The sequence below is a fragment of the Alligator mississippiensis genome, chromosome 5 (genome assembly GCF_030867095.1).
Source record: "Alligator mississippiensis isolate rAllMis1 chromosome 5, rAllMis1, whole genome shotgun sequence".
NCBI classification, from domain to species: Eukaryota; Metazoa; Chordata; order Crocodylia; family Alligatoridae; genus Alligator; species Alligator mississippiensis.
The window spans coordinates 110,939,204-111,227,561 of record NC_081828.1 but is presented as its reverse complement, the minus strand read 5'-3'; the positions used below and the strand labels follow the sequence as shown (position 1 = coordinate 111,227,561).

The 288,358-nt window shown below is 41.3% G+C and overlaps 1 protein-coding gene across 3 annotated transcripts; it reads left to right on the top strand.

The window, feature by feature from the left end:
* Positions 1-105,941: 105,941 nt before the first annotated feature.
* On the top strand, positions 105,942-239,495 carry CDH9 (cadherin 9). 3 transcript variants are annotated; one of them, XM_059728631.1, is made up of 12 exons: positions 105,942-106,214; positions 143,687-144,010; positions 177,839-178,133; positions 213,743-213,862; positions 215,162-215,329; positions 219,194-219,381; positions 221,089-221,339; positions 222,818-222,954; positions 224,193-224,314; positions 235,088-235,205; positions 235,310-235,561; positions 238,478-239,495. In XM_059728631.1, exons 2-12 carry the CDS (start codon positions 143,783-143,785, stop codon positions 238,963-238,965), a joined length of 2,367 nt encoding a protein of 788 aa, XP_059584614.1. In that variant the 5' UTR covers positions 105,942-106,214; positions 143,687-143,782; the 3' UTR covers positions 238,966-239,495. The 3 variants fall into 3 exon arrangements, with proteins under 3 accessions (XP_059584614.1, XP_014452915.1, XP_059584615.1); XM_014597429.3 differs by having other exon boundaries at positions 221,086-221,339; XM_059728632.1 differs by lacking the exon at positions 105,942-106,214 and having other exon boundaries at positions 143,924-144,010; positions 177,705-178,133; positions 221,086-221,339.
* Positions 239,496-288,358: the final 48,863 nt, after the last annotated feature.

Below are 288,358 nucleotides of genomic sequence, written 5' to 3'. Positions count from 1 at the left end.
TCCCCTCATGCTGATTGGGGGGAAAAAACATGTCTTTTGCTAGAGTAAATATGGGAATTTCAGCATAGAATTAAATATCTAGTTGATCCTTTTTATTATCATTTTCATAACAAGTTGAGCTTCCCTATTCAGAGCAATAAGCTATCCTGGCCCAAGTTTAAATTAGAGTTACTCTAATAGAAAAATCCTGAATTTGTAATCAACACATTTTCTTGAAAAATATATTAAGAAAGTTTAGAAGTTTTGAGTTGGTTTCAAACAAAAAACAGGAAAGGTCTACTTTTTGCAGTTCTGGTTTAGAAGCAGTAGAAACTAGCCATCTACCAGTGAGTTTTCACTATCCAATTGTAAATGCCAAACCATTCATGATGAGGGGAACCATCTGAGATTATGAGACCCTGAATGATTTTCATGTTTGGGGGACACATTCATGACAGCTCAATCTATAGTTTTCAATATTTAAGGACTTGGATTTGAAAACTAAGTCAGGATTTGGTCTTGGACATAAGCCCTTTACTGAGTACATTTCAGTTGATTTTTTAATTCCTTTTCAAATCTCTTTTTGAAACATGAACTCGTTTTCTTTGCCTAGAAAAATGCTCACATCTTAATTAGCCAACACAATCTTCAAAGACTCAAGGATGAGTTTCATAAACACCCATAAACTGTTTCTATTTATGTGTCCGTATCCTTCACAGAGCCAAATTTGGCCCTCAGAATTGATAATAAACTGTCTTCTTCCCTGTCATTGTTTTGTTTTTATTATTATTTAACTGCAGAAAGATGCAATGCTGTAGCTAAACTACTTTCCATAATTTTTAGTTTTGTCAACAACATGAACAGCTATGATAAAAGTGTTATGATGGAAATTAAATCATAATGGCTATTCTGAAAATATATCTGGTCTGAAAAAGCAGCCAATGCTGTGACAGTCCTGAAAATCTCTCATACTTTACAAGATATTTCACTTGTTACACCCGCTTCCTTCTATCAGACACACAGCTAAACTCTGCATTAAAATGATGGCATTGTAGAGTTCAACTCATGAAAACAAAGCAATTCAGAGTTAATGAAGCAGCTCTTCCTATCTCTGTCTAGATACTTCAGGGATCTGAACATTGGACTGTGTACATTATATGTACTACAATAAAAGATAGGGTGTGACATTGAAGCAAAACCCTCCAATATGACTTTTCTTATGACATAGGGTAAGATAAGTTGTTTTCCACTGATGTTAACAACACTTTTTAATGCATACATTTTTCTTCTTCAATCAGCATACTCTGATGTAATTTAGCTATGTGTTATATAAATACATGCCAGAGATCATTATTAATATTTTTCTGATGGTAACACATGGTATATTTACTGCGTGTCCATGGTGTTCAAGGGGAGTGTTGCTCTATAGTATGCCCCAGCCACTCCTTGTGACATGAGTCAAATCCAGATATAAGTCAATGAAGCTGCTCTGCGATGACCCCTCCTCACCTAGCATGCTTTAAAAGAAAACTGGAGACAAAGATATTGAAAGAAATGTTGGGACAGTTTTATCTCTGTATTTACATGTTTGGTATTTGAGAGTAGGAAATAACAGATGGGTATGCTCAAGAGCAACAGAGCAGTGAAGACCTCTTCCTATCAGTCCACCTGATATTAGGCCCTATTTTACTAGGCACACTATAACCACACAATGAAACTCAACACTTACTATGCAGAGCTTACAACCTCACTAGACAAGACAGGCAAAAAGTGTATCTAAACTCCAGCCTGAAGTGGAGTATAGTGATACCCAAGTTAACTTTAAATGGAGTACCTCAGCTACCCAAAACAGTCAAGCTAAAACAACAAAGAGCCCTACATAAGCCAATTTATCCTGCTGAGAATGTAGGTAAATTAGTTCACATTGAATATTAAACATATCCAAAAAGTGGGCAGAAAAAGAGATGCCCAGAATTGTGACATAACTTGCCCATGGTCAAACACCTAGTTAATGTACTGTCTACCAAGTAGATGACAATGAAGTTTATAGATTTTTTTGTATGGTCTGGTTCAATTGCATCTTCCTCACATTGCATCACAGGAAAAATATCCTTCTATTTGTCAATTAATGAGCATGAGGTCAAAGGTCTCTTGAAAATGATGTGCTGAATCTGCAATTGCTGACAGCTGATGTAGTTCTAATTCCTTAGAAGCTGCAATAATGTCTATCAGTGGAAGATCAGGTGCATAATGTCATCCATTAGACCTACATCATTCTTAGGGCTGTGTGAAATCGCTTGTATGACTAGTTTACTCTCTGTAAAAATACAGTTCTGGGTTGAGTGAAATTGCTCCTGAATGAGGTAATCTGATGTTTTGTCTTGAAATGTACTTAAATTTCATTAAAAGTATTAGAAGGGGCAGGAGGAGAGGGTATTAGAATTTTACCATTATCATTAAACAGTACTTTGAATCCTGACAAGGATCTGATCTATATGGAACCTGTTTCAGGGGCAGAGGAAGAGGAAACTGGGAAGGTAACCATGTCACCTCCTCCTCATCCTGTGGCCATCAGGCAGTTCTCATTCAAAACCTACTTAATTTTAAGGCCTTTCCACTAGCCAGGGATAACTAGAATGCAGCAGTGTTACAAACATGTCCAATGACATTTTTTATATCATGGCTTACAAGTGATGGTAGCATGAGCTGGCTATGCTAGCTTTGGTGGCATAAAACAGGAAGGCCAAAGATCTGGTCCAGGGTATGCACATATTCTTGTTTCAAGGTCATGAATTTTAAGTATTAGTGGGAGCATCTACACGTGTGTTTTACTGTGGAGTTGACTAATTAGCTCCGCAGTAAAGTGTCATAATTTATACATGCACCAGAAAACACAGTAAATTAATTAACTCTATAAGATAGTACTGTCCGGGACAGTATTATCTTATGAAGGAGTCATTTACTTCAATCTAACACTCATGTAGATGGTGGCTGTGGTCAGATTTGTGTGCCCTGTCAGCCTAGGCAGCAGAGGGCCAGAACCCTACCTGCTGCCTAACAACACAGCTCTCTACACATTTGACACACTCAGCCCCTCAGCCACCCTCTTCCACTACTTGGAGCCCAGGACTGACCCCCTCAAGTCTGTAGGCATCCAGACCTGCTCTGCCCTTGCTCAAATGGCTGCTGTCCCAAATGACTGACACAGGAAAATTTGTAAATTTTAGAAAAAAGTTGAAATGTCTCCCTATGGATGCAGGGAAAGCAGTGGATGTGATCTACCTTGTCTTTAGCAATGCATTTAATACAGTCTCCAACAACATACTTACAAGCAAACTAAGGAAGTACAAGTTGGATAAATGGCCTGTAAGGTTGATAGAAAACTGGCTGGATCATCAGACTCAAAGGGTAGTATTTAATGTCTCAATGTCTAGATGGCAGCCCATATCAAGTGGAGTGCCCCAGGGGTCAGTCCTGGGGCTAGTTTTGTTCAATATCTTCATCAATGACCTAGAAGATGAGATGGAGTGAACCCTCAGCAAGTTTGTAGATGACACTAAGCTGGGAGGAGTAGGGCTAGGATTCAGAGGGTAGAGCTAGGATTCAGAGACACGTAGACAAATTTGAGCAAAAGAAATCTCATGAGTTTCAATAAGAAGTGCAAAGTCCCACCTACACTTAGGACAGAACAATCCCATGCACTGCTACAGTCTGGGGACCAACTGACTAAGCAGCAGGCCTGTGGGAAAGGCCCAGGGGGTGACAGTAGATAAGAAGCTGAATATAAGCCAACAGTATGCCTTGTTACAAAGAAGGCTAATGGCATGCGAGGAGCATTAGTAGGAGCATTGCCAGCAGATCAAGAGAAGTCATTATTCCCCTCTATTTGGCATTGATGAGACAACATCTGGAGAGAGAACTATGTCAAGTTTTGGGCCTCCCACTACAGAAAGGATGTAGAAAATTTGGAGAGAGGAAGACAACAAACATGGTAAGGGGGTTGCGGGGTTGGGGCACATGACTTCTGAGGAGAGGCTGAGGGAACTGGGTTTATTTAGTCTGCAGAGGAGACAACTGAGCGGGTGATTTAATGGCAACCTTCAACTACCTGGAGAGTGGTTACAAAGAGACTGGAGCTAGACTGTTCTTAGTGGTGGCAGATGACAGAACAAGGAACAATGCTGCAAGGAAAGGTTAGGTTAGATATGAGGAAGTAATTATTGCATAAGGAGGTTAGTAAAGCATTGGAACAGGTTACCCAGAGTGGTGCTAGAATCTCCGCCCTTGCAAGTTTTTAAGACCTGGTTAAAAAAAGCCTTGGCTGGGATGATCTAGTTGAGGATGGTCCTGCTTTGAGCAGGGGGTTGGACTAGATGACTTCCTAAGATCCCTTCCAACCCTAATTTTCTATGATTTTATGATTCTATAGATGGTTACAAGTTTATAATACAATATTTCTCTTTGAATATATCTTGGATGGCTAAAGAATAGAACATAGAAATATTAACATATTTATTTTTATTTGGGGATAGGGATGATGAGAGCTGCTTAAGTAAGTGATTTTTCAATTTGTTTGGTTTACTGAAACACTGAAAAAGAGGTTTCTTATCAAAACAAAAAACAGAGCAAAACAAAATGTTTAGCTTGACTAAAATGTTTCATTCAACTAAAAACTGAAACATAAGAAAATGCATTTTCCTTTGTTCCAAAGACAAGAATTTTATCATAGAACTCACTATGTTCTTGTTTGGGTCATTTGTTTTATGTTGTCTTAGAGCAATTCAGCTGCCTAAAATATTCCAAAAAAAGCAATACTGTTTTGTGCTGTAGGACAGTATGAAGGGAAAGTGGTAATGTGTCAAAATTAAGAGGTAGTCCAAGCTTCTGGAAACCAGTGATAAGGTTGAATTATGACAGAAATACAATTTTCTGAAATCACTGTAATGAACATCCACCCAAATTAATTATTCAGCTTTTCTTTTTCTTTTTTCTTTTCTTTTCTTTTTCTTTCTTTCTTTAGGCTACTAGGGTTGTAAATAGGCAGGGCATCAGTACTGCACATTTAGCATCAAAATTGTTTCTCAGCCAGATTCTTCATAAGAAAAGCAATTCTTCTGTATTCTCAGGCTAGACATATGAGAAAAGTTTTGATAGCCATGATGCAACTAAGATATGAAATGTGATGTCATGATCTGTTAGTAGACGATTACCATTATCATCAATTACTGTGGAGTTTTGGTAAATGGTTGCATTTGCCAAAACTGTGCTATGAGATACTAGTGGAGATAAGTGTCATGCAATTCTTGAAATAATCTTTTTCCTGTTAATTTTTCCCCCCATGTTCTTTCAAATTAATCTAGGTTTCAGGTAGCAGCTCTCATTTTCTATGCAATAAAATATTATTGTTGTCAGTAGGGTTTTGTTTTGTCAGTTTGTTTGATTCTTTTTCTGTATTGTTTTTGTTGAGAATTGTTTTATTCTTTTTATGCAGTTTAAAGTACCACTTTTAATCAAAAAGGTTTACAGCAGCCCTAGAATCAGAAACTGTGCTTGTGGCTAATTGCAGAAGTTATTTTGAGGCTTGCAACACTTCCTACTTGATGGATTGAAAATTTCCTCCGCTCTTTTATCTGATGTATGTTGATCAGACATCTTGCATACAGATTCTTGTATACAGTGAACAGTTTTAAAATCCTGTTTTATTTTGATTGCATCTTCTTTGAAGTTTTAGAAATTTCTGATGATTTTCCATAATGCCGGAGGTTTTTCCTTCTACAACAAAACTGTCCTTTGTGAAGATATGGTTGACAATACTATTCATTCTGCTGTAGTCAGGACTAATGGATGGGTGGTCTTTTTCTCCTAATTTTTGTAGCTCTAACAAGAAATTCAGTTTTTAATAGCCAGGTAGAAGGGACATTTTGAATCTACCACAATTTAAGTTTCATGAAAACATTCTCTGTTCTTGGAACTCTTCATCATAATCTGATATATGTGTTTTTTTAGGTTCACCATATAGGTGATACAATATGAACACTTTGGCTAATGTCCTCAGAAAATTAGTGTGTTTAATGAAAGAGCACTGCATTGGTTTGTGCATATAAAGATCTCTCTCTCATGTTAAATTCCATTTTGGTACAAAACATTAGGTTAGATCTTATTGAAACTGAGCATATGTTCTGTTTGTATCTCTTGGCATATCATCAAATACCTCATATAATTTTGGTCTCAGAATTAATAGCAGTAAATGTCCCTTTTTACTGTCTTTGGTAGCATCATTGGCTTCTAATGGTCAAATTTTCCAAGCCACTGATGCCATAATTTCACACATTTGGTGCATCAAATTGAGTGAATGGTGGCATAAGTTACTGTATATCACTCACTAATATAATTGTTGGATGTGGTTCTCTTTAGTGCAGAGATGCTGAATCTGAGGACTTCTGTGTCTGGGCTAATATGACTATTGCCCCATAGGCCAAATTCTGCTTTCAGTTACAGGTACAAATGTTACTGAAATGTCCTCAAAGTAAATAGAAGTACTTCAAATTATTACAGATGAAAATTAACCCAGAACTGGCCGCTTTAAGTGAAATAAAAATCTGCATTTACAAAAGGGTAACCAACTTTCCTGACCCAAACAGGTTACATGAAGGATTACCTCGCCACTTTTAGCAGAGACCAATAGGTAGAATTATAACTATGCCTTTTTTTGCTTGCAGTTACAAACTGGTTACCTAGTAACTATGCCAGCTCTGCCTTTATCTCTTTTTTTGTTTATAACCAGTTAATCATTTCTGTATAGCAGGGTCACCTTTTCTATAGGGTAATAGGAAAAAAAATCTCAGAAAATATTGGGAGGGCAGAGTTATTTTGTATTCTATGAAGTGACTTAGTTCATGTCTAGTAAAATATATATATATATATATTTTGTTTCTTGGCTGTTTCATATATTTCAGAATAACCTTGCTACCGTAAAGATAGAGGTCACAATATTTCTGATGGCTTGTTGTCTTTGCTGCAGCAATCCTGTTTGTTAGATTTGTGTGACTTGCTTGAAAGATTTTAGCTAGTGGGCAGCTGCAGAAGCTTTATTTTTCTGACATCTTTATTACTAGTTGTTAAATTTTTGGCCGGATGTTTAAGACAATACATATGTTGTTTTGTCTCAGTAAGCATAAGCTGATATATTGTAATGAATTGGTTAGTGTGCAAGTTTAGCACACTCTTCTAATGGAGATGATCAGAATTCCTCCACTCTGTCACAGGTCATCTATTTCTAACTGCTAACACAGATTCTTCTTCTTCTGAAGCAGGACCACTGTTCTCATTACTGTTACCATATTCAAAGGCCCTGTAATGTCCTGCATAATAACAACCATGCTGAATATACATTTGCTACATTCTTATTTAGTAAAGTAGCATATTTAGATGTACTCACAATTCATAATTTTCTAATAGAGGCTGTTTAAGATCACAGCTTCACTGTGTAGGGTCTTGAGACAATGTGTTCTAAGATGTCCTCATGAGAAACTTGGAGGACTGTGGGCTTAACTCCAAGACAGTCAGGTGGGTGAGAAACTGGCTGCAGGATAGGATTCAGAGAGTCATAGTGAATGTATCTGTGTCATCCTGGAGAGAAGTGGGCAGCAGTGTGCCGCAGAGGACAGTGCTTGGTCCAGTACTTTTCAACATTGTTATCAATGATTTGGATGTGGGAGTAAAGAGATCACTGGCCAAGTTCTCAGTTGACACCGAGTTATGGGGGAGCATGATCATGCTTGAAAATAAGCTACAGTTAGAGCTGGACCTAGACAGGCTGGCAAGTTGGGTGGATTGGAAGTTCAACATCGAGAAATGTAAAGTCCTCCACCTCAGGATGAGCAACTCCCAACACACCTACAGGCTTGGCAGCACCAACGGACTAGCACCACAAATGAAAGGGACCTGGGGGTAATAATAGACCACAGTATAAATATGAGCCAGCAGTGCAATGCTGTAGCCAGTAAGGCAAATAATACTCTGGCATAGATCAATCAATGCATCTGCAGCAAAAGCAAGGAGGTGATTCTTTTGCTCTCAGCACTGGAGAGACCACAGCTAGAGTACTGCATCCAGTTATGGGCACTACACTTTAACAAAGACATGGACAAGCTTGAGAGGGTCCAAAGAACAGCCATCTGTATGAGAAGAGTCTTACACAGCAAGCCATGCAAGGAAAGGCTGAGGAATGTGGAACTCTTCAACCTGAAGAAAAGAAGGCTAAAAGGGGACCTGGTAGCAGCTTACCACTATGCTAGGGGAGCACATCAAGGACTTGGTGAGCAACTGTTCACCAGAGCACCTGAGGGGAAGACTAGGAGTAATGGCCACAAACTCCTGGAAGACTGATTCAGGCTCAACATTAGGAAAAACTTCTTCAGAGTCAGATTGTCCAGACTGCGGAATAAGCTCCCTCCAGAGGTGGTGCAATCACCTACCTTGGAAATCTTCAAGAGGAGACTAGAGAGTCACCTTCCTGGGGTCACCTGACTCCTAGTTATCTTTCCTGCTTGGTGCAGGGGGCTGGACCCGATGATCTTCCAAGATCTTCCAGCCTTACAATCTATGTCCACAAGAGGTTACTTGATGATTCTTGGCTCACAAGTATTTTGAATAAATCGGGGCGTTACTCCTGAAATGTGCTTCTATTTAGTGGAATGGCTTTACAACAGACACTCCACATTGTAATCCATTAGCCATTTATTAAAACACTACAAACAAGTCTCCTAACTTCTTGAAAAGAAAATAGGAACTTCAATGTAAAATATTTCACATCTTCTTGTCAATGATACATGTTTCACCCTGAGACGTGGAGGTGGCTCTTGATGGTAGAAATCTATTCAGATAAATTAAATTGCCTAAACCTGGCCAAAACTTGCTTTTGCTTACAGTAACAACAAATTTTATCTGTAACTCTAAGGAACAAGGCAAACCTTTCCTGAGGTTTTATGAAGCTAATATACAGAAATATTTTCCTTTAAAAAAATAATTTCTAGGCAAACTATGTTTCCTGACAAAGAATTGAAGTAAATATGCTAAAATTCTGGTGACACTTCTGGTTGGATTCAATTACTCAAATCCTCCTGAGAGAGGATATATTCTCCTGGGATTTCCTACACAGTTGCAAATCATTATGGACAGCTTAGAGAAGCATCCAAATCTTTCTGATACTTATTTAAAGGAAGTCATTGAGCTTATAGAGCTTCATCCATTACTAATGAAATGAAAAGATCCCAACTTGTGCCTGAATAGTATGGCTAAAATCTTTTTCTTCTGAACTCAGGGGGTTTACTGTAATGTTAATTACAGGTATAAACCAAAGTAGGTTTTGGCCCTGTCACAGTGTGAAGTTACAAACATAGCTTTTAAAAAAAAATTCTACATTGAAAAGTTTCTCTCATTTGTTATAACTATACAAGTCCCATTAATCAAAGCTTTGGCATTTTGATCCATCAGCTCAGTCAGCTTCAACAGATTATCGTAATCATCTCCCACCCAGGCTTTCCTAAACTTTCTGAAATTCCATCTTTTGTCTCTAAGCTATTTGTAATCTGTATTTAGGATTATTCTGTCCTGCTTTTGGTCAAATCCATGTATATTCACCATGCACAGGCACATATATATAGACCCTACTCTTCTCATTATTTAGTAATAATGGTGCTTTACCTGCAGATATCTTTTACCCCACCAACCTGATTCTACTAGTCCAGAGACTTTCAACTGCTACATGTCTTTGCAATGCCCTTCTATTTGAGATCAGGAACAGTGGGTTGACTGTATTTTCCAGTCAAAATTAAAAACCCATTCGTTCAGCTTGACTTATGCTTAGTGACAGCTCTGTGTATTTCTCACTGTGATGTGAATACATGAAGGACACAGAATAAGGATGCATTGAATTACATTGCATTGTATGGTAAATGTGATTGGAGTAATTGCCAGTGTCCAAGTTTTTATCCTTTTTTTCATTAAAGCTGTTATTATGCCAATGACAGAGATCAATAATACAAGGTTTTTATTAGAATCTGCCTTAGCTAAAATGTGAATGGCACAAAAAGCAATATAGACAACAATAAAAAAATAACATAAATAAACATTAGCACTTTTAACTGTGCAGGTGTAAATGTCACTAATGAAGAAAGAATAAATATGTGTTGTTAATTATCCTGGTTTACTTAGATATAGAATATAAAAGGAAATGAGATGCTTGTCAGAAGTAACAATAAGATAAATTAAACATTTTATTATAAAGTAGACAATATAGTATACCTTATAGAATATGCTATTATACACTACATTCCTTTTCCTTTAATATCTGGCACTTCAAAACAGGTCATGCTGTGTGGTCAAACCTTGATTATAAGGTGTCAGCCCAGATGTATTTTTTCCTAACCTGTTTGATTGTAGCATGTGGTTTAAAATGCAATTGTCTGAATCACTCCCAGCCAAACAAAGTATATTCTCAGCTTTTGTGTCAGATTCCTGGAATTCATTACCTTCTCTGGTGTTCAGTACATGATGTACATGACCCTTCATTAATGAGCATATTGTATATGTCTACAAAGTAGATCCATTTAAAGGACATAGTTATTTTATTTTTAAAAGTCTCTTAGCATTTTGCTCTTGGTTTTTTAGCTGTTAAAGAGATTACACAGCTTTGAATCTAGTTACAGAGCCTTTTAGCTTAAGGTCATCAGCTCAAATTCATTATAAGTCTGTCATAAATGAAAATCATCATACAATAGCAGCTTTTGTCAAATTGTTTGGTGGTCTCAAATTTTGCCTACTGCAAAATTATCTTCCTGACTAGGAAAAGAAAAGCACAGAGAGGGGGTGCAATGCTAGGACATCATCAAGCAGGTTCAGGAAATACTTCTAGAGAATCCACCCTATGTTTTAAAAACTCTAGTGGTAGGACGGGACTTCTGCAATGTAGTCAGGGTTAAACTCATGCAGAAAAAAAACAGACCAGTAAAAGTCTCAGTCCCTGAATTAATGGATGGAGACAGAATACCCTTAGCTAAGAACAGCATGAGCATCACCTTTCACTTCTGGAAGTGATATCCCAAGACTGAGGTTGATACCTTGATGTTGAGTGTATTGCCCTTGTTCTACTGATAAAACAGATTACATTGATTCCTATGACTGTCATATTGGCACCTTTTATAACCACAACCATTTACTTTTCTTTTTTTTTATCGGTGGCCATTTAATATTAGTTATGGGTGACCACTAGTATTTATGACCAATCCATTTAATATTTCACATTGGTTATTAATTTAGAATGTTATCAGCTATTAATCAGCTTTGAGGGTCAGCTTCTTGTTGGCAGTCATATCTCACACCAGTCTGGCAGGATATTCATCATCCTGTATATACACGACCTGAAAAGTGATCTTTTTAGGAATTGCATTTTATTACACTGCCAAAAGTAGCCTTTCTTTAGCAGTTCCTGCCAATTCTGCATAGCATTTATGTAGGTGTGTAACACGTTAGTTTGTCACCTTAAGAAGGGACAGACATCCCTGTTCAGTTGTGGGGCATTCTGCTAACATAGGAGTGTCCCACAGGAAACTTAAAACCCTGAAAGAGAGAGCAAAAGGGAACAAACGGTGAGAAGCCAAGCTGCTGTTCTTGGGAAAGCCAGAGAGGAAAGTTGTTCTTCTAATGTCAAGAAAGGACAGAAGATTTTGGTTTGTTCTGTTTGTGTTGTTAGAGACTGAGGTTTCTTTAGTGAAAATTGAGCTGTCTGACGAACTAATAGCAGAGCTAACTGGCCTACAAAAGGCAACAGGATAAAGGACCCACTTCCAAAGTACTTACAAGGCACTTAAGAGGTTTTTAAGTGCTATGCTGAATCCAGGCCAGTATTAAACACAGTCTCTTCACCTGGCTTAGCTCAATTGAGCTTTATATAAGTTGAGAATATAACCCATAATATTTATGACCAGAGTCTCTGAATCAGCACAATAGGGTGGTGATCATTACAGACGGATTAAAATAACAGTTTAGAAATTTGGATGAAAGAAAAAAATATAGATTTTTGAAATCCATATTCCTTCTTAAAACAACTCAGCTGTGACTATCTGTTGCAAGAAGGTGGTCATGTCTATCACCTAGACTTGTTTTTTATGCTGAATTATAATGCCAATAAATAAAGTCTAACATTCATTAGTGGTTACACACTACTGACATTGGAAATAATGGAACCTCCTCCACTCTAAACTGCAATAGTGTTAGTAAAGTCATTTTCTTATACATAGTTCTTATACAATTGGAAAGTTGTTGTCAACTGATTTTAAGCAGCGTTGGAGGTTGCCATACTGTAAGAATAGTTTTTCCAATGGTATCCATGTCTGAAAAGGGTTACTTCTGAAGATATAATCATAGCATAATTACATCAGTATCTTTTGCTATGCCAGTCCTGTTTTAACAAGAACCATTTTGAGGGACAGCAGCTCTAGGAAGGAGAAAATTTCTCCTTGACAGTGTCCATAATGCACCAATGCACTCAAAATCATACAATCATAGAAATGAGGGTTGGAGATCATCTAGTCCAACACCCTGCACAAAGCAGGACCATCTCCAACTATATCATCTCACCCAAGGTTTTGTCTAGCCAGGTCTTTAAAACCTCCAAGGATAGAGACTCTGCCACCTCTCTGGGTAACCAGTCCCAGTGCTTTACTACCCTCCTACTGAGGTAATTCTTCCTAATATCCAACCTAAACTTCCCTTGCTACAACTTGAGACCACTGCTCATTGTTCTGTCATCTGCTACAACTGAGAACAATCTAGCTTCATCTTCTTTGGAACCACTCTTCAGGTGGTTAAAGGTTTCTATTAAATGCCCCTCAGTCTTCTCTTTTGCAAATGAAATAAACCCAGTTCCCTCAGCCTCTCCTCAGAAGTCAGTGCCGCAGCCCTTTAACCATCTTTGTTGCCCTCTGCTGGCTTCTTTCCAATTTGTCCACATCCTTTCTGTTAGTGGGGGGGTCCCAAAACTGGACATAGTACTCGAAATGTGGCCTCACAAGTGCTGAATACAGGGGAATAATCACTCCCCTTGATTTACTGTTTTCTCAACAAGGGCTCACTGTTGGTTCATATTCAACTTCTTGTCCATTGTAACCCCAGGTGCTTTCCTGCAGAGCTGCTGCTTTGCCAGTTGGTCCCCAGCCTGTATCAGTGCATGGGCTTGTGCTGTCCTAAGTACAGAACTTTGCACTTATCCTCGTTAATCTTCATGGGATTTCTTTTGGTCCAATCTTTCGATTTTTTGAGGTTTCTCTGGGGATGTCTACATGTACCCCATTTAAGTGGGATTAGCCTAAAATTGCCATTTTAACATGCCTTGTTAAGGGCATGTATCCACATGCGTGCATCTTTAACGCGCCTTTGAAATGGCAATTTTAGGCTAATCCTGCCTAAATTTGATACCTGCATAAAGCAAGTATCAAATGTAGGCGCAATTCACTAAATCACATTAGCCCACACGTAGATGCTTAATGTGCATTAACATGTCTGCACGTGGGCTAATATTAGTTTGCTAATTGTGCCTAAAAATTAATGTACCTTAATGCAGATTAGTGTGTCTACATGTAAAGGTGCATTAAATTTAGGTGTGTGTAAATACATGTGTAGACACGCCCTCTGAATCCTAGCCCTTTATCATCCTGATTCCATACCTCCTTTTTAGGACTGCTCTCCCTGTGTATTAATCTTGCCTTTTGAATGCAAGTCCTCAACCCAGGCCACTGTATAGCATCATCAACAGGTCCTAATATAACTTTCACCAGTGCAGCCAACCCCTCTGTTAGGGTGGTCTTAAATCCCAAATCATCAAAGTTATAATCTCCATTTCTCAGCTGAGGAAATAAACCTAATGCACATCCTAACAACTCCTTCTGGATATAAGCTTCAGAGCTTTCTCTAGGTTTCTGCACTTCCATAAAATACAGCCGGGACACTATCCAAGCACCTAAAAGTGCAGACAGAATTCTCCTAGTCCATCTGTATAAGTTATTTTTAACTGGCTGTCCATCATCCAAGGCTGCCTTAATCACTGACCAGTCCTCTGAATTACAACTAGCTCTATCTATAGCTTGACAATCAGGAACAGTCCATCCTGTTTGATCCAAACATTCTGCAACCCGCTGAATTGCTATATCCTTGTTCAATGGACCTAAATTCATAGCTGCTGCTTTCACCTGTTCTAGTGCTAATGGAGCAGTAACAGTGACAGTTTGTTCTACCCTGCACTGCTGCTGACCCGGTACATTACCATCTCCTACTCCCTCTGCAGTTGGAGCTTGTTCCATTTTTATAATCTGCTGTGTCACTACTGGAACCACAGGACACTGTTCCACCTTTTCCTTCATGTCATGCAACTGCTGCCTCAAAGGAACATAAGGACTCAAAGCTTTTGCAACTTCAGGTAGACCCCTACCTCCACTAGGGTCCAGGGAATCTGGATCCAACCAAATGTTTTCATCCCAGTTACAAGGCTGCCTTAAGCCAGCTGTGACAGCTGCCACAACTCCCCGCTTTTCCTGCAACTGAGCCTGAAGGCTATAAATCACCTCTTGACAAGCTAGTAGTCTACCTCTGATCCATTCTGCTCTTTAGCATCCCTTGTAACTGCTTGCATTCCTGCCTGTGCTTCAGCAAGATTTTCTTTACACTGTCAAAGTTCACTGTCCAATCTCTTACATTCACTTTTTAATGCATCTTTCTCCTTTGCTATCACCTTCTGTACAACAGTTGCCTGCAAAGCTTCTGCAGTCATTTGACAGTGATGATTTTTCAACTGCTTAACCTGTTCTTCCAGATCTCTAACCTGGTCTCTCAATGCCTGCACTTCCTCTTGGGACTGGTCTCTCAATGCTGGACATTCTCTTGGGACTGAATAACCATTTCCCCAGCTCCCTCTGCAGCCATCCAGACAGCCCACCTAGCTGTTGCTTTTCTTTTATGTTTTTTTGGTCAGGGCTTACCGTTAGTAACATACAACATGTATGCCTTACATGCATCTTTCAATTCATCCATTCCATGAAAAGCCTTAGCCTTCCATGGACCAAGCCCCTTCCTTTTCACCCACTGAAACAACAAACTCTCCTACTCCTCCTTCTCATCCAGCCATATACTGGGTGTTGTCATTGTACAAAAGGTAACTGTCCTTTTTAATTTCCCAATGAAACTTTCTCTTTCTTTTTTAGAAACAGTGTTTTCACTGTCCACAGGACAAACAATGACAATAGTTTCTAGTTTCTCAGTACCTTAATCTGTAAAGGTTGCAACCCTTTCAACAGAAAACATAAGAAACCTGTCTCCTCATGAGACTGAATACCATTCATATTTCCAACAGCTCTACGTTCATGAAAGAGCTAATCCTGGTTTCTGCCACATTCTCCACCAACTGTTTGCACCACTGATCAGCCGATAGTGCTTAGGGATCGTTAAAGCACAATTAACTCTTAAATGGAATGTGAACTATGAACACAGAAAACTCAGTGTCCTAAAATCAAAGTCTAATTTTATTAATGAAACAAGTATTATCTCAGCAGTTTCTATATTCAGAGAGAGAAAAAAACACTTAATACAATGATCTCACCCAATCCCAGATGTTACTTTGTTTCACAGAAAAGACAGCCACTCAGTTCCTGAAGCAAAGGATGCGTCATTGGCTGGGATGATCCAGACAGCTGTTGAAAGCTGGATTCATGATGTAAATGATGATGATGACACACTTTCTTGTTTCCCCCTTTTATGCTTTTCTTTAACTTGACTCCTTACTTTTGGATTGGTCTTTCTGCAGTCAACATCTTGTTCATATTTTATCCTGTCACCATAATACTTTGTTCAACATCCCCATGACGAGCACACCTCTTAATTTGGCCTTTTCCAGTGTCTTATTTTAGCATTGTCCATTGGTTTCTTTTATCACCTTTCATTAACATATCCAAACATTTCATCCCTCTGATTCAGCTGGTTAGTGCCAGGTTCAGATAATTTGAGCTAGTAACAAAAGTATTGCTATGTTGTGTTAGAAAAACTTCTCACAGTGATAGAAAAAGAAAAGAAACATCATGCGAGTAAACTCAAGGCCATAAGTTGCTTGTAAGAAACAAGGCCAGCTGATATTGCAAACACCAGCAAAATGAAAAGTTCAGATAACAATGAGGCTATACAGAACTTTAGGCTGAATATAAAAGAAAACTTTAATGCTATAATTCACCACTCTATAAACAGGTGCAACTTTAAAGCATAAAATATGGCAAGCTGTATCCCCAGCTTGGTGTCATCTGCAAACTTGCTGAGGGTGCACTCAATCTCATCTTCCAGGTTGTTGATGAAGATATTGAACAAAAACAGTCCTCAACTAGCACAAAACAAGGTTGTTTTAAGGATATCTTTTATTAGACCAACTTTTATCCATTAAAAAAAGATAATCAAAATGCCTTGCTCCCCACATATTTAATTGACATAATGGCTACAACATCACTACAATCCTAGATCAATTTTCTTGAAAACTACTAAACACTTGGTCAGTGATGTCTGCTTTATTTCTCACTACATTTTGGAATAAAGTCTCTTAATTTTGTGGCCCCCAGATATGGCACAGAATCCAAACATATCTGCTAAGTATTTGTCATGTTATTGACATGTCTATATTTAGGCAACTTAAATGGGCTGACTGGCAGAGGTGAGGAGCACTCAAAGCTGGGAGCCATAGTGTCTTAGAATCAGTGAAATCAGGTCTTTGACATAGATTCCTAAAAATGTATTAATTTGTCAAATGAAATATATTTCACCATGAACTCCCTGTTCCTGAAAATGAAAAACCAAAACAGTTTATAACAGAGCTCTGGATCATGACGTCAATATTCTGAAACTTCACCAGTGATGTTTTTCTTTTCTTTTCTTTTTCCTATTTTTTTCTTTTTTTTTTTTGGTAATGATGGAATCAAAAATACCTTAAACAAGGGAAAACTGTTTCCATGTTTTAGGCAGTTCTAGGATAATGTTTTGTAAAACACCTAAGTCACTTAAGAACAAAATGGCAAACTTTTCAGAAGCACACAAGTGATTTAGGAGCCTAAGTCACATTTTCATAAATGACGGTGTTCTGTAGAGCTGAACTAGCTACTGTGAAGTAAGAGGTCATGGATACATGAGCTTTTTTAAGACACCTATCCTTATGCATGCTCCTATTCTACAGAAAGCTGAATCCTCTTTCAGTGAGGGTTAAGCTACCACAGTTTAGTTTTCTCCTACCATTTTGTGAAAGCATAAGCAAGGACAGTTATCATAGCTGATGTGTAGTAGATTCCCATCTCTTTTTACCTCAAAATAAACAGTTAATTTGCTCAGACCTTTAGGCAAGTAAGAGTCATTGCTTTTCAATAAGCTTTTGCTTCATAAGTTCTTAATCACTTAAAATTTTACATTATTTCTTTGGGTCCCAAGTCATTTAAGTGCTTTTGAGAATCTTACCTATGAGCAATTAAATTACTATAGCTGTATTAGTACCATAGTTTCCACTTTGTTCTTCCTTCTGTTCATGGCTTTCTGTGAAAGCATATTATGATCAAAAGGGAAGATCTAAGTACCCACCTTCAATGTGAAGTTAAAAGGTGGATTTTTAAAGTTCCTTTCAGCTAGATGCTAGCAACTTTTCTGATGCTAGAGAATGCATTACTTGATTTCTACTGGCAGATATTCCTTCACGTGCAGTGGAGGAAAGGAGGTGTATATTATATACAATACTTTGATATCCAGCATGTACGAGTTTAAATAGAATTCATTTTCATGATTAACCAATCTCTGCTGATACAAATAAATTCTGGGAAAGATAAAGATTCTTATACCACGGTTTGGTAGCTTTTCATATTTGAGCTGAGATGCAAACTAAAGAGACCCTGTAAGAATGTTGAACACTTGTCCAAATTGAAAAGCCAAAAATCTCTAGTACAATTTAAATACACCAATTAGAATTTGGAATCAAATGATGGCAGTAGTGAGGGTTGTTAGTCTCCAAAGCTGAAGTCCAAATAATCTCAATGTTGGGGCTTGTGGAGCACCCCACTAGGTATTGACCTACTGCTCAACCCCACCTGGTGTTTGAAAATTGCATATAAAAATCATAGACTCAAAGGTAAGTTTTAAAACAACTGGACTGTATTGTATAACAAGTCGACAAACAATAGAATAATCAAACACATATATATAATTGAAACAACAAATAGGCTGCATCCAGATGAGCATGGCCATGTGGTATGTGGTGCTGCAAGCACATCTGTGCACCACACACTGCACATTTAGATGTTCTTTGCAAATCAAGGGGATGCTGCCTATGTATGCACTGCTTCTCTGTCTTTTTCCACAGGTTCTTTTGACCTCTTGATATCCATAGGTCAAAAAAACCCAACCACCTGGAATAAAAAAAGTGGAGCAGAGCATGAACAGGTAGCACATGCTGCTCAAAAGCGGAGCCAGGCCACCCAGAACCATGCACAGCTGCAGCCCCAGGAGGCTCCCAGGACCCCCAGGTAAGGTTTCTGGGGCCATGAGCTAAAGCACACATGGCATGGATGTTCCCCAAGGACAAGTACCTGCGGTGCAAGGTGTACCACTGCAACTTGTCCCCGGGGAACCAAACATCTGTGCTCATCTGGATGCAGCCAAAGAGAGCAAAGTATGCTTTCTCAGCACACGGTGGCTCCACAGGGGCTGTCACCTCAAATGCTGAAGCTCTTTTCAGGGCACCGAGCATCTCAAGGAACACAGTGTAAATGACGGGGTACAATGGTAACCCAGGCTTAGGTCCTGTTAACCTCTAATGCTCCCTCCTCAGAGCGGTGCTGTAATACTCTCTGCTCAGAACAGCACTAGCCAATCGGGATACCAGTCACCTCACACTGCTAACCAACAGTCAAAAACACACCGCGCAGATCACACAGTTCTCTCACCACTTCCCTCCCAGCCACATACAACTGACCAAAGATCAAACTCGCACCCAATGACACCCTTCACTCACACACACTTCACAGGTGCAAGCTTCTTTTATTCTTAGTGTTCACACCTCTCCTGACAATCACTCAAGTGTCCAATCAGCTGGACAGGAGCAGTGCCCATTAGCCATCAATCATCCCTTTAACAGGTCAGCTGTTCAATCACCTCAGAAGGTGAGCAGCTCACCTGAGTTACAATTCCTGAATTCCTGTCACTGCTTGGATCTCTACTGCATTTGCTCCATTCAGTAAAAGTAGATCACAACCAGGGATCCTGGTTTTCTCTCATTAAAAAAACCAAAAAAAACCCATAGATTTTTTTACTTAAAGTAACCCAAAATCCACGTTTCCATGATTAAAATAAAACATCTCTCTCTCTCTCTCTATATATATATATATATATAGAGAGAGAGAGAGAGAGATTTTGAGTTAATTTTTTAAATCCAAAAATTAGGGATTTTTTTTAAATTGAAGAAAGCCAGGATCCCAGGATCATCATCACTGAGTCTAGAAGTCTCCCTCCTGACTCCTAGTCAAAGCAAGCCTCACCTCTATAAGCAGGCTTTCACTCAGTACCAATGGAGGAAGTCGAGGCCAGAAACTGGGGCCAACACAAATGTTAAACTGGTAAAAGACCAGGATGGCATTTGACAGGGTATGTACCCTAACAATGAACAGGAGAAGAGGAATTGGTATGAACAGAGCTGCTGCATAATCACATTTATGCCTTTCTAGTAATTAAATGAACAATGATGGTAATAAATAACCAACAAAATAAACAAAAATGAACCTGAATGCAAGGCAACCACTTAAACTAAGTCTCCATAAAATAAAGAGCCCCTTGGTAGTTTTGTCAGGAGAAGAAAACCTATAATAGATTAAATAAATCACATTAATATTCTTTAGATACACATGGATGGACATGGCCAAATGGGGGTATAACTAAATATTTCTTCATCCTGTGACCACTCACAGTTTCCTAATCTGGTATCTGAGGAGGGAACTGTATATACCCTGAGCTGTTGAATCCCATTGAAATAACCCATTCATCAAATTGCAAACTACATAGAGCTAGATCCAAGAAGGAACATAAGTTCCTAAACCATGACTTAAGTAAATTTTAGGCATCAATACTTAAAACTGTGATTATATACATACATATATATGTAAAAAGCACTGTTCTGGAAATCTCTAAACTCTCTAGGATTGTCCATTTTAATATTGAAATCTCCCTGCATCGGGGGTCAACAAACTATGGCCCACAGCCTGGGTCCAGCCTGCAAAGTGCAAGTTCACACAGAGACTTGGTTGAACAGAGCTGACCATCCCATCTGCAGTGTTCCCTTATGCTGTGGAGCCTGCTGCTCTGTTTTTTCTGGGCTTTTTGCCCCACTGGATATCTGAAGCTATGTGCAGATGGCCACTGGGGCAGATACTTGTGGCCCAAAAGGAAAGATAGGTCCCAAGCTCTGGCTATTCAAGCAAAAGGTTGCTGCCCCCACTGGAGGTGCCTCTGCCTCCCTTGTGTGGTCAGAACTTCCCTGGTCTGAGCATCTGGGCAGTACAGTACAATGAGTTAGTACTCCACCTAACTCATTGTAAACCAGAAACTAATCAGAGTAGTCATTGTGCTCAGAGCACACCTACTGCATTGAGTTTCACACAAAACATAGCAGTCACGGGTACTTTTATGTAAAAGCGTGGTGCAGGGGGGCAGTGGGGGGAGTGAAGAGAGAGGGAGAGTGGGATGCTGTTCCTGTTCCTTCTTACCTTTTATTTAATAGTCTATTGCTAAGTTCAGTTTCCTCCTTAGTCTAAGGGGTGCAAATCCACATCTCTTACTCCCAAGAGAGTACCCCAAACTATCAGGATATACTCTTCCTGTAGTAACAGAATTTAAAGATGTCCATAACTAAGGAAAATGAGAAAGTTAGTAATTGGGGGATGGTACCTCAGCTACTTAGAGACAAAGTGACTGCAGAGGCTTGCCTACTGCTCCACAACAGAAATTGGTTGTGCAGCTATTTTCATTCATGCCCATCTTTATTGAATGCCATGATCACTATACTTCTCCTCCTGGTGTATCTGGGCCCTGATCAGTTCTTTTAAAGAATACTTCTCCTACCCTGCAAGGTGAAAAGCAGAATTTCAGATAACTGCTTTGCTTACTGTTGCCTAGCTCCAGAAAGCTTCCCAGTTCATGTGCAGGGTTTTTGCATCACTATTCTAAATCATGTCACTCTTGTCACATGTAGGGAACCTAAACATGGTGTTCTGGGTATTGGGTTCCTGGCTTCCAGAGTAGAATCTAAAATGTAGACATTGCGGTGCTTAATTTGAAGGCACATAAGCCTTCCATTGGATCTGACCATAAGTCAGAGTTACCAAAGCAAGAACACTTTTTAAAATTAATAATCTACAAACTTTTACTGATATATGTACTACATAATGGAAATGTAACCCTTCTGCCAGGTCCTAGGCATTAGAAAAAAAAAGGTCCAGCTTTAAATTTAGGGGTTTAACACCAAGTTTCTAAATCTTGATTGAGTCTCCACCCAGAAACCTGGGAAAGTAGATTTTAACTGGATGTTCTAAAGTGAACAACATTCCCCACTTGCAAGCAAAAGTTCAACTGAAACAGAATTTATTACTGGGGGGGATACACAACCTTAGACAAAACCTTAACCATTAAATATTAAGTGAAATCCAAATATTTCCTATCTTTGAAGTGAGGAGCCATTATAGGCAAGTAACAGCTGATGGAGAACAGCAGCAGTATATGGCTGGGGGTGAAGGCAACCACACAGCAGCAGACGTATCACCCCCAATGAGAAGTCCTTACACCAATACACAGGAAAGGAAAAAAGTAAATGGCATTTAAAGTAGATGTTATTGACTTGATTCATCTTTTTTAACTTGGGGCAGTGAAAATAATACCTCCCCAACTGTTGCAACTCAGGGAGATGCTGTCTCATGAACAATAGCAGGAAACACCCCTGCTCTGACAGTTCTGCAAGGAGAAGAATACTTTAACTTGCATTCATCAGTTCAGTAAAGCCCAGCTCACATGAATGACTGTGGAAGGTGTTGATTATGTATCCTTTATACATACAAAGGTCATATACCATTTTTCTTGCCCTCCTTGAAGATGTATTGTCTGCCTGTTGGCTCACATTGATGGCCATATATGTTATTTAAACATTTCCCTATCTCCGTTTCATTTGTCACAGGAAGGAAAAAAAAATGGTTAAATCAACTTGGAGATGAACAAGAATTCTAGAAACCATTTGAACAGTGTGTTGGCATGCAGGTCTTGTTGAAAGGCTCGTTGATATAAGAGTCTTTTGCAGACAAAGTCTTTCTATGGTCTCAAATTCTCCTTAAATCACAGAGAAGAGGAGAATCGGACAGATTTCAAAATGTTACATGTGATGGCTTTAACAAAAGAGAGGCATCCTGACTGTAGGAGTCTTTATGGGGATGGAGAAAGCTGTAAAGTTGTCTTGGAGTCTGAAGGGGGTACAAAAATCTTAGTGAACAGACTCTTTGGGCAGCTGATACAAATCTCTTGTTGGAAGGTAGCTTCTCTGTTTCAGGCCACAGACCTAGCAATGCAGTCATATTTCTTTATAGAAGTTGAATAAAAAGACCAGTGGAAGGATAGTGAATTCAGGAAGGAAGGAATTTAGGATGTTCTATTTTGTGCTATTTGTGTATATTAATGTACTGTCACTCCAAGTTTGAGAAACTAACTTCTGGTTTCTGGTTCTCTTTTGTCACCAAGACACATTCGCTCGTTTGAGGTCTACAATGGTTTGGCAGCTCCTGTCTTCCTATGACAAATGGAGTGGAGGTGGGAAATGTTTTTCATCGTTAAATTAAGTTTCAACATATGGACAAACATACTTTCATAGAGGCATATGAATCTGCAGTACAAAGATGAAAATTAAATCTCTTTTACCTCCCATCAGTGTTGGAGGTTTTTGGTGAATTAGATCTATAAAAAAAAGAATAAAACCTGGATTACAGATATGCTTTAATCACATAAAACAAGAATAAATCCTTAATGTAACTGATGATGAGAATGCTTTGCACTTTAATAGCAATTTTTGTCAGAGGAGCTTAAACTTTACAGTTGTGAGCCAAGACTTAAAAAAATGATCAGGGATTTGGGCATCTCCACTTCTAAAGAGATACTCTGAAGATGACTAAGTATTACAAACTGGCAAATTCCTGTAAATCAGGGGTGGGGAGAGAGGAAACAGTTCCCTTTAAGGCATATTAAATTGGGGAACAAAAAACTGTGGTACCATTAATCATTAATCACTTGTGAAAAGTCTTAGCTGTAGGGTATTATCCTCTCCATGCAAACTGACAGGGAAAGTAAAGCACAGATGGGGTAACCCAAGGCAATACATCAATAGCACACATTCATTCCTCGTCCCCCACTCTAACCACTAGATAGGGTCCTTCTCCATATGAAAACAGTGAAATAAAATCTTTACCAATAGAAAAAGTGGAACCCAACAGTTCATAATTGTTTACGAATGTCACAATGGGGAAAAAATAAATATAATAACACTGTAGTAACTCTGATTCATTTTCATGATCCATTGGCCAGCTGGTATGAAGAGCATCATTAATGAAGCATGAGATTTCATGCTGCTTGGCCACCCAGCAGGAGATATACATCACCTTATGCTGATTCTCTTTTACTAGTTCCTAAAGCCAGGAAAGTCACTGTATTACGGACACATTAAAAGTGAGATATGTATATATTATTCAGTCTTCTTTGCATATCACTGACAACTATCATACCATTTGTTAGAGTGACAGCTTTCAACAGAGCATCACCCTGTGAAATAGAGTACAGAGCCACACACTGTGAAGGGAAAAATGTAAATCAAAAGAGTTTTATAAAAGCCACTATTCAGTGAGGTTAGGTATTGTCAATAATAGCTAACCAGAATTTTTTTTCTCTCCGGCAAGAAGTCAGTAATAGAAACAATTAAATATTATGTATTAAGTCAGTACCAGATGGCATTAGAATCATTTAAAATATTTTTAAATAACTGTAATCTCAGCACATACATATATATGAACACCTGTGCATGTAAAAATCAGGGTATGGACATATACTCATTTTACAATGGGATAAAAGGGCATGGGCCTTTTCATCAGGTGCTCTGCAGTAAAGAGCTCATGCAAATGCTGTAATTGCATGATAAATGGAAGCAAAAATATAGTATATAACCCTTTAAATCAAGAGAGGTAAGTTACTGTAGTTTACTTTTCAATTACCTTAGGAGAAGAGTATTCACATGGGCTACTACACCAAGGCAACAAAAGCCCAGTCTCTCTTGCTTGGCAGTAAGTTGAACATTGAGGCTAAGGACAGAGGGTGGCTGTAGACATGCTGCAGGGCTGCTCTGATGTGCTGTTATTACTGCACATTGGAGCAGACTCGATTAATCCAGTGTGCTGGGGCTTGGTAATTACTGTGCTTCAGCCAGCTTCCATGTCTCATGAATTAGCATCCCCACACTTCAAAATGGTGCTGGGGGCACTTGAACGAGCTTTATTTCAAGCACCCCCACCACCATTTGAAGCATGGGAATATTAATACAAGAGACACTGTGGCACTTTAATTAGCATGGTTCTCAGAGCCATTCTAAATAAAGTGCCCCACCCCCGGAGCATGTGTAAAAGTGCCCAGAAATTACACATAAACTGGTTCAAATCTGTAACACAACAGAAGTTCAGTGTTGTTCATAGCTGTTTTCAGAATGGCCAAAATAAGTTTAAGATAAACCTGGATGGATGCAGTATCAGACTTAACTGATTTAGGTTAAAGTGTTTTATTGAACTTCTGTCCCAGACTTTTTTCCAGATTCAAGTGAATTCCCAGTCCCCAACATCCCAAGATGCTTTGCACCTCCCCTGCAACGCTCCCCGCTCTTATAGGGTGGGAGGGCTAGCCTTGGTCCAAGCTGTCTGCTTCAGCCGAGCAAGAAGGTATGCTCTAGCATGCGCTCCCCCAGCTTCTGGCAGGGCCACTGCAGGCATATGGCTGCATTTCCAGAATCAAAAGTAAATGTCTGCTCACTTGCTTATTGGTTCAGTCTGTGCAGCTTAGATTAACCTGCAAAGATTGAATTGATTCAGCCTCAGGCTTTTTGATTGTCTGTCAGCCTTAGGCTTTTTTATTTAATTAGCCTGTGAACATCCATATTTGAATGGTTAACCATGTCACCATACATTTTACACTTTTCTGTTGGTCTTATCACATTTACTAGTAAGAATTTGTTGCCATTTTTTGTGGTACATTTAAAATCAAAGCAGAATAACAAGTTTGACTACAAGACTCCTGCTTTGTGTAATGCTCTTTTTTTGTTGAACTGGAACAGGATATGCTGTGGCAAATTCAGATTATTTACAATACCGAAGATTTTGTTTAAATATGAAAATGAACAATGCTACAACCACGATCAGCACTTCCAGGGAGGAGGCTTCCTGAGAAGGGACAATCTTCATCTCTCTTCTAGAGGTAAGCATCTGTTCTCCTGCAGGTTGGCTGATCTCCTTTGAAGAGCTTTAAACTAGGTTCGACAGGGGACAGGGAACTGGTGGTCGACGAGAATCCAGGGTTGGTGAGCCACAAACAAGGCACCGGACTTAACCAGGTAAGCACTAAGGGGCACACTAACCATTAAGGCAAAGGGGAACCAAGAGCACCCATTGGGGGGCTAAAATATCTTTACACAAATGCCAGGAGTATGGGGAATAAGCAGGAGGAGCTCACACTCTTACTTGCTAGCACACAGAATGACCTACTTGGCTTAACTGAAACATGGTGGTATTCTATGCATGACTGGGCAGGAGGCATTGAGGGGTACAGGTTGTATAGGTGAGACAGAGTGGGGAAAAAAGGCAGGGGTGTAGCTCTCTATGTTAGGGAGCAGTACACATCTTCTATCATCAAGGCGGGGGTAGAGGAGGGAAATACCGAGGCATTGTGGGTCAGGATCCAGGGGGGGCCAAGGGAAAAGGACTTGGTAGTGGGGGTCTACTACAGACCTCCTCATCAGAATGATGAGCTAGATGAGGTATTCTCCAGGCAGCATTCAGAGGCCATTCAGGCGAGGGAGGCAGTGGTCATGGGGGATCTAAATTACCCGGACATCTGGGAGGAGCAGACAGCCAAAGCAAACCACTCAAGTAGGTTCTTACACTGCATGCAGGACCACCACCTAACCCAGGTGGTGTCCAGTCCCACCAGGGTAGCGCCTTGCTAGACCTGGTCTTAGCAATAGGGGATGATCTTGTGGGAAACCTGTGAGTACACAGTAATGTGGGAGCTGGTGACCATTTCTTGGTAGAGTTCACTATCCAGCTAAGGGTGGGGAAAATATCCAGTGAGGCTAAAGTGTCAGAGTTCAGAAGGGCCAACTTTAGTAAACTTAGAAGGCTAGTTAGTGAGGTGGTCGAACTCAAGAGCATCGAGCAAATGGGGGTCCAGGAGGGTTGCAGGTTTCTAAAGGAAGTGATCCTTGGGGCACAAAAGGAGTCTATCCCCTTATGCAGGAAAGGGGATAAGGGGATAAAAAAGCTCCCTTGTCTGAACAGGGAACTCCAGAAAAGACTAGGGGCAAAGCAAGAGATTTATAGGCAGTGGAAGCAGGGGGAAACCATGAAGGAGGAATGCACCTCCCTGGTGTGCTATTGCAGGGAATCAGTTAGGCAGGCCAAGGTAGGACTGGAGCTTAGGCTGGCTACAACAATTAAGGACAATAAAACGTCCTTCTACAGATGCACAGCGAGCAAAAGGAAGGTGCAGAGTAACATAGGGCCCCTGCAGGACAAATCAGGCCATTTGGTGGTTGATGCAAGGAAAAGGGCAGAGCTCTTCAATGAGTTCTTTGCTTCAGTGTTCCTAAGTACTGACCAAGACAATTCCCCCACCTTGAACATAGACAGATGTCCAAAAGGCATCAGAACACCAAAGGTTAGTGCTGACTTAGTTAAGGAGCACTTGGAAGGACTGGATGGGTACAAGTCAGCTGGCCCGGATGACCTCCATCTACGAGTGCTGAAGGAATTGGCCAGTGTCATAGCTGAGCCACTGGCATGGCTGTTCAAGTACTCATGGTTCTCTGGCCAGGTCCCTGAGGACTGGAAAAGGGCCAATGTGATGCCCATTTTTAAGAAGGGGAGAAGGGATGAGCCGGGTCACTTTAGGTCAGTCCATCTTACTTCTATCCTTGGGAAAATACTGGAAAAAATCATCAAAGAGTGCATTTGTGAAGACCAAGCAGGGGAAATGATGCTGAAAGGAAACCAGCACAGGTTCATCTCAGGTAGATCCTGTCTGACAAACTTTATAGCCTTTTATGACCAGGTCACACACTGCCTTGACACAGGAGCTGAAGCTGATGTCATCTACCTGAACTTTAAGAAGACCTTCAACACAGTTTCACATCCTATTCTCATAGGGAAGCTAGCAGGCTGTGGAGTGGACACATATACAGTCAGCCACCTATAAGTTTATCAAGGGAGAACAACAGGGAATTGGAGATGTGCTATTTACCAGAACACCCTTAGGAGTAACTAGGAATAATGGGTGCAAACTAGTGGAGAGTAGATTCAGGTTAGACATTAGGAAGACATTTTTTTCAGTAAGGGTGGCCAGAATCTGGAATGGGCTTCCAAGACAGGTGGCACTATCACCTAACTTGGAGGTCTTCAAGAGGAGGCTTGATAGTCACCTGGCTGGGGTCATCTGACCTCAGACCTCTTTCCTGCCAGGGGCAGGGGGTCGGATATGATGATTCTTTGTGGTCCCTTCTGATTCTATAATCTATGAATGCTATCAAAGCTGAATTTCCTTTAATTTATTCTGAAATTCACTTTATTGTATATTCTCCTTCAAAAAACAAAACAACAAACAACTCCCTCCCCCATCAAAAAATAAAGCCTTTCATTTTCAAAGTGTTGAAGAAACTATGTATTGAAACTTCCTGACAGAGGGTACATCTACACATGAATTTACTCTGGCCTAGACTTACTCTGGTGTAAAATAATCTGGAGTAGGTGTTTTTCAGCAAGTATCTACACATGCAAAGGTTAGGGAGAAGATTTGCACCAAGTTTCCTGAAGCCTTGCAATGGGCCCCTGCTGCCACTGGGGGGAGCTCAAGGCTTCCCCTGGGTGCTAACCCAGGGGATGGCAGGGAGCACAGGGTCAGGAGATAGCTGTCTCCTCACGCCAGGGGGCTGCCTGCTGCTGGGAGGGGACGATGCCCCCTGCCCTGGCAGCAGGGAGCTCCTGGCCCTGGCTCCCTGATCAGGGGCAGGGGATTTGGAATGAGTTGCAGGGGAGGGGCAGGTCCCAGCCCACTCTCCCAATCCATTGGTGGGCCTGCTAGCTGCCCCACCAGCAGATTGGGGCAGGGGGCTGGACCTACCCCACCCCTGCATCTCTTTCCAAGCCTCAGGCCTCAATCATCTAATTGGTGCATGGGAACTGGGACCTGTCCCTGAACAGGACAGTTCCCAGCCTGTTTCCTCCCCACTTCCCTCCCAGCTCCACACTCATGGAGCTGAGAAGGGAACAGGATCCCCTGCTTCTCCAGCAGGGAGCTCCAAGCACTAATTCTGTGGTTGCGGAACTCAGGCTGGGAGACCCTTACTTCCCAGTCTGAACTCCATGGTTGTGGGGCTCAGGTGGAGAGACCCTTATCCCCCAATGCCAGCTCCACAAGCTGGTGCTGGGACATAAGGATCTCCCAGCCTGATCCCCATGACTACAGAGCTCTGACTGGGAGATAAGGATCATCCAGTAGTGGCCCTGTGGTCGTGGAGCCATCATTTCTGCATGTTTTCATCTTACAATGCAATTTTGAAGAAGGAGTGATCTGAGATTATACTGGGGAAAAAATGAGATCTGGAAAGTGTGAGTAGTTGGTTGACATTTATAAAAAGAAATGTAAACCAGTATTTAAAATGTATAAATGAGATAATAATTAATGATGCCTTTCACCCAAAGGATCCCAAAGCAAGGTAGAGAGTATGGAGCAATTGTCCCATGTAGCCGCATCTCTGCTCTGTACTAAAGCATCTTTACATGTGCTCCAGGGTGGCGATAGGCTTTAATTAGAGCAGCTTTTGGGAGCCACTCTAATTAAAGCACCCACAGCATCTCATGTATTCAGCATTCTGTACTTCAAAATGGTGGTGGGGGCACTTTAACTAAAGCTCATTTGACAATCTCTAGTTCAAGTACCCCTGCCACCATTGTGAAGCACAGGGCCACTGAATACATTTGACACCAAGGCTGCTGGGGAGTGCTAATTAGATTAATCAAGTCTGCTCCAACATGTTCTAATTAGAACACATCAGAGCAGGCATTGGGTCCATGTATAGGTTGCCCTAAGAGACTACATGACTCAAATAGAAGTTCAAAAGAACACTGCTGTTTATGAAAGTTCATCCAAATGGTACTATCATTTTAACACCCCTTTTCTTCTGAAATATGCTCTGGGAATTTAACAACACCATGTGGTCAAGATGTTGGTTTCCTCATTGAAATGCCAAGTATACATATAAGGCTACTTTCCACTAGAGTTGTCAGAATACTAGAATAACTAGGGAAGTCTACTTTGCTTAGGTTATTTTGGAATCAGACAGCAAACCAAGAAAAGGTTGTCACAGCTGTTGAAGTTAAGGAACACCTAGTGGAAATGGTATTTGAAGTAAATTGGAAACACTTTATAATAAGTAGACTTTAATGACAAATTATAAAGGAATTCCCTTGGAATTACATGCTATATCTAAATGAATGCCAAAAGATTATGAATAATATTATCACGATGAATACCAAATGAAATAATAATGATTTGCCACTTACTTAATATGAGCTATAAAGTGGGTGATAAGAATGTCAAAGAAGATTTTTAATGCTTATTATAATGATTTACCATGAGGAAGAAAAGAAAAAAAAGAATAATATGGCATTAATGAAAATCAGCTTTGAGGAGAGATCACCTAAAAATAGTCTCCTTAAAATGTAAAGACTTATTTTTACAGTGAATACTTTCAAAATAGTTGACAGGAAATTTTCTATTGAGAGATTGTAAGTAGTAAATTTAGAACGTATTTGAGAATATAAGAAAAGAAAATTTAAAAAATACTTATTTGAAATATAATTTCTATAATCTAAACTAATATCAGTTTAGTAAAGTCTATCATAAAATCACAAACAAGTGTCAACAAATGAGTCTTGTGAGAATGACCCAGATTCAGAGTTGGGTTAACACAAACATTAAACACTCCTTTGAATCTTGAATTGTTAGTTTATATAAAATTCTGAATTTTCTTTGAAAATAAAATGTATGTTTCTGGGCATTACAGCTCTGAAGACATGCCGGAAAGGTGACCTTACTTTATTATTCATGCTTCCCAGATAGTGAAACTAGCTGTCTGAATCTGTGGATACACAAAAACAAGAACTCTCAGGGGAAGAAACTGTTCCAGGCAACTTACCAGGATGTTCAGAGTTGACTTAATTCTGTAATGCTTTGTAATATATACAATAACAACAAAATGCAATCCTATTCTTTACTGAGAAAAAAAAATAAGTTAAAGTTTATGGAAAAAACAAAGGCAGACAGATTCTCTCTGTTCCCTTGAATCCCCAATAGGTCAGAAATTAAGACATTCTTCTTCAACCTAAGGTCAGTTCTTCCTGATTTAGATCAGAGACCTGAACCTAGGTTATCAATCAGGCGGGTGGTTATTTTGAAGTCATAGTGGCCTCTCTCTCATTCTTAGTTTTTGAATGTGGGCCTTAAAGAATTTCCCAACAAAATTTTCACCAAACTGATATGTTCATGCAAAAACATGAAAACTGTTCCATTGAGAAATTCCTGACCAACTTCAGCTAACATATTCTGCTTTTACAATCCCTAAGCAGCCAGACCACCCTGATAGAGAATTGCAGGCAGGGAAAAGGACAATGGAATTGTCATATTTTACCCACCAACCCAGGCAAATTATAGGGTTTGGTAATAGGGGCTCCAAACTGCCATATTTTTGTCGGGGCCGAGGGGCTCTGGCCAGCAGCCCGGGCACATGGGCCGGGGAAATCGACACGGCGAACTAGAATTAGGCACTGACACATGGAGGTTGATTAAAGATTATTTTACTTACACCGTAGGTGGTCGCGGTGCAGGCAGGAAAACTTGCTTGAGTTGCAGTTACAGACAAACACAAGTGGAGATTGCTAGGCTCCACCGAAGACACACAAGCGGAGTTTGCTAGGTTCCGCAAAACAAACACGATGAGAGCTTTCTGAACCAATACGAGAGTCCGAGCTGTGACTCTCAACGAGCACGCAGGGTAGGGGTACGTTGAGGGATCGGTCAGTGACGAGGAGAGACTCTTGATGGGTGATCAAACCACCGGTCGGCTCCGAGACACGCGCAGAGTTTGCTAGGCTCTACCACATGGCCCAGAGTTCTCCACGATATGGATGCGGAGTCCTCCTAAATGAGGTCCTCCCCGGAGATCTCCGACTTGGGCGGAAACTGCTCAAGCCTCTTATACGGCTAGCAAGCCAATCACTAGCCGCCACGTGGGAATAATTTAGAAACAGCCAATAATGGGACACAAATTTGCATGTGAGCGGCGGGAACTCCTTTGCACCGGGGTTTTCTCTCTGCAGCTGATAATTGCACCGTGCAAAGAAAGCTCCATGTGGCGGGAAATAATTCTGTAGTGCCGAAGCACACACACAATCATTGGGTAATGACAATTTTTTACCTGTGGAAAGAATACACCGGGGAGTTGAGAGGAGTCTGTATCTATCTGGGAGGTGAGAAGGTAAACTAACAACACCATTTCAAAGAGAAGGAAGCAAAGCCAGGGAGCGCCTTGGAGCTGTGGTTCACCTGAGGTTGTGGTTCATTAATGCACAATTTAAATTGCTCTTTCCATGTGAAAACAAAGGGCACCTATACACATGCTGGACATCTGCTCCATGCGTTGAAGAGGACTCAATTAATCAAGTCTGTTGAAGCATGTTAATTAATGTACTCTAGCAGCCACTGCATCACATTTATTCAGCATCCCCATGCTTCAAGATAGCAATGGGGAGGGTGCTTTAACTAAAGCTCATCTAATTAAAGTGCACCTGCCCCCATCTGGAGTACATGTCTAGATGCCCAAAAAGAGGAGGCCTTTAATAGAGGACAAATTCTCCAAGATATCCTCATAGTATGAATTTTTGCATATTAGTTATTATGCTTAAATGATAATAGTATTGGATTGATAAACCTCTATGATTGTATTAGCTTTATTTTTGTCTTTTATGAACAACTAAAACTCCATTTTGTGCTTGTTCCCTGCTTGACATGAATAAACGAACTTTGTATGCCCTGTGTATGCGAGTATCTGTATGACAGGGTGAATGGTGAAAGAATGGTAACTATTTGCATGAAAACACAAGAAGATTTAACTGATTGTGTAAGCAACAAGGCACCAATGTATAAGTTACCAGACAGTAAACTAATTAAGCTAATTAATGGATGGCTGAAAAACTCGTCTGTGATCAGGTGCAAAGAAGATAGAAGAAGAAATTTTGCATATCCTGCCATTTGAACTACACAATGCTTCAAGGCAGAGATACTGACTGCACAATGCTTCAAGACTGAAATACCAACTCTGAGATACCAACTTCACTGGAATGACCTCAAGTTGAGATATCCAGAAGATGGATAAGAAACCTCTAATTAAAAACTGAGCATGGAAAAACCCCAATGCTGAACAAAGACTTGAAATCCCTATAAAAAAGTGAGATGCAGACAAGCCAAGATGGGGAATCCACTCTTTGCAATCTCCTGGAGCACAGGTGCATCTGTTTACCTCCAGTCATCAGTCTGAAGGAGGCTGGACTGGCCATCCTTTGCTAACGTTGAGTAACTTCTGCTGGTAACTATAACATCTTATTGGAGTGGTTTTGTCTGTATGTCTGTTTGTATGTATGCTTGTGTATATCTGTTTGTATGAGTGGTGTGCCCAAGCTTATGTATCTGCTTCATGTAATCAATAAAGGTGGTATTTTGCCTTATCCCCCTTTGCAAGGTCTTGCTCTTAATTTGAGCAATTGGCAATTTAAAGTAACATCCTCCACACTGAGCTTTACTAGCACTTTTCACCATGGTGAATCTCCTTAGATGAATGCAGATATTTAAGGCTGCACAATTTTACCATTGGATCATGGTTATGGCATCTTGCTACAGCTTAAGAGGCACCTATTCAAATTCCACTTTAGACACTTAGCAGGTGTGTCTACATGAAATGCTTTACTGAACAGTAGAGCAGTTTACTACACAGTAAGCATGTACGTCTAAACATGCACACTCTTATTGTGAAGTAAACTGCTCTACTCATAAGTAAATTTGCTCCCTGCAAGTACAAGTAGCAAATTTACTTGTGAGTAGTTGCTTCTGCCTGGCACTGCAGTGCCACATGTCCAGGCCTACAGGGTGCTGCAGGCCACTGCCAGTACCCAGGGCCAGCTGCAGGCAGCTCCTGGCCACCAGGACCAGCTCCATCTGCCTGCAGTCAATCCCCAGAAGTCTGCCCTGAGCTCACAGGTGCTGCAGGGCATTGACTCACTACACATCTCCTAGATCTATGCCATGCCCCTGTGTTTGGTGCTGCAGGCAACTGCCCAGGCCTAGCAGCATAGGGACAGCTGTGCAGAGGCCTGGAAAGCCAGTGAGGAAAGCTGAATGGCATCATCACCCACACCATGCACCACCAGCCATGGCCCCAGCTGGTCCATAGAGGAGACTAGTCACCTTCTGGCACTGTGGGGTGAGGTGGAGGTCTTTTGGCACTTCGGGTGGAGGCACTCCAACATGCACATCTATGAGGGACTGTCAGGCCAGATGCAGGAGTACAAGCATGACCAGTCAGTGTGGCAATGCCTCATGAAAGTCAGAATTGTGGGCACAGTGGGTTATGATCACTGACCACAACCATCAGTAGAAGACTCCCACAAGTCCATATCATTTATGTGGCAGATGACTGACATCTTTGCATCCCAGGACCCAGGCCACAGCCATGCTGTATACTGCAGCACAGGCAGCTTGCCAGGGTGTCCACTCCAGCTCGGTACCCACAGTGATGTGTCACTGGGGGAGGGCCCCTTAGGCTGCCAGCAGCCCATCCCAATGAGCCTCCACCAGAAGCTTGGGGAGCCCAAACCAGTGCCTGCCCCTACAGCAGTGCAACCTCAAAACCAGCCATGAGGTGCCCCCAGCCATGTTACCACCAGCCATCAGAAGAACCAGCTCCTGCCCAGGGGAGAACTGAAGTCACTGGACATGCCAGCCCTGCCCACTTCATAAGCCCCACACTAGAGAGAGGGCTCTCCCCACCTTGTCTCCTGCCCCTGCCCCAGCCCCAGCCCCAGCCCCTAAACTGGCCTGAAGTAGGAGAAGGTGGAGGAGAGGTTTGGAGCTGTGGCAGCAGGTGCTGCCAGAAGCCTGGCTTGGACCAGTCTTGGAAAGGGGTGGAGAAGGCAGACTTCCTGCAACCAGCACCCAGTGTCCCATCAGCCCCTGGGGAGTAAGTGGGGATGGGGGGGGGGGGGTCTGGCCAGTGACTGCCTGGGCCCAGGCCTGCTCAGCCAACTTACCATGGTCCGTGGGCACTTGTGCATATATGGCCCCTAATCTGAGGCCAGGCAGTGCATGGGCCCCTCCTACCGAGCATCTTATCTCAGAAATGTTGCAAACTTTTACAAACAGCTTCATATTGTCACAACCCAAGGGTGTGATTTTGTTTGTGTGTGCTTCGGCACTGCTAAATTATTTCCCGCCACTCGTAGCTTTCTTTGCAGGGTGCATTTCTGAGCTGCAGAAAGGAAGTGCACGGTGCAAAGAGTTCCCGCCATTCGTATGCGGATTTGTGTCCCGCTATTGGCCAGTTCTAAATTATTCCCATGTGGTGGCTAGTGATTGGCTTGCTAGCCGTATAAGAGGCTTGAGTGGTTTCCGCCCAAGTTGGAGGACTCCACAACTATCAGGAGGAGGAGAACTTCACGTCTCGTGAAGATCTCTAAGCGCTGCGGAGCCTATTGGACCCAGCGTGTATATCAAGAAGGCTACAGGGGTCTGATCAGCCTCTCGCCTCTCCCTGTCGCCGCCTGATCCCTCGACGTACCCTTCCCTGCGCGCAAAGTTCCACGGAGCCTAGCAAACTTCGTGTGAGTGAATCCAGAGCTTTACCCAGGTTCGAGTCCTGCAGGTTTATCTTCCCGTCACCGAAACCCCATTGCGACGTACTCTCGAGGTTTTTGTTCATCTTCCCATCACCAAAACCCCATTGCGACGTACCCTCATGTTCTGCAGGTTCAAGTTTTGCTTTGTTTTGTAACTGCAACTCAAGCAAGTTTTCCTGCCTGCACCGCGACCATCTTCGGTGTAAGTAAAATAATCTTAAATCAACCACTAAGCGTCCGTGCCTAATTCTAGTGTGCCGCCTGCCTTCCCCAACCCGGCGTGTCTGGGCTGCTGGCCACAGCCCGCCGCGCGGAAAAAGGGCCTCGGACTGCTCCCAGCCTTCACACATATCTCAAGGCTCTGCAGGCCTTGCAGCTGCACATGGAGCAAAAACTACATCTGGCAGATGGGATGTGACCTCAGGGTCACCAATGCCCATCACTTGGGCCCTGTGGATGCACCGGCTCTTCAGAAGAAGGACTCAGGATTGGAACCTCCTCCTGGACTGGCTGGTGACAGCTACAGAGGACTGGCTAGCAGACACACTGACCTAGTGGGCAGAGAATATTTCCATCAGGACAGGTGGTAGGCAGAGTACATTGCCCATGCAGGCAGGACTGGAATTCAGGGTGCAGCTTCTGGCATAGAGTGCAAGGGGGTGGAAGCCCTGCAGAAGCAGGGTACACATGTGGCCAGGGTAGTGGAGGCCACAAAAAAGGACTGTTGGGTGCTGGACACCATCCTGGCCTGCCAATCACCTTCATTTTTCCAGGTGACCTGCCCCTGAACATAGCCCCGCCTGCCCCCTGGCAGTCACCCTCCCCCCAGAAGCAGACCCCAGCATGGGCCTGGGCATAGGTCCAGTGCTGCCTCCACCAGCCAGGAGCCTCTGCCATGGTCCCCACCCCAGGTCCTCCACCACCCAGACCCCTTGTCTGGGCCCAGGCCTATTGTTCACCCCAGCTCCATGTGAGCATGGAGCCAGAGCTACTTACAGCAGAGGCAGAACCACACTCTGGACCTGCCAGCCCCAGCCACTGGCTGCCAGAGAGGGAGCCACCCATGTTGGCCAACATCACCCCTGGCTAAGCCTCCCCACTCACCAGGCTCACTGCAACATGTTCACCCATGGGGGAACTGCCAGAGGCTAGGGTGCTGACCACCTGTCCCCGGGCTCCACCCCCTAGGTGCCCCCACTGTATGGCCACCTACCCCAGGAGGGCATACCTACAAGCCACATTGTATATAGTTTACATGGAGAAGAAAGTATTTTATTGTTCAGGGGTGGGTGGTGGAGGGGCTGTGTTGTTGGGGAGGGAGCAGGGATGGACTCTGTTGTTGGGGAGGGAAGGTGTGGAATCTGTTTTCTGTAAGGGAAATAAAGTGTTTTCCTGAGAACTGTAAGCAGTGAGCATGGTGCTGTGGGTGGGGTGGGGAGGGATTATGGGCAGCTGTTCAGGTGGGCTACAGTGGAAAGTGCAGGAGGAGGTGGTCTGCCAGCACCTCTCACACCCGGTGCCCTGGCTCACACTGATGGGTATGCAACTAACCCAAGGCCTCAGCAGCAGAGGCCCACTGGGGCTGGCATGGCCAACATCATTGCCAGCAGGAGTCCAGGGCACTGGGCAGGGGCAGGGACATCCATAGTGAGAGAGCCATAACATGCTGGCCCCAGCCTCTGCATGGTGCTCCTGGCCAGAAAATGGCTGACCAGGGAGCAGGGAGTTGGGCTGCCTTCTAAAAATAGCTTCTGGTTGCTGGCAGCTGTGGCTGGAACCTTGAGCTCCCCTTGGTGGTGGCTGGGAACCATTGCAGGGCCACAGGAAGTGACAGCAGTTTGCTACTAGGAGCAGCAAATCTTCTCCTACATCTCTGCATGTGTAGAAACCTGCCTGAGACTATTTACTTGCAAGTAGTTTACTCACAAGTAAACTGGTCCCAGATCAAATGTACGTGTAGATGCATCCACTGAAGACTATCCTAGTTAACCCAGTTCTAAGTGGGTAACTGATGATTCAGATTGGGGCATCAAACACAGACAGACACAATACTAATCATATCACCACTATGGCTATTGAAAACAGTGTGCCATAACCACACTAGCCTGATGGTGGTATTTGGGTGGTACATTGATATTTTGATCCCTCCACATCATTGTTGGTAGGGTGGGCAAGGCAGTCCTATTCTGCTGGATCATGGAGAATTCTATAGTACAGGGGTAGCTCAGAAGCACTCCTGGATGCTACACGTAGGGCACATCTACACATGATGTTACATCGCTGTAACGATGTGCTACAGCAATGTAGCATCCATGGGAAAGAACTGTGATGTTGTAGCTACATCACTGTAACAGTGTAAGTCCTCATTGTAGAACATTGCTACGGCAATGTCGCATCTAAAAATAAATGTGCCTGGTGCACATGGCGCACTATGGGCTGTTACTACACCATCATTTGGTACTTTTGTTTGGAAATACTAAATGATGGTACAGACAGCACCATAGAGTCACGTGTAGACATTGTCACAGTGGGTGAGTTGACATGTGCATTTGGTGTGGCACCAGTTCACTTATGAGTACGAGTAAATGGTACCGGGCAAGCATCTACAAGTGCAGAGAAGCAGGAGCAGATTTGTTGCCAATCTGTTTCCACTTCCTGGGGCCCTGCAATGGCCCCCTGCTTTCATCAAGGGGAGCTTCAGGCTATGGCTGCAACTAGCAGCAGCTGGCAGCCCCCTTCAAAAGCCAGCCCCACTCACTGCTCCCTGGCCAGCCACTTCCCTAGCCAGGAGCAGCATGCCCAGTGTAAGGACATGATGAAGCAGTGCTTTCCTCCTTATCTGTGCTTCCCCACACTATGGCTGCTCCAGCCCCTGCCCTGGCAGTGACAACCAGCACCCCATGCTCCTGCTGGTTGCTTCACTAGCCTTGCTGGCCCACTGTGACAACTGCTGCCTGGCCCATGGCTATCTCACCCCTCCCAGCACAGAGACTGCCTGCCCATGCTCTGTGCACCATCCTAGGGCCACCACTACATACCTGCCTCCACCCCATCCGAAAGGCTAGACTCTGGTAGGGATGGCAATGATGGGATCCAGGATGCCACTGCCAGGGATGCCATTGTCTTCCTGGGACTCCAGCCCCATCACCTCTGGGCCCATCAGGCCACTCAGGACTGGTGGCAGCCCATTGTCCAGCACACCTGGGACAATAAGCACTAGCTGGAGAACTTCACCTGGGCCACATTCTGGGATCTTCTGGAACAGCTCTGGCCCCACCTGGGGCAGCAGGACACCAGCATGCAGCTGCCCCTCCCCATGGACACCCAGTTGTCCCTTGCTTTGCTGAAGCTGGCCATGTCCACCAGCCTATGGTACATTGGCCACTTGTTTGCTGTGGGCAAGGCCACTGATGGGGAGGCCATCCTGGAGGTGCTGGTGGACACTATGTTTTGTGTGCACTACTCCCTGGAGGTGGTGACATGGTTCCATACCTTGGGATTCCCCTAGTGCATCAGGGACCTTAATGGGACCCATATTCCCATCACCTGCCGGCCCCCTGGAGACCGCCCCTTCTACAGCAGGAGCGGATTTCACTCCGTGGTGCTCCAGGCTGTCATTGACCACCACCGGGCCTTCATGCACATGGGCAACAGTTGGGCAAGCAGTACCCATGATGCCCGCATCTTCCAGAACTCTGGCCTGCCAGGCCTGGTGGAGAGTGGGCACTTCATATGGGGGTGCTGGATCTGCAGCTAGGCTCAGTGGTGGTCCTACCCCTCCTCACTGGGGACCCTGCCTACCCACTCCTACCCTGGCTCTTGTGGCCCTACACTGGCCACCTGGACCCCTGCCAGGCCCACTTCAACCACTACCTGGGCCAGACCCATGCCATTGTGGAGTGTACCTTCAGGTGACTTGAGGGCTGCTGGCACGTCCTTACCACCTGCCTAGAGTTCATCGAAGACAATCTCCACTGGGTCATAGTCACAACTTGTGTTCTGCATAACATCTGTGAGATGTGGGGGGAGCTCTTTTGCAAGGCCTGGTAAGAGGAGGTGTGGCATATAGAGGACACTTGAAAGCAGAAGCATGACCTGCAGTGGCAGCAGCAACAGTCCCCTATTGCTGAGGCCCCAAGAGAGCTGCAAACACACCAGTGGGGGTCAGGGAACCAGGTGTGGGAAATGCTGGCTGGCCACCTTCTCCAGGACTCTCCACTCTAGCCTGCCTGCATTGCCACCCATGGACCTCCCACCCACTCTGCCCACCCCTGGCACCATGCTCACTGCAGACATATCACACAAGAACAAGTTTTTCTTTCCCTCACATCAAACAGACCCCCCTCTCTCCCCACCTAACAACAGACAGCGCTCTCCTTCTCCCCAGAAAACAGAGCCCTTCCAGTACCCACCCCACCAACAATAAAATATCTTCTTCCCTGTGAAAACTTTGTTCAACATCCTTTGTGTGCCTAGGGGCTAGGGGTGACTAGAGGGCAGAGCTTAGGGACAGGCAGCCAGCATCCTGGCTTCTGGACACTTTCCCATGGGTGCACACACCATGACAGGTGCAGTGAGTGGGGGGCTCATCCAGGGGCAATGGGGGCTGCTGCTCCCCCAGCACAGGCAGCTCCCCATCTGGCAGCCAATATCTAGGGCCACAGGAGTGGTGTGTGGTCCTGGTCCCACTGCAGGCAGATCCAGCTCTGCGCCCACATGGAAGCAGTGGAAGCAGTGGGTCCGTGCCCACATGGAAGCAGTGGAAGCAGTGGGTCTGGGCCCAGGATGGTGGGCTGGGTGGTTCTAGATCTGGGATGGGCGATGATCCAGGGGCTCCTGGCTGCTGGAGGTGGCACAGGACCTTCTCCAGACCTGCTGCTATGACCAGGCGGTCCAGAAGGGTCCTCTAGCAGAGCCAATGCATCCACGGAGCTCCAGTTCTGTGTGCCAGCAAACCTGAGGCCACATCCCTGAAGTCCTTGACTTCAGGAAAGCCAACTTTGACAAGCTCAGGAGGCTTGTCAGTGAGGCCCTAAGGGACCATGACCATGGAGAGAGGGGAGTTCAAGAAGAGTGGTTGCTCCTCAAGGGAGCGATCCTCAATGTACAAACTAAGTCTATTCCATCTCGGAGGAAAGACAGCAAGAGGGCACAGCAGCCCCCATGGCTCTCCAGGGACCTAGCAGACCCCCTGAGGCTAAAAAGAAAGGCCTACAAAGGATGGAGGATGGGAGTCACCTCCAAGGAGGATTATTCTGCACTGGTCCGGTCCTGCAGGGAGCATACCAGGAAAGCCAAGGCTGCAACTGAACTCCAATTAGCTTCGAGCATCAAGGACAATAAAAAGTTCTTTTTCAGATATGTGGGGAGCCGGAGGAAAAGCAGGGGCAACATTGGACCCCTGCTGAACCAGATGGGGCAACTGACAACTGACGCCCAGGAAAAAGCCAACCTATTAAATGGGTACTTTGCATTGGTCTTTCATCAGTCCCATGGGATGCCCATGCCCGCTACAGGACAGGGAAGTCTGGGTGAGGGTGATCCCCTGCCCTCCATTAATGCTGACCTCGTGAAGGAACATCTTGAGAAGCTGGATACCTTCAAGTCAGCCGGCCCTGACAATCTACACCGCAGGGTACTCAAGGAGCTGGCGAGCATCATAACTCAGCCTCTAACACGGATCTTTGAAAACTCTTGGCGCTCTGCTGTAGTGCCCGAAGACTGGAAGAAGGCCAACGTGGTGCCTATCTTCAAGAAAGGGAGGAAAGTGGATCCGGCTAACTATAGGCCCATCAGCCTGACTTGTATCCTGGGGAAGATCTTAGAAAAGTTTATTAAAGAGGCCATCCTTAATGGACTGGCCGACGCCAACATCTTAAGGGATAGCCAGCACGGGTTTGTTGCGGGTAGATCTTGCTTGACCAATCTCATTTCCTTCTATGACCAGGTGACCTATCACCTGGACAAGGGAGAAGAGATTGATGTCATATATCTTGACTTCAAAAAAGCCTTCGATCTGGTATCCCATGATCATCTCTTGGTGAAACTGGCCAATTGTTGCCTTGGGTGCACCATGATCCACTGGCAGAAAAATTGGCTCCGTGGTCGGACCCAGAGGGTAGTAATTGATGGAAGTCACTCATCATGGTGTCCTGTGACCAGTGGGGTCCCCCAAGGCTCTGTCCTTGGACCCATATTGTTCAACATCTTCATTAATGATGTGGACACTGGAGTCAGAAGCGGACTGGTCAAATTTGCCGATGACACCAAACTTTGGGGCAAAGCATCCACACCAGAAGACAGGCGGGTGATCCAGGCTGACCTGGACAGGCTCAGCAAGTGGGTGGATGAGAATCTGATGGTGTTCAACACCGATAAATGCAAGATTCTCCACCTTGGGAAGAAAAACCCACAGCATCCTTATAAGCTCAGCAGTGCTACGCTGGCTAGCACTATTGAAGAAAGAGACTTGGGGGACATCATTGACCACAAGATGAACATGAGCCTGCAATGCGATGCTGTGGCTAGTAAAGCGACCAAAACGCTGGCTTGCATCCATAGATGCTTCTCAAGCAAATCCTGGGATGTCATTCTCCCCTTGTACTCGGCCTTGATGAGGCCGCTGCTGGAGTACTGCGTCCAGTTTTGGGCTCCGCAATTCAAAAAGGATGTGGAGAAGCTTGAGAGAGTCCAGAGAAGAGCCACGCTCATGATCAGAGGTCAGGGAAGCAGAACCTACGATGACAGGCTGAGAGCCATGGGGCTCTTTAGCCTGGAAAAGCGCAGGCTCAGGGGTGATCTGATGGCCACCTATAAGTTTATCAGGCATGACCACCAGTATCTGGGGGAAAGTTTGTTCACCAGAGCGCCGCAAGGGATGACGACTAGGTCGAACGGTCATAAACTACAAGACTGTTTCAGGCTGGACATAAGGAAGAATTTCTTTACTGTCTGAGCCCGAAGGCCTGGAACAGCCTGCCACCGGAGGTGGTTCAAGCGCCTACATTGAATACTTTCAAAAGCAAATTGGATGCTTATCTTGCTGGGATCCTATGACCCCAGCTGACTTCCTGCCCTTTGGGCAGGGGGCTGGACTCGATGATCTTCTGAGGTCCCTTCCAGCCCTAATGTCTATGAAATCTATGAAATCCCAGCTGCCAAGGGTGACTTTACCCCCGCATGCAGCTGCTCAGCCATAAGACAGAAGCTGCTTGTGAGAGTTTGCAACATTACAGAGATAAGATATTCTGTACCAAGAGCCATGCAGCGCCTGGTCTCAGATCAGGGGTTGCGCATGCAGAGGTGGTCAGGGACCATAGCAAGTCAGCATGGCAGGCCTGGGCCCAGACAGCCAGCAGCTGAGCCCCCCCTTCTCCATTTGCTTCCTTGGGGTGCAGGCAGGCTAGGGCAGCTGGCCTGCAGCTTGCCCAGGGGGAAACAGGGGCCTAGAGTGACTTCAGGCTCCCTGCTGATGTGCCGCAGGGCTCTAAGTCCCTGAAAGCTTTTGAAGTCCAGAGGCAGGGACTGCCATAGAGGCAGCCCAGCCCTGGGGCAGGAGAGTCTCCCAGCCCAGAGCCCTGGGGCTAGCCTCAGACCAGCCTTATAGTGGCAGGGCTGAACTGGAAGCAAACTTGCTTCCTGGTCATGTCTGTTTGTGTAACTGCACAGTAAGTAATCACACACAAATTTGATACCTGCATTTTCAGGTATCAAATTTACTTGTGATTAGGGGTTTTTACTGTGCACATGTAAATGTGTATGCTTACTGCACAGGAAATTATGCTACTGCACAGTTAAGCGTCTCATGTACACATTTCTGGTAGGAAGCAATGCAGAGGTAACTCCAAGCTTTATTGCCCCTCATCCCTTATTTCTTTTCAGACACCAAATAGCAGAGCAAAGGATAATGCTGAGACAGACAGTTCCCAAATTCTCTCCCTTGCCAACTCTATAAAAGGGCATTTATTGAGTGGTGGATCATAGAAACGTTTAGATCATCTAGGACCTTGACCTCACAGTATTTCCCATGTTGGTAGACAATTGATCTGTGTAGAGCTCTTAAATTCAGTGAGCATCCTTATGAGCTTACACCTCCCTTGTACAGCCTGTATCCCTAAGACTAGTAAAAAACAAACAAATAAACAAACAAAAGGTCCTGGTTCCTCAGAAATGTCCCTTTTAAATTTCTCTTCATTCCACATTAGAGGCAATATTATGTAATGCGACAATTCCTTTGACCCTGAAGGGGGGATTTTTTCATGATATTGTAGCAAAACCCCCAGTTTTTCTTTTATTTATTTATTATAAAATGCATTCCCTCCCCTTCCCCAACCATTTCTGACTTTTTCTGTTCCTCTCTATTCCCTATAGATAAGTATAAGTGAGCTTAGACTTAGGATAAGCTTTAATATTTTTATTTTGGTAGCAAGTTTTTGGTTTTGGATATCCACTGTTTTATATTGTATTATTATTACGTTTGTATTGATTCTTACTGTTGCATATTATATTATTATCATTTTCATATTGATATTTGTTGTTTCATATGGATATTGTATGGTTTAGGCCTGTGTTTGTAAGTGAACCAAAGTCATGTCAAGTTTCCATTCTATATGTCAAGCCTTCATCTTGTGTCCTCTGCCTGTGTCATGTTGCAACTGTATGAGTCACGTACCCCTTCCGTGTAAATTGGTTCCTGGATGAATGAGAATGATTGAAATACAATGGTACCAGGCCTCTACTAAATGGCCTGTAATGACTGGGCCATCACCTCGCATTGATTCATCCAGGAACCATGGACCTCACCCAGGAACAGAGATAAGAACCCAGGATTTGAAAGACAAAAAACCATAGAGAACCAGCAACTCAAACATTGTACCCCACCATTAGACACCTGAAACTGCACATCCCTGCATGGAGCACACATGCTCAGTATGCAGGGGCTGACCCTTGCCTGGGCATGCCTCCTGTCACTAGGGTCACACAAGGTCTGCCCCTATAAAAAGGGGCAGTGAAGACAAACCCAGTAGGACGCCCTCTCCATCTGGACCAGCACCATGCCACACCACCTATCCACTCAGAGGCCCTGCTGGCGACCCCACTCTGGACAACACCTACTGGACAAGGACCCCTTTCTAGCCTGGACAGGTAGATATTACCTGCACACCTCCTCCTACAATTTGGACACTCTCTCTCTCTCTCTCCTCCTGGACTTCAGTGGACTTCAGCCCCTGCACCAAGCCTATCTAGCCCCTGCTTCCATTGTGTGTGTGTGTGTGTGTGTGTGCGCGCGTGCAAGGGAACCAATAAGACATTGTGCCGCCATCACCCCTGTTCAATAAAACCACTGTCATTTGCAACCCTGAGTTGGGTCATGTTTTACTGAATCCCAGTTCCTTCCTTATCTTAAATTCCAGCCTCATTCTCTCTCTCTCTCAGTTCCAGCCCCACCCCTCTCCATTAATTTCCCAATCTCCTCTCAATTCCTACTGCCTTTTCCCTGTGACTTTCTGCTGCCTTTCTCTGCTTTCCCACTGGCCCTGCCACCTTTCAGTCTGTCCTGCTTCTTTTCCTGTGATTTTCTGCTGTCCGTCTCTCTGTTTTCAGGCTTCCCCCACACCTTCTGTAGTTCTCCTCCCACACCACCCCTGTAGCTTCCTAGCACCTCTTGGCTGTCCTGCAGTTTTCTCCAGCACCTGGAGCCTTTCTCCAGCTCCCAGCAATTACTGCCGCTCTCTGCAATTTCTTCAGCTGCTCTGGAGCCATCCTCTGGCTCCCCACACCCAGAGCCCCTCTTTAACACCCACACTTTCCCTTAGTCCCATTTTCCCTCTCCCCATCTACCTTTTCAGCTCCCACATAGCTCTGGCTCCAGTCCCAGCCTCTGTGCCGGCATTGCTCCTCTGTTCTGTAGGCTTTGGATGTTGTCTTTTAATTAATTAAGATCAATTAACCTAAAGTTACCCCCGAGCCTCAGTTCTTCAGCCCAGGCCCCTCTAGTCCACCAGTTCTAATCCCGGTTCTGACAACTTTCACTCCCTACACTTTAACTCTCTCTCTCTCACTTGAACCTTACCCCAGGTACTCCAAGCACACACATACACACTGTACTATCCAAGTTAGGAGCTTACCTGTGTGTATGGGTAGGTGGGTTGTATGTGTGTGAACTGGTGTGTGTGTGTGTGTGTGTGTATTCAAGAATATATGTGTATCACCAATTCAAGCACATACACTATACACTTCAGAAGTTAGACACAGATCACTAATTTGTATATCATGCACACAATGCTATATGTATGTGTGTGTGTGTGTGTGTGTGTATATATATATATATATATATACACACATATATATGTGCTATATATATATACATATAGCATTGTGTGCATGATATATGAATTAGTGATCTGTGTCTAACTTCTGAAGTGTATAGTGTATGTGCTTGAATTGGTGATAGGTATGCATGTGCCTAGGCTGGTTTGGATGTGTATGTGCCTGAGCTGGTAGTGTGCATGTGTATGCAACTAATTGATTTGTGTGTTTGTATTGTGCAATTGTGTCACACCCTCCTGTCTAACCACATGACATTGAGATCCTGAGAGTTGGCCTGACCCCACAGTGCAACAATATATTTTATTAGACCCAATATTAGTATGTTGGGATACATGCTTCTCAGTGGAAAGGCACTTTGTGCGTGAAAGCTTGTTTAATATATTTCTCAAATATGTCATTGATCAAATAAAAGATGCCACTAAAGAAAAAAACAACCCTTACCTCTCATATCTTCTGGATCATCACAGCTATGGCAACACACCAACCCTACTACACTTGACCCCAAAGTTCCTCCTTGGAATTCATGTTCTTGTAACTTTCATTATTAATGTCATCAGTGAACTATATAAGGATGTCAATAACACTGAGCAGCTGAAGGAGGCTTCTAGGTTTTCCAACACAGACTCCTCATGAATTCAGGAAAGGTTTCCTGAGGTCCCCACCCTGGATACAAGACAAAAACGAGTCTATCCCATGATGTTTCAAAACAAACATTTCAGGCTCGGCAAAGTAGCAGTTTTCAATTAAACATTGCTTATCAGAAAATGTCCAACTAGGTCTACTTATTACAAACTCAGAATTCAGACCATTACAAATATAATACAACATGCCTAACAACATACCAGATATTTCACGTATTTATATATCAGATGTTTAAGATATTTTTTTCCTGAGAGCTCAGAAAGATTTACACATTCAAACAAAACACTTTCTTGTTTAATAGTCTATATTGATTTTGCCATACTCATAATTTTATATATTTATTTTCTTTTTGCCATATTTGCAGGAGATTTAAATCTTAGTTTAAGTTGTTTGGTAATATATAGCATCTAATCGACACATATTGCAATAATAAAAGTGATTTAAATGACACAGAATTTCTTCCTTTGCTGATTTGTTTTCTTTCACTCGTGTTTTATATGGGGGTAAGGAGAGGACAATCTTTGGAGAAAGATCTTGTATCTTTTTTTTTTCTTTATTTGGCCTTTGACTCATGTCCCTATATTTTAGCCTCATCTTTCTGGTATTGAAGGATTATATTGTTAATTCCAATGATTGTCAAATCATATCTCCTTCCAGTTCAGTCAGCAGGTTGCTCATGAGATGCTGACAAACAATCCATCTCCTTATAGTTTCTATACTATAGGTCTGTCTCTAAAGTTTTAAATCCTAGAGGTGCATAAATACATCACTATTCCTGCTTCCGTTTAAAATAAAAGATGCATTTCTAATATTTATGGAAGGAAAGCTTTAAAATAAAACTACAGGGTAACCAGTGCAGTGACATCCCAGCTCAGGGAAGTCAGAACCATGGCCTAAGCTTGTAGGTGTATATTAGGCCTCCTCGACACATTATAGGTAACACACAATTAACTAGTTAATTGTGCAGTTAAATAAAGACTAGGTACATGTGCAAAGTAGATATCACACAATAAAAAGCTCCAACCAGCTATTAAGTTATGTGTATTAGCTTTATAGCTGGTTGCTATCGAGCTTTAATTTACATGTGTAACAGGGTCTCCCCTGTAGTTGGGAGCTCCATCAGCTGACATGTCTTCCAGCCACACGGGTGAACCATGCCTAGGATGGGGATGCCAAGAACCTGATTTTCTACAGTATTACATTCACTTTTAAATATTTACTTAATAAATTCAAGCAAAGATCCCATTGACTTCAGGTACTCCCAAGAATGCTCATAACTTCTGTAAATCAGACCTCAGGGTATCAAGTTAGGCACCCAGGAAATGAGAAACACAAAGGTGACCAATGATCACCTTTTAAAAAAATAAGTGATTTACTTCTGCATCACGTAGGAATTCTTTCAGAAGCAGGGATAGATGCCAGCTCTCCAGGACAGCATTCAGCTACCTTAACTCTGACATTTTCCTTTCTCCTGAGGCTATACCTTTCTCTGACTCATTGCTTGTGCACTTTCCAACTTCTGCAAAAGAGGAAGCAGACATCCTATGAATGCTACTCTTCTTCATTAAACAGTCAAAAGATCCTGTGTACTAAATGAGTAGTATAAGCCTAGGAAAAAAAAAACAACAAAAAACAGTGTGTGAACACACTTACAGACAAGGAAGATGAATTAAGGGTGCATGCCTGTGCCCATGCTTCCTGTCCTAATGGCTCCAAATCTTCCTCTCTGACTATGAACTAAGCTGAGTTTCCTTTATCAGCTTTATGTCTCAGTCTGTGCTCAAAACTGCTAGCTTTCTTTACACAGCCTGGTTCCTTATCAGATTAATCTCATACATCCTACTCCTTCTGTCTTTAACTCTGTCTGTTACTAGCTATAACCTCCTGGGCCTACACCTTTTTCTGTTATCTCATCATATCTCAGCTTTCCCTCCCAATAGCTGTCAGTCCTTACACACTATTTTCCCTCCTTGATCCTAATTCCAGCCCTGATCTCCTTCCCAGCACTTAGTCTCAGTTTCAATCCCCCACTTACAATAAATGTTTAGTGCCTTACTGCATATTTTCAGAAGTGATCTTGTCAGGCAACTTTTGTTCTGTTGTGATCCTATTCCATAATGAAAGTTTGTAATTCCATGCAAATTCCCAAAATGTTGCAGGAAAAACAAGATTGCCAATTTGGTGGTGGAGAAAAAAAGAGGATCCTTCTACCTTTTAGTCCAGTAGTTCTATGAATAGGGTGGTAATTCCCCAGTGAATGAGAGGACCAGGTTTTAGATTTGTTAGCCAACCAGCTGTCCATTTTATCCAATGACTCATACATACAAAATGCATTAATATCTTTGGTCCCCCAAGGAGAGAGCAAGACCCAGCACCACTCCCATCACTGAACCACAGAACCAGAATCCCTCTGACTTGTGCTCTCTGACACCCTACATATTTCATACAATGATCATTTTTGGCTGTTCAGTGCAAAAGCTTCAACAGAAGGGGTAAATGTTGCTTTTGTTCAGTCCTAGTTCATGGCCCTGTGATTAGAACATTTTGCTGGGAAATGGGAGATATACGTTCAAAGTCCTTCAGCTGATGGAGGACAGGGTTAAAGCCTAGGTCCATCATTCCCTGGCCAAGTACCCTAAGAATTCAACTATTGGGGTAAAAGCTGGTGTCTGTCTCTGCGTCCTCCATTTTTTTCTGTGACTTTTGTGCTTTTTTGGGTATGGGGAATGAGAGAAAATAGTAAGACCTAAAAATTGCATAAATGGCCTAAAACACCATTTACAAAGCTAAAGTTAACTTGGTGGAGTGTTCCTTATCCATGTAAAAGTAGAATTGTATTTGGGTATTTGTTTCAATACACTTTTCCTGCTCTAATTCATAGGACCCAGAACACTTCAGACAAACTGTTAAAAATCCCTAGTAAAGCTCTCCTGACTATGTCCACAAAAGTGGAAACATTCGGTTTCAAAGCCTTTTCTGGAGCCACGAAAAGCATGTGGTGCATATGAATCCAATATTTGCAGTGCGGTGGCAAAATTAGATACTGGCATGGGTGGCTGGTGCCTCCTGAGTCTGGGGGGGGCACCAGATCACTGACAGGGGGGAGGTCTCCCAGCAGCTGATCACTGACCGGGAGAAGGGGGTCCCCCAAAAGGCTGATTGCCAAGCCAGCGGCAAAACTGGAAGTGCACTTTTGCTGGCACTTCTGATTTCATGGCTGGCACTTCCAGGGGATGGACAGCCAATCTCTTGGAGTGCATGTGCACACCCTATGCATTGCCACTGGATACTGGGAAATCCTGGTATCTAAAAAAAAAAAAACAAAAAAAAAAACGAGAAAAAAGCAGGGAGGTGCACATGGCTGCAGCATATGCTGCTCAAAACTAGAGCCTGGATGGCCAGAGCCACACACTGGCTGCTGGCCAGGCTCTGCTATAATCCTGGGAGGCTCCCAGGTCCCCAGGTAAGGTTGCTGGGTCCAGTCCAAGTGCTGGCCCCAAACTTCCCTAGCCCACCTGGGGCAATTTACCATGTGCCAGAGTGCACATGCAGGAGCATTCCCTGGAGACAAGTTGTACTGCTGCTGTTTGTCCTCGGGGAAATGCATGTGTGGGCTCATCTGGATGCACCCGCTGAGTCTGAGGGTAGATCATGTTTAACATGCACAGAATCTTCATGGAATTAAGCTGTGAATCTGTGAAGCTTCAGGAAGTCTCTACTGAGCCTATATGAAGAGTGTTTTTCAAAACTTGTAACTTGACAATTTTTTTCAGGGATAACAACATAAATATCCCTGGCCAAGAGCCTATTCTCCCCTGGCAAATTTCAATCCCTTCTTCACAGCATGGATGCCCTAGAGCTTCTCATATAAAAGGTCACTACAATTTTTTTTTTTAACTTGGGCTAAACAACATATTTTTCCATAGCCTTATTCTTGGAAATGGCTGAACTTTTTTGACTGAAAATTTACAAAGAAGTTCAGCCTGAAGCAGACACCAGGCCTGGACACTTCATCTGAAAAGGTTAAAGTCTGACAAATTCAAAAGAAACTAAAAACAGGTTTTTATGATGTGAAGTTAAGCAAATCTTAATAAGGTGGTATCTATCAGCCCCACCTATAAACGTAGCCTGTTTCACTGAAGAGAAAAAGTTGATCTCATTTCCCCTCTGTTAAATCGGGTGCTTATTAAACCTATGTAACATTAACTATTTGGAAGATGTGTACGTGTAGCTTTATATGCAAAGATAATACAAAATTACATGCGCGTGTTGTGGTGGAAACATCCTTTGTTGATCAGTTGTTTTGAACTAAACACAGAAGACAGCGGTTCACTAAGGGGACCGTCCATAACAGATACTTTTAGTTAGCATGGAAAGGATTTCACAGTGTCACTGAGAAGCACAAGTGATGGGAGCATGACATAAATCCAGTTTACCTAAAATGAATATTCCTTCCATCAGTTACAAACTGTCTCATCAGCCCTTTATTTCCAATTTTAGGTATTAATCCTCTGAGCATCAGTTAAAAATCTTGCATGCAGTAAAAGCTCAAATGAATCACATATTCTGGCTGATCTCTGGGTTCATCAGGTTATAACTGTGCACAAGTACTGGTGTAAGGCAGGTTACTGCCCATTCACTCTTACTCTGTGTGCATCAAATCTAAAAAAAATATGGTAATACCTTAGAGCAGTACTGAACATGTAGTCCACACAGCTCTTAGGCTGTCTCAGATCTGCTTATTTACATGAAATCAGTGCTACTGTAAGGCAACTACTTCATCTCATTTCTGGGACTAGAATTGAATAGAGCATGTAAGCTTTGTGGCAGAGATTGCAGGCACAGCGTGCAGGCAGTGTAGACATACCTTTATAGAACAATGTAATCAATTGTATACCTGTAGCCATGAATCTCTCTTAACTGAGAATTATTTTAAAGATATGAGCTTCTTCAAACAGTAGCCTCTTTAAAAAAAATTACAAGAGGAATGTTTTTACCACCTCCCAAATGTTAACTTTCCATGTGCTATTATTCCCTCCTAAAGTTCAGAATTGGCAATATTCACCAATCTTGTCTATACATATATTGCACGAGTTTAAGGTCTGTTAACTTAAAGCTCTGAGCAGTTATCAAGAGGAAAATATCCACAATTTCTAACTACAACACACAGTATAGACCTCTAACATTCAAATGATTATCCAACTTCTTTAGCATGACTTTTCCAGGAATATTTTTCTTTTCTGTGGACACATCTACATGAGATACTAACTGCACAGTAGCCTACCAACACCGTGCAGTAGTGTGCCAAGCAAAACCCATGCTATTATGCTACTGTGCAGTAGTATTTGGCTACTGCACAGTCCTCGGGCTTGCACTATTCAAAATCTTCATCAGTGACTTGGGCGAGGGGGTAGAAAGCACTCTGTTCAAATTTGCAGATGACACTAAGATGTGGGGTGAAGTTGGTATGCTAGTAGGAAGGAACAGGCTGCAAACGGATCTAGACAGGTTACAAGGGTGGGCCAATGAGAACAGGATGGGGTTCAACACTGACAAGTGCAGGGTAATACACCTGGGGAGCAAGAACCAGTGGCACACCTACAGGCTGGGGTACTCCCTTCTCGCCAGTGTCAAGACAGAAAAGGATCTTGGAGTCATCATTGATGCCACAATAAACATGAGCCAACAAAGTGGGGACGCGGTCAGGAAGGCCAACCATACCTTGTTGTGCATCCGCAGATGCATCTCAAGCAGGTCCAAGGACGTGATCCTCCCCCTCTATGCGACACTGGTCAGGCTGCAGCTGGAGTACTGCCTCCAGTTCTGGGCGCCGCACTTCAGGAGGGATGTGGCCAATATGGAGAGGGTCCAAAGGAGGCCACCCACATGATCAGGGGTCAGCAGAGCAGGCCCTATGAGGAGAGGCTGAGGGACCTGAACCTGTTCAGCCTCCAAAAAAGAAGTCAGAGAGGTGATCTAGTGGCTGTCTACAAACTAGTCAAGGGGGACCAGCAGGCATTGGAAGAGTCCCTGTTCCCCCGAACACTCCCGGGAGTTACAAGAAACAATGGACACAAGCTAGTGGAGGGTAGTTTCAGGCTAGACATCAGGAGGTGCTATTTCACTGTCAGGATGGCTAGGACCTGGAACCAACTTCCAAAAGAAGTGGTGCTGCCTCCTACCCTGGGGGTCTTTAAAAAAAGGCTGGACGAACATCTGGCTGGGGTTGTTTGACCCCAGTACTCTTTCCTGCCACGGCAGGGGGTCGGACTAGATGATCTCCTCAGGTCCCTTCTGACCCTACCAACTATGAAACTATGAAACATCTATAAAAAACTTAAGTAGCTGAGCATCATTATCCTCAGACAGCAAAGAAAGAAATATTGTTGGGCAGGGATTTTTATACAAGCTTCTTTTACCTTGAGATTGGATTATTAGAATGATTATTGTTAGGTGTCTGGTGAGGTTTACCTACTGCTTGCAGCTTCTTCTGAATGCAGCATCACTATTGTTCATAAGTTTCAGATATCATGATCATATTCAGTCTATTCTACTTTCCTTAGATAGGATATTCAGTGGCATATAGTGGCACATCCATAGATTCATAGATGTTAGGGTCGGAAGGGACCTCAATAGATCATCAAGTCTGACCCCCTGCATAGGCAGGAAAGTGTGCTGGGTTCAGATGACCCCAGCCACATGCCTATCTAACCTCCTCTTGAAGACCCCCAGGGTAGGGGAGAGCACCACCTCCCTTGGGAGCCCGTTCCAGATTTTGGCCACTCTAACTGTGAACAAGTTCTTCCTAAAGTCCAGTCTAAATCTGCTCTCTGCTGGCTTGTGGCCGTTATTTCTTGTAACCCCCCAGGGCACTTTGGTGAGTAGAGCCTCACCAATTCCCTTGTGTGCCCCCATGATGAATTTATAGGCAGCCACAAGGTTGCCTCTCAACTTTCTCTTGCAGAGGCTGAAGAGATCCAGGTGCCCTAGTCTCTCCTCGTAGGGCTTGGCCTGCAAGCCCTTAACCATATGAGTGGCCCTCCTCTGTACACTCTTGAGATTCCCTGCATCCCTCTTGAAGTGTGGTGCCCTAAACTGGACACAGTATTCCATCTGCGGTCTGACCAGTGCCCGATAGAGGGGGAGTATCACCTCCATGGTTCTGTTTGTCATGCATCTGCTGATGCATGATAAAGTGCAGTTAGCTTTGCTGATGACTTTGTCACACTGATGACTCATGTTCATCTTGGAGTCCACTAGGACTCTGAGATCCCTTTCCACTTCTGTGCTGCTGAGCACGTCATTTCCTAGGCAGTAGGTGTGCTGGACATTTTTCCTCCCTAGGTGCAGGACTTTGCATTTCTCCTTGTTAAATCGCATTCTATTCTTTTCTGCCCATTTGTCCAACCTGTCCAGGTCTGCCTGTAGTTGTTCCCTGCCATCCGGTGTGTCCACTTCTCCCCACAGTTTTGTGTCATCTGCAAACTTGGACAGAGTACACTTCATTCCTTCATCCAAGTCACTGATGAAGACATTGAAAAGTATCTGTCCAAGGACCAAGCCCTGAGGGAACCCACTGCCCATGTCCTTCCAGGTCGATACCGACCCATCCACCACCACTCTCTGGGTATGACCCTCTAGCCAATTTGCCACCCACCGAACTGTGTAATCATCCAAGTCACAGCCTCTTAATTTGTTCACCAGTATGGGGTGGGACACCATATCAAAGGCCTTCCTGAAGTCTAAGTAAACAATATCTACCCCTACTCCTGCGTCCAGGTGTTTTGTAACCTAGTCATAAAAAGGGACTAGATTAGTCAGGCATGATCTACCTGCTACAAACCCATGCTGGTTTCCCCTCAGCATAATTTTTCCTGCTGCGCTCTCACATATATGAGCCTTAATAATCTTTTCAAAGACTTTACCCATGATGGAGGTGAGACTGACTGGCCTGTAGTTGCTTGGATCCTCCTTCCTCCCCTTCTTGAAAATAGTGACCACATTGGCCCTTTTCCAGTCCTCAGGCACCTGGCCCATGCACCATGAATGCTCAAATATTCTTGCCAGTGGCTGTGCAATGACATCAGACAGTGCCTTCAGTACCCTCGGATGGAGCTCATCGGGGCCTGCAGACTTAAAGGCATCCAGTCCTTCCAAGTGACTCTGCATTATCTCAGGGTCAACGCTTGGTGGTCTGGCACCCTGTTGTTGTCTCTCTACAATCCCATTGTGAGACTTGTCTTGCCCCTTGTTTAGGAACACTGAGACAAAGAACTCATTGAGAAGTTCAGCCTTGTCCCCCCTGTCTGTCACCAATTGCTTTTGCCCATTCAGTAGTGGTCCTATACCGCCCTGGGCCTTCCTTTTACTCCCTATATATCTGAAAAACAATTTTTTGTTGTCCTTAACTTGGGATGCCATCCTCAGCTCCATGGTAGCTTTGGCCTTTCTAACTGCCTTCCTACAACTTTGAACTGAGGGGGTATACTCCTCTTTAGTAATTTCTCCCTGTTTCCACTGTTTATATGCTCCCCTTTTTGCCCTTAGGCTGCTCTGGATTTCTCTGGTTAGCCAAGGAAGCATCTTGGCCCCTTTCCCCTTTTCCCCCCGCATCGGGATCATCTCCCTCTGTGCCTAAAGGATTGCTTCCTTAAGGCACAGCCACCCTTCCTGGGCTCCCATCTCATGAAATCTCTTACCCTGCAGTGCATCATTGACTAAACACCTGAGCTTGTTGAAGTCAGCCTTCCTAAAGTCTAGCACTTCCACCGTACTAGTTACCTTTCCCACTATACGCCTTATGAAGAATTCAATTATTTGGTGATCACTGTCCCCGAGGTGACCACTGATCTGTAGGGCCCCTACCATGTCATCCCCTGTTGCCAGTACCAGGTCCAATAAGGTATTCGCCCTAGTGGGATCATGTACCTCCTGCATCAGGTGGAGGTCCTGCACACAGGATAGGAACCTGCATGAACAGTGGGAATTTACTGTCTGCATCTCCCAGCAGATGTCAGGGTAGTTTAGGTCCCCCATGACTACCACTTCCCTAGTTTTTATGGTCCCTGAGAGCTGCCTCAGGAATTCCAAACCTAGTTCTTCCCCTTGGTGTGGGGGTCTGTAGCAGACCCCTACCACCAAATCCCTTCTCCCTTGACCTCCATGTATCCTAACCCACAATCCTTCTACTTTCTCCTCCTCCAATTCCATTTTGATAATGGTTGATGTATAACGCTCCTTGACATAGAGTGCAACCCCTCCCCCTTTCCTCCCTACTCTATCCTTTCTGTACAGCTTGTAGCCCTCAATGTGTACCACTGAGTCGTGGGTAGAGTCCTACCAGGTTTCTGTTAACCCCACTAAGTCATAAGTGTTTTCTGCAAGCAGGAGTGCTAGTTCATCCTGCTTGTTCCCCATGCTCCTAGCATTAATGTATAGGCACTTGAGCCCTCTGACTGGTGCTTTTGTTGCGCCCCGGCTCTGATGCCCAACGAGTCCCTTATTGCTTACCTGCTTATTGCTTATCTATGCTGTACTGCTGGACATCCCATGGATTGCAGGTTCCTGATGTTTTCCTTCTCCTGCCTCCCCATGCCCCTGTCTGAGCTAGTTTAAAGCCTGATGTAGGAGATCAGCCAACCTGTTGGAAAAAAGACTTCTACCTTTCGCAGAGAGGTGAAGTCCATCACGTCCCAGGAAGTCCCTTGCCAGGAAGTGTGGGTCGTGATTCAGGAAGCCAAATCCTGCATGATGGCACCAACTCCTGAGCCACAGGTTGACCTCTCTGATGCAGGTGCTGTGATGCCTACTGTGACCTCCGACTGGGAGGATGGATGAGAAGACCACCTGCACCCCCGGCTCCCTAAGCCTGGCCCCCAGAACCCTGTAGTCACCTATGACACGGTCAGGACTACTCCTGCCTGCATCATTGGTTCCCACATGGATGAGGGAGGGATACATGCTTACAATCAGCTGTATTGGTGCAGAAAGCTCTGAATGGGACTTCATAGTCAAGACCTTCTCCTTGTGTCTCCATCTGATGGGCTTTTGGCACTTTCACAGCACATAGTGTACAGGGTTTCCATCATCATATTTGAAACTGGTAGGGAATCAAATTTTGTGGTAGCAGCACTGATGGTATGGAACTCCCTCCCATCTGGAAATCTGGTACATTTCAGTTCTCTGCACTTTGAAAACAACCTAAAAACCTAGATATTTTTTCGAATTGCTACAAAACAATGACATTATTATATAACTTGCTTTGCATTTACTTTTTATTTAACTAAATCCTTGCAATTTTCCTGACAGTGATGACTATTTTTAGTTATTTAACTTAATTAGAAATTGTTTTACATGCATTGTTCGATGCCTCAGTTCTTCAGAAATTTTGGAAAAGTGGCTTTAGAAATACAGTTGTTATATATGTTATGATGATATGATGTAGTATGAATATCTTAAGTCATACGGGCATCCCAAAATAAGGCCAACAATGAGTTTGAGTCTCCACTCAGCTGCTCCTACTTTATGTTCATTGGCTTGCAGGTGGTAGATAGACAAAAAAATATATACCTTTTTAAAAGAGGCAGGGACTTATCATTCATTAGTACACATCCACTGACTATTGTACTTGTTTTAAGTGTTTGCCCATACCCCTCAGTAAATAAAGCTAAACAGGACAGCTTATACTGGAAGAAAAAATATACTTAATTACCATGGATTAGCTTGTCCTTTTTATTCCATAGACTACACACACACAAAGGCTATAATGGATCATAGAATACTCCATCACCAACATCCCCTTTTTAGACACAATGATCAGTATCCAGAAGGGTAAAATACAGACCAGAGTATACAAGAAACCCACAGACCAACACACATATCTGCACAGAACCAGCAATCACCCGAAACACACCAAAAAACCTGTGATATACAGCCAAGCCCTCAGATACCACCGCATCTGTACTGAAAAGAACACTCGGGATTGCCACCTCACCAATCTTAAAAAGGCTTTCACCCAGCAAGGACACTCCTCCAGAGAGGTAGATCGCACGTTTGAAAGAGCCACCTGGATACCACGTGAAGAACTGCTGCAGTACAGAAGAAAAACACCCACAAATTGCACACCGCTGGTTATGACCTATCACCCCTCCCTTGAACCTGTACGGAAAATCCTCAAAATATTGCAACCCAAATTAGAAAAAGACCCTATTCTTAAAAAGATCTTCCCAGAGCCACCCATCCTAGCCTTCAGACAAGCACCAAACCTCGCCAACCTCATCACCAGAAGCAAACTTCCTCAACCCCAGAACACACCAAAAGGATCCAGACGTGCCATGACAAGAAATGCAAAACCTGCCCCCACATCTCCACCACCTCCACTATTACTACACCCCCCAACAGAGCCATCAGCATCCCAGGATCTTACAGCTGCACCTCCAGGAATGTAGTATACCTCATCCAATGCACTAAATGCCCTGATGGAAGATATGTAGGAGAGACCAGACAACAACTGCGCACCAGAATGAACGCACACCGGAAATCCATCAAAGACAGAAACACCCAATTACCGGTGGGGGCACATTTCTCACAGGAGGGCCACTCTCTCTCCAATCTCTCAGTCCTGATCCTCAAGGGAAATTTACACAACACATCCCAGAGACGAGCCTATGAGCTCCATTTCATCAACCTGCTGGATACTAGAGATCAGGGACTAAACATAGACATTGGATTTTTGATACATTACAATCTGCCTGGCAACTGACTCCCCAGCCCAGCCCAGCCCCTGGCTTGTTTACTTTTAGTTCCATCCAGGAAGAGCACACACCAACTGCTGCAGCGTCCTTAGCCTGACGAAGGGTTTTTGAACCCGAAAGCTTGCTTAATAACTATTCTCCAACCATTTGGGTTGGTCTAATAAAAGATATCAAATTCACCCAAGGGACCTTGTCTGCCTATAACGGATCATATTGAGCCAAATGAAGTCCTCTCTCCCTTCATCTGGAATATTTTTAGAGTCACAGTTCAGTTCTTATTCTGCTTCTCAGTGGCATAACTAGCATTAACTTTTACTTATGCTGGATGGTAAGTCTACAATCCACCCTGATATTTCTGGTCCTAATGTCCTACTCCTAACAATAAATTATTAATAGGATAGATGTAAAATCATGAGTGCTTATTATAGATATGTGATAAAAGGTAAAACCATGTAATACAATGTTTTTTGTGCACCTTTGACAGATTCAATTGCATTCTACTAACTTTTCTGTCACTTTATTCAGACATCTCAAATCTCTGATTTTCAGAGTCATCCTTTCTTTCTGATGGGATATAGCACTTATTTTGAAATATTAGATGCTACAGCTGGGACATTGTGATTGCTAAAAGCCCCTCAATTTGTATAAATGTTACAGGTTCCTAGATTTCAGTGGCTACAATGTCTTCCCTGCTGAGTTGAAATCACAGTATTAAGGTAATTTGTCTTTTAGATATAGAAGCATAAGAAAAATACTAACATTATTTTTAAAGACTTTCCAAAATTAGGGCTTAGAGTAGGACAGGATTTTGCTGGTGCAGGATATGTGAAATATACAGAATAAATCATTTTGTTTGACAAAGTTTATGACATGAGATGACTTTATCTAGATTATTCATTTGTTGCTTCACTGCTTGCAGTTGCCATTTTTAGGCAAGAGGGTAAGTTTTCAAGAGTGCAAGGACTTTTCTATGATGTGGCAACAATATGATCCAGGGACTATGCTGAACATCCTGCCCACCCAAACCTGCAGACACAATCCAGGACCAGAAGTTTGCCTGTAAGGCTCTTCTGCGTTTGTCTCCAGTGCTGACTTTGTCACAGTTGTCACAGACTGGGCACAGGGACTGATCCTGGAGCAGTCTCAATGGAAAACTTCTGGCTGTGGATCATGTCAGTAGAGGGTATGGGGAGGAGGCATGCTAGAGTATATCAGGGTGTGCTCAGCTCTCTCTCTCAGGACCAGAAGCTCCCACAGTATAGACAATCCCTAAGCCTGTCTAGAGAATAAGTCCTGTTTTCAAGAGACACTAATAAGGGAAAGTTATACATTACACTTAGTCCATACCAAATCTATGTATGGATTAAGTATAATGGCTTAATAGGATAACCCTATTACGTAGGTTTCGAGTTAGAACATGTTATGAGCAGTTGCATGTTAAGGGTTTATACTTATTTTGCCTACCTGTGCCATTAGAGAGCTGGTGTGCAGGAGTGTGGCTAGGAGCCTGGACACCTGCTCTCCACTCCTGGGGTGCCTGAGGACTGCACATTACTTGTTTTATCTCCATGGAACAGACTAAAGTTACCCTAACACAAGCTTGGTAGCCAGCACAGCTCAGAGTTAACTCTCACTTGAAGTGGTATAACTGTTAGATGTTCAGAGGGCATTTATCATGCGTTAAACAGCTTTAATGTGTTGATACTCACTTTTTAGGTTCCCTTAGTATGGTCAAAGTATAACAGGTAACTTGACCCTTAAACACTCAGAGGATAAGTTCCACTCACTTTCTAAGTGCCTAAATGATTTTTAAAAATAGGATTTAGGCTCCCACATCACTTAGGAATTTTTACAAAATGTAATTCATAAACTGCCTAACCTACAATCAGGTACTCTTTCTCTCTCTAATAAATGTATCAAAGGCCTGAATATAAGTGGTTTTTTTTTTCCATTTCATCAAGGATGGATTTCAGCTTTGAAAATAACCGGCCTTGAGTTTGAATTCATCTGTTTTGGTTTTGATGATCATTTGCAATTAAAACTGGAAAGATCCATTTTGTGCCTAGATGAAAGAGAACTAAGCTCACATGAAGACATCTCCATTCATGTGTTTTTATCTTCAAGCATTTGCAATGTCACAGAAGTAGCTGATGTCATAAGCTTTTGACCACCTAAGAAAAAAAAATCTTATTACCCAACTCAGTTAATTATAAGTCCTCAGATTACACTTTTTTCCTGTTTAAAGTTTGATCTATTTGAATATTCACTAGCTACATTTGCACATATTCTGCTAATTCACTGAATCATTCTGAGTCTACTTAGCACCTAGTTATAGGTATGTCCTGTATGTAATAGAAATTTGCTCCAAACTAAAACACAATTTAAAACTTAGCATTTTTAAAGGAGAAACAGAATGTGGAAATAATCTCTTACCATAAAAATGTGCATATTCATGAATTAAATAACCACCACAGGGCTAAATTAATACATGAACCTAAATAGTATGAGGTAAGGTAAATTGAATATATATCTTTTCATAAAAATGACCAAATCCTAGTCTTGACGTCCATTGTCTTGTTTTCCTTTCATTGAGCAGAATCCCATCCATAAATAGCATGAAAAACATGTTATTGTCTCCCTTCCTGTCTGTTTACATGCACAATCATTAAGTTTTCATTTACAAGTGAGATTTTACATATACAGCAGTTAAGTGCATATTTTTAAGGATAAAATGTAAATATCTATGTTCGACAATTTATAACAAGGAATCTATATCTGAGCAAGGAAAAACATAGTATTTGATCTGGGATCACACTCTTTCCCTTAATGCTCCTACAGCTGCTCCCTTTGTGTCGACTTCATTATTGCTACCCTTAGTCAGGAAAACAGAAGCGGAAATGTCTTACTCCCAGGGTGGCTACTGTGAGAATGGCTGAAATTGCGCCCAGCATTTGGTATGCATTTGTTTTATCTGAGGTCCTACTAATGCCAGGTACTGAAGCAGCAGCAATTTTTGTACCAAGAGGGGAAATATCACAAGGGAATGCAATAGAATGTCAGTATCCCAGTCCTGAGGTTGACATTAGGATGCTCATACTCTGATTTAGGGCCTTTTTATCCATGAAACTAGTGTGGAGGAAATGGGCCTTCTGGGATAAAAATGATTATATGTCAAAAAGTTCTACCTCACCTGTTGGCCTGTTCCATTTGGTTTTAACAGAGGACCTTTTCTTTTGAAGATAGCCAGGAAGGAACCTTGAAAGAACTCTCACTGATATATAGATTTCTGAAAACTGAGAGGCAATAAAGTATGGAACATGGGTTTTACATCTGACAGATTCGATTAGCAATCAATAATGTATTTGTGGGACAGAGTAATGGGGTATAAGTACATAGTAAAGAATGACACAATGTTGCCAACCCTCACAATTTCATCTAATTATGTTTAGTGTTTTATTTCATGATCCACATCATGAAGATATTCTTGAGATTCACCAACCTTCCCAAAGTGTTCCTGGTAAGAAAGTCAGGTATTTCAGCTCCAAAGGCTTTTGATCTGCTGAACAGTCAGGGAACTTAGAAAATCAGAATCTTAAGAGCTGAAAACCTGGGACTCAGGTTGCCGTGGAGCTGAGAAACCCAGGAGCTGGAGCACCTGGTTGTCATAACACCTATTATGTTGTGGGGGGTTTGTGGGATGTCATGAATGTTTTCCTGTGTTTTATTGTATTGGTACAGCACATGTGATCTCATTGGAAAGCTAGTGTTATACTCTATCCATTTATGTCACTGTTATCACTGTATAGATTATATTATGCTGTCTACATACATATATATCTATATATAGGAGTAGATTTCCCCATGACAGGCAGAAAATGCTCTGAGACTCAAATCCTTTTGTCTGTGCCTGAGTGGGGTGACTGGGATGATAATTGACTTTAAGTGTGCATGCTTGACTCTCCTAAACATATCCAACACTGTAAAGATATTATAAAGATATATCTATATCTATATAAATAGATATAGATATAGATATATCTTTATAATATCTTTACAATGTTGGATATGTTTCAGCCAGGAGAGTCAGGCATGCACACTTAAAGTCAATTATCATCCCAGTCGCCCCACTCAGGCACAGACAAAAGGATTTGAGTCTCAGAGCATTTTCTGCCTGTCATGGGGAAATCTACTCCTCTGTAGGAAAGTTATCTGAGTGTAATGGCCTATCAGGCAAGAGGTATGCCAGGGAGACCAGAAACTTCTGCTCAATTCTAGTGAAAATTCTAATTCTAGCACTAGAACAATGCTGGTGTGGGGAGGGGAAGGCAGCTGGCCTAAGAGGATTTTAGCATCTAGCTAGGATAGAATAAGTGTCTTTGGATCTCAGGCTTTTGGGATCTAGCTGCTAGGACTGGTAAAATCAAATCAGCAGGAAGGCTGATCTGTAAGAATGTTGGCTGATCTCTCCAGGGGAACTGAGGAGTGGCTAGATGAAAGGATAAGAATCTTTCCTTGTTTAGCTTTTCTGTTTCCAAACTTGCAGTCAGTTTGCCTTCTGTAATATTTTTTCTGTCCCATATAATAAATTATTTTATTTTATCTCCTTTCTGATTGCCTATAGAAAGAATAATTTCTGGGCAAGTGGTACTCCAGGCTACCCTTTGCAAGGAAAGGAGGATCTATAAAACTCAAACAGGTTGGCTACCTGTGGCTGGCACAGAATTTCTCTCTGCATCTGCAGAGCCTGGTATAAGGACAGTGGAGCTGAGGCTTGCTGCATTAAGGAGTTCTCATGGCAACCTCAATTTCTACACTAGCGCAAGTGGCAACACAGTGGGGAGAAACTCAGAGGTCTGGGAGTCTATTGTGGACAGGTTTGTAACACTGTGTGCTTACATCTTGTGGAGTCCAGGTTGCCAGGGATCCATAAGCATGAAAGTTTTAGGAACTGCTGCTGTAATTATAGGGCAGGGGTCAGCAATGTTTTTGGGCAGAGTGCCAAAAACACCTGCAACTTCAATGTGTAACATGTTGGCATGCCTGGAGAGGATGGCAGGGGAGCCACAAAGGGCCTGATCCTTGTTGTGGCCATGTAGCCTCGGCCCCTTCCCTGCCATCCACCCAAAGGCATGCATGCCAAGCAAAATGTCTTCTAGCGCCACACTCTGACACCTGTGCCAGGGGTTGCCTACCCCTGTTATAGGGCATTGGAGCAGACTTGATTAATCTAGTCTGCTGGAGCATACCAATTAACATGTTCCAGAAGCCTCCACATCTCATGTATTTAGTGTCCATGAGCTTCAAAATAGTGGTGGGGGTGCTTTAAGTAAAGTGTCCTGCCACCAGTTTGAAGCACGGGACGCTGAATACATGAGATGCTGTGGGTACTTTAGTTAGAGTGGCTCTGTAAGGCTACCCCTCCCTACCCCTGAAGCATGTGTAAAGACAACCTGGGTGTTTTTGTGCATCCAGGTGCCCCTTCAGCCCACTAGGAATACTGCCAAAGAATTGGGACCTAAACTGCTGAGAAGCTGGGTGGCCAAACTGGAAGGAAACCAGGCAAATTTCCATCAAAACCTTTCTGTTGGAATATAATTAATTGATATATTGCTGTTATTTGCATTGCTGTAGGAGTTGTAGTCGTACAGGAGGATCACATTTTGTCTTAGGCTATATAAAAGAGAACAAAAAAGCAAGCATCTGCCCTCTTATCTTACAACTTAAATATACAATGAAAGACAACAGATGAAGAGAGACAGTTATGCAGTGGAGTGCTATGAACAGTGAGAAAAAACATCATGCTGAGATACCATGGTTCCAGCTCTGCATGGGCACTACCTGCAGAAAGACAAGCATTATGACTGCATTAAAAGTTCATATGCTGCACTGATATATAGCACTGCACTGATGTGATTCACTGCTTCCAGAGCTACTGCTTTGTTTCTCTACATGGCACTGCCTTGTGCAATACACTCACACTCAGTGGTACACTATTGGTTGGCAGAATAAATTCTGGTCTCAGCATATCTGCAGTTTTTCTATGCGTCAGGAAAAAGGAAAGTTTTGAAAGGTTTTGAAGGAGGATCCTATTCAATCACAAGGAGCAGACAGTTGAGGAGACAATGGTAAGAGATATAGGTCTGGAATTGCAAATTTGGGATTCAATTACATTGGAGAAATAGATTTTTAGATTAAAAGGACTAAAAGCAGATAGATAGAATGAATTTGGAGAAAGAAGCTTTCCAGGCATAGACAACGTGCAGCTGTTGACAGTTGGGGGGAGGGGGGGGGCACAATTCTGTGCTGCCACTGCTACTGCCCAGCTATGGCTTCATCTGGACTCCAGCTCTGTGCCCCACCATTGGCACAGAAATCTGTGGGATATGTGCCCCCCCACCTCCCACCCCCACGTATTGTCTATGTTTCCAGGTCATCACATTTCCACCAGTGATGCTCCACAGTGAGAGAACAGGGAAACCAGAAGTGGATATTGATATTTCCAACATAACTCTTATAAAAAACTAAAACAAAAAAAAATCCTATCCTAATTATTATTACTTTTAAACCTTACAAAATATCTGAATAATGATTATCAATACAGTTTTTCAAACCCTCCTGACAGCCTTATGCTCAACACTAATCAGGCTGTGAGTGTTACAGGATAACTTCACAGAATGAAAATAATATAAATAAGCTAGAGGCCAAATACACTGAAGCACTTTAATTATCTAGTCTCCTAGGAATTACTTTATTTAGGTCCCATTAATGCCTGAAATTGATTTTAGTGGATTCAGATCAAACCTAACAGGAAGACATTAGATCAGATTCTTCCCTGTACAACTGCTTAAGAGCTGGATAAAATAAATAAATAAATAAATAAATTCTCTCTCAAAGGAAATTTTGAAACAAAGTTTTCAAATTCCCCAAGAACACATATTGAATAAAAAAAAATAAAAATTAAAATGTTAAATCGTTAGCTTTCTCTTTTTCTCTTCTTTATTACTGTTCCCCTTCTCTCCCTCCTACTCTATTTCACAGTGTGAGGGGAGAAAAGCAGGACAAGGAGGAAACTCTGAAAGCCAAAAATCAAGCAATACTCACCGCAGGTGCAAGGGAAATCCCAGCTGGAAAAAGGAGTAGCTGACAGTGCAGATCAAGTGCTCGCTCTGGATTAGTAGTGGAAGCCCTGAGGCAGCTACTTCTGGCCCTGAAGAGGGGCAGCCGAGCAGAGTCCGTAGTATCTCGGGGTGTGGGAAGGAAAAGGGATCTCCTGTCCGCAGCACCCTGTGGCAATCTGTGGACAGTAACAGTGAGATGGCAGCCCAGAGTGGTCAGAGGACCACTGAAAAAAAAAAACGAGGAGTAAAACTCCAGGGAGCTGAATCCTGACCAGGTGGGGACTGAAGCAATAGGGATTAAAGTGGGAGCCAGTGCCGATGAGCTGCTGTGCAGGCTCCGTGCCAGCTGCAGGTATGCCAAAGTCAAAAAGCTGGACTCCCCACTGAATTGGCAGAGGACTTGCCCCATGACATCAGCACAGTGGGGGAGTCTTCTGAATTCACCCTCCCTGAATTTTTTCTTCAGGAAAAAATGCTAGGAGGAAAGGGGCCCAGAAGAAAGGGGCCCAGAGTGCAAAACCCAACTTACTCCAAGGGAGGAAGTCCAGATTGGGAGGAATTGATTTATGGACTGTGGGTGGTGGTACCTGCAGGAGCTTCCATGTGACACTAGACCTAAGATTTCCCATGAGGCATGTATCTCTAGGCTCACCATGAGGTTAGTGGTGCAGGCATATGGAACTGTAAATTGATTTAAGTTGATCAACTTGAAGACCCTTAATGAAGTAATTATGGTTGATTAAGCTATGGACTTTGAAATAAATCATGAGTTGATTTGAATCTATGAAGCTGAGAGGCCTTAGTGAATGAATGTCAGAAGGTTTTTCTCTCCCGGGTTCAGCAAATAGATGGGCCCAGAGCATAATGCCTTCATATTCCATTCTATAATTTGGCTGGACAGCTGCACATGCAGTCATCCCAGTCATATATGAGAAGGTGATTTATTCCCAGTGCCACAGGCAATTGAATGATATGACCCAGACATTGAACATCCAGGACATGGTAAGGGTGGGATGTAAGGTGAGGCAAAGTTCCACAAAGACGTTCTGAGGGGCAGGCAAGAACCCCATCAGCCAACATAACCAGCTCCCAACATCGTAGGATACAAAAGTAAAGAAGGCAAGAGTATAAGACCAGAGATTGGTGGTGGTGGTGCTGATTTCACGCTGATGACATACTCCAGTAGGACATCAGGCAGGAGAGGTCCAAAGCCATATTGCACGTACCTCCGACACACTGCTATATGTAAAAAAAAAATCCAATTATTTAGCCATATCATTATATCAATATAGATGTTAACCCTTTAATTGAAATAAGTGGTTCTGAAATGTAAAAATGAAATAATGTTCCAAGCCCTGAAAAGTTTAAATGTTAAGAAAATTCTCATTCTAAACTGGGACAGCATTTGAAATCAGGAAAAATTTCACAAAATGACTTTTATAAGAAAAATTACATTGGCTTAATAGACATTTTCAACAAGTTTGATTTCAAGTTTGATAGTTTACATTTTTTACTACATTTACCTAAACTATAAAGCAAAAAAGCACAGGACTTACAGTAGTAGCTCATTTTCCTCCACAAACACACACACAGAGTAAGTTAACTTGAAAGGGTTCCCAATATGAAAACTTCACCTGATATGAAAACTTCACCTGAATCCAGAGATAGCCTTTATATGGAAAGTGGATAAATACATTAGCATTGGCAAAATCTTACAAACTAGTGGAAATTTTGCAGGACATCTACTTTACTAGCCACAAAGCAGCAAAACATGTTATGAATTAAGAATTCAACATTAAACAAAAAGCACAAATCACCTGCTTTAGACCTCCCAGACACCTACTTAAATAGACTCATCTTTTCTCACACAACACTACTATAAGCTTTAAAAAATAAGAAAAAAGGAAGATTTTTAGCACAACTAATCAGTCTCAATATAAAACCTGTCACTAGACTCTAGATGTCTTCCCTTACGTATATTCTGTTGCCAGTAACCTATAAACCCAGGAGAACAGAACTAAGGAAGAAGGATGTCATTAAACAATGTACTGATGGTCAATATCGAAATATCATTATAAAATTCTACAAAACTATTGACAAAGTGATGTCAGCAAAACTCTTCTTTCTTTCAGAGCTTTCAGGAAACTCTCTGATTCCATTAGACCTTGAGATCAGACTATCAAATAAAGTTTCATATTCTGACAGGGAAGCATCAGAGGGAAGTTGTACCAATGATGGCAATTATTGGCTCAATGACTTGGTAAAAGATATAACCCAAATATTAAATTGAAAGTATTCTCAGTATTGTTGGTCTCTTTATTAAAAATATATTTAATAAAAAATACCCCCTAAAAACTGAAGATATTTCAGGTTTCAGAATACCCATGGAAATCTGACCACTTTTTTTTAATAACAATGACATCTTTTCTTTTATTGTTTTCAATGGGAAAATAATTCTATTGACTAGGTTTGCCACCTAAACCCTATGATCTAGAACTTCCTGGTATAAAAATACAATCATCATGGTGGTATAATAACACTGGAAAGTAGTATTAAGCACTTGTTAGGCAGTTCAAAGTTATGCCATTCTAGGGCAGGATGATCTCTGCTCTTTGTTACTAAGCTTGAGGTGTACTACAGCCTGTAGGCTGGATGTGACCCACTAACTGATTGTATCTGGCCAGTGGATCAGCAGCCACTCATAGGATTCAGCCTGTAGGGAGCTGGTGATTCCAACTGCTGTGTTCTGTCAGGCAGGCATGTCCCAGCCCCATCCACAGCTTACACCACCTCCTGCCTCACGTGTTGGAAGCAGAGCCAGGTGCACACTGGCATCAGCTGTGGATGCTGCCTGAAGGTTCCTGCCAGGGATTGGGGTGACTGCCCAGGACTACAGCTGACAGGCTGATGCAGCAGTGTCACCTGTGGAGCTGGGAGGATGCCCTGATCCCCAGAGGGAAACTGCTGCCTGTGTCCTCAGCTGATGCTGGCACCTGCCTGGCATTGATTTTGGTGCATGGATCAGGAGATGGTATAAGCTGCAGGGCCATGCTGTAGGTACAGGATGGTTGGGGGGTGAGGGTGAGGGGTAGGAAGGTGGGGAAAAACAGAGAAAGGTGGCCCTGCCCATGATGAGCAACAGTGGCAAATGCTGGGCACCAGGGAAAAGCAGAACCAGGCAACGGGCACACTTGCCACTTCCAGGGCCCTTCTGGCTGTGGCTGCCAGGAGCCCGTTTTGGGGCTACCATACAGCTCCTCCCTGCTGCTGCCACCCTGCACCACATATAGGCCATTTGAGGCCCACAGGGTGACAACAGCAGCAGTTGGAAAGAGTCGCAGGGCAGCCTCAGCATGGACTTCAGGTAGAAATAGCCAGGAGGGCCCCAGAAACAATGAGTGTGCCCAATGCCAGGTTTTCTTTTGCCTGGTACCCAGACCAGTGGCTGCTGCTTATCATGGGCAGGGCCATCTCTCTGTGTCTCTCCCTCCCCACCCTATTCCTCTCCCTCCCCCTTGCCCTCCCAACCATCTCACACCTACAGCATAGCCTCTCAACTTACACCAGCTCCCAGCCCATGCACCTGAAGCAGCACTGGATGGGCACCAGCATCATCTGTGGATGCAAGTGGCAGCTTCCCCCTGGGGATTGTGGCATATGCCAGAGCCTCTTCTTGAGGTAGAAGGGTGGGCCAGAGACTAAACCTGCTGACCCATCTCCCATCCCCTGCCCTCACAGTCACATCCCAAATAGGGAGGTCTAGTGAGTTGTTTTGGGCGGAGTACTGACCCAGCTTGCAACAGCTCCCCAAAACTCCTTATGTGGGCTGTGGGTCTAAATAATTGCTCACCCCTGCACTAAGGTGAGCCACTCTATTACATGTTAATGTAAATACCCTAACCACACCCACTCCCTCACTGTCCTGGATCAGGCCCACTGCCCTGTGCTACCAGCACCACAAATCTCCTCTCACCACCCCTACTCTTTCCCCCTGTTTTGTTGTGGCTGCCTACACTGTGTATCCTGGGGAACAGGCAAGGAAGGGTTAACCTGCCTGCCCAGTTGTTGCCCTCACCACTGCTGCAGCTGTCTGGGCAGGCTCAACCCTTCCCTGTCTGCTTCTCTGGGACAGATAGAGTAAGAAGCCACAAGTAAATGAAGAGCAGGAGTCAGAAGGGGGCCCAGGGGAGCCCCATGCGGAAGGGAGAAGTCTAGAATGGGAGTAGGGGAGTTCTTTACCCTTCAGTTCTCCACGCCCTTTCTGGCCTGAACATGTGACTGCTCCAAACTCAAACTAGCACTAACACCAATCAACATTCATGTGGTTCAATGTAATGTATAACAAGGACCTTAGATCAGGGGCAGGAATTATTTCAGGCAGAGGGCCGCTTATTGAGTTTTAGCAAGACATTGAGGGCCATGAGGTTAGTCCTGCCACTTTACAGATGCCCTACTCCCTGATTGCCATATTGGGACTGGAAATTCTACCCCTAGCAACTGATCTTTGCCACTGGAAGTCCTTCCCCTTACCCCTGCAAAAGTACTCCTTTCAGCAAGGGTTTACCATCTCAGAACCAGAAAAATACCAAATTATATTGTAAAAATCAAACATTTACTACAACATTTATGAATTTAATTAAAAAAATATTTTTGTCCTGGTTTACATGTGTTTCTGTAGTGTACACAGAGGTGACTGCACAATAACTTAAAATAAAGTCTTAGTCTTGTATATTGTAGGGGAGTGTGGATGTGTGAATATAGTGAGTATAGGTTTGTGGGTGTGTGGGTATGTGGAGTGTGGAGGATTGTGTGGGGGGTATGGGTGTGTGTGTATATGGGGTGGGCAGGCATGTGGCGGGTGTGGATATGTGGTGTGGGTGGCTATGTGTTTTGTGGGGACCTGGAAGTGTGTGTGGGGAGGAGGGTTCTGGCATGTGTAGAGGGCAGGATTTGCCAATAGCTGTCCCCCACCCCTGCACCCATGGCAGGCAGAGCCTGCTGCAGCACGCTTCCAAGGCTGGGCTCTGTGCTCTTGCTGCTCCTGGCCCTGGGACACTGGTGCAGCCCCCTGCTTCAGCTCACAGTCACTTCCCCGCATTTGCCACCACTGCCCTTCTGCCACTTCCCTGTTCCCCCTCCAGCTCACTGCTCTGGCACCATGTCCCAGTTGCATGGCCAAAACCCCAGGATGCAGCAGGAGCCAAACCGGCCCAGCTAGCACCATATGGGGCTGTCCAAGAATTACAGGGGCTGGGCTGACTCCTGCAGCATCCTGCAGCCTGGTGCTGCAGCTGGGAACCATGTGATGCCAGAGCAACCAGCAAGGGAGTGGAGAGAAGCGGTGACAGTGGTGGGCAAAAGGCTGCAGCAGGCGGGGGGAAGGAGCAGTGAATGTGGGAACAGCAGGCAGGGACAGATGGGCAGGAGCACAGGACCCATGTGCCAGGGCCAGTGCCAGTGGGGCCCAGAGCAGGGTGGTGAGAGCATGGGGAGCAGGTCAGCAGGGTTCTATGGAGACAGGCCAGGCTAAGCCAGTAGGGAGAGGGGGAGCCAGCCCAGCTCTGCACTCCTGCCACCCCACTATGGTCCCCTGCTGGCCCTGGCCCTGGCCCTGGCACACCAGAGTAGATCCTGCATTTCCACCCACCTGTCACTGCACTCTGCATGCCCACTTGCTGCCCCTTCCCCCACTGCCTGCTGCCTCTTTCACAGCTTCTCTGCCAGCAGCTCCTCTTCAACCCCCTGCCAGCCACTCTGGCACCACATGGCTCCTGGCTGCAGTACTGGGACTGAAGCAGCTGGTTCAGCCCAACCCTGAGGACTGGGGCAATCACCTGCACTCCTCCCCTGCCTCCCTCCAACACTTCTTATCTGATTTTCCCTCTGGTGCAGGGAGGCAGGAACAGCCCCAGGCACCCAGGCCAGAAGCCTCTGCTCTGCACGGGGCTTCTGGCTGGGGGGACAGGCCACTGGGCCTTGCATCTGCAGCCTCTTGATCCTGCTGGTGGCTTCTGCAGAGTCCTACTTCCCCTGCCTTCTGTCAGCTTTGACAAGCAGGAAGGGACAGATATATTAATTTTCTAAATTTTTTAGGGGCCCTGCAGGCTGGATAGAATGGTCTGGTGGGCTGGATATGGCCTGTGGGCCATATTTTGCCCACCCTTGCCTTAGATCTAGGTTAAGGCAAGAGACCTTTGACACTTTAGCCTGGCCATACCACATGCCTGCTAAAGCTCATTACTATGTGCTGCACTAAACACTCCCTCACCTAAAAGCAGTTGCATACCCTGTAGTATCAACCAGCTACATCTAAACTCTTTATTAATCATTCACTAGCACAAACTGAAAAGGAGACTTTTACCTACCAGTTGAGAGACTTTTATCTACCAGCAAATGGCATCAGAACAAAGTAACTTATATCACCTTTCTGTCTAACTTAATTCAAGGCTTTTTGTGAATTATATCTTTTATTGGACCAACTGCAAAGTTGGGATAGATAAACCTGATGTAAGCTATTTTCTTGCTTTGTCTTGTTTCCCCAAACCATGAAGATCAAGAACCCTTCCCCTTCATGACCAAATTTATAGTATGACATTATGCTGAATTTTCCATTGTTTCTGATACTTCTTATACAGAAAGTTATTGAGGATTTTTGACAGCTAATGATGAGTGGATTCAGAGGAGACTATCATAAATAACTGAGAGCTAATCTAAATTGAAAGTGCCTGTGGTCAAATACAACACTTACCCTACAAGTTGTTGGAACATTTCATGATAGAATATTTAACTCTTTGAAGTTTCTTAGCTTATTCATTAGCTGCCTCAGGGTTAAATCTTCCCTTTCACTGAAAACTGAAGAGATGGGGGGAAATCAGTTGGAAACTCTGTGAAGTTCTCCTTGATGAGTTTCCTCTGAATCCATGGCTCCAGGTAGATAGATATGTGACCAAACAGACAATCCTAAACAGAAACATGTACTCTGCTATGATGCCATACTTGATAAGGGATAAATCTTCAACTTTCTACTTTATGCATATCTGTGTAAGGCAGGGTTAAAAAAAAAAAAAAGTAGGCTATGAGGGGAGGGAAGGAAATCGGATGCATATATTTTCAAGCACAATCTCTCTCGTGTGTGTGTGTGTGTGTGTGTGTGTGTGTGTGTATTATATATATATAAAGGTATAAAAGAAGTGTTTCTCTCTCTCTTTTTTTTTTTTTACAGACTGATTTAGGAGAGAAATGTAATTTTCTAAAATAATTTTATTAAATGACAGTGAAGTCTTAAGCCCTGGGAATACTGATATTAATATCATCTACTATTTATTTAAATAAATGGGATTGCTCTTCTAATCATCCTGACCTGAGACAACTAATAGCTGTAAAACCTCCTAATTGCTTCCTAGTATAGGATTACTCTCACCTGACTGAGCAAAATGACATTTTAAATTCCTTCTTACAATATAAAGGAAGATGCTCTGCTCAACACCCACATTTCTAATGTCCCAGTGCTTGGCACAAGCATATTGTGGATTTTATTTAAAACACTAATGCAGGTGCTTAAACAGATATCCTGAGATATAAAGAAAATGCAGCAAAAGCAAGCATTTTACTCTCATAAGGCAGTAAAGGCAAATAGAATTGTAGTTTATGCAATCTCACTTTACTTAAGAAAAGCAATAGTACAGGTGCTATTGAGACTTGTGTCAAATTCACTTCCTGCTGTGTATGGAGGGAAACAGGGCATGTTGCATGCAGCCTTGCATATCTGCAGCATGGGCAGTGGGGGGCAGCCTGAGTATCATCACATAGTGAGACATCAGCGAGGCATGGGACACGTGTAGGGATGGTAGGTGTGTGTACTGATTGTCCACTGTCATTTGGGAGCGCAAAGGACAGCCTTCTGCCTATTTGACATGATCATCATTTGTCAACAAGGCATGGCAGGTGAGCAAGGTGGGTAGTTTGCTCAGAAACAAGGGCAGGGCCATAATAGTACCAGGCCTGGAAGATGCCTTTGTCACACTTTGACATAAGATAGTACTGCCCAATGCAAGTACTATCCTATGGTGAAGTTATTTACTCTGGCACAGTGCACGTGCAGATGCTGATGGGCTGCCTGGGGCACTTAAGTGCAGGGGCTGCCTGCCAGGTAGCCCCATACTGTAGCACCATTGTGCCCCAATCAGCCCCTCTGCACCACAATGAGCCCTACTCTGTGGAGATACTCAGGCTTTTCTCTCCACCCCATGGTCAGCACTGGTGTGGTCTTTTGGGGCTCTCCTGTGATCCTCACCTGAACAGGACTGAGCGATTGCTCAACTACGGGCCTACTTTGCCCCTGGCCCCTCACTGGATCACTACACCCCTCTCTTGGGCCACAACTCCTCCCCTTTACACTAGGGCCTGGGGTCTTCCACCCTTTAGGACTTAGCCATTCCTCTCTGAGCTTAACTGGCCCCACAACTCTGCCTTGCAGCTCTCAGGGCCTGAGGTCTTATGCCCCCTTGGGCTCAGGTAATGCTCATTCAGCATGCCTTACCCACCTTCAGGGCCCAACACCACATAGGGCTCAGATGCAGCTTCTCTGTGTGCCTGCACCCCACCTCCCTACTCTCCTAGTAACCCACCCAAAGGTGGGGGTAGGGGTTTAGGTGCCCCAACCCACCTTACACCAGGGAGATTCTCAATCCTGGTATTTGAGTGGTCCTGCCTCTCCAGAGGCAGGCCCACCAGGTCTCCCTATCCCTAAAGGGTGCTCTGTCACACAGAGTTAATTATTTTACTCTAGCCTAATAGCTCCACACTTGTAAATGGTGACACTTTACTGCAGACCTAACTAGGAAATTCCACAGTAAGTGTCTTGTGTAGCTGCCCCTAGTGTGTAATTATTTAAAAAAGAAGGGATAAAATGTAGTCAACTAATGCTTTTCCATGGACTTTGGAGAGTCAAAACTTAATCTAAAACCTTTAAACTCAGTATATTTAGAGGTCAGTATAACCTTAAAAAATCAAAGCAAGTCACTGTTTAGGAATACACAAGTCAAATCACCCAGCCAAGTTTGATTCAATTTTTTAATGAGGCTATATAAAAATAAATACATTTTGGATTGGTGAATGTGGCAAGGCACTCTTGGGTGCCTGCCACTTTAAGGCTGGGAGCAGGAAATCAGCAGGTACAGGCCAGCTTTGATGAGGCAACCATTTTAAATCTAGGCTTATAGAGCAGAACCAGCCGTCTGCTGCTGACAGCCAAAAGAACAACACCCGGCTAACTGCTGCTTGGAACATCCTTGGAGGTAAGGAAAGAAGGTATGGGGATGGCAGAAGGTTTCTGGTCCTGCGTATGACAGGAAACCTCACCCTGCCAGGGAAGGGTGGTCTGGTGGGGCTGTCCATGGTGGGACAGTCCCCCAGAAATACCAGGCCAGTTACTTCCCCAGTGAAAGGTGGGGGAGGGCACCTTAAAACCCCAGCCCCCAAATCCTGGTGGGTTACCCAGACTTAGGGTCAGGCACAGAAGCCAGACACGTCTTTGGACACCTTATCCCGAAAGGGGTGTAAGAACCTGCAGGCCACACTGAGGGGACAGTAGTGTGGCCCAGAAAAAAAGGGCAGGAGAGTGGTCCTAGAGTGGGGGCAGTAATATATGCTGGTCCCGCACAAAGTAGGGTGTGCAGTGGCAGCCTGAAGGGCTGTGTGTAAAAAGATGTAGAGTAGGACTGAAGGCCAGTCTGAAGGGCTACACCAGGGGTGTGCTGATTAGGGCTGAAGGGCAGCACATGAGCCAACCCCGCCATGAATAATAACATCAGTGGCATAGGTGGAAGGCCCTGGTAGAAGGGCATGAGTTGAAGACCCAGGAAGGGGATAGTTCAGCCATGATTAGTCTATGCATGCCCGAAGCCACAGTTGGCTCAGAGGCTGTGTGTGTGGCTCAGCCAAAGAGCTGGGGTGAGTCACAACTCCAGTAAGTCTTCAGACATAGTGAGGCTGAGTTTGTGTCAAAGCATAATAACTTGCTTGGATGCCATCTGCAAGGCATGAGCCATGGTGTAGGGGTAGTACAGAGCCATGAATAATGCCCCTTGGCATTGGAGCATTAAAATGGGCAGCCTCCCACATTTTGCACCAGTTATCCATACAGCAAGTCATAGCAGGCAAGACTGGGTGGTCTGCCCCATATAGACAGGTGGGCAGATCGTGGTTGGGACCTGGCCCTGAGCTTGCTCCCTCTCACAGTGAATAAAATGGGTTATGGTTCCAAAGCCTGTTTTTAAAGACAGACTTTTTTTTCTGTACATTTTCCTCATAGTGTCTTTGCAGGCCACAGCTGAGAGTGGTTGTATGGCTTGACTTGACATTTCCAAACAGTAAAGTTTTTTAAATTTATTTTAAGTTTAACCTTAATTCTGTATTTTCTGGGTTTATAGTAGCAGTTCTAGAGATTATTACAGAACTGTAATGTTTTTTGTCCTAACATTATTGATTTTTACTTACAAACTCACCTCCATTTTAGTGCCTTTTAAATCATCTAGGCATATCCTTAACATAAATATTTGTAAAAATCCTACAGGAACATTAAACAAAAAATCTAAAGATAATTTTACTATGTGATATCATTCTAAATAATTGAAGATATTCACTGTCAACCTTATGTTTAAGGTCAGATTTACCAATTTTTCCTAGCTGCTTTAGGCTACTCTAGAATAGCAGAATAAAAAAAAAAAAAAAAGAAATTAAACTGAGTTTAATAAATTAATTAAATTAAATTGAGAATAAACTGAGTTTACATCTGATTTTTATTTCTAAAATAGCATAAATGTATCTATCAGTTGGTGAAGTAGAATAAATGTTTGCCATCAATGAAAATGGCAATGAATTTCCTAGTTTGAAAATAATGGGACAGTCTCCTCCATCTGCATGGCTTCTTTTAAGCCAATTGTATTAAATTCAGATATGACTGAACATATCAAGCTCAGTATATATAGAGCCTGAGAACCTCAGTTAAAGAGGTTATTTCGTGTCCTAACACCACCTAAGAAGGCTCCAGAAAGAGAATCCTAGATCTGATTCATTTTATAAGAAAATTAACCAACATTCCCTTATTTATAGAGTGCATCAGTCATCTAAGACTGACCATAAATTACTTGGGGTAATTATGTAGTTTACCTATAGTAAATTTTAGCTCAGTTTGGGTTTTCATAAATACCATGATAGGAGAAAAAAAATCTTCTGGCATCTATTTCAGAAATGGCTGGGGAGTGTAAACACTTCTTATATCATAGATAATTGGAATAATCACAGCATTCCTGCCAAATCTCCAATATCTTATCCCTTATTTCATTTGTCAAAGGGGGAAGAGATCGACGTTGTATAACTTGACTTTAAAAAAGCATTCAATCTGGTATCCCATGATCACCTCTTGGCTAAACTGGCTAACTGCGGCCTTGACGTCACCACAATCCACTGGCTGGGGAACTGGCTCCACGGTAGGACCCAGAGGGTGGTGGCCAACAGGAACCAATCGTCTTGGTGCGCTGTGACCAGTGGTGTCCCACAAGGCTCTGTCCTAGGGCCTATACTACTTAACATCTTCATCAATGATGTGGACATTGGTATCAGAAGCGGACTGGCCAAATTTGCCAATGACACCAAACTCTTGGGTAAAGCATCCACACCTGAGGATAGGAGGGTGATCCAGACAGATCTGGACAGACTCATGAAACGGGCGGATGAGAACCTGGTGGTGTTCAACACCAAAAAAATGCAAGGTTCTCCACCTTGGGAGGAAAAACCTGCAGCATGCTAATAGTCTCAGTAGTGCTACACTGGTTAGCACTATAGATGAAAGGGACTTGGGGGTCATGGTTGACCACAAGATGATCATGAGCCTTCTGTGTGATGCTGTGGCTAGTAAAGTGAGCAAAATACTGGCTTGCATCCATAGATGCTTCTCAAGCAAATCCCGGGACACCATTCTCCCACTGTACTCGGCCTTGGTGAGGCCACAGCTAGTGTACTGGGTCCAGTTTTGGGCTCCACAATTCAAAAAGGATGTGGAGAAGCCTGAGAGGGTGCAGAGGAGAGCCATGCACATGATCAGAGGTCAGGAAAACAGACTTGATGAGAGGCTGAGAGCCATGGGGCTATTCAGCTTGGAAAAGCACAGGCTCAGGGGTGATCTGGTGGCCACCTATAAGTTTATCAGGGGTGCACAACAGGATCTGGGGGAACGCCTGTTCACCAGCGCCCCCCAGGGAATGACAAGATCGAATGGTCACAAACTCCACTGTGACCGATTCAGGCTGGACATAAGAAAGAACTTAATTGTCCGAGCCCCCAAGGTTTGGAATAGACTGCCACCAGAGGCAGTTCAAGCACCCACTTTGAATGCCTTCAAGACACATTTGGATGCTGATCTTGCTGGGATCCTATGATCCCTGCTGACTTCCTGCCCATGGGGCAGGACTCAATGATCCTCCGGGGTCCCTTCCAGCCCAAATGTCTATGAAATCTCTGAAATCTATGAAAATCAGTAAATAGCAATGACCTTTGAGGGTGAGGGAAGGGACAACTTGGGCACATACACCGATGATTTGGTACAGTATATTGTTAACACGATACTTGGTTGCTTGTAATCTTCGTTATATAGAAAATGTATTTGTATCAGTCTAAAGAGCTTTAGCACTGTATTAATTAACCAAAATTACTAACAAATAAATATTTCTAAAAGTAAAAGAGTTATGTAACTAGGGCCTTAAAACATACAGTAAGATGTATAACAGTGGAATAGCATTTTGTTACAGTTGGTTCAAAATTTTTCAAATACTTCCCCCCCCCCCCCATGAACATCTGGTTTAGATAAAAACCCTAATATTTCCATGGAAAAGCATCTCTTTTCCTGGATATTTTTTTCTTATTTTTAATTGAAATAGAATAAAACTAAACAAAATTGAAGCAAAAACCAAACAAACACACACCAATCACTCTCCTCCCCCCCCCCCCCATCATATAATTTAAAGCAGTGGTAGGCAAACCATGGCGCACATACATGGAAAGGCATTTTGCTTGGCACTTTCACCTTGGGGAAGGGGCCAGCACTGCACTGCCACAACAAAGATCAGGCCCTTGTGGCTCCCCTGCCATCTGCTCCTGGCATGTCAACATCTTACAAGTCAAGGTTATGGATGTTTTTGGCACTCTGCCCAAAAACATTGCTGACCCTGCTCTAAACCATGACGTTTCAGACAAAAAGTACAACTTTTTTGGTTTTGATTTTAATTGAATATTTATGTTTCATTTTTCCATTGACATTTTCCATGGAAAAACAAGCCACTTTTCTGGTCAACCCTTCTTTTTTCAGAGTATAAAGTGTGTGTGTGGGGGGGGATTAAAATAATTTGTTTAATAAGACTTTGTTATTTCCTTTTCTCTTTTGTTAAAAAAAATATACATTTAACCAGAAATATCATTAAACCATGTATGTGCATGGTTTACTAAGTACATTTGTGGGCTAAGAATAGCTTTATCAGATTTTAGTATAAAGGGGGTGAGCAGGGGAGGGATAATTATAAATAGCTGAAACATCTTTCAGAATGGAATTTGAAATATAGGTATCATATACACAAACACACAAAGGGTTCTAATACTTCAAGGAAGTAATTAAAATCACACTCTCTACATATAGTAAAAAAAAAACTATTAAAGCAAGGGAATACAACATTAAATTACATTATTCACTTACAGGCACCCATTTCTGTTACCACAATCCCAAACTACCACAAACTACAGAACATACCCTGCAACCTTATCTCTAGGTCATTTGTGAGGGATAGTCTCTTTATAAAAGTTAAATCATGTATTATACATCATATCATAATATCTTTAGCTATGTCCCCAGGTGCTATTTGAAGACTGACACCTGATTTGTTGAGGGACTAATAGAGCGGTTTCTTCTTAAAAAGAAGAAAATAACTCTGTATATTTTCACAGAGAGATCTAACAATGCAATGTGTTTACTGTATAGAGCATTCTTCAGTCCCTCTCCCGAACATATATTATTTCTTCTTCTAAAGTTCACACTGTGCTAATAGGGTGCTTTATATATAAAGAACGAATAATTCATAATGTATTAATGTGTGAGGAGTGCAATTTTATATTACCTTGAACAAGTAATTAGATTGAAAGAGATGATAATGGCACTTTGACAACAGTAGTATAAAAAAAGAGAAACAGAGATAATCCTGCAGTGGTACAGAAAAAAAAAACCTTGTAATTACTTTGCCTTAACAAGAACATTTAAATAATAAGTGTTAGTATTACAAAGTGTGGTTCATAATCAAATTTTAATTGTAAACATATTTAATAAAAATAAACAATAATAGGTGTTTTTTTAACAGACCAAAGATTCTTCATCCTGCTTCATAAAATACTATACTCCATGCTTTAGATGCCAATGCTGCAGACAGCAGGCAAGACATTTTTATTTACAGCCTGAGGCCATCTTAATCTGATCTCATCAGTAGAAGTGGCAGGAAACAGTTTTCCTTTCCTGTGAGAATTTTTGATGTATAGAAAAAAATTATCATCCCAAAAGAATGCAAAAGGTCAAAAGCTAAATATATTTCTTTATGAACTGATTGTATCCCTACTCAAAATTGGGTAGGATCATTTGAAATCTTTTATAGAGATATTTTCTGCTTTTTCTTCTGTAGACCTTTTATTTTTTTTCATATTTACCTATAATGGAACTTACATTTTGAAACATTTAATGCAAAGTAAAAAGTCATTTAATGCAACCTCCCCCCCCCCCCGAGAATTTTAGTTGTTATTGTTGCTTTGAAAACATCATAATCATGTCTATTTTTCAGTTCTTGGAAGGTAAACAGAGGTCAGATTAAAGTTTAGGAGAATTATCCAGTTTTAAAGGTATTCAAGGATCAATTTCAAGGGTCCTGAAGAACAGCCTCCAAAGAGTCTCACTGGACCTCCAAATGTAAATATTGTCCAAAGAAAAATATCTTCACTTTCTGTCAGTCTTTGTGAGGTTTAGTTTGTTTGTTTGCTTGCTTGTTTATTTTAGCTAGTTACTGCTAGAATAGTCCTAGGGTGAAGTTACATATTACACGTATTATACTAAGCCTGTGGGTTGTCAAACATTGTTACGGTTAGACTATTCTATGAATAGTCATGTGTTAAGGGTTAATACAGTTTCTTTCCTGCACAGTTCTGACTTGCCACTAGAGAGCTAATGCGCAGCGGCATGAGCAGTGGGAGGGTGCACAGAGGAACCAGCAAAAGAAAAGGAGCCACCGCACACCTCACTACTCACATCTTATCAGCAGGGAGGCAAAAAACGCAGTTTTAAATATGGTGCTGTTTTTGCCTCCCAGTTGGTCAGCAACAAACACCATGGCTGCTAGGGTCCCTCAGCCAATCAGCAGTGAGAGGCAAAAATGGTGCCATAATGAACTTCCCTGGTTAAGATGCAGGAGGTCCACTAGTTCCCTGGAGAGCCAAGGAGGCTGCTGTGCCCTTTTGCTGCCTTTCCCCTGAGACATGATGGACTTTGCTTGCGCATCCAGGATTGCTTCCTTGAAGAGCAACCACTTGTCCTGAACTCCCCTCCCCTTTGGGATGTGGCCCTTTAGGGCCTCACTGATAAGCCTGCTTGGATCTGGGAGAATGTCTGTTCACCAAAGCACCCCAAGGGATGACAAGGTTGAACAGTCATGAACTCCTCCATGACTGTTTCAGGCTGGACATAAGGAAGAACTTCTTTACTGTCCAACCCCCAAAGTTTGGAACAGATTGCTGTTGGGGGTGGTTCAAGCACTTACTTTGAACACCTTCAAGAGACATCTGGATGTTTATCTTGCTGGGATTCTATGTTCCCTGCTGACTTCCTGCCCCTGGGGCAGGGGGCTGGACTCGATGATTTTCCAAGGTCCCTTCCAGCCCTAATGTCTATGTAATTTATGAAATCTACATGTTGGATGACAGGAGGCTACCATTGCTGCCTGGGGCCAGTGGCAGCAGCCATCTTCCCTGGCACTGGGTGCGACCTGTGCCCAGCACCAGTCCCAGGCTGTAGCAGCAGCCTTCTGTCATCCAGTGCACAGATCCAAGGGCCTGCACCCCCAGGAGGGCTGCAGGGCTATACCAGATTCCTCCTGGGAGTGCAAGCACCCAGATCTGTGCACCGGATGACAGGAGCCCGTGGCAGCAGCAATTTTCCCTGGCCCTGGCCGCAGGCTGTGCCCAGCACCCATCCCAGGCAGCAGTGGCAACCTCCTCTCATCCAGTGTGCAGTTCTGGGGACCTGCACCCCCTGGAGGAGTCCAGTACATCCCTGCATCCCTCTCTAGGATGTGGGCCCCCAGATCTGCACACCAGATGAGGAGACTGCCACTGCCGCCTGGGACCGGTGCTGAAACCAAGTAAGCCCAGCTTCAAAACTTGAAACATTTAAAAAGTTTTAAAACATTTTGAGTGCCCTCATTTCATTTCAAAGCTGTTTCAAAGCCTTTTTGTTTCATTTCGATTTCGCTGTTTCGAGCTCAAAATGCATCGAAACAGCTTCAAAATGAGACACCTAGTGAAATTTCACACAGCCCTAGTTAAAAATGTGTTTTTTTTTTTGCCTCCCCACTGTTCAGGAATGAGTGGTGAGCAGCAGGGCCCCACTGCCAATCAACAGTGGGGCAGGGGGTGCACAGGGGAACCTGAAAGATTAAAGGAGCCACTGCACATTCCACTCCTACCATGAATTGAGTAGGTGCCTACCGATGAGGTAAAAATAGGAGCAAAAAAATCAGTACTCCACTCATCTACTTGGTACAAATTTAAATAGGCAAAAAAAAGAGGGTACTACCAAGAAATTATGCATCTGCACATCAACCGGTATCTTCCCTCTATACGCACAACTACATATTGCCAGTAATCTTTAACTATGCTACATATACTCATTACCCTCTTCAAGGAGATAGGCACTGGAACTTGGCATAGCAGAATGGGGAGAATGTGAGGAACTGAAGGGAAAATATGAGAAATTAAAGGGCAAACCAATGTAGGAGGCAGGCAGAAGATGAGAAACTAGGGAAGCAAGGAAAAAGTGTGTGATTATTGCATTCATATATACATTTAAGCAAAATGTTGAACCTGGGAAGATCATACATAATCTGATGGCAGTTAATCATTCTATCAAGATGGAAACCCCCCCCAGAAAAGTGGGAGGGGTGAGGATGGGGGGAATATTGGGATTTTCAAAGAAAACCCCAGGGATTCTTTTGGCTGTGTGATTGCTGAATTCTGAAATACCATTTCTGGTAGTTGGTACTGATACTGTCAAATACTAAGAATATTTATACCTATCCATTTAACACTTTCAAAAAAGCAACTCACAATTTTGGTGCCCAATCTGGAACCCTTAGAATTGCCTCATTTCCAAAGGTGGATAACTCATTTCTATCTGTAAAATGAATCCCACTTCAGGAGTCTCAGATCCCTCCCCGCCCCCCTCAAGAAAAAAAAAAAAAATTAGTCTGATTGTAGGTTGTTTAATTTGTACATTGACTTGAGATCTTTGCATATTATGTACATCAGCAAATGACAGCTAACAGATTGCACACCACCAATTGAAAACAATACAACCTTAAGTAACACCAGCAAATTTTTCTAGTACTAACCCACAGCCCCCTGCTCCGTCCCAGCCCTGCTGATGTCCCACACTTCCGATCCAGAGACCCCTGCCCCCTAGTCCTACTGGTGCCCCACAACCTCTGTTCCCTCCCAGCCCTGCTGCCCACACAGCTTACTTACAGACAGACGCACACACTCACCTGCCAGCAGCTTCCAGGGCCTAAGCGCAGAGCATGTGATCTTCTGACACCCAGGGCTGCTTCCTCCATTGCCCCCATCCCCAAGCAAAAGCATCAGCGAAGCAAAAACCCAGACAGTTGCTTGGTTTTTCAAAAACCTGCCTGGATGGAGGACCCTATGTACCACTGACAGGTGGTCTGCGTACCACTGGTGGTAGGCGTTCCACATTTTGGGAACCACTGATCTACATATTATCTATATATTTTATAGTTAAAGTTATTTATTCAAATCCATATTTATTAAAACAAGCATTTATTTACATAAACAAACGTAAAAGAATAATAATTTTTAAAAAATTATATGAAAAAATAAATCCAGCACTGGGACACTATTTAGCTAAAATTTTTTATTTTTTTTATTTCTTGCTTCTGTTTCAAAGATATCAACAGTTGAAATGCTGTAGGCTTGTTGTGTTTTTAATTTCTAAATACCTTAACATTTAGTTACAGAAAAACCTTGTATTTAAGTAAATGATTACTGCTGTCTTTTGTTGTAAGGGAAAATGTGTCAGAACTATCTTAGAGAGCTGGCTTACTGTCTGATTTGAATTAATCTATTAAGAAGGCTTTTAATGTTTGTAAGGATAATGTACCTGTTATGACATAGCAAAGGTTTTTCTCACAAGACCTTGATTTGCACTGTGTAACCTTAAACAATTTTAGGCAATTTGACACAAAGTGGACAGCAGAAACGGTCTTAAACCTTGGACACACAGCAAGTTTATACAGAAGTGAGTCTCTACACTGAAGTAAATAAGGAATAAGCACATGAAGTGAACTCCTAAATCAGAAGAAGTAGCAAGTTGCTTTCTTGTAAAAACACATCCATTTATATTAAAATATAATGTCTCCTTCTATGCCAGCCTAACTGTTTGCTATAGGCAATCAGGCTATTAAATAGTTCAAAGCTATCTGGTGACAAGGCTCCATAACTGTCTACTGCAATCAGCTATTTTATGATAGCTGGTCTTTTATCCACTCAGAGTACAGGCATAATTGATACTAGTGATCAAAATTGACATACATTATACCAGGATAAGAGTGAATTTCTGCATCCAGGAAGTGAAACTTGGTGATTGAAAAGTTTCCAACAGCCCTCGAACACATACAGTTGTCCCAATAAGAGCTTTCACATGATACCATTACCTATCAAACATTTCCTGGATCATCAAAGCTCATTATGCAATAATAACACTCCACACCTGCGTCCAGGAATACATTATAGTTAGACTTGTATTACCTCGCATATGTAGTACGACTAAACTTTCCTCAGGAAAGGGAATAAAATGATATATTATTTTTTATTAGATTATTAACATCACAGTTAAAGACTATGGCAATCAATTGGTCAAAGTAAATCAGTGAAATTTATCTGCACAGACCTCTGAGTAAAAAGCTAACACTTTTTTCATTCATTTTTACCAAGATGATAAAAAAGAGGCGGTAGTGGGGGAGAAAATGTTAAGAAAATTACTTACTTAGTTATCAGTAAACCATAGCAGGAATGCTATTTAGGGAAACACTGATGGCCAGATACCAATGGCCTAATTCCAAAAAATGTTCTTCAGGATTTAGAGATGAAGTACAGGCTTTCAAGGAGGCTGAGGTGGAAGCAATGACTTTTGAGCTTTACTCTGAGTGCCTAAGGTTAGGTCAGGAGCAAGCAAAACACATTTTAGCCCCTGGCTGGGGCGGGGAGGGGGGTGGGGGGACACGGAGACTGCATGCATGGCCTGAGCCCAGCAGGTGGGGGAGGCACTCTTGCACACCTCCCAGCATACCCCACAGGCTCCCCAGGGTGCTGAAGATTCCTGAGTGGAGCCAAATGGCTGAGCCACCCCAGATTGTCTGGCAAGGACATTGCCTGACCACCAACCTGGACCTAATGTAGCATCATCTTATCATAACATGTGCCACCATAGCCACAAGCTACCAGTTGGCCATCCTGTGCATACCCACCCAGCATTCCCTGCACCCACCAAGTGTGTGTGTGTGTGTGTCAAACATGTGGGTCATGTGTGTCAAATGTGTGGGTTGTCTGTGTGTGGTGGGGGGGCTGTATGCATACATATGTTTTGTGGGTCATGCCAATGCAGTGGCCGCTGCACTGGTACTAGAAGAGCTGTCTATGCACTTTGAGCCTCTGGAAGGGATACAGAGATGTATAAGAGGACTTGGTCTTGAACAGCTGTGCCCCCTGTGACAGGAAAAGTGCCACAGGACCTCCCTGCATCTTATCCTCTTCTGGCAGGTTCCCTGTGGGTAATTTCTCTAGAACACCCCAGGTCTGTGCATGTGTGGGGTTGCATCTGCCCTGTTCTTGGTAAGGAAGTGGCACAGATCCTTGTAGAATGGGCATGCTCTGTCTCCAGCCTACAGACCACTTCGTAGCATCAAGCAGATGGTAATAATACCTCTTCATCAACACGGTCCTGGTGAAACATTGCAACCAGTTTCTGTTCTCCCCCCACCACCACCTGCACCTGTTGGGTGATATGCTTGAAGACATCTCTGATTTGATGTCCTATCTGCAGCTGGTGTTGCATGTCCTCCTTGCCCCAGATGTCAATGAGAACCTTTATTTCCCTGAACTGCCATTTGGGTCCCTGGGTTTGGCTGCTGGTAGTGAATGAGTGGGGTTGTCCATGATCTGTGGCAGTGCCCATGAAGTCTCAGTGTCCATGGGTGGCTGAAGGTCTGGCTGTGAGGGGCTGGGTGGAAGCCTGGATGGATGGATGGATGGATGGATGGATGGATGGATGGATGGATGGAAGTAGCAGGAGACATAGGAGGTGCAATTCCCAGCCCATGTTTCTCGCGCTCACTTCAGAGGCTTGTGGCCCCTGCTTCCACTTCACCTGGGCTCTGCTGCTCAGATCACCTCCAGAATTTTGAATTGTCTAAGGGCTTTTAGCTGATGTCCCATGATTCTGGCAATACTACACACCCTACTGAGGCTATAAAATTAAAGGTCTATAACCCATGTGGTCCCTTAAGTTCCAGGGGTGCATGTCTGCTCATTCTCGCTTGCAGGTTCAGTGTCCCCCAACCACATACCCCCACATACTGAACTACCTATTTGATCATCTACTAGGTATCTGATGAGTAAGAAAGTATAGGGGGAGTCAATCTGCACTGAATGAAAATTGAGGACATGGCAGGAGCCTTCCCTCTGAAAAAAATATGAAAAAAGTGGGGTGGAAAATAATTAAGGCCCAAGTCAGCCACCCTTACTTTACAATTTTGATGACTTCAGTGTAGTGGATTCTATTTGTGGCATATTATGAATTTCAACCCCAAATTGTCAATTTTTATTTGATTTCATTTTTTTACTTATAATTTTTCTTCCCCCATCCCTTAATCAGCCCTGTATCAAGTCTCTGTTTTGGGGAGATTTCAGTATAAATATAGATGTCACAAGTGAGAAGGCACAAGGCAACACAGTTTAGTGGTTGGTTTGCATTATTATGAATTTGTTTGGAAAAGGAAGGAGATTAGGAAGGAGGTATGAGACAGAGATAAGGACACATTATCTTCTCTCATCACTTTCCATCATTCAGAGCTGTAACTCCTCCAGAACAGAAATAAGTAGAACTATTCTAGTGCTGGGACCAACACCATATGCCAGGTTGAGCTCCAAGATGCTAATGAAAACACTCCTCTACATACCTAAATTGAAATTTCATATTTAAGGTTTTATCCCTTCTCTACCCACAAGTGATTTTTGAATGAACTAGGCAAGTCCAGAGAGCTTTTGGTTCAGAGTTGAGAACTAACCTAAAACCTGGTTTGAACAAGACACTATTTGCATCAGGACATTATAATGAACTTCTGAATGTAAGCAGCCACTTACTGCATCAAATGCATCTGAAATCACCTTGGAGAATGCAAGATGGAGAGCAGATATTCTGGATTCTAGGTACCAAAAATGAGAAATATAGTTTACTTTATTTGTTATTTGTACCCCCCCCCCACCCGCAAATACCATTGGCTGAAGTAAGGAAGTGGAGTTCTAGTAAAATATTTCAGACAAGATTTTTCTTCCTAATTTACACCCACATACATAAGTGGCTCTTGTTCTTTTCTGTACAGGTATATAAAACTCAAAAGCTTCACCTAATAAGCCTTAGCTAGCTTAATTCCCAAAATGTGTTGTCTTCTCTCTTTCCCTTCCTCCAGACTGTAGAATTTTAAAATATTTGTAACTGCTCTTAATGATTACCCAGCTGAGTATGGGATTTTCCCAAGCTCAGGCAGTTTCTCCAATTCTTTGCTAGGAGACAAAACAAGGGTAGGATTCATAGATTTATAGATGTTAGGGTCGGAAGGGACCTCAATAGATCATCAAGTCCGACCCCCTGCATAAGCAGGAAAGAGTGCTGGGTCTAGATGACCCCAGCTAGATACTCGTCTAACCTCCTCTTGAAGACCCCCAGGGTAGGGGAGAGCACCACCTCCCTTGGGAGCCCGTTCCAGACCTTGGCCACTCGAACTGTGAAGAAGTTCTTCCTAATGTCCAATCTAAATCTCCTCTCTGCTAGCTTGTGGCCATTGTTTCTTGTAACCCCCGGGGGCGCCTTGGTGAATAAATCCTCACCAATTCCCTTCTGTGCCCCCGTGATGAACTTATAGGCAGCCACAAGGTCGCCTCTCAACCTTCTCTTGCGGAGGCTGAAAAGGTCCAGTTTCTCTAGTCTCTCCTCGTAGGGCTTGGTCTGCAGGCCCTTGACCATACGAGTTGCCCTTCTCTGGACCCCCTCCAGGTTATCCGCATCCTTCTTGAAGTGTGGCACCCAGAATTGCACGCAGTACTCCAACTGCGGTCTGACCAACGCCCTATAGAGGGGAAGTATCACCTCCCTGGACCTATTCGTCATGCATCTGCTGATGCACGATAAAGTGCCATTGGCTTTTCTGATGGCTTCGTCACACTGCCGGCTCATGTTCATCTTGGAGTCCACTAGGACTCCAAGATCCCTTTCCACCTCCGTGCCACCCAGCAGGTCATTCCCTAGGCTGTAGGTGTGCTGGACATTTTTCCTCCCTAGGTGCAGCACTTTGCATTTCTCCTTGTTGAACTGCATCCTGTTGTTTTCTGCCCACTTGTGCAACCTATCCAGGTCTGCCTGCAGCTGTTCCCTGCCCTCCGGTGTGTCCACTTCTCCCCATAGCTTTGTGTCATCTGCAAACTTGGACAGAGTACATTTCACTCCCTCATCCAAGTCGCTGATGAAGACATTAAAGAGTATCGGTCCAAGGACCGAACCCTGCGGGACCCACTGCCCACACCCTTCCAGGTCGAGACCGACCCATCTACCACGACTCTTTGGGTGCGACCCTCTAGCCAATTCGCCACCCACCGGACTGTGCAGTCATCCACATCACAGCCTCTTAACTTGTTCACCAGTATGGGGTGGGATACCGTATCGAAGGCCTTCCTGAAGTCTAAGTATACGACATCCACCCCTCCTCCTGTGTCCAGGCGTTTCGTAACCTGGTCATAGAAAGAGACTAGGTTGGTCAGGCACGATCTGCCCGCCACAAACCCATGCTGGTTTCCCCTCAGCATAATTTGCCCTGCCGGGCTCTCACAAATGTAAGCCTTGATAATTTTTTCAAAGACTTTACCAAGGATGGAGGTGAGACTGACCGGCCTATAGTTGCCCGGGTCCTCCTTCCTCCCCTTTTTGAAAATGGGGACCACGTTAGCCCTTTTCCAGTCTTCTGGGACTTGGCCCGTGCACCACAAGTATTCGAATATTCCCGCCAGTGGCTCTGCAATGATGTCGGCCAATGCCTTCAGCACCCTCGGATGGAGCCCATCTGGGCCTGCTGACTTAAAGGCATCCAGTTCTTCCAAGTGACTCTGCACCACCTCAGGATCTATGTATGGAAGTCTGGCACCTTGCTGCTGCCTCTCTACAACCCCAGTGAGAGACTTGTCGTGCCCCTCACTTAGGAACACTGAGGCAAAGTACTCGTTGAAGAGTTCAGCCTTGTCCCCCCTATCTGTCACCAATTGTTTCTGCCCATTTAGCAACGGTCCTATTCCTCCCTGGGCCTTCCTTTTACTCCCAATATATCTAAAAAACAATTTCTTGTTGTCCTTTACTTGGGTTGCCATCCTCAGCTCCATGGCAGCTTTGGTCCGCCTAACTGCCTCCCTACAAGCACGAGCAGAGGAGGTATATTCATCTTTAGTGATCTCACCCTGTTTCCACTTTTTATGTGCTCCCCTTTTGGCCCTTAGGCTGCCCTGGATTTCTCTGGGCAGCCATGGAAGCCTCCTGGCCCCTTTCCCTCTTTTGCCTCGCTCGGGGATCGTCTTGCTTTGTGCCCGAAGGATCGTTTCCTTTAGGCACAGCCACCCTTCTTGGGCTCCCATCCCATCAAAACTCCTACTCTGCAGTGCTTCCTTGACTAATCGCCTGAGTACATTGAGATCAGCTTTCCTAAAGTCTAGCACTTTCACCCTACTAGTTACCATACCCACTCGCCGTCTTATGTTGAATTCTATTATAAGGTGATCGCTGTCTCCCAAATGGCTACCGATCTGGAGGTCCCCTATCATGTCATCTCCCGTTGCCAATACCAGATCCAGTATGGCATTCCCCCTAGTGGGACCATGCACCTCCTGTGTCAGGTGGAGGTCCTGTACACAGGTTAGAAACCTGCGTGAGCGATGGGACCTTGCTATCTGCGTCTCCCAGCAGATGTCCGGGTAGTTTAGGTCCCCCATGACTACCGCCTCTTTAGCTTTTATGGTCTCCGAGAGTTGCCTCAGGAGCCCCGCATCTATTTCTTCCCCTTGGTGAAGAAGGGGAATAGATAGAGATTGGATAGAGATATACCTTACAGACTAAACAGTACAGGACAAGACCCAATTGTGCTTCACTTGAAATCAAGGGCAATTTATACTGATTTCAGATTTAAGTATTTCTACATTTCAACAACTTGCATGTGACTGAAGGACTGTGTGATAAACTTTAACCCCTTCCCTCTCGCAAAAAGTTCACTGTAGACTAGTTCAGAAAATACATAATACAAGCGTCATTGCACTGAGTGCAAACAAACAATGCCTTTGAAACCCTTCAACAATTTTTTGGTAAGCAGTGTATTGTCCTGGCACTTCAGGAAATGGCTCTGCTACCCAACCTCCAGACACGCAATTCCTCCTTTTGGCTCATAATGTTAGGGCACCAGTTAATTAGGCAATTAAAAAGAACTGATGGAACATTGACACAGTACCAAATACCAAATGATCCTAAGTCAACTTTTCTGGAGCATGAGCCAGCAAATGGGACAACCTGACTGCCTCCACTTACTAGGGCTGAGGAGTGTGTGTGTGTGTGGCGGGGGGGGGGGGGGGGGAGGAGGTGCTGTTTTTGTCTCTTGGCTTCCAAAATTCTGAACAGATTTTAAGGAATCTACTTGGTTCAAAAGGGAAAATCAAATCATTGCTTCTTTTGCAGGCAGCAGATTGGGAAAGTGGGAAAAAGTTTCCTCTTCTCTCATTGAAGAATGTGAGGTGTTTCCTAAGGAAAACATCATAGACACTGTCCCCAAGAGGGTTTTTGTGTAATTGCTAAGTGGCTGTAAGAAAGGAATAGCACATTAGGCCAGCAAGATGATTCAATATTATTATTCATATAGTAAGGAAAAATAACTACTGTAAAATGGTAACTGATAAAACAAACAATGTAGGAGATTGAAAAAAAAGGTAGCTGCCCTATGTATGTATCTATAGGACACCCAGCACCAGACCTCAAACTCTGTTACAGGCTGTCTGAACCAGCTTTCTATCACATACACATGGTTTCAAAACATTACTCAAGCCACCAGAATTTTTAGAAATTGACTTGAAGACATGAGAGAAACACTCTTTGCTTCTTTATGAACAACTGCATGTATCCAAGGTTTCTGGGATGGGTTTCTGGTCCTGCATCCTGTATTGAGCATAGGCATTTGGTTTCCCCAGCCAAGTCGGAAAGTAGTGTTGCTACATAATAGCATTCTTAAGTGTGCTAATGTACATTTTCAGCATGTTCAAGTATTTTTTTTCCTCCATTAGAGAACTTTCCCAATGCCAGAAATCAGTGCAGATGAAGCAGTTCTTCAGATACGTTAACTATGAGCAGAGGCAAAATAGCAGCTGACCCGCATTCAGCACTTGCTCAACTGCACCCATTACAATATGCAAGAAGAGCAATTTAATAATAGGCACTTTTTTTGCATGGATGGATCTATGCTAACCAAAGGGAAGATGCAGGTGGGCCTGAGGACAGAGGCTCTGCTGACCCTTGTCAGTGACAGCCTTGGAGGTGGAGCGAGCTCAGCAGTTGGGTAGACCACATGAGTTTTGGCTGAGGATAGAGAGTGCCATGCTGTGAGGTGGCGTGAGTGGGCTGCCACAAAGCCCCATGGGCTGCTGATGGAATGTGACCTAATGCGAGTCACAATGAGATTTGGTACAGATATTGGTTATAGCCCTGTAACCTACAGTGCTGGAGTCTGATACCACCTACATCCAGGACTACCTTAGAACAGGATCTGCCATTTTTACACACTCTATGTTCCCAGCCCATCTGTTTGATTACAGCTGTAAAGCTCTTTCTACTCTCTTGCCACACAATAAGTGTAACTTCTCTTCCTGACCACAGACAATTACCTAGACAGCCCAGATGGAGACCATTCATTCTACTAAAGTGTTTGCTCTCCATAACACTGCTTTGCCAATTGTGATTTTTCAATGTCTCCTGGATACCCTCAGCTGATGTAGTCCAGCATAAAATAGAGCTGTACTGATTTTGCCAATTCAACTAGTGATGTTCTGTGCATTGAGGTCTTGATTCTATCACATTGGCATATCATAGTTGAAAGTCAGTCTGGCTAAAAAAGAGGCAGCTGTGGTGGGTTAGGAGAGTACCTAAATTATTTCAAAGGTGTTGCACTCGTGCAGTTGCCTGACTGATAGTGGAAAAAGTAAAAAGTGACATGGCAAAAATTCTGGAAGCCATGAAGAGGAGAAACAAGTTTATAAAAAAGATTCTGGTTTCATTAAAAAGAAAGTCTGTTCCATAAATGGATTTAAAAAAAATCATAATATGGCTTCTCTGCTAGAACAAATAAATAAATAGTGTAAGATATTTTGCTATGACTAAGGATTTATGAAAGAAAGCCTCACTCTGGATTAACACCAAATCACCTGAAGTCAAACTAGCTGCTTATGAGTACCTGGAAGCTGGACATGTTTCTAATCATATCACTCTCCTGTGTACCATTAGCTACAGAAACTGTTTTTTCTTAACTACAGTGGCCTCACAGGCTAAGTTCAACTGGCCCTCTGGCTTATGTGTTAAGTCAGTATCCCAGAAGATTTATAGCTAGAATATGCAGTATTAGAAATATACTGCTTTACTCCAAAGAACTCAAATGTATCCAAGCACTGTTATATATGACTATAGTGAGAGGACCTTACAAGAGTTGTTTCTGTTTTGAAAACAATTCCCTGCATTTATACTGCATACTTGATTCTGACCATATGCCTAGCAGGCAAATATTCACTGATCTTCCCAGACATGAAGGACCATTTGGATGCAAAACTATTGTAACTTACTAGAAGAGAATTAATTCTACAGTATGAATATTGCAGTCAAACACACTTCAGACCATGCAGGAAACACTTTGAATCCCTAGTCTCCTTCTAAACTGCCTTCCAATGATTGTCTTTTTGTTATATTATAAAGTACACACAATTCCTAAGTAAAGGCCAGCAATACTACTTCAGGCTCAGCCCCTTGGGAGGAACTCAAGAAGTTGTGCTTTGAACATGAAGAAGAAGAGAACAAAGTAAAGGAGGAGAGGAAAAATCATGACCAAAGTCTAATGACTGAATCTACATGCAAAGATAAATGTTAATATACTATTTCAGAAATTAAATGTACTAAAATGTACAGACATACATTTGTTAGACTCTTGGACTGAAATCTACTTTAACGCGTTCTGTGTTTTACACAGGAAAAATCTTGTTTATAATGGAATTGGAAAAGAAACCTCTGAAAATCAAGTTTGCAATGGTAATTAGCAAGGCTTTAGCAATAGTGGTGCAAATGGCATCACTAGATTACTTATGATTCTTTGCTTCACAGCTGCTCAGCTGCAAGAGAACCTAACCTGAAGACTTCTTTTTCACAGCAGTCTCAGCTCTCTGCTTGAGTTGGCTTAAGAAAATAGAAAGTAATTCATGGTATTAAAAACCTATGCACTAAATAGCTAAGTTTATGCCTGAGGCAATGCAACAATCCTTATATATATACATAATGAGGATGGTTTACTGGTAACAATTTAATAAAACTGTCATTAAAGTTTAGTAACAATAGACCTTATTCAAAATTAAGGAACAGTAACCCTTATTCAAAAGTTTTAATATCTCTTAATGAATTAACCATAGTATATTTTTACATTAGAAATTATAGATTCAATACCAGAAATAGACAGGGTCATTAGAAAATGATGGAAATTGTTGTTGCATTACTTGTGCAATATATAGCTTAATTCCTTACAAAATGTGGAAAAATGAGGAAAAATTGTTTCTGACTGCTTTGATACTCCAATACATCATTTTGGGTTAGCTAATACCATTCTTATGCTTTTCCCAAGGCTATTCAGCAAGGTTCTTTTTTATTTTAATTTCCCCCCATGTTACAGCTTAATGATCACTGGTTTCAAAGGCATATGTGAATGAGAAGAACTACATGGTGAAGTTTATTGTGGAACAGTATGAAATCTCTGCAGACCCTTGGTCTCTAACTAACTAGCCTAACTGAGGTACCTCTAAGTATGGCAGTATCTCTAAATTATAAATTCTATCATTGCATCTTCCCTTTTAACACTATCAAAATCAGTTAACACAAAAATCAATTAACAGAGGAGAGGTTCTTACCACTTAATTCTTGAATGAGTCTTCATGGCTGCTTGCAGATGTGGAGGAAAAAAAAATGGTGCTTTACTATAAACTTGACGTGCTCCTGTGCTGAGCCCAGTGCATGCCCAGAAGAGGCAGCATGTTAGTTGCAACCGAATATAGATCAGGTACTTTAGCAAGGCTTTTTTGGTGTTTTTATGTAATAAATGATGAATAAGTTTTAGCTCCCGTTGAAAGCCCCTTTGAAGCACCCTATCTATACAGACGCTGCTTACATGTTTAAGTAGCATGCTGCTTCTTCTGGTACAGTGTTTTTATTTTCTTTCTCTGTCTGTCAGTGCCCTATAATTCTATGATTTACCATACACTTTCCTAGTCCCTCTTCTCTTTTCCTTGTTAAGATCTCTTAACAAGTCTCCAAGAGTCTTTCAGGAGGTTTCACTTTCTTCTCAGATTGGCAAAGTTTCAGGTCTGATTTCTGATTTTGTTTTGGTGGAACATTTTTTTCCTCCAAGTCTTGATAGACATGAGATCTTATACTGGGATCTGACTACTTGCACTTTAGGTAGCTGTGCTTTCACACATATCACAAAGTTCATTAGCTAAGACTGATGTTCTCTTTCTGCATGGCAGTTTATTAATTTCTGCCTTTAGGTACATTTGTTCTTATAGGGCTTGGTTGCTTCCTGTGTTCTAGAACAATTGGGTTCTATCTAAGACAATAATTCAGATTTGGGCCATGATAGCCAAGAGGACCATCAGGAGTCATGCAAGTAACGTCTTCTTGCACTGTAAAGCACACACTTGACTAGATTTAGTTTCTCACAAGATGCTAGCCCCAAAATTGGTGCTGCCTTCCTAGGTACTACAATAAATTGGAGGTTGTATACTCTATTTCTATATTGGATGCTAGCAATGCATCTCCCTTTCACTGGTAGATTTGTTCTTGAATAACCACGTATTTTGATGTTTGTTGGATTCACTTTCAGTCTCAATCTCCTAATATTCAGGCCCTGATAAAATATTAACCTAAGCTCTAGTGTTCAATTGAAATAAAAGCTTTGTTCCTTTCATTTACAATGGAAAAATCCAGTTCCTTTTATTGATTTTGCTTGAGTCTACTATATCTATCTATCTATCTATCTATCTATCTATCTATCTATCTATCTACTTCTCCACTTTATGCTAAATTGTATGTACTCAAAGTTTTTGTGTTTAGGATCTTCAGCATTTGGGAAAATAGTTCCTCTTGCATAGTTAAAACAGCTTTCAAAATGCAACAGTGTTTGGGAACACATTGCATTCCACATTTGTTGTATAACTGACTTTTTGCTCTTTCTCACTTAGCAGTCTCCCAATGGAAAATTCCACCCCTTGAGGAGGCCAATGGAAAATTCTATCCTATGAGGCCACACTGACCATATTCTGCCATGGTTCCTGCATGGACAACCCTCTTTGGTGCATTCAGTTCAGCATCCTAGGCTTTCACTGTTTCTCGTGTCTTACACATTTGGATAGTTTTCTAGGGAGAAGTCTCTCTTACATAATAGCCTTTCGTGTAATGCAGCATCTGTAATGCCACAAATAATCCTATCTCTAATCAGAGATTTTTTTTCAAGTTCCCCAAAGAACAGTTTTTACTCGCTGTCTTTAGTTCAGTAACATATTGATCTATACTTTTTTCTGTTGTTTGTTTGCCCATAAAACATTCTGGGTGCATCCAGAGGTGCATGGATGTTTGGTTTGCAAGGGGACAAGAAGCACTGGTGCACTTTGTGCTGCAGCTACTTGTCCTTGAGAAATGCCTATGCCACCTGTGCTTTGGCACTCAGTAAGTTACCCCGGGGGCATAGAGGAGGCTGGGGCCAGCACTGTGCTGGGAGCCTATTGGGGCTGCAGCCTTGGTGATCCTGTGTCAAAAAAAATCCATGGAAAAAAAAAAATGGAGCAGCACACACAGGCAACATGCCCTTGCAGTGCAGAGAACACCTGACTGCGATATATGGCACTGCAAATGTGTTTACAGCACCACATACCACACGACTGTGTTTGTCTGGACATGCCCTCTATGTTTTTCAAGGGTCTCATTCTTTATTGCATGCAGTACCTCTCAAATTTAGACAGTGTTACACTTAACTGCACACTTTGGCCTTCTTCAGTGTTAAAGGTGTTCAAAGCAGCCAGGACTCTATTCCCTGCAATATGCTAAAAGATAGATGACAAAGGCAAATCATGTTTCTCTTCTGCCCCTGTAGCTTCTAAGTACCACTTAAACCTTTGTCAGAACACACTCAAATTTTGTGCTATACTGCCTGACATCAGAAGGTCAGATGAAGGTCTCAAGGCTCCCATGAATAACTCGTTTAGTTAACGTGCAAGCTAGTGTTCACAGGACTCAGCTCAGGTTTAGGTAGCTTAGTTTAAGCCATGCATCTGTGCATGCAAGTGTTTCCCATCTGCTGGAAGGAGGCATAGGCAGCGGGAAGCAAGCAAATTGGAGAGAACAGGCTGTCAGGTCCAGTGGGGGACTGTCAGGTCCACAGGGGGAAGAGGGACTTTAGGGGATGGCTGCTTAGTTTTGGCAGAAACTAGTCTGGTGGGACAGGTAAAAATAGCCTGGTCAAATTACAAGCAGGAGGGTGGCTAAAAACAAAACAGACCAGGGCTGTGGATAGTGGCTTTGGTTTTCCAGCCCTGGGGCAGTGCTGTGAATGCATGCAGGCATTCCCCAGGCCAGGTTAACCCCATGCTGATATAAAGTTAGTTTATATCTGATGAGAACTAACTTTAGATTGGGTGCACCATTTTTAGGGTGACCTACCCTGGGAACACTTGCATACTAGGGCATTTAGATTGCTCTAACCTTGGTTAGGAAGATCTAAATGTAATGCTTGTACTCACCTTAGGCTATAACTCTGCAAAAAGATCATTTACAAAGGCTTTTGGCTGCATTTCTCCACTTACTCTCGGATTCCAACTTATTCTTCAGTTTGGAACTCAATTTTTTTCAAGGTCCTTTTTCATTCACCACTCCTCATGCTATGTAGTAATCAACAGGTTCAATAAACAAAGACATATGTGAATGAGAATATATCTAAATGTACATAGTACATTTTTGCATTAGACATTATAGATTCAAAACCCAGAAATAGACAGGGCCATTAGAAAATGATGGAAATTGTTCCATTACTCGTGAAGTTTAATTGCTTATAAAATGTGGAAAAATGAGGAAAAATTGTTGCTGACTGCTTCAGTACTGTAATACATCATTGTGGCTCAGCTAAAACCCATTCTTATGCTCTTCCCAAGGCTATTCAGCAAGGTTCTTTTTTATTCTAATTTGCCCTCCTGTTACCACTAGTAATTATTGGGTTCAATAAACAAAGGCATGTGTGAATGAGAAGAACTACACAATGAAGTTTATTGTGAAATGGTAGGCAACCTCTGCAGATCCTTGGTCTCTCTAACTAACTAGAAGGGACCATATTCTGATTCGTAATTCTGGAGTCTTCTAAGTAAGGGAGTATCTCTAAATTATAAGTTCTATAACTACACAGCTGATGTAGGTGTGATTTGTGTTTTGTTTTTCAATTTGTTCCCAATCATCTTCTGTAAATAAAATAAAGACTGGATAAGCCTAGAAACAACAGTTTGTCTAGTTTGTCTATTCATATTATAATGTCTTTGGGCACTGGCTCTCTCATACTGGACAGATCTACACATGCTATTAATGCTATAAAGGCTTACCGAGCAGTAAAATACTGCAGAGTAAGCCATTCCTGGGAACACGTCTACATGCGCTGCCTATTGGAAGCAAATCTGCTCCCACTGGGAACAGCACAATAGAAGGCTGCTTCTACTCAACTCTGGCCCACTGCAGCAGCCAGGGGGAGATTCAGACCTCCCCTGGGGTGCTAGCCTGAGGGCTGGCAGGGAGCATGGAAGCAGAAGCTGCCCCCTTGCTGCATATGCATTGAGAGGAGTCCTTATGTGCATGGGACTGGGAGACAGCTGCTGCTGTAGAGTTCTCCCAGCCCTGTCTACATGGGGACAAGCTCTATGCCCTGTGGGGCTTCCCTATGCAGCTGGGCCTAGGTGAAAGCTGCCCCACTTCTAGGTCAGCTCCCAGACAGCTCTGAGCTGTGGGTCAGCTGGGAACTGTCCCTTGTGGGGCAGTTCTCAGCTGGCTCCAGGCTGTGTGGGGATTTCCCTGAGCAGGCTGGGAACTTTTCCCCTCTCTAGGGCAGCTCCAAACTAGGTGTGTAAGGATTTCCTTGAGCAGCCTGGAGATGGTCAGAAACTGTCCCCATTCTGGGACAGCTCCCAGATAGCTTCTGGCTATGCAGAGATTTCCCCAAGCAGCCCAGGACTGGCCAGGAATTGTCCCTTTTAGGGCAGCTCCAAGCTAGGTCTGGGCTGCGTGGGGATTTCACAGAGCATGCAGGGGCTGGTTGGGAACTGTCCCCCTTCTGGGAAATCCTCATATAACCCAGAGCTGGCTGGGAGCTGCCCCAAAAGCAGAACAACTTTTGGCCAGTCCCCAGCTGCACGGGGAAACAGGGAGCTCCCAAGTCCATGCGCTGCTCAGCTCCCAGCTTCTCAGGGGTGCCAGGAGCTTAGTAGTGGGAACCTGTAGATTTGTAGCCTCTTGCCTGTTTCTATCACTGACATGCTCTATATCTTAAAGAAGTCATCTCACACTTCATTTTTTTTTTTGGTCTGATTATAGTTTAGGTTCATAGGCAGAAACTGTTTCTTTCTACGTGTACAGATAAAACATAGCATATCTAACAAATAGGTCTCTGAGTTCAAACAAAGTCTTCACACATTAAAATAATTAACCTAAATACCAATGTTAAGGATTGGTGTTGTAACAGTGACAGAATCACTTGGATGGCAAACTCCAAACATGTGTGCATCTGCAAAAGCAACTTGTTTTATTACCCCAACTGGGCAGTATTTGGGGATGCAGGAACAGCACAATTTATTACCATACCTGGCCCTTACTCTAAGAGCATATAAAATGTATCGAAGTCCATTACAGCCATTGGTAGCTGTAGGTGCTTAGAACCTCTTGGGGCAGATACTGACTGGGACACTTTATGCCATTTCCACTACACAGTAGCACTTCACGATTTGTGCCCAGTGATGGTACTGTGCAGTAATAATGAGCTACCACGTAGTAGTAATAGGCTACTGTGCAGTAAGCATCTTGTGTAGACACAGTCAGTGTGGCCCTGGAAGCCCAGGATCCCCAGCAGCCTTTAATGTCGGATAACAGGAAATCAGATAGCATTCTCTCCTAGTCTTTTGTTTTCTGTATTTTGGTTAAAACTGAGATGCTTCCATAAAACAGTTTGGCTTTGACAAATCAACATTGTCTGATGAAGACAATATTTTGTCACAAAGGTCCTGACCTGGTACATGCTTCATATGAACATCATTTTTTTTAGACCTAACAGTAAAGTAAAGCCTCGAAGCATATATACCTACATAAGCTGAACTTAGTGGCAGGACTGGATCCATTAACGTAAATGAATCAGGACTGAGATACTAGGAGTAAAAGATATAAGCTATAGTATTACTATGCTAAAATTGAAATTGGTGATTAATCATGAATCACACTTAAACTCTTGCTCCCAGGCTGTCAGCAGCCTCAGCCATGCCAAAGGAATCTCTGAGAGCTATACAGTCTCTTCTCTGGTTTGCAAAAGCAAATTTAGATCCCCATGTCCAAAGATCTGGATACCCCAGAATATCACTTGCCAAGAAATCACTCTTCACAGGAAAGCAGTAAGGAGACAAAACAACAAAATGATTTATTATATGGAAGAAAATAATTATATAAGCAAAACTGACTACTTTTTAAGACACAACTCACTCATCTGACTATCCACTGGTTCTCCTGAGGGACCTGCCAGTATCATGCCTTCTTCCTGATTCTGCCAGCTCTAGCTGTTGGGGCCTTGGACCCTTCTCCATCTTGGGGAAAAAACCAAAGATCACAATTCTATTGTAGCTAGACTAAAAAAAAGTCTGTATGTCAGCCTCCACCCACCCTACAAGCATCATTTTCCTATTACAGGCAGACAATACCTGGGCAGTTGAACCCAATAATGTCTCTTTCTGCATGTGTCTGAGAGTAATAATTGTCCTTAAATATGTGCTAACATATCCCTGCAGCCCAAATCATAAAAAATACAGGTGGCATGACATAATCTATACAGTGATAACATGGGTAGATACAGCATACCATTGGCTTTGCAATGAGACTCCATATGTCACATCAGTACAAGAAAATACGAGATAACATTCATGAAATGCACAACTCTAGAACTCTTGGTTGAGAGATGATACCTTTTATTGGACTAACTAAGACATAGCAAACAAATTATCATTTTCTTCATAACATTTTCTGATTACATTCATGACATCCCATTGACGCCAAGATCATATCCCCTCCAAGAGAAAGATCTTCCAGGTTTTCCAGGATGGGAGGGGAGCACTGGGCAATGCTCCCTGATTGTTCCCCAGGCCAGGGACTACCTGGGCTGGGGAGTTTACCCCGCTGCTCCTTCTGCTTTGCTGCTGGAGACTGAGAGAAGAATAGAAGAGGCTGCTTCCTGCCTCTTCCCCGGAATAGGTGTCTCCAACCTGGGGAAGGTATGGGAGACCTTTCCCAACACTCCTTTCCTTTCAGAGGCCAGTAAAAAAAGGATGGTGTAGCTGTTTCTCTCCATGCCTTCCCCAAATTGAGATCACCCCAGTTGGCAGAAGGTACAGAGATCAGGGGAGAGGGGACAAAAAGCCTGATTCTCTTGGATACGTTTCTAGAAATAAGTCCCACCACTAGAAATGAAAGTCTGTTTGTGGCCTCAATCTGTACTCCACATCCTTGTGTACATGGCCTGTATTCACTATTTATTGCTTTATATCTACATGCAGTCTGATAATATACTAATTTAAAAACTAATTTTATACTATTTAATTTTTGCTCTTTTTCATTCTTTCGTCATCTTCATATTTGCAACTCACTTAACATGATAAACATAGAGGAATCACAGAAATCCTTTGTTTAGTTTGTTCCAAACTCTTTCACTCTTGTTCATATTTCCTTTTGTTATAGTCTGACCCAGAGACTCACTTTATCTTGAAAATTCTGAACCATTGTAATTTTTGACTAGGGAAAGAGGCCAAGATGAAAGGGATTAATCCTGGTGTTCAGGGATGACAAATATCTATTTTTAAATAGAACTACTTTAGAGTCAATGCCTTTTACTTAGATCTCAATAACATTTATAAATCAAGTTATTTTAAAAGATCATTTTGATGTGTATATATACAGATATAAGAAAAGGCTCATTTAATTTTGTGCCAAGTATATCAAAATAACAATTTTTTTTTTTTGGCTGACACCATGTGTGGAAAATATTGTCCCTGGAAAGGTTATTTTACCTTAAGAAAATTATGGACAATTTGAAAGGCAGATTAAGAGATGAAACTAAAATAGGAATTTACCTTTAACACACTTTTACAATGTGAGTCTTTTATAATGTGAGTATATTAAAACTCTAGACCTGCCAATCTAATCCTGTTCTCTCTATGCAGAGTTTTGGCATTCATCTGTGCTTTATTTTAAGCTTCCAGACATTACAGGGTACTTTTCTAATATTTAGCAATTACCCCCACACTGATCTAAACTTAGTCCTGCTTCTCCTTCACTTGCTCCTTGTACCCCATTGTGGGGTTTTAGGCCAATTTCAGTCCTATAATGCCATCTGCAAATGAAAAGATGGCTGCTTTCTGTTAAGAAGAGAAGAAAGCTCCCAATTCTTTCTCTTTTGCCATCCCCTGCATATGCCACAGAAGGCCAGCCAAAATCAAATGCTTGTCAAGTCTGATTTAGCAGCATTCTGTCAATCTTACAAAAAGAGGTGTCATATTCTCCTTCAGTGTATAAACCATTTAAGTCTTTAATAGCAACGGGAGAGACAGCTTGGAAAAAATGTTAGAAGGAGAAATAATCATTTTCTCCTGATATGACTGACTAGATGAATACATGAACATTTTTGATTGTTAATGGTTACTTAATTCAGTTTTTTTAGGGTTGTTTTTTGTTTTTGTTTGTTTGTTGTTTTTGGCTTTCACAGTGTTTTATGGACACCGGTGACAACATACAGGGCATGGACAGAAGTGGAAATTTTTGCCAAATCTGGCCACAAAAGGCAGTCTATAGCCATGACCAAACTGAAGTACATGGATACAGACCACTTCAAAAATGGCCGATCGCATGAAAATCTGAACCCTCATTGCATGAGGAGTCAGATGAAGATATTAAAAACCTTCTGTAACTTGTGTCTGTGCTGCCTCCCACTGTTTTCAGAATGGGAGGGGGGGAAAGGGAGTGGAGGGAGTTTGGTCTGGGATTTTTTCAGACCCTGCTGGAGGGTGGGCTGGGTGTATTGGAGCCTCCCTGAGGTAGGGGGGCCCCAATTCACCCACCCCACCCTCCAGCACTGGCTGCTGAACTGCTAGAACCAGCCCCCTCTCCTCTCTTTCCCCCTTCCAATTCTGAAACAGGGACAGGCTATGAGAGAGGAGGGGCCATTGCTAGGGAAAACTGACTGCAGGCTGAAGGCAGCAGCTAGATTGCTCTCCCCCCCTGGAGCCAACAGTGAATTTCTGTTTGGTCTGGGGGATCGCTGTAACTCAGATTGCTTCCTGCAAATCATTCTCAGACACAGAAGAGAGCTGCACTTCTGTCTGTGCCAACAAAGCCTAAAAAGATGTGCTATTCTTTAATCTAAGGAGGATTCTCATGTTCATATTCTTCTTGATTGTTCCACTCTCAAGCTCTTCCAGCTGTAAATGAAGTCCTTTATTAGGGAAACATTAAGATAAAGTGTTCATAATATATCTAGCAATGAACAGACTAAAAAGCTTGTTAACAGAAGCTTGTAGAAGAGAAATTATTACCACCAAACTCCAAGCTAATTTTCCACACCAGATCTCAAGATATCAGTAAGAACAGAGAGACATGGATACTGCCCTTCGTAAGACAAAATATTAGTAGAAAGGAAGCTGTAGTAGGTACTACAAGGTCTCAGAGATATGATACAGCCTTCTTCTGTGGATTTCCTGGTACGATCTGGCAATAGGCAACTTGTAATTCATTAGGCTTGATATAAACTATGGACAAAAATGAATAGTTCCCTTTTCTCCTTTTAATTTTGTTTGCATATACCTTTACTTGAACAAGTAAAATTAAAGATATAAAAATAAGTTATGATGAAAAGATGTACTGAACACAACATAACATAATTCTCAGCCTTTTTTTGAATGTCGTAGAGTGCACTCAGTGCTCATGTAAATGAAGGGGTACTGAGAACCTTTCAAGATTGGGCTTATAATGAATATTTGCTACAGCCCCTAACAAATATTTTCGGATACTTTTTAGGGAAAGAAAAAGCTTGGTATGGGACAGTAGAATATGTACCAAATCAATTGCCTCTACTGATTCTTTAGAGAAGGAATCCATTTCATCTGCCTCAAAGAGTATCCTTTAGCAAATTACAGCATTTGCACAGTTTCTGCTTTTGCCAGCTCTCCTTTTATACCATTATGGAAGACTCCCCATCTTTCACACTGTTGTCTTCTTATCTTTTTTGATTTATGTTTATCCTCTTTGCAGCATATTTTATAAAGTGTTTTAGCTTTTGACTTTTGAATCATCATGGTACAATGTTTGCATTAGAATAATCTCTTGTGTATGAAGAACTTCTGTTTCCTATGGAATTTCTTGTGCTCTGTTTAAAATACAAAAAATATGAACAAGGGAGTGGGTATTCTAGTAATGTAAATAATGCTGTTTGCTATTCTCAGAACGTACATATGGTAACAACAGTGATCCAGACTTTTTCATTTATGTGAACATTCTGTTTCCAGTCTTAAATGGAACAATGGTTGTCCCTACACACAAAAAGATAGATCTTCTGCTGTGGCTAGAGAGTGCTATACATAGTTCAACAGAAGATTGCAAAAGTACACTTGGTCCTCTTCTTGTCCCAGGAATTCTTTCCATGTAACAAGACTTCTCTGATCTGCAGTAAAATACCCATAAGGATATGACAGAAAAGATAGCTGATGCCAAAAGGAATCCAATATGGTGACTGTGCTATACAAGGATCTGCTACTCAAGGTAGATCTCATAGGTGCTGGTTCTACCAGTTTTAGGATTGCTTTCTGTCTGTGGAGTATCATAAAGCACATTGGTTGAAATTTCTTGTTCAGTTTTGCTACTGAATCGAATTTCCTTGTCTTCACTAATTACACAGAAAGATTCTTAACATCTTTTTTTTCAATATTTCTGCTGCTAATTAAAGAAAACACAACATAATATATAGGGTTTTTTCATTTCTTTTTTTATACAACTTTACCCTGTATTAATTGTTTTCATTCTAGATGCGATGGACTAGCTGGTGGCAGCTTGGTCCAGGGGTTTTGCCAAGTTCTAATGTCTACTTTCAAAGTAGGAGGCCAAACTCTGCATTCAGTTATGCTTATGCAACCACTGACTTCCACTTGTGTCCTATATCCAGGGATAACATTTCTATTTAGGGCCCAATCTAATGGCCAGTGAAGTCAAAGAAAAGACTTGCTGATTTCAACAGATGGTGGATAAGTTCCTTTACCATTTCAAATGGGATGTGATAGTGAAATGGATCCTATTAAAAACAGTGTGCTGTGAATATAGACTTGCTGACTCAATCATTAGGATTATTAAAGGACATAATCTAATCCTAAGTAAATTATTCCATGTCCTTTAAGCCATTCAATTTGGCTGGTTAATATAAACTTTGCTCTTTGTTTTAGTGAAGTTACTCTGCAGTGACAAGCATGTATCTTCTTCTCCAATAACTGAACTAATAACCTAATACTGTTGCCAAAATTGTGAAGTGGCATCACCATTTATATAGGAGATATAAAACTATGTCTCTTCAGATTAAAAAAAATATGTTAAATTATCCAAAGAGTAAAAAGATAGACCTAGGCTTTGCAGCCTGTACACTTTTCTAATCGTGTCTGTAGCAATCGGAAGGGGATTCCTCTGACACACTATATCTATGCTGTATGGTGTTTTCAGAGCAGTCCTTCACTACAGTCCCTTGGGGACCATTATAAATTTATGACTGCTACAATTTATGCCAGTGTCTGAAATAGTCCTTGGATGCCCAAGGGGTCAACAAGCACAAATTTTGGACCAAACAATTACCACTGAAGTATTTGTCTTATTTCATCAAAACTTTGGCCCATAAAGGCCATTATCCTTATGTTTCAAATGGATGTGAAAACTGATGAAAAACTTAGCTAGTTAATGCACAAAGTAAGAAGTGAGGAACAGGTTCATTTCTGTCCACTGTAAGTCATCATACTGCACCATGAAGCAGGAAATGTGATTATTTGCACCTAGCAAAACTATACACTTTATTAATGATAATAAAATTATTAACCATGATAATTGAAGCACTCTTAATAACCTGGAACTATGTGCATTCTGAGGTACAATGACTTCCCCAGCAATATTAATCACTTAACAAAATCTAATGCTGCAAACCTACTGGGAGAGGGGAATGTTATCTTTCACACCTTTTTTCTATCAACTTAAAATCTTCTGTTGCTGCAGCAGCACTGGATAGCATTGAATTCTTCAATGATTGTATGCACACAAATGACATGGAATCACCACCATAAATAAGGGACATTTTTTCTCTAGATGATTTACAGGTTATAAACCTGCCTGCACCTTTATTAAATCTGAAAACAGATTAAACTGAGCTGATTAACAGAGACTTCAAACACAGAGGCACATTCTATCATAAGAGGGTCTTAAACAAAGCCCTCCTCTCTGTACCCTCCCACTGCATTCATTTGCAAATCACTGTGTGCCTAGCAAAGCCTGCACTCCCCCCAGCCCCAAACCTTCTCATGTTGAGCACTGCGGCTCCATCAACAGTAATATCTCTCTCTGTGAGAGATGTTTCTTATTAATCAGGGGCACTGAATGGAAACCAATCAGATAGAGAGTCCCTTTGGCTCCGGCTCCCTGCCTGCCTGAGTTAAAAGTGATGCTGAGAGAGAGGGAGCCCTAGTTAGGTGCAAGTACATACAGCAGTGGAGATACTGTAATAGGCAGAGGAGAAAAAGCAGACAGAGAAGCATTACTGGGCAAAGCTAGGTTCACATTGGAAAATAAGGTAAGTGGATTAACTTTCTTTAGCCTTAATTTTTTAAAGCAAAACATGGAAACTTTCTTTAAAAGAGGATATTCAGACTATTTATTGTCCTTAATTGTTACCCATTCTTTGTAACACAGACAGCATAAGGGGATTTTAAGTAGTTAGTTGAATAAAAGTGCAATAGGTTGTGGAAAGTTTAAACAAAAAACTTGCAATTCAGTCCCTTGAATTCTACAACATATGTATGGGGTCTGGTTTACATACATTAGGAAGCATGCTGGTTAGTAAGAGAATCTTACTTTTGTTCAATTATATCCTATATATAAATATTAGGATGCATATATATACATATATATATATACATATATATATGTATATATATGCATCCTAATATTTTTGTGCAAGGTATTTTCTCTCCACTCCTTGGTCTCTACTGCAATCCCTCTCTATCTTTATTCTCTATTTGTATGAGAAATATGTAGTCAAAATTTACCCCAGATAAAAGGATAAGTAAAGAGCAGGTTTAAACCATAATTTGAGTAAGCCAAGGATATTTTTTTCCTGAATTATAAAAGCAAAATGCTTATTTTATTCATATTTGGTACTAGGGAAATAACAGTCAGTTAAGATGGGTTCAGAGATCCTGAGAAGTAAGGGTGATGCTCTTTGGAATATTCAGAGCAATAAGTCAAAGTCAGTAGACTTAAAGTATACAGCTGTTTTCTAGACCTGGTAACTAACAGCCTAGCCAACTTAATATGTAAATATTACATTGGATGAAAACTGAGATGGAAAAAGCAAAATTGATCCTTTGATTCCAAAGTAACCTACAGAATGCAATTACTTCATGAATAGTATTTTCTTTTTACATATGCAAGAAATGTGCAATCACACCAATTTAATTTCAGTGAGCATACAAGCCTCAAACAAAGAATGATGAATACCAACTGTAAAGAAATCAATACTCCTTGCAACCGTATGGCAGTGTGCATACTGTAGCAATTTATTGTCTTGCAGACAGTTTTAAATAATGAGTCAGGATAATAGAATATGAGTTTGGTCAGGGTAATTTTCATTTGCAGTTGACAAGTTTGCAACTAGGTGCTCAATTCTGTTGCCACTGAAGTCAATGGTGAAACTCCAATTGATTTTAATCTGAGCAGGACCATGCCCCAGAGCTACATACTCTATCTCAAGTTTCATGAGACATGGATAAGTGAAGCATTTAAGTTAAAAAGTCAATGAGTATTCTAGCATGAGGTTTAACAAAGCTTAGTTGATATGTCTTACATATTAATGATACTGTACACAATATCTGAGTTTGTTGAGGTCAATTTTTTTAAGAATCATTACTTTGAATGTTAAATATGGGTGATAAGAATTACTTTCTAAAGGTGAACAATGGCCCAAACATTTTATCTAGGGATATTTTGGGTATTTTGTCTGTTTATATTTTCTGAGGGTTATTTGGAACCTCACAAAGGAAATATGATAGTCTTAATACAGGCAGGCACATAGTCTGTACTATATGTCAAGAGGGCAGTTTCAATATATTTTATTCCCATGTGAGCTTACTATATAGTAGGTAGAATTCAAGGTATAATTACATGTGACATACTGTAAATAATAATATATTTCATATCAACAAGAATATTATGCAGTAAACTTTCATATGCAAAATATTATGCAATAAAATGACCGTAGGAGGAACAAGTCCTTAAAAGTTGAATAAGTAATATTGATCTTAACTGAAGAAATCTCTCTCTCTTACTATATAGAAAAGTTGTATTTCTTTCTTGTTAATTTTTAAGTGCTAGACAGGTATGATTTGAATAATCCTGGTTAATTGATATATACATGTCTGCACAAAGAAGCATAATTATTATATTGCTAAAAACATGGATATTATATAAACTAATTCATTACATCAACATGCAATGTGTTTTATATATAGGTATAAAGAAAACTTGGGAAGCAAAATATGGAGAAACTATATCTTTTTCTCCCTGCAGCTTATCTAAAGAGTTATTCGTGTTTTCAGTGCAGAGCTTCTTATATTTGCCTTCTGAACTGGCCATTCTAAATAAGGATTGAAATTCCAGTTATCCTCATCTAAAGCAATAGCTCCTTCACAGAGGCATGGACTTTATCTGATTGCTTGTCAGTGGAGATATTGTAAAGTATGGTAGTTATCTGGGGCTAGACGAAATATACTGTGTGATATAATTAGATCAACCAATGAGAATAATTTAGTTTCCCATCTCTGCCAAATAAAAGATAATGACTTAACTAGCTGAAATGTAGGTTCACTAAGACCTTATTTATGAGGTTACAACGACAACCAAACTAAACCAAGAGAACAATTGTAGTACTAACATCTAACTGTGTTTCCAAACTGCAATGTTTCTGAAAGCCTATCCAGTCACATAGGTCACAGGAAATCAGCTGGCATAAACTGGTGGAGGGGGAAGGGTGGTAGAGAGGACACTAAAGAATTTGGTTCAAAATTCCCTCTGAAGATTTTCCAAGATGATAAACTAATTTCAGCTTAATATAAGGAATACTGCCTGCAACTTGGAATTATTTGGTCCTTAAGGGCACTGTTATTTTGATAATTAGGTTAGTGTTTATTGGAACACAGAAATATAGCAAACATTTTCAAAGTAGTACAGAACTTTGATCCTGTCCTTATTTCTTCTTATTCCTTATTTTCAAAGAGTTCCAGCTGAGTGGCAGATCCTTATTAGAACTGAAAACTCATTGTTCAAAGAGTCACTGTATAAAGACACTCCTAGTTCATGAACAAAAATTCCATATGTACAGAAAAATCACGTCCAGAAGTGGGGTAGTATTAAATATATCATTTGTATAAATTTCTGATCAAAACACCTATTTCTATGCGGAAACAAAATGTCTATACAAATATGCTTCTCCTACTCCTATCAGAGTGCCTTCTGAATGTCTACAGCTAGCACCAGGTGCTACACACAAATGGTATCTGCAGAAACACAAACATTTGAACATGAATAAGGATGTTGGAGTAGAAACTGACTGCATTTTGTGTGTTTGAGTTTATGAAAAGTAATTTTGCAAGAATAAATCCCAGATTTCCACAAAAAGAAAAAATGAAGCAAAGGAAAATGACTCACAAATCTGAACAAACAGAATATTGGTAAGAGCAGTCAAGCAGTATTTTAATAACTTGTCCCTTTCACTTTTTAAACAAATATCAAATTGATGGCAAATTTTACTGTAGGGGAAAAGGCAGGTTATTGTGTTGACTCTCTGGGAGCAAACATGATAAAAAGATCTGATAGCTTAAAGGCCTTTCACTTTAGAAGCCTAGTAGATATTTGTCTTGAGTGACTTCATAAGAAAGAAACATTTAGGTCAGATGACTGTTCATGTCATAAAGAAGAAGCAGTGAAGGTTCATTGCTAGTGGAAATAAACTGGCTGTGGTCAGTCTTAAACTATGATATTCAATAAGCATTCTGTTACAGACTTCAGAGGACTTCAATGGAGGAAAGACAAAGCTCCCAAAATATACAAACCATAATATATGTTGTAAATTAAGTTCTGGAATAAGTTCTAGATCCAATACTTGCTCTATTCAGGAACTCTACTTGATAAGATGTAATTATAAAAAAAGATTAACAAATTAAATGTGTCATGGATACACACTAAAGACTCCAAAGTAGATAGGTAGTGTTACCTCATTCATTTTACCATGCAGAGACCACTGGAAAAGGAGCTGAGGACTTGCATAAGGTCACAAAGCAAACCAAAGAAAGGTACTAAACCATTTTTTCTCTCTCCCCCAGGGTCTTATTTAGTTTCATATGCTGCTTTTTGTGGAATTATTAAAAAATGTCTTATTGTGGTTTAATAAGAATAAAAATCACTCTTTTTCAAAAGCATGCTTCAATAGGTGTAGTAGGGGGAAACATAAAGCAGTTACTAGTATATGGCACAGTAAGTGTTCAGACCCTAGTGAAATATAGCTTTCTATATTTGAATTTCACATCCATTGCCAATAGTGAGATAGAAAGGATGCTTCACATGTAAGAACTTGGTTTTCCTTGTCACACACAAACATGGAATTGCCTTGTTTTTGGTATTTATTACAGAAATGCTTAAACACAAATAGGAAGTTAAAGGTAATAGTGTGATGCAAATCTGATGGCTATTAATTTAATTTAGGTTGTCTGACTGCCACAAGCCCTCACTTACAGAAGATATTGACTTGAATGGGAGTTCTGCTTAAGTGAAAAATTACAGTTTGGGACCACACATGTTATTGATCAGATTTATTTATTTATTTTAATATATAGATTTTTTTTCTGGTTCATCTAATGAAATTGAGGAAAAGCTCCTGAAGATTGCAGAGTAGCTAATCGTACTTTTTTTGTTTTCTTTTGTTTTTTTTTCATAAAATCCACCAAATACTTTAGGGGAAAAAAGTGCACATCTATGCACATTAAGGAAAACTACAGACATTCTTTATCGACCTTGTAGAACTTCTTGACAATACTCGCAGACATTCAGCTGATGTAAACTGTCACAACTCTATTGAAAATCATTTACAGTTTATACTAGTTAAGAAATCTGCCTCTCTCTATGTGCATTCTATAGCATACTATTTAGGTATGTTTTTATTTACTCCATTACTTTAGGAAATTGAAAATCAATTGCATGGGTAATGAGTGGTCCAGAATCCACCATTTTTTGCTCATGAACAGTACACTTATTGGTACTCCTTAATAATAAATCCAGGGAGTGTGAGATTGTTTTATAAATGTTCATTACTGGAAATTAAAAAGCCATGCCTTGTAACAGGTCAAAATGTTTAAGCTCAAATGATTATTATGTGTAATATCTTCCTTTTTTTCCCTCCTGCTTCCTTAATCATTCAGTATATGTCATTCACCTCTTGATGCAGGGGGAAGTGGGGAATACATGTGTATCATCATCTAATTTGAATTAGAGAAAAATTCTATACATAACAATAGCAAATAAGATTATTTTTCACATATAGCAGTTACATGTTATGATCAGATGGTGCCAGTACATTGTTTTTTAATATGAATTTAATAAATCAATGTCATCCCAACTCATGGATGAAATTTGTCATTCTTCTTATCGAATCAAGCACAGTTCAGGCAATGTCATGGAAAGAATGATAAAAATCACTTTTAGGATAAAGCGGGCACCAGACTCAGATGGTTTTCTATAATATTTACAATGTTGTACGACAGTGTATCTATTCATGTTGTCCTCCATCATACAGTGATAATTCAGATATCCCATTTTGTACAGAGAAATCATCAGGAAACAATACCTGGTGATATTTTTTTCTTTCTGTCTTTATTTTTTTGAGGGTAGGTGATTCCTACTCTGTTTATATGCAACTCACTGAGATGATTCTACCCTTGTATTACTTAACAAGCTCATTTAAAACTTATTGTTGATTCAAGAGGGGGTTTCTATGGTCATTTAACTTATTTGTCAGACAGCATTATGTGGAGCAACTTGTGACTCTGCCAGATTCTGCAGCCCTTACTCAGAATGAAAAGCATTTAGTAATGAGTATAGTTCCATGGAAACCAGCAGAATATTCTCTTTAGTGTAAGTAAGTGTTGCAGAAACGGACAGCTTTAAATTATCTCTGTCTGACAAAAATATGGTATGCTTGCAAACTAAAGAGTAAAAATAAATAATTCTCACGCATATGTAGTGCCTGCCTCTCTTGCACGGTCTGCAATGGTCCATGCTTCGGCAAAAGAAAATTCATCATTTAAAAACAATATGGGTTTGAGGAAAAGCAGGATTACATTTAAAAACTAAAAATCCTAAACCTTCATTATCATCCTCTCTTGTTGGTAGCACCTGAAAGACTCAGTCACAGATCAGTGCCACAGGATACATTCAAATGCAGAACAAAAATAGGGTCTCTGTCTCTGCTTGAAACAGCTTACAAACTGTGTGACACACGCATTGCTTTGTGGCTAAAATGCATCTTAGGACCACATGTATAATTTGTTTTGGAAAGGCAGGATGGCCCACTAACTGCTTCTCTTGACACCTGGAGGTATAAGAGCTAGGTTTCATTATTATTCTCAACAAGACCAAAATGTATGTACCCTTTATAAAATATGGATTTCTCAAACAGTTAATTTCCTGATTAACATTTTAGTACAGAGAATGCCTCAGTTCCCACTTGCCCTCCGAATTATAATCCTGCAGATATCTCTTCCTATTCGCCATGGTACAATATCCTTGAAGCAAATATAGAAACAACCAACATGGAAAATCAAGATAAGCAAAATATTTGAGGGTTTCTTTGTTTTTTATGTTGTTGGTATCTACCAACATAGTTTAGAAGATGGGGAGTGACAGTGACATTGACCAGTCAGCTCACTGCAAACCCCTAGAATTCCAATAGGCCAAGAGACTACAGATCGTGACATGCTTTAATGTGTTTGTTCAGTAATGGCAAAACTATCCCTGAAGTCAGAAAAGGAGAGAAGGGACTGAATAGGATCATGAATTAATTCTTTGTTAGTGTTTAAATAAAAGGGGGAAAAGATGGTTATCCTGGGTTTTAGGCATCTCTTGGCATTAATTAAAACCTAAACAGTAAAATAACCTGTCCCACCTCTGCTGCCCTCCATACCACATTATAATCATCAGTCTGCATACATATGTAAAAACCGTATTCATTACTAAAGGCCAATCATTGTGTCATCCTTGTGGGCACACAGTATTTGCATTTAACTTCACCAGCAAAATACCACCCATCTGGTAAATGTATAAAAGCAAATGCTGATGAAGAACTCTAAAATGGACTATCAAAAGGATTAGTGTTCCTGACAGAAATGTGCTGATTTTGGTATACAGGGAAGATGTTAATTTTCTGTTAATGCTACAGGTTCAAGTCATTATTATTTTTCATTTACTTTTAGTTGAAAAAATTGATTCATACTTTTCAAAGAAAGAATGTCCAAAGAGACCCACCTACGAATTAGCAGTTACACTATGGCTACAGAAATTCTAAATGACACTAGATGACATTGCTATTCATTGCTTTTTAAATAATTTTGTTTAAATGGATATTTCAGGTGAGATTTAACTGAAATCTCACCAGCTACTCCATTATACTTTTATACTGAGGCACAGATTTGCAGTTATGTTTGTCATCTTTGTACAGGAGCTAAGAGTAGCACGTTACTGGTGTTCTCCATTTATAAAAGAACGTGAACTTCATGGATGTGAATATTTTCCTACCAAAAAGTTATGGGCACCTGCATAGTTTTAAATTTTAGTCGAGGGCCCAACATTGATGTTTTTATTATGGCTTAAGAGTTCCAGTACTTATGACAAAATGAGAATCTCACCTTCCATATTTGAAAAGAAAGTACGTATTGCCAAAATTTAAAACAAAATTAACTTGGTGTAATTTGTGCAGTTAAGTCTTCCCAAATCTACAGACAACCAGAAATAGCAGCTTTGAGACGTATGATGTCTGGAGCTGAAGAGATGTTGGGGAAGAAGGTTTCATGGCACACTTCTAGTGCTACTCCAAGAGCACAAGATGCTAGTCTACAAGGTTGATGCCTTAGGAGGCCTTGCCTTGTCTAGTTGTATGGCATTCCAAGATTACCTTGTCTAAGACCTGATTTTGACTTGAACCATTCTAGGAACTAAATGAGCTATTGTTAAAATCAGAACAGCTGTACATTTTGCCCATATATTCATAACACCAACAGCATTTGAACCACTGATTTGTAAAGTATGAAAGCTGCTACATAAAACTATATTCTATTAAAGAATATAAATAGGGGAAGATTGCTGTAAAATGGAAAATAAATGAGTCGCATTAATTTTCTGCTCCCCTCACCTCAAGTTGATTAGCACAAATTAAATTTCATGCTAGTCAGCCTGAGCATTTAGCAGGCAATAAAGAAATCCTGAATTTCTAGAGACTGTGGTAAAGCATATATTTGTTCTCTTTGTGCACAGCATGAATGTCATGAAAACCATGCATGCATTCACAAGACCTTGGCATGGCAAAGACTCTTATGGAATATATCCTAGCCAGTTCCAGGTAAGGTGAGGTAACTACATGTATTTGGCTAAAGGAAATATAGGTTTCCCTCACTTTATGCTGTATATACATTCCTGGAAAATGGTACATAACTTGAATTTGCATAAAGGGAACCCACTTTACAATGTAATAAATAGGAATATGTTCCAAGACCGTGACTGTACTGACCCCCAGGCCCATTTTTACCATGTTTTTACAATTTTAGTACTCACCAACAGCAGATAGTACACACAAGCACAGGGTGGTGGTGAATGTTACCATAATGGAGATGGCAACTACAGAAACATGTGTCATAGACAACAAGCGAGGAACACAAATCCACACAGAAGACTATACACCACACTGATCACATGAGAGTGAATTTACCTCACACATAATAAATTTTTGGTATAAAAAGGGTCATTGCATAAGAGCGAATTCGCACATACAGAACCCGCATAAATTGAGGGAAATCTGTTGGCCATCTCAGGTTTACAGTTTTCAGCAGCAAGCTCAGACCGGTAAATACCACAGAGGAAATCCCAGGACAACTATTGTTCTGAACACCTCACCAATCTAAAAAACAAAATTCAAGAAAATGAATAAACCAATTAGATATAATCTAGCGTTTTTCTTGCTCATCCAGCCCATCACACATAATAACTTAATACTCAAGATTCTAGTCCATGAGAGATATGCCAGTGATTTAAGCTCTCAAGGACATAGCTAATCCTGTAGAAAAGTATACATGAATTCAGCAGTCCTCATACAGCACTGGCTACCTGCCTTTCTAAGGAAAAACTAACACTGTTTTCTTTATGGGGGCAACAGCTAGGTTACTCCCATTTCTTCGAGGGGACACAATTTTCTTTCATTTTTTTTTCATTCCACCAACACACTCTTTTGGAAATAAACAAACAGCCTCATGCTCTCATCTGCTATTTTTCAATTAAATGCCCTTTTAATTTTTCAATGCAAGCTGGATTTCATGACTCAGATAATTTTGAAGGAACTTCTTATCTCATGGAAATCCAGGGAAGAAGGAAGGGAGTCTAGTAACAAGGGTATTTATAATCTTGGTTTGGTTATGTTTTATAATCTCTATTAATTAGTTACAATTTAATTTTTCCTAGTGATAAAAACAGGACACATGGCATTAGTTTGTTCCCAGGTGACAAGTACTTCTTTCACAAAACTTATCATCAAGCATGGGAGCATGAACAGAGAACCAAATACCTCTCTTACCTCTAAAAGATGCCAAATGCTGAAGTATGGTGAATGTTGCCTAGATTATAGTCTTCTTCTGTGGAAAATTGGGATTACAGTAAGTAATGCAAAACAAAACAAACAAAAACCCTGAGGGGTTTCACTACCATCAACAATGACCAAATACAATATCGTTGTGGTCTGCTGAAAGACAAATTCAAATTCCTCAGTCAAAAAAAAAAAAATCTTGTATTCAAAATGAATAGAGGAGGTCAGGAACAAATTAGAAGAGAATACTACCTGAGGATTTACTGGAGTGGTACAAAAACATGGCCTCACTTTAGAGGTCATATCCTAAATTTACTGTTTTTTACCCAGAAACAGATTTTTGTTTTTCTAAGCAAATAAAAAGCTCTTTTTTTAACCTTTAAAACCATTATAATTTTCATAAAATATGGCTAAAAGGCCTCCTTAATAGGACATATGGTAATTTTAGAATTCATTTTTCCTAGTTAGTTATTTTTAACATAGGAAATTACAGGAAAAATGGGGACATTTTCACATTTCACATTTTCACAGTTATGAAAAAGATGAGCTTTTTCACATCACCATATTTAGGAATCCTAGAAAAAAAAAAAGCTATTAAAACCCCTAGTTAAAGCCGTTCAAACTTCAGTAGGTAACATTTTTGTATTTGCATTGATGTATTGTTTATCAAGTTAGTTCTCTTTAAAACTGCTTGCAAAACAAATCCAAATGGAGCCTATGAAAAGGGATAGATAGAAAACGGTGGTAAATAGAAAAAAAATCTATACATTTAAAAACCATGCAAATTGAAATGCCAATAAAGAGAATGAGCTGACCTGAGGGAGAAGAGATATATGCACTGTAAGCCAATTAACACATTCAGTTTGTTACTGGAAACAAATCATTTTGCGTGCCTTTGGGGTGCATGTATCACAGCAAAGCAGACAGGGAGATCTTAGAAAAAGTCCATGAACCTCAAAAGACCACACAAAGGCAACATGTATACCATGGGAAGCAGCCTGCATACTCCTGCCTTACACAATTTAGGAGAAACTATGCTGCTTTGATCTGCATTTAGGGTAATGTTTCCCAAATATATATCAATGTCCACATGGCACAATACAGTCCATACAAACATGACATCCTAAAATATAAAATACCATTACAACAACTTTTTAAAATATTTGATGAGAATGAGAGGAAAAGTTTTGTTTTTTTTTTATTTCTTATAAAAAGTGTGGTTTGTCCAAATGTAGCTAAGCAAGCTCCTACTTGCAGAATTTATCTGCACTGGTGATACTTAACTAGGTGATGAAATTCCAGCATTTCACTAACAACAAAAGCATTAACCACTCTTTAAATCTAAAATAATCCATTTGTATATATTGGGAAGGAAACTTATTAGGGCCAATTTTGATAGAACATTGTAAATCTGGCACAACGCTCCTCTTATGGCTAGGTGCAGATATTAAGGGAGGCTAGGGTGAGGTTGCATCACATTAAAAATGACCACCTGATCTAACCTTGTTTGCCCAGTGGCAGACCTTACACTTGGATCCCTAGTTAGGTCAGTCTAAGTACAAACTGTTCAGGAAGGTTAGATTGGTCTAAAAACAGCTGACCCTGTTCAAATTAACTGTACCTCAGAGGCAGTCTAACTAAGATTAGGTTTGGTGAAACTGATCTAACTGAATTTCTGTACATTTGCCAGTGCAGCCCTGGGGCTACACTTTTCTTACCCCCTCCCCTGACATCAGGCTATTTTTGCCACCTGGCCTTTTGCCACGGCCCCAGAAGGACAACCCCACCATAGAACAGCCAGGACCCCACCAAGCCTGCCAAACACCTCATTCTGCCAGCTACTCTCAATGCTGGTTTTACCAGCATTTGCCAGTACCAGGAGCTGAGGACGTAAATCTAGTAGCTCAACACCCCTCCACAGAACTGACAGCCACGCCCCACAATCTGCCTACCGCTCCCCCAAACCCAGTTTACTTCAATCAGGGCCCCAAAACTGATGAAAATATCCCCCAAACTGATAAAACTAGTAAAAATATCCCTGGGAGTGGTTTGCAAGATCAGGAGCAGTTCAGCAGCACTGGGGGTGGAGGAGAGAGTTGGTGGGGTCCTGGGGTTTGATGGGATTGAGAGCCTCTCTGATCCCACCAACCACTCCAAGCCACTCCACAGATCCGGCTATTCCCCTGATCCTGCCAAACCATCTGGACCCCAGCAATGCCCCCACCCCCACGGACCTCACTAACCTCTGCCAATTCCCCCAACACCTCTGATCCCTGCCGGGCCCCCTATGAACCAAGCTAGCCCCCCTGATCCCAACAAAACCTTTAAGACCCCACTAACCTCCCTGAAGACCCCACTAACCCCCCATATCCTTCCAAACCCAGCCTAAATACCCCCCTTTCCCCCCAAACCCATCAACCGCCCCCACAGACCCTGCTGGACCTGCAAGCCTCCCCACCATCTGCCATCCCAAGATAGGATGGCCATTTTTAATTTGATCTAACCTCCCTGAATATCTGTACATACCCTAAGTCTCTAGAAATATATCAGTTGAAGTGAAGTTACTACAAATTAGATCAGAGTTAGGCTTGATAACATATTTGTGGTACCTTGTATTAGTGAACATTCAGAGCTACTTACATATACTTGTCTTCAACCACTGGGAAAAGCAGAGGCAATGGGTAAGAGATGATTTGTGGAAAACTCCTGGGAGGTGAGGTTTCAAGTCAAAGTAGATTTGAAAATACTAAGTAGTTGTAATGGGGGAAATGCACATATACATGATGCACTGATAAACTTTAACTAATAAGATCAAGTCCAAAGTATTAACTAAAGTTATAAAGAGTTAAAATCAAGGTAACAATAGCTCTGAATAGATATAATCATAAAATGTGGAAGTTGATGGAAGGTTTGACATTTACTGTTTTGGCATAAGATCAAGCTTTGCATGGGAATTTGATACATGGGATTTTCCTATCACATTATAACCCCCACCCCCAAAAACCAAGCAAACAAACCTCTTTTAACTCTCTGTTATAATAGCAATATATATATGTGTGTGTGTATATACACATACATATTATTATAACATAGCAATTTGTTATACACACACATAATATTGCTATTATATATATTAGGGCTGTGCAAAGCTTCTGTCCCTGATTCAATATGGCCCAATTTGGTGGCTGAATCTCCGAATCCAAATTGAATCAGAGGACCTTTTAATCTCCCCAAATCAAATCAGAACATTCTGAATTGATTTGGAGAGATTTGGAAAGATTCAGACATAGACACAGCTTTTAATGTTTTTTCTACATACCTCAAGGTAGCAGGTGGCTTGTGAATGCTGTGATGGTTGGGTGGATGGAGCTTCACACAGGAGCATGGGGGACTCCCCAGTGCATTTTGCAGCAGACCTGGAAGTGGACCAGAAGCACTTCCGGTCCACTTTTGGGTTCACTGGGGAGCACACCATCCCCCCCCCCTCCAGCTTGGCGAATGGTGCCTCCTGGGTCTGGGGGGACACCTGGGGTCCCCCCACAGCCCATTGTCAAGCTGGGAGGGTGCAGGGGTGGGGGAAACCCTGCGCACTCCCTGGCAGACCCAGAAATGGACCAGAAGTGCTTCTGGTCCATTTCTGGGTTTGCTGCTGAGCGCACTGGGGAACCCTCCACACTCCTGTGGGATGTTCCATCTGCCCCACCATCGCAGCATTCATAAGCTGTGCTAGTACCTCGAGGTATGTAGAAAAAACTTTTAAAGCTGTATCTATGTCCAAATCGCTGATTCTCAGAATCAGCAATAAATCTTCAAATTCGGATTCGGCCAAATTGAATCAGGGACAGTGATCCAAATCAATGAATTGAATCACTGTCCCTGATTCAGCCTGGATCTGAATTGAATAGGGCCCCCTTTGCAGATCCCTAATATGACACACACACACACACACACACACACACACACACACACACACTGACCACGAGATGAGTTCAGGAAAGGAAGGATGGAGAGCAGCAGAGTAAGGATCCTGGACTTCAGAAAAGCAGACTTCAACTCACTTAGGGAACGCATGGGCAGGATTCCCTGGGAAGCCAGTCTGTTTGGGAGAGGAGTCTTGGAGAGCTGGCTGTACTTTAAAGAAGCCTTACTGAGAGTGCAGGAACAAATCATCCTGATGTGCAGGAAGATTACCAAATATGGCGGGTGACCAGCTTGGCTTAGCAAGGAACTCTTCAGTAAAATAAATCACAAAAAGGATGCTTATAAGTGGAAAGTTGGACAAACAATTAGGGAGAAGTATAAGAGTATTGCTTGGGCATGCAGTGATGAAGTCAAGAAGGCAAAAACTCAATTGGAGTTGCAGCTGGCAGGGGTTGTGAAGGGTAACAAGAAAGGTTTCTACAAGTATATCAGTAACAAGAGGAAGATCAGGGAAAGTGTGGGTCCCTTACTAAATGGGGGAAGCAACCAAGAGACAGGATGCAGAAAAGGTTGAATGCCTGTTTCACCTCAGTCTTCACAGGCAAGGTCAATTGACAGACTACTGTGTCTGGCAGCAGAGTTTGGGGAGGAGATGAGCAGCCAAAAGTAGTGAACAAAAAGGTTAAGGACTATTTAGAAAAACTGGACATACTGAAATCCATGGGGCTGGATGGGATGCACCTAAGGGTGTTGAGGGATTTGACTGATGTGATTGCAGGGCCACTGGCAATCATCTTGGAAAACCATGGCAATTGGAAGAGGTCCCCCTTCTCTGTCATCAATTGCTCTAGTTTCTCCTGTAGGGGTCTTATGCTAGCCTGCACCTTCCTTTTCTTCCCTATATACCTGAAAGAAGACTTTTTGTTGTCCTTAATTTTTGTCACCAGCCTAAATTCTAATCCTTCTTTGACCTTCCTAACTGATTGTCTTCAAATGTGATCCAGGGAGGTATACTCCTCCTTGGTAGCTACCCCCTGTTTCAACAGGCTGTATACCTTTTTCTTGGCCCTTAGGCTTTCCTGGACTTCCCTGTTCAGCCAAGAGGGCTTCTTGACCCCTTTGCCCCCTTTTATGTGCAATGAGATTGTCTCCTTCTATAACTGCAGGATTGCTTCCTTGAGAAACAACCACTGTTCCTGCACCCCCATTTCATCAATGTTCCTGAGCTTTAACATCTCACTAACTAATCTCCTGAGCACACCAAAGTTAGCCTTTCTGAAGTCCAGCACTTCAGCCTTGCTGATTAGTTTACCCACCCTTCACCAGATAGTGAATTCAATCAATCTATGGTCAATATCCCCTAGGTTACCTTGTACCTACAGATTCCCCACCAGGTCATCTCCTGTAGAGAACACCAAGTCCAGCAACACATTTCCCTAGTGGGATCATATACCAGCTACATTAGGTGGAGGTCCTGTATGCAGGTTAAAAACCTACGTGAGCTGTTAGATTTGGCTGACTGCTCCTCCCAGAAGATGTCAGGGTAGTTTAGGTCACCCATGACAACCACATCTCTCAGCTGTACGGCCTCTGAGAGCTGTTTGGAGAGTTCTAGGTCTAGCTCATCCTCCTGGTGTGGCAGTCTATAGTAGATCTCCATTACCAAGTCCCTTTCTCCCTGACCCCCTTGTATCCTGACCCACAGTACCTCAGTATGGCCCTCCTCTGATCCCGTCTTGATTATAGAGGATGTATATTGTTCCTTAACAGACAACAACACCCCACCCTCTTTCCCCACTCTATCCTGTCTGTTCAACCTGTAATCCTCAATGCCTACTGCCCAATTGTGAGTAGGTTCCCACCACATTTAAGTTGGTCCAACCAGGTCAAAGTTATTGCTTGCAAGCAGGAGTGTAAGTTCCTCCTGCTTGTTCCCCATGCATCTAGCATTAGTGTAGAGACATTTAAGCCTCCTGATGGGTACCCTTGGTGCCCTGTTCTGATGTCTATCAGACCCCTTAGTGCTTACCTGGGCTGATCCAGTGCATTGCTCATGGTTCAATGATCCTAGGTTCTCCTTATCTTCTGCTTCCCCATCCTTTAACCTTGTTTAAAGTCCTTTGAAAGAGATCAACCAACATGTAAGAGAACAGATTCTTACCTTTAAAAGAGAGATGAAGACCATCTCATCCCAGGATACCTCTGTTATGTAAGTGTGGATTGTGGTTGTAGAAGCCAAAACCCGCATGATGGCACCAACTCCAGAACTGCAGGTTGACTTCCCTGATGCAGGCGTCCTGATGCTGGTGGTGACCACTGACTGGAAGGATGGAAGGATGAGAAGGATAAGACCACCTGGAAGGATAAGACCACCTGTGCCCCTGACTTCCTAACCTGGCCCCCAAATCCCTATAGTCACTCATAATGCAATCTGGACAACTACTGTCCTCATCATTCATGCCCACATGGATGAGGACCATGGGATAGTAATCAGAGGTCCGCATGAGGTTGGGAATCCTTGCAATGATGTACCGGATCCTGGCTCTGTGTAGGCAGCAAAACTCCTGCACTGTAGGATCCAGTCAACAGTTAGGCCCCTCTGCATCTCTCAAGAGGGAGTTGCCCACCATGATGACCCAGTGTCTCTTCCTCCGGCTGCTTGGTTGTTGCTCAGCCTGCCTGGTGTTTGTTGTGGACCTGTCTTTCGCTGTAGCTTCCTCTGCTGCATTATCCTCCAGTGCTGCCAAGGCTTCATATCTGTTCCTCAGTTGCACTGGGGAAGTAGTCACAGCTGCACACTGTCTAGCTCTGGAGGTAACTGTCTGACATTCAGCTGTCCTGGGACTCTCCCATGATGTCTCTGTGCTAGGTGTATGGTCCTGCAGAGAATGATAGTATCCATCAATCTCATCCTCTGCAGCCCTGATCCTCCACAGCCTGCTCACCTCTGCCTGGAGTTCCCTCACCTGCCCTTCCAGGGCCTCAATCCAGGCACATGTGGGACAGGCAAGGGAACCCCCAGCCCCACACTACCCCCAGGCTTCAGAGGTCCTGCCAGGCAACCCCTGCAGACAGGGGGCCATGGCACTGCTGAGGGGCTTGTCTGGGTGGAAGCCTCACAGGAGCTCTGGGCTGGAGGCAGCAGCAGGGCAGGGGCCTTGGCTGCACTCCATGTCACCACCCCCATAGTAGCCCCTCTCCTCATGCACTTACTTGAAGTCTCTGTCAGAAGCTCCTGTGTACTCCTACACAGTATGTACTCCTACCCAGCAACTGGCCTGAGAACTGCCTGCACAATGCTCCCCCATTGGCAGTCCCTGTTTGCTGGCTTCCTGGTCACAGACTCCCTGGTTGCCCGGGGAGTCTTGTTTTATACCCTTCTGGGCCTGGGCTAACTCAAGCCCAGGTAGCAATCACATAGCAGTCAGCAATCAACACTCACTCAGCAGTCAGCACTCACTCCAAGCTTCTCAGAGCACACCCCGCACCAAACAAACAAACAGTCAGCTAAACCAAAGGTACAGGCAGGTGGAACACTTACCTTTACTGGGCAGGACCTGGTGCCTGGCCTGGCTTCTCTCCTCCTTCTTCCTTCCTCCTCTTGCCTCCAGCAATTTTCTGCAAACTGCTCCCCTGTTGGCATTCCCTGTTCGCTGGCACATTCCAGTGGACATTAAGGTGAATATGAGCCAGCCATGTGCCCTTGTTGCCAAGAAGGCTAACGGTGTACTTGGCTGCATTGGCCTGTGTTGCCAGCAGGCCAAGGGAAGTGATAATTTCCCTCTATTCAGCACTGGTGAGGCTGTATCTGGAGTACTGTGTTCAGTTTTGGGCCCTGCACTACAGAAAGGTTGTGGACAAACTGGAGAAAGTCCAGCAGAGGTAAAATGGTGAGGGGACTGGGGCACATGACTCATGAGGAAACTGGGTTTATTTAGTATAGAGAAGAGAAGACTTAAAAGGGATTTAATAGCAGTTTTCAGCTACATGAAGGGTGGTTGACACAGGATGGAGCTAGACTGTTATCAGTAGTGGCAGATATCAGAAGAAGGAGCTATGGTCTCAAGTTGCAGGAAGGGAAGTTTAGGTTAGATATTAGGAAGAATTTTTTCACTAGGAGGGTAGCAGAACACTGGAACAGGTTATCCAGACAGGTTGTAGACTCTCCATCTTTGGAGGATTTTAAGACCCAGATAGACAAAGCTTTGGCTGGTATGATCTAGTTGGGGATAGCCCTGCTTTGAGCAGGGGATTGGACTAGATGACCCCCTGAGGTCCCTTCCAAACCTAATTTTTTGTGATTCTATAATTCTATGATGCCAAATATTAAAGGTATTATTATTTACTCAAACAAAATAATCTCTTAATTCAATGAGTGTTTTTTTTAATAAGTGCAGAATAAGAATATTGAAATCACAGCTTGAAAAAGAATTTGTGATTTAAAAAAAAATCTTTCCAATTATAAAAAGTTTCACTTCATTGTGCTTGATGTCATTCTAATGATATGTTCTTCCCCACAGTCATCAAATATCAAACTAGGTGCATGCCATATTGAGATAATTTAGTACTTTAGGTATATATAGATGTATCCATCTCTCTCTCTCTCTCTCTCTCTCTCTCTATATATATATATATATATATAAGACAGAATAAATTATATCTGAAAAAAGTGTCTTGAGGCAACAGTAAAGATCAGTCAAGAGGTAAACAATACATACTTAAGTGCTTAAAATTTGAATCTTAAATATGCAATGTTTTTTCAGGAACTTCAAACAGCTTAGATCTTGTTCTTACACCATAAGTAAAAATTATCATGCCCATTTAGTAATGAGGGTAAAGGACATGAACTAATGTCTATTGAAATCATTTGTAAAAAAGCCCAATTTATTTCCTTGGGGTTTGAATTTGTGTGGATCAATTGGGCTGGAGGATTTATGAGTGGTAATATAGCCAAGGGCTGTTTAATTTTGGTGCAACTGGTCATTGCACATGGCGATGGCACGTAGCTCCTGGGCTGCCCAGTGAGCAGTCTGCATGGTGGGCGTGGCTCCCTGCATCCTTCCCCACCACCTGGGCTATGCCACCAGCACATGGCTCTCCGCTCAATACTGTGTGGGCCGTACTAGCAGCATGCAACCTCCCTGCCCAGTGAGTTATGGCAGCAGTATGCAGACCTCTATTCCTTTCCCAACTATGTGGTAGTAGGAGAAAGGACTGCTGGCACCCACATGCCACATGCTCACAGGATGTATGCAGCCCATGGGTTGCCAGTAGGACAGCCCTAATACAGTTCATCAGATGGAAGGCCACTGTGTGTGAGAGTGCATTGGGGAGGCATGGCAACCTTTTTTGCCTGGGCTAAAGATAAATATTTAGGATTTTGTCTCCCCAGATTTTGCACATTCAACTTCCATAGGACTTGACTATACTGATTTTTTGCAGGTGCACCCTGAAATACTGTGCGCCTAAGGTCATGCAATAAACTAAGGTATCTATGTATGCAAATCATGTGTGTGCAAACACATGAAGTTAACTAGAAACTGATTATGTAATTATGAGTGTTTCCTTTTGTACTTAAGTCATCAACACACCCAAATAAAGCAGAAAAAATATGTGCTGCTTTGAATCTAAACTTATAGGAAACTGCTGAATAATAAAATCAATTCAAAGACCAGTTTCAGATTCACTGAATGACCAGTAAGTTTTACAAAGGTAATTTTTTTTTTCTGAATATAGTAGAAACAGGAGTGCAAAGGTCTGTAGCACAGTCAACTTTCAAACTGAGTGTGGCTTTTCAAAAGGTGACAATTACAATATTCTGAAATATATACATACTAACTATCCCCTAAGGATAATTAGTATCCTAAAGCAAGTATCCTTGCTTTAAAGTAGAGAAATATTTTAAAGCAATAGATACAAAGTAATAAATATGTTGCAACAAAGAAAAAAAAATGTGAAGAAACTTTGATGGGCCTAACAGATCTCAGATAACAAAATAATCAGTGGTATTAATAATCCCAGATAGAGGGAGAGAGGATCAAGAGATCCAGACTTTAACAATAACTCAAGCACTCAAACTACAAGCTACCTTCCTTGCTATATCACAGATGAAAACCTTGTGATATAAGCAAGAAAATAAAGAAGCCTCTGATATAGTTCTCATTCAAAAAGCACATCACCTCAAATAAGTGCACTTCATTAAATAATAGAGCCAGTGAGTGGCCATCTCCAGAGAAAGGAGGATGCTGTGATGAAAATTACAGAAACACATGAAGGCTAAGTACAGACATCCAAAAAGCCTGAGGTGAAATCAATCTAAATTATGTGATTTTTCTGTAAGTGGCCTATGTTTGATCAGCAGGAAACAGTATATACATTTGCTCTTTGGTGGGGAGCAGGGAGGAGGCACACCAGCTGCTTGCACTAGCTGAGGCATGCAGGTTGGAGGCACTCCTGCATGCCTCCCAGCATGCCTCCCATGGTCCCTGGGCTGCTGGAGACTGCAAAGTGCAGCCAAGCACCTGGGCCACCCCTGATTGGCTACTGGACACAGGCAAGCATGCTTTCACACCTCTCCCTTCCCTAGCACTTCAGGGCCTTGTAGCTGAGGGACAAAAAAGCCTTGCAGCACCCCAGCTGCCCTAGGCCCAGATACCTGCCAGCAGTGGCCAAGCCGTGGAGGTCACAGGGTTGCCTCCATGTAGGCATTCCCGATATTGTGCCCCCTGCCACCCTGGCTGACCACAGGCAAGCCACCTGTACTGGCTCCTGCTCAAGGGTTTGGGGCATCCATGCTGGGGTCTGAATGCCAGGGCACCTGTGTTTGGCCTCTGAGATATAGTGTGTGGGAGTCAGAGTTAGGCTTTGTGGGGCTGGGCCCAAGTCTGCAGGAATGGGGGTCACTGGCTGGTTATGCAGTAGCCAGGGCTGGGCTCTATGGGGCTGTACCTGAACAGAAGGGTATGGGGGGTCCCTAGCTGGGTGTGTGGGAGCCAGGGTCAGGCTCTATAAGGCTGTGCCTGAGTGCAAGGGTTCTCCTGGGCTTAGTGTCAGATGTGCATGTACATCATGGGGTGCTTTGTGATGGGATGTGGTAGTATGGCCCAGGGACTTGAGTGCCCAGGTCCCAGAGCTTGTTCAGGGGGCACCTCACTTCCCCCCTGCTGCCTGTCTGTGGATGACACATGACCAGAGGCTGGAGAAAGGGCTGTGGGGAAGGTCTGTGCTAGCTTGGCTCAGGGGAAACTCAGGGAAAAGGCCCACTGGGCACTCGGCTGGAGCAGTAGAGCACAGGCCAAGTGCTAGCATGCCTCCCTGCAAAGGCAGGATTATGGGGGGCCATTAAAGAGGCTGGGATTTTGGAGGACAATGATCTAACTTTAACAGATTCCTATCAATTCAAGTTAACAATTAATCAAACTTTGGTAACAGATCCCTATCAATTCCAGAAGTTTGATCCATCAGTTTAACCTACATTGATTATATTTGAGTGCACATTGAACCAGATCTATTTTAGACCAAGGTTCACCATTCCTAGACTGATCAATATGCACCAAACTTCTGTACAGTTATGAGTTTAAACCAGTTTACATGCAATGTCTACCTGGCTTAAGGGTCTAACTGTAAGACAGTGTTTGCAACCTGGATGTTGCTGTGGGCTGCTAGTTTCCACCCCTGTCTCCTAACCAGCCTGCTTCCAGATGCCTGGCCCATTTGCAGGGTCCACAACAGAGGAGTTTGCTGTAGAGGGGATGGGTGGCATAGCTCAGATCCATGACACTGATTTACTTGTATGGATTGGAACTCTGCAAGCTGGATCTGGCCTTGTTAGGTTGCTGACCCCTGCCTTATTTTCTTTTACTGCAACTTCTATACTTCAGATGTCAATGTTTTCTCTTTTGTACAGTTCCCTTATTCACAACATACGTTTTGCTTCTTTCTTTTTCTATCTCATTCAGCTTGATTTTTAAGGTAAAGTATTATCTTTTATTGGACCAACCTGTATAGTTGGGCAAAATAGGAGACACGCTTTCAGTATTGAATTGACTTTCATAGCAGCTGCAACAACAACTCAGCATGACAGAAACCTTATAATAAATTAATCAAAAAGAGACAAGATTTGTACTGTATTTTGGATTTTGCTTAGTGCAGTATCTGTTGCAAAGTAATAACAAGGAAAAATAGCAAATACTGGACCATTTTTAAAAAGCCCTTTACAGGCCGTGTTGTACATTATAATCTTTAACTAAAGAAACTAGCCTGGGCCTCAAGGAATATTGGTACAAAGATTTTACCTGGGTTTTCAAATTTTGGCTTTTGGTTTAGACCTGACGTTTTGTCTAACACACAGAATATATGATTCCATAGTTATGCAGGTCTTCTCTGCCTGTACTGCTTACAGTCTTAGAGTTCAACCCCCAGAAGATGTTTAAAAATGATGTGTAAAAGTAAAAATAAAAGCATGAGAAATGGGTATGTGTGAATGAGCTTGCTTCACAAATTAATGCTTATGTTCTAGTTGAATAGGTTTGAAAGACCAAACTAAGGTCTGTGGGATGCTTAGTTTGGTAAGTAAAAGAATGAAATTCTTGAATTAGGTACAGAAAGTCTCTCCTTGCATGTCTTTATAAATATCTTGAAACTTGTGAAGCAAGGATAGCTTTGGGGAGGGAACAAAGACAACCTCTTGTGGAAGTTAAGGAAGTAGTATGCATTTTCATATACACCTATACTGTTTCACTAAAAGATATACATCTGTTTTTGTAGCTGCGATGTCTGGGAAAAAAAATCTCGGCCCATGTTTACTAAATTTTGCAAAGGACTCAAAGAAAAAGTACAAGAAGCAAGGATTTTTTTTATACCTTTTATTGGACCAGCTGTATAGCTGGGAGAGCTGTTGGACATGATTTCAGGCATTAGGTGTCCTTCCTCAGAGCTGGGAGGTACTTGATTCAGTGATTCATTAAAAGATACCACAAAAAACCTTGCCTCCCACATTTCCCAGACCTTCACAGCTACAACATTCGAACCCCACTCAAAGAAAAAGGTTTTTTTCAACTTTTTAAAAAGGCATTATTAAAAATAATTTGTCATTTTGATTTATTATTGTTTTTGTAACACCAAAATCTACAAGTGTTTTGCAAATCCTTACAACACTATTGCTGGAGAGCTAAGTTATTTTCTTCATTTCATTGAATGGGGACTGAGACAGAGAGAGTTAAAGTTAAAATCACTTAATGCCACTCTTGGCAGATCTGACAAAGGGAAGATAAAAAGAGGAAGATTCTGACTCTGAGTTCTCCATTTTATGACAAGAAAGATCTTGCTGTCTTATGCAAAGCATGGTTACACAATGTTATTGCAATTTCATTCAATTTCCCATATTTCTATTCCCATCAATAAACTGGTTAAATTATTGCTTGGCACATAAGTGCATAAAAATAAGAAATCTAAAAACAAAATTTATGTTTAAAGTAAAAATAAGTTGGGGAAAAAAAACTCTATGCAAGTCAATGGTATTGTAAAATGGAAAGATATAGCATAATACTATGGCTCCCTCTTTTGGATAGCTCATCTCTCATATTTAATAGTAAGAAAACCTAGCTGAGTCTGAACAGCAAAAGTTGTTCTGAAATCCTATATAACACTGGTGATAAACAGAGTCAATAAAACATGTGTTTTTATAAGTTTATTGTAAAATATAAGCATATTGCCCACACAGAATCTGATTATTATATAAAAATAGAAATAGTTTTGCTACTTAGTAGTGTGAATAGTTTTTACATGTAATGTTTGAAAATATTCATGTATTTAGAAAAAAACCCTAAAATGTAAAAGATTACCATGGACAACTCCTTATTATAGAAATGAGGTCAGTATGGTATTTCAAAATATGAGTGTCAAATTTGTATAATGCACAGAATATAAATGGGAAAAGTATTTTAAATGGACTTACCTTCCCAAGCAATGGCCATTAAGGGAGGCAATTTTTCCTCCACAGCTATTATTTAGTCTCTTGAAAGAATGTGAATTCAGCTATTGAATCTTGTCTGCCTGTTTGCTTATAAGTTCTTATATAATGTGACCTGGTCCAATCCCATTGTAAAACAACCATTGGCCTGGAACATTTTGGATCAGGCTCTTGAAGAACTGCAAAAATACTCATTACTGGAAAATAAATGGTCATTTGTGGAGGGCAGGGGGATTGGATTGGAACTAAATAGAACTTTTTTTCAGGGAAAAAGAAAAGAAAAGAAAAAAGAAAAGAAAAAAAGAAAAGAAACGATGTGATTCTATTCAGAATTTTTTTCAGCAAGCTTTAATGCCAATTAATATATTACCTTTACTTCCTTACACAACTTTTCCATTCCTGGTTTCTAATGAACTTTATATGTGTGCATGCACATACAAATAGATGCCATACTATTCAGCATGTAGAACACTTTGTTTTGTGCCCTATGTTATCCACATAAGACCATATCACTTGTCCACTGAAAATGTAAAAGTCACATTTTTAGATAGCTTGATAGAACTATATCAATTACCTTCACATTGCTACTTCATGGTGTACAAATGGATTATATCATGGTGTTGCTCCCTTGATTTCCCTAGATTTAAACTCACTAAAGGAAAGGCCTCACAAGATGTTAGGTAATAATATCCCAATAAAGAACTCCAATATTATTTATTAAAATATGTATTATAAAATGTAATGTTATACACTATGGTGGTCAAGCATAGATTAAGCCAACACAGACCAAGTTATGTTCCTTTCCTTTCTAGCTGCCCTATGTAGATCATCCAACTCTGTTAAGTCCTCAGCTAGGGACAGTCCATTTCAGGACAGTTTAGCTCCCCTTAGGGACATTCACAATAAAAGCATTTTATTACATTTACCTTTATGACTTTCCTGAATGCATCATCATCTTTCTACTGGAAGTGGAGTGTGTCAATGTGGGATATTGGAGATACATCATTGTGTGAATGCTCTACATTAGGACTGTCCAACTGGCAGTCCATGAACAGTTAAATGATGACCCCAGGGTTCCCCTTGGCTGCTGCTTCTCTTATTACTCTGGCTGCTAGGTCTACAGATTCTACCTCCCTTTTCTGGCTTTTGCGCCCTGCCTCAGAGAGTGGGGCAGGGCAAAGTAGCAAGGGTGAAGGCTCAGTGCAAGTTGCAATGCCAGGGGGGACTGCAGCCAAGGAGGTATGTGCGTGGGGGTGGTCTGCCCCTATGTGAGGTGCAGCAGTAGGGTGGTGGGATGACCACTTACCTATACACATGGTGCAGTGATCCTGGATGACCTTGTGCAGCAGTAGGGTGGTGGGATGACCACTTACCTGTACACATGGTGCAGTGATCCTAGATGACCTTGCAACATGGGTGGGGGCAGGGAGTGGGGTAGAGCCATGGCCCCTGCTGGTTGAGCCCCTGCAGCGTGTGACCCCCAGCTGCTAAGAAGTTGGGCAGCCCTGTTGTACATTACTGGTAGATCATCCTTATAGTGATCCTGTCTGGGTGAGATAAGATAGTTTTAGGACTCAGTTGGCATACCTACATGTGCATTTACACTGGCTTAAGTGTACTGCTCAGTAAATTACTGCACTGTAAGCAGGAATAGGTCAGTGTCCACATGTGCAGGTGGTAAAATGCATCAATGCTGTGTGTGAACTGACTTGGGACTAAAGTCAGTCCACACAGTGTCACTGCTCAGTAAGGCATCTACATGTGTGTTACTGTGCAATAAATAATCAAGGATAAATTTGATACAGGTATCATGATCAGGCATGATGCAGGTATCAAATTTACACTCAAGCAGACATAAGTCACCATATTTACTGCACAGTACAGGCGTGTAGACACACAGCTGTACCATGCAGTAATATTATTTACTGAACAGTAACTGTGCACAAGTAGAGGTGCCCTTTTATTCTCATTTGGATAAAGCCAAGCAGAGTTTCACTGTGTTAGAGAATAGGACCCTATGTGTTTTCCAATATGATGCATACAATCTCAGATTTTCAGTGAGCATTTGTTCCCATCCCTCTCTATGGGAAAATACCCAAATATGGTTTAAGATGATCATTTCCTTTGTCTTTTACTCTTTTTAACTGTGAAGGACAGTAGGACACCAGGGAAATCTTGAGTAACACCATTATGTTAGAGAAGGTACTCTGGATTCATACTGATGAATCTCATCAAAAGCTGCATGATAGTAATGGAGATTGGAAATTGCTCTGGGAATTTATATTGAAACACAGAACATTTCACCTTCAGTTGACCAGTTCTAATCTGCCCCAGGATTTTTGTGATCAAAATTCATTACCAGCTGTCATCTGAGGGCCATTTGGTGGCCTAGGTGAAATGAGATAGGACTCACAGTCCAGTTGCTCATGAGTAAGCATCCAAATCATAAAAAGATATCAGCACAGTTTGTATCAGTAATAACTGCAGTTTCAATAGAGACACCAAAGCTTCTACAGACATGAAACTAACGTATCTTCTACCCTAGAGTTAAACCCAGTTGCCTAGAGTTACCCCGGTTAGATTTTTGTAAGGTCCCCTATCTTGTGAGTCTTTGATGCACCTCATTGAAACCTTGTACAAGTTCTCCCAGTTAGTGGAGGTTAAAAATCAGAATTTACTTTCTGATATATTTTATAGAAAATATAAACAAAAGAAAATAAATACAATTTTGAATAAAATGTATTCATTTTGGAAACATATTCCTTGACATAAAATATTTAAAGTAATCAAAAATGTTTCATTTAAAAAATGTCAAATAAAATTGAGTACAGGAGTTCAAACTCTGACCTTCAAGCCAGGGTCCTCAGAGTTTGTAGACTCTCACCATGGAGCCAAAAGTACAGCTCAAGGGCTACCAGAAAGTGTGAACATCTGGAATCCATAACTCTGAAGTAGTGGGAATGATGGGACTGCCCTCAAGCCAGTAATGTATGGATCCCAGGAGTTCTGGCAGCTGGCCAGAGAAATCAAGCAGGTTTCTCCTCTTCTCCCCTCCCAATCCCCTTCCTTCACTTCATCAAAGGTTCATTGAAATGTATATGTTCCAATGAAAAGTTTAAACTTTGAAAAAAAATGGTATATCCTCTCAAAACGTGCCATGCTTCCTTGAGAAATTCTTTGACAAACTCTATTACCAACGCTATGTCTTTGGATAAACAGAGAATTTCTTGTTCAGCGATCTCAATTTGATGCATTTAGGATAAATTAACATAAAACAAACATATGTGTGAACTTGTACAGTTGCTTATAAAAGCTGGCAACAACAAATATAAAAACAAGCTTTACCATGAATTGAAACACTGTTCATATTAAAACCATTTGTGATCAGGGCTTGATGCTGTACTGTAATTTTCTTTTATTAACTAGTGCAAGTGATAGTTATAGGCATTGTATTGCAAGTTTTCATTTTAAAAAACTTATTTTCCAAGTACAGAAAACATAAAACTGATGTGTTCTCAAAACAATGATTCTGAAGAAGATATAACTCATATTAGAATATGGAACACAGTTTTTGTCATAAAGATTCACCTAGATATAATGGTACATTAATATTTTAATATCACATTTGTATTTTGCAGTGCTCACACTATAGCTAACAAGTGGTAATCAGTGTTACTTTTTTAATGAAAATACAGAACCTGCATGCAGAACAGATGAGGTAACACAGGGTACAGATAGCTTTAGGCCACATGTGTGCTACCTCTATTCTTAGGTGTGCCAAGGGGCAATTCAGCTGCAGGCAAAATTTAGAACAAATCCAGAGCTGTTCTAAGGTCTGCTAATTTATAATGGTCTCTCAGGCTATTTCATTGCTGTTCCCTAGTAATGCCAGTTATTAAAGAAGTATAGGCTACATACAGGTATGAGTTTTCTACTGGGAGAATCACCACTCTCTACAAGCATACAAACATTCACTCAATTTCTCCTAGAGGAAACATGATTCTCAGAGAGAAATATCTTCCAGGGGTCAACCTGGAAAATCTCCCTTATGAGAAAAACTCTCTCATGAGAGTGAACTTTTACATGGTCCCCTCCTAGGTCAGACCAGGAGGGGAGGAGAGAAGCACGTGCTGCTCCCTGCCTCATTCCCAAAACATGGACTGCTCTGTTTGTGGAACAGGGTGGGGCCTTTCCTCCATTGTTCCCCTCCTATCTTGATCAGGGAGGGAAGGGGAACAGCAGCATTGTCAGCCTCTTTCCCAAACTGGGGACTGCTAATTGGGTAGCATGGGCTGCAATGGCAGCACAGGTCCTAGGCTTGGGAAGCTCCCCACAAGCCCAGTACTACTGCTGCTGGGTTTGAAATAGCTACCCCTGCTGCCCATCTGGGCATCAAGGGGTGGGAACTACAAAGCCTACAGGGGTGGGAAGCTGGCTCAAAGAGAATCTCCCAAGCTTGCTTCCCCATGCCCCTGGCTGCACGTTGCTGACCCTGCTGGCCAGCTGGGTGGGGTGGTGATGATTTAACAGCTGGCAGGTTCTAGCTTTGAACGTGCGGTGTAGGGGAAAGCTGTGCACTTGCAGGCAGCTGGAAGGACCTTTTAAAGGCTGTAGGACTGGAAACCAGGGCAGGGAGAGTTCTTCCTACCATGGCTCCTTCCTCTGTGGGCTTTAAATGCCATGGGATGATTTAAAAGCTGAGGATCTGAGAACCAGGGTCAGGGAGGCTCTCCCAATGGCCACTTCCATGGCTTTAAATAACCCCATGTGTAGCCCATCTGGGCTGCACAGCCAGTAATATAAAAGCCAGGGGGGCTGTCTCTTGACAGCCAGCCCCCATCTGTGGTAGGAAAGAAGACAGGCTGTCAAGCAATGGATTCCATTAAGGGCATGGGTGGCCCAAGGAGGAGCCTTTTAGTAACCCCTGGCTGGAAAGCTCATCTATGTAGCTCTCCAGCCAAGGATCTGTAATGCATGTATGCTCCTCCCAAGCTATATTTTTTACTGGTAGAAATTAACATCTGTCTGTGGCCACAGATAGGGAAAAGTAGAGCCAGTTTCAATCAATCAGTCTCATGGGGTGAGAAAATCTGCAAGTGTCACATGAAAGCAGTTTTGTAGCATTTGTATCAGCAGAGTAGGTAAGATATTAAAAAGTAAGGCAGTCTGGACCACACATATACAATATTGAAAGAAAGAGCAAGTGAGAGAGAGAAGTTTGATGACACAGTGTTACCACTAGAGCTGGTAAAGTACAGGTAATGATTTAACAATGTTGCCATAGGTGATGCTCATCTGTTTCTGATAGAGATACTGATCAGAACAGACAGATCTGGAAAATAGTGCTCTTTACCTCCACCTGCTTCTCTGTTTTGTATATGGCACAAAGAAGGTTATGCTGTTTATGAAGCATAAAAGTGTTTTAAATAATGCAAGGTATCAATATCAACATGCAGACTACCAGCTTATGAGTGATAGAACTTGTCATGTTAAATAAGAGAGACATTTCTAAAAGGGAAGCAACAAGGCAGGTGGAGGGTACTCTATCTTTGATTAGAACAGTTATGTTTCCTCTTGGGTCTTAAGACTATCCTGTAAACACTGTCTATGTGTTGCATTTGTAAGTAAGATATGGTATAGAAAAATGAAGCTGCCTAATTATAGGATAAGAATAGAATGAGTTCCCTGTGGAACAGAATTGACACCAAAAGATCAAAGAAGGAAGTTCAAAAGGCCTTGCTTAAGGGGTTTATACATACAATCTTTCTTTTTTCCCCTCATGTTGATGAAAAGCAGACCCTGTAACAAAGAATCTTAATGGGAGCAAAGGGCCTTTTAATTTTGTTTTATTTTAGTGTAAAAATGAGGACTTCTTTTTCCTTATGCAGTGAGCTGTTGCCATAAGAAAAGATGTTTTAAAGGGCTCTTTTTAACTCAGCTGAAGCCCATCTCTCATAGGTCATAGATTTATGCATTGTGTCAGTTAATGTTCTAGGCTTCATTCACTAACTCTGGTTCAGAGTGGGGTAAAATTGTCCTTCCCACACCTCAGAAGGGATTCACCCAAAGGGAGAGCAGGTATTTTCACTGCCACTGGAGGGCCTTGGGGACAGCTGCTTGATACCACAGCTCTGACACCACCAAAGCCTTTTCCAGTGGGCATGGATCAACATACCCTCCTATCCATACGCAGGACTGAAATGACTCACCGGAAACTGCTGGTAGATCAGGGATTGTAGATACCTTACACTGGTACCCACTCCAACCAGGAACACTTTCCACTGCCAAAGGCCTGTAATCTGGGATACGCGGAAAGCACCCATCACATTCCATGACTGAATCTGGTCTAACCTTTCTGATTCATGCATCAAACTGACTTGCAGCATTTTTACATGAAATGCAAACTTGCTAATTTCAGTTAGATGCTTGTTGTAATTAGCATATGCACCACAGAGTCATTTGCCAATAGTTGTTTCAATTGGTTAATACCTTCCAAAACTTTGGGGGGGGGGGTTGTTTTTTTTAATGGTGCTGATTCATTAATACAGATAATAAAGCCTGCATGAGTGTTCCAGGCATAAATTATTCTCTTGAGTTGCATTCTGGCAAGGTTTTCAAATAGCCCAGTTCCCACAAAAGTGGCCAGGTTTTCAACACAGGTCAGCTCCCACTTTGGTACCCATGTAGGTGGCCAGTTATATAAAATGTCTCAGTTACATGGGATGTCTGAATGATCTAGCCAAATGCATTGTGCTAGGAGTTGTTGGGTGCTGAGCATTTCTTTTCTTAATTTTTGGCTCCTGTTTATTTAAATTGGAACTGACTTCTTCCTAAAACTTGGCCCCTGTTGCAGATGCTGAGCACTTGAAAATCTAGTCCTTGTTTGTTTGGAAACTTTTGTCAGGTAATTCTGCTCTGGCTGAAGTGTATGGCAATATTCCTTTTAGACATAACACTGATCTTTTCCTACTCGCCACCTCTTAAGACCCACTATTAAATCTGTTTAAACTCTAGTTTTGTTCCTATACTCCCAAAGCTTTCTGCTGCTGTCCTAACAGCTAGCTGATAGCTACTAAGTGGCTTAGTGCACACTCTCTCTTTGGCTACTATCCTGAGGAATAGCATGGAAAAAATGCACCCTGGGCAGCCCTCTTTCAGCCCTCCCAGAGAGCAGAGAGTTGGGCAGAGTGAAAAGGCATTCTGAAAGTTGTAGTTCTTTAGCCTGGCAATGGAGTTTGCTGGTGCCAGAAATGAAACTTTTACCCCCTTTTTTTTTTGCCACTGAACTGTGTCCAGAGTGTAATCCCCGCTTCCAGAATGCAGTGGTAAAAAAAAATGGGAGTTAGTTTTCTCCTCACAGCTGCAGCTCTGCAAAACTACAGTTTCCAGAATTAATGCCTTCCAATATTGCCTGAGCCAGCAATGTGTGTCAGAGGCAGAAAGCGAGGCAGGCACTGGCAAGCAGGCAGGCAGGCAGGCAGTGAGCCAAGGAAGTCAGGTAGCCTTAAGATGAGGCTCACCCCTATCCCTGGCCTTTTTCCCCTCCATCATGTGTCCTGCTCTCCCACTCCACATTATGCAATTGCTATTTTCTCTCTCTCTTTTTTTTTTTTTACCTTTGAAGTTTTTTCCAGCCTTTTCCTACATTTTCTAGATTAGGGGAGAAAGAGGAAAAGATGTATACTTACCTGAAACCAGGAAGGGAAATGGATCTTGATGTTTTAAAGTCACACTGATCTAGAAAGAAATTCTGTAACCCATACTTACATTATTAGTTTCACTAAACAGAGTACCCATATGTCTACATTGCATGTGTGACTGTAGCATGTGTAACCGGATCAAAATTAGCTTTAGTTTAGCTGGCTCAGGTGTCATAGGAGCAATGCCATGAGAACACAGACTTCAACCCCAAAATATGTGAACCACAAAATAAGTGCCTAGGATCCTTCACAGGTAACATTGATTGCACTGAAGGCTGTGTTTATACAGCTTCGCCTCCATCTGTACCAAACTAGGTAGATTAAAGCTACCTTGGGTGTGTTTAGATAGACTGCAGTGGCATTTCTGTGACTGCAGTATAGACTTGAGTATAGAGGAAGCACTCATGTGAATATGGACTGCAGAATAAGGCCCAAGAGGCAACATATCTTCTGTATACATGTCTCTCAGTTTTATAGATTGTTTGGAACTTTAAAAAAAAATGTCAATTGTTTCATTTTTACTTAAAGATTTAGGGAATATCTAGAATGCTGCTGTAGATCAACACATACAATTTTTAGCTAGTTGAAATGTAAAAGTATGCTATGTATTTCTTTTGGAATGGAACTTTATTTCACTATTAGCAAATGAAACAAACTGCTCTACATGCTGCATTGTAGAGTTGCCCAAGGTTAGACTAGAATCATATCATGCTTGTGAGTGACTGTGCAGCACTAATTAAAAACATTACCATGGCAATTGCTATAGTAGCATTTAAATTGGCATCACTGCTGACAAATCTTTGCCATTGATCCCAGCAGGGCTTAATTCAGTGTATACCTCAAGAATCTAAATAGAAAGTTTTATATTCAAAGGGCTTTAAAAGATAACATATTAACAACTGGAGAAAAATGTAAGGGTATCTCTGTCTTTCATAGGAAGGTAATTCATTTACCTGCAACTCTTAGGAATCTGATATCAGATTTCCTGTAAGGAGAGATTATAATGATTTCAGGTTGCCTCCACAGATCCCTCAAACAGTAAAACAAATTCATTTTCTGCTATTTGGAATCATTAGGTATCACTGATTTGCAGCACTGAGAAAGGATGCAGGTAGTCCACAAACTTTGCAATTAAAATGTCTAGAGCTGAGGACCTGGTTACAGTGCAGAAGTCTTCCAACCAGATGCAACTAAGGAGAGAAAGTGTGTAAAAGAAAAAAAAGAAAAAAGAATAACAAAACAACAGATGGACTGAGTAGAAAGGGGAAGGAGCAGGGGCAAAGTGAGATAGATTGCTTAGATGCTGTAAAATACTGTCTGATCCAAAATATTTCATAAATTGCCTATAAACAAGACCCTTCTCTACAGGATCACATTTCTGCTCCTTGCCCTTCTTATTAAAAGTCAAATGAGAGTTTACTATTATATTCAGTAGGGTCAGGACTGATGCCATCATAACAAATTTCTATCTGCAGAAACCTTTCACAATTACAACATAAATCATGCACAGTAGAAGGTTTAGATCCATGTTTCTTTAGTTCCAAAAAGAGGCCTGTACTGATCAAGATGAAAGAGATCTCTACTTTTTACAGCAATGGGAAATCCTACAGCCACCCAGTGAACCAATCACTAGAGGGTGGCGTCACACTGAAAGCCGCTTTGCCACTATGTAAAACTCTGTCTTAACAGGAATAAAACATGAACTCTTTTGCTCTTCTGTGAAAGGATTAGTGTTTTCTCAGAAACCGATCCCCATGGCAGACCAACATAGATGCGTATGGAATACGTGTAGTTCTCTTAGTCTGCTTCCTTTTGTGTTCTGCTGACTACAATTTTCTGCTGTTTTCAGCATGCATGCTAACTAGTTTTCCATTGGTTTATTTTCTAATATACTGCCCTGCCTTGGGGGTGAAGTACAGTGGTTGATACCCATCTTATAGTGTTTCTCTGAGCACAAAATTAGGGGGAGAATCAGGGAGAGGAGAGATTTGTTTTTTAAGCAAGAAGAGATAGGGAAGAGTTAATGACATATTATAAAGACACTGGTAAAATGCCATCTGTAGTCTGTATACAGTTTTTGTCATCCACATTCAAATCAATTCAAACTGGAACAGGTACAAAGAAAGGCTAATAGGATCATCAGGAGACTTGAGAATTACAAACAGGGATTAAAATTTGGCTAATTTAGACAAGCAAAACAAAAGGATAGAATGGACATGATTGCTTTCTATAAAGATATCAGGAGGTAACCACTGGGAAAGGAAGACAGTAATTTAAGGTGAAGGACAATGTAGGCACATGATCATGTGGGCATAATTTGGTTAGTAGTAAATTTAGCCGAGAAATTAAAAGCACTCAGAGACATGAGATTTGAAACCAGCAATGGGAGTCATTACCGAGAGGGGCTGTTGGGGAACAACCCAATTTTATGATGTAGCATGATCAGTTTATGAACAAGACTTAATGACACCTCAGTAATTTCCTGAGATAACAGAAGACTAGACTTGATGACCTAGTAACGTGCACTTTGTCCTAGGTTGCTAAATATTTTAATTAAAAACAAGAAGGGTTTAAATTTATGTTCTCACTACAGAGCTTTGAGGTTAACAATACCTAAAAATTAAAAAAAATAGATGAATTTGTCACTTGGAATAAAAGACAGTATTCCGATTGGCGTTCATTGAGTTTAAATAACAAGGCAATGCTCTATCCTTTCAATAACACATTCTTGACTTAGGAACTTGGTAATTTACTGGCATTAAATTAGCCACGAGAGGGTTACTTTATGGTCTTTGCAATGCAAAAAGAACACATTGAACATTATAAGAGGGGAAACAAGATATCAAGAATACCTACAGAACCACAAGAGAAAATGTTCTCTAATTTATGCCAAAATCTATGTACATGCATGATTTTATGCAAATTAGTGTTGATTTACTGTGTGCTTTGATTCTTCAATTAAAAAAAGTGAGGAAAATACAATTTTTCCTGCATTATAACTATAATTTTCTGCATAAATTAGATGCCTTCACAAACGTTTTCTTTTTGTTTTTAAACATGATGCTAGAGATTGCTAAACATTCCAGGACTCCACTTCTTCCCTCAGAAAAATGTCTGCTTAAAGTCAGTAAAAGCACTAAAGCTTTTATCTTGCTTCAGGATCATGTAACTGAAGATCCCCAAGTCTGTGCAGATTTTCAGCATAATCATGACTCTCCAGAGATGCAGGGGCCTGTATTGGCTGGCCTTGGTGCAAAATGGGATGTCCAGAGAAGAGTTGTTTATATTGTTTGTCAACAGAAAGTTGGATTTTCCACTAGACATGTTTTTCTTTTTTCCTTTTTTTGTTACTGTAACAGGAGGGACGGCAGGGTTGCCGTGCTAGCCCTTGCTGCCTCCTCTACTGTGCCAAGCTTCCGATTTGCACCCTCCTATTTTCGCCCGCCATGACTTTGATGATATGGGTTTTTGTAGGGAGGCTACTTCTCCTCCACTTGGCCACAGTTCTCCTGCTCCAGGTGTCCGGCGTGTCTAGGCCTTGCAGGCCTTCTCTATACGCCACACTTCTCACTAGGGCCTTCTCTGCAAGGTTGCCCTTCTCTGCAAGGTTGCCCTCCTCACCGGGCTGGGCTCCGCTCTGGAGCTGGGGTCTGTACCCCCCGAACCCCATGCCTGCACTGGGGCTGGGGTCGTCACTTTACCGTGAGTCCCCTATGAGGCCTCCTCCATCCCCTTATAGCCTCACCCAAACCACCGGTGTTAAACAAACTGCAACATAAACTCAAGCCTCTTGGCTATAACTTAAACCTAAGCCACCTGGCTGTACTGACATTGCTCAACCATCTTGGAGCTGCTACCCTTTACTCTGCAAGCAGTACCTACAGTCAGGCTTCTCCTCACATCATGCCCCAAGAGCTTCTCTCTCACTGGCAGGGAGCTCCTTCTGTCTTAGATGCCAGTCAGGAACTACCTCTGATCTCAGCTCCCTCTCTCATAAGAGCCAGGCCTTGCCTCTTATAGCCAGCTGACCGCTGGCAGGTGTGAGTCATTTTCTGCCTCCCATTGCCCTGGCAACCAGCACCTGAGGAGCCTTCTGGGCTCTCTCAGTAGCAGGCACCTTAGTGTCCTGCTACAGTTACAAAAAAAATTCTTATTTCTACTACTGAAAAACAAAACCAAACAATTATTGCTGACTTCCACTCCACCCCCCACGCCCCAGAAAAAGCAGACTGAAAATTGCTTCTATATGCTTTGTCAGGGCTGTCATTTTGTTGCTTAATATCCAGCCATTCCATTCTCTTCTATGGGGCTGGGATCCTCAGTCTGTACCTCAGTTTATGCAGTGACAATTCAACAAGAGGTGGTTCATAGCATACCAGGGAAGATCTTATGCAGCTTAGAAGCTCAGTCTGGAGGGTGAGGGAGGGCAGGGACACAAAGCAACTAAGAGCATAGGCAGAAATTACATTTGGTGTATGATCATCTCCTTGAAACCACTCTACAGCTGTGCCCTGACAGAAGTGCACTTTAAAAGTGCCAGGTTTTGTGAAAAATTAACTCTCATTACATGAAGTTTCAAATGAAAGCACTCTGAAGTGGAGAGCCTTCATTAACTTCTGTCTGATCACAGCTGGGCTGATGCAGCCCAGTTTTGCCCTTGGTACTGTCTGTATGATGTGAGGGGAGGAAAGGAAGGAGAGGGAGCCTAGACTGGGGTTTTCTAAGCCTGTACCAGAGTGGACACAGATGTATTGGAGCCCCCACCATCCCCCACCCCAAGGCAGGAGGCTTGATTCCACCTGCCCCCTATCTTGCACAGGCTGGGCAAACCCAGCCCAAGCTCCCTCCCCTCCCCTCCCTTCTTCCCCCTCCCATCATGCAGACAACACAGGAGCTGGTGGGGGGAGGGGCTAGGGGAGAGAAATGCAGACCCATAGTTCTTCATGTGGATTAGCTCCGCAGTGGAAATAAATCACCCACCCTCCCAATCCAACAGAGAATGTCTGTTGGGTCAGAAGGGTTGGTCTAACTCATGGTTCTTTCTGTGAAGTGCCATGAGTTAGACCAGGGAGCTGCACATCTGTCAGTGCCCTAAATATTACTTCCCACTCTGTTGTGCTGGTTTGACAGGTAGTTAATTTTTCAGCCAAAGTTTTTTTTGTTTTTATTTTTTCAATGAATGTTGACATTTTATAAGAAAGGTTTTTTCATTGTCTATTTTTTCTCTCTGCAGCTAAAAATAGCCATACTCTGATTAACAGCAGTCCAAATGCAGATTCCCGATTGATTCCAATGAGATTTTTCTGGAAAGAGCTCTTTTAGTACAGGTCCATGAAGTATAAGTCAACCCAGTCCAGAGGTGCCATGGAAGGTCTCTTCCATCACTAAGGCCCTCTCAAACAAATCCCTTCTGTGTCACAGAATCTTCCTTGGCTTAAGAATGTATGAGTACATTATACAAGCAAGGCATTTGTACACCATACAAGCAATTTGGAAGGAAAGTATACAGGAAACATGTAATCATGTACAGCACAACATTTAGTTTCACTTGAACATCTGTGCACAAGGTGGTGAGAGGAAGAATGGTACCACAGTAGTGAGAGAATTGCTTGAGAGAAAATATATTGAAAATTCTCTTGATGTGTAGGTTCTCACATGATAACAGGATCACACTAGAAGCTAGGAGCTAGCTCTTTGCTTTAGAATTGCACTAAATGTAGCAATAAAATTATTTTGGTCCATTTAACTTTTAAGATGTAGAAATATATTACCTGATCAAATCATGGTTGTGAATCTATTAATGTATATGATGGAGGAGGGAGAAACAGACAAGGGCAAGGATTTGAAGACACTGTGACTGTGTATACACATTCAGATATTTGGAGAGATTTCTCCCAGTTTTATTTTCTAGTAGAAAACTGGCCCAGAGCTGCATATACAGATGTTCAAATGTTGAGGCCCTGAAAAATAGGGAGCTTGCAGTGCTGGCAATGTACAGCCAGAGGCAGTGGAAGAGGAGGCTGTACACACATCTCAGCATGCTCTGCAGGCTCCCTTAGTCTGCCTGGAGATAGATGGCAGAAGTCCTGATTGGCTGATTTAGACTTCCCATTGTCAGTCTTTTTCTCCCTGCAGTAAATGGTGGAATTGTGAAAGTGAATGTCTTGTTTCCTCCTGAAACAGCAGAGTCCAGCAAAGGACAGACTGTCTCCCTGTGGATTTGGGGTGCTGGAGGACTATGTTCTCTTCTGAGAGAAATCGAAGTCACACAAGCTCTCTCTTGAGTGGTTTAACCCTAATTGTTCCCAGGTTATTTTTCTCCTGGACCAGCTATTTTTACTCTAGGAAAAAAAGCGCCTGAATATCTGTACACTCATGATTTCTCTTTGAATAACTCTCCCAGCCTGTATTAAAATTGTAATTTATTTATAGGCATAAATGTCCTGAAATCCAGTAGTTGTACAAATAAGATGATTGAAGCACAACTGTGGTAAAATATATTTTTAAGTATCCAAAGAAGATTACTACTACTCACCCATAAACTTTTGACTATTTCACAGGTCCTTTAAAAGTGGAATACAACACTTAAAAACATTTACTGTGGTGAAATAGGAGAGAAGTTCAACATAGCAGCCTCTTTGCTGAAGCTGCAAACAATGAGGACTTACTACTGCTTGGCATTTTTGATCTGGAGTTGTATGCTTCATGTGGTGCAGTTGACACCATCCCCAAAAAGGACTAACAAATATTTGCATCCTGAAAGGATAATGGGGCTGTCACAGGATGCTGGGAAAACACTGCACCGCACTAAACGTGGCTGGATGTGGAATCAGTTTTTCTTGCTGGAGGAGTACACAGGTCCAGATACCCAGTATGTGGGCAAGGTAAGCTTTGTACTTAAAAGGTGCTTAAGAGATGATGAACATGACAATTGTTTCTTCCCAGCTTTGCACAGTCCTCCTGATTTGATTTTTTTTTTTTTTATATTTGAGGGGATGTTATTTTCAAATCACCACTAAAATGGTGATTCCTCTAATGTATTGTAGATGTGCTTTTTTTTCTTTGTTTTTTTCTGGGGGAAAACAGAGAAGAAGCTGGAGTACTGTACTGACTACAAAAGGGAATATTTCCAATTAAACACTACTCATTCTTGGTTAACCAACACATGAGTTTTATCACAGAATCAGTTGCAATCAGTTTTTCATTGTTAAGATACACATTAAATAAGGAAACAAAAAAGGTTATGTTTCAGTTACTTTATTTCTGTGGTATTAGTAAGACTACAGAGATCCTCTCATGTGTAAAATTCCACTTAATAATGAAAATTATGTCTTTATAAAGATTAAGCCAGGACGAGATGTTTTTAAAAATAAAAAAAGCATGCGCATGTCAGTCCTTTATCCTTTCTCCAGCAAAGAAACTCAAACCCAGACAATCTGGGAAAGGTAGCTCCTTGAATTGTACAAGTCCTCTTCCTTACATCATATGTAACAACAATATCTCTGATTCCAGCTCTCTATCTGTGACTCCTTATTTAGCTTCCTACCTTTCCTCTACATCTTCATCAAGGAATATCACATTTCTAGCATTTGCTGCATTGCATCATCTTTCCTGTAGGGGATTCAGCCCTGCACTGGAGCATTCCCATGCCCCAGCCAGTCCCTCTGCAGCAAATTGAATTAGGTTGGAGCAGCCCCAGGCTGGTAGACTGACCACCACCCCCTGCACCTCTTGCCAGCCCAGTCTACTCCCACTTAGCTCAACATGCTATGGTCCTGGGCACACATTCAAATGTGGTGCCCGGGGGCAATAAACTCTGGTGTGCACCAGAGTTTATTATCGCTTCATGCTAATTACACATGTAGATGAGCCCACTATGGCATAAAATTCAGTTTGAGGTACCTTAAAATAGTGAGCAATATTTCAAATAAGAAATAACACAGGGGTCACAGTATTTTAAATAAATTTAGATTCATAATATATGCATGGCCACAAAAATAATTTTGTCTTTGCAAAAATGAGAATCTTTACCTTAGAAAAACTTTAAGAAGGCCATTAAGCAGGAAACATTTGAGTTGATTTTAAACTCAGTTGTACCAGCATGGCTCCAAAGTAACATGAATGATTTTGATAGATGTATAAGAATGGACACCTGGAATAATGAATTCCAGACTCTGTATCTCTGCATCTCCCTGCTTCCACCACTGAAAATTTGTGAGGAAAGGGGCAATTATTGAATCTGTAAACAGATGGTAAGCACACCAGGCCATGCGCTGCATTCCAAAAAAGCAACATTGGACCAATAGCATCACCCTCCAAATGATTTTATTAGTCAGAATATGTTACAGTGTTTCATGACATGACTCTATGCAAAATGGTTGTGTCTGTTCTCAGTGCAAATGCTGTAAACAGGAGCAATTCAACTTCAGGCAGTAGTGCTGTCATAAATATTTTGAGAAAGCAAGAGCTGGCCTAAAATAACACTAACAGGAAAATGAACTAAGTATTTCAGTTTTTCCCTAAAAACAACTCTTAGGCGCCTCTCATAACTGATATTGCTCTGTCTCAGGTTTAGTATTCTCTCCCTCAAACTGATGGTAATTAGCAAATTGGGTTACATGTGAAGAGAGAGCACTTTAATTCCTACCCATAGGGAGTAGCTAGTAGCAGGAATTCCCATATAGCCCCTCTTTAATATGGACAGATGCAAGCAAAAAGAGTAGATTAGAACAGAATAATGACATTACACTAGAAAGAAAATAAAATGAATTAAGAAACAAAAATTTTAAATATATTTGCTAGAGAATCAGACAGCCATCTAAAAAGAGTAGTCATGTTTCTCTCTTGAGGGCTCAATTTGCAGCAAGTTCCACATATTTTGCCTACAGTATGACTATTTGTTATTAGGAATGGGCTAGTTATTAATTACTTGTCTGTCAGTGTGTGTATTAAATTTGTCCTTTGACTCAATATTAAACATCACACACAACAGAGAATTATTGCTTTCATGTTGCTTACAAATTTTACCTGTGTTTTACCTGTACAAATCATTTTTTTACAATTCAGCAATAATAAAATGGTGATACAGTACCATTTTCTAATATATTATATTCCACTTCAACTTACACAATAAATTACAGTGTACAGATATACATGTTTACTCTAAAGTAAATTGACTTTATGCAATGGAAAACACACACACCACAAATTTACATTGGTATAAATCACTTCAAGGTAAAATTATCTGGTTCTAAGTAGTGATGATGGACAAGTGTTTATAATTTTTGGGACCTTTTCTGTGGGGTCCATCCTGCAACATTTGACTTGGTGGGGATTGGGACACCTATCATTGCTGAGGCTCAGCCTCCCCCTCCTCCTGTCACTCATGCTTGCCGGTTTGGAGTGCTCCTGAATGTTCAGGTGGCCCGAGTGGCTAGAAGTACCTTTCACAAACTTTATCTGGCGAAAACGTTGCAACCTTTCAGAATCAAATCTGGCCACCACTATCTGTGCCTTTGTAATGTCAAGGCTAAACTATTGCCATGGGGCCTATGTGAGGCTGCCCTTGAAGATGATTAGAAACTGCAGCTGGTGCAGAACATGGAAGCACACCTTCTAAGGGGAGTAGGTTGCCAGGAGCACTTAACTCCAGAGTCTATACTAGCCCCCAGTAGCTTTCTGAGCAAAGTTCAAGGTGCTAGTTTTCACCTTCAAGTTCTGAAGCAGGACTGACCCCTGAGGGAAGCTGTGGCACCCCCTGCTAGCCATGCTAATCCTACTGCACTCCAGCTCCTCAGTGTACTTACTTCTCAGCTACCACACCTTCATGTATGTGTTGTGGGATGCTTTCCCTAAGTTCTGAAGTGATCCTAACAGTGCCTACCTGACTTTTAGACAGACTCTTGGTCCTACTTGGGTCTTTAGACCCCCAGGGTGTCTATACACATGTAGAGAGGTTGCTCTGATGAGCATCAGAGCAGGCTCGATTAATCAAGTCTACTGGAGCGTGGTAATTATTGCACTCTAGCAGACTCCAGCATCATGTGTATCAGTGTCCCCATGCTGGAAAATGGTGGCAGAGGTGCTTTAACTAAAGTTAAAGCTTGAGCTTTAGTTAAAGTGCCCCTGCTACCATTTTTCAGTGTGGGGATGCTGATACACATGATGTTCTGGGTGCTTTAATTAGAGTGGCTCTTAGAGTCCTGGTGCTTACTTCAGGCAGCCACCCTGGGAGAGCTAGTCCTGTGTCCATAACCTTACTATGAAGCAGAGTAAAAATAGGTAAATTCCTTCATAACAAGATTCCTTTGATGACTGAGATTCTTCAGGGTACCTGGGTCAGTTGGAGTTTCTTGTGACCTTTGTCTAATAGTAATGGCATGGTCAGGAGAAGTGGGGGAGGCAGGGTAGAATTTGAAAAGGAAAGGAGACAGATTTTTATAGAAAATCAGAAAGACAATCAGAAAATGAAGGGTATCCAGAAGATGGAAGAAATGTTTAGGGCAGCATTTCCCAACCTTTTTCACCCCACTGCACACTTACCTAATAAAAAAGCACTGCAGCACACTGGACATGCAGCGGGGTGGGGGGTGCAGTGCATGGCTAGCCAGACACTGACCAGGGGTGGGGGGGGGGGTAGCACATGGTCAGCCGGATGGCATTTTGGGCTGGAGCCATGCCCCTTGTCTGACTGGAGCCACATTCCCTGTCTCTGTCTCCGCACAGCAGGTGGGGGGCATGGGTCCAGCCCAAAATGCCATGGCACGCCTGGATGTGCCTCACGGCACACCAGTGTGCCACGGCACACCAGTTGGGAAATGCTGAATTAAGGAAGGGACAAACTACATCATAACCACATTTTCCATCATCATCAGCAGCAGCAGCAACAATAGCGATATCCAAAGAGTGGCTGCCTTTTCCAGAATCTCTCCACTGTGTATGTGTACATGCATATGCTCTACAGTGGTATATTAAAACAAGTAACAGTAAAACTACTCCTTGCACACTGAATACCTATTGCAAACAGCAATAGGAGTACTAGCAACAGTATGATGCTCACATAAACATCATGCAAACCCTCTTATGTATTATCCTGTGACTGGTCAAGAGCATTCACCACAGACAAGTTCTATAGCTCAGAGTGATCTTTCTGTTTAGCAGTTTCCAGTTGCCTTACATTATCAGACAATCTGAAGAAGGGCACTCTATGCCCAAAAGCTTATCTAGTATCACTTGCAACTATACAACTGGTACAATAAAATATTTTAACTTGCTTCTTGTATACTCCCTGGACTATAATGGCTCCAACACTCCACGTATATTATCATCAGACAAAATATTTGTTAACCTTCTATGGCTATTCCCTAGTAAATATATCGGGCACAGCCATAATTTTGATATGTCAGATCAGTTTCTACTTTGGGGTTATAAATTCCTGTCTTGCTGGAATTTATAACTGTGGGCACATCTACATGTGCTATTAATGCTATAAAGGCTTACTGTGCAATAAAATAATGCAGAGTGGGTGTATCTACATGTGTCCCCTATGGCACAGTTGTTACTGAACTATCATTTAATACTTGCTTTATGAAGTACTAAATAATGGCACAGTAACAGCCGTTACTGCACTGTCCCAGCAGCACATGGTTATTTTGAGCAGCTACGTCGCTGTAGCAATGTACTATAGTGAAGTAGGTGATTGTTATGGTTATGTAGTGTTGGCATTATAGTTTATGCTTACTGAAGCTACATCACCATAGCGACAAGCTACACCACCATAGCACATCACTACAGTGACATAGCATCATGTGCAGATGCTCCCAGTAAACCCTCCCTGGGAGCATGTCTACAAATGTCCCCTGTTGGCAGCAAATCTGCTCCCAGTGGCAGCAGCCCAGTACAGGGCTGTTCCTACCCTGCTTTGGCTTGTATAGCAGCCAGGGGGAGGGAGTTCCAGACTCCCCTGGGGTGCTAGCCCTGGGGCTGGCAGGGAGCACAGGCTGGTCCCCATGTGCAGAGGACCAGAAGAGCTCTGCCAGCTGCAGGAACAGCAATCTCCTAGCCCCATGCACATTGGGAGGGATCCTGATGTACAAGAGGCTGGGATGCAGCTGCCTCTGTAGAGCTCTCCTGGCCCCTGCGCATGCGGATAAGCCCCATGCCCAGTGAGGCTACCCCATGCAGCTGCAGGGTGGTTGGGAGCTGTCCCACTTCTGGGGCAGCTCCCAGCCAGCTGTGGGCTAGGCTAGGTGGAGGTTTCCCTGAACCCAGCCTAGCCCAGAAGTGGGACAGCTCCTGCCCAGCCTCCAGCTGCGTGTGGAAGCAGAAAGGTCCCCTGTCCCAGGTACAAATTTGCTCCTGGTCAGCATACATACATGTGGTATTGTGCAGTATCTACTCCACAGTTAGTTTACTACTTGTATTTACATGTAGTGGCTTATTGCACAATAGGCTAATTTAGTGCACAGTAAGATGATGACACTTTACTAGCATTAAATTAGTCTACTGTATAGTAAAGTCTCTCATGTAGACACACGCACTATGTAGATATTAACGAGATACGAGATTTACATTAACAGAATGGAAACCCCAGGTTATTACATTGCTTTGACTATACACTTAACAGTTAGAATTAAACAAGGATGCAATTACTACTAATTACTTCAAATACTGGCAAACATATTGAATCTTGATATCAGTGACTGAGTGTGAGCATCTCTAAATTTATTCAATATACATGATGATAATGCTGTGAAATATTCTCTGTCAGATGGTTCACAAACATAGCTTCTATGTGTTTCTCTGTCCTGAAACCTAGTTGTGAGGCTATTAAACAAAACAGGAATATGTTAATGGACCTTGGTCATGCATGCATTATTGATTAGCATTATTATATTATTTTTCACAACAGAAGCATGTTACAGTGATAGGTAACAGAAAATGGAGACCAGCAAATTCACTTAATGCATTTGGCAGACAGAAAATATTGTTGAGAGGATAGGGATGGGATATTTGATACAACAGGTGCTAAGGCTAGGACACACAGAGAATAAATCAAAGAAGAGACAAAGACCACAGTGCACCCTTCACAAATAGGACATGTATGCCAGATGCAATCACTCTGGGAGAATGTGACAAGGGAAAATTAAATGTAAACCTGAAGATCAGGCAATATATTTTCCATGTGTCTTTTTTTCCTTACCTCCCCATTATTAGTTGGAAAAAATGACACAAGAACTTACTGTGGCAACTTCACACACAGCCGAATATAGTGTTCTTCCAACTTTTCTGTGAAAAATAATATGTATAATATTTCCTAAAGTTTCCTATGCTTTCCCTTTCTCCTATTATCTCCTCTGCTTTCCATTTTCTTCCTAATTATATCAAAGGCCAATTAAGCTAATCATATCTTTCTCAGATTATTATTGTTATTTTTAATTACATTATAAAGGTATCTAAAGGCATATAAAATCATGGCCTCATTGTACCAGGTGCTGCACAAACACAGAGTAAGAGACAGGCCCAATCCTAAAGAATTTAGGACTAAATACATTAAAGAATATAGGTATCAACACTTAAATGCTGAAATGCCTTATTTTTAAGGGCTGCTCTCTGGAGTGTACTCCATAACCCTAAATTAGCCACTTATATTTTTATACAGCGCATCTTAGAAAAGTAATCCAAAAATCCCTTGCTGTAAGCAAAAAACTGGCAGTGCCACTAGGAAATACTGAGGACAGGGATTTCCCACAACTCCAAATTCTCACCATGGACATAGATATGTAACTATGCTGCAAGGTGTCTCTCTCCGAACATGGGATCCAGAATCCTCTTCTGAAAGTAGGTGCCTACATCTGTTCTTTTGGAAAAAAAAATGTAAGGCTTACTCTCTTCTTCTAAAACATAGCTAAAAAAAAAGGTGGTGAAGGTGGTGGCACCACAACCAACATTAATATAAGAATATTAAACACTTTCTCAGGAAGATACCAAGATTTAATGTCTTCTTCAGACCAAGAGTGTTCAAAACCACAAATGGTCACCTCTAAAGAGGGTGCCGTAACTATGAGATTATAGACTAGGCTGGATAAGCATTTTTCAACCGCCCCTGCTGAAGCTGTGCCTTTGTTCAGAAAAGTATTCAGGTTTCATAAGGCCAGAAAGAAAATGTACAAGAGGGAACTTATTCTGTAGCCCAGTGGTTGGGGGCACAGCTGGGAGAGAGGAGTCCTTTGTGCCCATATTGTTAACAACTATTATGGTCATTACTCATTGGGTTTAAAACAAGAACTGAAGTAGTCTTGGGGGAAAAATCCAGTATTCAGGACTGCTCTTTCTCTTAAGAGGTAGATGTGGGTCTGAACACTTCCTGGGCAAGTGCTTCAGCCACTAAAGCCATGTGTACAATCAGGTGAGTAGCACTGTCACCACCTTCTTTTTTCTGACCACGCTTTTAAAATAAAGCATTCACAACTTCATTTTTGGGACAAGTCCAATCTGGACAGTGCATGTTAGGTATGCTCTGAACTTGCTAAAATATCTCAACCCTCAGAAAACAAGACTCTCTTCCCTGTGGTATTTTTGAAGTGGCTAACTATTTTATATCTAGCATTTTTTCCAGCCCAAAGGAGTACATCAACCTCTTTAAGCCTTCAATTTCTAGCTCTGATTTATACACCTAAGACCATACTATCCACTAGGTCCTCCTAAGGCAATTTCTTATTTTTGGGGTTCTCACATTACCTAACATAGTAGACTGTTAGTAATCATCCAGAGTAGCAAATTCTATTATTTCACTGGCTAATTATCTCAACTTCATGCATTGGTTAAATATTATGTACTGCTTTTATATTGACAAAATATTTCATATGGATTTAAATCACCTCCTACCATTGTCTAAAAGAAGTAAAAATATAAGTAAATTGTATTAGTGATAAGCAACTGTATTTTCTGAAGTGAATTTAGATTCCTTCAATTTGGGGTAAGCAATATGATACTCCTTAACTGGGTCTGAATTCCTTAAAGGGCTGAACACTCAACCTATCAGAATCAAGTCTTTACAATCTGCCTCTAACTGGAGATTCAGAGACTGAAACAATGAGAATTGTTATTTATTACTGAAAATAGAGTACATTATGATTTGAAAGTGCCTTTTAAAGAGGCAAAACCTGTTTAAAGAGGTTAAAAGCCTTTTAAAGATGTACAACTTTTCAAGTGCCTTTTAAAGAGGTAAAACCTGTTCAGACACAGCCTGAAGTGAAATGCAACCAGTTACACTGCCTCACAATATCTCCCTATACAAATTAAGGCTTCATTTTGCAAATCAAAAGACAGTTGATTAGCAAGTCATTCTATTAGTTCTACTAGAATCTTTATCAATTGTACAAGTAAAATCAGCCCTATAATCTAGTATAGTTTGCTAAAAATGTACTTAACCTTTTAAAAGGGGAATTATTACAGTAAAAAGTATCTATCAAAATGAGCTAAGACTGACCAAAATTACTCTGACCCATGAATGACTTAGTTTTAGTCACTTCTATGATTGGGCTTCACATTTCTTAAAAATAATATCCCAAACCATACATAAATGATATCTATAGCTAAAGAAAAACAAAACAAAACAAAACTCTGACATCTCCAGTTTGAAGGTCAGTTTGATTTATGACATGTACATGTACTTCTTGATAGAAAGACAATTTTATTTTGGAATTAGTTATTAAAATGCATGTGTTTATAACCCTACAGTTGTTAACATCAAAGATACCCAGGGAAGGTTGCTCACTACAGAATCATTCATTAAGAAGAAAATGAGGGAGAAATGAAAGTAATGTTTTTAGAGAACAATACAAATCATATAATTTAGTTACTGAATGTACAGCAACATTGCTACTAGTCACACTTTGGCTGTTTTCATTCTTTAATTCAGCTTTGCATTTTGCATTCCTCATAATGTATAGAAAGCAAATCAGATTAGGATTTAGGAATTTTCTTTCATATAAACATCACGGTCTTCTTTTAAAACTCTTCATATTTTCCAGGGAAGGTTTCTCTCAATATGCTGTGATTGGAGCACAGTCCCCATTAGTCCAGTTTAGACTCACTAACACCTTCACCATCAAACTAAATAAGTCAATCCCAGGACAGAGTAGAGCGAGACAATGTTGGGAATAAAAGGATGCCACACTGTGCTAGTTCTCTGACACCATCTGAAGTACTGTAATTTACACCAACTTCACAGTTTGCCAGGTCCAATTTTGAAATAATTTTCTTTAAGTTGATGAAGAAACGAGGATCCTTTTCACAGTTATTCCAATGCTCACTCTGTATTTAAAGATCTTAGGGGAGGAGGGTTGTTGTTGTTGTTGGGGTTTTGTTTTGTTTTTTTAATGAGGTTTAGGTGTCTGCAATCAAAAGTCTATTGGGTTATAAGCTATCAAAGCATTTCTGGAACCAATTTTTAGAACACAGTCCATAGAACAGCCAGCATAGCAACCAGTGCCAAAACCAGTCACCCCTCCTGAGGTGGAAAAACATTATCTACAATATTGTCGAGGCTCATATAGTTTACTACAGCATAATCTCTGCCATTAATGTACTTACATCTCCAAACCCAGCTTGAGAGCTATCGAGAATCTGAACTTCACTCCAAAGTATTTGGTTTGTTTCACTCAGTTCTGCATGCTTAGGATTGCACCAGCCTTCCTAGGGGCAGCCTCTATCTTCTCCATGCTTTAGTCGTCTGTCTTCTACATAGTCAGTCCAAAACCAATAGACTTATGGCTAATCTTATATTATGGGAAAAAATATTTAATAATTTTAAAATGTAGTTCAATTTCTGGAAGCTAGCCTTTTGAAAGTGCATAATATGTTTCCTCTAGAATGCCCTAAAATAAGAAATGGCATTTGTACAGAACTCAAATATTTTCAAACAAAAATTTTCCTTTGAAAAACACCTGTCCCTCATCATCATTTTTTATTTATGTGAACACTACCATAAATAGTATTAATGTTATCCAGGGTAGGATTTGTGGGCTTTCTTGCTTTAGGGGTTGTTTTTAATTTCTTTTACTTCCTATGGTTTTCCTTTGTAACTGTGCAAACATTTTAGAGTGTCAAAAGGATAAAAAAATCAGTAAAGAAAGAAAGAAAAAAGTGGATACAGTTCATTCTATACTGCATGCAAAACAGAAATACAGTCATTGGGAAGTGGGCATAGTGGGAGTCCAGGTAAAGAAGGAATAAAAGAACAAACACAAGGAATGTGTAAGAAATATTGAAATTGAAAAATATTGAAAAGAAATGATCATTTTATCTGTTTGTTAAACATTTCCGGTGGGAAAAAAAATCCATTTTAAAAGATGCTGTAGAAGTATCTTCATTTTATTTTCAAAATTATCTTCATTTATTATTTTTTTGAACCAGATCTTTTCTTTTTTCAAATAAAGAGTTAAAACTTGAAACAGTTACCCAGATATCCAAGGAGCTGGTAATTTCCCCCAACATTGTACTGCTTTAGAAATACTTTCCTTAACAACTAATCTGGAAACAGATAAATAAAGAACAGGACCTTCTCTCTCATGTGACAACTATGATTATTCAAGAACTGGACACCATATCATTTATAATCATGTCAGATTTTTCTTCTTCTTTCTTCTCCCAGCTAGAACCTTACTGAAACATCTTCTGGAGGCAAGGTCCTTAGAAATCATAACTGTGAGCCAAAATTTGAATTGTATTGGTCTCTGCTGGGAAAAAAAAAAAATGTATTTTCCGGGTCTGTTAATTTTCTTCAAACCTAATCTTTCTGTTGTTATCCATATACTTGGTAAACGTAGGGGATAAACTGCACAACCATATAACAAAATCATTTATCATGTAATTTTGACCACCTCTGTCAAGGAATGTATCTCCTCTCATTTTGACATTTCATTCTGACATATCATACTTCCCTCAGAAACCATCTATAACCTACTTCCCTCTCAAAACTACAATGAGCAACATGCGATCTCAGATAAATAATCTCTTGTCTTGAAATAAAATGTCATAGCTTTGAAGTCTGATATCTCTCAACTATGCATCTTAAACTACTGGAAAGGGAAGATTGGACAATGGAAATTTCCAGACATATCAGACAAGCATATCTCATGCAAAAAAGGTGGCAAAGGGCATTTCTCAAGATAAGCATAATACACCGTGAAAAGTATTACATTGATTACATTACAGGAGAGCTGCTGAAAAGGGGAAGCAATTTTACTGCAATATGGTTTCCTGGTATCTGCCAATCTAGTGAGAAAATGAGTGCAAAACCCATCAGAACAAATCAATGTGTAACTACCTAGAAAGGGCAATTTGACTGTCTGCATCAGATGGTGTTTTTGGTTTGAGTTTGTTTTTTGGTGGGGGGCGGAGGGGGTTGGGGGATTTTTTTGTTTGTTTGTTTGTTTGTTTTACAACATCTTGTCTCTCCCAGGCAGGTTTAATGTACAGTCACCTCAAAGAGAAAAAGAGGAGCTGTCAACAAGAGACTGTCAAAAACAGCATGATTTTCTTTTTCTCATGAACATATCTGATGCATCAAATCCTGTCCATTGCATGAATCATCACACATTTCAGTCTTCCAGAAACTGAAATGTACATATGTCTAACCAATATAATCAGTCAACTTAACACTGCACTGTATATCAGTTAGAATAGAGATCTGTGATCTCCTCTCAGTTTTTATATGAATACATGGCAGACAGATGTACTGTAGACTACATTCTGAGTTCTGTTCCACCAGCCTAAATTGACACAGCTCTGCTGGAATCTATCCTTTCTGTTTTCATATAGTGGAAAAAAAATATTAGCCTTTCATGAACATGACATGAGTTATGAAGCTCTTGTCCGAGTTCAGATCTCAAATAAAAATACAAATTCAACTTCAGATATTATGTACCAATATAGAGAGCAACATGACATTTTAAAAGATTTTAAAGAGACTTATCAGACATATAGTGTGAATTGAATATCAGATGTACAGTAGGCAATGAGTTTCAGCCTTCACTATGGAGAAATGATCCTTATGTGTGCTCTATTTCCATATGAACTTCAGTTCACAGATTCATAGATTCATAGATGTTTGGGTTGCAAGGGACCTCAGTAGATCATTGAGTATGACCCCCTGCCCTGGGTAGCAAAGATCGCTGGGGTAAAATGACCCCAGCCAGGTGCATGTCTAGCCTCCTCTTAAAGACCCCCAAGGTAGGGAAGACCACCACCTCCCTTGGAAGCCCATTCCAAATTCTGGCAACCCTTATCACAAAGAAGTTCTTCTTGATGTCTAACCTAAATCTGCTCTCCATCAGTTTGTGGCCATTATTCCTAGTTACTCCACGGGGTGCCTTGCTAAACCGAGCATCTCCTATTCCTTACTTGCACCCCACCCCCAATGAATTTGTAGGCAGCCAGAAGATCACCTCTTAGTCTTCTCTTATGGAAGTTGAAGAGATCCAGGTCCCTCAATCTGTTCTCATAGGGCTTTGCCTGCAGGCCCCTAACCATATGAGTGGCTCTCCTCTGAACCCTTTCTAGGTTGTCCGCATCCCTCTTGAAGTATGGTGCCCAAAACCAGACACAGTACTCCAACTGCAACCTGACCAATGCCACATAGAAAGGAAGCATCACCTCCCTGGACCTGTTTGTTATGCACCTGCTAATGTATGTTAAAGTGTGGTTAGCTTTACTGATCACTTCGTCACATTGACAACTCATTTTCATCTTGGTGTCAACAATGACTCCGAGATCCCTTTCTACTGCTGGGCTGCAGAGAAGGTCCTCTGCCAGCCTGTAAGTGTGTTGGTGATTCCTTCTCCCTAGGCACAGCACTTTGCACTTGTCTTTATTGAACTGCATCCTATTCTGTTCTTCCCATTTTTCCAACTTGTCCAGATTTGCCTGGATTCATTCCCTACCCTCTAGTGTGTTAACTTCACCCCATAATTTGGTATCATCTGTGAATTTGGGCGGAGTGCTCTCCATGCCCTCATGCAAGTCACTGATGAAGGCATTGAACAGCACAGGTCCAAGGACCAACACTTGTGGGACCCCTCTGCCCACATTTTTCCAGGTCAATACTGACCCATCCACCACCACTGTCAGGGTGTGACCCTGAAGCCAATTTGCCACCCACCTGACTGTGTAATCGTCTGTCACAGCTGCTCAGTTTATTTATGAGAATAGGATGAGATACCATATCGAAGGCCTTCTTAAAATCCAAGTAAATGTCATCCACCTTGACTCTTGCATCTAAGCATTTTGTGACGTGGTCACAAAATGCTTAGGGGGACCAGCAGGCATTGGGAGAGTCCCTGTTCCCCCAAGCAATCCTGGGAGTTACAAGAAACAACAGACACAAGCTAGCAGAGGGTAGTTTCAGGCTAGACATTAGGAAGTGCTATTTCACTGTCAGGGCGGCTAGGACCTGGAATCAACTTCCAAAAGAAGTGGTGCTGGCTCCTACCCTGGGGGTCTTTAAAAGGAGGCTGGACAAACATCCGGCCGGGGTCGTTTGACCCCAGTACTCTTTCCTGCCATGGCAGGGGGTCAGACTAGATGATCTCCTCAGGTCCCTTCCAACCCTACCAACTATGAAACTATAAAAAGAAACAAAGTTAGTCGGGTAGGATCTCTACCTACTATGAAACCTTGCTGGTTGCTCTTCAGCATTGTTTTTCCCATTGGACTCCCGCAAATGTGATCCTTAATAAATTTTTTCAAAGGTTTTCCCAAAGATAGAGGTGAGACCCCATTACTAAGTCCCTTTCTCCCTGGCCCCCTTGTATCCTGACCCACAATGCCTCGATTTTCCCCTCCTCTGATCCCATCTTGATTATGGAAGGTGCATATTGCTCCCCCCACCTTTTCTTCCTACTCTATCATGTCTGTACAGCCTATAGCCCTCAGTGTTTACTGCCCAATTCTGGGTAGGGTCCCACCAGGTTTCCGTTAGCCCAACCAAGTCCAAGTTCTTGTTTGCAAGCAGGAGTGCGAGTTCCTCCTGCTTGTTCCCCATGCTCCTAGCATTAGTATAGAGACACTTGAGCCCCCCGATGGGTGCCCTTGGTGCCCCCTGTCCTGATGCCCATTGGGACCCCTAGTACTTACATGGGCTGTTCCAGTGCATCGCTCATGATTTGTTCATCCTAGGTTCTCCCTTTGTCATCTGCATCCCCATCCACCAATGAACCTAGTTTAAACCCCTGTGTAGGAGATCAGCCAACCTGTAATGAAGAGAGATGAAGACCATCACAGCCTTTTTATGAAAGTGTGGATCATGGTCGAAGAAGCCAAAACCCACACTATGACACCAACTCTGGAGCCACAGGTTGACTTCTTGGATGCAGGTGTCATGATACTGACCGTGACCGCTGACTGAGAGAATCAACAAGAAGACCACCTGTGCCCTGATCCTTCCTAAGCCTGGCCCCTAGAGCCCTATAGTCACTCATGATATGGCTCGGACTATTCCTGGCCACATCATTTGTGTCCATATGGATGAGGACCATGGGACAGTAGTTAGAGGGCTGGATAGGGTCAGGAATCCTCACAGTGATGTCCCAGATCTGGGCTTCAGGCAGGTAGCATACCTCCCATGCCATGGGATCCAAGGAGACAGATGGCAACAGATGGCTCACTCTATGCCATGGTTGTGCAGGTGCAATGGCATGAAATCACTATATGCAGGATGCCAACTTCTTTCCATTGCCTCATTTCAAAGCTCACATACCCAAAGTGGAAATTTTCAATGGACAAGCACAACATTTATATCCATTAATTTTGATCTAGTACATGAAAATAATATATTATATTTTATTATGAAAGTAAAAAGCTATTGGTACACCTTTTACCCTTCTTTCTGACATAGAGGTTTTTTCAGGCTTTCCTAAAACTATTGGAATGGTCTGTTGGAGTCCTCACTTTGAAGAGAAATTAGGACTTGTAAACTTCATCAATACTTTTTATTGTTGCCTCAATCTATTCTTCAAATTGATAATACCCTGTATATGTCTACATTCTTTTCCACATATGACTCCTGAGTTCTTTCTCTGATGCTGCCACTGACTTGCTGTATCCCTTCATCACTTCAACTCCCTTTATCTCACCTCTTTACCTCAGTTTGCTTTTTAGTGAAACATTTGGCATTTACCTGCCTCACAAGAGTTATTGTGGGCTTAGTTAACATGTAATAATGTGAAATATGTTGATGAAAAATATTGAAATGCACATTATTATTAAATCTTATAACAGTATTGTAGTATAATAAGTATGTATGTATCACTTAGCCCTTCCCAAATAACTCACTTCCTTGTTTTCCTTTTCTCCCACCACTTCCTCTAATTCCAGAATAATATTTTAAAAGATTTATTTATGTCATAATTCTGTGCATTTAAATTTTCATTTTAATGTATACTGATTTTACACTAGTGAAACTCTAGTGATTTAATGTAATACTAGGCAAAAGTATGGCAAGCTATTTTTATCTCTAACAAAAGTGTGTGGGGAATTAGGCCCAATATCTCTAGCAAAATGAAAAGGAGGTGATTCATCCAAATTCCTCTGTGAACAGCATTTGTGAAGGGTTATTAAAAGATATCTCCTGAGGTATTGTCCCATTTTTCTCTTCTACTTGTGAATCTGAAAGTTTCTTCTGAAGCAGCTGGTTGAAGCCATGAAAATAGCTTTGAAAAGATCACTGCTCACTCACCATCATAATCCACTAGCCATTCTGTGATGCACAGGTTTCATATTTGTTAAAGTTTATAATAAAAGGAACAATAGTTCAATAGCTAAAAAAGGGATTTTTTTTCCTATTAAGGAAATCATGTTCTATTCCCTTCTCCTTAGTACTCATGTTCCCACTGAAGTAAAAATGTTTTGATTTTCCCTTGTCTATCAAACTTCTCCCTTACTGTTGTCCCCAGTTTTTTTCTCACCCTAACTGGCATCCACTTTCAAAAGGAAAATTACAAATAAGATTTATACAAAATCTTTATTTGGTTATGTTGCATACATTATTTCATTCTAATACATCATTCTGAATCAGAGTTGTATATAACACACTTCTATTATTTTAATTTTACAGAGAAGAGTGATAGGATTGTTTTTTTATGTTATTCCTTTTTTATTTTATTTCAGTCCTGTCCCATGCTTTCCCTCCCTAAGTGTATTGAGCCTTTAAAACAACCTGGATACCTGAACCTTTAAAGAAACTTTACTTTCTGGTGCTTGATACTGTTTATTAGGGCTGTGCAAAGCTTCAGTCGCTGATTCAATTTGGCAGAGATTCGGCCTGATTCAGTAGCTGAATCTCTGAATCCAAATCGAATCAGGAGACCCTTGAATTTCTCCAAAATGTATTGGAACCCTCTGAATTGATTTGGAGAGATTCAGAAAGATTCGACGATTTGGACATAGACACACCTTTAAATGTTTTTTTTACATATCTCAAGGTACCAGGGGGCTTGTGAGTGATGAGATGCTGGGGTGGATGTAGCGTCTCAAAGGAGTGGTCCCCGGCATGCTTGGCAGCAGACCTGAAAGTGGATCAGAAGCACTTCCGGTCTACTTCTGGGTCCATTGGGAATCAGGCAGGGATGGCCCCCTGTGCCCCCCCATACCCCCTCAGGTTGGCAACTGGTGCCTCCTTGATCTGTAGGGGCACTTGGGGTCTCCCTGTGACCACTTGCCAAGCCAAGGAGGTGTGGGAGGCACCCCATGTGCCTGGTGGTGAACCCGGGGGGCCCCCCATGCTCCTGGGGGACACTCCTTCTGCCCCAGAATCACAGCATTTGTAAGCTGCACCTGGTACTGTGAGTTATGTAGAAAAAATGTTTAAAGTTGTGTCTATGGCCTAATTACTGATTCTCTGAATCAGTATCGAATCTTCAGATTCAGATGCAGCTGAATTGAATTGGGGACAGTGATCCGAATCAACGAATTGTATCACTGTCCCCAGTTTGAGCCAAACCTGAATCTGAATTGAATATGGCCTGTTTTGCACACCCCTGCTGTTTATCACTTACAAACGCTAATTAAAAAGGAGCATACAAAACTCTAAAGGATTCCCTTTTGAGGAAATCACACAGATTCACAGAAGTTCAGGACTGTCTTCTGTGGACACAACAGTTTTAGCAGCTCTGTTCAGTGGGATTAATACTAATTAAACTGCTTTGATGCTGTTGGAGAGAGGAATGTTTCTTTTTATGGGAAATAATGGGGAAAGGAGCTTTCTGATAGGAAACACAGGACTAAGTGTTATAGATATTTTACAGAGCAGGACAATTTCTGCCTTTTGTAGGCATTTTGTGGGGATAGCTATAAATTTACCCATGAAAATGAAAAATGGGAAAAAATCACAGAGCACTGACATTGCTTTTGTGCCCTGTGACAGTTAATGTAGTATATGTACTTTCAAAAATATCTTAGGAGTATCATGAACATGCACATACTTATATACATAAAAATCAAAAGAAGGTTATTAAGAAGGTTTAGGCTGTAAAGCCAAGCACTCAAAAATTAAGAAATGCTAGAACTAAGAATGTCTCCGTTGCCCTAATCTGGCCTCTTTTGAAACACAATTTTCTTGATAATTTTGTTAAGGAAGCATTAAAAATACATTCTTTGTTACAATAAGCCGCCCTTTACTCTTCCTCTCTCCTCAGGGATAACTATCAACAGCATGGCTTGAACCCTAAACTCAGTGTAATGAAGAACAACTCTTTACTACCAATCTAAAAAATGAACTACAGAAGGAAGAATGATCTCACCAAAATTAAACCGAAAAATAAATTCCAGAGGTTAATTCAAGTGATTTCAACAAAATAATTTTCCATTATTTTTCATCTTGGTCGTCACTGAGTACTGAATCTGACCATAGGCCTATGTATCTTGAGCTGCAGGATTGAATCCCACTGCTGCTATCAACTATTGTTAACACTCATTCTCCATGGATTAGGCACAGATAAGAACATTTAACACAGCCTAAAGAGTGAGATGGGGCCTTATTAGGAAGGTCTAACATACCTGCCTGGCCCTTAGTGTAACACAACCTGGTTAACACAGATCACAGATAATCCTACCCTGGAGTGGCATAACTTTGAGCCTAACAAATGCTTAAAACTAACAAATGCTTAAAACTAGTTTCAGGTGTTAATGTGTGGACAATCCAGGTATTAAGCACTCCAGGAGTCACCCAAAATTACCATGTAACAAAGCCCTGAATCACACTTTTAGGTATCATCTCTTTAACAAACAAACAAACAAACAAACAAACAAAAACAGATTTAGGGAAGGCAAAAATCAAACATGAATCAGAGTCAAATAAATCGCAGCAACAGATTATACAGCCACACTCTTGAACTACTTTCTATTACCTAGTCTTTCCCTGAAGCTACAAGTTTACAAGAGAAGGAACAACAATAAACCTCAGCACAGGACTCTAATGTTGATTGTGCCTAAATCTGACTTCAGATCTTAAGTCCAGAGTACCTCCAAGAATGCACTTATGCTTGACATGCCCATTTCTTAGCACTGTTCCTCAGATTTTACCAGGAGTCAAGGAGGTAATTGTTAGCAATAGCAACAAGCAGGTACTGCTGGAATCACTGCAAAGGCCTTTGGATACTGATCTGTTTAAAGCTGGAAGTGTTTACAGAGAGGTGACCCTTTAACCATACACAAACTCTCAGACAAATATTATGACTGACATTTTCAAAGGAGACTCAGTCTGTGTATATCTTGTCCTGCCTTCTAACCTATTGGCAAGAACAGATAATAGGAATGGCTTAACCATTGTAATTGCAACTCACTATGATTTCTGCTTTTGCTGATTTAGAAGGTCAATAGTTACATTTTTAAGACAGTTATGGCACATTTATGCCACCAAGAAAGCACATCCTACCCATTTTTTTTCCTGTTCTACACGCCCAGATTACCAACATTAGGTAACTAGTTTGGAGCACACAGAGGGTAAGTCTGAGGTTTGCTCATTGGTGTGCCTTCAGCAACTATATTTTGATACTTGGTATGGGCAGCGCAGTAGCAAAGTGGAGGGAAATTTTCACAGAAGTATTTAGCATGATTTGGAGGTGTTGGTACTCAGAACTCATTGCTTAATATTAGCAAATATAATATTCATTATTAAAAAGTCTGCTTTTTTAAGGCTAAATTGTGCCCATAATATATTTAGATCTGAAAAGTCACAATTATTAAAGGGGAATCAAAAATGTCTTTGTGTTCACCAGTAACCAGGGTCTTCCTCAGAGATTATAGGGAGGGATTTTTTCTTTTCTTTTTTTTTTATATTACTTTATTTTTCATCGAAAAGCTTTTGGAAGATAGATGCCTTTCTTCTAACTATGACTAAATAAAAATGTCACGTCCTTAGGCAACAGAGGTATAGGTTGTATCTGTGTTGGTATGAGGACATAGGCAGACAAGGTTCTTTGGGTAAATTTGAAATCTTTTATTAGACCAAGTCAAATAGCTTGAAAAATTCTTTGCAATCTTAGGCAACAAATTTGCTCCTTGTTAAAAGCTTTTAACATACTTCATCTTGTTACCCTGGTTGAACCAAAACACATAAAAGAGCATTGAACTCTGCTTATTTATCATCGACAGAAGTGTTTAAAAGTTTCAATAAGGTACAGTTATGTTGGCAGTAGGGTTTCATGTGTGTCACCAAGGACCTAATTTTCCCAGCAAAAACTTTAGTTGTGGTGACAATGCATGAGAAAGAAAGAATTCAGCTTTGTTACTCCCCCAGTGCCACCAATAGAGCTGCACAGGTGTAACTAATGGAAACCTAGTAAACAAGTCTGTCGAGAATGCACATAAAAGAACAGAATCCAACACACTCTCGTGGGTGTTTTGACTCTGCAGATTAAATTATATTAAACCCTCATCAGTTCATAGAGCCGAAAACTAAAAAACAGTGTTGTTTGAAACAGATTTGATATAGAAATAACTGAGAATCAATAAAAGTGAGATGCAATAACATCACTTTTAGAACTCATTATCAAGGTAGACAAAACCTGGAAGAAAAATTACAAAAAAAAATTGCGGTTAGCAATATGTATAGATATCTATTTCAGTCATTTATACAAAAGCAGAAATGCGTGGATTGTTTTGGGGGAAGGGGAATATTGTTATATTTTGTATGAAAAGACAATGCCAAATCAAACTTAGTTTGGATTTTAGCCTCATAGCACTTAATAAAATTATTTTTAACAGTTTCTCAGACCCTTCTGATTTGTGAAAGATTCAAGCCAAAACAGTCATCTCCTTTTATACTTTAAATATTTATTGTTTTGCTTCCAGGACTTGGAAGAAAGCACAGACTTAATACAAAACCTAAACTAATTTGCACAAATGATCTTATAGGAACACAAGAACAACACTCATTTATTGGACCACTCTTCACTTCCAAAATTCACAAAGAACATGCAACGAGCCAACTTTCAAAATTGCCAAAATGCGCGAAGTTTGCAAAATTGTAACCTCTATAATTTACCATTACAGATAGGATCATGCAGCAAATGCTCTTTTATGGAAAAGTCCAATAAGAATGATGTAGTTATTATAGTAGAACTACTTGGAAATTATTTTGCAAAGCTGCAGCATTCAATAGGCACCACTAGCTTTCAGTGGGATGTCTTAACTCCTTTTCTTTCTGTTACAATTTGTAGGACCCTTTTATTTATTTATTTAAGGAAGTTCTTACCATTACTGATGTACACTGAATAGCATGTGGTAAAGAGACAAGGGAGTATAAGTTCACACAGTAAAATCAGACTACATTACTGATAATATACATAGAGGCAAAGGTAGTAAATGATCCACATTAACAAAAATAAAATATGCTTATGATGCCAGTTTATTACATGTTTTCAACTAAAGAAATGACTGAAGTGAAGTACAGCCACACTTCCTTGATTTAAAGTAGGTGACTGATATAATGGTGGCACTTCAGCTATTAGGGATCCAAGGCTCTCAACTTTGCCTTACTTCTCCAAAGTACTTTGGCTGTTTCTTTCTTTCACATGCAGAAAGTTAGAAAGGTATCCTTCTATCCCTCTCTTAATAGCCCAAGATGCCTCTCTCCATCCTATGCTCTTGTCACCCTCACCTTGATGGTACAGTGAAACTGGCTGAGGGAACCCATGTTTCATCTGGAGATAGTAACAATTCAGCAAATCCTAAAGATCTTGAGGGCAGCAGAAAGGTGAAAAACCCCTGTGACACTTTCGGGGGGGGGGGGGGGAATAGGTGTTTCTACATGTGTATTTACGCATGCCTAAGCTCAATACACCTTTACTTAAAACGCATTAAGGCTATTTAGGTACATGTCTACACATGGATGCGCTAATGTGCATTAAAGCACATTAAATTTAAACATGAATACCTAAGTCACATTAGTGCACGTGCAAATGCGCATCCATTGATGCACACTGCATTAATGAACATTAGTTCATTTACACATGTGCTAATGCAACTTAGCTATTCACACGTAAAATTGATACCTGCTTTATATAGGCATCACATTTAGGCTCACATAGCTGTAAATCACCTTTTTTAAGGCATATTAAGGGCATGCACATGTAGACACATGCCCTTAATGTGTCTTAAAAATGGCCATTTAGGCTAAGCCCACTTAAAAGAGGTGCATGTAGATGTGCCCAATGACAAATAGGATGAAGCTAACACTGCAGCTTCATTTTAACTTAAGTCATAACTTTTTGGCAAATATGAAAAGGGAATGGAGTGGAACTCCCAGGGACAGCTGCTTGCATGGAAGCACTGGAGGATAGAGATAACCTTAGGTCCTGAGAGGAGTAAATATTTAATAACAATGTATTTTAAAATCAGACTACAATGTAGATAGACCCCAAACTTTCAAAGCCCACCATATTTGTACTTCACATTATATACACCTGTATCCTCCTCCTCCTCTTCCAGCAAGATTTGCTTGACAGGGCATTTCATGAGACTCTTCTGAACTTCCGTGGCTATACAAAAGTTATCTCTCTTTCCATTTGTCCTTAATGACCTCTTTAGAGCCTGTCTGGCTCTTTTCTTTGGATGAGTGGGTTTTTGTTTCTTTGTTTTGTTTGTTCTATTTTGTTTTTCCCCCTCCACAGCTATGACAAAGATTGCAAGACAGTTGGGATTCAGATGAAGTCTGGCAATCAGATATTTGTAAATTAAGAGAATTTACTCATCTAGCTGTATAATTTATATTATCTATGTCCATTGAAGCATAGATCCCAATTTTTCTCTCACATGTATTGATTTTGTGCCAACCTAACTCAAAGACTTACCTCAAAAGGGTTGCTCTATAATGACACTGAGCTAAGAAGCATGTTCGTATTGGGCAGTTTATCTGACATTTGATAAACTGACATCTGAATGGGGAGAAAGGAAAGTGTAAAATATCCTAATAGGGACTCTCATTTTTCTACACCAACTTTTTACAATTATACTGAAGTCCTACTTTCATAGCAGAACTACTTAATCCACCATATTCATCCACCAAAATATGTCAACAAAACATTAGACTGCTATCAGACTTCCCCGTTCCTCCCTCAGAAATGTCAACTTCATTTTATCCTCATTATAATAAAGGTAGTATATTTTAAAAAAAATTCTTACATATTAGTATTCTGGAAACAAAGGCAACAACAACAATGAATTCTGGATTGACTGTTAAGGCTTATCTGAAATAAGTGTTAGATAGCAGTCAAGTTTGATCGATATAAGTAATGAATAATATGAACCCAGCTGTTATACTTTTGCTGCTCAAATTATTATTGGAAATGACAGTATCCCTGCTACAAGCTGGTACTGACTGATGTCAGTCCTCATCTGGAATTCTTTTGGAAGCAATAATCTTTCATTACCGTGGCATATGAATTTTCCATGGTGCTAGATCAAATAGCAAAAAAAAAAAAAAAAAATCTAATTTGAAGTATATAGTCCTCTCATTTAAATGGAAAAGAAACAATGAAAGATAATTATTATTTTTTTATTTGCAGAGTGTATACATTTATATAAAAAATCAGCTAGTCCTCACTGTCAGCATCATCACAGATGTCTTTGTGTCTGACATTCCTCAAGAAAAAGTCATGCTGAGAATGAATTTATATAGCCATATAGGTGATCAGAAAATGATATGCATTTATAAGAATAATAATATTAATAAGAAATGGATAGTATGCTTACAATGCATTGTCTGAGCTATATTTTTATTCAGGCATGTTACAAAAGACTTGTGTGCTGGACATTGAATGAATTGGTAATTGCACTTGGTATCAGGGGTGATCACTATCTACTTTGCAATTTGATATATTACCTAATTTTTCTGTTGTTGAAGTATTTCAAAATATTTCAAAGCTTCCCTCAGAATTGGAAGGTAGTCACAAAGATTCTAGAAATGACAGTTTATTACATTCAAAGTTAGACAGCTGGCAAGCACATTGTTAGCCCTCATGGTGCTTTTGATTACTAAAAACATGGAAAAATGAAAAAAGCAGCATGTAGAAAAAAGCAAATCTAAATATTCCTATAGGGATGACCTTCAGTTGATAGTAAATATTATAGATGAATATTTAATCAAGCATTACTTAAAATTAAAAAAAATATCACTCTCCCTATCTGAACATATTACAAGCCCTTTTATTTTCCCTCTCTGTACGCATACCCATACACATACACAGAAAACTGAATTTGTAAAAAGATGCTATAGATACACACATACATATGCATATGTATATATGTATGTGTGTATAGCATCTTTTTACAAATTCAGTTTCAATATATATGAACATGCACATACACACCACACACACAGGCAGATCAATCTCCTATTGACTTCACAAACAATATCTGAGCAAATTAAATACTGCATTTACTTGATTATAAGACAGGGTTGCCCCCCCCCCCCCCTCCCTCTGACATTAGCATGGGAGAACAAGATCTTTGTTTTACATTTTCATACATGGAAACCTAATTAAATGCATTGCCTGTCATTAAACTGCTGCCAAAAGCAGAATGTGCTCAGTAATGGAAACCAACTAGGAAGTTGATTAAAGGCAGCCAACACTGAGTGTGACTATATAATACATGGGAACCTTCCACAAGGGTGGGTTAGTGCAGTCCATCTGAACAAGATGCATGGTAAGGCACCTTGTGCGCAGTTCCTCTCAGCACTGAATCTTTTTCAAGTAATATTAAGCTTCTACACTAAATGCCATTTTGACTTCCTTTTTACTCTGAGCTGCACCTTTCTTTCCCATTTCCAATAAATCCTATTCCTTTACTAGCCTTAAATGTCTGGCAAAGATCACCAAGTGGGACCCCAAACAGTTCACCCAAAATCCCTCTGCCACCCCATCTCTCATCCTTTCACATAGGATTAATGTGACCCCACTGTCTATGACATGGAGTTTCCCTGTGCCTGATCTGCATATATTTTTTTAGAGGGTTCAGGAATAATGACACCCAATTCCAATTATAATTGAGGGGGAGGGGGGCAATTAGCACATGGATCCTTTGTGTGTAAGATCTGGAGTACATACACATACTGAGCAGTGCGTAGCTGTGCAGTTCCCAAGGCTTGGAATGCTGTTGACTCTGCTGGGGCCCAGTCCAATCTTGAGTTTTTTGGTTATGGACTAATATCATGCATAGTTTGTAATATATATAAGTAGGTACAAAAGTGCTGTTTAAAAGCGTGTTTATGGAGTACCTGTCCTAAAACTTGCAGCAGTTTCAAAAAAGCATCAATTCTGGATGTACTAAATAACTACAGGCATATTTATTTCAAAGTCAGTGTTTTCAGATTTGCCCCTCACTTCCATTAGCTCAGGGAGAGCAGGGTCTGACAGTACGAGAGGAAAGGAGCTGCAGGTGGAAGGTATATGGTACCACTGATAATGATAAGAATCGTAAGAATGAAAATGGTACCACTGCTATATTTCATGAAAACAATATTTTATTCAAAAAAGAAAACTGGATAGCTGCTAAACAAAAAATGGCATAAGATATTTTACCCGAACTAGTATCCTTCAAGTTTACTAGATATTATATAATGCATTTCTGAAGATCCCTGCAATTTTAACTGTAAATACAGGAAAAACAACATTTCCTAGGAAGGAATGGAAGTACTTTACATGGTGGTGTTACAGGTATATTTCAAGTAGCGTTCTTGACATGGAAATACCATTGGGGTGTAGAGCTCTCATTGCCTAGCTACCAGTTCAAATTTTAGCTCCAAATCAGGAATGTTTGTTAATACTATCCATCAAATAGTGCTCAATAACATATTTGAAATGGACAGATGCTCTCAAAACAGGTCCTGCTGGGCTGGTGGAACTTTTGTTTCCAAGCAGGTAAAATATTTCATTAACATTAAATCAGCTTCAAAGAGGGGGGGGGGGGGGGGATATCAGGTTGAGTTCCAGGGTTTTTGTTTATTTGTTTGCTTTTAGATGGTCTTCATGCAAAATAATCCTAGTTTCATTCTGAGGGTAAACAAGCCAAAAACTTCAAAAAATTTATTGAAAAAATGAAATGTTGCTATTACATTTAATTTTTTTTTTTCATAGATTCATAGATTCTAGGGTTGGAAGGACATCAGTAGGTCATCTAGTCTGACCCCCTGCCCCTGGCAGGCAAGAAAAGGGTCACCAAACCTGGGTTCATGTGAACCCAGCCAGGTACCTGTCCGGTTTCCTCTTGAAGATCCCCAAGGATGGGGCAAGCACCATCTCCCTTGGAAAGCCCATTCCAGATCCTGGCAACCCTGACCAGGAAGAACTTTTTTCTAATGTCCAGCCTAAACCTACTTTCCAGTAGCTTATGGCCATTGTTCCTTGTTGTTCCAGGCGGTGCCCTGGTAAACAGATCATCGCCTACTTCATGTTGTTCTCCCTTATGAATTTGTACGCCACCACAAGGTCCCCTCTCAACCTTCTCTTGGAGAGGCTGAAGAGGTTAAGGTCCCTTAACCTTTCCTCATAGGGCCTTCCCTGCAGGCCTCCAGTCAGACAAGTGGCTGTTCTTTGGACCCTCTCCAGGTTGTCTGCATCCCGCTTGAACTGTGGTGTTCAGAACCAGACACAGTACTCCAGCTGCGGCCTGACCAGTGCCACATAGAGAGGGAGAATCACCTCCCTGGACCTGTTTGTGAAGCACCTACAGAGGCACGACAAGGTGCGATTGGCTCTGCTGACTACTTCGTCACATTAATGACTCATGTTCATCCTGGAGTCACCAGTGACTCCAAGATCTCTTTCTGCCTCAGTGGTGCTGAGAAGGTCGCCCCCCAGCCTGTTGGTATGATGGCAGTTCTTTCTCCCTAGATGCAGTACCTTGCACTTGTCCTTATTGAATTGCATCCTGTTGCTCTCTGCCCACTTCCTCAACCTGTCTAGGTCAGCCTGGATCTGGTTCCTCCTCTTCAGGGTGTTAGCTTCACCCCATATTTTTGTGTCAATCGTGAATTTGGACAGGTTGCTTCCCACCCCCTCATCCAGATCACTGATGAAGATGTTCAATAGCACCAGCCCCAGAACTGAGCCCTGAGGGATTCCACTTTCCAGGTTGACACCAACCCACCCACCACCACTCTCTGAGTGTGACCCTTGAACCAGTTTGCTACCCAGTCTACTGTATAGTCATCCAAGGCAAATCTCCTCAGTTTAGTTATAAGGATGGTATGGGATACCATGTCAAAGGCCTTGAAGTCCAGATAACATCCACCTCGACTCCTGCATCTAAACATTTGGTGGCCTTGTTGTAAAAAGAAACTAGGTTAGTTAGGCAGGACATGCCTGCTATAAACTCATGTTGGTTACCCCTCCACATTACATTACCCATCACATTAGCCAGTGGGCTCCCACAGATGTGTTCCTTGATAATTTTTTCTAGGATTTTCCCAGGGATAGAGGTAAGGGTAACTGGTCTATAGTTACCTGTATCCTCCTTCCTCCCCTTCTTAAAGATTGGGGTTACATTGGTCCTCTTCCAATCCTCTGGGACCTGACCCGAGCACCATGAGTGCTCATGTAACCTTGCCAGAGGTTCAGCTATGACACTCTCTAATTCCTTCATTACCCATGGGTGGATTCCCTCTAGTCCTGGTGATTTGAACATGCCCAGTCCCTCCAAGTGTCTTTTTACTGTATCGGCACTGACGGTTGGTCGGCTGATGTTCCCCTTGCTGGTGTCCGTGATGCTTATTGAGGGTTTGTCTAGATTCTTATTTAAGAAGACGGAGGCAAAAAAACTCATTGAAGAGCTCTGCCTTGTCCCTGCTATCCAACACTAAGCCTCCTTGCCCATCCTTTCGGGGTCCTATGCTACCCTGTACCCACTTTTTGCTCCCAGCGTATCGAAAGAAGGACTTTTTATTGACCTTAATCCCTGCTGCTAGCCTGAGTCCTAGTTCAATGACCATGGAAACTATTATATAATACTTTAATGCTGGATATGCTGTATTTCATACAAGATGTAAAGCTAAGATACAAACCACTTAGGCTTATTTAAAAATAAATCATTTTTTTAAGATCACTATTCCACCATTTGGGTAACTGTTTTCTGTCTGCTTAAAACCCCAATGCAATGGCAGGGAATGCATTGTTTGTCAAGCTGGCTGAGAAATGAACTTTCAGGTCTGTGAAACTTTCTCATCCCAAATCAAAATAAACCTTTCCTATGTAAAAGGTTGTTTTTTTCAGACTTGAAGCCTATATATAAGTTTTGCAGTTATCATATATATATGATAGATCTGTTGAAGCCTATATATATGGAGATATATGTGTATATATATGTGTGTGTGTATATCCCCATATATATATATATATACACACACACACACACACTTCAATAGATCTATCATATATATAATAGATATAAATATCAATATTGTTTGAAGTGGGAGTATTTCATTGTTTCTAAAATGAAATATGTTTCTGTTGAGCACAGAAGCCTTATTAGCTTAAAAACTAGGATTCCATTATGCCATTATCATGTATCATGCTGCTTTTGAGGGAAAGCTGTGCTTTGGGATTCCCCATCTTTGACAGCCATTTACTTTGAAGCCTACCAGATAAGCTACTGTGCAAAACAGTGATTCTCAAACAGGGTGCCATAGCTCCCTAAGTGCCGTACAATATTAGCACTGTTAGGTGTGCAAACCTACACATGATTCACAAGATATGATAGATTTCTAATCAGAATCCATAGAATCAAAAATATTATGACCTGTTATGGTCTTTGTTTCCAATGTAATTGCTCTATTATTTTTTTTTGTAGTCAAAAAGTAAGTGAAAACAAAGTTCTGCTATTGTTTTAGGTTTGCTTTGAGTCAATAAATGTTAAGAAACATTGGTGTAAGGAAAATGTTGGATCCAGATCTCCACCAACTTCCAAATCCTTACTTCTTTATCAGGATTCTGGGTCAGATTCCCAAGAAGAAAGGAGTTTGGAGATCAGGGATCCCTGCAAGCTACTTACAGATGGACTTAAAAAGAGTAGGAGGCAGACAGGAGGTCATGAAGCCAGGTAGCTTTCTACCAGAACATTTTGCTTCTGGCAGATCAGCATCTTGCAAAAGAAAACTGACTAGTGAAATCTTCAACCAGCTCTATCTATTTAAATTAAGTGACAAAATTTACTCAATTTACTCAAAATTTACTCAATACACTGAATATATATGGAGGAAGAAACAATCACTATCACTTCTTCAAAAACTATAGAATATCAATTAGATAAAGTATCCAGTTTACATATTACAAAGATTGGTGAATAAAACATTGATTGAGCTAGCTGTCTCATCTCTCCAGCTTCACTAATTTTTTTATTTGAAAATTATTTTACAAGTGATGATCTCTCTTTGAAAGTCCTCATGAAATAAATGCATTTCAATAAGAAATGTGAATGAGAAAGAGTCTTATGGAAAGCATAAAGTCAAATCCAAAGCCCAGTGAAGTCGATAGGCACTTTTGTATTGATTTTAGAGGAAGTTGGATAGCGCCTAGGAAAATGGAGAGCTTTCTAGGGTAAGTAGTGACATATGAAAGGATATGAAAATGAAAGAAGGGATTCTTTAATTCATACTCTACTCTGTAGTTTTATACATACTAATTTAAAATTACAGCCTTTCACTGAAGATGTAGGTGAAGAAAAAGGAGGGTATCAGCTACAAGTTGTACTTTGTAATTAAAAGTGCTATACATATCTGAACAGCTACTGTTATTAGTTTAATTTAAAACACTGAAAAGCTACAAGACAAGATAAGCATTGTTTTAACCTGAATACTGTATTTACTCAAATACAAGAGGAATTCCTTCCCCTCTCCCCACCCCCCTGAAACAGCACAGAGGAAAAATCTCCTCATTTTATATTTGCATACAAGGAAACCTCATTAAATTAGGGTGAGCGATTATCCCGTTTTCCCTGGGACAGTCCCAGATTTTGGAGGTGGAGCTCAGACACAGGTTGCAGATTAAAATGAGTGTCCTGCATGCTGGGTGTAGTGTGGCAAGGAAAGGAAGCAGCATGGTGCCCTGGGAAGGAGGCCAGGCAGGCTGCTCATTGGAGCATGCCAGTCCAGCTCCATCTCCATCAATCCCTACAGTGGGCAGCTGACTTGGAAGGGAGGGGAGAAGGGAGAAGGGGGGAGGGGGCAGGCAGTGTCCAGGATGTCCCATATTTGCAACCAGGGTGGATGGCCATCCTACATTAAATATATTGTGTTTCATTAAAAAGCAGTATGTGCTCAGTAATGGAAACCAACTATGAAATGAATTAAACGTAACCAACACTGAACATGACTATAAAACACATGGCCCATATGGGCCAAACGTACTGATGGGAAACTTTTTTTTTTTTAAGTAATTTTTTTCATGTTACAAGCCAAATCAATTCCAAATCTGTGAGTCATTCAAGAACCATATGTGGTCGTACTACCGGCAAACATCTTTCACCCACCACCTGAGGCTTCAGATGCTTCCAAGTCATTTGGCAAGCATCTTACATGCAGGCCCAAGCCCAGAGGCTTGGGGTTTGGATGCCCCTGAGTTTCGCTTACCCTCAGCCATATGGATGCAGGAACAAGCTAGGGAGGAGTCTCCCATTTACACAAAGTGGGCATAAAGCCATGATATTCCCATTGGAAATTCAAGTGGGAGGTTAACTATACATTACCTCTGCAATTAGTACCCCATGCCAGAAAAGCAGTTATGCCCAGCAACTAGGAAAACTGCCTTAGTGGTCACAGAATTTCCCCCACCAGGTAAAATATTGATGGGACCTACCACAAAGATAGCTTAATTCAGCCATCTGAATAAGATATATGCTAGTGCCCATTGCGGTCAATCCCGCTCATTGCTGACTCTTTTGCAAGTCATGGTGAACCTCTACACTGAATACATTTTGACTTCCTCTTCACTGCCACAGATGAGCTTCACCTTTCTCTCCCATTTCCAATGAATCCTGTTCCTTCATCAGCCTTAAATGTCTGGCAAACATCACCATACACGACCCCAAACAGTTCACCCAGAATCTCTCTCAGCCTGTCACATAGAATTGTTATGATCCTGCCCTCCAGGAGGTGAAGGCTGACCAGGTTGCCCTGGACCTCATTTGCATAAAAAAATTGGAGGATCCAGGACTCATGACAAGAACACCTGGTTCCATGACTGGGGGCTATAAGCACATGGCTCCTTTTTGGTGAGTATCTGAAATACACTCATCCAAGCAGTGATGAGCTGTGGGGACACCTTGCCTAGAAAAACTGTTGACTCTTCTGGGGCTTGGCCTAATCATGTGTCTTTTTGCTTTGGACTAATATCATGTATAGTGCATGCTATATTTAAGCAGGTACAAAACTACTGTTTTAAATGGGATTGTAGAGTTACCTGCACTAAAACTTGCAGCAGTTTCAAAAAGGATAAAATGCATCAATTCTGGAAATCTAAGTTTCTGGGTACCTGTACTTTCATGCAAATTACTATAGATATGTTTATTTCAAAGTCGGTATTTTCAAATTAGCTCCTCACTCCCTTGTACTCAGGGAGAGCAGCATCTGGCAGTAAGGATGGGAGGAAGAAGGAAGAGCGGGGACCTGACTCCCAGTTTAATAGTTATTGCTGTAACAGTGGAATGGGGACAAATTCTAGCCAAATAATTAGATTCTATACTTGGAAAATTATATCAAATTTATACATTTTCCATATATAGAATCTAATTCTTTGGGGGTGGTGGGGGTTATATTCAGGGTCATCTTACATTCAAAAAAATATAGCAATATAAGAGTGATTAAAAACAGAGTGCTTATTAGGCACATGTTAAAAAAGATGGTAAAAATGTTTAAACTGGGCCTAGTCTCTTCAAATGAAGGGTATATGTTCCATATAAAACATTTATATCTTTGAATTTCAGTTGAAACTTGTATATGTGGCCATATGCTGATTGATTCTGTCCAGCCACACTAAAGATTTCAGTGAGCTAATAAATTCTGTAAGCAACACTTAAAGCATTGTGGTAGAGTAATAAGGGGTAAGTAACGTGGACACCAGGGGTGGGTGCTGATTTAGCAGGGATGCCAGAATGGTAGCCCCCAAGGAGCTGGCCCCAGGCTCAGCAACCAGGAAGATAAGGTGCAGAGAGCCACCCTATGGCAGAAGCATGTAGAAAGCTGACCACAGCAGCAGTAAGCATCCAAGCTATACCTCACATCAGCAGCACCAAAGTCAGGTTAGAAACCCCAGCACTTGTCCCCCTCCACCATCCCTGCTCAGAACAACACCATTCCCCTCCTCCCACCCCTGCTCAGGACATAAAAATCACAAGTTACACCTCTGCAGCATCTTAACATACCAATACATTATTTGTTCTTGCTTGATATAAAATATATATGATGCATATGATATATTATAAAGAAGGAACACCAAATGTATATTAAATATAATTTGCCTTGAGTCAAGGGGTATGCTTATGTAATCATCTATCCTGTTTGATTTATTTATATAAGATGCCCAGTCCTGTTGCAAACACATTAATTATATGGTTATTAACATCTGGCACAATGGGTCAAAAGCTGGGCCGAACGATGCTGATGACTAAATTTTAGTCAATTTGAATGGGACCACCGTTTCCCTGTGTTTCCTACAAACCTTAGACACTTTTACAGCTTTCTGATATCAAAGCTTGCTGCAATCAAGGGCTTAAATCCTTGGATAGACCTGACACAGGATTCATAGCGCTGTCATCTCAGTTGTCCTATGATATCTGAGCACACATGGGTAAGATGAAACAGCTTTGGACCTAGTTATGAAATGGGGAGGATGAAAAAAGCATGCTACTAAGAAACTTTTTGTTTGGTGTTTTTTTTTACCAAATTCAGCATAGTGATCTGTATATCAGTAAGTCCATCTTTGGGGTAAGAAGCTGATATACCTCATTTTGGCATGCAAAGCCTCAGCTGTTTAAAGTGTTAAGAAGGTGGAGACAAAATGTAGAGACAGAAACTATGAGAGCAGAAGTGGAAGCATGAACCTAGCACTGAAGGGAAAAAAAGATGAATTGCTGACACAAGGTCATGAAAAACAGCTGTTGCTGGCTGTTATAATTATTTTTCCTGTTGCTGTTATGCCATGAAATAAGTCCAAATAATTTTTTTCAGAAGACAAGAGATTCCTTCTGCCCAGTAAAAAGTGCCTCCAAGTTATCAAATCCCGGTCATATACCTGTAGGCTGTTGCATAATTTGGGATGCTATGATAATATTTGTGATGATTATGCACAGATATCCTTAAAAGGGAAAAAAGTATGCCCACATAAACTGTGATAATAAGAGCAAGAGCCCAAAGGAAGGGAAAAATAACAAATAACTGTAAGTAAAACAACTTTAGCAGCTTGCTGCTGCTGTTTCTCTTACCCACTTTTTCATAATTATATAGTATGACAAACAATACAGTCATCATTAACTCACAGGGATATATTTTTGTAAAGTTTTGAAGAGATATAGCCATGTCCGTTAAATTTAACAAAAGGAAGCTGATGAAATCCATGCAATTCTTTCAAAGCTTACCCCCTAGTGTTCTTGAAAATTGTTTCTGCTTTACTGGAGGAGATTGGGGGAGTAAATCATTAATTGAAGTAGATGAACCTCAAGAAAAATTGGAAAAAAACTAGAAAACAAAGTTCTTAAGCTAGATCTTTACACATGATTTTGGGAAACTTAGAAAGCTCTAGTCCTTAACACTCATCTCATTGCCTTTATAAAGCAACTGGTTCAATTCTACATACAAAGACTAATTTTATCTCACAAAAAGGAACTTGAGAGTTTTACACCTCTCATCTCAATAAGGAAATTTCTTCAGGATTCTGGACAGGCTTTTGAAAGAAATATAATTTTTTGTTATCATTTGGTTACTGTACATAGTATTGCATTATCTTTTATTTCCCCTTGTGTCCTTATACATTTGTTTAGAGATATTTTGTGTGTGTGACTGAGTCTCAAAATCTGTAATTTTTTCAACAGTGAGACAGAAGATAACCACTGCTGACCCCAATTACAGTCAAGATTTGTACAGACTTATTCATATGTGCTGAATGATTTGGTCTGTAATAACAATACATATATTTATAGAATTCTTCTTTTCTACCTCCCTGAAGCTACACACTGACCAAGATAAAGGAGATGGAAATTTAAAATACATTTTAACAGGAGATGGGGCTGGCAGTCTATTCGTTATAGATGAAAATACAGGAGATATTCATGCTGCAAAGAAACTGGACCGGGAAGAAAAGTCCCTGTATGTGCTACGTGCCAAGGCTATTGACAGAAAGACTGGAAGACAAGTGGAGCCGGAATCTGAATTCATCATTAAAATCCATGATATCAATGACAATGAACCCAAATTTACAAAGGACATTTACACCGCCAGTGTTCCTGAAATGTCTAGAGTTGGTAGGTATAACTTATACTTATGTAAAAGGGCTGGTGGGGGGCAGAGGGAGGTTCAATGGTAAAAGTCACTCTTGATTATAAACAGTGGTTGCTGTTTGACATATTTAAATAGCAATACCAATTTCTGTGAATATCTGTTTAATAACTCCTGTTGCAAGAAATGTATTACTACTGACCAATTACTATTTTTACTTATTTATTTCACTGTAATTCATACTATAATCCTTTTTCCACACCATGCACTACTATATAGCTGTTGTAATCCCATCACAGCCAAACAGAAATGCAGCATACACAGTGGTCTTATCTGTTAGCACCAGCCAGTTTTGCAACATCTGAGACTATCACTTTTATGTGCTCATTTGTACGGGCATGCCAAGAGTCCAATTCATTGGACGTTTCTTTGCAGCTATATAAACACAACTCCAAATATCTAAGTAAACCAATCAATTATGTATTGATATAAGAATAGGTTCTTGTAAATAACTTTTGTTCATATTCATATTCTTCTGCAAAATAAATTAGTATTTGTTTCTCTATCTTTTTTCCTAAATACCAAATGACAACCCCAAAACAAAAAGACCACGCAGTATAAGAAAATATTATTCTAAATGTAATAAATAAATTACGGTATTCACAATGACTGAAATGAAAAGTAAAAATGTAGACTGCTCTAGCAGTAGGGTGAGATATATAGTCTTAAGGAAAAAGAGATGTGAAATGCGATGTTTTAGTTATTACCCACCAGCTTGCAACTATAAGCATTCATCACAGATTTCCATAATGACCTAAAAGCCTTACAGTTTCTAAAAGAGAGAGAGGAAATTAGCTGTGTTAGTCTAAAATCCAGCAGAGGGTGGGGCTGAGTGGCACCTTAAAGACTAACTCATTAAGAAGGGCATAAGCTTTTGTAGATGATAGCCTATTTCTTCAGAAGCTATGGATCAGAATTAGAGGTGCACCGATATATTTGTACAATATCAGATTGGTACCAATATAAAGAAAATTGTCTAGATTGGATATTGGCCCAATGGGACTGATAATTTGGCCAATAAATGCCTGTTCTAGGCATTTATTGGCCAAAGTTGGAAGGGGAGGGGAGAGGGAAGGAGTATGGGGGGCAGATAAATGCCTGCCACAGTGAGCGGGGGGTAAGGGCAGGAGAGGCATGAGATGGAGTCATGGCTTGGAGCTCCCACCACTGCCTGCACCCCAGGAGGGCATGGTGGGGGGCATGTGACCCTGATTTGCATGACACAGTGAAAGCTGCAACTGTGGGGCGGAGCCAGAGCCTGCATTGCATGGGGCTCTTCTTGGTGGGGGCTGGGCTCAGAATGGGCTCTGGTGATGTTTGGAGGAGGCTGCAGCTACACCCTGCCTCTACCCAAGTGCAGGGAAAAGTCATGGCTGTGCTGGGTGGTGGCGCAGGGCTGGGACTGAAACTGCAATGAAATTTGGGTGGTTGCAGCCCCTCCCAGCATCACCAGAGATGCTCCAAGCCCAGGCCCCACAAGAAGAGCCCCGCACAGTGCCGGCTCCAACTCCATCCTGCAGCTGCAGACTGTCCCATGCAGTGCAGATCTGTGGGCACATGCCCGCCCACCCTCCCTGGGTGCAAGCAGTGGCAGGAGCCACCCCCACCCCATGAGCTGCAGCTCCTTCCCATGCCCTCCCCCCACTCCAGCTGGGCAGCACCTGCCCCTGCCCCCTCCCTCACTGCAGGGGCTGTTGATCTGCCCCCCAAATCCCTTTCCTCCCCCTTCCCACAATGAACTTACCAGTTGATGGCATCTGTATTGGATATTGGATTGGTATCAGCCGATATGCCTCCTTAAATATTGGCTATTGGTATTAGCCCCCAAATCTCTATTGGTGCACCCCTAATCAGAAAGCTATCAGGTCTTGAAGGTGCTTCCCTGTCCTGCCTTCTGTCATTTTCTTGAGTAGAGATGAAGCCTCTAACAGAGCTGGGGGAAGAGCTAAAAGTCTAAGAGGTATAACCAACCAATTTTCATGGGTCACTTACCAAGATTAATTCTAATTATTTTCAGTATCAGCATTGCTGAGATTAACAGTAACATACTAATTGGCATTTGCAACCAATTGGCATTAATGCAAATTTCAGCAAACTCAGTGCAGCCCTTGGCAACAACAGTAGATGCTTAAAAAGCACTAGATCTAACTGTAAGCATGAAGGGGAAATTCCTGCAGTAGGAGATAAGGGGGGGAGGGAATATTTTTCTATGGAACATAAAGAATATTTTTTTCCAATTATGGAATCCATTTTGATAAGACTGTAATGGGAAGGGGATTGATAACAAACTTCATTAAAATCAGTCCAGTCTTATTAGAGGGGTTACAACAATGTAAGAAAACAGACTGAAGTACTTTCATTGCACAGTGTAGCCTGCGGGCATCATAGAAAGTTAGGGTGGGTGAACAATGGTACTGCTGCCCTGCTGCCAGATCCATGGGGAGCCCCAGGCCCTGCATACTGCATCAGGTGCCTGAATCAGGTGCCAGGGCCAGATTGGCTGGGGGCTCCTGAGGCCCAATCCCATCACATAAGAGGCAGGGGAAGGAGGATGAGATGATCCCAGGACCCAGTCTGGCCCACGGACCATCCCCTGGCTCACATGATGTCTATACACTGAGATGAAATTAACAAAGAGTGTTAATACAGCTGTGAGGATGGCCCTGACAGAGTGAGCATTGGGGATTTTACTAGAAAAATACTCAAGTAGTAGTTTCTATATTAAGGTAAAGCCAAATTAAATGCCTTAACTTCTCATTTAAAACTAAGTATGTTGATTCTTTGCTAATATACACTTTTTTGTAGACATTTGCATGAATGGGTGTTAAAGGGTGTTAGGTCAGGATTGTGGATTTACATATTTACTTGTACGAATTCAAAACATTATACAAAGAGACCCTCTACATGTGTAGGTAAAGGCACAATGGAATCTAAGGCATGATCCACACAATTACACTTCCTGCCATGCCATATGTGCATGATAAGAAGCATGCTTACAGGATTGCCATCATAGCCAGCTACGCCTTATTGCTGGTGCCTGATCCCAGACTCCCAGTCATAGGGCAAAGGCTATCCATGCAATTTAAAGCTGGATAGAAACTAGCTATAAAGTTATGACACATTTTTCAGCAATATCTTTATAGTTGGATGCACCTGCTTATGGCAGCATAGGTAATTTGCAAGTGTAGCCCATCTAAACTAAATGTAGCCAATTACACAGTTAACCAGGTAATTGTATAATAGATATAATGTATAGAGGGGGCCAAAGTGTAAGAGAGACTAATTGGCCACAAGTATAAGTCCACCTCATTAAAGAGCAACAATCCTAGTATAACTAACACATGTAATGAAATTAACATCTCATTTGTCAATACTGGGGAAACCCAGTTTCTTGCAAAGAAGGCAAAATACTTCATTACTTTTCTTGTGGCCAAATGACAGAAGTACATTAGTGGTCTGACAATTTATAGCCTTTGGAATCTGTTCCTATAGATAGAAAAGCAGATGTCATGAATGAAAAGGACTGATGGGAGCAGAAGGAATGAGCTTCCTTAAAATAGGGTGCAACTTACAGGTGGGTATGTGATTATCATGAAACCCATTCTATGCCTGCTATTTTAGTGTGAAGTAGATCTATCTATTGAGACATTAAGACAAAGCAAGCATTGGTTTATGCCAATAAATACAAGATGGCTCACGAACCCAGAAGGGAAAGGGATGATGGGAAGGAACAGTAAGAGAAATATACAAGATATACAAGATATTCAAATACATAAATGCATGAAAACTGACTGTACAATTAGTCAATGGAGCAAGGCCCATCAATACAGCTAGGTTCTTCCAGGGGCAAACTAAGTTAGAGTCACCAGTACTTTACCATATTTAAGGAAGGAATGACTTCTTTGCATTCAATATAGATATGCAGAACAATTTTCTTGAACTAGCATTTCCATTGAAAAGTGGACGTTTCAATCAATTTATGGTCCTTATGCTTGTGTCTCACACTCAGTAGTTTATTTGGGTGGGACATAGATTGGTATCAGTAGATTAGGGAAAGTCATCCTGAAGACAAATTTTGATTGGAGTGTATGCATGTTTGTAAGGCCTCTACAGTAGTTATCTTTGAAATGGTTCTAGTTCCAACTGGGAGGTGTAGAGCGAACAGGTGGGAATGGATTAATCTCAGGGCCTGTTGCAAGGAAATTCACTTCAGGGTGTTATTGGTTCCTGATTTTTACCATGACTCAAAATTCTGGAAGGAGCAAATGCAACATAACCATCTCCACTGTCTGTTTTTGCTGTAATCTTACAATTATCACCATATTTTTATGTTCTTTTCAGGATCCACACTATGAAGAGTTAAAAAATATTGGCTAGTACAGATAACCATTTGTCATTTAGTTTACCATATGGAATATCAGTACTTAATCTGAGAAATTATCTGGACACTGAAAATGCACATAAAATGCTTTCTGATAAATTATCATTAAGGTATTTTACTTGGCAACTTCACCATATAATACAGTGATTTCAAAACCTCCAGCTCCAATATATCCACATTTATATCATTAAGCATAACAAATTTTGGGGACAGAAATAGTAGTATTTGCTTGCTTCTAGGGCAATTTCTGCTTGGTGCTCTGCCATGATTACATTAACATGAGAAGCAAAGATTACACAAGCTTTCAAGTAGGGGTGCACTGATAGAGATTTGTGGGGCCAATACCGATAGCTGATTTTTGAGGAGGCATATTGGCCAATACCGACCCGATTTCTGATACAGCTGCATGCAGCTGGTAAGTTTGTTGTGGTGGAAGGGGAGGGGGAATGTAAGAACTGAGTGGGAGCAGATCAAGGCCCTTGTGGTGAGGGAGGAGTGGGGCTGGTGCAGGAAGGAGCCATGACTCACCTGAGAGGTGTGGGGAGGAGGCGGCAGCTTCCGCCATTGAGCGCCACTTGTCTAGGAGCCACTTGTCTGGCACTCATCCAGCAGCTTGTCTGGTGCTCTTCCAGCACCTCCTGCCACAGCTCCTGCCAGTTGTCTAGGAGGGCATGAGGGGGTGCCCCCAGATTTGCATGGGGTGGGGTGGGCTGGGGCTGGTGCTATGCTTGGGATGGGTAGCAGCAGCACTGGCTGATATATATATGGACATGCTGATATTCTGGACAGGGCATTAAATTACGATTGCTGGGGGATGGGGATACACAAATTCAAACATGTCCAGGGAGCAACATACAAGTAAGCCCAGTAGACAGGGAGACTGAGAAAGACACTCTTGCAGGAACTGAGGGAATAGTTCTCCATTAACAGGATAGGAAGATGAGTGCCTCAGTAGGAGGACTCAGGTACCTATATACTAACACCGGGATCATGGGAAACAAGCAGGAGGAACTAGCCCTCCTACTTTCCAGTGTGTAATATTTCATAGACATTAGGGCTGGAAGGGACCTCGGAAGATCATCGAGTCCAGCCCCCTGCCCAAAGGGCAGGAAGTCAGCTGGGGTCATAGGATCCTAGCAAGATAAGCATCCAGTTTCGTCTTGAAGGTGTTGAATGAAGACGCTTGAACCACCTCCGGTGGCAGGCTGTTCCAGACCTTGGGGGCTCGGACAGTAAAGAAATTCTTCCTTATGTCCAGCCTGAAATGATCTTGTAGTAGTTTGTGACCATTCGACCTCGTCATCCCTTGGGGCGCTCTGGTGAACAAACGTTCCCCCAGATACTGGTGGTCACCCCTGATAAACTTGTAGATGGCCATCAGATCACCCCTGAGCCTGCGCTTTTCCAGGCTAAAGAGCCCCATGGCTCTCAGCCTGTCATTGTAGGGTCTGCTTCCCTGACCTCTGATCATGCGTGTGGCTCTTCTCTGGACTATCTCAAGTTTCTCCACATCCTTTTTGAATTGTGGAGCCCAAAACTGGACGCAGTACTCCAGCTGCGGCCTCACTAAGGCCGAGTACAGGGGGAGAATGACGTCCCGGGATTTGCTTGAGAAGCATCTATGGATGCAAGCTAGCGTTTTGGTCACTTTACTAGCCGCAGCATTGCATTGCAGGCTCATGTTCATCTTGTGGTCAATGATGACCCCCAAGTCTCTTTCTTCCATAGTGCTAGCCAACATAGCACTGCCGAGCCTATAAGGATGCTGTGGGTTTTTCTTCCCAAGGTGGAGAACCTTGCATTTATCGGCGTTGAACACCATCAGATTCTTGTCCGCCCACTTGCTGAGCCTGTCCAGGTCAGCCTGGATCACCCGCCTGTCTTCTGGTGTGGATGCTTTGCCCCAAAGTTTGCTGTCATCGGCGAACTTGGCCAGTCCGCTTCTGACTCCAGTGTCCACTATGATCTATTAGGGATTATAAAGACCTGGTGGTACTCCTTACATGACTGGAGTGTAGCTATAGAGGGCTACACCCTGCATAGAAGGGGCCAGATAGGGATGATAGGTGAAGGCATTGCTCTGTACGTGAAAGAGCAATACACCTCCTTGGTGGCCAACATCAGCTACAAAAACGAAAGCTTGAAACCCTTTGGGTCAAGTTACAGGGGGGACATGGTGAGAGAGACCTAATTGCAGGTGTATACTACAGACCACCAAACCAGGGGGAGGAACTTGATCTGGAGTTCACCCGAGAATTGACTGAGGCTGCACGTGCATGTGCATGTGACATAGTCATCATGGGCAATTTTAATTATCCTGTTGCCCTGATGGGTCAGACCAAATCTCAGGATCTCAATATTGTGCTGTTAGACAGGAGGGTGTGACAGAATTGCAAATATACAAACACACAAATCAGTTAGGTGCACGCATACACACACACATACTACCAACTCAGGCACATACACATCCAAACCAGCCTAGGCACATGCATACCTATCACCAATTCAAGCACCTATACACTATGCACCCCAAAAGTTAGACAAAAATAAATTGTCCATACCTGCACACTCAGTACACATACATAGATCACTAATTTGTATATCATGCTCACAATGACATATATATAATATATATACACACCTACAACCCATATACACATACACACAGGTAAGTTCCTAACTTGGATGGTATGGTATGTATGTTTGTGCTTGGGGTACCTGGGATACTTGGGGGAAGGTTAAGGTGAGAGAGAGAGTTAAAGTGTAGGGAGTGAAAGTTGCCAGAACAAGGATTGGAGAGAAGCTGGCTGAGAAACAGAGGCTTGGTTTTACTTAAGATCAAGTGGCCCCGGGGTTACTCGAGGTCACTGGTGTCAGGGTGGAAGCAAGGGAAAAAGAAGCCTGGTGGCAAGGAGGAAACAGCCAGGAGACAGAGGCAAAAGGCAGTGGGGATGAGCCAAAAACAGTGGCAGAGATCAGGGAAAAAGGAAGTGGGGATGAGACAGAAGTTAGAGGAACAGAGATTGGAGCAGGGCCAGAACTCTAGTAAAGCAAACCCAACTCAGTGGTCCAAATAACAGTTTTATTAAACAGACTACACAGTGTTAATTAATCAAAAATGTAAATTTCAACAAGCTTAGTTCACTAGTAGGGGAAGTGCTGTGGGACCAGGGACTGAAGGTGAAAGGTGCGCATAAAGAGTGGTTGTTCCTTAAGGACACGATCCTTGAAGCATAAGGGAAATCCATTCCCATGCAGAGAAAAGGTAACAGAAGAGCTGGGAAGCCCTCTTGGCTAACAGGTGAATCATGGTCCTCTTAAGAAAGAAAAAAAAGATTATAAACAATGGAAGTTTGGGGTGGACTCCAAAGAAGACTATTCCATGACAGCCCACATTTGCAGGTAACAGATAAGACAGGCCAAAGCAGTGACTGAATTTAAATTAGCAACGGGAATCAAGGACAAAAAGAAGTCCTTCTTTAGGTACATAGGGAACAGAAGGAAAACAAATGGGAGTGTGGGGCCATCGCTCAACAACTTAGGAGAGCTGGTGATGGGCACCCAGGTGGAAGCTGAACTCCTGCACAACTACTTTGCCTTGGTCTTTCACTGGACCAAGGGGAAAACCACACCAGGTAGAGTAAAGGATAAGCACGGTAGGAATAATTGCCTTCCTGCTATTGCCATCATTGTGGAACCCCTGGAAAACTCTTCCACAACTTTTGGTGCTCTGGTGAAGTCCCTGAGGACTGGAAGAGGGCCAATGTTGTGCCCATCCACAAGAAGGGAAGGAGAGAGGACCCAGGTAACTATAGGCCAATCAGCCTAACTTCCATCCTAGGGAAAATCCTAGAAAAGTTCATCGAGGAGTCTATCTGCGATAAGCTTGCAGAAGGTAAGATTCTGAATGACAGCCAGCATTGCTTCATTGTGGGCAGGTCTTGCCTTACCCACCTTATCTCCTTCTATGACCAGGTAACTCGCCACCTGGATGTGAGAGAACAGGTTGACATTGTATACCTAGACTTCCAAAAGGCCTTTAATCTAGTATCCCATGATATCCTCACAAGAAAATTGGAGGATTGTGGGCTTAACTCTGAGATACTCAGGTGGGTGAGAAACTGGCTGCAGGATAGGACCCAGAGAGTCCCAGTGAACAGATCTGTGTCATCTTGGTGTGAAGTGGGCAGTGGTGTCCTGCAGGGGTCGTTGCTCAGTCCAGTACTTTTCAACATCTTTATTAATGATTTGGATGTGGGGGTGAAGAGCTCACTGGCCAAATTTGTGGGCAACACCAAGTTATGGGGAAGCAGGGTCACTCTTGAAGATAGGCTACAGTAACAAGCAGACCTAGACAGGCTAGCAAGTTGGGCAGATCAGAACCCAATGAAGTTCAACATTGAGTAATGTAAAGTGCTCCACCTAGGGACGAGCAACCCCTAACACACCTACAGGCTTGGCGGCACCAAGATGACTAGCACCATGAATGAAAGGGACCTGGAGATAATAATAGACCACAGTATGAATATAAGCCAGCAGTCCAATGCTGTAGCCAGTACAGCAAATAATACTCTGGCATGCATCAATTGATGCATGTCCAGCAAAACCAAGGAGGCGATTCTTCCACTCTACTCAGCACTGGGCACCACGCTTTAATAAGGATGTGGACAAGCTTGACAGAGTCCAAAGAAAAGCCACCCATATGATCAGAGTCTTAAAAGGAAAGACATACAAGGAAAGGCTGAGGGATTTGGGACTCTTCAGCCTGAGGAAAAGCAGGCTGAGAGAGGACCTGGTAGCAGCGTACGACTACTCTAGGGGAGCACATCAGGGGCTTGGTGAGCAACTAGTCATCAGGACACCTGAGGGGAAAACCAGGAGTAATTGCCACAGACTCCTGGAAGATTGATTTAGGGTCAACATTAGGGAAAATCTCTTCACAGTCAGGGTGTCCAGACTGTGGAATAAGCTCCCTCCAGAGGTGGTACAATCACCTACCCTGGAAATCTTCAAGAGGAGACTAGACAGTCATCTTGCTGGGGTCACCTGACCCCCAGTTATCTTTCCTGCTTGATGCAGGGGGCTGGATCTGATAATCTTCCAAGGTCCCTTCCGGCCTTGCAATCTATGAATCTATGAATTAAGGAAGGTAATAGCACCTAGTTCACTATTAAGCCACTAAGTCAAATTTATGAATAAAAAATAGTTCTAATAATCCCCACATGTTAGTCCTGGTCCCTGTTTGGGTGGTATTTTCTGAAAGGGTTATACAATACTTAGTGCACAACCCCTCTGGGTTCACAATACACACACACATATAAAACACTTAGCATGGAATCCAATTTTCCTTAGTCACTAATAATGACTAAACTAAAAAACATCCAAAATTTTCTTTTTACAACAGCCAAATATCAAACATTACTTCTATATCTACATGTAGATATAATATTCCTCCTTGATAGTGAGTAAGCTTGCCTCATCAGGCACTCAGAACAGGACTTATGTTTCTCTGGTTGAAAGAAAAGTCACCAAAATTCCCCTCAATTTCTTTCAGTTTTTGGGGCACTGGACCCATTTGTTACCCCTCTTCCAGTAGGAGCCAGAGGTAACCCAGCCCTGATCAGTTAGTATTTTTAAAACAACTGTCTATTTTAGTCAACCAGACCTGCCCCTATTCACAAGGTTCTCTCAAAACACTCCCCTCTGGGCCCCAGCTGCCACACATGTTGAACCTAGTTACTAGGATAGTGTTTTTCTCTGCTTAACCTCAGTTTTGCAAACAACATGGCCACCAGCTATATCCCAATGGTCTTAGTAACCTCCCCAAGATGGATCCATGTTGAAAAGTTCCCTTTTATGGTACAAAGGGATTACAAGGGCACTTGATCTCAATATATAGATGAGAAGATGATATCTAGCTTTCTTAGGTAACGAGGCCTTTTCAAACTCTGAGGCAACCTAACAGCTTAGTGGCCCACTGAGCTAAAGAACATCAGTTTCTACAGCTAATGCCACATAGGGAATGAAAGAGCTACGTGTGCATCTGCCGCCTTTCATTTCTCAGCTGTACTGACCAAATATCCATTTATAGGTGGGTCAACTGGGGTAGCCTTTGTCACAAGTACAAAGGAAGGCTCAAACTTTCATCTATGAAGTTGTAGTGAGACATTTGAAGGAATAGAGTTATATACATGGTGGGAGGGGGAGACGCACCAAGTATTGAGACTATAAGGATAGTCTGTTGGTGTGTGTATGCTTTCCTAGGTAGAACAGAAGCCAATATGCTGAATTTGAAATTTGCATATTGGATTCAATTATACCTAGCAGAGCACAAACACCAACAGACTGTCCTTATTCCTAAAGAAGGGTGTTTGTGCCTGAGAGCTTGCAAAAATCCATTTTTCCAACTATTTAGTTGGTTTAATAAAAATATCACATCTACCCAAAGAACCTTGACTGCCTATGTCCTTAGGCTAACACAGCTACAACCAAGAACCCTCAAGTACTGAGAAGCATTTAAGATACAGGAGGTATTGACGAGATATGTCTCCTTATGGTAAAGGAGTAAAGAAGACGATATGTGGAAATAAACAAGAAGAAATAAAACACACATGAAATGCAAAAGGCATATACTGAGACCACAGGGGTATAGTCTAAAGAAACCCCACAAAAAGCATCAAAAGAGGTTGTTTGTTTGTTTGTTTTAAAGCACATACACTTTAAAAACTGAAAACTAAAAATGCCTCAGTACCACTGAGGAGTGTAAAGATAGAAATAGGGGGTCTAGAATGTCTGACAGGTATGTAACATAACTGACACAGACAGGAATAACAACTATCAGTATTTAAGTATAAATAGATAGGATCATAGATATGGTTCAGTACCACTACGTATAAAGTATTTGATAGCATCTATAAAGATATCATTTCTCAGTATAAAGGACTAAAAAGTACATATGTGAATGCAAAACTCAAGCATAAAAGGGAATAGCAACAATCTCTAGTAAAACAGATTTAGTATTTATGAGATATACAAGGCAAACCACCTCAACTATTTGCACGTTAACTGATTGAACCATGTAATAATACATCATTGCTTGATGAACTAAATCTTTGTTTCTTGGAATATCTATCTCTAGATCACACAGAAAAATATGTTTTACTTAGGCTACACCAACATTACAATCAGGGAGTGTTTTATTTTTATTTTTTTCCTATATGAATAGATGTATCCAACCAAGATTTAAGCCAAGCATTACATTTCTACTCAGGGAACTTGTATTCTACCAGTAGAAATGACAAATGTATAAGTGTTCATTCATTTTCTCCCAGGGAAACATGCCCCTTCTGGGACAAGATCTTTCCAGGTGTCAACTTGGAAGATCTCCCTTGCAAGAGAGTTTCTTTTGCAAGAGTGCACACTTATTTACTCTCCTTCCACTGTAGTCCGGAAGAGGAGGGTAGAGGCAGGGACTACACAGAGCTGTGGGGTTTGCACTGCTCCCCTCCCTGCCCAGACCTGTATGGGTAGAGAGGGGAGCAGCAGGATGATGTTCCTCACCTCTTCACCAGACCAGGGACTAGGCAAAAGGCTAGGAGCTAGGGCTGTGCAAAGCTTTGGGTGCTGATTTGATTCAGAGGAGATTCAGTCGAATCCAGTGACCGAATCTCCAAATCTCAATTGAATTGGGAGACCAATAAAAAAGTCTTGAGACGGCTTAAAAATATTTTTAAAGGGCCAGGATGCTGGGGCCAGGCAGGGCAGCTATCGATGGGGCTGCGAGAGTGGGCAGGGGCTGGAGGCTTATAGCACAGCTCCCCATGCAGCGTGGGACACTGGGGTGCAGTGGGAATGCCCCCCCCCCCCGCCCAACCTGGCAGCAGCCAGTGAGTGCAGGGCTTCTTTTTTTTTTAAAGAGTTGAGACACTGGGGCTAGGCAGGGCAGCCATTGACGGGGCTGGGAGAGTGGGTGGGGGACTGTTTAATTCGGAGATTTGGCTAATTCAGCAGTGGCCAAATCTCCGAATCAGATTTGGCCAAATGGATTTGGGACAGTATTTTGAATCACTGAATCAAATCACTGTCCCCAGAATTGGCTGAATCTGAAGCGAATACTAGCTGCTTCTCAGAGGTCTACAAGGGCTTTGTCCTGTTCTTCCTTGAGCTTCCTGTGTAGCACTTTAAATTTCTGCACTGGTAGCCTTACTGATTTGGCCTGATCTGCAGTAACAGCTTCTCTCTGTTGCCTCCCCAGACTGAGGGTCTTTGATCTAGAAAGCAGAGCGGGGTTTTGCCACTCCATTCCCCCAGCCCAAGAGGAGTGGATTGGCTACTGCTGTCCATGCCTTCTCCAAATCAATCCCCAATGTGGAGAAGGCACAGAGAGCAGGGAAGACAGGGCAGCTGCAAGCTGAATCATTTCTATAAGTAGAAATATCTAAAAAATATGCACCCCCTAGAAGTTAATGCCTGTTTGAGGCCTTAATTGAACTAGCTTGGGTAACAGTTGTAATGAATATGTGGTTACATGGGCATCAGTACTGGATGTACAAGAGCTTCAAGAAACTTGTTTCATTACTCTGGAAGCTAGTCCATTCTGAACTCTATGTGCATATTCAGTGGTACCGGTACCCTGAATTACAGCTATCTTAGGCATTCCTATATATGCTATAATCCTACATCTGATGGTGCTGTACATGTGTGCAAAGTTTTAGGTAGCACGAGGCAGTTATTTTAAGGGGTAACCACAGCCACTGAGTCAGGGGTGTAAAACTTTTCCAGCCCTGTGGATGAGTCCTCCCTTTCTCTATCCCCCTCCCACAGCCAGCCTGGCACAGATCCTGGAATGGCTGGAATTAGCTCTGTGTGCAGTGCAGTCTGTCTGGAGCAGCAACCATACTGCATGCAGTGGCTATTCAGCCCAGACTATACAACATAGAGTGTCTGCCCCACAGCTCCAGGGACTGAGGTGCATGTGGCACCTGCTGCAGCTGGGCCAGGATCTGCGGTACACACAGCACATGTGATCACTGCATGCAGCATGGGTTCCAGACTGACAGGACTGACTAGATCAGGTATGCGGGGGGGAAGGGAGGGGAGAGCGGGGTCCATGGACTGGCTTCTACCCATGGAACATATGTTTGACAACCCTGAATTAAATAATATTGACCACAATATAATTTCCTTTTTTAAATAGAAATGATCCTAGTCAATACATTTTCATACTGATTACTAACATGAATGAGAGAAAGTTAATCTAGCAGATCCTAAAACTTGGTAATAGGCATTTTTAATTAAAATCAGCTACCATACTGCAGAACTGGAGGGTTAAAGGTGCTTTAATTATGTTGAAAAACATAATGGTTAGTGTTGCTTATAAAGAAACTCAAAGAACTGAGTCTGAAATCACAGTGATGTAGGTTTGTTCAAATAAAAAAGAAACAGAGTTATTTAAAAACAAACAAAGTTAGATAAAATTATATGATACAAAAAAGTAACCAGTTTTTGTAAATACAGATCTAAACAAAATGTTCAGATACATAAGCAATGGGAAATAAACCAATGAAAACTTAATTAAACCAAATAAAAATTGGGAAAACAATTAAGAACAATTGTCCATTATTTTGAAATCCATATGTATTTCAGGAATAACATGTTCTATTCTGAGCATTATGTCTCAGAAAGCAAGTACCCTAGAAGAAATAAAAAGCTCAAGAAAAGGGGATATAAATTATTAGAGACTTTGAAATAATTCTTCATATAGCAGAACTGAAGTGATTAGAAGAGAAATCCTGACTCCATTATAGTCAGTGGAAGCTTTTCCATCAACTAAAATGGTACCAGAATCCTAGAGTTTGTAGAGGACATGGCTAAGGTATAAAATTAAATTAGAGAATATGGGGGGTTTATGAAACTTATACCTTGTCATAAAGCAAGGATGTATAGAAAAAATGGAATTTAAAGTCAAGAAACTTAAAGTCAAGAAACTGATAAGAGGTATACAGTTATATTTGAATGATATAGAATGAAATTATGGGATTCACTGAGCATCACTGAAAGGAAGAATGAAGAAATTGCCACATACTTGTATGAGGTAGGGGGATTGCCACACCTTGGTTTGGAGCATCTCACATTGGTCACTGGCAGAGAAAGGATAATCTTACATAGCAATATTTACGGTACACTAGACACAATGGACCAATGTGTCCTGTTTAGAGTGTAGCATACAGCTTGTGTAATATACAAAATTACTGTTTTTTTTCATATGACATTGAAAAGTGACAATATTACAAGAAAAGCCTTTTGGAACTACCAAAGATTCAGATGGATTACCAAAAAACAGTGCAGTGCCTTCCAACCTGTATAACTGAAGAGTCCTATTAAGCAAACACTGAAAATTGAAAAGTTCAACAACAACTTTTTAATGTTTAGGCTTTCTTCAAGGACATCTAGAAATGGAATGGTAAAATGTATGTTTTTCTTGCATAGCCTACTACCTTCGTAACTTCCAGGTCATAGATGCTTGGTAAAGAAACCACCTTCATTGAGGTTATAAATGAAAGTGGTTAATTTAAAGAAAAATTTCAGAAGGAAAATTGCAAATGGAAACATTGAGATACACCCTTTTTGAATAATGGGTCAATGTTATTACATGCTCCTCTACCTGCCCTACTACAGCTAATAGACAAGGTATTCCTCTTAAGAGCTAAGTACAGCCAGTCAAAAAGCCCAAGGCTGAATCAATTCGATATTCACAAGTTAGACTAAGTTGTGTAGATTGAACCAATAAGCAAGTGAACAGACATTCAGTTTTGATTCCAGAAATGCAGCCACATGCCTGGTGTGGCTCAGGCCAGAAGACCTGGGGAAGGTGGGCTAAAGGAGGCAGGGAGGGACACTAGAGCTTGCCTCCCACTTGCCTGGAAGGCTAGCCTGCCCACCATGCAGGGGCGGGTTTGTGGTGAAGATGCAAAGCACCCTGGGATGCTGGGGGACTGTGAGTTAACTTGAATCTGAAGGAGATCTGGGACAGAAGTTCAATAAGCCAATTTAGCTTAAATCAGTTAAGTCTGATTCTACATCCATCTAGGTTTATCTTAAACCAGTTTTGGCCATTTTGAAAGAGGTCTACATACACTGAACTTCTACTGTGTTACAGATTTGAATCCATTTCCAATCAAGTATACCAGTTTATGTGTAACTTCTGTTTCTAGGCTAAAAAGGAAAACCTCTTTATATTTTTTCCTCCCTAGGACTTACCAGTACATAGTCGATAAACATCCTTCACCATTCTTTTTCAGTCTTTCAATTTTCCTCATTTCCCTAAAAAGAAAAAGGGTAATTTGGGGTCAAAATGTGCCTTCATTACTTTCCAGTAAATTCCACTAGTTTTAGATGGATTGAACAAATATAACTAGAAGTTGTATTTGATCCAGTATCATTAAAGTTTTACATTCTGAGATCTACACAATTTGTATTTACAGAGCTAAGATGTAAAGAGCCTTGTTTTGGATACATAAAATATTGTCCATCAAATGGATGTTGCTACAAATATGAGTTGCATCAAGGTTTTTTTGTTTGTCTGCTTACAAGAAAGGGAAATCTTTGATTTGCAGCAGTTTTAATCCTACAGCAGCAAATAGGAATGTTGCATTTCCTCATACCCCTTCAGTTTAACTAACACTCTAAGCTTTGTATAGTATGATAATGTACATATGTTTTACTATAATGTTATAGTAATATAAAATATATTATAATTATTATTCACTAGTTGTATCATCTCTTCTACAGTGTTACACTACTGGTTTTCAATACGACTTGCATTAAAATGTTTGTTTCAGAGTATTCTCATTAGTTGTCTTCTGCGCTACATAGTTATGGATAAATATTCCTTAGGGTATGCTAAGGTGAACATTAAAAACACTTTAAAATTATAACGTTTTATAATTTACCTACTGTTAGTCTCTCATCTGTCCGCTCTCACTCTGTTTCATTTGAAAATGAACCTAAAAAAGTTTGAAGTTACAACATTCAGGTTTAAGCTTACAGCAGGTTAATTCACTCCATACTCCATACTACCAAAGGAGTGGGCAAATAAAACAGTATTCTTTTTTTCAACAGACAAAGGGTAAGTCAAAAGAAAGATGGGCATAGCTAAAAAGCAAAACCATGTCCACAACCCATAAGAATTCTGGTTATTGCACATCTGAAGCTCTTACAAGGACAAAAGTCTCTTAGCAAAAAAGCTAAATTGAACATGGACTATGCATGAAATTACCATCACATTTTCTATTTACGGGTATGTTTCAAAGTCAATAAAAATTAATTTAAAGGTGTATGTAAAAAATTAGCACAGGTATGCATTTTTCATCTCGATAAAATGTCAGGGAGCATTCATATTTTCTATGCCAGAAGGAACACATTTCGCCAGTCTCAGATGCAAGTGATTAAAAGAACCAAAATATAAACTTAGGATTAATCATGAACCTACTAAATTCTTCTATATTCGTCTAGGAATTTTGGATGTAGGCCCTCAAAAGACATGCATTTTAAGGTATGATGAACAATGTTGCTATTCACAGGAAGAAAAATAAACATTTTTGATGCAAAATAATAGTTTTTATACTTAGAAGTCTTATTTTGAAGAAAATATCAAAGTGAAAATAAGACACAATTCATTTTTTGTGTCCATTTATGCAAATGGAATTCTTAGTCTCCCAAAGGCTTTAAGGTGTGTTGGATATTTCATATTGCTTGAAGAAACTTTCTTCACAGTTCCTCAGACTGCATTTTCATTAGCATTTCCCATGGAACACATTGCTAGACACTATATGTATGTAGGATCATTTTAGCCTGGACATAAGAAAACATTTCTTTACTGTCCAAGCCCCCAGGACCGGGAATAGACTCCCTCCAGAAGTGGTGCAGGCACCTACTCTGGACTGATTCAAGAAATGTTTGGATGTTTATCTTGCTGGGATCCTTTGACCCTAGCTGACTTTCTACACCTGGGGCAGGGGGCTGGACCTGATGAACTTCAAGGTCCCTTCCAGCCCTAACATCTATGAAATCTATTAAAATAAATCTGTTGAAGAAAACTCTCAGTAGAGAATTCTTATTTTTCTGACTAGGTTTTTCTTTTTACTGAAAAAAGGGAATGCAATGACACCTTAGTACTTGTTATTTTTTCCACTATTCCAAATACTGTTCCCAGATTATACTTGGTTCTCCATGAATAGTTATTTTTATCATTTGTATACTGCTATAAACAGTGAGAATCTTTCCCTAACAAAATGAGGTGTGCCACAAGGAGTTTACAAAGTAGGGCTGTGATCTTTTGATCAGTTTAATAAGCTGATCTGCATTTAGTTCAGGTACAGCATGGTTTAAATAATACTAAGGTCATAGGTTCAATCCCTGGTTGGACTAGATGATCTCTACAAATCCTGTCCAGCCTTACTTCTCTAGGAAATTCTATACTGATCTGAGCAAATACATGCATGTAGCTCTGTATAGCAGCTTGAATCCTTATGCCTTGATTCGATTGGAACAATCAAAGTCTAAACTCTTTATTTTTTGTGTCCATTCATGCCTACTTTTGTTTCCAATAGGGAAATACCCAAAGTGTTTTTTTAATGTTACAATAATGAAATTGATACATTAACTGAACCAAATGCAAAATTTGGGTTCTTAATGAACAGAATGAAACCACAGTTATGTGTAACCATGAAAAGGTAGATATACCAATTGACCAAATAATTTTTGTATTCTAAATAATAATAAACATTCACTAATGGAAATGCTTTGAAAATCGCAGCTTACAAAGTAGGTACAAGATACACATTCATGGGCAAATCATATAGAGTAGACAGTTAACCTGGGAAACCAAAATTCTTCAAACTGATGGTGTACTGACATAGTCATTTTCACAAACAGTGACATCTGTAGGGTCAGGATAAAGAGACTAAAACAATATAGGGACTCTTTAGTCTTCTCCTGTATTAACAAAAAAATGTGTTAAGTATTTCCATTCTGTCTGTTCCCATAGACAGGGAACTTTTAGGTCAGACTGATTATTCTCTACCAATTTCATTTTATGTTTATGTACTTCATTACCATTACCACCTTTTGTGCTATATAAAGTAGCCCCCCAAAATCATTCTTTGTAGCAATGATTTTTGTATAAGATTATGACTGCCATCTAGAGGCTGAAAAAGTTACATCATGTTGAAATCTCCCCTTCATATCCACCCAAATAGATTAGGGAGCTAGGTAAGGTCTCAAAAAGTCTAAAGCAGTAGTTTCATATTTTTTAGCTGCAAATTATTTTCCTTAATGGTGGTATGGACACAACTAACCTACCTGAAAAGCCAATGTTTCCATCTGGTATAAAAAAAAACCAACAACTTACTATTTCTACCAGTTTCATTTTGGGCATGATTGCTATGGCAGAATTATATTCACAACAACCTGATCCATAATAAAAACCCATATCTGAATTTCTATGGCAACTTTTCTCCTGAAAAGTTTATACATTTTATGTATAAATTATATGTATAAATACTTTGTAACATTATATAACTCCCCCCGCCCCCCCCCAAAAAATTCAAACCATAAAACATATGAGGAAGCTACTCATTGCTCCCACATACTACAAGAACTTTAATATTAATACAGTTCAAGGATCAGTATATGTGTAATGCATCTAAAGAACAGACATACATAGTGAATTAAGACCTCAGCAGCAAGAAGGGCTGAATCAGGGTTGACAAGATTTAAATCAGTGTTTTGTTTGTTTGGATATTGGGGGGAGGGGGGGAAGTAGTTTTGTTTTGTTTTTTAAGAGATCCAAACCTAAGATTCAGAATCTTGAAGCCAGGCTGCATAAGGAAGTGATGCTAGCAGTTTAACAAATGAAGGAAAACAACAGTTCAAGTCTGGTAATTAGAAAAGGAGTGCAGGAACAAATCCAGGGGGGAGGAGGAAGCTAGTGGCATAGATATACCCCAACCCCCCCTCCCCCATTGCAGAAGCAGCAGTTGGTACTCTAAGCCCCTGAAACATAAGAATTACCCTCTCCCCCACCTACTTTGTGCTGTGACACCTCTTTCCTTCCCCTTCTCATCACACTGTTATGATCATCTCTTGCTGTCCCAAGGACAGGGGTCGGGGAAGCTCTCTAGCCATTCTCACCCACTCCAGCCAGGCGCCAAGTGGAGCTGGGCTCAGCCAGGAACAGTAGTGGCAGTAGGCACATCCTTTCCCCCTGCCAAGTCCCCGTCCTGTTCTCTGACAGCCAAGGAGCAGGCAGAGAGGGAGGGAACTTGCCTGATGCTGCTGCTGTGTGGCCCAGGTGATCTGAGGTCATCTGGGCCCTGGGTCATCCGGGGACTCTGGCATAGGTAAATGGGCAGGGAAGGGGAAGGAATGGGCCACTACACTTAGAGACAAAGGTAGAGGGAAAGGAACATGTTTACCTGCTTGAGAGACTTAAAATTAGTTCCCTACTGCTACTCCTACAGTCTACTCACACTGTTTATATGTGGTAGATGGGGAGGCTGGGAGCCAGGGTGTAGCCATCACTTTAGCACAGGTCTCTGTTTCTGCACCTGCCCTTCCAAAATCCTGGATCTGCCCATGGAGAGGTGTCATTCCTACACATTTAGAATTTAAAGCTGGGTATATGTCATTGGAATGTAATAGAGGTACTTAAGCCACTTACACCATATCTTTCCCCACTTTTGTCATGTCATGGCACAAGAAGAATAGAATAAAAAAAATAAGAAAACAAACAAAAATGCATTTTTACCTACTTTAATGGCTTTAATTTTAATATGTTTAAATGGCATCTATAATACTGAATTTTTTGACCAGCTGCATAATACATCTATCTACCAGAGCTTGAAAGAAGGAGCAGATGCCCAGTTGCTAGCAGAGTAAGTTATCTCAGAGAGAAATATATAAATATGATGTCTTTAGTAGGACTGGAGCCACACGCAACTGATAATGGGGGCACGTGCCACCCCTGAAATTGGCCTCTGATTCAACACCACTTAGGACAGGGCAGTTTTTTTGCTGTGCAGGCCAGCGGCTTGGTGGGGGGTAGAGGGAGGAGGGGGGAGAGGGGCAATAAGCTATGGCAGAGAAATATAGGAGTGGATATGGGGCTTTTGGCCTGCTCCCAAGCCTGCCCCTGGGCCAGCTCACAAATTGTGCCCCCTCCCACACCCGTCCCCAGACTCAGGAGGCACCAGTCACCCAGACTGGAGCTCTAGCATAGCTCTAGCATCATCTAGATGATGAATAAGGGAAAGAACGTAGACAATAAGTAAGGGAAGAAAGAAGTAGACAAAGAACATGACCCAGATTATGATCCAAAGCAAGGTCATAGCATAGGCACATGGACCTTCAACCTAGTGTAGCGGGTGAAGGCCCTTGTGACAATAGGGAAAAGACTGTTCAGTGCCTAACCTAAGATTTGAAAAATGTAGATTCAAGGTGACCTTGAAGCAAGCCATTTAAATGCTATGCAAGTCAGTTTCCCTTCTGTAATTAGGGATACTTGTACTTCTTTGCTCTAAAAGGGTACCGTGAGGTGTTCAGATATTACATTAAGGAGCATCATAACTACCTTAGATTGATAAAATCTTACTAAGTGGAATATTTAAGTCCTGACCCATAGTAAATATGGTTCCCCTCTTTATCTTCCTTATATTATTTATTGCAATACCACTGCTATGGCTCTTTTGTAAGCTCTATTTTATTCCTTATTATTTGTGCATATAAAATAGAAAGTGAGTCTGTAGCTGAGTGGCTCAGACCTTTAAATTAACATTAAAAGTGTTTTTATCCTACTTATATTTGGAAATTATTTGATGTATCAATATTCCTCCCTTTCATTTGAGTAAATTTTAGACTATAGCATCTAATCTGAGGAGAAGAACGTGATGGGCTTCAAGTCCTCACGTCAGCATTTTTGCTCACACCTAATGCTGACACTGCAGTGCAGCACAGGGAATTCATTCTTCACTGTTGGAGATTCCATCCTTCATACAACATAAACCATGGTCTCTTCTTTCCATTGTTAATGATTGAACTTGTAGGCGTTAAAAATCCCACTGTGGGAATGACTCAGGGAAGAAATATAATTGAGTGGCTGGTGATGATTTTGCAATAGTTGGGGTCATTTAGCACTACCTGCAGGATTAGTCACTCTGAAATGGAATTATCTGAGGTAGACATATGTGTGTCATATCTCATCTTGTACAACTACGGAGGATCCATTGAATCATAGGATAGTAACGCTGGAAGACACCTAATTAAATCATTTACTCTAGCCCCATGCTAAAGCAACTTCATCCCTGACCAAACCATTCCACCCAAGTTTCTAGGAAGGGAAATTCTACAACTTCTCTAGCTAGCCTGTTCCCAGTCCTGTCCCCTACAGCCACAAAGCAAAAGTTACCTCCATCCTCTTTTTAATTACTCTTTAGGTATTTGAAGACTGTTATCAAATTCTCCCTCAGTTTTCTCTTCCTTAGGCTAAATAACTCTATTTCTTTCAGACTTTCATCTTAAGTCATGCTTCTCAGGCCTCTAATATATTTTGTTGCTCTCCATTGGACTTTTTCCAAACTGTGCACATCTTTCTTGAACTGTAGGACCCAATAATGTACTCCAGGTGAGGTGTCACCAGTGCTGAATGGAGTGGAAGAATCACTTCCCTTAATTTGCAAATAACATCCCTGTTAATACAACCTACTATGCTGTTGGCTTTTTTTTTTTTTAAACTATTGGCTATATGGCTAACATTCAGCTTATGGTCCATTTTGTCCCCCTGGTTCTTAAAAGAACATGTGACTTTAAAGTTAATCACTTAGTCTGCTTACAGACATAAGGAAAAAAACAAAACAAAATGGCGCTTTAAACTCTGTGTGCCCCCATGCCAAGCCCAGCTCATGCCCAAAAGATCCAGATCACTCACCATCTCTATAGATTGGGTGTTTCAGTGGGACTTTTTTGGTGCTGTCATCTAATAGCTGATTGAATCTAATAGCTGATTCAATTGGCTGTTAGATAAAAGCACCAAAAAGACCTGCTGAAGTGCCCCATCTATACAGAAGCTGCCAGGTAAGGTTGAACTAACCTACTGTTTCTTCCAGTAAAGTGCTTCCCCCTCCTGCGCCTGCCCATCTGTCAGTGCCTGAAGAAGACACCATGCTGACTAGTGGCCCTTGAAGATAGTTTAGCTGCAAAAAAAAAAAAACAACAAAAAAAGTCCCCTTCTGGAATTATTTGGAGTGCCACACCATAAAAGTTCAGCTTCCAAAAAAGACAGTGCTTTCTGTATGTGACTCCCTGCAGTCCTTGTAACATCATGGGATAAGATTGCTGAAAGGATGACATTTATCACTCTGAGCAGGTTGGTCTCAGCCATAATTTGGAATAGACTGTAGTAGTTTTGAATGTATTTGAATATAAAGAATGAATTCCAAAAAGAAGATAAAACAATTGTATATAAGCATTACTTTATATCTCAACCTATACACTTCAAATACCACAGCAAATTCTACCTGTTCTTAGAACTCCGAGCAAAGTAAATGAGATCTATAACTGCTCAACCCTTTTGAAAATTAGAGCCATTTATTGGAGTACTTGAGTATTTGCTTCAGTGACTAACTTTTGGTACCCAAATTTGAACATGCCAGGCATGCTGTCTACAACCATGTTAATATGCAGTATATCAAATATGTCCGTCTCGTAAGCAGAATACAAAGGCAATCTCCTTTCACCAGATTTCTTCTACAATTACCATGTATTCCCAAAATGTTCAAAAAAGATATCACATATTTTATTGTGTCATGAAATAATGTGCAGCAAATTATTCTAATACAATATAAATTAGCATAATTAAGCATCACAAACAGCATAACATAGACAAAAGTGCTTTGAACATAATTTCCAGTGTTCTAGAAGATAAAGGACACATCACATAACCTAATAATAGTCCGGAAACAAAGGCCAGATTCTGATATGCTAACTCATCATAAGAAGCACCTTATTTCACAAGTTGTCCCATCAATTTCATTAGAGGTAGTGGGTAAGAGAGTGTTAGAATCTGGAAAAAAAAGTTTTTGCAATAATAGTAGCAACTTAACAGTAGTGAACTTTGGTGAGGAATCTCTGTTTCCAAAAGTCCGTTCTGCTTTCCTCCTAAAACATACTTTAAAAAGCCTTTGGTAAACTAAAGCGAAGAATCTCAAAATATTTGCATTACTTTTTTGACTTAAAGCTAGATGAAACCATTTCTATCTTAAAATAGTTTTAGTTTACAATACTGCTTATAATTCTCTTATAAAAATATATTAACATTTCCTAAACTAGGTAATGAAAGCAAATACAAAAAATTGATAATATAAAGTTTACCTACAAGCATAAAAAATATATTGTAAAAAACATGGAAAAAATTATTTTGCGCATGCATATCCATTTTTAAGAGGCAGTTTTAGCATTAGTTTCACACAATACATTAGTTTGGTCTTTAACCAATAGTATGGAATACTGTTTTCACAGAATCAAGCACAGAAGAGCAAGAAAAGGCTTACCTGTATCAGTTGGTATGACTTTCTCATCTTAATTGGAGGACTGCTCACTATATTTAACACAGAAATTTAGATCTGTGTGATCTAAATTGTTATTAAATATCTGAATTAAATGTGAATCTGCCATTCCTCGTGACAATTCATCCTTTTGGTCAGGAGTGTCATGGTTAATAGATGAGACTTGGATGTTAAACTCCTGAAACTTCTTATAACCACTATGGGAGCTTCAGGTGCCCAGCCTCTTTCAGGAGTGGGCTCAAAAGCTTATTAATATTGTGCCAAACTTGTGTAAGCAGCAATGTATTCTTTTATCTTTAATAGGTATAAGAAGATCATATTCCTTCATTTTTTATTTCTTTTACATTTTGTAATTATGTTCCTAATTGAATCTTCTATTTCTCAACCTGTTGCAATTTCATCCCAAACGCATTAACACTGGTATTCTACCAAGAACAAATTTGATTCTAATAGCTCCTTTAGTCTCATCCTTTTATTAGTTTTGTCTGAGTTACCATTTGCTTTATCTACCCTTCTATCCCTAAATCTTTCTGATACTGTGAATTCCAGAATGGCATATGTCATGTCACAGTGAATCTTGGAACTAAATTCCAGTTGAGGTTACCCAAAGATGTAGCAGAGTGTCACTATGACTGGACCCGGGCAAAAACTCTAAGAGTGAATGTTTTTTTTTTCCATAGGAAAGTGATGATTCATCATGTGAAGGGAAAAAAAAATAACAGACATTTGTTTAATTCAAAACATTGTATTTCAATCAGATCCAAAAAAATAATAATTTTAATATAGCTTTTCATTTAAAATATTATCAGACAATTTTAAAATCAAAATTGAAAACATGCATTTTGATTTTATTAAAAATAATGATTTCAACTGACCTCAAATAATTTATTTTTAAAATGTTTAGGGGGTATTTTTTTGGTTCACATTCAAGATAGAAAAAGTAATCAAAATGGAAAACGTGCAGGGAAATTAGCATTTCAGTTTCCTTGCTTCTCAAATTATGACATGGCTGTCTATCATGAGATCTCCCTATATTTGAATCATAGAAAATAGCAGCTTTTTCATGATGATGTGAATCTACAAAGCTCACAGTTAATAAACTGTTATCCCATAGTTCTCACATGACTATGAGACTGCTATATATATTAAAGATGCTTTGAGATTAAGTACAAGTGTGATTAAGCTCCCAGAAAATAAGAATATTAACTTTTTATAAAATAGCTGTCTACATGTGAACACTGAAAATATGTACTATTCACATCTAATAAGTAGTTTTGCCAAAATGCCCATTGACTTCCTGTCTACTGCAGCATGCACAGAAGCATACAAATGTACTGCATAAAATAACACAGTTGCCAATAATCCACAAATTTTCATCAGGGCTTCCCATCACATAGGCAACTCCACAGCAGTTACTTCATTCTGCCCATGGTAAATGAGAACTAGCCTGTGTGATAAACAAAGCTATATCTACAACATATGAAGGAGTAAGAAACAAAAAACAAAAAACCCCAAACCCAAAATATTTATTCCCTCATAAAGACAAAATATGTGAGGACTCTCACAAATGCCTAAAAAATAATTTAGCTCTTTTACATTTTGGGATTGGAGTAGAGAGGCCTATGAAAAAAATAATACAGGCCAAGCACAGGGATAGGAAACCAGGAGTTAACAGATGACATTTTCACAAGTACCAAAGTTCTACTTTCAAAATTGACTCTGGCACATAGAAGTCTAAGTGTTATTGACTTTAAATGAGAAATAGACTCCCAAGTGCCTAACCCACTTTTGAGAATGGGATGCAGGCACTTTTGAAAAATATTAGACTGGTTCTTTTTCAAGGTCAGTTGAAGATCAACGTTTTCAAATCTGAGAACATAAAAATAAGCACTAACATAAGACTTACTATTATTCAGTGTATTGTGTTAGCATTCAGAGGCCACTTTCCAGATCTGGGCTCCCTTTTCCTAGACACTGTAGAAACAAACTAAGAGGAAGTATCTCTTCCCCAAACCTTTGCAGATTAAATGAAGGGTGGGAAAAGAAATGTCAGCAAAGAGATCTCAGGGTCACTCAGAAGAGGTCTGATGGGCTCCCTGTGTAGGGTCCTGTACCTACTCAATAAGTGGTTTGATTTTTTTTATGCTATCAGCAGTTACAGTCACAGGAATGACACATGGGGCATTAGAAATGTTAGACCCAATGGGTTTTGAAGATGAAGCAGCACATGAAATGCCGAAAAATAAAGATAGAACAAGTTACAGGAATGTTTTCAACATTAAATGATGCTACTGCCATCTGGTTTCCAAAACTAACTATTTTGTTTTGTGAGTGAGAGAGAAGGAGAGAGAGAGAATACCTACCTCACTGTGAGTGGTATAATATCACAAAGTATATGACTACAATAAGCCTGGATCTGCTGTATTTTATGTGCTTTGAGCTCTGGATTCTACTTTCAAATTAAGAGTGCTTTGTTATCTTTCCCACAGGCAAAGTTTATATTATCTAACCACAACACCAGCCAGTAGCTTTCATGAATTACATATTACATGTAAATGTTAGTTTACCAATAATATCTTAATTTACCTCAGTCTCATAGAGAAATACTATTTTCCACCTTAATGTGTAAAGAAACAAACTTTACCATCACACGCACAAAGGAGTCTCTTCAGTCAACTAAAATGTCTTGAAATCAAATAAATGTAAGGCCAATCTGGACTCCTAATATCACACTACACTTGCACTGGCAAGTTAGGGACTGAGCTAATTTATAATTACAATTTCTGGTATGCTCTGCTGGCTAAAGTTGAACCCATTGCAGAATTATTTATTTGAAATACAGTAAAAACTAGATGGCCAAGGGGAAGCAGGCAGGGGACAGTGCTCCCAGTGCATGGAAGCCAAACAGAGAGAGAGGAAACTCCAGCATGAGAAGCAGGTGGGATACACTTGAGACTCTTCCTTGATCCTATTTACGGGATGGGGGAGCAGCTGCCTGCCTTACTCCAGGCTAGGGTGACCCTGGTCTCTGGAAGGCATAAAAACCTTTTCCCCTTCTCCACTCCTCCTGGTCCTCCAGGAGAAGTTAAACTGAGGGAAAGTATACAGGTGCTCAGTCTCCCAAGAGAACCTTTCCTGGGAGCAATTTAAACCTGGATTTACCCAGGCCATTTTTCTCCTGGTGTGGCCATTTTTGCTCCACGAAAAAAAAAAAAAAAAAGCTTGAATCTCTGCATGCACTTGTTTTCTACTGGGAGAACAGCAATTATCCCAGTGAAACTGAATGTCTGTACATGGCCAGAATATAGTGTGTGCTCTTTGTTTCTCAATATATAAAAAATACTGAAAGAAAATGACAAAGAGAAAGATTTATAATTTACGGTTAACTTGTTGCAACGATAGACCACTTTATACTGCACCCGTTTTATCATGATGAATGTAAAACAGGCCTAACCCTAGCAATGCAAAAAAAATCTGTTTTTTTTTTTAATTGTCTCAGCACTGCCATTACTTGTTTGCTATTATTGTTGAAGTGGTACCTAATGGGGAGGAAGATAACAGTCTTCTGAGAGTAAACACTCACAGGTTTGTACACATACCGATCAAGTACAAATACATCTCTCTCTCTTTTCACTGTTTTCCAGCTTTTTATCCCCTGCATAACACTCTTAAAAATTCTCATGCAGGGCATCAGATGCACTGCTCCATAACAATTATTACCAAAGAAAAACTCAAGTTACTGTAGCACAGTACTGAACAGCAGGAGTGCTAGGGGCTTTATTCAGCCTTAGCCTTTCTTTCCCAGTTCAATATCAGAGCATTATTTTACAACTCCATATGCATTATGTTCAGTAGCAAAAGACTTTACTCCACATACTATTTCAGAGAGATTAAAGCTGAGGTAGTTTAAGCACATTACATCTGTGTGGGATGATGGTCATGGACATGTACAAAGTCCTTCCAGGACTCCAGGATTTCAACAAGTACAATCAAGGGCAATTTCATCATAGAGAAGAAAGCTTTCAATAAACTAAACAAAGGAAAAGCATGTGCCAAGGGAAAAAGAAAAAAAAAAAGAGTGAGGGAGAGAGAATTATGTCCTTTCTACTTCTACAAAATACATTTTCTTACGGGAACAAGTGGAAATCAGAGGAAAGTGCCAGTGTATGCTATTAAGTAGACAGAAGAATATTTTTTTAAGGGGAAAAGACAGCTGCTTTTGTAAGAGGTAGATTTACCCTGTGCAGTGGTTACTTATGTTTGCATGTGGTTCTTGGTGCATCACCTCTGGCCTCATTAGCAGGAACTACAGCAACCATCCACTCTGACCAGAGCAGGAAGAAGTCAGTGGGTAGCCAGAGCAGAGAAAATGCAAAACTCATTTAATCCTAGGGTAAATTTACATAAAAATCAAGAGCTTGCCCAATCATATGGAAAACACTTCTTTTGTAATGCAAGTAAAATAAAGTTGGCCTCAAAAACTATGCCAAAATGCCTAAAACTAATTAACTGCATGAAAATTATGAATTATAAAACTAATAAATGGAATGAAAAGATGACAGAACATAAGAGATATGAAACATTTATATTATATATAATAAGTGTATAATAATAAATGCACACAGATTTGGGTGTCGTTTATCATAAAACTGTATCATTTTGTCATATTTTTGCATTCTTTTCCTTTCCTTTTATACACGTTTTCAGCACTTGCTAAGCAAAACTTTTTGAAAATCTTTCTCCCTTTCCCCTTCCTAGTCTTACTTTACTTGTTGCATTATTTCAGGCACTTGCTCTTCAATTGGCTTTTTAGTTTTCTTTTATGTTCCTATCCATGTTTTTCCCTTTTTTAGTATTATTTTTAGAGAGATTGCTCACTTATTTGCTTATGTGTTGATATTTTCCTCCTTTCAGCATTTCTTCCCTCAGCAGTCACAAATCCTGTGCCGTACCACATGGATTCAGTGCCATAGCAAGGGGGGTGGGGCTGAGTGGGGTAACTGCTGTGGGTGCTGAACCAAAGGGGCAATAACAGGTGCTGCCCAACCAAGGTGGGGCATGGCACAGAGCCATGAGTGGCTCATTCAGGGTGGGGAGGGCAGAGAGAGGGGAAGGGCAGCTCCTGCCACTGCGCGCAATCCTGGGCAAGCATGAAGGGGGCACATGCTCCCAGATCTGTGCATGAGGCAAGGGCAGGCTGCGCTGCAGGCTTTGCCCTGGCCACCAAACTTCCTTGCCATGGTTTTACATGGATTTACCCATATAAGAACATTCTAGTTAAATTGGGTTCAGCTGAAAAAAGGGTTTGAAGCTAGACATTTTTCAAGCAGTAGATGCTTTCTTTGACTTTCACTCACCCTGAGACTCTCATGTTCAAACACAGGCAGTATCTACAACTTATCTGTCTCTCCTAGCAGAATTTGTCAGGAGGCAGCAACCACCACTGCAAAGAATGAATGCATACCCCAACCCTTCTAGTGACTCTCCATAGCCCTAAGAAATGTACTCTGAGAAGATACCAACTGCTAAGTGGACTGAAACATTCAGCTGAAAGCATGGCAATGTATAGACAAACAAAACTCTTTGGTTAGAGGCAATATCTTTTATTAGGCCAACTAAATATGAGCAAAAAAATATATTTCTCTGCAAGCTTTTGAGTCCCAACACGCTTCTTCAGGCTGAGGAGAATTCAAAGCTTGTAAAAAAGTCTCCCAGGTAGAAAAGAAACTTCATTTTGCACAAGGGATGGAGAGATTGGAAGCTTTATTTTCCCCATGGGTAGCTCAGAGTCTTCTTGTGAGAGAGCTACTCTCTAATAGGTTCATTAGGCAGGCTTCATCCCTGGAGGTGTCCCATGACACTGGGACACCTCCAGGGATGAAGCCTGCCTAATCAACCTATTAGAGAGCAGCTCTCTCACAAAAAGATTCTGAGCTACTCATGGGGAAAATAAAACTTCCAATCTCTCCATCCCCTGTGCAAAATGAAGTTTCTTTTCTACCTGGGAGACCTTTTACAAGTTTTGAATTCTCCTCATCCCAAAGAAGGGTGTTGGGACTCGAAAGCTTGCAGAGAAATAATTTTTGCTAATATTTAGTTGGCCGAATAAAAGATATTGCCTCTAGCCCAAGAGTTTTGTTAGTCTAATTCTTGGAGCAACATAGTTACAACATATATCCCTGAAATATGGGAGTGTATGTACATCTTCAGCTTGGGCTGCAGATGCCTTACTCTACTAGCAGTATTGGGCTGCAGATGCCTTACTCTACTACTTAGTTACTACTAGAATAAAGGGAAGTTCTGCAACTGCAGAGTAGTTTTGAGTGTGAATTCAGAGATTTGCTTACAAAACTGGAATTCTTTTAACAATATTTTGTAGGGTAGAATTGGCCCAAAATTAAAATTTCTGAGGGCCATGTCAAAACTTGATCCCATCCTCCTATTCTCTGAATGGACAGCACTGGAATGATGATGACACACCTGTTGTGATGAGATCCAACTGGTGAATTCTATGAGCTGCTGAACCCTCTGGGCCTTGGTTGTTAAGGAGCCGTGTTTCTGCTTCAGTCTTTCAGGTACAGACCTTGTGTCTGCTACCATTTGTGTTCATATTGGCTGCCTAGAACATGTAATTAGTGGCTAAAGCCCCTAGTGTTGTTCTTCCCAACCCTCTCAAATCTGCATTTTTATAGAAGCTCTGATTTTCCAGTTAAAACCCTTCATGGGAAGTATGGTTGTGAAAATTACTTGAAAAGTATGCCTTATCCCACCACTTTCCTCTTTAAATGCATATGAGATTATGGGTCCAACAACAAATTCACTCCAAAATAAATCTTATTTGGTCTGTTTCATTTTGTTGGTCTGTTTCAACTCGTGCTCAAGTCTTTCTACCAAAGTCCCTCCTGCCTAAAATTCACTGCAGATAGTTTTCTAATGAACTAGCCCCCTGAGGCTGAAAAGTAGCAACCTTTTAAGTAGAGCTGATTACAAAAATTAGTACAAATTTCTGTACATTTTTAATAGGAAAATAGTATTTTATCAAAATCAAGCCTTTCTAAGGGAAAGTGTCAATGTTGACATTTATTTGGGAAGAAAGGAAATGAAACATTTGCTACCATGGCTATATATAATTTCTCAGAGAAAAATGGGAGATTTGTCAGTGTTATAACCTAAGACGGTGCTCTCATTGTTAGAAGCACCCTGGATTGAGCATAAGTTGTCTAGAACAGATTCACTTTCAGCATTTACTATGTGTTTTGGAGTTATTTAGTCAAAAGTAACAATGAAGGTTACTAGAAGATGGCATTCCCAAATGGAAGTGGACATATAAAAGCAAATTTTGATGATGCATGCTAACTAAAAGAGCAAATTAGGAAAGAAAGATTGGTACTTATATTCATTTCCTCTGTGTTTCTAAACTAGCAGCTGGGATATAGTAACATAGCATTATGCACACAATATATATTTCATTGGTGTCCCCTTCACCCCCAACTACAGTGCACTAAAGTATCTGTTCCTGAAATGAGACAGAACCTGGGCACAACAGATTTTAAAACTAATTTAGAAAAGTGCTCAAATTTGAAATGTTTTGCCAAATCTATTCCTATGGCACTCTGAAACCATTTATAGTGAAGCCAGTTGTGGTAGGACTCCAGCAGGATCACGCCTATCACTCTAATTTCCTTCCTACCCCATTTAGTGGCCCCCTACCTCCCCTCCTGCCACTTCCCCTGTGACCTGCCCATCATTTTCTAGCCTTTTCCATAGCCTTTCTTTATCACATTCATCTCACCTCAGTGCACACATATATAGTCTGCACAATTGTAGCTCACAAGATTTATTTCCTTCCAAATTCACTATTGTGTTTCACACATATTCCCCTTATAAATCACCTTTCTTCCAGTCCTCTATTCCAATCTCCATCCTTACAGTAAACTCCCAGTCCCTAGATTACTGTCTTTTGCTTTATTCACCTAGGTTGGAATTTTAACCCAAGGGTTAAAAGAGGAACAGTAATCTTCTACAGGCCTCTCCTCAGCACTTTAAAGTTCCTGGCTGAGGTGACCTTATTTATGTCCAAAGTGACAGCCATGGAAGTGCCCCATATTGTCTCTATCTCAACACAGCACTGGACAAGGGTTTGAATTAGGCCTGTGTGAAGCAGCTAGTATTCATTTCAGATTTGACCGATTCGGGGGACAGTGATTCAATTCAGCTCTGCCTAGCAGAAGTGCAGGGCTTTTTTTCTTTTTTCTTTTTTTTAAAGAGCCAGGACACTGAGGCCAGGCAGGGTTTCCATCAATGAGACTTGGAGAGCAGGAGGAGGGTGGGGGTTTGTAGAAGAGTGCCCCATGCAGCGTGGAGCAGTGGGGGGGGCAGCAGTGACCACCCCTCTGCCTGCCAGCAGCCAGAGAATGTGGGGTTTGGGTTGTTTTTTTTTAAGAGTCAGGATGCTCAGGCTGGGCAGGGCAGGCATTGACTGGGCTGGGAGAGCAGGTGGGGCTTGGAGGGGGCTCTAGGGGGCTGGGGGATCAGGCAGGGGATGGGGCCTGGCGGGGCTCTCCGCATGGTCCTCTCCCCCCTCATCCTACCACACCCCCATCCCCTATTTACTGGCAAGGAGCCTGGGTCCAGCTCCCTGTGGCAGTGAGCAGGGACTGCCTGAATCACCCAATCTCTGAATCTTTCTTCGACTCTCCCCTGAATTGATTTGGAGGCTTCAAATTGATTCAGACCTTTTTATTGGTCTCCTTATTTAATTCAGATTCAGAGATTCAGCAGCCGAACTGAGCCAAATCTCCTCCGAATTGAATCAGACCTGAAGCTTTGCACAGCCATAGTTTGAATCGCTCCATGTGTTACTGGTATAACCAAGGACACAAGTCTTTCAGTGACAGAAACATAGTAGAAGCTGTGTAAACCACTGCCTTTTTTCCATTTGGTTTGATTGACTCTTACAATATATAGCAACTTCTGCTAACAGAGGTGCTGTAGTCCACACACTTGTCTTCTTAAACCTGGACTGTTATAATTTACTTTTTCTAATTACATGATTAGTACAGTAGAATGCAGGAACTGATGACTTGCATTCATTTTGTGAAACTCTTGCTCAAGTCTTTCTACCAAAAATAAAATCCCTCCTGCCTAAAATTCAAGTCAAAGAAAACATGTTTCATTAGTCTGTCACAAACCACATGGGAACCCTATTCTGTGTCACACCCACTTCAAGGCTCTGATATTGACCTACACCAGTGGTGCTTAACCTTTTGGCTCTGTGGGCGGGATGAGTGGGTAAGGACTGGTCCATGAGCTGGTTCTCTAGCATGGTCAATGCCTGTAACCAGGCCCTGTGCTGCCCCAGCCCTGTGCATCTGCCACTGCTCCTCTGCTGCCAAATTTTCAGACCAAAGGGGACTGGCAGACCAGATAACATATCTCTGCAGGCCAGATTAGGTCCTCAGGCTAGGGGTTAAGCACTGCTGAGCTATAGATCTTACTGGAATTTGGTTACAGCTACTTCTGCAACCTCCTTCAAATGAGACTGTTTGGCATGCTAGGATTAATTATATTAACCCCTCAAGGAAGAAAATGGATACAGACTTCTAAACAGCCCTCAACTCTGGAATATATTCCCTGTGAAAATAATCATTTTTAAGCCATTCACCAAAACCGTCTCCAAACAACAAAACAGTTAAACGAGGTACACATATGGTCACAGTTTATGACAGCAAGTTAACCCCATCTGGATTTGACAACTTGTTCCTAGTGAAAAGGCTTTTGTTTCCTGCCATTCCTCCTGAACTCCTAGATGCTACTATGACTAACAGCACAGGAACATGTACTGAACAAAGACCTGGAATTTATATTTTACATAGGAGGTGGAGAAAGTGCTGTTAAAATACTATTTTTTAACCTTTCTCTCCTGTGGAGACCAATGCATTATTATATTAGTGCTTCTTTGAGGCAGAATCTATGGAATAATAACTGTTGACTTTGTAGACAACCTGATCAGCATCCTTGTTAGGTATAATACCTACCTTCTTTCTTGACTATTGTAATGTCTGTCCTTAAATGTTTCTTTCTTTGCATTATTTTCATAGTTCCCCTTGGTAAGCAGAAAACCTTTGACATATTAAGCAGGGAAATAGAAATCTACAGCATCAGTGGTCAAAAATCCTCCTTAGTTTTAACTGATTTGTCATAAAAAACCCCAAAATTTGTAATTTTATACCATGGTTTTGTGGTAGAGAGAAATATTTCTCATCATCTACTCTACCACCACAGAAACCTTACCACTAGGTATTGCGAGGTCATAGGTTAGGCAGGTTCACATTTAAGTGGCTTATGCGGTGATATCTTTGCAACCTGGGGGGGGAAATAATTCTTCTGGGTCATCAGCCTTGCTTGATATATTTGGAAAACCCTTGAGGATATGACATCTCTATTATATCAATCTCTGATAATGTGGATGATCATTTTCACAGTAACTTGTCAAGCCTGGTACTTGGGTAAAAGTTACTTTAAAGTAGCTGAGCTACATCATGAAGACAACAACAAAAGTAAATTGTTTAAGTGTTGTTAAGCTTTCAGTGAATGTTGTATGCCAAAACTTTTTGGGTATCCCAGGTAGAAACAGTAGCCAAAGAGCTTTTCCCTCATCACTACATCTGCACATGGACAGGTTGTTTTGGGTTTTTTTTCCTTTTCTTTTGCCTTTCTACATCTTAATTTTGTCTTCACTACATTTATTCACTCCATATTCCATTACCAAAATGAACTTTGTAGTCCTGAAGACTATTTAACTTCAATTAATGGAAAACATCAGTGCCTCTTAGCAGTGCTTCTCATAGGGAATATTTCATACTTGGGCTTCACAGGCTTCTCATTCTGAATCTAGATCCAGTGAATTGCCTTTGATTGTATAACACTCTATGATACAGTTGTATATCTCATAGAAGGTCCTGTCATTTTGACTACCTGGAAAAATTCTTCATACTGAAAAATGGAGTTTTTGATTGATAAAATGTCTATCATATTCTAGACTTGACAGTTTTTGTCTACAAAAAGTCAAGATATTTAATTTTGATTTAAATGTAATTATTAAAGAGGGAAAAGCTCCTGAAAATGAAATAAAACATTTATTACAGGTGAATTAAGCATTCTGTTCAGCCTGAAATATTTTTTCCAAGTTACTAAAACACTTGAAATCAAGTGAGATGCTCCATTTGATAGCTGAGGCAGAGAACAGCCAACATATGAAGTCTTAGTCTACATCTTACTTAGTATTTCTTTTTTTCCCTGAAGAGTAGGTTAAGGAATATGTTTTTATTGTAATGATGTGTGATTTGGTTTTCATATTATTCCAGTTTTGCATGAAGGAAGGATTATTTTTGTTGGTAATAGGTAACAATGGATTATTCTGATGTTTGTAGTTTATGGTATTATTTATCTTTTGCGTGTGATAGTCTAATATCTTGTTTTTTTATTCTTAAGAGAAGAATAAAGTACATATATGGGCCATAATCATTAATTAAGTCATTTTATATGATCGATTCTTTGTTTTGTACCTTTGTAGGTACTTCTGTTCTCCAAGTGACAGCAACAGATGCTGATGATGCAAACTATGGAAACAGTGCCAAAGTTGTGTACAGTATCCTCCAGGGACAGCCATATTTCTCAGTGGACCCAGATACAGGTCAGCAACCCTTCTTGCCCTAACTTAATAGCTGGAGAAATAGGACACAGTCAGGTATCGAGATCATCATAATTGACTTTCAGTCAACTATTTGTTTCCAGTTCATTTTTTTTTAACTCAATTAAATTATCCATCTATTGTTAAAATCTAACCAAAACCAAGAACACACACAGGTATCCATTAAGCTTTAATCAGAACTCCCCATCTTTAAAAACCAATAATATGATATGACTGATAACTCCAACAATCTTTTCTCAAAGAATTGCTAAAAAAATATACATTTTCTTCAAGAAGATAGCTGAGCAGTTGGCACAAGTGCAACCATTCCCAGAATGCTATCTCCAACTTAATGTTTATAGTTCAGGAAAGCTGTTGATAAGCTGGAGAAGATTCAGAGAAGTGCCTCAAGAATAAATAAACATTGAGAAAACATACTTTATAGGAAAGACTATGACTGCCATTTGTTTAATTTATTAAAGAAAAGGTTAAGAGGTGGCTTGGTCTCTATCTACAAGTGCCCAAAAGCAAAACATATAATATGGGGAGCTCTCCGATCTCTCAGACAAACCTATAACAAGTTCTGGTGGCTGAAAATTGGAAGACAGACAAAGTCACATAAGAAATAAGGCAAATAAAACAGAGCAAAGCAAAAACCAAAGACCTGCAAGGTTAATTAATCATTACAACAACATGCAAAGGGTTATGGTGGATTTTTCATGGTAGGTTTTAACTCAGGTTTAGATAATTTTCTAAAAGAAACTACTCCAGTTTAACCCCTGGAGCTATTACACATGAAGCACGAATTAATTAATGGAATTCATACAACCTTTGATATCTAGGAGGTCAAAGTAGATGCTAACAGTGGTCCCTTCTGGCCCTAAAAAATCTATGGCTCTGTTAAAGTTTGAAAGAGTAAATCCAGGACATCACCAACGTCTGCCCTGTTAATGAAAATGTGCCATAATTACAGCGATCATCCCAAAGCTGGAGGTTGCAAAGCTCTGGCCTTAACAAAATAATAGGGAGGCTAGCTTAAAAGCTTTTGTTAATGCAGCATATATAACTTTTGTCATCAAAGGATAAACTGATTTAGCATATTTCAAATACTGAATTATACTATTGCTATTTTTCACTCTGTGAATATATGTCAATATACTTTGAAAAGTATTTGGTTGCTTGGGAGTAACAATGGTGTAGTATATTTTATATCAATCCATTCTAAAAATACAGGAATTAAAGTTAGTGTATGCACATTTTCCTCTCTCCCTCCACCCTCTCTTTTTCATTCTTCTCTTCCAGGCATAATCAAAACTGCTTTGCCAGACATGAGCAGAGAAAACAGGGAGCAGTACCAAGTGGTCATCCAGGCCAAGGACATGGGAGGCCAAATGGGAGGATTATCAGGGACCACCACAGTGAACATCACACTGACTGATGTTAATGACAATCCACCTCGATTCCCCCAGAGTATGAAGTATCTTATAGTTCTAATGTGTCCCCCCTCCCCAAAAAGCTTCTTTAGTCAGTTGTTTGACCATTATCATCTGGGATATTTGTCATAGGTACTGATGCACTCTTGGGGCTGTTTATGTTACAGCTCTATGACAGCACATGAGAATCCACTTATTTTAAAAAGGTGTTCAAGAAGAATGAACCTCCCATGCTCAGAAATAATTTCAGCGGTATCAATAATTTGTGTTAACTGCAGTGCTATGTTTTCAACACTAGAGTAAATTAATTAAAAAGCAGCAGATTAAGGACAGATTTTCAGAAGAGTCCATTATCCAATTCATTTAAGAATATGGATGAGAATTCAGATTTTCTAAGGAGCTGATCTTCACAATGGGGATTTACTGGTTCTTTTGGAAACCTGACCACTTGTTCCAGATGCCTGCAATCTAGCCCCAAGTCCTTGCTTAATACTGGAATTTAGTAATCTGACCCATATTTCATATGGTTACATTTTCAAAAAAATTCTTTGACTTAAAATTGGTAAACAAGGAACAGATGGATGGTACAAGGGATGTGCAATGCAAGGCAGTCTCTTTTATCTTAGGCCACTAGTTTAAATCTGATCTTAAGCTGATTAGTGATCTGAAGTTGTTGGAAGTCTGATAGCTGCTTGGTATTCACTCTCTTGATGTATTAAAAAAAAATCATAGTCTCAGTTTGGTACCCACTGGAAAAATGTTCACATTATTAAATTAGTATTGCCATTGGCACAAACTGAAGTACTGGCTGGCACACTGATCAGACACACTGAAGACTGAACAAACATCAAGGCTAATATAGAGAGCACCTGTCTGGATTTACGAAACTTGTAAGGCATGTGAATCTCATGCCAATGAGTGCAACCAGAACAACACAATCAGTCTGTCTGTTTTATTTTAGAAAACAAATCTTTTGAAGTTTCAAACAGTTTCTCTCTATTTATAAGAACAAACCAATTTATTTGAAAATAAATAAAATGTTGAGGACATTGGTTTCCAAAACAAAAAAAAAAAAAAATGTGAAATATAGAGAAAATAATACATTTAAAATAATAAAATAATCTTGCTTATTAAAAGCCATTTTCATAGGGTAGCCTCAGGGCAATGATTATTAAAAGCAGAACACTTCCATTCATGTTCATTAGAAAGTACTGCTTAAATATCAGTAGCTTAGTATGGTATAATATTTAAACGAACTGGAGTTGTTGAACCCAAAGGCAGAGTAGAGATCATTGTATTGTATTATAAAACAGACCAGTGAGTCGCTGTCTCATGATAGAGGATATATAGACTTCTAATGTAACTCTGAGATCTGAAGTCTTTACACCCATAGTCCTTCTGGTGCTCTTTCAAGATTCTTTCAACATTTTTCCACTGAAATGAATGGAAATCCTTCAATGACTTCAGTGAGCTTTGGGTTGGGTCACTAGAGTGAAATTCATAACAGGGTAGAGAGGCACTATGCCCTCCCTATACTACGTAAACCTTACCAAATGGGAAATGGAAGGCTTTCTGTGGGCTATATGTAGTAATGTTATTTCCCCTTTGCTGATGATCACTTCCTCTTTTTGTCTTTTTCCCCATACGGTTATTTTTTTATCTCCTGGGAAATTTTAAAACCTCTCACAGAGTCATGCCTTTTCTAAGGCCTTCTCTAAAAGACAGTTAAACTTTATCTCTTTATGCAAGCCAGCAGTTACAGCTAATAGTTTGATCCGATGTAAAGGCGGAAGTGTGAAAAAGCAAGGAATGGGAAACAAACTCAGGGAGAAGCCTGTGTGCATTAGACTACAAGAGGAAGGGCAGGTGTGTGTGTGTGTATGACAGACACACACCCGCACACCACCACACACATATAGGTATAGTGCCCCACACAGCTAAAACACCAAGGCTGAATTCTGTTTGAGTGACAGGAATGAGAAAGGTATTTAATTATACCAGACCATAACTGAAAACAGAAACTTTTGCAACTGAATTGTGCACTAAAACAAAGTAGCTGTGTCACATGCCAACACTGTGTTACACACAGATCTCACCTAAATTATAGAATAAACTTTCAGAAGCTAACATGAGCCAAGGGAAGTGTTTCTCTTTAATATTTCTACTTTTACTGTAAAGAAAAAAATCTATCATGATTAAATTTCTTTTTAGAGGATTTCTGGCTCAGTTAGCAAAGCCAGAGGTTTGAATAAGTCTTCCAAACTGATAGTTAGATATCATTAGGCCTAACTTCCAAACTGTTTTCAGCCTGTTGTAAGGGAAATATGTGACTTTTACAGTTGACTTGATCACAGCTAACCAGCCTACCACAACGTCTTCAGCTATAGGCTTGAATTCATAATGGGAAATACTATTTGACAAACTTTTTTCCTTCATTTTTTCACAAATCTATACAGGTATAGAAAAGATACTTTCAGTAGGCTAATCTGTGACAAAACCTAGGATAGAAACTCATTTACTATGCACAGTCTTGTTATGATCATTGTGCTTGCAGAAATTTAGGAACCGGTTCCTAAAGAAAACAGAAAGGCCATGGAAATACATCATTGGGGAAAGTAGGTTAGACCCCGCTAGGTTGATATGCAATTCCTCAGCTCTCAAAACTAGTTGAATTAGGATTGCACTTTCTTTAGACATAATCCATAACCAAGTCCATCTTGGGAAGGCGTACTTTTATAAGATTCCCTTGGTAAGGGCTATTTTTTTAATGTTACAGTTTGGCCAAGAATCACTATTAGGTGACCTGTTCAAACACAATAAATAACATTTTTTTGCAGCAGTTTCTGAAAACACTATTCCTTACACTTCCTTGTATCTAATAACCACTTGCCTATATAATTTTAGAAGTATTTTAACTCTGCAGGTCATTAATTGAAATCCAGACTACATTGCCTGTTGTAATTGGTCAAGAGAGTCATATGGTCATATTACTCTACAGGACCATAACTTTAAAATTAAGTGGGGGGGGGGGGTGTTATTTTTTTAAAACAAAAGTTGACAGAAAATTAAATTTTAATTCATTTTTATATTCAAATATATAAGTTTACAATTCCTTTGTCATCCACATCCAGGCTGGCAAAACCTGACTACAACAATATTAACCAAAGTCAAACATAAAAGGACACAACAAGTATAACTAGAGTAAATTAATACAAAGACCTGAAAACATTTCTATTAATTTCACTGAACACCACCATGAATCCACTTATAACGGCTTTGAAAGGCTGCTTGGAACAGATCTGCAGTATATGTTACTAATAAAGTCTTAATAAAAGTACCTCTATACAAAATGCAATTGTAATTCTCAAAGATAATTTCAAAACAGAAGGTTTTGTCTATGGTTTCTTCCCAAGATGCTTGGGAAGAACTCTTGTGTATAGTAAAAACTAAACAGAGAACAAAAGAAAAGAAAAGAAAAGAAAAGAAAAGAAAAGAAAAGAGAAAAAGATGAAAAGGGAAAAAAAGAAAAAAAAAAGATGATTTAATTATAGGTAGTGAAAACAGAACCTGAGTGGGGAAATACTGTCATTAAATAATTAGATTAATAGTTAGTGCCATATTATGATACTTGAAATGTTAGGAAAATAGGAGCATTAAAAGTGCATAACAAATACTTCACTAAATGTCTTTAAAGTATTACCTTGTAAAAAAACAACTTTTGACAGTTTGACAGTCAACTCTGAACTCTGTTTCAAAGCTTACTCATGGTTACTAAGAGCATTCTCTTAAAGTGTTTTGACTTCGAAGGCAACTTGAAAAAAAAATTCAGAGAAAGGAAGGACTGTTATTATTTAGAGAGATGAAACACCAAGAAAAAAAAAGTTTGATTTGATTTTTCTAGGCACGTACCAATTCAGCTCTCCTGAGTCTGCACCGCTTGGGACTCCTCTTGGAAGAATAAAAGCCAATGACCCCGATGTGGGTGAAAATGCTGAGATTGAGTACAGCATCTCTAATGGGGATGGATCAGATGTGTTTGATATCATCACTGACAAGGACACACAGGAAGGGATTATAACTGTCAAAAAGGTTTATTTTTCCTCCCTCTCTCTTATTATACTTAGCACTCCAGGTGTTACAGTTATTTTTTCCTTTTCTAGGGGAAGGGGAGGGGAAGGTCTCACAAGGGGGTCAGCTGCCAAGAAGTTACCTTATAAGTTTTGTTCTCTTTTTTCAGCAGGTGTCTGTTATTCCTAGCCCTCAGGGAAAAAAATTCTAACATGCCACTTCACATAAAGCAATATTTGTCATGACTGCAGTCTGTCAAATGCAAACACACTCTCACACAACAGTTTGAATTAGGGCCACAAAATCCTGGAGGGGGTTCAACTCGCAGCAAGCTTCTTCAGCTGAACTCTGCAACATGGCTCACAAGAGTTGGTAGTGAACACAATGTTGCAAGTTTGCCTGAAGGTTTAAGTTTGATGGACTTATGCGACTAAAAGGAACCCCATGCAGGTAACACATTCTTCTGAAGTGTGCTTGTGCCTCCACAGAGGAATCTTAGCTACAGATGTGCGACAGATCCAAGTCAAACCTCTAACTCTCAAAATCTGCCTTGGTTTCAATCAAACCTTAAGCTATCTTGGTTGTTAACAGGTGTCCTAAGGTGAAAGAGAGAAATAAATTGAATTTACAAACCATCACCAATTCTAAAGAATCTTGACTTGTCCATCAAACTGACTGAAGACTATTTTTATATTATCTGAGCACCAGCTTTTAAAACTAACAGCTTTTTTTGAGTTTGATGCTGCCTTTTTGGGGTACATCAAATGGGACTCAAGCAATAACTCCAAATACATTCATTCCTCTTAACTCTCTAATGAACACATGAGCCCTATGTCAAATCCAAACCTTACACGTGGATACATAATTGCATGCAGATATAAATCCTAATACTTTGATCTTGATGGCACATGAAACTATGTAAACTGTTTCCGATTTAAGGGGGGGAAGCCTTACTAGACCAGGTTTGAAAAGAACTTTCTTTTTTTAAAAGACAAAGATTACAAGTTCATTAAAATAATGTATTAAAAAATACAATGTAAAATGTAAAAATATATACACCAATTCATCAGCTGCACCTAAATCCAGGGAAATGTTCCTGAAAACATAGTGACTCTTCCCTCCCCTTCCTCCCCCACTCCATTAATGTTTCAAAAGCATTTAATATGAAGGTTACCTAGACTTTACTTTCTACATTTCTTCTATATCTTTCATTTTTTCATCCCAAAAGAAATACTTTAAATTTACCCTTTTTTTCAGGGCAATTACAGATATGATGCACATATTTTTGTCATCAGATGAATTGAAAACCATTGCCTCATTTCAGAGTAAACCAAAGCTCAGCATCTCCAATTTACAGGAAATTTCAGTATTTCAAGATTTTCTTTTATTTTAATTCAAATGTTTTATGGCTTCCCTGACAGCTGCTGACTGAAACAGATATCCTTTCTAGTTTCAGTGCTGTTTTCAGAAGGCCAGTTTAAGTTCACAGTGACTAGAGATCTCAGACCTGCAGTACCAGAAAAAGCCCTGCCACATAATATAATCAGCTTTATACTCTGTAGTTAATGAACTGAATGCATGTCTATAGACACAGTTCGTCTCACAGATGTAAATTCTGGTCTCTAAAAACTCCTACACCTATTAATTTTTAGTTTGTGAAATGTAAATGCATTTCTCTTTATGTGATGCCTATTTTATATTTTATTTTATTAACTTGCTCCCTAGCAGTTGGATTTTGAAAACAAGATGCTTTACACCTTAAGAGTGGAGGCAGCCAATAGTCATCCTGACCCACGCTTTTTGCAGTTGGGACCATTTAAGGATACAGCTCTGGTCAAAATTTCTGTGGAAGACATAGATGAACCACCAGTGTTCAGCAGAGCCTCCTATTTAATCGAAGTAGATGAAGATGCCAAGGAGGGAAGCATTATTGGGCAAGTGGTAGCTCAAGATCCAGACACCACAAAGAATGCAATAAAGTAAGTATTGGTCTCTGAAGAAAGTAAACACTAGTTTCAACTTGCTGTGAAAATGTGATAAGTATATAGCAGAGAGTCTGATATAAAGCAGTGATGAACAGCTTCAGCTCCCAAGGAGTCCCACAGAAGTTTAGGAGCAACCTTTGCAGCATTAGGCCCATAGGGGTTAAATGGAAATAATTAAGCAGATAAATATCTACAGAGAACCTGTGATGGCAAATACAACTAAGCATTGCTATATATGTTCTGAATGAAAGATTACAGATATCAGATAAAATGAAATGCATATGGATGCTAAAAATAAGTAATCATTACCTTACAGCACTCTTAGTCCAACCACACTCAGGATAATGCTTTCATACCACATTTCCAAAAAATAAATTCACGCAAAATTCTGAAGACAGTTTATTTCCATTGGATGAATGTCCCTTCCCATAGGCTGATGACACTCAACTTTCTGCAATATACCTTGCAACATGCCCAATGAGTAAAATAACTCTCTAGAGATATACTACCTTCTATGTTCTACAGCTTAAATATTTAATTATCAACGTTTGTACAGTATATTAAATAAGAAACTACTGTGAGAAAGTCATAACAATTAGAGGTAAATGTTCACTGCTGTGCATCCGCTGTAATCGTTAGCCATCTGCTATTATTATCTAGGCTGACATGAAAACACTGAACATTAGTACATTAGTGTATTCTCCATGCAAGTCATTATAAAACTCAAATCCTTCAGCTATATGTCTCATTGAAGGTGAAAGTAACTCAAACAGATCTATTTACTCCAAGTGCTGTTTTCCCTACAACTGGACATCTTTAAATAAATTGGATATACAATATTCCAATAAATCAGAAGATCCATATAATATTCCAATAAATCAGAAGATCCATATAAGTTACACTTCTTTCTAAAATAAAAAAGATAAATAAAGAAATTCAAATGTGCTTTAATACTAAGGTTTTGATGCAGTTTCAGTTCTCTAAATTAAAAGTTAAGACACTATAAATATTTTCTAGTGATTTTAACCAGGGACACATCAAAGATTTTCAGAGGGTGAATGTTCAGCTGTTTCTGAAACTCAGGCCCCTTTATAGTATCTCAAGTTCAGTGCCCATGACACAAGAGGCACCCATGTTTGCTTAGGTAGTTTCTTCTGAATTAACTGGCTGTTATTCGAGCATTGTTTTATGTATCTCTACGGTAAAATATATTTTGAATAATTCTTCATATTAATTAGCTGTCTATAAGGACTTACTACACTTCTGTCCTGTCACTGGGCTTAAATAACTTTACCTGAATATTTGCATTATTCTGCACTAATTATTCCCTACAATAATTACAGGGAAGCTTTGGTGATAAAGTACAACAGACGTTAAGGTAATAACTTAAAGCAGAATGGAAAACATTTAAGGGTGACTAGGAATCAAAGCTGAAAATGTACTGAGGATGATGATATACTATATTCCTACAGATATTCTGTGGATCGACACACTGACCTTGACAGAATATTCAATATCCACTCAGGAAATGGATCCATATTCATCTCAAAGTCACTAGACCGGGAGGAAACTCCATGGCACAACATCACCGTTATAGCAACTGAAATTAGTAAGTTGGAAATACCTTAAAGAAAAGGTTGCAACTCAAAATGTTACAATTCTATAATATATTATATGCTTGAATTGCCTCTATCGCTCTCTCAGTTTTACAATCAAACAAATCAATGTACTATTGAGCTAGAACACTCCGACATAATTTTTAGGAAAAAAAGATTACTATGGTTTACTTTCTCTTGCCTATAGACAAAATGAAAGAATTATAATAGCCTTAGGTCCATTACAGCTATGCAGAGCAGCCATAAAACCCATATGATTGGTTCTCATGGAATCTTCTTCCATGGATTGATCCAGAGCCAGCATTTCACACTACACCACTCCCTCAGCCCCTGTACAGGGAGAATTGCTGGAGAAAGTGGAGCAGCATTCAAATACCCACAGAAGTCTGAATAAGTTTTTGAGACCAGGGGCAAAAATTGCCTTCAGGAGACAAATTCAGGGTCCCCTGCTTTGCTCAGAATAAAGGTATGGCACATCTTTCTCCTCCAGTCAGGCTAAAGAATGTGATTCTGTGTCTTTCAATTGATACCTTTATTGCTTCATTGAGCCTTATTAGGTTTACATAGATACAGCCATTTTCATTTTTTTCCAGTGCTGGCACCATAGAGAGCACTGAGATATTAGTGATGGGCTCTATAAGCCCATTTTTCCTTCTCCTCCCTAGCAGCTTTGTGAAGCCATGAAGCTTGCCATTGTGCTAGACAGATATAGCACAAGCCCTACATTCAGAGATACACATATTTTTTTTTCCCCCTGATAAGCAAGGAATTTTCTCTAAACACTGTCCCAGTTGTTGACATTCGCTCTGCAAACCTTTTTTCATTTGCTATAGCTCAGACTATGAGGTTACTTCTGATGCATATCAATGACAAAAGTGTCAAAGGCAAACTTCTTGCCTTTGTAATTAGAAAGAGCTTTGAATTAACCCAGACAATTTTTCTGTCCCCTACACCTTAACACAGGCTATTGAGCACTGCTCTGAGCAACACAGAAAATAGGCATTAACACTTGAGATGGATTCATAGGTAACTTTGAAAGTCAGTTTAGTCTCAGATGGTTTTATCTTTTTCTTTCATTTAAAATAATGCAACCTGTTTCAAATAAGCACGGCCTTAAAATATATTCAATATACATCCACTGAAAGTTGAACATCATTATTCCTTTATAATTACAGATATGACACACACATTTTTGTCATTAGATGAATTGAGATTTGTTGTCTCATTCCAGATAATCCTAAGCAAAGCAGCCAAATATCTGTTTTCATCAGGATTTTAGACATAAATGACCATGCACCAGAATTTTCCAAATACTATGAAACATTTGTTTGTGAAAATGCAAAGGCAGGACAGGTAAATGCATGTTTACTCTACTAGAAAAATGTATATCTGATTTTAAATTTTGCTTTGTTTGTTCATTTCTTAGGTTACTCAGAAGTTTGTCACAAATATTTCAGCATATGCAAGGATGAAAAACGTTAAATCTTAACTCCTACTGAATTCAGCAAAACTTTGCATGGACAAGGAAACCAGGATTTGGCCCTAGTAGTATAAAGTACAAAGTGTCTTATTTATTGGAAGGGACTCAATAGCCAAATATCACAGAACATTTTATTCAGTAAATCACATATAAAGCACTATATTCCCATGGTTAGATAACTTATTTTTGTTTTGGCTATTTATATACAATTTCTGTGATATAATGATAATTTGAAATATGTAAAATGGTGTTGAAAGCCTGCACATTTTTGTTCTGGCTAGAATAAAGAAACAGTGTTTTATAAAAAACATTTTTTTTTTTAAAGAGCTATTTCCATTTTTCAATACTCAGTTGAGCTTCAGTTTGGCTTTAGGCTGAGTTTGGGCAACGGTCAGGAGCCAAATTTCAACTCTCTCAAATATCCTTATGATGCAATGGAACCCCCACATATTTTAATGTAAGATTTATAAAAGCAGCAGCTTGACATTTTGAAGAAAAGGGAGAAGTTCTAGATCTAGACACAGCAGTCAGATACATAAGGGCTTGGCAACCTACAGCCCATGGGACAGATCTGGCCTGTGAAGGTCAAATCCAGTCCACATTTTATTAAAGGTGCACTAATTCCTAGCTATCAGTAACAGTCCACATAGTGTTAATGGCATACCAATCACCTCTGGATGTTCCATCCATCTTCTTCCACCTGTGTGGAAGGCTGTTCTTCCTTACTGCAGTCTCTAATTAACTTCGCTGAAGTGGACAGAAAGGACCAGTGGCCCATAGTGTTGAACAGGTCACAAACTGCAGCCCACACATGTAAAAAGTTGCCAGTCCCTGGAATCACCTATCATTTCTATTAGTCATTTTTAATGAATTCAATTACACTGACATACAGTAATAACATTGCTAAATAAAATGAAAAAAAATGTAGCAAATTACAGTAAATCTGTAAATGAACACAGGAAGACACAAGCCTAACAGTTTAATTTTTCATCTAAAAAATGACCTACATTTACCATTAGAAAACAGTGGGTGCATCTACATGTATTATTGAGGTGATATGATAAACTTCAACACAGTCCATGCTGGAATCATCTACTCCTGGGCACAGTGTCTGCATGTGTGCCCAGAACTGCAGCAGTTTGAGCCAGGGCAGAAATCCCAGTCTAGCAGAAGACCCGAGGGGGCGGGGGGGGGGGGGTGGAATCAGCCTCATGCTCTGGGTCAGCATCAGTTGACAGGGAGGCTGGCAGGGTCATGAGGGTGCTACAGTGCAGAGCTAGATGGCAGGCAGTCTCCACACATAGCACACTCATGACCCTGCCAGCCCCTGTCATCATCTACATGTGAGTTTTGGTAGAGTAAATTACTCTGTGGTAGGATAGTACAGTCCCTGACTATCCTACAGTAGAGTTAATTAATTTACTGCACTCTAATACCAGCACACTTGCAGACTGTAATGATTTACTGCTGAGTAGGGCTGTACAAAACTTCACCTGGTGTTTTGTTTCAAAGTTGTTTCAATGTGTTTTGAGTTCAAAACAGCGAACTTGAAAAAACACAAAAGCCTTTGAAACAGCTTTGAAACAAAACAAGGGAACTCAAAATGTTTCAAAAGTTTTGAAACATTTTGAATTTTGAAGCCAGGCTTACTGACTTCAGTGCCGGTCCCAGCCAGCAGCACCCACCTCCTGTCATCTGACAGGCAGATCAGGGGTTCCCCATACCCCTGGGAGGGCTGTGGGCCCCCGATCTACAGGCCAGATGGCAGACTGGCACTGGGCACAGCTTGCACCCATCACTGGGAAGATCAGTGCTGCCGCTGGCCCCAGGTGGCAGCACCCGGCTCCTGTCACTCAGCAGGCAGATTGGGGGCGCGCACCCCTGGGAGGACTCTAGAACAGCTCCCATAGCCCTTCCGGGGGTGCTGGCGGCCCCGATCTACCTGCTGGCTGGCAGGAGCTGGATGCTACCACCTGGGGCCAGCAGGGCCCGGAGCAGATCAGCTTGTGCGGGGACCTGCTTCCCTGATCTTGGGATGGGGAGGGTCCACGTACCACCTGATCTACCCCAGACCCCCACCTGGAGCTGGCTCTGGTAGGGCCTGGGGCAGATCAGCTCATGCAGGGGCACTCCCTGTCCTGGGATGGGGGGGGTGGGTCCCCGCACAAACTGATCTGCCCCGGCCCCATACTGGAACCGCTTCCATGTGGGTGCAAGGCCCTGGCCAAATCACAGCTGGTGTGGGGACCCTCACTTGCCCCAGGGCAGTGGATCCCCACACGAGCTGATCTGTCCTGGCCCTGTACCAGAGCCGGTTCCAGGAGGGTACAGAGCCTGGGGCAGATCAGCTGGTGTGGGGACCCTCCTCCGCCCAAGCTGATCTGTCCTGGCCCTGCTGGCCCAGGCAGCATCACCCAGCTCCTGTCAGCTAGCAGGCAGATTGGGGACCCACCAGCACCCCTGGGAAGGCTGCTATTTGGCCACAGACACAGCTTTAAATGTTTTATCTACATACCTCAAGGTACGAGGCACAGCTTGTGAATGATGTGATGGTGGGGTGGATGGAGCATCCTACAAAAGCACGGGGTGGGGACGGGGTATGTGCTTGGCGGTGGACCCAGAAGTGGACCGGAAGTGCTTCTGGTCCACTTCTGGGTCCACCGCTGAGCGTGCTGGGGACCCTGCCCATGCTCCCATAGGATGCTCCATCCACCCTAGGATCTCAGCATTCACAAGCCACCTGGTACCCTGAGGTATGTAGAAAAAAAACATTTAAAGCTGTGTCTATGTCCAAAACATCAAATCTCCCCAAATTAATTTGGAGCATTCCAATTCGATTCACAAACATTAAAGGGTCTCCTGATTTGATTTGGATTTGGAGATTCGGCCACCGAATCGGGCCGAATCCCTGTCAAATCAAATGAGCAACCAAAGTCCAAACAGATATATGCATAGATCTATATATATCTATAGATGGAGCTGAGATACAATAATATCCATAGAAAGACTCATACAACTCTCCTTCTACATATGGATATAAATATGTAGGGGGTACAGAGAGGGACAGAGTGTGTGTTTACGTGCATAAGACCACAAGAAGAATAATGGCAAAATGATGCTATATCCTTTCTTGCCATTCAGGGGCTCCCTAGCATTAGAACATAGAAGGAGTTCATCTTGTAATTTGAGAAGATGGCAGTTTTTTCCTGACATTATTCAGCATTCCCTCCTTACTGGGAAAGGACAGATACAAGGCATATTTATCATGTGGCCATTGATAATTATTGCTCATAAAAAGCTATAACTAACTTATGTGAAAGTGTCTACGGGCTTACTGCAGCAGCCTGCAAAAAATGCTCTCAGGAGCCCAGTGTTCAAAACTGGTATCAATTTAAGATGAGAATTAGGAGTTGGGGAAGGATTTCTCACACTTCTGATGGAGTTTAACCCCTTTGTGGATTGTGTTAAATTATTATTCTGAAGAATCAACAGTTTTCCTTTAATAATTAACCTTCATATAAGGTAAATATTTTAGAAAAACTAATCCTAGGTAAGGAGGTGCCTCCAAATTCTTTTAGAAAGGTCTTTACCCCACCTGTCCACCTTTGATCTATACTATTAACATACCCAGAACTAGACAGTGCCTTTAACACTTGGCACAAAATAAATAAGGAGTCACTTCAGGAAAAGCATAGTGAAAGAGTCTCTTTGTGGTCTCTCTCCATGGCAGTCCAACAAGGTCTAATTACAATCTTCCCATCAGTATAGTTTCTCTGCATTGGACCACAGATTAAGGAAAGGAAATTTTGCTCAAATATTTTTAGTTCTGGGATTTTCTTGAAAAAGCTGCTTGATCCCTACCAAAGATGGGAATTTATCTAATAACACCCCATAGCGAATGTGAAGCTGGGTGTCTAAGGAAAGAGAGAGAGAGTAATAGTTCTGAATTTTTCAAATATAAGTTTTACATAGGCCACATAAACAGAAAATAATGTTTTCTTAATAGCTCTTGTCTGCTTGAAATCACTCTTGATTTAGTAAAAGTCACTTGAAATAACTTTTCCCTCATAAATCATATGTCATCTTCCTCTGGTGATCATAACTCAAAATACAGAACTACTTCAAAAGCATGGAGGCAGTGCTACAAGTCTTAAATTGCCAAATATACCCAAAACATTACACCCTAGATTTAACAGTAAGATTACCATGCCTGATCACTTTAATTTTGGCATAGACTATAAATGGCCTCAATCTGTTTATTCACAATTTTAGAGCTGGAAAAGTTAACTGAAGAAATGTTTCTCCTTTCTTTTCATTTATTCAGCCTCTGAAAAAAATATTTAATCTACAGTTATTTTAAGTCGTAAAAAGTAATGTAATTTTTCCCCCCTTCTGTAGCCTAATCCTCAACAATAAGTTTCTGGTGTAATTAAGTTCCTATTTCCACCCTAATTGTACACCCTTCATCTTATTTGCACATGAAGGGAATGATATCCAGATATTATGTTCTTCCCACTAAATATATCTTGAAAAGCACCAGGACACCCAGCTAGAGTTTTTTTGTTGCTAATCTAGCAGGATATTTTCTCCCTGAATTTTTCCAGACAGCACTGGCACAAAATATAATTGGTTATTCTAATTACCTCCTTTCTATTTAATGCTTTTGCCCTTTCACTCTTTTCACAGACCTCTAAAAATGCAGGAGGAACATTATCTTTAGATCATTTGATCTTCTGCTAGCCTTCCACTATAATGACTTCTTACTGCCAAAATATTAGAATTTCGGCCTAAATAGCCTGGGACTTACTGGTCTAACTGACTACATCCACCATTATTATTGCCAGTGGAAATGATGCAATGGTAATAATCAAGGGAAACAGGGGGGGAGGTGAAATCAGAGAAAAAGTACTAGTGTAATTAAAGCCTCAGTGGCAGGATGACAGAGCTGCTTTGCCAAAAATGTGGTTTTGACTGAAGAAATTAAAACGTTGTCCAAATGTCAGCATTGTCATTTCTTTCAAAATTAAGGAATCAATCAATCCTAAAGTATCCTCGAGATCCTCATCAGGATAAGGAATATTGCACAATCCTGCCTTAATTATATTCTGCTCATCATGTAGAAAGCTGTTCTTTAAAGAGTAACTTTAAATAATCTATAAGGCAAATTTTGGCCTCATTTACTGTTGATTCATAGCAGTGAATATCTACGGAATGTAAAAATAATATTCTGGTTTTTATTCAAGTTTTAACAGCAGTGTTTCTGGGTATGACTTTAAATTGCATCTGGCTGGAATGCCTGGTGGCAACATGATGGGGCTACTTGTGGCAGGGCAGTGCCTATAAAATACCATAACATTACAACCTCATAGGGAGCCTCAAGACTCTAGGTCCCACTTTTTTGTGGAAATTCTTTTGTTGGAATAAGGCTAAGGGACATTACCCTGGCTATGGGACATCACTGACAGAAATATGCCCTTGCTAATGTGCTAGGCAGACAGAAGCAGCTCTAACCTGTTGCTCTTTGGCAGAAGCTTCAACCACTGAGGCACTGAATGTCAAGACTTAGTCTGGCCTTTGGACTCTGTCTCAGTGGTCTAAACTGGGGGCAGTAGGTGTAGGGCAGCCCCCACTCCTCCATACTCTTTCCTGGGTTTATGTGTCAATGATCTTGGTTTGATGGTCAGAAGACACTGTAAGGGGCATAAGGAGTCCTATTTAGAAGTGGCCTGCTTACCTCTCTTGAGGAAGGCCTTAGAAAAGGTGGGCCAAAAAAGCCATGCCCCAACTCAATGTATCCTGGCCAAAATGAAACAAAGCAAATTGTACTTTGGCATGTTCAGACACTGATCCCTGGATTCAGTTCAACCTCGATTTATGGAAAATAGCACTACTAAACTATGAATTGGTTAGATATGGAATCAACATTGCTCCATTATCAGAAAGGTTCTCAAACACAGGTTCTATCCAAGAGAATGATTGATTACACCGTATTCTGGCATGGGAAGCGAGCAGAAGAAAGGAGAGACAGGGGAGTAGGCTTTGCTATTAGAAACAGTGACTATCTTTCTGTGAAAGCCCCACTGCTGTATGCATGTGACTCATGGTGTTCAGAGTACACACACACAATGGATTCATCACATTGTTTACTGTCTATGCACCTATCCTTCAGGCTAATGATGAAGACAAGAACATTTAATACCAACAACATGAAGAAGAGATTGAGAAAACTCACTGGAATGAGACCATTGTAATACTCAGTGACTTCCATGCAAGAGTTCAACGTAGTTTTGAGAACTGGCTTGGTATTCTGGACAAACATGAAATTTGTAATATGAATGAGAATGGCCAGCTAGTGTAAGAACTCTGCAAGTCAAAATATATGTGTTATCAACACCTCTTTTCCTTGTAAAATCACAAAAAAAGACATGGAAACATACAAGTTCAAGGCACTGGCACCAGATCTAGTACTGACAAGGTGTAACCACCTGAAAGACATCCTGCACATGAGGTCTTATCATGGTGCTGACTATGACACTGACCATGCGTTAGTCTGCTGCAAAATCAGAATCAATGCCATAAAGATCCATCAACAAAATTACCAATTGCCCTCAGATTTACATCAGCCAAACTAAAGACATAGAAAGATGCAAACTATTCAATGAAAAAGTTGCGGAAGCAAGTTTACCTATCAACTCACCCACTGAGGCGGAACTGTACACCTAACATTGTATACCTCTCATGTACAATGCTGCTGTAACAGAGGTTGGCAAATGATGCAAGAAAAATGCAGTCTGGCTTGAAAAGCACTCTGAAACACTTTAACCACTAGCTGAGCACAAAAGAACAGTGCTAACTATCTACAAGAAATCTCCCAACACCACAACCCAGGAAATTTTGAGAAAGGCTCAAAGAGAAATGCAAAAGAAGACTAAGCGGTGTGCCCAAAATTTTTAACTGAAGTGCTCTGATGATATTCAGAAAGCAGCTGATGCATGTGACAACTATAGAGGTATCTCTGTGTTGAACATGATCAGAAAAGTTGTTATTTCCATTATGCTCCCTAGGCTGCAATCTCTTGGTGAAAGACTCTATCCTGAAAGTCAACGCAGTTTTCATTCAGGTTGCTCCACCACTGATACGATATTTTCAGTCAAGCAACTGCAAGAGAAGTGTAGAGAAAAAAATACCACTGTACACAGCCTTCATCAGTCTGACAAAGGCCTTTGATATGGTTGACAAGGCTTCTTTACTGTTCTGAATAAATTGGATTGTCTCCCCCAAACTGCTGAACATCATTAACTCATTATAACAAGGTATGAAGGCAACTGTAGTGTATGAAAATAAAGAATCAAATGCCTTTGACATCAATAATGGGGTGAAACAGGGGTGTATCTTAGCCCCTGTGCTCTTTAACATCTACTTTTCATTCCTGCTTCTTCATGCATTCTAGCACAACAATGATGACATTTATCTTTGAACCAGACTAAATGGAGGCTTGTTCAACATCACAAGCCTTAGAGCAAAAGTCAAGGTGAAAGAACTGGTTGTGAGGGATTTCCTCTTTGCGGACAATGTAGCCTTGGTTGCCCACTTGCCAAATTTCTTGGGCAGATTTTCTGTCACTCAAAACTTCAGGTTGAAAATTATTCTCAAGGGCTAGGTACAGACAATTAAAAAGTCTGAGGTGGAATCGAATTAAGTTATATGGTTTTCTATAAGTGACTTAGTTTAGATCGGTAGTGAACAGAACACACATTCACCTTTTGTGGGGGAGGATGGAAGGGGGCAAATCTTAGACTGGGTTGCACTATTTTTAAACTAGTCTACGTGTGCTGAACTTCACTTGTGTTACAGGTATAGAATGGTTTTGTGTGCCAAATTTCTGTTGTTATGGATATAGACCTGTTTCCAATCACTTATACTGGTAAAAATTTTAATGTCAGTACCTGGCCAACAAGACTGCGATCATGTACCAAGGGGTGGAAGAACTAGTGCCTGACATCACTTTGGAGGGTAAGTATCTTGCTGTCATTGACAGCTTTTGATACCTGGGTTCTACAATCAGCAGGAATCTTGACCTCCAGACTGAACTGACGAATAGAACTGAAAAAGCAGCTAATTTGGGGCAATTACAAAACCGTGCATAAAATAACAACAAATGATCAACTAAGGTAAAGATGCAAATTTATGAGACTTATGTGCTGCCATCTCTGCTTTATGGTACAGAAATATAGACTACATATGCCAGGCACATCAGGAAACCGAACAGCTTCCGCATGAAATGCCTGCATAAATCCTAATAATAAAGTGGGAAGACAAAATGCCAAAAACAGAGGTACAGGAATGTATAGGACTGACACAGTTAGAAACAACTATTAAGAAGAGGAGGCTGTGTCAAACGAGTGAGAAGAGACTCTCCCCAAAAGTATTTTGTATGGCAAATTTCAAGACAGCTCAAGACATGGTCACCCCCTATGGTGATACCATAATGTGTGCAAAAATTATATAAAGTCATTCAACATCAATGTAAAAAGCTGGGAGTAGTACATAGAATCTGTCCAACCTGGAGGGAACATCTGGCAGTGGGTGGAGCTCAACGTGAAACGGCTTTGATCCAGAGGATGGAAGAAAAGTGAGAAAGAAGGAAGCAATGTGCTATCAACTTGGAGTCCAGCTATCCGCAGATGGATCTGTGAAACTTGTAACAATCTGCGTTGCTCTCCAGTTGGCCTTGTTAGCCACAAGGTGACTTATCAGGCACTTTACTATCTCTCTTACACATACACCATGATCCAGAGGATCAATGGTTGCCTAAAAAAATTAAAAAATTTAAAGAATTAAGCAGTATATAAATCAAAAGAATCACATATTCAAAACAGTTATATGGTCCATAGAATTTTACTATTTTTAGTAGCTGTATAGTCATGGATGTGTAATTTAGGGCCCTACCCTGAGATTCATAGAATACCTGTAGAACATTGAGTAAGTGTCATCCTTTCCCATTGAAATCAGTATTTAGAAAGGTATTAGAAGAGAAAAAGAAACAAAAAGAAGCCACTGCAAAAAACCCCCCAGACAATTGTCCCTTAAACTTCTTTCTTGCAAAAGCTTAAGATCACGTTCACATTGATGTCATTTGACTGGAAGAGCTAATATTGTGCATGTGCTTTGGAAATCTCTGGGAAACAAGCCTTCCTATAGCACATAAGCTTTTCTATAGGAACCTGTAGTAATGGAGATAACAGCACTTGGCATAGCACCTCAAAGCAGATACTTAACATTCAATGCATCACAAGATGCAGGTTCACTTCTCATGGAGGTGCTATAGGCTCTGTGGGTACTATACACATGCTATACACATGGTTGGGGGTGGATCGTTTTATTTAGAGCAGTCCCTGGAGAGCCACTCTAATTAAAACACACCAGTGTTATGTGTATTAAGCCCCTATGTATTTAAAAATGGCTGCAGGGCGCTTTAACTATAGTTCATTCAAGAAGCATTAGTTAAAATGCCCAAGCAGCCATTTTTAAACCTATGGGGTCTTATTCATGTGATGAGCAGTGATGCTAGATGCTTTGGCACATATACATAGGCACGCTGTGTGCTCTAGGGAATTCCAGTTTGAAATGATTCACCACAGAAGCTTACCAACTTCTCACAAAATGAGGCAATGCTGATACTTCAGTAAACCCAGCTCTGCATCACTACAGCAGCTACTGAACATGAACAATTCAGTCCTACTATTTTGCTGTGCGGTGGAATTATTATAGTTTATAGAACAGTAAATGTGATGACACCAGTTATAATAGCACAAGGTTTACTGTAAAATTGCTGCTGAGCTCACAACTATTCCTAACTGCCTTTTTCTGCTCATATTCAGAAATGTTATATTTTTAAGGCACATAAACACAATTACCATGTTAATTTAGGCTGAAAAATACCTCATTATTTAGGGGGGGTTGTGTTTGTTTTTCTTTCCCCCCTTATGAGATAAGGGATTCTTCTGAATCCCAAAAGGAACCCTTAGGATTCTTCTCCGCTTTATTCGTGCCAGGTTTCTTGGCCTTGTGCCAGTGCTATTATCTTTCCCTCCCAACTGGACTTGACTGCCTGCTTAAGAGTTCAGCAGGTCCACTGCACAGCTAGAGATTTCAGTTTAGAGTGATGCAAAGCCTTTTAACTCCTTCTCTGCTCCAAAAATGCTAAGCATTCTGCTTCTGCAACACTAGAATATATCAGCAGGAACAGAGTGATGTAGGCTGGAAAAAGAAACCATGTCTCGCTCTCAGCAGCACAGCATGTGAACCAGCTGCTATTGTTTTGTAAGGTCATGGGAAGTGACTGGATTACTCACAGGATAACCCTTCTCATATCATTGCAGGGCACCAAAACTAGTCAGAAAGCTGTTGGCTGAAGCTAAGAGTAGTACCTTGTTGTCTGCTATTAGCAGATTGTAAAGTTAAAAAAATATATAGGGGTCTTCTTGGGTCAATGTAGAGAACAACCCACCTAGAACTAGTCTTCGGAATATTGGTCTGCTTCTTCAAATAAAGTTGCAAGGAAGTTTTTATACTGTTGTATGAGAAAAGGAAGAGTGCTGGTTTTACACGACTTAAAAACATGTGAATCATTGTTTCCTTTCTAGCTGATACAGACTGTTAGTGCAATGGACAAAGATGAGCCTCCTCAAGGACACAAATTTTTTTTTGAGTTGGTGCCAGAATTTGCAGTTCATCCAAACTTCTCTATTGTAGACAACAAAGGTAAACATCTCTGCTCATCAATTTCATCTCATCTTTTTTTCTCCCACCACACTGCACAAAACATCATACTGTAATGTGTATTCATTCTGGTTTTTCCATTTCAGATAACACAGCAGGGATAATGACTAAAAGAAACGGATACAGCCGTAGTAAAATGAGTACCTATCTCCTGCCAATCATAATATTTGACAATGATTACCCAATCCAGAGCAGCACGGGCACGCTGACAATTCGAGTGTGTGCCTGTGATAGCCGGGGAAATATGCAGTCCTGTAATGCTGAAGCTTTGCTACTTTCAGCAGGCCTCAGCACAGGTGCTCTAATTGCCATTCTCCTCTGCATCATTATACTGCTAGGTAAGTGCTCTTTGGAAGAAGCATTTTGTACAGTATGGAAAGTGCTAGTCACTAGTTTGTTCAATGCTGTCATTCTATGAAGTTCTATTTATCATGCAACTCATTTTTTTCTCATTGGCTTCATTTTAACTGAGGAGTTGAGTTATGAATGTCACTGAGCAGAAAGCAGAACACTGTGATGAGACCGCTGCTTTAGTTAGATATAATATTAGGTAATTAAAAGTCTAGGTCTAGGTCACTGCCATCTTTACTCATGTGAGCAGTATCTCAATTCACAAATAGTCATGTATTTAGATGCATGTAGTTAACTAACACACTAGGTGGCTTGAACAGCAGAATCTGGCCCCAGTGATTAAAAACCAAATGATTATATCTGTCATTAACCCACAAAATATTTTTATTTTGTATGCATTAGGAAAAGTTAGATAATGTATAGGAAACAGAACAGGAACTATAGACATCGAAACATTCAAATGCTTCCATGTCGAATGGAATGAGCCAGAAGATATTATGTGCATGGAAGAGAGAGCATGTGAAGAAGCTGTAGAGAGATGAGATGGAATAAAACCTCAAGCTGGTAAACTAATGCTAGAAAGTAGAAATCTCTGGCTGTCATAGTTGCCAGCCAGAAACTTTGCCTCCCTGGTGGGGCTACAATCTGTTTCCCAATCTAGTTTTGCTTCAAAACCCATTGTATCTAGCATATGCCCACAGCAGGGTAAAAGACAAGGCAAAAATAACTTAAATTCCAACTTTTCTATCCACTGGGGTCTGAGGAACTTTTTCCAGGTTTTAGGTCTTCAATGGTGAACATTAGAGGCTGGTGAGAGAGACACACAGAAGTAGCACAGGGACACTAAGATTCGGGGGCAAAGGGGCAGATGGCCAACACTTTCAGTCCCCTGTGGCTTGATGCTTTGCTAAGTCATAATTCAATACAATGAAGTAGGCTAAGGAAGACCAGAAATGGAGGCTAGCAAACTGGTTAAGAACATCATGCTCACATTAGACATTGAGCACCTAACTGTGAATATGAAAGATACTGTTTTATAGGGCCTTATTTGAAGCATGCCCATGATTAGTTAGCCCTCATAACTGCCCTGTTTCTTAAATGCTTAAGCATGCATGAATGAGCTACCATGCCTGGTTGGCAATAGGAGCAACTGAAAATCTAAATTAGGCTATTGCACACACAAATCAATAGAAGCAAAGAGTCACCTACACTTATTAGACCATATTTAAGTTCAAAGATCCTAGCCACAGTCCCTATATGTCCTCAGCATGCCCACTCTTCCCTTCATTCTTAAATGATCAGGTTATTTTTAGTGCATAATTTTGTTCATGTTGCTATGCATAGAGTACTGGCATAATCTAATTCTGAGTGGAGTATTACTGTTTCAGTCTACAAAAAATCAGAGTTACTAGTATATGTCCAGTATTGTTAAGATATTACAGCTTCTGATTCCCATTAAAATCAGTGGGAGTTATTCACCTAAAAACCTTTAAAAGATTGAACTTCAGTTCTTCTGCTCAAGCCATAAAAGCTCACTTTAGCTCCAATCCCATGATCCAAAGGTGAAGGTTATTTTACTAGCACTTCCTAAACTAGCAAGATCAAGTATTTAAAGAAGTAGCTGTGAATAAAGACACAGAATCCAATTCCAGCTGCTATTGAACTCAATAAGAGCTATGTCGATAATATCAGTCATGTCAATGACCACAGACCTTTGGGATAAAACATTCAAAAGCACATAAGGAAGTGCCTATAGAGTACAATGAAGTTCTATGCTAAGATACCTCATTCTAGTACTGATAGTTCTGACAAGCAAAACTCACTTACCAATGCACAGCACTACACTAGTATAGCTATATTGCTTCTAGTTGGGAACTAGCTAGTTCAGGGTGACTCATTATGGCACCATCTTATATGAAGTGACGTAAGTGACTTAGAAATCTTAGTTCCATTTTTAAAAGAGAATTAGGTAGTGGGGAATCAAAGTCAATGGCTGGCTACCAAGTGCCTAAATCACCTGAAAATGAGATGGTGACATTTTCAAAATGATACCCTTACTATTATATATTACATGGCAGGCAATACATCATAGCACAGAAATAAAATGGAAACTATATCATTATTAGGACATAATGTGGAAAGATCCCCATCCTGCTTCTTCATAATAATGGCCAACTATAGAACCTGCATTTAAATATCAAGTGAAATTCAGTCATAATCAATATTGTTTTAACCAAACTTTAAAAAATAAGACTTTTATTCTCAAATTCCATTAGCATATTATTATTATTCCACAAGAATATATTTTTCCTATTTACATACCAAATATTTCTTAACAGAACCTTCTCCTTGAAACCTAGTCATAGTAAATGTATACTCATTGCATTTCAATGATAACTGCCCTGTCCATCTCATTATTTACAACTAGCAAATTGCCCATCAAGAATGACGATAAGGATGGAGCGGTGCCATGATGGTGGGGGCAGAGGGGATGAAGGGAGGGTGCGAGGCCAGCGCCACACAGCCATGGTCCCATGCCGCCTCCAAGCAGCAGGGCTGGGGGCGGGGAGTGAGGCCAGTACTGCTGGCCTCGCCCCCCGATCCATCCCCTCTGCCCCCACCGTCATGGTGGCACTCTATCCCCACCGTCATTCTCCCCCCCACTCCACGTCCGGTACCATGCCATCCCCTCCCCCCCTCCAGCCATACCATCATGGCAGTTCTCTGTCCCCACCGTCATTCTTGATGGGAAATTTCCCCCTGTGCAGGACTGGCTGGGGCCATGCCCTACAAGACCATTATGGACAGATAGACAGACACACGGACACATGGACTGAGCCTTTATATATACAGAATACTCATTATGATCTATGCAGTTCATTATCTATGTTTTTTTTTTCCAGTTTTAGTTGTGCTGTTTGCAGCACTGAAGAGGCAGAGAAAAAAAGAACCCTTGATCATCTCAAAAGATGATGTCCGGGATAATATTGTGACCTACAACGATGAAGGAGGTGGGGAAGAGGATACTCAAGCTTTTGACATTGGCACTCTAAGGAATCCAGAAGCTAGGGAGGAAAGTAAGATGAGAAGAGATATTATTCCAGAAACTATATTTCAGATAAGAAGGACTGCACCCCTGTGGGAGAATATTGATGTCCAAGATTTTATTCATAGAAGGCTAAAGGAAAATGATATAGACCCAACTGCACCTCCTTATGATTCACTGGCAACATATGCCTATGAAGGAAATGATTCTATTGCAAATTCACTTAGTTCACTTGAATCACTTACTACAGATGGAAACCAAGATTATGATTACCTGAGCGACTGGGGACCTCGATTTAAAAAACTAGCAGATATGTATGGTGGAGATGACAGTGACCGAGACTGAAGAAGTAATCTGTGACTTGGTCAGTGTTAGTGGAAGTAATGTCTATGTTACTAGATAAAAAGTGGCCTACACTCTCTTACTTGGAAAAAATACAAAAAATAGGTGTCGTCTTAGTAAGGGTTTGGTTAATCAATAAGTCAACGTGAATGAATACGAATGGTTTAGATGCATATAATTTAAAAACAAAAAGCTATGCCCTCTCTGCCTAATATCCTCCAAAGGAAGGTTCTCATTGGCAACAAGAAGAAACATAAAAGGCTTTTTGTGCCTTTATTACTGAGATGGAAAACTCAAATTTCTCTTTTCATTTTTTAATTGCTTTGCATCACTTTTATTATTAGCTGGGACACTGCATACCCACCTTGTAACATAATCTGAAAAAAACTATTCCTATAAAAGAATCAATATAATTGCCATATTTATTGAGTTGAAGAAAGTCTGTGCATTGAATCATCCTGATATTTTTATATATGTATATTTATATTTTTGTATTTTTATTAAATAAATTAGTATTTATAAGATGTTAATTATTTGATTGACTTTGCCAATTACAAGTTATTTACAAGACATGCATTGTATGGTATTTCCCCAGCACTGCACCCTGCCAAATTAACCTTGATAGAGAAAATGTCTGAATTTGAAAATGCAAGAACAACATAGATGAGTTGATCTCTCATAGAAGTAAAATGTAGAAAACATAAAACATGTTTCTGGGTAAATCCAAACACACAGAATTATAAATAAATATAGTCTAACTTGAACATTTGGCTGTTTTAGGACATCAGGATAGTTTCAGTGTTGATTTTTTTCTTCTTATTTGCTAACAGTTAACAAATAAGAGGATTAAACGCATGGATTCCAGGGGATTGAAGAACCCATGCAGGTTTACTCCAGTAGGTTTATTACTCAGGCAAAGACATATATCATACACTTTTTAAGAGAAAGCAAATATCAGCTCTTGAAGAAATTCTGCAGCCTTATATCTCTTTATTTTAGCAACAGTTAATCAGTGAGAAGCTTTTGTTATTAATGCTTTAACAAAAATCTTAATGGCAGTTAACAAGAGGCCACTCTCCAAATGAAAAAAACCCACCAAAATATCAATCCCCCACAAAACCCACATTTAACACTAAAAGGATTTCAGTATGGTTTTCCTTCAAATAAAATGCCCTACAAACAACATGGAAAGTTATGTTTATTCCTATTGTTTTAATAGGTCTAACAGTCAAACATATACTTATACCTTCACTCATACTACAAAATTACTTTTAAAACAATGAAGATCTCTGTTAACGTCATATGATATCAAATAGGAAGATATGATATAAACTGATTGCATCACCTTTGGGAAAGTTACAGTGCAGCTCTCAATTTAACAAGATGTTTCAGCCTGTCTTTTGCAGATATAAAGCATATGATATATATATGGGGAAACTTTTAATTGATAAAAAATGTGTACATGTTGAGAAGATATCAAGCGCTCCAAAATACATTTAAAAGCTTTCAATGAATTACTTACTTTTCTTGGGTCCCTTTGCAAAAACTTTGAAATTGTCCAGGAATTTTTTCACTTGTGAAAATTCTACTTATATTAACTTGGAACTTTTGAAAGTATTTGAAAAATATAAACACACAGAGTATTATGCCACAGTAACGGAACCCCTGTCACTATACAGAATGAAATCTGAAACTCAGGCAAGAAAGACAACCTCAACAAATATTCCTGTGACCAAAGTAAAGTTCCCTTGAACTAGCATCAGCGAAAGTAGCAGATCAAGTTTCTCTGTTGCTTTTAGATATTTTTCAGGCACTTAATAACCCTTAAGCTGACCAAAACTATGAACCCTAACCTGGAAGCCAGTACAGTAGGTGACACTACTGTACCACTCTACAATTCTTAATGTGGGACAGAAGTTCTATAAGCCAATTTAACTTAAATTAGTTAAGTCTGATACTACATCCATCCAGGTTTATATTAAACTGGTTTCAGCCATTTTGAAAGCAGTTTGTATGCACTGAACTTCTGTCCTGTTACAGGTTTGAACAGATTTCCAATCACTTGTACCTGTTTACGGGTAAGGATAGAAATTACACAATCTCAAAAAGTTAATAAAGAGTAAACAAAAATGTAATTTCATGAACACTTGCAAAGTCCAAACCAACATTTATCCAATCGACCACACTACCTTTCAGATTCTTTCTTCCAAATACATGTTGTGATTATCACGTTTCTGCTTACCACATTTCCCTCTAAAAACTAAGGACAGAACTTATGATATCCTTTTTTTTGGCAGCTTTTTCAGAACATAACTAAGTAATCTACTGGGGTGTTTTCTATAGGTATTAATGGACTTGACCTCCATTGATTTTGTCTAGACCCAACACATGACTCAGTCATGACTGAAGTAGCTCAGAACATGAAGGAGAACTCAACAATTATGTCAGTCATCCTGGATCTTCATATCACATAATGATGTAACAGAGCAGCAGAAAGAAGTCCACAAGCAAACCTACAGTCAGCCAAACCAGACTGTTGCTGGAGCTAAGCAAAGGAATAAGTCTGGTGCATCCCTTCCTAATTATTCTAAGTGCCATCGATTAGACTTGAGCAAAAGGCAAACTCTGCACTAGGCTTAAATAAATAAAAATAGTTAGGTTCTGCTCCTAGTTGCTACAGATTTCTCCTCACTTTGATTTTGAAATGTTGGTTGTTTTTTTATTTATTTGGGGGGGGAGGGGGGGAGAGTGTAATAGAAGTCATGTGTTATTTTCTTCCCTGAGGGGAGCTGCCTGGAGAAGAAATTAGTGCAGGAGAGAGATCACGCATTAGAGACAAGATATACAGGAAACTCTGCTGAGACATGTCTTCAACATCAGGGGCTGCCTGCCATCAGAACCTCCTAATCCAGGCACCAGCTGTCTTCCTGCTCTCTCTCCAAATTCCCTGCCTGATCAGCCTTCACCACACCAACTGAGGAAAGGATGAGCTCAACCCTTTGTTCTTAGCATGGGGGTGAGACTGAACATGTCCTCTCCTCCTTTCCCCATATTTTAGGGACTGGCTTCAGGAGTAGCCTGTGCGAGCAGAATTCTGCTCCCTGAAATCAGCATTTTAACTGAGACTTGAACAGAAGCTCAACTGAGGTCTAAGAGCCTGTCTTCAGGGACTGCTGCTTCCTTGTATATGGGCAAAATCCTCAGGCTCCTCCTTCAGCCTAGGTCTCTCTCCAGTGTCCCCATCTATATCATCTTGTTATTTACTCAACAGTCATGTCTCTAGGAAGGAGCCTTAGTTTTCTGGGATGAGCTACATTCACCGGCCTGGACTCTAAGGGGGCTCCTCTTAGATGCTGCTCCCCTTTACAGCTGCCTTGCACCTTGAAACATCTCTGGTTTGTTGTTTGTCCTCCCCCTAGGTCCATCCAGTCGTAGCTGAGCTCCTTCCAACACCCATTTCTTCCCCAAGCCTACACAGTCTCCTGCCCCTTGTCTCTGTGCTCCGGGTAAAGCTTTCTCTGGCAGCAGCATCTCTCTCTAAACTTCTGGAGCCCTCCTGTCCCTTTCTTTGCTGTCTTCCACCCTTATATCCCTGTCAAGGTGGGGCCTCCCTGCTGAAACTGTCCTCTTAAAAGGCTCTTGCCCCTTTCCCCATTCTTAAAAGCAGGTAGAGTAGTGGATATTATTGAAAATTATAGGAAAGCAGGATTTCATCTGTAAGTTACTGCGGGTTGATTTATCTGCTTCTTAATGATCAGATGCAACTTCAGCACTATCCAAATCAATGCCTTCAGTGTAGGCATTCTAAATTATGCCAGAAGTTGTGGGTTAAAGCCAGCTTGGCTGAGAATTTTGTATGCATCTATTAGAGCATACTGTCTAATAATGCAATTGTGTAATCTAATTAATGTTGTTAACATACATTTGATATTATATACGCCTATATAGCACATATAAGCTTAAACTAAAGAAAACAGAGGATTCTACTTCTACACAAATGAAGATCGCTTCTAGTAAGAATAGCCAGAATACAACATGTTTAATGACTACACATACTAGCAACTGCATGTGAGTAAAAATCTTTGACTATGGAATAATGATCTCTTAGAGAATATAAAATATTTAACATTTTCCAGTTTCCTTTCATTAATTTTAACTCATACTAGATATGGTCCAAAGCAGAATCCCATATCCTTGTTCCTTTCAAATTTCACAAAAAATACCCCAACAGATGTCTATTTCACCTTTATTTTTTTCCCCAGATGTGAAGTACTTAAGCACAAAATTCTTTTTTTTCTGGAACATCCATGGTTTGGTTCATTCTGCCATGAGATTTCACACAGTTCTTGTCATAACATATATTAGTATACCTTAATCAAGCTTGGAATACACTTAGCATTTTAAATGCACCTGCTTCCTAGCTTTTCTTCCATCTCCTATCAGAGCAGAATGACAAGGTGTATAAAGTAGACAGATTTTGATTTTCTGGTGGGTGTAAAATGCTAATAGCACTGCTCACTTCTTATTCTCTTGTCCTTCAGTTTACCTTTAGAGTTACTGGCAGCCACTTAGACAATGTTAGAAGCAGTTTATTATCTTTTAGAGCAGAACAAGAATTGGTATTGACCAGCAGAATCCATTTTTTTTTTTTTGTCTTTTAAAATACTGGTAGTACCACAACCAAATATATAAGGTTAAAAGAAGAACCAGAGGTAGAAGGATCCTCATAGAAATTGTAACAAATGGGATGATGGCTGGCATGATTCCCCTGGAGGCATTAACCACTAGAATGGTTTGAATCAGATTGTCCGGTGCACCGAGTCAGGCTCAGGATTTTTGCTCCTTGTGAATCACTTTTGTAACTACCAAGAGGAAGGAACAAAGAATAGATAATAACACCTGGTTCTCAGAGTGTTTTTATCAATCATACAAAGGAGGTCAGTTCAGATTTAGACCTACATGCTTTTGAGTTTGACCATAGCTTGATGGCTTGAAGCTCAAGTGATACATACTTTAGGGCAGAGTTGGCCAGCCTGCAGCACCCATGCCACAAGTGGCATAGGTAGCTTGTGTGTGTGGCATGATGAAGATCAGGGAGGGGACAGACAGCACAGTGGCAGATAGGGCAAAAAGCAGATCAGGAAATTTGGCAGGGAGAACAACAGGGAGCAGAAAACAAAGCAGAACACCAGGAAAAGAAAGGGGATCAGACCAGCGCTTGGTGAGGGTGTAGGGCTATTTTGTGCATACCTGCCAAAAAAGGCTGGCCCTCACTGCCAGGACCTGTTCCACAGGGAGATGGAGTCTCAGAGATTCCACAGACTACAACTCAGCAGCAATGAAGAGGCACTGCACCAGACATCAGCAGCTTTATCTGCAAGGTAATCATTTTTAAAAAAGACACTGGGACAGGAGGAGGAGATAGTGCAGGAATATCAGGTCCCAGGATAAACCCAATACTTCTTGTATCTCTCTCTCCTTCTGAAATAATTTATTTTTGTTACCGGGGAATTCTTCCCTTTGTCTCCATTTGATTACCAGATGAGATATTATTTGCCCACTGCTAACAGAATTTGGTGTCTCCCACAATGCCAGCTGGTAAATTAGCAACAATTGTTTAGAATTATGAGCAGCGCTGTGTTGATGTGAAGAAAGAAAACAGGGTACAAAGGTATATTTTTCCTCCTTTTCCTCCATGCTAATGATGGGCTCTATTTCAACCAAGGACCCAAAAGAGAATAAAGCATGGGCAGCAGTCAGCATACCAAAGCCCTAAGGGATCTGGCTTGTCAGCTAAAGGGAATAAACAGCTCCCCCAACTGCTAGCACATATGCGGCCATCTGCAACATACTATGTGTGAACTTTGATCTTTTCTAGAGGAACAGCAGCACACTTTCCTTCAAGATGTGTCTGACTGCCCTCTTCATATCCTGTCCTGTAGTGCCAGATTACTTGTCATCACTGATGTGTGGCCAGCAATGTACTGAGTTACAGCCAATCCGTATGTAGTGCAGCGAGTAATAGCCAGATTTCATCTACAATGTTTTACTTGCAAGCTCAATACCTTGCTGAAATGGCCCATCATACCAAAAAAGAGATTGTATGATTTTGCCATAATGCTTTGCAATGTAATTTGCAATGGGAAACAACCACCCCCTACTAACACAGCCCTTTTTCTCAGTTGTATAAACTGTTTATTCTTAAGGGCTTTAAGATTTGCTGTAAATATGAGAGCAGAGCTGTGAACTTTCTGCAAAGGGTTTTTAATTAATGTTATATATATTTGAGGACGTTAAATCAAATATGATTTAAGTTATACAGACATTTAATAATTAGACACCGAGTTTACAAATCACATAACAATTTCCATACAATTTAAAGGATCTTACAGAAATGTGATAGTATTGTGCAGAAATTATGCAACTTGAAGGACAATTATTGTTTCAATAGTTTATCTTCCATTTCCCACCCCCCTCCCCTTTCCTCCCCCTTCTCTACTGTCCTTCCCCATATCAATCGTCTGGAAGACTGATTCTATACTAAGTTATATAAAATAGTAAAAAATACCAAGGAGGTGATGCATTTCTATGAAGTACTGTAGAATTTTCCATGTAAAATGTTATTTGCATATATGTCCACATATCAGACTAGCTTAAAATTATTACTAAATATGAATTTCTAATAAACTAAGCATTCAGTATTTTTACAAAAAATATTTACAACATAAGTGTGCTGATTTGCTTTTTATCTTAATTTCAAAACTGCTCTAATTTAGTATTTTCTTTTTCTTCATTCTCATTTACCATATGGACCATTTAAAATTAATATTTAAATGAGCTAGTTTTAAAGCAAGGTTTTCCCTCTCCTAAAACCTCATAGGCAACAAGCTATTCACATTCTTGGTGCTGAAGTCCATATAGGTTCCTAAAGAGACAAAATTAGTTTAATCTCATATAGAAGATACAGATTTGGAATAAGGCAAGATTGTATTTTACACTGAAGGGTAAATAATACATGCTTTATATAGTTATACTACATATTGGTTCTAAATAAATTTTACTAACAAATGTAATAATTTTTAGCTCTAACACTATGTAACTCTAACACTATGAGCATTTCTTTGAAGTGCCACATGTAGATCTTGTTAAGTCAATGGGTTTGATCATAGCAACCAGGTATCTTATTATATGGGATTTCTTGCCAGTGCAAAATAATCAGGACAAAAGAGAGACATCCCAAATTCACAGGCCTGTTCCTCCAGAGAACCAAAGAGAAACAAAGAGGGCAAGATCTTTCCCATAGCAACCAGCACACAAGAAAGAGGTAAGAATATGAAACACCATACCTCCCACAGAGACAAAACCAAGATACAAACATCATAATGACAGATGTGCCTGGGCTACAGAATTTGAAGCTGGTTAAATTGTTTTATTTCTGGTTGGTTGGTTGATTCTGGATACATTGTCCCAAGACCAGATCTAATTCAGATCCAATTCAGAATTCAGATTCTGGTTCACCCATCAGTAAAGTTAGGAAAAATAGGGCTGGAGGGGACATTAGGAGGTCATATAGTCCAACCCCCTGCTCAAGGTACTTGGACTATCCTAGTCAAATATTTGAATAATTTATTCTTAAAACTACACAAACAACCCTCTGGCATAAATACCAGGCACAATGCTCCAAACACTGATAAGACCCTGAATTGCCACAGATAAAACAGGGGGATGAGGACACTGTCAATGTCCTCTTGCTGTAAGAACAGGAGGTAGTTTGTTAAAATACTTGAGAGCTCCAAAGAAAAGGACCATGCCTCTTTGCAAAAACATCAACGAGTCCATGCTGATCTGTATGGTAAAATTCCTTCCTGATACCAAATGTGACAATTATTCTATCCAGGAATGGTCTGACCAAAAGACTCTTTTTTTTTAGTTCCAACAGGAGCAATAGCATATCACAGCCAATATCTGCAGTCAAACCTCAATGTTTCTGCAGAAGGTTTAAGGAAAAAAACAAAGCAAAAAACTTACACCTCTAGCAACAGTAGAGGTAAAACATAATCCCTATCCCCAAGTGGCAACCAGCAAAGCCAAGAAGCAAAGGAAAACCAAACACCCTCTGTTCTGCTCTGCAAACTGAACTGAATTGAAGGACCAGAATTCTGTTTTCTGTCATCTTTCCCCCTCCATAAATGTATCCTAGCTTCTTTAATCTTCTTTCATAACCAAGTTGTGGATGTCTGCTTCATTCTTCTGCTGCTGAGTATAGCCTTCTCTAATTTTGACCTGCTCTGGTCTGCAGAGATAGAGCTCTTCTCATGATCTTCAAGCAATACATATGGAGGGATCCCCTGGGTTTCCAATTGTTGCACTTCACAGCACACTTCAGGTATGGCTACAACTGGACCATCACTGACCAAAGCTTATTTAAGCTCTTCTTGAAAACCTCTAATGAAGGAGATTCTACAACTTCCCTCCGCTCCCTCACTGTTCTAACAGCAAAGAAGTCTTTCTTTTTTTTCCCATATCCAATCTAAACTTACTTTTCTTCAGTTTCAAGCCATTGTTATGCATCCTACTTTCTGCAGTGACAGAGAAAAGGTGTCATTTCTCTTCAAGGCAGCTCTTCAGATATTTGAGGACTGCCATTGTGTCCCCTCTTAATCTCCTTTTCTGCAAGATAAACATCTCTATTATTTATTTCAGCCTCTCCTCATATAGATTGCCTTCCTAAGCCTTTATCAATAATTTCTTTGCATTTCTGGACCCTCTCTAGCTTCTCAATGTCCTTTTAAAATGAGGATCCCAAAACAGCAAACAAAATGAGGATCCCAAAACAATGATGAGGCTCATCCAACATTGATCAAAGTGATACTCTCACCTTCTGTCTTATACACATGCTCTGGGAGGTGAGGGTAGGAGGGCACTTTAAGAGAGCCATTCTAATTAAAGCACTTGGAGTGTCACATGTACCAGTGTCCCCGCACTGAAAAGCAGTGGCAGGGGTGGTTTAACTAAAGCTTGTTTGACAAGTTTTAAAGTGTCTCTGCTGCCATTTTTCAGCACAGGAATGCTGATATACATGGTACTGGAGTCTTCTGGAGCACGGCAATTACCACACTGAAGCAAACATGATTAACCGAGTCTTCTCCAATGCACTATAATTAAATGTCAAAGCAGCCTCAATGCACATGTATAGACATCCAATGCTCCTATTGATGAAGCACAAAAGTGCATGTGTCTTCTTCTGCAGCTGCATTATGTTGCAGATTCATGATGAATCTGTGATCCACTAAGACTCCTAGATTATCCTCTTCAGTTCTTCTATCCAACTAGTTGTATTTGTATTTGTTTTTTATTATAACTCCTTAGAATAGCACCTTGCATTTTTGCATTGAACTTCACCCTGTTGGCTTTAGCTCATCTTTCCAATCTACTAAAATTCTTCTGAAATGTACTTCTGTCCTCCAGTATGTTTGCAGTCCCTACCAGTAGCACATCATCTGTAAATTTGCTCAGGGAGCTCTTTATTTAATCATTTAAATAATTTATAACCATATTGAACAGCAGCAAACCCAGGAGAGATCCCTACGGGACTACACAAGAAAACTCCTGCTATTCAGACACGGATACGTTTGTAATTACCTTTTTGTTTGCAGCTACTGAAACAGTTGTGCATGCACCCTGTAGTAGTTTTGCCTAGCCCACACTTCTCCAATTTATTTATGAGAAGATTGTGTAGGACTCTGACAAAAGCCTTAATGAAACACTATACCCACTGCATTCCCTTCATCCACTCAGCTATTTACTTTGTTAGAAGAGGAGATTAAGTTTGTTTGGTATTATTTGTTCTTAGCAAATCCAGGCTGGCTGCTCATGATGAGCTCCTCTTCATCCAGGTGCTTGCAAATAGGCATCATTATAATATGCTCCAGTAACTTCCTGGGTATTGATGTAAAGCTAAAAAGGCTGTGCAAAACAGCTATGTTTCATTTTGGTTTTGGATTTGGCCATTTTGGAGGGACAGTGATTCAATTTGGTGTTTCAGATCACTGTTCTGTTTCAATTTGGCCAAATCTGTTTCGGAGTTTCAACGCTGTTTCAGTGATTTGGCCATAGGCTATAAGGGGGAATCATTAAAATGCCTATAACTTTGTCATTTGTTGTCTGATTTGGATGAAAACTGCAGGGATGGTAGCCCCTGCTGAGGCCATGATGCCTGCCAGGTTTCAAGGAGATAGGTGCAACAGGGGTTCTGGGAAACTGCACCTCAGGCTGCTGACAAGCAAAACTCTTGACATGTGTGACTTTGTGTGTGTGTGTTAAGGTGTACCCGCACTGGTGCTGGGGCCTCTACATAACACGGTAGTGTTCCCCAATGAAGTCTCCTCTTCCCCTACAACCTCAACTCAGTCCACCATTTTAAATAACAACAGGTAAGCAGTGCACTGCAGCACAGTAGCATTAGCATCTCAGGCAGCCAAATTGTCACAGAGTCTTCTTTCCTTTCCTGCCATTGCTTCTTCTCTAGCAACTGCCATAGAAGTCTCCCTGCCAGCCCCAGAATGAGCGCACACCAAAAATCTATCACAGACAAGAACATCCAACTACCTGTCTCCAATCTCTCAGGCCTGATCCTCAAAGGGAATTTACAACCACTTTTCATGGACGAGCCTATGAACTTCACTTTATCAACCTCCTGGATACAGAAACTCGTGGTTTTGCTGCCACATGTGCTTATGCTCCCCTTTACCCTCGGATGGGAGGAGCAGTCAGCCAGGTCTGACTGCTCATGTAGGTTCCTTGCTGGGATACAAGACCTCCACCTAACACGGGGGTGTACAGTCCCACCAGGGGGAATGCCCTGCTGGACCTGGTCTTGGCCACAGGCGATGACCTAGTAAGGGGACTCCAGGTGCTCTACCACCTGGGCAATAGCAATCATTGCCTACTGAAATTCACCATCCAGCACAAGGTGTCAAGGGCCTGCAGCAAGGCAGTAGCTCTTGACTTCAGGAGCTGACTTCAATGAGCTGAGGAGATTGGTAGGAGAGGCACTCCAGTTCTGGAGAGTAGGAGAACTAGGTGTCCAAGACAAGTAGTCATTCCTTAAGGAGACAATCCTTTGAGCCTAAGAAGTGACAGTCCCAATACGAGTCAAACAGGGCAAGAGTGCTCAAAAGCCCCCTTGGCTCACCAAAGGCATTCAGGAGCATCTGAAAGCCAAAAAGGAGGTGTACATCCAGTGGAGGGTAGGGCAGGCTATCATTAAAAGGATTATACCTCCATAGCCAGAGTATGCAGGGAAGCTGTTAGGAAAGATAAGGTGGAGACGGAACTAGGGCTAGCAACAAGGATCAAGGACAACAAAAAGTCCTTTTTTAAATACATAGGGAGTAAAAAGAAGGCACCAGGCAATGTGGGTCCCCTGCAAGATATACTTGGCAATCTGGTGGTTTCACCAGATGGAAAAGCAGACCTTTTTAACAATATCTTTGCCACCATTTTTCTGAGTGGGGACCAGGACTTCTCCTCCACTAGGATACAGGACGGACTCAGGAGTGACTCTGCCAGGCCTAGGGTTAGGGAGGACTGAGTTAGAAAACTTCTGGAGGGGCTGGACATGTTCAAATCAGCAGGTCCAGATGCTCTCCACCCCAAGGTGCTGAGGGAATTGGCAGGAATCATCACGGGACCCCTGGCACAGCTTTATGAGCACTGTTGGTGTTTTGGCCAGGTGCCAGAAGACTAGAAGAAGGCCAATGTGGTCCCCATTTTCAAAAAAGGGAGGAGGGAGGACCCAGGCAACTATAGGCCCATTAGTCTTACTTTGGTCCTGGGGAAGGTCTTTGAAAAAAATATCCAGGAGCACATCTGGGACAGACCAGCAGGTGGGAGGATGCTCAGGGGCAACCAGCATGGTTCATTAAGGGCAGATCCTGTCAGAACAACCTGATAACCTTCTATGATCAGATCACAAAGTCATTGGATGCAGGTGTCATGGTGGATGTAGTCTTTCTGGACTTCAGAAAGGCCTTTGACACTGTCTCCCACCCCATTCTCATAAAAAAGCTAGGTGACTATGGCATTGATGCCTACACAGTCAGATGGGTTGCAAATTGACTAGGAGGTTGCACCCAGAGAGTAGTGGTGGATGGGTCATATTCGACTTGGAGGGAGGTGAGCAGTAGAGTCCCCCAGGGCTTGGTCCTCGGGCCCATACTGTTCAATTTCTTTATCAACAACTTGAACAATGGGGTGAAAAGCACCTGGTTCAAATTCTCTGATGACACCAAGATTTGGGGCAAGGTGGGCACACTAGAAGGGAGGGACAGGATACAACTAGATCTGGACAGGTTACAGGGGTGGGCAAATGTGAATAGGATGGGATTCAATACTGACAAGTGCAGGGCACTGCACTTGGGCAGGAAGAACCAGCAGCATACCTATAGGCTGGGGAACTCCCTTTTTGAAAGCACAGTGGCAGAAAGAGATCTTGGAGACATTATCAATTGCAAAATGAACATGGGCTGCCAATGTGAGGATGCGGTCAGCAAGGCTAACCGCACCTTGTCATGTATCCACAGATGCATCATGAGCAGGTCCAGGGAGGTGATCCTCCCCCTCTATGCGACACTCTTCAGGCCACAGTTGGAGTACTGCATCCAGTTCTAGGTGCTGCACTTCAGGAGGGATGAGGCCATCATCGAGAGGGTCCAGAGGAGGGCCACTTGTGTGATCAGGAGGCAGCAAGGCAGGCCCTATGATGAGATGCTAAGGGACCTGCACCTGTTCAGTCTTCACAAGAGAAGGTTGAGAGGGGATCTAGTGGCCATCTATAAACTTACCAGGGGAGACCAGAGAGGAATGGCTGAGCACCTCCTGGAGTAACAAAGAATAATGGCCACAAGTTGATTGAGAGTAGGTTCAGGCTAGAAATCAGGAGGCACTACTTCATAAGGTGGCCAGGGTCTGGAACCAACTTCCAAGGGAAGTGGTGCTGGCTCCTACCTTAGGGGTCTTTAAAAGGAGGCTTGATAACTACCTAGCTGGGGTCATTTGAGCTTAAAATTAGTAGGGGTCATATGAGCCCAGTATTCATTCCTGCCCAGGGCAGGGTGTTGGACCAGATGATCTGTTCAGGTCCCCTCTGACCCTACATCTATGAATCTGAGGTCACACATGGGGGCCTGTACATGGACCATACTGGACTACAAGGGATCAAGCCATCTCCTGATGTGCTCCTTCAGCCGCCTCACCAGTGCCTAGATGTCTGGTGAAAGCAGCTTGCCCCAGCCAGGAACATTGATCCCCTGGAACTTCTCCATTTGGTTCTGAAGTTCCCCCACTATAGGGATCACCTGACTAAGGAGGGCATCACCAATGCTGAGGCTTTCTATGGCCTCAAGGAAGGGGTGGAGCACCAGCAAGATGTGGGAGATGGTATCCAACTCAGCTCAGGGAGATTGGCCACTGATCCCAATCTCCCTGAGCAAGGCCATCTCATGGATGGCCTTCTGTTGCTCCACCAGCCTCTTGAGCATCAGGTATGTGGAGTTCCACAGAGTCTCCACATCCTGCATGATTTTGTGCTGTGGGACACTCAGCTCTAGCTGTTTGTCCCACAGCATCTTGCCCCTCTTGATGCTCCAGTGGAAGTAACCCACCACCTTTCTACATTTTGAAATGAGCTACCTGGTTTTGATGGCACCCTCACCAGCAGCCCTGTCCCCCTCCAAAGTGTCCCTGACTATAAGGTGGAACTTGTGTACCACACAGTGGATGCCAACAATGTTGGCATCATGGACCACCTTGACCATATTGGCCCCATTGTCAGTGACCATGAACCCTCAGGTGAGCTTGAGCTGCCCAACAAGCCACCCCTGCACCATTTGGTTCATGGCCTCCATGATCTCTGTTGCTGTGAGGGACTCATCCATCACCTCCGCTTGAAGGAGAGCCCACCAATGGCCTGACTGATTGCGTCAGTACCCTGTGAGAGAGAGGTAGGCATGATCTCCACCCTGGCTGCTCCAGATGTCTGAGGTGAAGTGTAAGGCCACCCGTGGACCTACCTTATGCAGCTCCTCCCTCAAGTACCTCCTGCATGCCTTATACAGGGAGGGCAACACCATCCTGCGGAAGGTGGTATGTGCAGGCACACAGTATGATGGGACCATGAGTGCCATGAGACACCTAAACCTTGGCCACTCAACTAAGAAGAAGGGCTGGCCATCCACAGTAAGCATCTCCCCGATGCTCTGGGTGACCTCGCTCACCTTGGGAGTGCACCCCTCTTTCCCTCCACCTTTCCCCCACAGGGTGGCTTGCCTCTGCTTCTGTGGAATGGGGGCTTTGGAATGAGAGGGGGACTTGCCTTTGGGCATGCTCCCACTGGTGACAGGCTGAGGAGGAAACAAGGGCAAAGGGGTGGTGCCTTATGATATGCATCAGCTTCCCCATGGTTCTGAAGTGTTTCTCATCCTTGCCTCAGCTGGTCTTGTATTGGCAGTGCAGGAAGATAGCATACATGGGATCATCTTCCCCCTCAAAATGATCCCACATTACACTACTCACTAGCTTCTGGGGTGTGGCTGTGGATCCTGCCTTGTCCACCTCCTCAGCAGGCAGAGTACAACAACAGGAGGAGCTGGCTCAGCTGAGCCACTTGCCTCCACAACCTCAACCTTCTCCAAAGTGCTTTTTGGAGAAGAAGACCTGGCTCTAGAGGAACTTTGAGGGGTGTGGAGCAGAAACTCAGATTTCCCGTGCTTCCTCAGAACTTCTCTGGCTATGGCACTGAGCTCCCCTTGTTTCAGATCCAGCTCTCCTCTGGGACTGAGGGGCTTATGCTGGGAACTGAAATTGGGGTGGAGAAGACTGTCACACTTGTGCTTGTCATGCTGGTGGTACTGGGGGTTATTATTATTTCTGGTGTTAGTGGAGGTGGGGCAGGTGCAGACACTTCCCACCTCCTTGCTGTCACTAGCAGAAGAAGTCTCATGGCTGCTAGGTAAGAGGGTGTGTTTAAGTTTGGGGGGTGGGAGGAAACTTGTAGCTCTCCCCCTCCAGCCCCTCTCACTCCCCTTCCAGAAGACCTGGCACCTGCCTTTCCAGCACACTTCATAATGTTTGCTGTGCTGGAAAATGTGTGCATGTGTGCATGCGTGCGTGTGTAATATATCTTCTTTGAGCAATATATCTTTTATCTGTATTATATTGGAAAGGTGTATCCAATCCTTTCCAAGAAGAGAGACTAGCAAGAGACTGACTACTAGAAAGCCAGCCACTGCAGCTACCCAGTACCTTTCACGTGCTGTTGCTTCCACACAGACAGCTCACAAAAGCCAGAGAAAGGCTTCACACAGAGCCTTATATCCTATTCTCCATCCCTCCCCCAGAGCACTGTGATTGGAAGGGACCTCAGGGACAGATCACAGACACTGGCCTGCTACAGATGTCAATATCAGAGCAGTTCTTCTATGTCTTTCTCCCCACTCTCTCTTCTGAGTCTCTGTTTTCCTGCAAGCCTGCCTCCAAAACATTCTGAAATATCTGAAATATTCCAAAATGTTTTGTTTAGTTTCAGAGATGCTTCAGAGCCTTCTGTTTCATTTTGGATTTGGTGTTTCAGGTGCCGAAAGAGGCTGAAACACTTCCGGAACAAAACAGCTGCCAAAATTTCACACAGCCCTAAAAGCTAACAGGTCCATATTTCCCCTGGTCCTCCTTTATTATTGAGGGCATCTATAATAGCCTTTTTCTAATCCTCTGGTACCACACCAGCCCCCCATGATTTGGTAAATATTATTGCAAAGGGTTCTAAGATCCTTTCTGCTGGTTTCTTCACTACCCTGGGATGAAGATCATCAGGCCCCTGCTAATTTGCATTAACCCAAATTGATCAAAAGCTGTCTGGCAATTCTTTATGTTACCTTGACCCTCAGCCTGTCCCCTTCCTTATCTAAGTTATCTTTATCAGCCATCTAGTATCACAATTTTTTAAGGCAAAAAGCTTATGAAGATAAGCTACTTTGCTTCCCTGTGTCTTGATTTCCAAAATGCACGTAGCCAATTAGAGCTTTTTTTGGTTTGAGCACTAGTATGTCTTTTCAGGATCTCTATCTCTTGCACAAGCCTATAAACTAGGGAACTCAATGAGCCATTCTTCTCTTAAAGAGTAATATTGCATTACTTCTTTAGGGTACTGCACCATTCACTATAGGTTTTGCACCTGGACATAGCTACACTGCATGCAGTGGTGCAATGTAAAGATGCTTTAACTAGCTCAGGCACCAAAAGCTGCATAGCCAAAATAGCACTGCATCATGTGAGTTAGTGTATCTCTACACTCCCTTGTATTATGTACTCTAAGTGGTAAAATCTAATTAGTAGTGGGCAGCAAAGGTAAATTCCTCAGTGATTCATTCCAGACTGTTTTCAGTAGGAAATACAGATTATCTGAATCTGTGAACAGTTGGCAGTTCAATAATAAATGACTGGTTGATAAGCTAACTGAATCAGTTGCCAGGGGAGGAACTATGTAAGTTTTCTTCAGAACCAGTATATGTGAAGAGCTGACTACTGCTGGTTTTATGAGAGATTGTAAATGAAGAATTAGTGCCTTGCCAGATATAGTAGCCAAGTTTTGGCAATTTTAGATGAAAGACTGAGAGTACCCCTTAAAACAAAACAAAACAAAAACAAAACAAAACAAAACAAAAAAAAGCCCCAAACCAAGCCAGAGAAGCTATGTCAAAACAATCGTTGACAAAGCTCAGAATGTCAAACTGATTGATAAACCAATTGATGAATGTTCTTTTACATTTCTTCTAAATTGCAAGATGATTCCAAAATTATCTTATTTATTCATTATTCTGAGTTATATAATATATAAATAGCTTGTGAACAGTTAATTGTGATATAGAATATTTAAGCTTTGAAATTTGCACTCTGCAGCAACTTCCCATAGCACACAAAGCATCATTTTTGCTCACTGACTGCCCAATGCATGCAATTTCATATTCCTGATATATATCCTTATTAGTGACTTTAAAACACCTTTGTGGCAACTAATTGCCTTTATGAAAAAAACAGTATTAGGAAATTGATTGAATTTTCACTGTTTTTTAATGTAATAAATAGGAAAGAGAAAGAGAATAGGAAAGGAAAGAGAAAGGAAAGAGAATAAATAAGGAAAAAGAAAGGAAAGAGAATAAATAAGAAAGAGACTTGGAGGCCATCATTGACCACAAGATGAACATGAGCCTTCATTGCAATGCTGCGGCTAGTAAAGCGACCAAAATGCTGGCTTGCATCCATAGATACTTCTGAAACAAATCCTGGGATGTTATTCTCCCCTTGTACTCGGCCTTGGTGAGGCCGCAGCTGGAATACTGCATCCAGTTTTGGGCCCCACAATTCAAAAAGGATGTGGAGAAGCTTGAAAGAGTCCAGAGAAGAGCCACATGCATGATCAGAGGTCAGGAAAACAGACCTTACGATGTCAGGCTGAGAGCTATGGGGCTCTTTAGCCTGGAAAAGTGCAGGCTCAGGGGTGATCTGATGACCACATATAAGTTTATCAGGGGTGACCACCTGTATCTGGAGGTACGTTTGTTCACCAGAGCACCCCAAGGGTTGGCGAGGTTGAACAGTTATAAACTACTGCAAGACTGTTTCAGGCTGGACATAAGGAAGAATTTCTTTACTGTCCAAGCCCCCAGGGTCTGGAATAGCCTGCCAGGGGAGGTGGTTCAAGCACCTACACTGAACACCTGCAAGAAAAAATTGGATGCTTATCTTGCTGGGATCCTATGACCCCAGCTGACTTCCTGCCTTTGGATGGGGGGCTGGACTCGATCTTTCGAGGACCCTTCCAGCCCTAATGTCTATGAATCCGGAGTGACAGGCTGCTCCAGAAGTGTTGTGGTGGTTTCTTTTGTTCTTTCTCTCTTGTCTCCAGCTGCAGCCTTACTGGCTGATCACGCTGCGAGCTCTGTTTATTTTTGTCTTCCCTCTCAATCAGTGCTTGCCACTCTCCTTCCCCTGGCCTCCACAGCAGCCTGGTGAGTTGAGCACCTCTGGGGCTCTGTTTACTTTCTTTTACTTCTTCACAACAATTTTGATGGTTCTGACCAGTATCCTGAGCTCTCAGAGAGTGTTGAAGAAGTCGTGGTAGACTCAAAGGCATTGGAGATGTCCAGTCACACCACTGTGCACTGCTTTCTGGCCCTCGGAGCATCATCCAGCATCATCTGGAGTGTGAAGTTGTACTTGTAGCAGCCCTCATTAGGAAGTGCTTCTGGCTCAAGCTGGTGGCTGCCCACTCACTGCCTAGATGGAGATCCAAGCTACCAAGCAGCTAGTGTAGAGTTTGTAGAGTGTGGAGCACAGGGCAATGGGCCTCCAGTTACCCAGGTCATCTGGCTCACCTTTGTTATGGATTAGCACCATCATCACCTTCTTCCAGGGGCTGGGCATGTGGCAGAACTCCCTGTACCAGTTGAAGAGCAGCATCAGTAGAAGGCAGCCTGGCTCCTCCTTCTTCAGCAGGCTGTTCTTGACTTAATGCCATCTTTTCTGGGTGCGGTGCCCCTAGTCCTAGACCTCCAATAATTAGATTCTATATCTGGAAAATTATAACACATTTATACATTTTCCATATATACAATCTAATTATTAGGGAATGGTCTTAAATTCAAGGCAATTTTAGATTCAAGTAAGTATGGTGATGGGTTGGGTGAGGAATGGCCCAGGGAAAGCAAGAAAAATGATAAATGTATGAAGGTAAGAATGAATAATCACATTTGTGACCAGACAGAAAAAAGGATAGTTGCCTGGCCAAGTCAAAAACCAAGAGCTATCACATGCAGATCTAGGTTTCTGGACATAATCTGCTGGCTTTGGTTCCAGGTAGGATCTAAAAGTGAAAGAGGAGAAAATTATGGAGTTGGTTTTAAGAGGGACATGATTGTCTTACCATCTTATGAGAGTAGTTAACTTTGTAATATATTTTCATTTCTATTCAAAATTATATTCTAAGGCAGCTCTCAACTCAGAACCCTCTTTGAACTAACTGCCCTCCTCCCCCCAGTTTTTTTAATTATTACAGAGAATGTAACCAGACTAATTTTTGGTAAAATTCATCCATCTAACATGCTAAACTTATTTGCATTGTAATCATAATTGGAAATACATAAATAAGTAATCCTGGAAAACCTAAGTTTTATATTAATTATCTGTCAATGACTCCAAGATCACATTTGCTCAGCATACTAGTAGAAAGATTGTTTTCACTCTTACCAGTGCCTCCAGCTCAGCATGGAATCAGAAAGTCAAGCTGTGTTCTTCTTTGCTCATGCATCACCAACAGTTCTGCAATTAGAAATAAGGACTTTTAAGTATTAAAAATTTAAAAGTTAAAACTTCTTGTGATGATGTGTGAACTAGAAAATAATCCAGCTCATGCTCCCTGTGTGAGCTCTGCAGCACTAAGAGTAAAAAGAAGTATCATTTATAGTCATTTTTTTTAACAATAAAATAAGGTGCACTAAGAACATTGCAAGAAACCAAATGGAAGGAACTTCAAATAAAAGTTTACATCCTCCAAAAAAAAAAAAAAAAAAAAAAAAAAGGAGAATTACACAAAGGAAAACCAAGATTCTAAGTATTATAAGGTCTATTCAATTTTACAACAGTTTGCTGGGTTGGAAGCCCTATTTTCTGACACAATTAAAATGAAAACAAAGAGAAAAAAAGCAGAACCACTCAGACAAGGTAGAAGGGTGGTGGAAGCAAAGAGATTAGTAAGAACCCAGTTGGTATCAGAGTAGGCGATGTGTAGACTAAATGAGGAGCATGTGTGCATGACACATTAAAGCAGGGTAAATGCTTTTGCCCTGCTTAAACATGTTGATGTTTTCACACGTTGGGGGTGTATTTTTAGCACACGTCGGGGGCAGTAATTCCAGCTGCTGTAGCAAATTCAGCAGCGTAATGACTTGGGGCACAGTTTGCTGCCCTACAGCTGTGGAGCGAAACACCAGGCTCCATGCATCTCAGGGGCTCTGGCAGCAGCCTGGGAAGACAGGCTCCACCCAAGATCTTTTTTTTTTCCCCCCTGGAGCCTGCCTGCTTGCCTGAGCTGTGCCGGGGCCCAATGGTTCCCTCCACAGCTGCATGCCCCCCAGGACCGCCTAAGCTGGTTGCCTGTGGGTGGGGGCCACCACTGCCACAGAGAGAAGCACCAGACCTGCTCCCCCGCCGCAGCCCAAGGACTGCTCTGCCTACCAGTAGCTCGCCCTCCTTTACTCACCAAAGAGGTAGGTAAGTTTGGGTGTGTGCATGACATGGGGGTTTAAAGGGCCCTAAATTGAAGCAGTGTTTTTAAAAACTCACTGCTTTAATGAAGGGCCCCTGTTTCATCTACACACACCTGTAGCTATTAGCAGAACTACTACCATAGGACACAGCTGCAATCTGGCATGAGCTCCATTGAGATCATCCTAAATAAAGCCCCATTGAAACTCCCCTTTCAGAATCAGGCTCCCCAGTTTAATAATACTGCTACATGAGTATAAACCATTTGTGCCATAGTAATGCCAAATTTATAATCCTGCTGTGCCTTCTACTTTTTGAAAACAAATGCATAATGTTTATGCTAATATAGAGAAATGCTTGAATCACCCCAGTATGTGGTATTTATATTTTCCTGCATTTCCCCAAAACAAAACAGAACAAAAAAACCCCATAAAAATGTTTTCATAGGACCTTATTTCAGCATTATGCAGAAGAAAATATAAACCATTTTGATTATCTTTGAAAATTATTAAACGTGGCATTTGATGTATCAGCTGCTAACAGTGTACATTTCATGTGCTGTTTCTCAGGATATAATCAAAGAAAAACAAATTACTAATGTATAAGTTATGGAAATTTAAATCTCAACAGCTCATACACATGCTGTATTACACAAACACACACAAATATTATTGTTCCCTGGTGGACCTTTCCATTTTACTTTTGGAATTTCTTTGTATAATGCAGTTCTGATGTATATTTGATGCATTGGTATCATTTTACTGTAAAAGATATATTTCTCCTTCCTAATCCATGCTCCTTCACTGTAGAACATTTAGTGCTATGTAGACATTGTTAAGAGAAAGGGTAGAAAGAGACAAAATTTTATGGCAGCACAAAGACAAAGCAAACAGATGCCCACACTTGTGATGTGCCATGAGTGCCCCAAATTTGTGGCTGTGACAAAGGTGATGATAATTTCTGCTGCTTTATGGCACTAAAGTGTGGGTAGTGTGGTTAGCTGCCCATGCTTTCAAGCTTCCCAAAGCAGGCACTCCTCTGCATGCCTCAGGAATTTCTGCACAAAATTGAGCCCCTCAAGCTCCATGGGCACTTACCCAGCTTTTTCTTCTGGGGTTCCCTGCTTAGAGAGACACCCTGGGGAAGTTTCTGAGGTATGTTTCTGTAAGTGGGAAAAGCCAGGGTTCCCCACTTAGAGAGACACCTCAGAGATTACTCTGCAATGGGGAAACTCCAATTTTCCCCTTTTACACAGAGAACACATCTCTTATTGTTCCACATGATCAGGTCCTATCCAACATGGGACAACAGGCAATGCACATTTTCCCCAATGAAGTGGACGCATCCTACCACAACTGATCTGCTTCATTTGGGGACATCTGTTTATACCCTCAAGACATCTATTCTAGACATGGATAACTAGAATGCTTTCTACAGACACTTATGATGTGCACTAGAGAAAAATGAGGTATATACATGCAAAGTGTCATTATCAAACAGATTAACAGATGGATCACTTTACACAGAGTGTAAGCAGAGTTATTTCTTAAAGCTCAGCTCTGAATTAGGGTGCCTATACATGTGCAGAGATACAGCTCCAATACACTGAAATTACAGCACTTTGGAAGAAACTCCATTAATTGAGTCTACTGGTGCATGGTAATTACCATGGTAATTCATGGTAATTACCATGCACCAGGAGACTCCAACATCACATATATCAGTGTCCCTGTGCTGATAAATGGTGGCAAACAAGCTTTAGTTAAAGTGCCCACACTGCCATTTTTAAGTGTGGGAACACTAATATATATAACACTCCAGGTGCTTTAATTAGAGCAGCTCTCATAGCCACTCTAATTAAAGCATGCCCCCCTCCCAGAGAATGCCTATAGATGCCCTTAGATTATATTTAGTCACATGGTATATCTACCCTAAGTTTTTAGCTCAGCCTGAGCAAGACACCCTAAGCACCCTGCCCCATTCATTATGAATTTTGTAACTTTTGCCAGTCCCTCCCTGCTTACCTGCATCTATATTCTTCTTAAAAATCATTAGAAGAGGTGTGGATACACAGACTTCAAATGCGGAGCATCTCAGGTTCTCTAACACTATGCAGACTACAGTGCTTTTCAGACTTTTGGAATAGCTCTTCAGTCATAGCCTGAGTATTTGTGATGCAGTGGGGCAGTTCTGAGAATTGGTGTGTGAAGGTCTTTCAGCATTTACAGAAAATTTGCATTTCTAAGACCTAACATATGAACATAACGCTTCCAAAATGAGTTGGATACCACCACATCAAATATATGTATGGTTATAGCCTGCTGCACCTTGCATAACATCTATGAAGCTAAGCGTGAGTTTTTGTCACAAGGGGTGAACACAGAACACTAATTTAGCCCTTTAGCAACCAGACAAGTATCCTTTTATGCAACAAAGGCCCAAAGAAGGGAAAAGAAATTAGGCACTGACATGTGTGCTCACATCCACATCACACTTGGAGATTTCAGTGAACATTTGGTCAGCCATTCATATGGTATATGGCTTTTCAGGTACGTTAAATATTATGCTTATTTGTTACAAAGCTTAGAATTGCCTGGTGTACTTCTATTCTTTTTCTTTTTAAATTTTTTTATAATCAACATGTGCTGTTATGCTCCAGAAAAATGGGCATAGACTGTGGCAGATTAAGGGCTGGTTCCTCGTCCTCACGTACACACACTAAATTATATTTAATTTTTGAACTCTACCTTATCATTAGGCTGGAGTGCCATTTCAGTGGCTTTCATAGATTGCTTGCTACATCTTTTAGTACTTCAACAGTATTTTGGCATGGTTACAGCTTCCTATTTCCTACAATTAGGTGGACTGCATTTGATGTTAAAACGCATGCTCTGTTAAAGCCACAAATACATACAAGGAAAAACTAAAATGTACAGTGAGAGCCCGCAACTGCTAGGAGAAAGCATTTTTTTAACTTTACAAATTAAAGCAAAGAAATTCAAATGGGCAAATTAAAATGACAAATAAAAGTGCAATAGAAGAAAACTTAGTGACAATCATATCCACTTCCTGTGTTGCCCATTACTCTTCTTTCCCAGCTTACATCTTGTATGTGTGTCATAACGTGGTACAAATATCAAAAATTAATTTCAAGGGACTGAACCATTAAAGTGTCATGGCATCACTGACTATTCCACTTCCTGAACTGTATCTAGGGTATGGTAGCTTGCAGGAGACACTAGAGAAGCAATAAGAGGTTCCTTTTTTTAATTTACAACTAGCAGAAGCAGAAGTGTGATGAGAGACACACATATTTGTGCCTGTGTCATCCTACACAGATGGTCTGGACTTCTAGAGGGTCTGTGAGGACTCCTACTTTTTAATAGCCATTCTAAACAGGGAGTCCAAGTTCAACCCCCTCTCTCTACTCTATGTTAAGGCTGTACGAAATGGCTGTGTTTTGATTCAGTTTCAGATTCGGCCATTTCAGAGGACAGTGATTCATGCTGGTGTTTCAGATCGCTATTTTGTTTCATTTTGGCCAAATATGTTAAGTTTGCCTCTGCTGAATCTCCTCCATATCTGTTTCAAACGGGCTGCAAGTTTTGCACAGCCCTAGCCAGCCGGGTGGGGCTTGGGGCTGGGGGCTGCAGGGCCCCACTGGGATAGCAGGACAGGGCCATAAGTGGCTTCTCTGGGGGTGGGGCTGGGGAGGGCTCCTGCCAACCATGCAGGTGAGGAAACCGCCACACGGATCTCTGATCTCAATCACACCAGGTCGCGGGGCAGGGAAGAAGCACAGAGCAGCGAGCAAGCCTGCTGGTCCCTGCCATGTGACTCACCTTCTCAGGAAGCAGAGATCCACACTGGGAGTCTCCTTAGCACTGCTGCCCACCCCATGCTGCCCCAGTGATGTATGGCTGCGTGGGGGCAGGCAGTGGTGGCAAAGAGGCCCCGGCACAGATCTCTGCTCCCTGCAGCATCAGGTCATGTGGCAGGGACCAGCACTGCCCTGCTGAGTAACTGTCTCAGCCGCCTGCAGAGGGTTCAGGGATTAAGAGTGTGGTCGGGGGTAGAAAGTTAAGAAAGATTTATTGACTTAACAAAAACACAACTACGCATAGCAACAAGACAAACAACGACAGACAAAAGCAATTCACATTGGCAACTTATCGGCAGTCTCCTCTGATGCCTGATACACAGCAAGCTTTTCCTTCTACAAAGTTCATTGAAGTCAGGAGTCTCCAAACAGTGCTGTCTGAAAGGTACAGGGAAGGACTCTGGAATGCAGTGTTTGGGCTCCTTGTGGTCCACAGGCCCACTGATCTAGGCAACAGCTAACTAATCTTTTTCACAGAGCTGTATTTTCTTTCTGAATGGTTTCTAGATATTCTAGCTAATTTATAGCTTGTGAATGGTTCTGATAATGAATGACTACTCAGATTCCTTTTACTTCAACTGTCCTTAGACTGACTAATAGCAGTACAAGCCTTGCATTCTTTTGATAAGGTAATTTTAACTGTGCTACAGGGCTTTACTACTTTTAGGCTTTGCTAAATTTACTAGGCTTTACTTTATACAAGGCCTCACCACATCTTAAACTTTAATTAGGCTTTTAGCAACAGCACATAGCTTAATATTTAAACAAATACAGAAAAAAAAAACACTTGGTCTAATCTTTATAGAGCCTTCAGCAAGCACTTTTATCACACAGGCACACTTTTAAGCTGTCACACTCTACTCTTTGCTTGCTGAAGCACTACGATAGCTACAATTGAGATGCTAAAGCTACATGCGCTACATCGGGAAATGGGGAGGGATCTATAAATTTAACTTGCATAGCACGAACAGATTTACAACAACGATAAAAACACTATTTAGCTGTGGCTACTAGGGAAATGCAGAATACTATGATACTCAAGATGGTTAGCTATGTAGCTAGGTGGCACTTGGTGACACGAATAGTATAGATTACATCATACTATTTACAAGGCTCAGGCATGTTGACAACCAGACTAATGATTCACCCACCCTCTCAAGCAAGAAGAGCTGAGTGCCTTGCTGAGCCTTTGCCTCAAGGCTTTTCAGCTTATTTTTTATTTCATCCTAGTTTTCTAACCATGGCATGTCTACATCTGATACCCATGAAGTGGGTATCGTAAAGTTGAGAGGTATAGTCTCAGAGGAAATTTCTGGCCATTTTAGGGCAATAGTATGGTTACCTAATTGCAGTAGAGCAATGGCTCTACTTTTAGCTCTTAAGCAACACAAATTGCATAAAGTGCAGGTGGTACTACTTGGTTCTTTTCAGCAAACACGTTGCCTTATTGTTACGTATGACACATTAGGTAACTCATATATGCAGGTCATGTTAGGTGGGCTGAGAGGCCAGCCACTCTATAGGGTTTCTAATTTAATCAAGGTGCTACTAATTTGAACTAAGGGGGACTGTGCTACATACCGAGGGCTATTGGGGGTAACTATTTCTCATATGGGGTGATGCAGATTCTAGTCTCAAAGGCATCTTCTTCTTAGCTCCATGTTTAGCAAATAAGCAGTGGTCTAGTTTTCATCTTTTACCCCCTGCACCAGGAATGAACATTTGCCTTTATCACAGCCTTCTCAAGTAGTAATCTAAGTACTTTGGTAGGGGTATCTTTCATTAAATGTTGCAGGCATCCTATGATTCTCTAAACCAGGGGGCTATTCTCTATTTTTAACGTTGTTTATTAATTGGGAAAAATGCATATTCAATGATAACTGAACTTGCGCACAAGCAGTACTCTAAATTTGATTTTTGTCTGTTTTAAAAGCAGTGTTCATCATGACCTGGGCAAGACAGGCTATCTCTAATCTTACATCAGTTAGCAATTCGTCACTGTGCTCTAACATTTTTCCTTCAAGCATGCCTCGCCTAGTGAGCAGCTCTACCGCCTGTCAGAGATTGGCTACTCCTTCAGTGTTTTCCTGGGATTTATCCAAGTTCCACACATTCATAGCTGAGTTAAGTCTGTCTCAAAGATAACCTGGAGTATCTCTTTGTCTGCAGGACTTAAGTGCACTTATGGAACGGAAAATGAATGGCTATTCTCATTTAAGCAACTCTTCAGCTACACAGACTCTTGCTGAACAGTTTGGAAAAGTAGCTCGAACATACTATTGTTCTGGTCTAAACAATACTTGGGCAGTGAACAACGAAGCATTTAGGTGGGTTGGGATTTTAACTTGTGATCTCCACCAGGGTGTGGAGTTATACACGGGTGGTGTCAGGGCCTCCCATGGGGGAACAGCCAGAGATAGTAGTGAACACCTCATTTTCTCATAGATCACATTTATCTTTCCTTCTTTGGGAGCCTGTAACTATGCTTCACTTCCCAGAGAGTGAAAGAGCTCCCACTGTTGCTCATGGGGATGATGCTGTATCGGGTTAATGAAACAGCATTGTCTTGGCAGAATCATAGCACTAATTTGCTTTAAAAACCCTACTGGTATAAAAGGATGAGGATAAGTGGTGGAGACTTGCGGATACAGTCTCTTTTTAGTTGTATTAAAAGTGGGTACCATTCCACCATGCCTCTGTGTAGGTATGATTCACAAACTATGTAATAACTTTGCTCTAACTTGTAATATGCTCTCCTACCTGGTGGGCTTCACACTATTGTTGGAGAGTGTTGTCAGCCATCAGAATGGGAGGGGGCAGATTCTCCCATAAACGCAGTGGCTGGAGAGGCTGAACAGATGCAGAATGCACTATTAGAGACATAAACTCAGGGAATTTGAGCTCAACAGGGTTCCTCTCAGGAAGTATGCAACAACAAACTCTCAAATGAGCAGAGCTACAACAATCACCTCCCTTCCCACAGTTAGCCATTGTAGCCTTCAGGTAGGGAATGAACTCAAGATAATACCTGGTGTCACAGGTGCACTGACAGTTACCACCTTGCCAGTCAATTATCTTGTTTCCTCTACTCAGAGACCAAGACTTCACTTGCTCCAGGGTGGTGGGTTTCTTCCAGTATGGATACTGCAGCTGGACCATGTGAAGGCCATATGAATGCGTTTTTGGGGGATGCTCTTCAGGGTCAAGCCACTCTTTGAGGTCTTCAGGAGCAAGTTCATTAATATTTGGGTAATAAGAAGGATAGTAGACATGCACTACCCAGGAAACACAACAAGGCATTAATAAACAGAGTACATTCATAACAGTCTACCACTTCATGATGCCAGTCGATTCAGATGGGTGATAGAGCAGGACTTGTCTTCATTGGCTGGCTCAATTAGAAATGGTTATGGCTGCACTTGTGGACAGATCCAATCTGTGGGAACAAGACAACAAGGAGCTTGGCTTTTGTTAGGTGAATCTGACTTAAATACTTACTATGAATTATGCATACTTTTTGCTAATAGTGTCCCCTCCCATATATCTCTTTGAGGATGCTTCACTACTACCCGATCTCCTGCCTGGAGCTTTCCTATGTCACCACTCCTAGGTCGCTCTACTGCCTGCTCACGGGGACCACTTAATCTAAAGGCCTATTGCATAGGGCTACCTCCCAGATGGGGTCGGTTATTGGCCCAATTGATAGCTCAATCTAGGTGCAAGTCTCAGTCTTTAAGAGATGGGCTAGTGGCTAACTGCAAATTGCATTTGAGGATGCCATTGGCTCACTCTACTAGTCTGTTAGACTGCAGATGATATGGGATGTGATATGTCCATAACATGCTATGTTTTGCGGTTCAGTTATACACAAGATGGTTGCGGAAGTGAGGGCTATAATTTCTCTGTAGTTCTATAGATGGTGAATACACAGCTAGCAAAGTTTCTAGTGCTGCACAAGTGCCTTGGGCTGTAGCTCTCACTGAGGTGCGGGCAAACATCATTCTTGTGACAACTTCTACAGTTACAAACACGTACTGTCACTTTCTGGAAGTCCGAGGGAGGGGGCCTATGAAATCACATTGCCATACTTGCCACGCTACCTTTTCTTCACGTAACGACAATGGGACAGTTGGGCAGGGTTTAGTAGTGATACTACTTGCTTGCCATCTCAAATCCTCAAGGTGACTGCTCTCTAGGCACGACCTCGAGCAGACTCATCTGTGAACTAGACGTCAACATCGGCTGAGGTCTCCATTTCAGGCAAGAAAGGAAGTGCTTCTTTGATGGGTGAAGGTTCACTGCAGCTTGTTTGATCAGGATAAACATTAATTGTACTTTCAGTGACTCCTTCAACTAACGCAGGGCATCTCTTTGGGGTTACTCATGGACTTGGCTCAAAATGAAATAAATCCACCTTTGGACCATGGTGTCTTGGACTCTCTCCCCCCAGGAGGTAGCTGGCAGTCTGACAGAGCCATTCCAAAGATAGGTATCGGAGTAGTGATAACTGTGGGTAATTCTCCTCCCAGTGCTTCTCTGGCTTCTAGGGCTGCTGTTGCTGCACACAACATCTGTTCTAAGAGAGTATACCTGGCTTCTGCCCCTCTCCAGCCTCGGATCTAGAATCCAAGGGGTTTTCCTTCTGCTTCTGAGGACTCTTTCTGCCACAGGCTCCAGTGTGGTCCTCCTTCCGAGACACCTATATGGAGCCAAAGCTCTCCTTCTAGACGTCATGCTGCTAGGGAGGCATGAACAGTTACTGCTTCTTTAAGGGCTTGTAAGGCATATTTATGCTCAGGACCCCATTCCCATTTAGTTCTCTTTTTACATAGGTTATACAAGAGGCGAGCTAATATGCTAAACTCGGGAACATACATATGACAAAAATTGAGTGCTCTCAATTGGGCTTGCAGTTCCTTCACATTAGTGGGAGTAGTATATCTACTATATTTTGCAGCTCCACAGTTGATATTGTGGGCCCTTCATTCTGCCATTCTGTTCTTAGAAATTCACACTGGGGCCCTACTTTTTGGATTTTCTGTTCAGACAGTGTGAATTTAAAGGTAAGCACTTTTTCTTTTAATGATTCAAAGGCTTTGATGGCAGCCTCTCTGTCTTGACTGCCTACCAAGATGTCATCTATATACTGCTACATGCATACGTCGGGGTACTTTTCTTGAACTTCATGAACTATTGTAGCTAAAACTCCATAAGTCAAGGTGGGGCTGTATATCCACCCCTGGGGCTACACAGTGTAGGTATACTGCTGCCCTATCCATGTGAAAGCAAATACTGGCTAGTGGCTCTCCTGGATGGGAATAGCAAAAAACATGTCTTTGATATCAATGGATCCTATCCACACAGGTCCATAACACCAGATGCTTTCTGTCAAAGCTGGTAGTGATGGGACAGCAGCTGTTATATTAGTATTCAAAGCTCGAAAGTCAATAGTCAACCACCACCCTCTATTTGACTTGCGCACTGACCACACTGGATTGTTATACGGAGAGTAGGCTCAGATAATAGTCCCGTCTTCTAACTGCTGACTTATGATACACTGGATAGGTTGGGTGGCCTTGGGGGATCTGTGTACTCTTTTCATGGGAGGCAGGGTTTGTAGGATCATGTTACATTGAGTTACAGCTATTATAGCCATTTCTTCTGTTTCTTGGTGAGGCACTGTGCACCCAATTCTCTTGTTCAAGGACAAGCCACTGTCCTCTTAGTACATTAAGTCTCAGTAAGCTTGGTCCCCCTTTAAGCATTACTGTGGCTGCTGTTACCTTAGAGACATTAGGTAAAGCAAAGGTTACTTGGACCAGATACCCTGGTCATCTGGTGCCTCCGACTCTAATTACTTGATAAGGGGTCCCTTTCTCTCTCTTCCAATCTGTGGAATTTAAAATGCAAATCTGGGCACCAGTGTCGAATAGCATATCAATTGACTCTTTACTTTTACCTAATTGAATCTGTACAGTTTTCTGAATTAAGGGGCCAATATTAACTTTAGATACCGGTCCCCAGCTTGCTACTGCCCCCATTGTGGCCCCTTTCTTTGGGGGTTGGGCCGGCCAGACTCCCTAGGCCATGTGATCAGGTGGGGTAAAGGCTGGTGGCCCCATAGGTGCCTGGGAAAATATTGACAGTTCTGCCCTCAGGGCAGAGAATCCCTTCAGTGACTCTGCTGGTGGTGCTGATGGCTCTGCTTTTGGGCTTGCTTTTTCATTGCAGTGTTTAGCCCACAGCCTTTGCAAAACATTGGTGGGCACTCCATCAATTTGCGCGTTATTAAAACTGGCAGCTAACAAGTCTTTCCACAATTTTGCTCACGGGGTCTTGGGCCAGCCTTCTGCAGCTTTTTCTAACTTTTCGGGGGGATCAGGGGGTTTGTCTTTTGCTGAGGCCACCACCATGGCCTTGGAAGTTTTTGTCAGCGTAGCCAGCCCTGGCTTCTGCAAAATGGGTAGAAGCTGCACTAATCGCCCAATCGCATCTCTTACCGGGTGATCTACCACATCTGGCTCCAAGGCTAAGAAGGCCGAAGTGCACTCTGTTGTTGCTCGTCGGGAAAACCTCCTTCACAATGGTGCTGTCATGACTTCTGCATCTGGCGTGCAAGTCCAAACCACTGCACGAATAATTTCAGTTACCGCCAATTGATACAAGCAGTGAACAGCCTCCTCCAAATTGCTCCATGCCCGAGGGGCAGAGCTAAGGTCTTCTTCTTTATTACTATAACTGGCTGCAGTGGCTTGGAGTGCAGCAGAAAACAAAGTAACTTTTTCATCACCTCCTGCAAACTGATTTAACTGGAGCTTGGGACGCAGAATGATTTGGGCTGCTTTGGCTCTACTCACTGAAATTGCAGAAGCTCCTTCACTATACATTCGAACTAGCCAGTCTATTACTGGTTCTCCTGGCTTGGACTTATGCTGTTCCTGTATATCTCTTATTTCCACCCCGGACGTAGCTCTGTTTGGGGATTCTCTCCTTGTGGCCCTGAACGGGTTACAACCACTGGGAAGACCTGGCTAGATTCCTCCCTCTGGGCAGGGACATACGGGGGCGGTTCAACACCAGGCTCATCATCATTCTCTTCCTCTCCATCTTCCCAGAGCTCAACTTCCAGTCTCTGTCCATAAAGACACTCTTTGATCTTGTGGAAGGATGGCTCCACAGCCTGTGCTAACTGCACCCTCTTCTGGAGGGAAGCGGCCATGCACGTGATCATAATTTTTCCCTCCTTCCGCTCTAAAGCCTCCAAGAAGCTCTGAGCAGCTCGTGCCGCCTCATATGCCATGCTGTTGGAATCTCTTATGTCTTCTAACTCCTTACTCAGCCGGGTGACCTTTTTCCGGAGCTGGGCGACTTCTTCAGCCCCTAACTGCAGGCATGTTGCCAGCAGCCATGACAGGCATTTCTTCTTGGGTTTACCCCAGACAGCAGCAGCAAACCTAGCCCAATGATCGGGTACAGTTCCCGCGTCACTCCAGGCAGGTCTCAACCTATCCTTATCCCACCCAGGATTCTCCATCCCCGTCACCTCCTTAAGCAAAGCCACTAATGGGGCCCATACAACTCCCTCCATTCTGCCCTTTCTCTCTGGACCAGGGCCTCTCAATCCTGTTCATGATGCCAATTTATGTCCTAGCCACCTGCGGAGGGTTCAGGGATTGAGAGTGTGGTCGTGGGTAGAAAGGTAAGAAAGATTTATTGACTTAACAAAAACATAACTATGCGTAGTAACAAGCCAAACAATGACAGACAAAAGCAGTTTGCGTCGGCAACTTATCGGCAGTCCCCTCTGATGCCTGATACACAGCAAGCTTCTCTTTCTACAAAGTTCAGTGAAGTCAGGCATCCCCGAACAGCTCTATCCAAAGGGTACTGGGAAGGACCCTGGAATGCAGTCTTTGGGCTCCTTGAGTTCCACGGGCCAACTGATCCAAGCAACAGCTAACTAATCCTTTTCATAGAGCTGTATCTTCCTTCTGAATGGTTTCCAGATATTCCAGCTAATTTATAGCTTCTGAATGGTTCTGATAATGAACGACTACTCAGATTCCTTTTACTTCAACTGTCCTTAGACTGACTAATAGCAGTACAAGCCTTGCATTCCTTTGATAAGGTAATTTTAACTGCATCACAGGGCCTTACTACTTTTAGGCTTTGCTAAATTTACTAGGCCTTACTTTATACAAGGCCTCACTACATCTTAAACTTTAATTAGGCTTTTAGCAACAACATATAGCTTAATATCTAAACAAATACAGAAAAAAAAACCTGGTCTAATCTTCATAGAGCCTTCAGCAAGCACCTTTATCACACAGGCATACTTCTCAGCTGTCACAAGTGACCTGGCTCTGCAGGGAGCAGAGATTCACACCGACGTCTTCTCACTGCTGCTGCCTGCCCTGTGCAGCCCCATGTCACCAGGGCAGTGCAGGGTGGGCAGTGGCAGCAAGGAGACTCCCAGCGTAAATCTCTGCTCCCTGCAAAGCCAAGTCGCACAGCAGGGCAGCAGCGTACAGCTGTTTCCCTGCAAGCCTGGCTCCAAAACTCTGAACTTTTCTGAAACAGTTTTTAAATGTTTTGGATCCCTCATTTCATTTCAGACATGTTTTTGTGCCTAATATTTCAATTCAGATTCAGTGTTTCAGGTAACTAAATGGCCTGAAATACCTCCAAAAATGGAACGGCTGCTGAAATTTTGCACAGCCCTACTGTATGTCTTCTCTTTCCACAAATTTATCCAAGATTTTTGCTTCTTCCTACCCCATTTCAACAGTAGTTCCCATAGTTCCATGCCTCACTTCTATATTTAGGGGACAATGTCATCCATAAGTAGCATGTTCCTCGACCACTGACCATAACAAGCTCAGGCTATCCTCTGTGTTCTCAAAGGTGTCAAATGGGGAATAGAGGGAATATATTCATTTTATATTGAAAGTAATTTTTTTCCCACCATATTACTTCTTTATTACAAAACATGGCATGAGGAAGGATTTTTTTTGCCAAAAAAGCAATTTTGTTCAACATCTCTCCCAATATCTTTAATTCATCCACCTCTACCACAGCACCTCTGTGGCAGGAAAAGCAGTGGCAGGAGGACAGGCAGCAAGACCCCAGCCCCTTGATCCACTCTCCCCTGCTGCATAAGCCATCTTGAGCCACACTGGCCTGGGACAAGATCCCTGCCAGATCTTGGACCCAGGGTCACAGCACCCACTTGCCTCAGGCTGGTACACATATCCAAGATGAAACTCTTTTTCTTCCCCATGTTGAATGAAGGAAATGAATCTCATCTCTCATTTTGAGTAAATATAGTTTAAAAAAAAAATCTATTATGTAGTCTATTGTTGCTTTGTCAGTTTTACTCCTACTCATTCTGAGACACCTACCACAAAAATGAGATATGATATACCTACAAGTATAATCAAAATTGTAAAGGGTGGCCTTAAAATGAGAAAATAATTTTTTGTCAGATAATGTATTTCATTTTCCTCCAGTAATTAGAATCCATACATTGACTGATTACAAATTTATTTTCTGTGTATGAAATTTAATTATTGTGGGGTCATCTTAGATTTGAAATCATCTTGGACTTAGGTAAATATGGTATTTCTTGTTGTTATTAAAAAGATGTCTACAAATCTTAATAGGCAATTTGCCCTACATTGTTGTGGCAGAAGCATTACAGCTGGTGAAATGTTAACATCAATGGCTTCATGTGGGACAACCTGTTAAATAAATGCACACTTATGCAGGGTACTGAATAAAAATGAGAGTCCAGTAGGATGGCCCCTCAAAGTATACAAAGAGGGAAGTGGAAGCCTACACATATAAGTGAATTGAACTTGAGAGCTTCAGTGATTTATATCTGCAGACCCTGCAAATGCTTAGTAGAAAAACCTTTGCTAAAACATATTGCACCACTTATGCCATTTTTGGAACAGCTTCCACAGAAACAGACTAACAAGAACAGCACAGACTTCTGGCAACTTTTAACATTAACTATTATTGTCCATTCATTGGGAAACATATTTCTCAGGTTAAGTCATAATTACTTTTTTTTTTTTTTTAATATTTTGGCTCAGACTACAAATCATAAATATTGTATTTATGCAGATTTTTCTAATACATTGTTTTACACATATTTAATTTTATGGAACAACTCCCAAGAATTATGGGACCACATAATGGTAATTAGATTCACTAAGACAATAGGAGGAGACTTAGTGTTTGTCTTGTGCTTTATAAATTATTCCTCCCTGCTTGCCAGCCAGGCTGTGAAGCACATGACCAGGATGGGAGTTAGAAGGACAAGATGCTATGTAAAGCCCTTCTGTCTTTAACGATAATCAATCATGCTCCAGGTACAACAAAATCCTTAACTTTACATTTAGTCACCTACCTGGAAATCTCTCCTGCTTTACACCAAAGCACACCTCAAAACAATAGCATAAACAGTAGGTAAGCTGAGGCTGTGCTCAGAATTCTCTATTTCAGAAACATCTGTTCGTTTACTACAGAACAGGCCTTTAGAACATCTGGTAGAACTCTCTAAGAACATCTGCTTGAAGAGTTTTCTGAGCACAATGCACCAGGCATGCTATACATTGACCTGCTATAGTTGTGACTGCATTCTGGGGACATTCCTCAAAAACCTTTTTTCCCTACCCTCCATTACTCCCTCTAAGTCTCAAGTCCAAGATAAAGATAGGGACATGGGATATGGTGGATTCAGTGTTCAAAACATTGACAAATGATTTAACAAGTTCTGACAGCCAGGTCACAAAGCTGGAACATTAGTGGACCTCTCACAAACAGTCTTTGCCTTTTAGTAATGCTGCTTCAGAAGTTCAATGTGCATTTTGCCCAATGTGGATTTTGGCCAGGTTGAACTCACTTCAGCAGAGAGACAAGGGATTTTTAGCATGACTTGATAAAATGTAAATCCAGATTCGTAGGAAATGTTGAGTAAAGATGTATACTTTGATAATATTATGTAAAGAAATGAATGAAAGGATCAACACATGATATGAAACTAACCATATTTAATGGTACATATTTAAATAATGTAAAAGATGGTAGATTAAAATTGTGAGGATAACAAAAGGTAGGGTAGAGGTTAGCGGGGAAAGTATTTGAATCAGTGCTAAAGCTAGTCAGGAATGAACATTTTGACTAGTGAAAGCATTAAAAACATCTGCAATTTTTTGTTCCCGAGGGACTTTATGAGTAGCATATATGGGAGAGAAAAATGGACACACAATAAGAAAAGACTGACTAGTTGTTAATAGATAATAGTTTAGAAAATAGAAAAAGGAAATGAAATTAGACAATGTAATTACTAAAAAGGAAAATTGTTAGCTTTTTTACTACCCTGATAATATTAATGACTGTGTCAATGCAAAAAAGTTAATTTAATAAATGAAATAATTATTACAAAAATATAACTGTAAAGATCAATCACAGAACTAGTAGAACCAGAGAGAACTGCCATTTCTCAAAGATGCTTTGGAAAAAATAAAATTGCGTATGATCCAAAAGAGTAAAAATCTATCAACCAAAAATTATGGGAAAGAAATATGGTATATGGAGTTTCAAGAATTATAGTGACCATGTGTGCTAACTATGGATGCCTATACATGTGCTCTGGGGTGAGGGGGAGGTTTTTTAATTAGAGCAGCTATCTTCCTCAATTACTACCCCATTAGAGCCACTCATTTAATTAAAGCCACTCTAATTAAAATGCCCAGTGTCTTATGTATCCAGTATCCCAAGTTTCAAAATAGCAGCATTGGATGAGCTTGAGTTAAAGCACCCCTGCTGCCATTTTGAAACTCAGGACACTGAATACATGAGACACTGCAGCACGCTGAAGCATTGTGATTAGAACACTCCAGCAGACTCAATTAATCGATTAATTGAGTCTGTTTCAACACATTCTAATCAGAATGTGTTGGAACATGTGTAAGAGTGCCCTACGACTTGAAGACCTGGAACACCCCATGAGAGCAGATGTGGTGATTTTTTCTCAGCATTCTAATACAAATAATCTTATCCAAAATCACTGTACTGAGTTAAAAAGGCATATTTGGCTTACTGGATTTTGGAAGAGACATGATATTTCCTGCTGCATAGTTCCTATTTGGAATAGGAACAATAAGAAAAAAAATATCAAGGCTCACATTTGCAAGAGCCCGGCAGGACAAATTATGCTGAGGGGAAACCAGCACGGGTTCATGGCAGGCAGATCATGCCTGACCAATCTAGTCTCTTTTTATGACCAGGTTACGAAACGCCTGGACACAGGAGGAAGGGTGGATGTCGTATACTTGGACTTCAGGAAGGCCTTCGATATGGTATCCCACCCCATACTGGTGAACAAGTTAAGAGGCTGTGACTTGGATGACTATACAGTCCGGTGGGTGGCGAATTGGCTGGAGGGTTGCACCCAGAGAGTCATGGTAGATGGGTCGGTTTCGACCTGGAAGGGTGTGGGCAGTGGGGTCCTGCAGGGCTTGGTCCTTGGACCGATACTCTTTAATGTCTTCATCAGTGACTTGGACGAGGGAGTCAAATGTATTCTGTCCAAGTTTGCAGATGACACAAAGCTATGGGGAGAAGTGGACACGCCGGAGGGCAGGGAACAGCTGCAAGCAGACCTGGACAGGTTGGACAAGTGGGCAGAAAACTACAGAATGCAGTTCAACAAGGAGAAATGCAAAGTGCTGCACCTAGGGAGGAAAAATGTCCAGCACACTTACAGCCTAGGGAATGACCTGCTGGGTGGCACGGAAGTGGAAAGGGATCTTGGAGTCCTAGTGGACTCTAAGATGAACGTGAGTCAGCAGTGTGACGAAGCCATCAGAAAAGCCAATGGCACTTTATCGTGCATCAGCAGATGCATGACGAATAGGTCCAAGGAGGTGATACTTCCCCTCTATCGGGCGCTGGTCAGACCGCAGTTGGAGTACTGCGTGCAGTTCTGGGCACCACACTTCAAGAGGGATGCGGATAACCTGGAGAGGGTCCAGAGAAGGGCCACTCGTGTGGTTAAGGGCCTGAAGACCAAGCCCTATGAGGAAAGACTAGAGAAACTGGACCTTTTCAGCCTCCGCAAGAGAAGGTTGAGAGGCGACCTTGTGGCTGCCTATAAGTTCATCACGGGGGCACAGAAGGGAATAGGTGAGTATTTATTCACCAAGGCGCCCCCGGGGGTTACAAGAAATAATGGCCACAAGCTAGCAGAGAGCAGTTTTATATTGGACATTAGGAAGAACTTCTTCACAGTTAGAGTGGCCAACGTCTGGAACGGGCTCCCAAGGGACGTGGTGCTCTCCCCTACCCTGAGGGTCTTCAAGAGGAGGTTAGATGAGTATCTAGCTGGGGTCATCTAGACCCAGCACTCTTTCCTGCTCATGCAGGGGGTTGGACTCGATGATCTATTGAGGTCCCTTCCGACCCTAACATCTATGAATCTATGAATCTATAAGCTTCCATGGGGAAGGATAATCAGGAGTGAGTTCTCTCTCCCCAAATGATGAATAGAATGGACCTGGTCCTTCTCTCTTGAACTGTTGCAAAACAAGAATTACTGCATTGGAATTGATGGAGTTGCATTAATAAAAATGTGACAGAACGCTTATACAATGCTTTTACCTTCCTCTGAAAAGGTATTCTATACATTATAGTTGTGTGAGCAAATGGGGCAGGCAAATTCTTTGTGATCTAGTTCTACAATCAATATGTGGCTTTTTTGGATGAGATAATGCCAGTTTGACTCTAATAAATGTATGGTGGTAAGACTATAAATAAAAGATATGAGTGCAATGAATGAATCTTTGAAATCTTGGATAAGATTACTTATATGTGCTGGAAAGTAAAGTAAAAATGGATTATGCTTGTGTGTTGCTTCAGAATGTTTTGCATATGCTAGTAGTAGCAGTTATTTATGGCTTTTGCCAAAATAGTATAATAAAATGAGCAATAAAAATATATACAATAAAACAGCACCTATACAATTATTGCTAAAAGTACACAATAAGATTATCCATTCCACAAGCCCACACAAAATTAAAACAACATAGTATATGAAGACATAAGAAAAAAATAAAATAAAGGAGTAGGGGAAAAAATCAAACATGAAATCCTGGCCCTTGTTCTTTGTAAAAATATTGCAAATATACACAAGGAGTATATGGCAGGCTCTGAAGTGTTACAAAGAAACCAGATTTTTTATTGTTCATTAACCCAGTGTTTAAAAATTCCCATTAATAGATACATCCTTTTCCCTTGTATCTTTCCAAACAAACAAAGAAAAACAAGACCACAAATAATGATTTAAATGATCCATCTCATGTCGTCCAGCATTGCTTGCCCATGATAACTGCAGGTACTATAAAAGTGAATCTTAATCTAGTAATGGCCTCTCATTGTTTGTAGTTCTTCACCACAGACAGGTACAAAAGGGGAAGTTCAATATAGTCTGACTGCCACATATCTGGCTACATGGTGGCATCTTTGATTCTAAGTTGATGACTTAAGTAAAGGTGAAATAGTAAATCAATGACTCTCAGAACATTTCATAGGCCATTTGTCTGGAGGAAATTGCAAATATTATGTAACTATTGAAGCCAGGGTTTATTTGGCAGAGGTGCTTCCAGATTGCACTCATTAGGGTATCTGGAAGGTGTGGACGATCTAATTTTCATCCAGTAGGTTAGAATTCTTAATTGAGCTAATGCCCTCACATTATCACTCTAGTTTCAGAGCATGAGCTGCTGCTGCTCTTCCCCCCCTACCCTTCAACCTCTCAACATAAAAGCCTCCTTTAAAAGTAAATGGAAATCTTTTTGATTTTGGAGTGGTCCATAGGATCAGCACCTCAAAGTTCTGCAAACTGTACCCAAGGCTGGTGTTGCTGTAGTATTTACATTTTCAGTGTGCTTATTCCAGTGTAGATTTTTGCTAAAGTAGATCCCAAGGTTTTTAATATAAGATATCACCTCTTGTTTCTTTTCCTTTTGGCTATAATTTGCCAAAAAACTTCAGTTTTCATTATTTTTCCTGCAGCTACCAGTGTTTCCCATAGCCTCATTTGATATTATTTCTTTTTCTTGTCTATTACTTTTTTGTAATCTATTTTAATATTCTTGATCAGTTGGAAGCCAGCACAGTTAAGTTTAAGGTTGAATTACTCCAAGGTATCTATTAAATTATCTTTAAAGCATCCTCATCAAACTAGGGTCCATAGTGCCAATACCACCTATCCCCCAGCAAAGATGCTTTCCTTTGGGAGGGCATTTTCCAACTGTCCAACTGTTGGATAACAGCTTCATACTGGGTAATTGTTTTTCAAGCTTTTTGTACTTAAAGAATATGATGTGAGTGGCCTGAGAAGGTGTCTTTAAATACAGCAACATATCTATCATAACCCATTATTCCACTGAATTCTCTTTTGTTGGCTACTTCTGTTTTGGGGGCTACATGTATGGTTTTGGGGAAAGTTCTTCATAAGATTCTAATACAATCTTTAGAGACACAAAATCAGTTACTTTTCACGTGATAATATTTCAAATGACTTATACTTGTGCCATATAGGTGTTTCTATTAATATAGAAACAATTATACTTTTTCCTTTAGTCAGAACAAATGTGAATGCTCCAGGTATGTCTTTGCCAGTTAATCCATTAAGCATTCTAATATTCTCATCTGCGATAAATTTCAAGAGGCATTACCCTTCTTCATTAGGTTTCTTATGACCAGGGATCCTGGTATTCTCTGCTTAAAATTTACAGATTTAAAACCCACACTGTCTCTGGTTAAAAACCCTGAAATCCATGTTTTTCCATGATAAAAATGAAACATCACTATATATAGATATCAGTTAAACATAATTTACAATTTGTTCATTTACAATTTTAAAGTAATACAGAAGCCTATCAGTGCCTCAATCACTGTAATAAACACTCATCCAACGCACCAAATGCCCTGATGGAAAATACGCAGGAGAGACCAAACAACAACTGTGCACCAGAATGAATGCACACCGGAAATCTATCAAAGACAGGAATACCCTATTACCTGTGGGGGCACATTTCTCACATTTCTCACAAGAAAACCACTCTCTCCCCAATCTCTCAGTCCTGATCCTGAAAAGAAACTTACAAAACACTTCCCAGAGCCTATGAACTCCACTTCATCTACCTCCTGGATACTAAAAATCGTGGACTAAATATAGAAGTTGGTTTTATGACATATTATAACTTGCCTAACATCTGACTCCCCAGGTATCTCTCCACCATTCATTCCCCTTCTCTTTCTCCCCCCACCACCCCAGCCTGTCTCTCACCCATTGATTCCTCAATCTACATTTTCACTGACTACCTGTCTTGTATGCATACCAGCCCAGCCGCTGGCTTCTTTACTTTTCATTCCTTCCAGGAAGAGAACACACCAACTGCAGAAACTTCCTTAGCCTGATGAAGGGTTTTTGAACCTGAAAGCTTGCTTAATAATTGTTTTCCAACTATTTAAGTTGGTCTAATAAAAGATACCAGATTCACCCAAAGAACCTTGTCTGCCTCAATCACTATAATAAATTCTAAATACCTATACATTTTGGCTTTTGATTTTGGGTTTTTTATCATGGAAAAATCAGAGCTCCAACAGCCCTCTTGGCTCACTAGACATGGGTCTATCTGCAGCTGCCCCACCCCCACCCCCTACTGCTTTGTGGCATTGACCAGCCCTGATATGCCATTGCCTTGCCCATGCCATTTTCCCTCACTCCCAACCCACAGCCCCCACTGGCCCTGCTGGTGCCCTTCACTCCCCACCCACACCCCTGCTGGAGGGAGCCCCCAGCTGCCAAGGCTATAGGGCCAGGGACCCAGGTCTGCAGCTCCCTGGCAACCCCCATAGCATCTCTGCCCTGGGTGCTGCCTATGAGAGGCAGCAGCTGCTGCAGTGGAGAGGAGCACAGAGATTGGCTTTCCTTCCCCCACAGGCAGCATGACCAGAGTGGAGCCTGTTGGGGGGGGCGGGGGGGGGGGGGGAAATGTAGGCTGCCCACTACAGGCACAGGGCTTCCTACCCTGCTGCCCTCCCCACATGGGCCTCTGCAGCCTAGCAAGTGAGACCCAGTGTGACAGGGCAGAACAGGTCAGGGTAGGTCAATGCCACTACTGTGAGCCCTATGCTATCATAGCAAAGTGCCCCCTGCCTGCCTAGCAATAGTGGGAGTGGTGGTGCAGAGTTATGCAACTTGCTGTTGCCAGGCAGGTAGGGAGTGCTTCACCATGGTGGCATGGGGCTTGTGGCAGCATCACCAAGCTTCCCCACCCAGCCTTGATCTGCCCTGGCACTCTGGGTCTTACCTGCTGAGCTGTGAAGGCCCTGAGGGAAGGGCAGCAGGGTGGGGAGCCTTGAGCCCATAGTGGAAATTCTGCATCCATCCTATGCACAAATCTGTGGGACACATGCACCCCATGCCCCTCCTGGGAGTGCACAGTGGTGGTGAGCCAGGTGCCCCCCTCCCTACCCCTTGCATGAACCACCTATGGCTCTGTCCCGCTCCCTGCCTGAGCCCAGCAGCTGCGCATTCCATTCCCAGCCCACCCAATTCCCCCATTCCCTCACTATGCAGGTCTCAATCTTCCCTTCCCCCCACCAGGCTTACCAGTTGGGAGCCGCTCTCCAGGCTGCCTGGTATCCATGTGCATGTGTACATGGCTACAGACAAGGGCACAGTTGCTACAGGGGTTGGCAGGGGGCTGCAGACCCACCGTTTCCCAAGTTTTTCTCTTTAAAATGAAAAAATTCAGGTTTTATCATGCTTTTCCATGGCAAACAGAAAACCCAGATCCCTGCTTATGATATAAGTGGGTTGGGGGGATTTGTCATATTTCATTAATGACATCTTCATTGTAGTGGGTGTTTCTACCACCAATTTAAAATCTCCTGCTATTAATATTTCTAATTCTGGAAATTTATTTTGGATCCTTTCAAGAGCATTATGTAACAATACCTGTTTCAAGATTGCATTAAATCTTTTTGCAAGTGGTGGGAAGTAAACATTAATAAGAATCAAGGGAGGTCTAGCATGGAATTTAATGAGGACTATTAGTAGATGGTTAGACTCTATTTCAATTTCTAATCCCTCAGCTGAGGAACAGACATTCAAAGAGATGGGGCCTGAACTGATTCCATCTTTGCAAGTTAGTCTAACCTGCCTAGATCAAACCAATTTGCAAGTGAACAGACATTCATGAAATGCAGGCACATGCCTGCAGTGGGTCAGGCCAGGTGTCATAAGGCACTAGACCAGCCTTTGGCTGCAGGGAAGCTGTATGCGGGGGGGGGGGGGGGGGGGGGGGGATGGCCAGCCCCAGGAAGAGGTCTGTATTGAACTGGTGGGAGGGATAAGCCCCCACCTGCCCCCTCCACCAGATGCCAAAGGGAGGAAGGAATAACTCCCCCCCCAGCCCCCTGCCTAAGGGGCTTTTCTGGCCAGCCTCTGGCCAGCCCTCCACCCTGCTGCTGGAGTGTCAAGGCAGCAGGGCCCTGATGGGGCAACATCCCCTGTCCTGGTGCCCGGGGAGCACAAGCCTCTTCCTAGCAGGGGAGCCATGAGTAGGGGTGAGACCTGCTGCAGACTGTGCAGAGTGGGCAGTGGCACTAGGGCTTGGAAAGGGCCATAGCCCCCTATAAGCCCTCCCAGTACTACTGCTCCCACTTATCTGCAATGGCTTCCCCCCCTGCCTCTACTTCAGCACAGCCCCCCCACTAGGAAGAAGCTCATGCTCCAGGACACCATAACAGGGGTTGCAGCCCCCATCAGGGTTGCTGTCCTGGTCCCACTCTAGGGGCAGTGGCATAGCCAGAAGCCAGGTGGCAGGGCCTCCTTAGTTATTGCAGTATCTCCCTCCCTCTGGTGTCTGGCAGAGGGGGGCAGGAGGGGTCTTATTTTGGTGTTCAGCCCCATGCAGGGAGTGAGTGGTGGCAGTTGGGGCAAGCAGGTCCATGCTGGTGGGACAGGGAGGAAGGATTAAACCCCTTCCCTGGCCAGTTCACTCCAGGCCTCTGCTTGGGGCTGGCCACATCCCCACCACTGGCACAGCCAGTGAAAAAATGCAGGTTGTGCTGGTGGGACAGAGGAGGGAGCATCTCTTCCTTGTTCCCTTCCAGGGCCAGCATCTGGCCAGGTCCCCACCCCTGCCTGTCCCTGCTCTGGCTAGGGAGCAGAGAGTCAGGGCCAGCATGGGTGACTTGTGCCTCCCAAGTCTGGGGGGGGTACCAGATCACCAATGTGGGGGGTCCTGCCATGGTCAATCGCAGACTGGGGGGGAGAGGTGTCCTGCAGCTGACAAAGACCAATTGCTGAGCACAGGACCACTTGCTGAGCACTTCCGGTATCACGGCTGGTACTTCCAGGACATGTACAGCCAATCTCAGGGGTGCATGTGCACCCACATGCACATCCTACACATCACCACAGAGGTGTAATAAAATCCTTACTGTTGAGGGGTTTGGTATCATAAAGCCTATTCCTTGAAAGTCATTGCTGATCAGTTTTCCATCAATTGCCTCAAGTAAAATACCATGTACTTCTAGATGTGATTTTAGATCACAGAATAAATTCTTAATTTCTGTTAATTCACATAGAAAAATCTTTTCTTCTTTGTTTTCTTTAATCATAGTAAATATAGAAGACATGAGACATACTTGGTGGGTTTGATAATCTAGGGAATCCTTATTCCCTTCACTTTTCCATTCTAGGGCAGTATTACATATCCAGGTCTGATCTCATGGGAGGACAGGGCCAGGCACTGAGTTAAAACACTCAATCAAATAGGAGGCAAGGGTATAGAGATAGCTGTGGGTTTGAAAAATCTATATTAAAATGTACTTTACCCACAGGCATCTATAGTTGATGTAAAATTAAATTTTCCTCATTGTAGACAAATTGAACAGTTGAAAGAAAAAGGTCAAGGTTGTGACACTGGATTTTTGGTGGTTATTACTAGATTGAAGGGAAGGCATTCTTTTTAGGCCTTTTTTAACAATAACGTTTTAAATTTTTAGTGGTGTAGAGATAGATCTCTTTTTATTGATAACAAGGTTATAGAGACAAGAGGTGCTCCCATACTGGGTGGACTAAAGATCATATTTGCAAGGGCATGAGCTCTCTATTATTAAACCTATTGCCTGGAGGTAGAATACCCACCTAATAAACACTTAAAACAGAGCCAACCAAAGTACAAACATTTCAGAATGACAGGTTAGCCAGTGCTCTTCAGCTGCTGCCTGGAGCGACAGCAATTTATGTAGGGAGAGGGTCCAACTCACCCAGGTAGAAAAGTTCCTCTGATGGAGTCCGAGTCAGATACCTCTCTCTGCAAAAAATTCCAATTTCACAGCCATCTATCGCACACACTAATGTTATATTTGAAGTCAAACACTACTGACCCTTTTATTTTTAAGACTGGTATATTAAACAGGGGCAACAATCACACTGTGCATTATATCTCCAGCTCTTGGTTAATCCTGAAATTTAGTACAGTATCTTCAATATGGTCAGAAGATTAAATAAGTTCAGTTTGAAAAAAAAAACCAATAACCCTGTTTATTGTATTGAATTGAGTTCACCAATTGCACAAATATAGTAATGTGAAACATGTTTTTTTTTAGTTAAAAAATTCTTAATATAACTTTCCAAATACAATTAAAATGAGTACTGTGCAAGTTTCATTATTAAACTATGCTAATTTCTCATAGTCAGTAATATATGATTAACCTTTTTCATTAAAATTTCAGCATATTAATTATCAGTTTTGCTCACTGAAAAGTGAATAATTTAGAAAAAATGCTAAAAGATATTTAAATGCAAATATACATGTATGTCAAATGTTGGAATGATCTGAACTGCTGGTGTGCTTTACTTAAAATTATGCCATAATTCAGCTAGAATTAATTGTGCCACATAGATTTTTGTTAGTTCATTTGTGAAAAATGATGAATTAATACCAAGTTTTCACTTTTCATTTAAATAAAGATTTATTAGATACATTTAATTTATTCAGTGAAATCTTTCTGTTGTCATTTGAGGTTAATATTAATATGCCTGCTACGAACAATTTCCTTATGTACACACATCCTATAAAAAAAGACAACATATTTAAAACAGATCAGTCTTTATTTTCAGTCCTGTGTAAGAAATAATTATAGAAGTGCAGAGGTTAGGTCTTTGCACATTAGCAAAAGGCTTGTATGCTTCAGGATACACCAAGAATTGGATTAGTCTTTATGGCATACATAATGTCTTCATCCTGCCATTGTTGAAAGCTGTTCATTAAAAATATTGATCCTGTGCTATTGTAATAGCACTCCCAAATACAACTGTTTCCAAAGGCAACATTTCCAATGATATCCTAGGACAAAACATTGATGTATCCATATGTTTAGTAATTACAATCCTTAAATATATAAACATTGCCAACTACTTACTATAGATGTGCCAAGATACTAAGCCCCTTTAGAAAGCTGATCCTAAGAACACTTTGTTACCAGTGATTATAGTTATAGCTACTTATCCTTATTTTAAAAAGGGTGCAACTGCAACTCTCTGATTTATTACAATACAATGTGTAGGCCATGTCCAGGTTGTCATTAAAAGGTACTGAAAGATTACTGAAGTTGACTAACAGTGGTGTAAATATGATAGTTTAATATTTCAAGTCATAGTGAAGGCACCTGGAGGCAGACAGACAAAAGATGGAACATTGTTAATTTATACTACAAAGAAGAAGGATCTCAGCACATAGGGGGAGCCAAAGTGGAAAGGGGGAAGGGTACAGAGAAGAGAAGGAGAAAGAGAGAATAATGGGTAAGATTTCTGAAAAAAATAACCATTTGATCTCTAGAATTGTTATCGTTTAGGAGGATGGAGTCATTGACTTTGTCAAGCATTGAAATGAGGTTGAGGACTCTTCATTAGCAAAATGTAAGAGGTCACTAAGTATGTTGAGAAAAGTGGTTCCCATGGTAGCCAGAGCAATTCCCAAACTGAACTGGGTCAAGGGCACGGTTGTGAGAAGCAACTGGACCAACTAAAAATAGCTACTTCCTTTTCAATGAGGAAGGAAAAGATTCAACGTTAAGAAAAAGCTTTTAAGTATGTAATGAGCAATGGCTGATGTTACAGACCTGGAGAATTACAGAAGCTAAACATTGTGAAGAGTGGTGACTTTGTAGGCAGTAAAAGTGAAATCCAGGACCATTTGATATAAAAAAGAGGGAAACCAAGAGAAGAGGTTGTAATTTTAAGTTCTTTTAGGTTTTAGGAGTTTCAAGGCAGGTCAAAAGGGAGACAAAAGTGACTAGCATTGGAGGTACCCTTTGGAAAGGTGTTGGTGAAGAAAACAACACTTTAGATTAGGGAAATCCTAAAATGTGGGGGAAAGAGAAGTGGGAGGGAAAAGAATAAAGGAGGATTCTCCTTCCATGAGTTCTGGAAAGGCAAGAGACAGTGAATACCTAGAAAAATTAATTATTCATATTGGAGAGGAATTGATTATTATATGGGTGGGAGAGGGGGGCACACTAGACTTCACATCCTAGAGGTAATGGGACATTCTGATAAAATATCCATTAGATATTTGAAGACAGTGCTTTCATGGTCATGTCAAATTTCTGCAGGCATCTGGAACTGTGGGCATGAATGAAAGTTGCCAATTTGTGAGTGAAAATGACTAGCTAAAATATCTCATTTGAATTTCACTGTATAATTAGAGGAAAGCTCTACAATTTAATGTACAATACAATTTAATATTTACAAGGGGCTTGCAAAGTTTTAAGCCAATGTGTCAAAAACAAACCATGTCATGCTGAAGAAGGTTCATTTATGCACTTAATAAGGAAGAAGCATATAAGAAATGCAGGGTTATTGGTAAAACATCATGGGAATACTCAGTATTGTAAGAAACATAAATTACTTCTTTTTTAACTCTTGAAGTGCACATTCTGTATTTACTTACTGATATCAATCATGATACAAATTTTTGTGCAGTTACCATTAGTATTATTACTAGTTAGACTAAGAAATTACAGTAAAAAGAATAAAAGAAAATTTGTTCCACATCTGAAGCCATGGATAAAAGAGTTGAGGCAGCAACAATATAACCAAAGTAAAACATCACAAATGGAATGAACATGCATAAATACTGCAAAACAGGTAATATTTTCTGGAGGTATCAAAAACTGGCCAACCAGTAGAAATGTTATTGAAGTTTTGTACTGAAACATGATCAACATTTAACAAGACAGAGAGTAATATAACTTGGTTAACTTATAATTGGTATTACAGTTTTAGTTTTAGTTGGTATCATTTTTTTTAATGAATAATGATCAGTTTGCTTTTATAGCTAAGGGGAAAAATACCAAAGACTAGTATAACCTTAACATTACTTTTAGGTCCAGCTTAAGGAATAATATGCCATTGCAGAGATTTCATATCATGTTAAATAAGAGTTTCAAAAGACCTTCAAGACATAGGAAGGGACTCTTAGCATGCAATTCTATTATATTCCATAGATGATTTCATGGTCCTTGTGATTCTTAAGTACTCTTAAGTTATGTTTCAAGCCATTAAGTTTGCAGCTATATTGTCAATCAACCAAGCTAATAATTTATTTTGGCAAACAGCAGTCATGTAAAATATGTTCTCAAGAAAACACTATAGTGGATAACATTTCATAAGGAAAATTGGCAGAATGTGTGGGGAGAGGGCATTTTTTAATTGGGGGTGGGGTTCATTTTTTTAAACTTTTTTTTGCAAATTGCACCAAAAACCTGAGCCTGAGTTGATTCAATATTTGCAGGTTAGTCTAACCTGGCTAAGCTAAATCAGTTTTGTAACCAGACAGACATCCCAGAAATGCCAGCACATACTGAAATGGCTTAGGCTAGAAGCTGGGGGGCACTAGAGCAGCCCTCCCTTCCTTCCTTATCACCTGTCTCGGGCTGCCGGAGCCGACCAGAGGATCAATAATTTAATCAGACGTCAGGCTGGCTGGTGATGGAGAGGCGGGTCAGCTTATTGGTTTTAAAAGATTGCTTTTACTTACGCCATGTGGAATGGCAGTGCAGGCCTCGAGGTAGTTTGCTTGCGTTGTCACGGATAGCAAAACGAGTTATGAGTTAACGAGTTTATGAATGAAAAGGAACCTGCAGGATAACGGGGGTACATCAGGAGGACCCGGTGACGGGGAGATATTGGTGGGTGATCAGTCCGCCAAGTTTCCTCGATCATGCTACAGAGTTCTCTGTAGTTACTCTGCCGCGTGCTCAGAGGTCTCCGACTTGGGCGGAAGCTGCACGGATTTTTATATGTCCGGAGTGGCCAATAACGGACTGCTAGGTAGGAATAACTAATGAGGCGGAACGTGACCAAATTTGGGATAATGGCTCCATGCAGTCTATTGTGACATGGACACCTATTTGATTTGGTTCTGACATCACCCAATTAAGAAAACAACAGAGGGACATCACCAGCCACCTGTTAATTCAGCACAGACCATATCCTGTGTGTACACACACACACACACATATTATACACACACACACACACACACACACACACACACTGACTTGCAAGTCAGTAAACATGAATACTGACCATTCTGTACTAACCATAATATAAAGAACACTTAACAGTTGTTAGCAGTCTGCCAATGTCAACACCTACAGTTTGTCAATATGAGCATGGTAAGTGTACAGACATAATTACAACTGTATCTGAATTCCACATTCAACAGATGGATAGTGAGGCATAGAAGTGTTAAGATATTGCCAAGACAATATACAGAACCCTGTGTTGGTTAAGCAGATACCTGAAGCCAGGTTTCACCAGTTCCTAACTACTACAACATCCTTCTTCTAAACTCTACATTTAACTACATTTAAATTTAAAACAATTCCATTTTTTTTCTCTTAATCTCTGTTTAGGTATTCCATTAGGTGTTCAGAAATATGGTGCTTTTCAGCCTCATAATCCCAATGATTATGATTCTTCTAAGTAAAGCCAGAATTAAAAAAAAAAAATCTTTCAATTCTTTATAAACACCATACACCTGATAAACTAGGGAGCTAATCAAAATGATTATTTTGCAAATAATTAATTCAATCAGT

Bases quoted from the DNA above. Each gene is read 5' to 3' on its own strand.
- CDH9 (XM_014597429.3), top strand. From the start codon at position 143,783: ATGAGGACTTACTACTGCTTGGCATTTTTGATCTGGAGTTGTATGCTT. The intron at 178,134-213,742 runs GTAGGTATAACT...GTACCTTTGTAG, and splicing joins TCCTGAAATGTCTAGAGTTG to GTACTTCTGTTCTCCAAGTG. The intron at 213,863-215,161 runs GTCAGCAACCCT...CTTCTCTTCCAG, and splicing joins CTCAGTGGACCCAGATACAG to GCATAATCAAAACTGCTTTG.